This window comes from Felis catus, chromosome A1, assembly GCF_018350175.1.
Source record: "Felis catus isolate Fca126 chromosome A1, F.catus_Fca126_mat1.0, whole genome shotgun sequence".
Taxonomy (NCBI): domain Eukaryota; kingdom Metazoa; phylum Chordata; class Mammalia; order Carnivora; family Felidae; genus Felis; species Felis catus.
In genome coordinates this window covers 68,745,108-69,033,465 of record NC_058368.1, presented here as the reverse complement: position 1 = coordinate 69,033,465, position 288,358 = coordinate 68,745,108, and the positions used below count along the sequence as shown (strand labels likewise).

Sequence of the window (288,358 nt, the reverse complement as noted above, 5' to 3'; positions counted from 1 at the left end):
TAAGATCTTGCTCCTGACTCTTTTACTTCAATTCCTGCTACTTCCCTCCTTGGGATTTGAACTGAAATTTCCCAGACACACAAAGCTGTTCCCTATCTCTGGGTTTCTCCTATGCTATTCTCTTTGCCTGGGATCCAGTTCTCCTTTTTTTTTTTTTTTTTTTTTTTTGGTCTTATAATGCTACTCTTTTTTTAAAACATGCATGTGTGCCATTTGTTCATTTATTCACTTATTCATTCATTCTATATGTATTTACTGAGTAACTACTATATGCCAAGCACTGTGCTCAGATACCTTCTTTTAAAAAGTCCCCACTGAGATGGGTGGCCCTCCTCTCTGCTCTCTGATGTACCAGGTATAAATTCCATCATTGATGTATAATGCTATGTTGACATTGACCATAGGGGCCAAGGAGCCTGCCATAGTTCTCTTTGTTTGCCCTGCATCTGGCATAGGTCCTGGTTGTCAGTGGATGCTTAGGCAGTGTTTTGTTGGCTTGAACTGTTGCATATCGAGGAACTAGTGATTGGGCCAGGACCACAGCAGGTGATCTCTGAAGCTATTCATGACCCAAAGTGAGAGAGCTCTTGGCCCAGACGCTCTCGCCAGCCATCTGCCAGGGGGGTGCTTCTCTCTAATTCACTCGAATGCCCTGTTTTGGCCAGTGGCAATAGTGACGTAATCCCATGCTCATGTACACACCGAACAGATCTGGGAGCTGAGAGTGTCATGGGCAGGAAGGACCCAGCACAAAGACTTGAGAAGAGGATCATTATGGGTGGCACAGACTAGGTCTGCGGTCTCTTTCCCAGGCCTCTCCCAGCCATAATCACGTTGCCCATGGTCTGAGCATGACTTCTTATAAATTACTGACAGAGTCAGGTTTCATACCGGTTCCCTACCCCGTGGATAGGCAAGTCTGTGGGCAGCTCCAACAGTGGCAACCAGTTAAGGGATGCCATCTTTGTTGGAGGAGAGAAGTAGTCGCCAGAGGGTAATAACAGCAAGGCCTTTACGCAATGGGCAAGAACAGTGGAAGGCCATTACATAAGTGATAAATAATATATGAAACAAAGAGAATAGATAGTAAATGAGGAGTGGAAGAACCCACTTAAAACATGGACTATGACACCAGTCGACCTGGGACCAGAGCCCCAGCTCTGCCTATTGGGACTATAGGATCTTGGCCAAATTGTCAAATGCTCTATGTTGCAGTCTCCCCATCTGCAAAGTGGGACTAATAACAGTACCTACCTTATAAAGATGAAACAACTTAGTACTCACCTCGCGATCATGCCTCACACACCGTAAGCATTATATTGCTTCACAAATAGAAAATATTGAATTGCTTGAAAATAAGATTCAATGCTCATTCTCTTTCCATCGCCGTGAGCCTTTCTACTAGTAAATTCATTTGTCCACTTCACAGTATTTCCTTGGATTTACAATGCGAGTGTGTACGTCTTTAAGCCTGAGCAAGGCTTTAAAAAAATGAACAAAAGGGAAACAGCTGCTTTGTTTTTGAAGAGATTTGCCAAGCTCACATAGTTAAATTTAATGGCTGGGTGTTTTAAACCCTGGAGAACAATGTAATTTGTGTCATCACTGCTACAAAGGACGACTCTGGCGAGCGTTTCATTTTGGTCGCCTGAAAACATAAGTTGAACAAAAGAAGTGAAAACAAACACAAATACAGTAATGGAAAAACTCTAATTAGGCTTTGGGAAAAAATTGTCCGGTCCTGTCATGTCTTCACAGAGCAGAACAAAAATAACACAGGCACCTGCAAAGTTATTTGTCTCACTAAATATTTCAATTTTTTAAGTAATATTTGGTGATGGAGTATGTCTGATTCCAGGAGGTGGGAGGGGTTGGGAAGGGGACTGAAGAGAACTCTCTGAGCATCCATAATCGCTTCACCTGCAGTATCTCTCAATCCTCCCAAAGTTCTGTGAAGGAGATATTTCCCCCATTTCACAAAAGAACACTGAGGCTCTAAGAGGTTAAGTAACTTAACTAAGTTCATATACCAATGAGTTACAGAACACGACTCTGTCTGCCTAACCGTAATACCTACGCCCACTTCAAAATTGGTTTGTTCGATTTTAATGGGAACAAAGTACTTATATTTGAGGCTCATTCATGTAGTCACCAGGAACCAAACATGAAATGCTTGTGAAGTTCAGGTAGATACATCACTTAATTTGTCTTCACGCAAGATGGAGATCTTGTTGCACCACAGTCTGTACTTTGATAGTAATCATGGCGGAGGATTTGATGACAATGACGATGACCCCCGTGGAAGACAGCAATCAACCGATGACCTCATCTTGGTTTGGAAGCCTTAATTTCTACACGTTGGTATAAGATACCCCAGTGACTTGACAAAAAATAGTATCTTGTGGTAAAATTCAAAGAGATAGTGATGGTTAAGGGATCTCCTCCTCACAAAGGGATTTGCCTGCTTGTAGCACTTCTAATTGATAGAAAAAAAATTGAGAGAAGATCCTTGAATACAGGAAGGACTAAGGAATCCTACTTCTTTCCTCCTCAAGGGCACTATTCTATGGACTACCTCACTTCTCACCCAGTAGCCCAAGGGCATGTGAGGGAGCAGGGTGAGACAGAGAGAGGGAGAGAGTGTTACTCTTTGTAACTTGTGCATTGTCTTACTATTGCTCCTTATGTCAAGAAATTGCTTAGTCCAGGGAAAGCAGGAAACAATTTCATGTCTCTTCTTGACATTGAGTCAAGCATTTAAGTCTGCAAGTCAACTGCAGAGCACTTCCCCTTCAGTTGTTGTTACTGTTGATGAACGTAACAAAGTGTGGTGTGTGTGTGTGTGTGTGTGTGTGTGTGTGTGTGTGTGTGTGTGATTAGAATGGGTCCAAGGGCATCAATGACAGAAAACCCTAGACCCTCACTATAGAATAATCCTTGGGTCAGATGTACATTCTTCTCATAGATGCCCCCAGCACCACTCTGGTGGGTCTGAAAGTCTCCTAATATATGGAAATGAGAAGCACTCAGAGTTCAGAAAACCTGGGACCGGTCTCAACATAATCCCACCTGCTCTATGATTTGGGGCAAACTATTGGGAGGAAGAGATGGATTAATAGATTAAAAAAATACCTTTTTAACTGAGAAAGCACTATACAATATTTAAGGCTTATCAATGGATTGCCAATATGTATAAAAGCAAATTTTGATTGGACTTTCCTCTGCCATTTCTGTTTTTTTTTTTTTTATTTTTTTCCACGTTTTTATTTATTTTTGGGACAGAGAGAGACAGAGAATGAACAGGGGAGGGGCAGAGAGAGAGGGAGACACAGAATCGGAAACAGGCTCCAGGCTCCGAGCCATCAGCCCAGAGCCTGACACGGGGCTCAACTCACGGACCGCGAGATCGTGACCTGGCTGAAGTCGGACGCTTAACCGACTGCGCCACCCAGGCGCCCCCATTTCTGTTTTTTTTTATCCACGACTTTTCTCTCAACATCTAGGAACATGGAGAATGGTCTCTTGGCTAACTCTGATCTCCCTACAGTAAATCCTTGGAGGGCTGCATTTCGGTAGATGGAATGAAATTAGTGGAGTTTTCTTCACAAGTCTCTGGAGATAAAAAATAAGAAAGATGTCTGTTGACTCGGCTGGAGGAAAATCACACACTTCTCCATCCCTAATCAAGCCTCCCAGATACTAGAATCTTTTCCTTTTTTTTTTATTTTTTAAGTTTATTTATTTATTTTGAGAGAGAGATTAAGAGTTCAAGCAGGGAAGGGGCAGAGAGAGAGAGAGGGAGAGAGAGAATCCCAGGAAGGCTCTGGACTGTCAGCAAGGAGCCCAGCATGGGGCTTGATCCCATGAACCTGAGCTGAAATCAAGAGTCAGATGCTTAACGTACTGAGCCACACAGGCACCCCTATAATCTTCTCCTTCTTCCTTACAAGGCTCTGTATGCTTTTCAAGAAACCTCAGGTCTCATGGACCTACCTCTTCAGGATGGGGACCCCGATGCTCAGCCCTCCAGCTGTTTTGACTACTGTCCCTCTGACACCACATTCCCTCTCCTTCTTCTGTGCCTTTCCCCGGACCAAACTCCCACCTACAACACTTTTCCCTAAGTTCTGTTGCTGCCTCCTCCTCATCCATCAGGTCTCTTTTTCCACATTCTCCCAGGAGCCAATTAGAAGCCTCTCCTATGTCCACCAAACTTGCCCTTAATAAACTATTTACTGTATCAAACAAAATAACTGCATTAGTGTACTACCAGCAGTTACAAACCAAGTGTTCCCTGGTTCTCCTTCTTACCCCCCCAACTGCCGTTCTCCTCTCTACCCTTTTGTGTCAATACCGCCCTCTATTTCAAATATTCTTTTATACATGTCTGTCCACTAGATCATGAGCTGTTGGAATGATGCCGAAATCTGAAGCCATCAATACATCCTTGTCAAATCGCACTGACCTGAAATAATGGCTCCAAAACAGTACATTATTTACATGGCTATTTTTTACTATCATTTACTTAGCCATTCTCTTACTTTTAGACATTTGGGGTTTTATTGTTGTCTACTGTTTGCATTACTGAATAATGCTGTGATGACAATCATTGTTACTAAAGCTTACTTCTGTTGTTTCAGACTATTCACACAGGTTTGAGTTCTAAGAGTAGAGTTATTCAGCCCCAAGGTATGATAATTTTAAAGACATCAACATGCATCTTCAAGTTGTTTTCCAAAATTGCTGATTAGAATTCCCATTTTTGTGACTATTTTACAGATTGTATTTTAAACCTTTCTGTAGCATGAATACACATCTAAAAACATCACCGCATTGGAAAATTGCTAGTTCTGGCTGCACCAATATTTACCTTCTCTAAGAACATGGCCTAAGTGTGGAGGTCTTGAGGAGCTGGGATCTTGCAGGCCTTAAAAAGAAAATAAAAGAAAGGACATGTTCAAAAGGCCCCGTACAGATAGTGCAATCTACCAGGTAGGCAGTTTAAAAGGGCCAGGTACAAGGGCTAGGGATTTTTAAATTTTAGTCTCTCATCATTTCCTTCTCAGCTAGCTCAACATGTAATAGTGATTGCTAATAATGGATGTTAAAGGCTATGATGCAATGTATAGACAAAGCAGAAAGACTTCTTTTGTCACTAGAGTGACAGTGTTCTCAGACCAATTATAAAAAGCCAATATCTCTTTGTTGAGTCATTTGTTATGAGTTACAATAGCCCTTGTCACTTGTAGTGTTAGAATGTTGAGAGACATAAAGGCATAATATTGATGTGGAGAGAAATACACGGGTCCCCCAAGTTTGTGACTATTGATTTGGTTCTCCTTTTTCAATTGGGATGTCTCTTCTGAGTAACGATTCAGCTGATCCAACAGCTAGTTATTTTCCCTGCATGCCCTGACTCAGCTAGGCCCCACAGGCCCTTCTGCAGACTAAATGTCTCATTGGCTTGTTTCTGGGTTCCAGCCTCATAGTCTGCAGGAAGAGAGGAGGATGGAGATGGTCAAATAGACAGGATGGAGGCTGGTGGGGAGGGGACAGTAGGTAGAAGGGGTTATTTAAACAGAAATAATAACTAGAGAGTAGAAAATGGAGATGGTCAAGATGAGTGTCATTCTCCTCTGGCTCTGAACTCTGTCAGTGATAACAAGGTTAGAAAGAGAAGGTCTGTCATGGAACCATCTAAACATGGTTTACGTCTGCACCAGGCCAATTGTTTTGAAATAAAATCAATTCAGTTCAATAAATATTTTTTCTTTTAAAATTTTTTTTTTAACATTTATTTATTATTGAGAGACAGAGAGAGACAGAGCATGAGTGTGGGAGGGGCAGAGAGAAGAGGAGACACAGAATTTGAAGCAGGCTCCAGGCTCTGAACTGTTAGCACAGAGCCCGAAGCGGGGCTCGAACTCACAAACCATGAGATCATGACCCGAGTCAAGGTTAGATGCTCAACTGAGTAAGCCACCCAAGTGCCCCTCAATAAACGTTTTTTCTGAGTGTCAAGACTGTGCTAAGAGTATGATGGGAATGCAACCCTGCTTTCAGAGAGCTCACAGTTTCCTAAGGGAGATAGGTTATAAGCCAATCTAAATAGAAAGCATTAACAACATAAGCAATGCATTAATGACATAGGTAACCCGAAGCGGGGAATGTTCACCTGTCACTGAGGGTCAGAGAAGCCAAGTTTTCTCAATAGTTATTTTCTAGGTCATCAAATAAAGAAGTGGGGAAAAGGAGCTTTTGCAAAGGAATAGTGGAATGATACACCAAGAGGTATTAGGGAACTACAGTAGTATGACATTACTGAGGAGGAAAATGCACTGTGGATTATTAAGATATGTGTAGGGTAGGAGGCTGGGGAAGTTTCCCCAGATGGGATGATAAAGGGCCTTGTAAGCCTTACAGAAAGACACTTTTACCTGCAGGAAATAAGGAACTGGAGAAGGGCCGTAAGCAATGGAAATGCAGCTGGCGGTGGCTGGGAGTGCAGGCCCTGATCAAACAGATGGCACTGATATCCTGGGACTGTCAGGTATCCTCTTGGAGTTTTGGGCAAATTCCTTAGCCTGTCAAATGCTGTATTCTCAGTTTTATAGAACAATGTAATAAGTGTATCTGCTTCATCAATTTATTATGAGAATTAAATGAGAAAATGCCTAAAAAATACTGCGTATCATCATCACCATCATCTTCATCATCACCATCACCATCATCACCATCACTGTCATCACCATCACCATCATCATCACCATCGCCACCATTATCATCATCATTACCATCATCACCATCACCATCATCACCATCACCATCATCACCATCACCATCATCACCATCATCACCATCATCACCATCACCATCATCACCATCACCACCATCACCATCATCACCATCATCACCATCACCATCACCATCATCACCATTATCATCATCATCACCATCATCACCATCACCATCATCACCATCACCATCATCATCATCACCATCACCATCATCACCATCATCACCATCATCACCATCACCACCATCACCATCATCACCATCATCACCATCATCACCATCACCATCACCATCATCACCATTATCATCATCATCACCATCATCACCATCACCATCATCACCATCACCATCATCACCATCACCATCACCATCATCACCATCACCATCATCATCATTATCATTATCATCATCACCATCATCACCATCACCATCACCATCATCACCATCACCACCATCATCACCATCATCACCATCACCATCATCACCATCATCACCATCATCACCATCACCATCACCATCACCATCATTACCATTATCATCATCATCACCATCATCACCATCACCATCATCACCATCACCGTCATCACCATCACCATCACCAGCATCACCATCACCATCATCACCATTATCATCATCATCAGCAGCAGCAGCAGCAGCACCATCATCCTTACTATCATCATCATCATCATAATTTTTCTATTACCACTTTGGTTTCAAGACAGAGAATGATTTTTAAAGGGAGAAGGGAAAATAAGAAAGATAACCAGTTGTGAATCTATTGCAATGTTCCAGATGCGAAGTGATAAAACCCTGAACAGAGAGCATGGTAGGAGCAGGCTGATCTGAGAAATGTGTAGGAAGTCAAATCAACTGTTGTTAATGAATATAAAGAGAGGAGTAGAGGGTGGCCTATACATTTCTGGTTTAGAAGACCAGGGAAGAGCAACATCACCATGGTTAAGTAAAGCAGAATGAAGAAAAATTAAATGTGTTTTTAAATCCCTTGTCTAAATTGATCATAACAATAACAATAGCTAACATTTTACATAGAATTTACCATGTGCCATATACTGTGCTAAGTACTTCACATATAAGTCATTTATTGTACTTCACAACCAATCAGAATAGGTAATAACATTATTATTATTCCAATTTCCCAGATGGGGAAACTGAGGCCCAGAGAGGTTAAATAATTTGCCTAATGTTCCACAGCCAGGCACCCAGCAGAGTGACATTTTGAACACAGGCCTAATCCCTGCTCTTTATCTCTTCACTACACAGCCTCCTGGGGGGCGCTCCAGGAGGAGATTTCCAGCTCTTGGCTATGTGGGTTGCAGCAGAAAAGCGTGGCCTCATTATATATCTATCTCCATATGCTGTCAGTCAGCACACTGATTGGAGCAAAACTATGGAAGTAGATGGAGGTACTGACTAGGAAGACCAAGGAACTAAGAAGGATCAGCACAGAGGGGATGGGCAAAAGGAGTAGATTCAAGGACAAGATTGCTGCAGGAGAGGTGGAAGTGAGACAGGAAATGTGGGACAGAATGAATGTGTTAAGGATACCAGCCTAGGGGACAATTTCAAGATGAAGCATCTTGTCAGCATGTCCCTACACCACAGATGCCAGAGTGGATTATTTCAGAGAGAGGGAGGGAGACAGGAAGAGAGGGAGAGGAGGAGGGAGAGGAGGGAAGGATGGGGAGAGAGAGAGAAAGAGGGAGAGAGAGAGAGGCTCAGAAACACTTCTTGTTGAAAGTTTAATGGTGCGATGACTTTGGCCAGAAAACTCTTCGGTCTGGTGGTGGTGCGAGCCAGACTCTAGAGGGCTAGAGGTCCCTAGTGGGGCAGGAATAAGTGCTGATGTTTTTGAACAGACATTTGTGAGAAATTACTGATGAGCCGAATAGAGTATGGGGAGTTAGCTCATTATTATTGTCTCTGATACTGTCTCTAACAAGCAGGTTTCGGGAATTATGCTTGTATTTTTTTTTAATTTTTTTAAAAATTTTTTTAATGTTTTATTTATTTTTGACAGAGAGCGCGCGCGCGCGCATGAGTGGGGGAGGGGCAGAGAGAGAGGGAGACACAGAATCTGAAGCAGGCTCCAGGCTCTGAGCTGTCAGCACAGAGCCTGACGCGGGGCTCAAACTCACAGACGGCGAGATCATGACCTGAGCTGAAGTCAGACGCTCAACCGACTGAGCCACCCAGGCGCCCGGAATTATGCTTGTATTAAATAGTTTTATTATTTATCATTTAAGTTTGCTAAATCCATTTATTAGTCCCCTATCAGAGACATATTGAAGATATAAACTATTAAGATAGCATAGTCTCCTTGTTTTATTTCTGCTTCACTTAGGGGTCATGAAAGGCAATGAGGAAATATTGTGGGTTTTTATGGGTCTTGATATATAATAGTTTATATAATAAGATATATAATATTTAATATAACAAAATACATAATAATATAATAAGATATATATATATGTTTATATAATAAGAAAATCCTAGAGGTATGATTGACATGAAGTAGCATGTCTAGCATCTAGTGCCTTCCACATTTGTTTGTTGAATGAAAGCAGGAACCTAGTCCAACCATCTGTTTTCCAACAGGAAGGCACAAAGAACACGGGAATAAAATTCTGAATCCAGGCCTGTGGATTTGAAAGCCTATTTTAATGCTTAATCTCCTGAACCAATAGGAAGTTCCTCTATAAATTTCACTCTCTTATTGGGTTTACAAACTATTTTCTCTAGACCGGCCTTCAGGAGAGGGCCAGACGTGAGTCTTGTGCCTGGAGAATAGGTGCCAAGCCATCCCTGATTGCTGTTTCTGGATTCCCAGATTTCAACCCACCCCGGCACCTGCCCAGTCTCTCCTCCAGGCCTCACTTGTGCAGAGTGAATGGGTTCTCCTCCCTGCAGTAGCCACTTTTATGAGGATAGCCTCCTCTCCTTTGCTAAATCAGTCTCCAAGTCTTCATTTTTCATCTGCATTTCCAAAAACCATTTTACCCCCTTGATGTTACCTGTCCTATTCTTTGCTTTTGCTGGCTAGATTTCTGCAGTTTTCCCCTTTAATTGTAGTAGGTTCTTGGGAGGGAAAGATGAACACCTTCAACCTGCCATTTTGTCTCTCAACTCCTTATAAACAAAATTTGCTTCCGGTCTTTGGGGGTCACGGAAAGGTTATAAATGATCCTAAGTTCTACAGAGTCTTCATAGCTTTGGATATACTTAGCCTTGGGGATCTTCCTGTACCAGTTGGCTGGGCAGAGGGTATCTTTCCAAAGGGGACCACACCAGCAGATCTGGTGGAGGTGGACGGGGGAAGAAAGACCAGAGTGAAGCCTACCCTTCCCTCTGTGCCTGGGGGGTGTCTTCAGACTAGGAGGGTTTTACCTCTCAGCCCTCAGGTCCCAGCCCTGTGCACTTACTCACTAGTGACCTACTCAAGGTGTAAAAAGCATGCACACCTTCCACTGCCTGTCAGTTTTCCACCACCCCAGATACCCAGCAGCTGGCTTTGCATCTTTTTTGCTGAAGAAACCCACACTCACTGACTTGAGTAGGAAAAGAAAAGGACAAATCATCTCCACGGACATAACAGCTTGAACAACTCGATGACGCAGATCCTATTGAGGCAGAATTAATGGAAAAACAGACCAGAGAGTTAACAAAAATGTTATGAGAAGTCGTAAGGAGAGAAGAGAATGTAAAAGATTTCTGGAAACTTTTTATTTAATTAATTAATTAATTAAATTTAATTTTTAAAATATTTTTTATTTATTTTTGAGACAGAGAGAGACAGAGCATGAGTAGGGGAGGGGCAGAGAGAGAGGGAGACACAGAATCTGAAGCAGGCTCCATGCTGAGCTGTCAGCACAGAGCCTGATGCAGGGCTCGAGCTCACAGACTTGAGATCATGACCTGAGCTAAAGTCAGACACTTAACCAACTGAGCCACCCAGGTGCCCCTGGAAACTTTTTAAAAAGCTCCCCACCAATGTCCACATTGAAAGTTAGGAGGTGAATATCATCACAATCAAATTGATCACCTCACCTAAAATATGGAGTACAGGAACAGTCAGCAATACAGATCAAAAATACAAAGAAATGGAAAGCATAGGTGACAAGGGTGAAAAGACAAAAGACACAGAAGATGCAGATAATCTGAGTTATAGGGAAAGGGAAGAGGAATATATAAAAGATAAATACAGATTAAATAACAATAGATAAACCTCCCTGTGCTAAACAAAATCTTGCTTTTTCAGATTGAAAGGGGTTCGATTAACACCAGGAAGTATTTCTAATAATGAAATATTATATCTATCCAACTGAATCTTCTGAAATCCAAAAAGAAAAAGAAGGCTGCTGTTGCATCAAGAGAATTAGACTATCATCCAGACTTGTTATTCATAGCATAGGAATTAGAAAACAGTAAAGATCACTTACAGGAGTTTGAAGGAAATGGAGACACAGTATCATATTTGTTTTGATCCTACATGTGAAAATTCCAAATATTTAAATTGGATTCTGCTTACTGTATATGTTACTAAATTTTCCTAGACTTACTCTTCTACTGAAAACAGTCTTCTCTGTTTTCATATATGTGTGTGTGTGTGTGTGTGTGTGTGTGTATTATATACATATGTACATATATATGACAGTAACAAAAGAAGTCCTATCCCTGTTATGGACTAAATATATTCTCCCTGAAATTCCTATGTTGAAGCTCTAAGCCCCCTTGTGAGGGTGTTTAGAGAAGAGGACTTAAGGAGGCAACTAAAGCTACATTAGAACGTAAGAGTGGGACCGTCATGATGGAATGAGTGGCCTTACAAGAAGAGGAAGAGAGAGATGTCTCTCTCCTCATGCAGCCAAGCTGAGGAAAGGCCATGTGATGACAAAGTGAGAAACAGGCTATCTGCAACTTAGGAGGAGAGCTCTTACTAGGAACTACATTGGTTGGCACCTTGGTCTTGGACTTTCCAGCCTCCAGAGCTGTGAGAAAATAGATTTCTGTTGTTGAAACCACTCAGTCTATGGTTTTTGTATGGTGGCCTGGACCAACAATGATGGTACCTGATACACGATGATAGTAATAAGGGGTGAATGCCCAATGTAGGTTGGCTAATTACGACCTTCATAATATCCTCCTAAGTGGGGTGGAAAAACTAGAACAATAAATACTAGGGTCATAGAAGTTAAATGATTTGCCTGAAATCAATAGGAAAAGGCAATTTAGAATGCCTTTATTTCTAGTGAATTTCTCACAGTGTACCTTATTTGCTTATTTGATATATGAAGAAATAATATATTTCTTTTTTATTTAAAAGCATCTATTAAAATATCTCAAACACCTAGACAGAAGGTTGAATGGTTTGCCCAAGTTCTCTCACTGGATTCGGGAACCAGGGGATTGCCAGCGCCCAAATCTAATTATTAATCATCGAATTGAAAGGGTCAGTAGAATTGGTCTCCTAGAAGTCCCACATGACAGGTCTTAATTTGGAGGGAAATTTCAGTGGTAAGGAGAATTGAGATTACTCAATTAATCAGGAAGCATTTAATTAATCAGATTAGAAGAGCTTGCAAAGGGCTTGCTGTGCTCTGTTATGTTTAGTTTGCACAACAGTGGATATGGTAATGATGATCTCCATATCACAGAAGAGGAAACTGAGGTTCAAAGAAGTTAAGTGATTTTTTCAAGCTCACCTAGCTGCTCTATGACAGAATCCAAACATCATTCCAAAGCCTTTCATGATAAAACTCATGATCTTTCTGCAGAGCTTAGGAGCAACAGGAAGAGATGGGCTCCCTCATAGGTACAGTTGTCTGTCATGGCTGATCTCATTATTTCCTGACCCTTGACTCAATGCCAGACCACTGATAGTGACTGAGAACCAAGACTCTCTGATTCATGAACACCATGCTGATACAGTCACTGAGTGCCTAATAAGCCTGAGTTGATAATGACGGCCACAGCAATAAGACAGCTACATGCATAACACACAGTTGGAAAAGGCTTAGAATGGGGCCACCAATCTCAGGACATATAGGATATAAAAATCAGAGAGAAGAACCTGTTATCTGATCAAACGATTGACTACCACTGACCTTTGAGGAACTGGAGTAAAACGAAAAGAGTAAGAAACTCAAATAGACTAATCCAAGCTGCAACAGAAAAATGAGGTGAGCTTAATGACAAATGCAATGTCAAGCTCAGCTGACTTAAAGGAACCAGGGTTGCAGGAGAATAGCTTGTACCAAAAAAATGAAAGCTGTAATTGAAGCCATAGTTGTCATTTAAAATACCATGAAGCCATTAGAAGTGAATCAAAAATTAATTGATTTCACCTGAAAATTTGTTGAACCCTAATGAGAGGGTTGGTCCATGAGTGAATGCCATGAATCCACACAATAAAGATTTGATTAAAGGGTAAATCCGTAGAACATAAGCCAAAGTTGTAGAAATCAAGGCAAGGCAGGGGTGGTGCTGTTAAAATAACTCAGGTAAGGAAATAGAATAAAAAGATGATACTTTGGGGGCACCTGGATGGCTTAGTCAGTTGAGTGTCTGTCTCTTGATTTCGGCTCAGGTCATGATCCCAGAGTTGAGGTTGAGCCCTGTGTTGGACTTCAGCACTGAGTGTGGATCCTGCTTGGGATTCCCTCTCTCTTCCTCTCTCTCTTTCTCTCCCTCTACTCCTGTTTCCCTTAGGCTCTCAAGCAGCCTCCAAGCTCTCAGCTCTGAATCCAACTCGTGGCTTAAACTCAGGAACTATGAGATTGTGACCTGAGCCAAGATCAAGAGTCAGATGCTTAATCGACTGAGCCACCCAGGGGGGTGCCCCATATTTTGTCCTCATTCTTGAGAGCTGTTGTTGTTTTTGACCTCTACATTGGCATTTATTTTCCCCCAATACATTGTATGTATCTGTTGTTTTCAAGTTCCTGTGGTTGTCATCAAGCCGTGAGCTAAGCACTACTTCTTGGAAGCCTGTGTCTTCTTGGTATAGAGGTTTTTAGCATCTTCTCATGGTTATTCAGTCTTCATTTTGCTCTCCAGAGTGGATTCCTTTATGTTCATCCTGCTTCCTATTTATAGTTGGATGGATGTGCTCGGCTCTCTCTCTCTTCAAATATCGTTTCTACCTGATTGTTTCTCTCTCTCCTTCTGGCACCTCAGACCTGTGTTAGTCTTTCTCGTTCTGTCTACCATGACCTTCTCTTTCATGTTTCCCACTTCTTTACTTCTCTACGTTTCATTCGGTGCACTGTGTTGGCTCTACCTTCCAATTCGCAATTGTCCCTTAGGCCATATTTTACCTTCTGTTTCTGGGAATGAAGGTAGTTCTTTCAGACCAGAACTCTATTTGGTTCTACCAGGGAAGTGGCACTGCTGCCATTCTGGAATCACTTTAAACTACATTTTTGACTTGATATATTTTGGACAACATCAGGTTGTGTGAATTAGGGTTGCAAACTAGCATGTGCTCACAAACTTTTAGGGGAGATTTTTCCCTTCTACTGAGTGACAAGGCTCCAGACAGTGCACATCCTCACTGTCTGGGGAGAGGGGTGGAGTGAGTTTATGTCCAGAGAAAACCTTTAGAGATGGCCTTTGGGGTCCCGAGTTGACGAAGGGGTTTCCTGCTAAATCACATCTTGAAAAGACCCTGGTCCTTACCTTCTCTTTTCTAAACCTTTCAAGACCTTGAACCCCAAGGCTTAAGTTCATGGGAAATATGCTCAACACAAAAGTTGACTGCTTTTGTTTCTGGCTGCTTGTCATTGTTAATTTTTTAAATCTGAGGATTCCTTAATTTTTTGCCAGTTTGTAGATGTAGTTAAGATAATTTTCCGCTTGTTTTTATTTTATCCATCATTTCTAGTTTTAAATGGAAACTAGTTACGCTGGATATCTAAATCTATTGTTATTTCTTCAAATCCATAGGACATGGGGCTGCTGCTGTGGGGAATTCTAGAAATCCACAAGAGTAGGCAATGGATGGGACTAAGGCAGAGCCAACCTGTCTCTCAGGATGACAGCTGTTGCTAGGGAACCACAATTACCAAACAAAGGCCCTGGGGGGAATCCATCAACAGGTTATGAAAAAATGAGCACTTCCTTTATGATTGACAGGTGTTTATAATATCTGCTTCTAAGTGACTAGTTCATTATTTTGTTCAGCAATCATTTAGCAAGTGCCCATAGCATTTCCAGCTTTGGACACTTAGTGAATATTCAATGAATTTTCTGAATTAGCAGAACTATGGGAAAAAACAGCCAATACACAGCCTTGGTTAATCACCCATGTCATGGATTCCAAGTTTTTTAAAATGCAATAAAATTTGACACAATTTAAATCACTTCTCGATATGTAAGAGAGACTAAATTTGTTACAAGACTTCATGTATTCTTTTGATTTCTTTTTCCAAAATATGGGATATTTTCACCGTCCCTACAACTGAGAGATAATACTGATCCCATTTCCTCTCTGCTTTAGACATAAGCAATGTTACAAACTCTCCCCACCCATGGATGTCACTCTATTATTTTTAGCAATGTTAATTGAATATTTTTGCCCAGATTCAATGTGTTCTTGTGTCCAGATGATCACAGAAGTGAAACTCCTAGTTTTGATGGTGAGCTCAGGAAATACTGCGAATCATCTGTATGCTGTTGAGAGTTTCTCAACTGAATGTTGGATCCTAAATTCAGTTATAGAGTGACCCAGACTTTGGTGATTTCTAGGTGAAACTTGGCTGGCCTGTGGGCACTGGCATCTTTCTGTTCTGATATCTCCATATGTGACATTTCCTCATGCTGTCTATCTTGGGATTTTCTTTTCAAAAGCAATCACAGTGGTTGAACTCTTAAGGCCCTCCCAAATGCTTCCTCCAAATGCCAGCAGCTTTTGAATTTATATCAGGGTTTGTGTGTGTGTATGTGTTCCTTCTTTTGCTTCTCTCTCTCCCACTCTTTCCTGCTCTCCTTTCCACCCTTTCTTCTCCCTTTCTTCTTGCTCCCCTTTCCTTCTTCTTTCTTGTCCTTTGTTTCTTGTTAGTATTTAAAAGCTAATGACTTGGGGACACCTAGGTGGCTCAGTCAGTTGAGCATTTGACTTCGGCTCAGGTCATGATTTCATGGTTCGTGAGTTCGAGCCCCATGTCAGGCTCTGTGCTGACAACTCAGAGCCTGGAGCCTGCTTTGGACTCTGTGTCTCCCTCTCTCTGCCTCTCCACCACTTGTGCGCTCTCTCTCTCTCTCTCTCTCTCTCTCAAAACTAAATAAAATATTAAAAAAATAAAAAAAATAAAGCTAATGACTTCTTTGGGTTATTCTTAGAGACTTCTATCTTCTTCTTTTCCTCTGCTGAATTTTTATCTTATGCCCTCACCTCTTTAAATCCTTTATTTTTTGTACATGAGAAGGATTCTTTCTATCTAAGTTTCTCTTTTAATCCAGTAAGCCTGCAGCCATTGAGTTTCCAAGATCAACTGTTTGGGCTCATTTGATTAGTGATTATAGACAGTCAATTTTTTAAAAATTATTATTCACTTAGCTCAGTTGGCTAGTTCCTTTATACTGGGTACACATGATCATAGAGAGAGTAGAAAGATAATTATCATCAACTTTGTTGCTTAGTCTACCCAAACCATTGTTTTCTGTTAATTTTTACTAGATTTGATTTGAATACATTTTTGCTTTGTTTCATTTTGAGTCCTTCCCCCTTCTAGTCTCTCTTTACCATGCTATTTAGACTCTAGATCTGTGCTAATTTAAATTGAATTTAAATTGGGGCATCTGGGTGGCTCCATCAGTTAAGCATCTGACTTCAGCCCAGGTCATGATCTCCCAGTTTGTGAGTTGGAGCCCCGTGTCAGGCTCTCTGCTGACAGCTCAAAGCCTGGAACCTGCTTTGGATTCCTTGTCTCCCTCTCTCTCTGCCCCTCCTCTGCTCGTACTCTTTCTCCTTTAAAAATAAACATTAAAAAAATAAAATCATAATAATAAATTGAGTTTAAATTAATTACATTTGAAATTCAGGTTATGGGTCACACCAGCCACATTTCATGTGCTCAGTAGCTACTTGTGGCTCATGGCTCTCATACTGGATGGAGCAGATTATTGATGCAGAAAATCCTAGTGAAAAGCCCAGTTCTGTATTCTTCTAGGTTCTTCCTTGAACCACTCGTGAGGAGTAAACCTTTCCTGTGTGTCCACCCTATATTTTCTTTTCAGATCCCAGGTGTAATGTTCCATCCTGTTTCAGTCTGTCTCAGCTTCATGGCAGCCTGTTGAACTTGTGACACACATAGTACCCCACACACTGTATTTCCGTGCAAAAAAAGCAAGAAGTCACAACATGACTTAGAAGGTCTAAGAAAGAATTTCCATTTGCAAATCAGATCACTGGTGAGCAGAGAACTGATTAAGTAGTCACAATATGAAGCCTCACTGTGAGGAGTGTTGTAAAAGGTGCTGTATTCCTTGCCGCCCACAGGCTCAACACCTTCCATATGATCTGTGCTTTTTGCCTACAGACCCTGGTGGAATTTCAAGTATGGGGACTGTTCCACAAAGGTGTTTTTCCTGAAGCCTCTCCTGTCGTCAGATTTATCATTCTGGAGCTTATCCCTATGAATTATGAGTTCATTTTCCCATAAAAGCAATCTATTGGAAGTGTGTTCCCATAGATAAAGAATCTCTTGGTTAGTCAAAACAGCATTCAAGTCCTTTAATATTAATAGATTAGAAATAGAAGGGGAAATGTAAAGAGAAAAGAAATCAACCATGTGTACTTCTTTTTGCAATGTCATGGGTAATGGCCATCGAAAAAAAAAAAAAAAGCTCTCAACTGTTGGGCTAGTTTTCTTTAAAGGGAGTTGACACTCATAGACCAGAATAGACTTGTTTACCATAGGTACTCCACATCTCTTCCCACATTCCACTCTGGGTTAAGAGGATCCTGTAGAAGGTGATAAGCAGCCTGATTGGACTTCTCCTGAATGAAACAGAAACACCACAGCTGTTGTCTTATTCAAAGTCACAGTTAACCTTTAAAAGCTGAGCTGATCAGAACTTGACCCCAGTGAAGGAGAATTTATAATTTTAATATTCCCCTTCAGTAAGATTTGCTTTGAATTGATCTCTGGCTTGACAGGAGCACCTTCGACTAACATGTCAGCCTTGGGTAAACCCTAGTTTAGATGGTCAGGGCAGGTCTGAGCTATGGTAAAAGCATGAGAATCTTGGTCTCCATGGAACCCAGGAGATTAAAGGGAATTGCCCTCTGAGGCCTGTGTTATGGTGGGAGTCATGGAGGTAAAACAGAACCTCTCAGGGAGGGATCATCCACAGGACACAGAGTCAGGCTGCACATCCTGTCCTCTCTCCCCACTCAGAGATTTTATCACCAGAGTCAAAATTGGCTTTCCCAAAGGCATGCTTGACATCCTGATGGATAAGCCTTTGAGAGAAAGTTTTTAGTGGGCAAGTGGGATTGAAAGTCACAAACTTTGTGGTATGAGAAGTGAAAGAATGAGAAGTCAATTTGTTTGGGAAGGAAGAAAAATAGTTACTGAAAACCTGGGTTTCAGGTTAAATGAATCACCTTCATGCTCTGGCTCTATCTGTGATGGGGCATTTTGTGTTAAATGGTGAAATGATAGCGTCTACTTAGTTAAAAAGCATTCAGGCAATTGGGTTATGAGCTTGTGTCAAAATTTTATGAAAACCTTGCAACAAGTGGGGGGGGGGGGAATCCTCTTACAGGCCAAGGAGGATTCACTTTTGGTAAAGATATTTTACAGGAAAAGACAATAAGTAGATTATCCTTGTTTGGCTGATTATTGAAAGAAAAAGAAGCTATTAGAAATGGCCACCAGACTCTGTCTGATTAGTCAGCTGTGTGGTGGGTGAGGATTTCCCCGAGCAAGGCTTAATCCCATTAAAGTGAATCAGAAAACTGTTCAAACATTTGATCAATATAATCCCAATATCTTTTTGGAAGGAGGCTATGAATTACATCACACAGACCAGGTTGGGGACAGTTTTTTGCTATTATAACCTCATAGAGTTGTTGTGGAGACCAAACGAGATATTACAGGAAAGATGCCTTAGTCCAGTGCCCAATCCACAGGAAGCTCTTGATTCACATTCATTGTCAGGTTGTTGTTTCCAGAACAACACTCCTCTCCACTCCCAACTTTGAATGGGCCCTGATGGGTCTGGTCAGGAGCACTGCCTAAGAATCTGATGCTCATTCACTTGATTATTTGTTGGTTGCTACAGAAAGAAATCCTAGAAACAAGGTCCTTTGTGAAGCAGGGTCTCCTCAATACAATTGTTGACATTTTTTGGATGTTTAAAGGTAAGTCTAAAGCCTAATTTGAGGGGTTAGAAAATTTAACATAACAAAGGAATTGGAATTGGGTGATTGAAGATTGGTAGTTGGAAAATGGAAGAGGAGGTGATGAAAGAACAAGAGAGGCAGGCAGATGACAGTGGGCTCAGACCTAAGGGTTTATGTGGCCAGTTTCCTATTTGGGGAAATGGCTACTTAATTCTTAGTACAACGATGTCAAATATTGCATTTAAGACTTTTGCTGGTCCTATGATTTTCTTGGGCAACAATCCCTTTTGGTAACTACAAAACTTACTTAACCAGCTTCCTCATTTACCCCAAAGGATGACTACATTGGGCTGTGGAGTGTAGCTTCCTGAACTCGTTAATTTGGTTGTGTTTGGCTTCATAGAGGCCACCCTGTGGAATGAAGAGTACTCACTAATGGAAGCACTAAGAAACATGCTTGCAGGCACGTCTAATTTGGGAAGTGGGTGTTGTGGGCTCCTGGAACATACTCCCTTTAGAGCTGAGCTTGAATGAACACAATTTTCCAAGATCCAGTATGGGAGAATTATGGATCCTTTTTGTTTTTGAAATAAAGAATTCTTTTTAGAATAAAGTCAAGCAGAGAAGAAATAACTACATGTTATTCTGAAAATCCCTAATCTTCTCATTATCCCCAATTCTATTTCCTAGGGGAAATTGATGGGCATCCCTTCAAATATTTTTTAAGCCTCTACAAACATATTCCTATTATACATAATTCATGTATACTTTTATATACAAATGAAAGGATTTTCATACTCTTGTAGTGAGTTTTTTGGCATTATCTCATTGACACAAATGCAGCATATTATCAGCATACAATCTGGACATTTATTTTCCTTTGCTTTACTGGTTAATACAAGAACATGCATTTTTGTGCTTACCTTTCTTGGTTAACTCTAAGAGTGAAAAACAAACTTACATTGGTAGGCAACCAAACTCAATACAATGGAAATAAAAGCATGAACTGAGCATTTAAAACTTCCTAGAGAGTGGGCCCAGGGTCAGGGCTCAAGGATGAGTTAGCATTCCTCAAGCAGCATAAAACTGGAAGGGAGAGACTTCTAGAAAAGAAAGCAGTGGGAACAAAGCCTTGGAGGCACATGGATATGGATCCGAACTTGGAAATGAAATCATGGAGGTTCTACAACCTGCATCATTCTGAATAGAATTCACAGCATTCATTCTCGGGAGATCTTGAATATTTCCTAGGTGATCTAATAACATCCTCATGCAATGGAAGGCTTATTTAAGGTTTTGCTGAACAGAGTTACATTTTCTTGTTAAGTTTTCTCTATTCCTCAACTCTGTCTTCAGTATGTATTATGGCGAAGGGACCACGCTTAGAAAAAATGGACTCAGGGAAAATGTCAGGGAAGATATTTTTAATTTTTGTCAAGAACTCTAGGACAAATTTTCTGATAAGGAAAACCCCAAAGGGATACGTATAGGAGGTTGTAAATTGAATTAAGTTGCAATGCCCTCCTTTACTTCCAAAACAGGTGTTGGGCTTCCACTGACCCAACCACTTTTCTCTGGAATCTTGCCTTAGGCTGAAAAGTCACAGGAGATTCTCCACCAGGCAATCTCCTGTAAGAACTGTATCTGCTCTTTAAAACATGCCCTCACCTGTCCCACTGCTAAACAAATCACTTCCCACTTGTTTGTATTCATGGTTAATTTTTCTTTCTTTCAGTGTTACTTTATTTGGGGCTATACTTCTTCTACAGTGAGATACTTAAGGGTACCTATTGTGAAATATGTTGGAATTTCATGTGACTACTGATAATCAACCATTTTTTTTACCTACAAAAATGGTAGTTTCACATTATGTAATCCAAATCTTTAACTATATTATTTCTTGTTATTAAGACTGGGATTCCTCAGTACTTTCTTTCTTACTGATTTTCTCACTTTTAACTCTAGGGTTAGTCAAAATGAATTTTTATAAACTTCCAAATATCTTCATTGCCGTTCTTTCATTTGACTGTTACTGTATAAGTTAGAACCCCCATCCATTACCTTGACTATTTGAAGTGTCTTCCTACCAGGCTTCCAGTCTCCTGAAAAATTTGCCAGTTTTTGCCAGTTTCTTGTTGTCAGCGTTACCTTCCATAAGCACGGTTCTTGATGGCCTATCAGGTTAAGACCAGAAACGAGAGGTTCACAAGACAAGCCAGCTACCTCTTCTCCCTTCTCTCCCTTTTCCTTTGACCACGGCTTGTATCTTGAGTTACCTCTGAGTTCATTTTTTGGTTACTTACTTCCATTTTGATACTGAGCTCACTTTCCTGGGTATCAGAGTTGCTTCTGTAGCAATCTTTTCCTGCCCCGGACCACAAGCTCTTTGAAGGCAGCCAGACCCCTTCTCGGACTTTGAAACACCTGCAGCGTCTGCCATGATGGTCACGTGTATGGCCATGCAAGCTTTGGACAGCACGGTGCGGGGGTGGCTGTTCTGAGAGACCGTGGTGAATGGCTCCCCAGGAGTCACGTAAAGAGACGGCCATGTGTAGCACAGTCACACACAGAGCCCATTCTCCGTCGGTAACTCACAGAGTTCAATTGAGTCTAAATTGAGATTCAGCCGTGAAAAGGGCTGCAGAAGCATTAAAGTCTCCCACCTTCTAGCCTGGAGTTACACTCTGATCTTAAACTGAAGCAGACAACCCTGGGGATCAGATGCTGAGGACAACATCTCCACATAGTTCAGCAAGCCCTGGAGCTGCAGCAGGGTCTGTTGACAGTCTCTCCAAGATTTGAAAACATTCCCAGCCTTTGGCCCCTCCTAGCAAAGGGCTTCCCTGCTGCTGTAGGGTGTACTGGCTCTCTGTTCTGCAGATATTCGGCACCATTTTCTGACTCGCAGGACGGCTTATGATGACGAAGTGAAGCTAAGAATTTCAGCAGAGAGTTTTCACGGGCTTATTCTGATGGCAGACAGGCAAGATATGAACTAGTTGGTTATACTTTCTGACTGGTGCACTCTCCCTTCAAAATGAAGAGTCACCTCTGTGAAATGACCCCCTGGAATGTTCTAACTGGAACCTTGTTCTGTCGGCATCAACCACTTCTGGTTTATCTTCATTGAGTCCCCACTTCCTGTTGCTGTGGTGCCTCATGTGTAACTAGAAGACAAAATCTGGTGCACAGTTACTGGCTTGGAGAGTTGGTGGGGCTTGTGTTACATGGCCAGCCCCATGAGGAGCCCTTAACACTGCAGTGAAGAGAAAATGATGAGTTTGAACCTAGGAAAGATGAAAAAATAATGGGTTCCAATTGGCTTTAGGAGATGCGTCCTATGTATGAAGAGGAGTCCTGAACAAGGCAATAGCGAAGATTTACCAAGCAAATAAGAAAACTGGTCTTACACTGGTCTCACACTGCTATGAGGTGTCAGATTAGGAGAAATGTCCCTAATGAGCAGCCCAGGGATTTCCTAAAGAGGGAAACGCGGGGGGCAAATGATCAATTTAGGAATGCACACTAACTGTAAAGTTTCCTGTGGGAAAAATAAGCAAATATTTAAAACATCAGAAAGAAAATGCCCTGGGGAATTCCAGCCTCTCTTAAATGCAGTATGTCTTGGCGTAGATACAAGAAGAGGGTTGGGGTTACTACTCTCCGGAACAGGGCAAATGCAGCCCAAATGGTCAACTCAGGCAGAGGGTGGCATCCAAACTCTTTCATGAGGAGAATTAAAGAGGTGATTTTGTTGCTTTATATCTTTAAAAAAATCTTAAGGACAATTTTAGTTAGCTGGAATTCAAATGTGGAGTGAGGATAAGGAGATGTGGTGAAGGCACAAGGCTGGAGATAAAAAGATTCTTTTTCTGCCTCCAGCGTGGGAAAGGGCAACAATCCATAGGAAAACAATTGGGCCCACAATGCGTATTTGGAGGGCTCTGAAGGGTGCTCTGTGGGACCAGCTGAGCTGAAGGAACCCCGAATGCAGAGGCTGCAGGAAATCCTGAACTTTATTCGTGTTAACTCTGGACTGTGTCCCAGGCCTGGGAAACCCTAGTTCCCACCCCATGCTGCAGAGACTTGCTGGCTCCCAGGCAAATGGGGGAGGGGTAGAAGAGGCCTATCCACTTAAGGCTCTAGGAACCAAATCTTCAACCAGTCCGCTACAGAGCTGTGGTAGCCAGTTATCCTCAGTCCTGCTGAGAAGTTGCCCCTCTGGACCATCATGGGAGCTTTGTAGACCTTCTCTAATCTTACCTCCACCCTGCGGTTCACAGACCCCTGGGGTTCTTGGATTGGAGGGTGGGTCACACAGCTTCTTTGCACACTCTGAGATGTGTGAAGGCTTTGTTTCAGCCAGCACTGAAGGCCCTCTCATTGATCAGGGCAAGAGAGATAGTGGCTAGATGTTCATGCTAAGCTCTCATATCGGTACAATGCTCCTGGAGTGGTTTTGTGAATGATTCAAGCTGGTTGGCCAAACCAGTGAAGTTTTCCAGGAGGTCATTTGCCATGGTTTTCAGTGTGTTCAGGGCATGCTTCAGATCAAGCCCTGCCCCCAGGGCCTGCTTTCTTACAGAGCATAGCACTGCTGGGTAGGCCTTGGCAAGTGCAAAGGAGGGTTTTCATAGGTGATCACTGAGCCCTCTAATCAGAATTTCTGAAGCACTGCGTCCTTCTCTCCGTTTGGAAAATGCCCAGGAAGTGAAGGGAGTATGAGAGAATAGTTCCCTGGCTCACCCACATGTCCAGGCCCTATGAGTAAATGTCTACATCAGTTTGGAAAGCCTGTCGCTAAGTTGCCTGCATCACTCAACCTTTGTGTTCTGTTTCTGGACTTTCTGGGTGGACCAAGGTACCACCTCACTTGGCCCCATGGGTTACAGCAAAGGTGCAGACAAGAAGCTCAAGGCAGGGGATGAATTGCCACTGTTCCAGTGCTAAGAGTTTCAAGCCCCAGCACAGGTGAATTTTCCATAAACGACTTCTTTTCCTTTCATCCCTGAGGTGAGGATCAGATAGCCAACGACCTTTCTAGTACAATGATGGTGGTGTTTCTTCTGATAATGCTGAATGTTAAGGAAAGAGCTCATTAACTTACCACCATGACAGTGAATAGGGAGACTGTATTCCAGATTATCAATAGATATTTCAAATACATCAAGGGATATGCTACTTGAAGTTTCCCCCCTTCTCAGCCTAGCGCTCTCTCTCATCCTTTCTTGCTTTATTTTTCTCTGTAGAACTTATTACTATCTGGCATACTCTATGTTTACTCAATGTAACCAAAACTTTTTAAAAGATATTTATTTATTTTTGAGAGAGAGAAGAGTGGGAGCAAGTGAGTGGCAGGAAGAGAGGGAGAAAGAGAGAATCCTAAGCAGGCTCCTCACTGTCAGCACAGAGCCCAACATGGGGCTCAAACTCATGAACTGTGAGATCATGACCTGAGCCAAAATCAAGAGTTGCATGCTTAACTGACGGAGCCACTCAGGCACCCGGAAATAAATTTGCCTCTCTCCCTCTCTTACACACACACACACACACACACACACACGCACACACACACACACACACACACATACATGTACACACACATAACCAGAATGTTTATGAGGGCAAGAATTTTATTTTATTTTTGCCTGTTTTGTTTGCTGCCACATCTCCTGTACCTAGATGAATGCTCAGCATCGAATAGCCACTTAATAAACAATTGTTGAATGAATGAATGCCTTGGAAGATACCATTTTCTCTGAAGTGAATATTTTTACTTTCGTTCTCAGCCCACACACTTGGAAGTCAGGTCACTTGACTTGCATGAGGTCTCACCCTTCACACAGCAAAGTCTGAGAAAAACCTGGCAATAGGTCAGGGACACAGTGAAGCTTGAGGGTTAGAAGCACTGAGAGACCTTTGGGAAAGTCTGGGGTCAGTCTTCATCTACCAAATCAATATTCCAGACACGATTCAGGAAACAGATGCAGAGAAGACTGATGTGAAATTCCATGTACTCCAGGTACAATTGCCAAGTGCTTCTTTCCTTCTTTTCCTCGACCAGCTCAAATCAGGATTTTTCAAATAGCATGAAGAAGAAAGATAACAAAATCCCAAACAAAGCCAGTTATGGACAAATGCTACACAATTCCATAGCAAGTAAATGCTTTGTGTCTCTTTAAGGGGAGATTTCTTTGGAGGATGAGGGCTTTGCGTCTAAGTCCTTCCCTAAGCGCATATATGCTCAGCAGACATTCACTGGCACCCATTCTGTCCTAAGCCCTGTGTTGTGAAGCGGATGCAGCTGTGAACGAGAGAACGCGACAGATGTATTTGCTGCCTTTTCCAAGTTTGAGTCAGGTAGTAGATACCAATTGACAATCACAGTCATGAGGTTACCATATATCACATTCCACTGTAAAAACCAAATCTAATTAAGGTGCCAGCCAACTTTATTGTAAAGGGACAGATAGTGAGTAGACATTTTGGCTTTGTCAGCAATATGGTACCTGTCACAACTACTCAACTCTGCTGTTGTAGCATGAAAGCAGACAGTCCGTTAATGAATGACCATGGCAGCATCCCAATAAATCTTTATTTACAAATAAAGATGCAGGCTGGATGCGACCCTTCAGCTGTTGTTGGCTGGGTTCTGCTCATTGTCTTGTTGCATTATAGTCAGATTCTAGAGATGTGATTCTGATAAAACTACTGTTTTGGTTTCAAATTCCCGTCTAATTTATATCCAAAGATTTAGGAAAGTACTAAATGGATGGATAGGATAGGATAAGATGGATAAGTTTTGGGGATCTACTGTACCGCATGGTGATTATAGTTAATAACACTGTAGTATGTACTTGGAAGTTGCTAGGAGAATAGGTCTAAAAAGTGTCCTCACCACAAAAGATAAATGGTAGCTATGTGAGTTGTCAGAGGTGTTAGCTAAGGCTATGGTGGTAATCGTTTTGCAATATGTAAATATATCAAATCAACTTGTTGCACACCTTAAACTCACACGATGTTATATGTCAATTATATTGCAATGAAGCTGAAATAAAATAATTTGTTTTCAGGATTCATGGTTGTTGTCTGTGAGAAGGTTAGTCTAAATAAAAGTTACTAAAATATTTTTTTAAAAAAAGAAAAGTATAGGTTTACAAAAGTACTTACTATTCATTTACAGCTTTTCAGCAAGCATTTCTGTCAGGCTGAAGGATACAGGTTATACCACAACTTTGCCTCTGTGATTGTAATTGTCAAATCTGTGTGGTTTTCCCTGGGTCCCAGTGTAGGTGGCTTTGTTCTGTCCCCAGATATTTCCTACACATCATTTAGTGCAATAACTAGGGAACAAAATGACCCAGTGACCCCAGCCAAAGGTTTTATTGATACCTTGAGATTGCATGGCTATTGTACCACTCTCAGCTTGCTGTGATTATGGCTGTGATTATGGAACAAGGCTAACTTGTCCTGGCTCTTTGTTCATGGGTTGTTGTGCTGATGTCCCCATCTCCCATGCCGAATCTCTTTCCCACTGGTGTGAGCTCTACCTCAGCTTTGGTCTAATAGTAGTCTAGTTGACCCCTGTGTTGGGTATTTGTCTCCAAATACCCCTCTCCAAATCCACTCTCCCTCTTCTCCCACTGTTCTCTGCCCTGGAAGCCTGACTTTGATGGACTACATCAAAGGAATCTTAACATTTCTTGCTCCCTTTTGGCAGCCAAAAAGGATTCCTAACAAGAGATCTAGGAGAATAAAAAGAGTGAGGATGGAGCATTATTCCCCAATTCTCTTCCTGGAAGGTCACCTTGGGAAGGTCCCACTTCCTGATTGAAGACGGGTGCTCCTCTCAAAGCAATCCAGAGCCTTGAGTCTTCTTGATGCTGTAGTCATTCCTTCTTCCCTCCATCCCAGGCCTAGGGGTCTGCTAGGGCTACTGCTGCTAGCTCAGGTGTCTGAGCTTCCCCTACACCTTACCCACACCTTTGTACCTTTGTCACTTTATAAATAAATTTTCCTGGGTCATCCTCATTTGGTGGTACCATCGGTTCCTGTGTAGACACTGATTGTTGAAACCGATGTAGACTGTTGGCTGTGCCGTTACTGTGCCCTCTCACAGAGAGCCCAATGGCCATGGAGAGACTTCAAAAAGCTCCCTACAAAGGCTCCCTCCAATACAGCATTTCTAATTGTTAAGTCATCCAAACCTTGAGTCCTCCTGAATACAGTGTTCTCCCGCCAAGGGTAGGCAAGCACAAGCCTCAAACTACATGTCATGTTGATCTGCAGGGTGTGACACTCAGTAGCCAGTCTACAGATCCATGAGTATGACCATAAACCAAAAGTTCCAGGAGCTCCTACTCATGAGACAGAGCTCAGGTGCCTTAGCAACTCAGCACCACTGACTCTCGAGCCAAGCACAGTTCTCAAGCCTCTTTGTAGACCCCAAAGGAGAAGGTAGACCCTAGAACACTTTCTAGAAACAACTTGCAGAGTTTAGCTGAAAGGTGTTACCATCAGGGCCCCTTAAAGAGGTTGGTTGTGTGGTGATTCAGGACAGATTCTGGAGCCAGCTGTGTGCCATCCCAGCATTGTGTGATGTGACCTTCAGAACGCACCAGTGATATGACCTTAAGCAAAATGGCTTAACCATTGTCAATCTGTTTCTCACTTCTAAAATAATATTGGTAAAATATTTAGAACAGTACCTGATACATAGGAAGTACTGTAGGCATTAACTATTACTATTATTGAAGGAGAAACTTTTCTTACCATCTTTTGTGTTGAAATCTGCTTGTTTATGCTTGGAAGACCTCTCATTCCCAGATGCACCCCTTTTTAAAAAAATCTTTAATGATTATTTATTTTGAGAGAGCACAAATGGGGGAGCACAGAGAGAGAGAGACAGAAGCCCAAGCAGACTCCAGGCTCTGAGCTGTCAGCACAGAGCCCAACATGGGGCTCGAACTCAGGAACCACAAGATCATGGCCTGAGCTGATGTCAGACACTCAACTGACTGAGCCACTCAAGTGCCCCTGCACCCCCCTTTTTTTAAATTAAAGGACCCATTATAAGGCACAATGACATGGTCTGCTCTTCAGAAGTTTTTATATTGGGCCACAATTTCCTGGTTTAGTTCAACTCTCAGTCCGCGAGGGAAGAATGTGCCCGTCCTATGTGTCTCATCACACTAGAGAAGGCAGCTGTGAATAAGAAAAGCCCAGTGCCAACCTTTAAGAAAGTGGAAAAACACAACTCAGGCTGGGAGTCAAATGTCTTCACAACTACATTTAATTTAAAATCAAGCCACTTGAGAAAATTCAGCTGGTAAGCTTGGCCTTCTGTCATCTCCCTAACACAGGGCAGCTAGCTGCAATCAAGCTGCGACTTACTCAGACTTTTCCCATCAAGACCCTTATGTTCTTTCTGTAGATTCCCTTGATATGAGAGTAAATAGATCACAGGTCCTTAGCACCTCTACTTGGGAGTCTTGTAGCAGCATGAATGGATTTTCAGTTTTAAGTACTTAGAATCAGGAGAAAAAGGCTTTTGATTACTTTTTCTATAGTGAACATGTACTGTTTTCCTTTTGAGAACTAAAGATTTTTCAACTAAAAAAAGATTGCGTTGCAATATCCTTCTTAAAGTCTCATGAAGCACATTATAAGTAAGACACACCACAAGTTGACACTAATCGCACTCAAATGATGTGTCTAAAACCAAGTGGGAAAATTCTTAAGTGTGCATGCTTTCTTTCTCAACTTTGAGAACTGAGAGCCCCAGGATGAAGGGTAGACGGTTGAAGGTCATTCAGGCAGGTACACGTAAGAAGTAAGAACATCTACAAGGAAGATGACGACGTCAACAAAAATACTTTTGTCCATAAATCAAACCATAAGATCTGCAGAAAATGCAGTTAAAACTGTACAACAGTTTTTCATTGGCTTGGTTTGGGAACAGCTTGTAGAATGTTGAAGTCAACACTTAAAATCTAAATATCTTGATCCATTCCACTTCCACCCTCATTCTCTAACAGAAGAAAAAGTTCCTTCTTCTAGCAAAAGGATCACTGGACAGTAATGCCTGATTTACCTGGATCTCCTGGATCAGCCTTTTTTCTCTTGTCCAAGGTTTGGAAAGCAGAGTCTGTATTCTACTTAATCTTTATGTCCAGAGAGCCAATCCTAGTGTCTTTACATAGTCAATGCCGAGTAAACTGATGGACAAATGGGTGGGTGGATGGATGGATGGATGGATGGATGAATGAAGATGATAAAGGCTGGGATGAAGAAGACACAAACTTCCAGTTACAAAACAAAGAAGTCACAGAGGTGAAAAGTACAGCATAGAGAATATAGTCACTAATATTATAATAACGTTGTGAGGTGACTACACTTACCACGGTGAGCACTGAGTAATGTAGAGAATTGTCAAATCACCGTATTGAGCATCTGAAACTAATATAACATTGTATGTCAACTATACTTCAATAATTAAAAAAAAAATCTGGAAGCCAAGAATGTATGTGAAGTGTTACATGAATTCAGAGAGAAATCTCAAAATGTCTTTCAATCTTCTCTTAAAAAGTTTGGGATTAAGGAAAGGAGTTAAGATAACTAAGAGAATGCTTCTACTATTATTTGCAATAAAAGGTGTAAGAAAAGGAACACATTTTCTGTACTAAAGTGAGTTCTATTTGGGACATGAAACATTTGTGGTTCTGTGGCATGTCTATGAGTCTAAAGCAATTATACAATTCTGGGCTCATGCATAAACCGAGGGTTTGGACAAAGTGATCTCCAGGTTACTTTCCAGTTCTATGATACTAAGTATAATGATTAAAGATGAAGCAGACTAGAATTTACCAAGGTCTAACAATGGTTTAAAATGTGAGAATGCTCAGTCATCGGCGAGAAGGCAACTGGGCGTTGGCATATTAAAATATTTGGTTTTCTGATGCCTTCTTCCACTCTACAAAACAATGTGTACCATTTGTGCTTAAAGTGAATTCAAATTAATTTATCTTTAGCAGACAGTTCCTGAGATACTTGTCCAACATGTTGCAAAACTTAGCTGGACATTATTCTTTTAATATCTGTAGCCGGATTCTAAGAGAGGTTGGGAATGGTTTCCAAGACATTTTTCAACTAGGGCAGGCCTGGTGGGTTGATTACCCCGTTTACCTCTAACAGATAAACAAGATCTCTCAAATCTCTTTCAGCTCTTGGATTCTTTGGTTTTAGTCTCCACCTTCTACCTTTGAGCCAATGTTTCCATTGTCCAGGCCCAACACTTTGCAAACTCTACAGCTCTCTCTGCCAAAACCATACGCTATCTTTTTCCTCCCCCTGGACGATTAACTCGCACAATCTTGGACCAAAATATACATCTACATGCCAGCAGTCAATGTTTTAGCTCCTCTTCTATCAATATTGTCCCTCTGCCCAGGGCTAAGAAAAGTCAGAAAGATCAGTGCCAAATAATACTGTGTTTTTCATATTGATCCCCCTTCTCAATATTAATTTCTTTACAGACTTCTGAATATTTTATTTGTATTAAGTCTTTTTCTTCTTCTTCTTCTTGAGTTCCCTAGCTACTTTCTACTTTTCCAGCACGTTGTAAAGACAACGGGTGTGGATTTAAGATTTGGTCTGCTCTTGTCCTACTTATTCGCCCAAGCCTTGGAGATTTCTGACTTTTCTAAAGGTCAGTGTGTAGATTTACAACACAAATAACCAAAATAAAAATGCCACAGTATTTGATTTTTATTCACTTTTTAAGGTAACTGTCTAAAACAGAGTCATTTAAAATATCTGAGTCCTCTATGTATATCTACATGGTCACTAAGCTCAGCAAAATCTGCTTCAGTTTATTTCTGATCCAGTACAGGAGATTCCCAAAGTATTGTAATGTATTGCTATTTTTTCAATAGCTGTAATTATAACATTTGTTGTCACCAACTCTTATTCACAGAGGACACAGAAAGCCATAAAATGAAAACAACCGGGCTTTCATTTACCGTTTAATGTCAGTGATGTTTAATGGACAACCTGAGGCACCGTGAGTGTAAGATCTTGAGCTAACATTTGAGTCTATAGAGATTCAGATACAATCTGTGATTCACAATCTAAGATTATGTTCAGAGCATTTTCAGATGAGGTATATTTTATTAAAAGATGTTAGTTATTTGGGGATGTATAAGCTGTCTTTGGTATTTGTGGTCATGTTGGTGAATCAGAATATTCAATTTACCAGAAAATTTGATTTCTGACTCTCCCTGGTAGGAAGGAGGAATGTGGTGTGGTAGGGTGGGGCAGGAAAACCCCAAGGAAGCCAAACTAGTAAGTCTAGCTTCAAACACACCCTCTGGTCTGATATTCCAATTTTCGCTGTCATAAATGCAGTTTGTTTTTTTTCCTGTGCTGCTGTAAGAGTGTATTTTATCTTCCAAATACAACACATCTTTAAATTGCACATTGTTTTCTATCTTTCTATGTCAAATTTTGTCTCCTAAATTTAGTTCTTTGGGGGTGCAAAACCTGGATTTTCTAGTCCTAGCCACAGGTATGTCAGGAATTACTCAAAACAAGTCTTACAATTGTCCTCATTGTTTAGTTGAGAAAACTGAGGTTGGTAGAAGGGAAATGATGTGAGTAAAGTCAAGATATACAGTGAGCAAGTGAGTAAACTGGAATTTTCGCCCCGATTTGGCATATCTCAAGGGCCAGGCTGGGTTCCTCAATGGTATAGGAAATTATTGTATGCAGGTACTGTCTAATTTTCATTTTATAGAATTTTCATTAACAAGAGCCCAGATAACTGTGACTCACAACATTTTTTTAATTGAATTTCTTTTCTAAGAGAAAAAGAAAACTTTCAGGAATGGTAACTTTATTAGTAGCAATTAAAACAAACATGTATATATATACAATTTCAGGGAATAGTCTGTCATTAACCTAAAACATATTAAGTCTAACATCCTATTCTTTAATATTATAAATATAATAGAATGATTAATATTTTCAGAGATAACCTCAAGGCTTTTAAATAACTCAAATCAATTGAGTTAATCAATGAACTCAACATTAATTACACTGGTTAAACAATACTAACATAGAGAAGTAGTCTTATATATTTTATTTCATTTAAAAATGTTTAGATCTTATACTTTTCTTTAAGTTCTTGATTTACAGTAGCCTAATTGTTTTCAGATATGTTACTTAAAGTAACATGTATTTTCAGGGTGCCCAAGTGGCTCAGTCGGTTAGGCGTCCAGCTCTTGATTTCAGTTCAGGTCATGATCTCATCATCCGTGAGTTTGAGGCCCGCACATCAGGCTCTGTGCTTATGACGCAGAGCCTGCTTGGGATTCTCTCTCTGCTCCTTCCCTGATCACATGTGCACTCTCTCTCAAAATAAATAAATAAACTTAAAAAAAATAAATAGCATAACTTCTATTGTAAACAATAATCACTTATTGTAGAATATTAAGAAAACAGCAAAAGAGAAATTCAACAAGCCAGAGATACTATATTATCTGGCTTATTATATTATTTCTTCCTGTCATAAACAGATACAGGTATCTACATGATTTTAATTTATAAAATTGAGATTATGCCCTATGTACATTCTTTATTTTACTGTGATCATTGTACTGTGTCATTTATCATTCTTATTTGCCTAAATATAGATAGCCTAAAAATTCTCATATGGGTCTATTTTACTTAACAGTTTCTTTTTTGAACATTTGAGTTTTGTAAATTACACAGCAATGAATATATTTACTCCTATCTATTTTTTTTCTGGGTTAGATTCCTACTAACAGAGTTATTGAATCAAAGGTAAAATTTTTTTTTGTTTTTAATTTTAGAGAGAGAAAGAGAGCAAGGGGGAAGAGAGGCAGAAGGAGGAAGAGAGAGAGAGAGAGAGAGAGAGAGAGAGAATCCCAGCAGACCCCATGTTCAGTGAGGAGCCCCACGTGGGGCTCAATCCCACAACCCTGGGATCATGACCCGAGCCAAAATCAAGAGTCAGATGCTCTGAGCCACCCAGTTACCCCTAAAAGTAGAAATATTTTTGAGGATCCTTATAGATATTTTTAAATTAGTCTCCAGTAATTTTGCACTATTTTTCCCTCTAGGATCTACCTCACCACCCCATTACCCACCATGGGTATTATTGTAACCTGTAAAGATTCACAGTGTGGCTTCAATGTCAATTATTACCAGGTTTGAAAAGTGATTCTCTTTTGGTTTATGAAATGGGTTTCCCTAAAGGTTCTGTTGTCTAATGTAATCACAGTGAAAATGTGGCAGTGATTGTACTAAGAGAGAAAATAATCTCTTAATTCTAACCAGCCATTACACACACACACACACACACACACACACACACACACACACACGTATATATTCCAAAATGGAAACAAAATTGTCTCAGAAAAGCTTAGTCACTTGCCCAAAGATAACCCAGCTAGGAGCTGGTATAATTTCAACCAGGTCTGACTTCAAAATATATAAAATGTGATTTATTTATCATCAAACACTTTAAGATCAGGCACCCAAGATTTGTTCCCCCTCGACATTTCTCTACATTATTAAAAGGTTTTGATCTCTTCCTTTCCCTTTATTTTCCAGATGAACTATGGAATCATTTTATCATTCCCCCAATTGGCATTTTGACCGATGTTGCATTATGGGTGTACATTAAATGTAAGAAAAATGAAATCTTAACAGTGTTGGATTTTGCAGCAACATCATGTCAAGACGTCTCTCAGGAACCTCATTTCATTTTATGGTTCCCTTCTTGCGTGGCTTTGTGTCTCCTGTTTAGGTGTTTTAGTTTGCTTGCTTTTTTCCCCTGCAATGATGAGTGGGATCTTTTCTTTATTATATTTTGATTGACTATAGTTAACACTGAATTGTGTGTATTTATTTGTGTTCCTTTTTATTAGCTACAATTGCTTTCTAATTGATTTTCTAAGGGTTTCCAAATAGACGATGGTGTACCTCTGATATTGTTGTCTCCTAATTTCTTCTATTTCTTATCTATCTTTTTCTTGTTTCATTGAATTGGGCAAAACTTGTAGGACAGTGTTAAATATTGACGATATGGTAATTATAAGAAATTGCTCTCTTCTTTTTTTCCTTTACTGTACTGGGATTACTTCTGGTATTTTGCCTTTAAGTTAATGAGGGTGTGTGTGTGTGTGTGTGTGTGTGTGTGTGTGTGTGTGTTAAACTGTGGTAAAATATAGAAATATAGGGATAATGCAGTTAGTAGAAATCCCACCTTGATTTTGGCACTTCTGTTTTGTTTTTGTTTGTTTGTTTTTTTAATTTTATTTATTTATTTATTTTGACATTGGCGCTTTATCAGTTTTTAGTTTTCAGTATTTTCATGGGCAATTTAATGAGGAATTAGAAAAAGCGATATGGACCCAAAACCTTGCTACTATTATAACTCTGAAATTGAACACATAAATTTTAGAAAGATTTTCAACAAATGGTGCAATATATTATTGCCTAATTAACTTTAAAATTCATTTCACTTCCCTAAGCATCTCAGTCTTCTGAGGTAAAATTATAATTGGCTTTTCCTAATTAAATTTATACCACACTCCATTATTTTTCATTATACATGCTATTTCCACCTCCCACTAGGATGTATAGTTTTGCAGACTGGGAGTGAGAAAGTCAAACTTGGAGTTAGTCAGGAAAAAGCTCTTGAACTGAAAGTCCACCATTCACCTCATTCTAGTGCCCTAGAACCCATGGATTTCTGCTGTAGAAATGGAGGACTTGGCTCTGGCTGTTCTCAAATCCTGAGCTCTTGATGACATCACGGTCAAGTCTGGCCACAGGAATATAAGGAACTGTGATTTTCTGAAGTTAAAAATATATAGATAGCCTTGTCCATCAATGGGATGAATGGATAAAGAAAATGTGATGTATATAGGGGCAGCTAGGTGGCTCAGTCAGTCGAGCGTCCAACTCTTGATTTTGGCTCAGGTCATGATCTCATGGTTGTGAGATCAAGCCTTGTGATGGGCTCTGCGCTGAGTGTGGAGACTGCGTGGGATTCTCTCGGTCTCCCTCTCTTTCTCTGCCCCTCCCCCGCTCATTCTCTCTTTCTTTCTCTCTCAAAATAAATAAGTAAACATTAAAAAAATGTGATATATGTATATGTGTGTGTGTATATATAATAAAATTTTATTCAGCCATAAAAAGAATGAAATCTTGCCTTTTGTGACAACATGGATGGACCTTGAAAGTTGCTAAGAGAGGAGATTTTAAATTCATAAGAAAGATTCATAAGAAAGATTCATAAGAAGATTCATAAGAAAAAATTTTGTAGCTATGTTTGGTGATGAATGTTAATTAGTTATTGTGATGGTCATTTTGCAATATATGCAAATATTAGATTATTATATTACACATCTGAAACTAACATAATGTTATATGTCAATTATACTTCAATTTAAAACAAATATAGTCTTATAGTGTTGGATACACGGCATTATACATTTGTCAAAACCCACGGAATGTACAAGATTAAGGGTGAACCCTATTATAAACTATGGACCCTAGGTGATAACGACGTGTGAACACGGGTTCACTGATTGTAACAAATATACCGCTCTGCTGTGGGATGCTAATAGTGGGGGGTGTGCATGTGAGGCAGTGGGGAGTATATGGGGCATCTCTATAGCTCTAGTCACTTTTTCTGTGAACCTAAAACTGCTTTAAAAAATTAAGTCTCTTAAAAAATGTATGAAACATATAATGTTATACGTCAGTTACACCTAATTAATAAAAAGAGAAAAGAGAACACACACACATAGTCCATATGCGCTTACTACCCCCCAAACATTACCCCGATGCCGTGCCCAGAGAGCCCACAGGCTCCAGCACTGCTTCCGTTGAATGTCTAGCATCTTCTCACAGGACATCCTCTGGGTCATGGTGGAGGACTCTGAATCCGACAGCTCTCTGCTCCATTTCTGTCTTGCTGCCTCTCTCTCTCCCTCTGTTTCTTCTATTCCTGCACTTTCCGTGCACACCATTCTCATAATGAAGGATCTGAGGAGGGTCTTTCTGTCAAATAATCTGACCCCTAAATTCTGAGCTACCTCATGAAGATCCTTTCCTCATTCCCTTCAAAAAGTTCACTTACCATCGATTAGTTATCGCGTGGTGCCTGAAAGTAACAAAAGTCCTCATCTTCCTGGAATACTCTAAATAGGACATTTCAAAACTCACCCCTTTGCTGAAAATCCAGAAAATCATTGTATAAACATTAAGCATTGAAAAGAATAGATGAGTGGTGGGAATCACTAGACTAACAACAGAACAGGCCCCACTATGTAGTTGATGGTATCATTTGCTACATCATACAGCGTGCCCTTTATGGGGGATCCACAGAAATATCTAAAACAAATCTCCAGCGTTGGTTATTTTTAACCCAAGGACATTTCAAATCCCATAGTTTTGTTTTCCTCTTGACTTTGGCTGCCAGGGAACTCAGAATCAAGTATGAAGGGCTCAGCTTTCAGAAATATAGGACCACCCAGCATGCATTGTGGATAACTGTACCCCTGGGGTTTTTTCCCCAAGTTTTTTTCTTTATATTCCCTTTGCTCTTATTTCCTAGTCAATTTATATGGTATGAGTTCTTGCAAGTCCCCCCAAGATATTGAAAGGAAAGAATAATACTTTGTAAAATGACAGCTCAATGTCTCTGCCTTTGCAAATTTCTGTTTGGCCAGTTATGTACTGTCTTCCCTCTGTTGTTTGGTACATACCTGCATCATATATGCTCACAGAATGCAACACCATTGCAATGTTAGTTTAACTCAAATGTAATTAGGAGTCAAAGTTTTCAGAAAAGCATGTCACACAATGAATTCCAGAAGCAATGAAAATGACTTTGGTATTTACTGTGTTGTTACCTAACACTATTATTACATTACCCGTGCTGTGTTTTCTTTTTCTGAGTGGTACATACTTTCTGGAAGAGAACTTCATAACACAGTACATGAATCAGTCATATTGTTGCTACATTCATCCTGTTTTTATTGTTTTTGTTTGAATGTGACCATGGAAACATGGAGAGCAGCTAATAAATCCTTGATGATACTCGGGCTGTGTTTGATTTTACTGTCCTCCCATATCTGCTGTTAATGTTGGGTTAATTGCAGCACATAATTTACCAGATGGCAACAGTAGGTCCGTGTCATATCATTTTTTATTCCTATCTGCAGCAGTGTCTCGTATATACTAGATACTTCAGATTTGTTGAATGAATGATTTGGAGAATAAAGGAATGAATAACTGATGAGTAGAAGTAACGAGGCTGAAGCTTAAACACAAGCATTGGCAAGGCTGTTGAAGGGAAGGGGATTCCACTGTGGGCAACTCAGAATCCATGTTGGAAAACACCTATTCAAAAGAGAATCCAACTTTCTCTTAATGTTGGAGGTGTTGGGACACAGTTTGGGCTTCAAGCATTCCTGTGAACAGATGTACTCAAAACTGAATCCCTGATGAGGGTCTCTGAGGAGACAGCCTAAAGGTTTGCAGGCACCTGAATTTTACTTTGTGTGCCAACCGCTCTCCCTCACTCTCTAAGGACTATAGGAGAGGAGGCTGGAAATGAGCCATTCGCAAGGGAATGGAAATAACTCAATATCCAAGCTCCATCTCCTATATGCAGGACTGACTACATATTTGAGAAGCCTAATGCATAAGTGGGGAGTCCCTTGTTCAAAAGTATTAAGAATTGCAAGATTGTGGCAACAGAGCATTAAACCCAGCCCGAGGTCCTGAGGTCCTACTTAAGTGCAAGTCCCTTTATGACTACTCAGATTGCAAGCTCACGAAACTAGTCTCGCATATGTGTTCGTGGTCTCTTACTGTTTCCAAGCAAAGAAAACTGAATAGGGTTGATACAAATGATCGTTACTGTAATGTAGGGTCGTTGGATAGAACTTCCTGCTATGATGGAAGTGGTCTGTATCTATACTGTCTAGAACACAGCCATTAACTACCTATGACTATTGAGCACTTAAAATGTGTCCAGTGTGGCTTGAAATTCAAGTAGTTCTACCAAAGATTTGTACTGTATTTAATTTTAATTAACATAGATTTAAATAGCTACATGAGGATGTGGTTAATGGCTGCCATATTGGACATAGAAGTTGAAGGAATCAACCCACCTATTCACCATAAAGAAACTAGTTCCATATAGGAAGAATTTGTAACCATGAAATTTGTAACAATTTGTAACAATGAAAAGCAAACAATGCTTTTTATAATTAACTGTTTTGTGCAACTAACAACAGCTAAGTTTGCATGTTATCCCAGTGGAAATTTGCAGCATAGCTTTGAAACTTCTAAATAGAACAAAAAATTTCTTTAAGATACACAACTGTGAAACTTGGAGCAGATCCCTGCCTCCAAAATTTCCCAAGGAGAGAGTTTCCATGGCAACGGAAGATCTATCCAAATGTAATTAAAAGTGAGTGACTAGGGTATCTATATTGTTCAGTTCTAGTACATTTTACCTTTAATTATATTTTTCTAAGCCACTGATGTGCTAAAATGTCAGATGGTATTTGTTCAGGACTGAGGCTTGATAAGTCATTGTAGGAAGAAAGAAAAGAGGACACAGTCATTTTGAAGGCACATTAAGAATTCTGCAGGGACAATTAAACAAAAAGAAAAGATGTATTCTTTTCCTACTCTTTGGAACTCCTTCAAGTAGTGATGAGAAGGCTGGCCATTACTTTAGGGTTTTCCGTTTCTTAGTATCACATTTCTCTGTCGAGAACTCCTGCCAGGCCTTAGCCTCCAAAGACCATCCCTTGAGTCCCTAGAAGGACCTGCTTGTGCTTGGCAAGTTCCAGCATCCCAGCCAAACCTGCCTGTGGGCCGTGGGTTTCTTTCTGCCCTTCCACCCCCCCCACCCCCCCCACCCCCCCCCACCCCCGCCGCAGACCATGGCAGCTTTGCAAGACTCTGACAGAGTCCCCACAGACACTAGGACAAACATTAACCATCACCGTCATCCGGTTTAAAGTTAATGCCGAGAAATCCTTTTGGTTGTCTATGATATTTGCGACAACAACCAAAAAAACTTTGTCATTTAAAAAAATTATACAAGGAAATACTTGTTGTACGAGTGAATGAAAAGAGTGTAGAAAAATTTTAGTGTGTTTTGCTATAGTTGTAAATCACATGTCCCTGAGTGGTGAATGAAAATGCCAGGAGTTGCTAAAGTGAACTAATTTATTACTAGAGAAAACAACCAGAGTGGCTACTAGACCAAAATCCTTCTCAAAAGGAAATACTGTTAATGACTTAAATAGCAATTGTCTGGATTTAGGATGTGGAGCTAATCCAGCTCTGCGGGTCCATAGACAATACTGGTGGTAAATGAGATGGAAAGAAGGAAGGAAGGAATAAAGGAAGGAAGGAATGAAGGAAAAAAGGGAGGGAGGGAGAAAGGAAGGAAGGAAGGAAGGAAGGAAGGAAGGAAGGAAGGAAGGAAGGAAGGGAGGAAGGGAGGGAGGCAGGAAGGGAGAAAGGGAGGAAGGAAAGAGGAAAGGAAGGGAGAGAGCGGGAAGAAAGGAAGGAAGGAAAGGAGGGAGGGAGGAAAGAAGGGAGGGAGGAAGGAAGGGAGAAAGGGAAGAAGGAAGGGAAAGAGGGAGAGAGGGAGAAAGGGAGGAAAGAAAGAAGGGAGGAAGGAAGGGAGGAAGAAAGGGAGGGAGGAAAAAAGGAAGGAAGGAAGGAAGGAAGGAAGGAAGGAAGGAAGGAAGGAAGGAAGGAAGGAAGGAAGGGAGGGAGGGAGGGAGGGAGGGAGGAAGGGAGGAAGGAAGGAAGGGAGGAAGGAAGGAAGGGAGGAAGGGAGGGGATAATGAAACTTTGAGTTGGTTTAAGGGAATAATTGATATCTATCTTAAGTCTTTCATTAGGGTTCACAGGGTAGATTCCAAAATTACTTAGTTGCTTTCTTACTTACCACAGGGCAGCAGTACCCTGGGCCATCTTTAGTTTGTATTATTCAGCCATAAGGGTGGCAAAAGTTGGACCATTTGGATAGTGAGTTGGGGCACCTGGGTGGGTAAGTTGGTTAAGTGCCAACTTCAGCTCAGGTCATGATCTCACGGTTCGTGGGTTTGAGCCCCACGTAGGGCTCTGTGCTGACAGCTCAGCCTGGAGCCTGCTTCGGATTCTGTGTCTCCCTCTCTTTCTGTCCATCCCCTGCTCATGCTCTGTCTCTCTCTGTCCCTCAAAAATAAATAAATGTTAAAAAAAAATTTTTTTTAAATGGGTAGCGAGTGTTATGGGCATCATGTATGTTAAAGGAAAAGTCCTGACTTAATTTGGTGATTCTCAGCAAGAAAGGGGTGGAATACAAAGTTCAGGGGAAGGAGGTTTCTGGATTTCCAGATCAGGAGAAATACTGGCTTTTTCTATGCATATCCACATGCAGATTTTGATGCATTCCCTTGGGGGTGGAGACCCATATTCCTTTTCTTTGAGACTTTGTATGTGCAGTAAATTTTTGCTAATGGAACCACATTGTACCTGCAAAGGACAGGAGGCAGGGGAAATGTTGAGGCATTGTTTCCATTCTTTTCTTCTTAAACATCTACCTTAAATATAGAGCAGCATCCCATCCCACTCCACTATTTTTGTCTTTTGAGACAAATGTTTTTGAAGCATCCAAACCTATTCTTGTGGAATGCCTCACAATGAGGATTTGTCTGATTGCTTTCCTATGCTTAGGGTCAGAACGTTTCTGGCAAGAACACCACATAAGTGACATGGGCCGCTTCCCATTGCATCACAGCAGGGACTATAATAGGTTTCATCCCATTGTGGGTGGTGCTAAGTTGGATCCTCTGGTTTAGTTAGTGTCAACCAGGTCTTTCCACCGAAAAGCTAACTGTTTCCCTTCACAATGAAGAAGTATTTTGTGTAATGATATATTGAGACCATGTGAAGGTCCCATTTCCTCATAACAATTTGACCCAATGTTCTTAGCATTCATTGTTGATCCTTGCCTGATTCTACTTTTATGTGAAAAATTACAAAATGATGATTTCCTGGTTCTATCAGTCTTTCTATATTTATTAACTAGTATCCTCCTATTTAAAAAAAAAAATGGCTGGGGCACCTTGGCGGCTCAGTTCATTGAGTGTCTGACTCTTGATTTTGGCTCAGGTCACAATCCTAGGATTGTGGGATCGAGCCCTGTGTCAGGCTCCATGCTGACAGTGCAGAGCCTGCCTGGGATTCTCTTTCTCCATCTACCCCTCTCCTCCCCTGCTTGTGCACACACACACTCTCTCTCAAAAAAAAAAAAAAAAAAAAAAAAAGACTAACCCTTTCTTATTCTTAGTGAAATTTTAATATATCACTATGGTTTCTTGGATTTAGTTTTTTTTTTTTACCTCTTTTTTTGTCAGATATCATACCCCTTGCCTTATATTTACTAAACTCGTGACCTGTGAAACATTAGTCCTATGAAATGTTCTGAGAAAAAAAAAAGTTTCTATGGTCAAATAATTTAGAGACAGGATGCATCTATCACATCTCTTGAAGTTGCATAATGTAGATTAAAATGTTGAAGATTCCAAGGAGTTCTACAGTAGAAAACATGCTTAATTTTGTTTAACCAGGTGTTTTTCAAATGTATTTGATCATGAAATTCTTTTTCCTATTTAACACAGACTTGGTACTTGGTAAAATGCATTTGGGGATCCACTGACCAAGAGCCAAACTTCCCAGTTAAATGTTTCAATAAATCATCAATAATATGAAACAAAGACTAATTAATGATGGCAGCTTCATGTTTATTTGTGCAACAAACTCTATGATTAAAGGAATTATTCTACAGTTATTCTATGCATAAGGCCAACTCAGCAACCTATTGAGGAAAAAGAGGTCAAGAACATCCCTGAAGTAAGAAAGATTTCTTTAAAAGAATAAAAATAACTATAAAAGAAAAGATCGGCACATTGACTACTTTCCTTGTGTCAAGAGACTCGAACAAGCGTGAAAAGGCAAGTGTCAGACTAGGATGGTATATCTACAAATACATATCCAGAAAATATAAAGAACTTCAAATATAAAGGAAAAGACAAACAACACATTTAAACAATGGGCAAAAGACCTGAACAGGTACTTCACAAAAAAGGATCACCAGTGGCCAATAAGCATGTGACTATTATCGGCCTTAGAGAAAAGCAAAGTAGAACGCACCATGACATACAACTACACACCCACCACAAGGACTTAGATGAAAAACACTGACGGCGTTAGGTATGTGTGTGGGTGTGTGGAGCTGATAGACACCGTGAGGCACTGCCTGGATCTCGTTTCAATACAGTGATTGTTGCCCCAGCTGCTGGCAGTGCTGACAACTTCCTTCTCCAATCCTTTAGAGACTGTCTGGGCTGCATCTCATCCAAGGTCACAGTGACTGATGGCTGGAGGGCGTAAAGGATTAGCCAACTTGACCCAACTGGGGATAATTCTGAGGGGCCATTCTAATTCCCCACCCCTCTCCCAGATTGCTGTCAGCCCCACACTGTAGCTCACCTTCTCCCTCTGTCCAATCTTACTTTATCCCCCAGAAGTTGGTCCCAGTGGCACTTTATTACAAAAATCCTGCACACTAAGCTCTGTCGCAGAACCTGCGTCCCAGGGAGCCCGGCCTATGACATGTGCAATCGAAGTTGTCGCACATTGCTTGTTATTGTATAAACTGGTTCAACCACTTGAGAAAATGGTCTACTGAGGGCAAACAGCAAGCACACCTGTGATTCAGAGGCTCCACTCCTGGATATCTATCTAGGAGAAATGAGCACGGTGCCCGTCCACGGAAGTTATGTATGAGAATGTTCACAGCAGCTTTATTCACAACGGACCCCAACTGGGAAAAACACAAACGTCCTTTAACCGTAGATTGTATAAACAAAGTATGTTCGTAAGCAAGAACACTATATACAATGATAGGAAAGAACACCCTACAGCCATAGGAGCAGCAAGAGTGGATCTCACAGACATAGTGCTGAGCAGAAGATTCTAGACACACAAGAGTACACACTATACGATTTAATTTATGTAGAGTTCAAGAAGGCAAAAATAATGTGTGGTGAAAGAAGTCAGAACAGTAGTTACCGCTGGGGTGCAGGTAATGACTGAGAAGGAGCCCTCTGGAGTGACAGGGATGTTCTGTATCTTGATGTGGCTGGTGGTTACATCCGTAAAAGTCCATTGAGGTATGCAGACAAATTTGGGGCATTTTACTGTAGGTATGTTTATGGGTCTGTAAAAAAAAACCAAACAGACCTCAAACTACAGTAAATTCTTTATTAGCTCGTTGCAGAAACTGTTTTATAGACTATTTGTTTTGGTTAAGGTACTACAGTGACCTATGATATTGTCATCGCCTGGGAATAGTGGGGTTGGGAGTAGGGTTGGTAATTAGTACTGATTACTGCAGTGACTAGCTTCTCTGTAGCAGAGAAAAAAAAAAACAGAACAAACTTTGGGGCCCGTGGTCTAGTGGGGAAAGAGAGGGACCCTCCATGTTTCATGCTCCTAATTTAATCAGAACAGCTCCTCCCACTCAGAGATCTACCCACCAGATCTCATCAGCTCCTCCTTAATTACCAAGGGCCTCTCAGAGACAATCTCTGTGGGGAGGAAGATCCTCTCATTTCATGGGCCTGCTAGAATAGTCCATAAACCAAGCCAGTTAATTCGCAACCAGGTAAATGCAGCAAACTGATAGTAAATCAACTGTCACCAGAGGCTCAACCTGCTTTGTTACTGACAATTATGAAAAAACTTCACAAAGAAAAAAGAAACCAAATCAGATATTCACTATTTTTTAAATTAATTTATTAATTTGTTGTAATCAGCCTTGACTAAGAGAAGTTAAAGAGGTAGCAAGACTCAACCGTCCCATCCCCTGACTGCAGATGGCAGAATAGCTTCTAGAATCTACCCGTGGAAGAATACTCTGTCAGATTGCTGGTTTTTCATTTAATGAAGGCCAATCAATTTCCTCTGAAAACTGTACTGGTATGGCACATTTGGGAAATGTATTTGGGAATTGATTTGGGAATACAGTTTGGGAAATATTCCGTCTGGGTATTTGGGAAATTATTTTGCTTTAATCAGAAAAACTAAATTTAACTTATGCCTATGTAATATTCAATACTGAAACATAATTAGTTCCTGCCCTTCCAGTTAGTATCATAGTAGGTAAGGACTTCTGGCCTGTCTGTGGTGCCCTGGACATTTTTTCTAGATATAGTGGTACGCATGATGGTAGGGGAGGAATTAAAATCAAGATAAATGGGAAAAAATGGCATACACTGAAATCCTTAGATTGGGATCATAATTCTCTAAGTAGGGAGATAGTATGGGATAAAATTTATAATAACATGTGGTAGGCAGCTTTCTAAGGTGGCACCCGATGATCTTTGCCTCCTGGCATTCTCACCTATATTAGCTGAATCTTTCCAAAGAAATAGACCAACAGGATGTATGTGTGTATGTTTGTATGCATGTATCGTCTATTTATATAGAGAGAGATTTGTTATGTGGAATTGGCTCATGAGATTACGGAGGCTGGCAAGTCCCAAGACTTGCGGGTGAGTCAGCAAGCTGAAGACCCAGAAAAGTCAATAATGCAGTGCCAGTCTGAGCCGGAGGGCTGAGAACCAGGAGAGCCAATGGTATGATCCCAGTCTGAAGGCTGGCAGACTAAAGGCCTAGGAAGAGCCAATGTTTCAGTTTGAGTTTGAGTGCAGGGAAAAGCCAATATTCTAGTTCAAAGTGCTGTTAGGCAGGAAGAATTCACTGTTATTTGGAGAAAGGTCAGCCTATTTGTATTATTTAAGTCTTCGATGGATTGGAAGGAGACCACCCCCAACAGGGAGGGCAATCTTGCTTTACTCAGTCTGCCAATTTAATCTCCTCCAAAGATGCCCTCACAGAAACACCCAGAATGATGTTTGACCAAATATCTAGGCACCCCATGGCCCTGTCACATTGACGCATAAAATGAACCATCAGGAGACTCTGGTGTGATCTCTGGAGTGTGGGCTGAACCCAGTGTCTTGTTTTTAACGAAACAAACAGGGAAAAATGGTGAGGTTTCACTTCTGAGATAAAAACAGAAGACTGTGACTCAATTTTGCTGGTACTCCTCTCTTGCTCTCACTTGCCAGCTAGGATGAAGCCAGCTGCCACATTGCGAGCTGCCCTGTGGTGAAGCCCATATGGTCAGGCCTCCGGCTGACAGCCAACAAGGGAGTAAGGGCCTCACTGCAACAGCCCTAGAGAAACCGAATCCTGCCAACAACCACTGAAGGAGCTTAGCGGTAGATGGACCTCGAGTGAAGCCTTCAGATGACTGAAAGCCCAGCCCACAGCTTGACTGCAGACTTGGGAGTGACCAGAGCCATGGCTAGACTCTTGCCCCACAGAAACTGTGAGGTAATAAATGTTTGTTGTTTTAAGCTTCTAAGCTTTGGGGTCATTTGTTACACAGCAATAGATAATGAATACAGACTGTGTAAATGAACCAAAACATAGTGAATAATGAAGCAAACAAAATAAATCAAGGGAAAACATTCAAACTTTGCTTCCAAGAAAGGTGTTTTTGGCTCTGGTGGAGAAAAAGCCGCCCTCTAACCTGTACTGGTTTTCACTTTCGTCTCTGTTTCGCTCCCAAAAGGAGGAGGGCTGCTGTTCAGCAGTCGGATTAAAGGCCCCTTCAGCCATGTGCAGGCTGCCCAGATGGCCCTTCCAGGATGAAGGCCAGGGCCCCTCGATCCTTCCCTCTCCTCCCTTGTGAAGTGAGAGGAGAAGTCTGGAGGCAGCTCCCCCAGGAGCGTCCTCCTCCTGCGAGCCTCCTCCTCCTCCCCGCAGTCAGGCCCTGGGAGGACGGCCCAGGGGAACGCTGTGATGGGCACTAGATCAAACTCACTTCTCCTCTTTCGGTTCTTCTCGCTAGCGGAGGCAACCTTCAGGATTCGGATTCAGGATTCAGGCTTCAGGCTAGATGTAGACAGAGGACTTTGGTTCGCTTCTCCTTCTAGCTCCTCGAGCAGACCTGAATCAGTTGGGGTTCAGGCAGTGCACCAGAGCTCTGTACCGCCACTTGAAAATGAAAGCTCCTGGGGGGCCTGGGTGGCTCAGTCAGCTAAGCATCTGACTTCAGCTCAGGTCATGATCTCAAGGTTCAAGTTCAAGCATTGCCTCGGGCTCTGGGCTGACAGCTCAGAGCCCGGAGCCTGCTTTGGATTTTGTCTCCCTTTCTCTACCCTCCCTCACTCACACTCTGTCTCTCTCTCTCTCTCTCTCTCTCTCTCTCTCTCTCTCTCTCAAAAGTAAATAAATGTTAAAAAAATTAAAAATTAAAAAAAAATAAATTGGAACTCCAGGGGTGCTTGGGTGGCTCAGTCGGTTGAGGGTCTGAGCTGTCAGCACAGAGCCCAATGCAGGGCTTGAAGTCACAAACTGTGAGATCATGACCGGAGCCGATGTCAGACGCTTGACCGCTGAGCCAGCCAGGTGCCTCGAGTGTCTGACTCTTGATTTCGGCTCAGGCCATGATCCCAGGGTTGTGGGATTAAGCCCTGAGTTCGGCTCCAGGCTGAGCCTGCTTAAGATGCTCTCTCTCTCTCTCTCTCTCTCTCTGCCCTGCCCCACTCATGCTCTAAAATAAAAATAAATTAAAAAACAAAAATAAAATCTCCAGCAAGTAATTGCCATTCCCTTACCCCGGTGTTTTAGGGTGTGTGTGTGTGTGTGTGTGCATATGTGTGTGCATTTGTGCACGTCATTGTGTGAGGCTGCTTTCACACGAGCTGACACCTCCCTCGAGGATAGGATCCAGGGATTCCTGGATATTTTGGACAATGTTCTCTCAGTGCCACTGCTAACTCACCATTTCCTGATATGGGCCGAGGTCAAGGATACTGGGGAGTCAGAGTTTATTGTTCAAGGGAGTATCTGCAATACAGCTCCCTGCCCCTCTCAGCTTTGCTGGTGTCCCCAAACTAGCACAGTGCCTCCAATGCCTACCCCCCAGGCCAGCCCCTGGCAGATCCTATTGTTAGCCTGAGTGTTTCCTGAGGAAGTAGACACACCCTGTAAATAGCACAGCCCTGGAGCCCTGCTGTACTGTCATCCACTCCCATCCATCACAGACTCCTCAAAGTCCCCAGCATGGACTCATTCGGGCTGGTCACACCTGCCTTGGGAAGAAAGAACGGAGTCAGCGACAGCCCTATGGGCTGTGCCCAGGACTTTGGCTTGGCCCAGGTTACTGGGATTCTGGTAAGTACAAGTAGGGAAAAAATTATGTTATTACCAGGGGGCTAATTTGTATTTGCCTTGACTTAAAGGAAAAGGCGAGATGAAAGACTGGTACTATAGACTGAATGTGTGCATCCCTTCAAAATTCAGATGTTGAAACTAACCCCCAGGAGGCCCCTAGGAGGGGATGAGGTCATGGGTTAGCGCCCTCACGGAAGACACCTGAGCGCCGCCTTCTCCCTTCTGCCATGGGAGGGCACAGTGGGCAGTCAGCGCAGCTGGAAGCGGACCCTTGCCAGGCACCAAATCTGCCGGTCTTGATCCTGATCTCCGAGCCACCAGAACCGTAAGGAGTACACATTTGTTCGTTAGCTACCCGGTTTATGCTTGTGTTAGAGCAGCCTGAATGGGGTAAGACAGCAAAGAGGTCTTTGGGATCGGGGATTATGTGTGGATGCCTGTTTGTTGCCACACCAGGCCTGATGTGACCGTAACCCTCCATGAGCGATAGCTGACCAGAGGTCACCATTCAGTGGTGGACACCATTCAGGAAGAGTTAACAGGGTGCCCGGGTGGCGCAGTCAAACGTCCCACTTCGGCTCAGGTCATGATCTCACAGTTCAGGAGTTCGAGCCCTGTGTCTGGCTCTGTGCTGACAGCTCGGAGCCTGGAACCTGCTTTGGATTCTGTGTTTCCTCCTCTCTCTGCCCCTCTCATGCTCTGTCTCTCAATAATAAATAAACGTTTAAAATAAATTAAAAAAAATTTTTTTTTAATTTTTGAGAAAGTGCAGGGACAGAATGCAAGTGGAGGAGGGGCAGAGAGAGGAGGAGACACAGAATCCAAAGCAGGCTCCAGGCTCTGAGCCGTCAGTGCAGAGCCAACGTGGGGCTCGAACTCACGAACCGTGAGATCATGACCTGAGCCGAAGTGGGACGCTTGACCGACTGAGCCACCCAGGTGCCCTGATACCTGATATTTTAAAAGATAAAAATGTAAATCACACCCCAAATACTGTCAATGTAAAATTGTAATCATATGATAAAACAATGAAATCTTTGATACTTCTGAGTCTTTGAAATGGGAAGATTTTGTAAAAAATTCCCATAAACTAAACCAAGTATCATTCCTACAGTTTCTTTTTTCCTAGTTCGTGTGTACTAAATAGGTCTTTGTATTTAATCTTCCAAGTTGATAGTCAGTCTTCTTTTTCTTCACTAATAGATCTTAGAGAAATCCTAGAAGGTAACATGAAGACTACTGTTCTAAGAAAGTACCAAAAGATATACTACATCATCTTACCTGGAAAAGCAGCAGATCTTTTAAAAAATCTAATACCTCGGGGCGCCTGGGTGGCTCAGTCGGTTAAGCATCTGACTTTGGCTCAGGTCATGATCTCGCAGTTTGTGAGCTCGTGTCTCACATCGGGTGAACCCTGCTTCTCTCCCTCTCCCTCTCTCTCTCCCCCTCGTTCACTGTGCCCTCTCTCTCTCTGAACCCCCCCACCCCCCCTGAAAAACCCCCAATACCTCAAAGAGAAAACAAAACCAGAGAAGTTAATATTAAAAAATGTGAAACCAGTTTATCCATTTGACAAATGAGTGCTACTATGGTTTATTAGTACTTACATGTAACATATATTTTGAAAATTAAGAAACAAATAGGTGAGCAGCTTTTTTAGGGAACTTGTGACCATTTTGTCTGCTTCACAGGTTCCAGGGGTCAGATGGGTTCCAAACTGGGCGGCACTTTACTCCTCCAGCTCCCTAGATTTCCATTCATGGCCCTCCAGCAATCAGTAAATAGTACAACTTGGGAGAATTTCAAAATACTGCTCTTTGGCCATAAAGAAATTCTCCCAATTGAAATTATAATTTGATAGGTTTAATTACTTTATAAAAGCTTCAAGTGAGATCATGAGGCTAACTCATATCAGATACTGATTTATTATACTAAAATATAGGCACGTTTTCCTTTAAATATTTGAGATCCTATCTACAGTGCCTCCGTTATATTCATTCAGATTATTCTTATATTCTAAAACAATGAAGCCTCTAAACTGGTGGAATGTTGCCAGAGGATTTCAACAGAGTCTGAAGGCAACATAACCAAAAGGCATAGTTTAAATTGGCTTAGGGAATGAATGGGCTCCTTATCAGGGCAGCTGAAGGCTGTACATAATTAACAGCCTCTGTCAACATTCACAGGGCCCCGTATAGAACAGGCAGGCCCTACAGCCCTGCCGAGCAGCAACCTCCAGCTTCTGGCACCTGAAAATCCACAAGACCTCAACAAAAAGACAGCCCCAACCCCTCACTAGAAGGATACATTTTAGTTACACTAGCAGGACCACAGAGCAACTGCTAATTAATGTTAATTACCTGGAATGATTGTGTTCACATTAGCGTTGAGACTTCCAATTAGCTAGCTGTCCTCAAAAATATAAAACACTATTTATGGAGACAAGTTTGTATTTGTAATTACTGATTTTATTTTATTTTTTAAAATTTTATTTATTTTGAGAGAGAGAGAGAGAGAGAGAGAGTGCACGGGAGGGGCAGAGAGAGAGAGAATCCCAAGCAGGCTCTGCGCTGTCAGCACAGGGCCCGACTCGGGGCTCGAACACACAAACCATGAGATCATGACCCGAGCCGAAATCAAGAGTCAGTCATTTAACCGACTGTGCCACCCAGTAAAATCAGTAATTACCCCTGTAATTACTAATTTTAAAGTCTTTCTTGTGTTATTATTTATGAAGGGTATGAAAATGATCTATTAACCTTCCTTTTTTTTATGACGCATCGTCCATTTAATTCAGCTTGGATATTTCTGTATCAAGAGTATTAAATTCATTCTACGGCAATTCTTAGTTGTTTTCGTATATATTGAACCCATTTCCCTCACGAACATGTACAAAAACCGAACCAAACCAATTCAGAGGAAGTTTCATTAAATAAATTTATTTGTTAAAATAATTTAACTCCAAATACAACTGTTGAATTTGCATTGAGTTATAACTACAATCCATGTTTTAATCGAAATGTCAAGGTTTAACAACTGACATTGTTACAAAACAATAAACTGTTGTTCAATTTTAAATGGTCAGTTGTATTAGAGCTCAACAATGAACTGTGAACTATATCTCTGGGAAACCCCAAATCAATAATGATAAGTCTGTTTCCAAAACCCACTGCGGTCATTCTTGAAACCCTGATCAAGATTTAATAGATGCACAATGACACGTTAATTAAAAAAAAAAAAAAAAAAAAAAAGACCCCCATAGTCTCAAACGTTTGATTGGCCAAGGAGACAGGTAAAGCTTACCAGCGTGAACACAAGGCTAGTGAGAAGAACAACTAAAAACCAAAACAAACCAGCGGAAAACCAACAGCAACAAACAAAATAAGCACTTTCACATTCAGACATACACGGACAACATTCCCATCGGAAAACTCCTGAAAACACACAGCAGACATCCTTAGGCAACATTTCTTCACAAAGAAAAGCATAAAATATCAGTAGTTTTTCCACAGAAGAGTGACGGCAATTCTAGCACTTAGTCAAAAATTCAGTTCTAGTTCTACGAACCAAAGGAAAAGATCACGGAGCACCTTTCGATAGTTTAAGGAAGATTTTACGTAACGCTTTTGATCCGATGCTGGCGTGTATGTTGTAAATTGAACAAAATGAAAGGCATCCGTTACCATCACTATCACAGCTTGAAAAAGAACCCCCCCCCCCCACAAAAAGCTACAACATAAAAGGGGGAAAAAAAAGAACTTAAAAAACGCTGCCTGTGTTGAAAGTAAAACAACACAAAAGGAAAACAAAGGAAAAAGCTTATCACAAATAGCTAAAGAAAAAGTGGGTCTTTGGATCAAACCATAACATTTTTAAGGCATGTTAGAAAAACTTTCACTTATCTAGGTGCTAGTCTGATCAGGGCATAAAATAAATAGCGACACAAGGTCACCAACTTTTCTCTGTAGCCACGATGATTTGTGTGCCAACAAATTTAATCCTCCCGTTCTTAAGCTTGTTATTAACATCTCAACAAACACATTCATTCAAACCGAGTTATATTCATACCAGATGAAATACCAACAGTTAAGAGCACAAGAGGGTTCCCATGTTTCTGGATATCTTTGATGCTTTGTCACTAAATATGAAGGGCTGTGTGCAGACGCTGATCAGGCAGCCAAATCAGTTCTTATCAACATCTTTACAGTGAAAACCCACCTTACTGTCTGACGCAAACACGGGGGACGAAAATCCGGATTTTTAGTTAATCTTTCCACCTTACATTTTGCCATACTTTTCATATTTGACTTCTTTTTCTTGTCTGCATGGCAATCCATAGTGTAAAACTGTAGAGTCTTTACAGATGTTTTTAATATGTGCTCTTAGTTGTCTGTTAAATATGGAATTCTAAAAAAAACAATCATTCTGAGAAGTTAGATGCTTCAAGTCTCAACCGATTCACTAACAAATATTTCTATTTTTCAGTAGATAAATCGTACTTCTTGAATCTCTGGTTTCTCTAAAGGTTTGAGTCAAATCAACTGTTACATACTGAAATCTGTTTCAGTAAAATGGGTTAGAACTTTCCATCCTGTAAACAAGGTGCTTCACAATTGGGGGTTATAAAAGAAACAAAAACAAAAACAAAAACCGATATTGAAGAATGCAAATATTCACAATTCAAAGATTTTTAACAATCACAGCCTGGTTGGATCCACATATCTCTGTTTTCTCACCTATGAAAAGTACTATCCACCTTTCTGCTATCCGCTAAGCTTAATGCCAGCTCACTAAACACTTGGGGGTTACCAAGGATTTCAGAAAGTGTCAAAAACACGCAAATAATTTAAAAAATGTTTTTGATACACTATATTCTGCAGTCGGGATGCTCAGTGTAGGCAATGATCTCTGACTTGTGCCAAATTCTCAGGAACAATAAACACACGTGCACACGCAAACACACACTCCTCTCTCAGGTACCCACAGAAGACCAGCGGTTACTTGCCCAAGTGTGTGAAAGCAACAAAGTGTGGGGCAGGATGCAGATCGCAGGCTCAGCGCTATTGCAGTTCTGAAGGCCAAATCTATCTCCAGAGGATTCGCTCAGGATACTCTCCTCAGCATTTACAGCTCTGAAGTTTGCTCAAAACCCTTCTGCACTTGATTGTAAAACCTACGAATAGGTTTTTCCTGTGCCACTAGTCATGCAAATGATAAATACTTCACGGCTATGAAAACCCAAAATGTCAGAGCTTGAGCACCTTTTCAAAAGAAAATATTCTCTCTAGCTTTATTTGCCACTTCAGTAATCAGGGCGAAATTGTTATAAGAAAATCTTTATATAATTCCCCAGGAAAATTAAAGATAAAAGGGTTGGTGTTTTTTTGTTTTTGTTTTTGGTTTTTTTTTTTGTCCCTTACCTTCCACTCTATAATTTATGTTCTACTTTTAAGCCCAAATTATTTCACATGGTTATTCAATTTTTAGATGCCTGCAATAAAGCTCTGCTATAGCAAACGTGATTTCGAAAGCAGGTTAGCCAAGAATCACACCACAACCAGAGCCCTTAAAGGCAAGAAGGTCTGCTGCTTTAACGAACGTAAAAAATGCAAGATGTGTGTACTGTCCTGTGAGGTTTCTGCAAACGGGAACACGTGGATGCAACATGGCTTCATTTTCCTTACACGATGGTACTAGTTAATCTACCAGAACACTTCTTGTGAGTAAGGCGAGGCAATCTTCCCATCACATCGCTTTCTTCTTGTCAATTAAGACCATGCCCGCTTTGTTAACAGAGGGTGGGCTTGGGGGTTGAATTCGGATCAAACCCTTGTGAGAGCCTCCATTTTGGGTGGCAAAGCAGGTGATTTAACACATTCGAAAGCCAGATCGTATTCGTACACAACCTGTTCTGATTTTTTTTGCTCTAGCAAGGATCGATGCACGAGTTAGTTCTGCGTCACACGTTAGGATAACATCTACAGTTAAGCATCAATTTTGAGGAACAGAAATGCGTCAGCTGAGGAAAGAATCTCTCCCTGTAATGCCGTTGGCAGGTCAGCTGTTACTGACTTGACGGAATACATTGGTTAGAAGCACTATCTCAAGTCCTGAAATTTCAGTACTCTCCGTAGGAAAATATTTCTCCTTTACTTATTTTTTTTTTTTTTTCAAAGAAGACAAAATATCTTAACCTCAAGTGGTCATAGGGATTCTTCTGGTTTCTCTCTCATGATTATTTTGAATTTACACAATAGTTGCTTCTGTCAACTCGGTGACAATGCCACCACAGCTTCCGAAGGAGATCACCCTGTAGACTGGCTATGCCTTCAAGTTGCAGGTGCGTCCAGGAGGCCGAGGACAACGGTGAAGACTGTAGCTATTGACCCCAAGTGGTACTCAGAGACCTCAACTGACAATCACTGCTCGACGCCGAACGAGGGCGGCCGTTGCACTGCAGAGTCACCCCCCACACCCTGCGGACTCCGCAGTCGCGCGGACGAGGTGCGCCCTCGCCTGCGGTCGCGGGCAAGGCCCGACCGGGGCGGCCGCATCGGACGCTATTGGATGTTACAGGCGGAACAGCACGGGTCGTCTTTGTCAGGCTGCGCGGCGTAGTTCATCTGCCTCACGATTTCGGCAAAGAGTTCGTCCACCATCGTTTTGCTCTTCGCAGAAGTCTCCATAAAGGGGCAGCCCCACTCTTCGGCGAGGGCCCTGCCTTCGTTGGATGACACCTCCCTCTCACTTTCCAGGTCCACTTTGTTCCCAACCAAGATGACTGGCACTTTCTCATACCTACAAGAGAGCAAACGAGACACAGACACTGTAAAAGTTGGCACTAAGAGGCTAAAACGTATCTTCTCTCTTTTCATTCTATTCTACCACATTCTCTTTAGTTGCCCGAAACGTCATTTGCCTCACTTGGCTTGACATCTCCCTGAGGGCATTCAGGTGCTGCCCTCACAGTGGATAGTAAATGGGGTTTTGGAAACGAGGCTTTACATGAATCAATTATACAGCTTCGAAAATCAATTTACCTTTCCAGATATATTTGGAAAATTATTCTCAGAATCTCAGAATAAATCCTGTTAGGTGGCTTAATTTAAACTTTTTCCATTCTAAGAGATGCTTACTCAAAATTTCGGTTGATGAAGTAATAGCTCTACTGAGCAAGCAAATGATTTATAATTGTCAGCATTTTACTCCGCTCCATAAATATACAAAACTGGTCATGTTGGAATAGTTCCTAAGACAAAAGACAGTAGAAATCATTAGGATGGAAACTATCAAATATGACTACATTCTATCCCTTTGATAAAACTGTTCCAGATTAGCCAGTTGAAAGACATCATGGTTCTTTTCAACCCGCAAGGAGTAAACATTTCAGTCATTAGCTTTATTTGATGCCGTCCCTTCCTTCCTAACCAGCACAAGTGTGCCATAGGCCGAATGTTTGTGCCCCCTTCTTCCCAGTGTTGAAGCCTAAGCCCCACTGTGACTGTATTTAAGAGTTTGGGGCTTGGGGGCAGTGATTTCATCATGGATGGGATTGGTGCCCTTTTATATGGAAAAGAGATAGGGGAGTGCTCCCTTGCCCCGACCCTATGTGAGGACTCAGCAAAAAGATGAGTCTAAGAACGAGTGAAGCGGGCCCTCAGCACACACAGAAGCTGGCAGAGGCTTGATCTTGGACTTCCTGCCTCCAAACTGTTGTTTAAGCCCCACATTCTGAGGTTTTTTGTTATAGCAGCCAGACAAAGATAAGGCGTCTGTGAGTTATGACATCTGGAAAAAAGCTAGACTAATAAGGATAACAAAACGGTATGAAAAGAACAAAGTAAAAAGGCCCTAAATCATTTTGATACCTAAAGCTGATCGATTCTCTTTACGATGGTTACTCAGTGTAAAAATACATGGTGCTACTCTGCATAGTTATTTACTAATATTGTTTATGTTTGTTCTAAGAAATGTTGCTAATATATTTTCCTAAGGCTATCAATTTTACTTTAAACATCATTTATTTATTTTCTAATTTTTTTAAGTTTATGTATTTTTTAGAGAGAGAGCAAGAGAGCATGAGCAGGGAAGAGGCAGAGAGCCGGGAAGAGAGAGAATCCCAAGCAGGCTCCACGCTGTTAGTGCACAGCCGGACAGGGGCTTGATCTCATGAACCATGAGATCACAACCTGAGCCGAAATCAAGAGTCAGATGCTTAATCACCTGAGCTACCCAAGTGCCCCAAACATCATTTTAAAAGCTTCTCGTGATTTTAGTATAAATCAGTGTGTCTGTGTGTGTGTGTGTATGTGTGTGTGTGTGTATGTGTGTGTACCTTCCTCTAAGCAGAATGCATCTCTAATCTATAAAGGAAGTAAACCACACCATTGCACATAAGGATAACAAATATGACAGGACGCGGCCATTCCATCAGAAGAGAAAACTACCACATAGGACTTCACTGAGGTGGGGTTCGTACAGAGTTTTTATCATTCAGGAAACTGAGTGCTGGGCCGGTGGTTAATATGAGTGAGAATCCTTCCACGGTCTCCTCACTCGGTGAAATTGGTTCTCTCCCCTCACTCACGCTTGTAAAACAAACTATATTCCCACCAGAGTCTCACTTCTGTCTCTGGCACTCGGTCAAACTGAGAACTGTTTCAACAAGAGGGCTCCCAGCCGTGCGCCACTTAGCAATCTGGAACATAAAAACAACTTAAAAATGTGTGGGGACAACCGTATCAAAGGTAAATCTAGAACTTGGGTATTCTTCTGCAGGAAATGGATTTGGACAAACTCCAATGTGTATCAGTGGCTTTATCTGAATTTACTGTGGCCCAGCTGGGCCTTGTGCTTTGTGGCCTCAGATCCTACTGCGAGCTCTGGCCGTACGACACTCGGGTTTTTCACACCTTCTAGGACTCTTCCCTACAAACAATTACGTGTGCCCGGTGGCCTCTGCAAGGACAAGTGGCAGCAAGGTGAAGCTGCATTACAAACACTGCGGACCAGCTGCTTTGCATATGAGCCCTCTCAGCCTTCCGAACTTATTTTACTCGCAAGCTTTTAACTGCATTTCGGTTTTCCTTATGAGAGTATATACACCGCAGCGTTACTTTAAATCACCTTGTTTGGCAGGGAAAGAACATAAACATGAATACAATCCCGAAAAATGTATTGGTTGAATTTAATCGGGTTAAAAATTAATTTCAATCTCTGTGGACCATCCTTGACAGGGAAAGTGATGACATCACTTTCTCTTATTAGTCAAGCAGTAAGTGTTTTAGAGACTATGTTTTTAGTTTAAATAAAGTATGAAATCATGTTTTATAGGTAAAGAAATAGTTCTTACACTTCTAACTAAACGCTACAGCTGTGTGGATTTTCAAAACTTGCAAACATATCAAATCATTAGCAGTTGTATCACGCACCGTTTGAATCAAGAATCTGAATAAATGTTGCCAACGGATTCTCAAAAGGGCAACGAGAACACTGCAAACATAAGTCCGTATGTTACAGCATTTAGTTAACTGTCCAGTGAAGGTGACAGTTTAGTAGCAGAGAGCCTGGCCATTATATCACTATCTGAATGGTCAGTGGTCTTCTCTAAGACCGAGATGCTAAATCGGCTGGAGCAATTCAGACTGATGTCCTCAGAAGACTTTCTTTCAAAGGTCTTCGGGAAAAAGAAGTATTCTCTACATCTCGGAATAGCAGACGGTGAGAAATTGTGTCTCTTGCTGTTAACATTAATACATGACACCGCAGAAAAGATTCGAAACTGGGATTTGGAGGCTCGGCTTCCAGCCCGGCCACTGAGGCTGCAAGACTGAGCAAACCTTGCACCGTATTCACCTGTAGTCACTTCCTCGTCGGTAAAAAGGGAGTCAGGGGATCTGTTCCCACTGAACGCACAGGTTGCTGTAAAGCTCACAGGATGCCCTAGAAAGCCCCGAGTGCTGGGGAAACGCGGGGCGGTGCTTCTTTCCTGTCCCGCCTGCCCGCTGCTGCGAGGACACAGCTTCTCGAAGTGTCAGAAGGGAGGTGAGGAGTTCCTGAGGACAGACAGGCAGGAGAGACTGACCCCGAGTCAAGGAACGAAGCAGCCACCTGCCGCCAGCCTTCGCCTTCTCCAGTCCCCTGGGCTGAGCAGGAGGGGAAGAGGAGCAAGCAGAGCAGGAAAGCCTTCTTTCCCCAGATACAGCTACCTGTGCGGAAGGGGAGGCGAGGCTTTGGGTTGGGCTGACGGGACGGGTCCTGTGTGGAGGGGGTAAGATTTGGAGAAACCAGGATCCTCCTCAAGGCGGGCGGGTGAGAAGGCAAAGGGAAAAAAGCAAAAAAGCCCTGTGTTGACGCAACAGAGGGGGAGCGTGGGGAAGCCCTGCTCCCTGCTCCAGCAAGGGTGTGCTGAAAAACCAACAAAGCCAGACCAGGACTCCGGTCCCTGAACTGCCTCTAGCTAGTGCTGTGAATTTAGCAAATTAACTTCATCTCTTGGTTCCCAGTTTCTTGAACTATAAAGTGAGCTGGACTAGGTTTCCAAGGCGCGCTTCAGCTTCGAAGCTAAAAATCAGGACCTAGTGGGCCATTCCCACAATCAGTACGTATCATTGACCAAGTGATGGCTGACAGCTTAGCACTCTTCTTGGCACAACACCCAACAGGATGATCTTTTTTTTTTTTTTAGTGTTTATTTTTGAGAGAGAGAGAGAGAGAGAGAGGAGACAGAGAATGGGGGAGGTGCAGAGAGAGGGAGACACAGCATCTGAAGCAGGCTCCAGGCTCTGAGCTGTTAGCACAGAGCCCAATGTGGGACTCGAACCCATGAACCGTGAGATCATGACCTGAGCTGAAATCAAGAGTCAGACACTTAACCGACTCAGCCACCCAGGCGCCCCTCCTTGGTATTTCTTTTAAGAACGTGAGCAGGGTTATGGTCATGCAGCTCAAATAATCTTATATTTGTTTATAGTCTGCAAACAGTTGTTTTATCGACATGATTTTTACAGTGTTTATTGTATTCATGAGCATGATTACACGACATATTGATGAATAAAACCAGCTCTGCCTAATGCACTGAATGGATCATCAGACACTCAGGCTTGAGTATCACTCGGCTGTAGAATGCCGACAGGCTTCTCAGTGAGGTAGCTTCACAGAGTTCACAACATTTGATGCTTGCCAATGGATTCCAGTGGTTTTTTAATGGCTTTCCAATAGTCTCATGTTGTTTTCTCTTTTTTGGTAACTGTCCTGATATGTGTGTATGCATATGTATGTGTGTATGTATGTTTTACTTCTGGTTGTTCCTAAACTTGGCCAATTGCCAAAGTAACTGGGGAATTAAAAAAAGTACTGATCCCCAGGCCCTACTCCAGACCTACTGGATCTGAACTTATGGGACCAGAGACCCACAAAGAGGCTATTAAAAAAATATATATCTACACGTGTAAGCTCTGAAGACTACTCGTGCGGGTCAGCAGGGTTTTGAAGACACTGGCCTAATCTGTTGCTTCGTGACCTCAAACCATACTGTGTTGACATAGTTCATAGTTTTCCACTGCGGCAAATCCAGAATCAATCAATTCCTTCTTCCCTTCATTTATTCACCAGTGATAAGGTGTAGACAGAAACCACTACGGTCAGCGCCTTTAACTTCCTTTGGAGGGAAGCGTATGAAAAGAAGGCCGTGCTGAGGCGCCTGGGTGGCTCAGTCGGTTAAGCGGTTAGGCTCTTACCACTCTTGAATTCAGCTCAGGTCACGATCTCACGGTTTGTGTCATGCTGCATTCTTCTAAGTCACTTTTGCACAAGCAGGTTGAAGTACAATTGTCTCTGAATTCAGGAATGAAAATCAGGAAGATTTTTTTTTTTAATTTTTTTTAACGTTTATTCATTTTTGAGACAGAGAGAGACAGAGCATGAATGGGGGAAGGTCAGAGAGAGAGGGAGACACAGAATCTGAAACAGGCTCCAGGCTCTGAGCTGTCAGCACAGAGCCCGACGCGGGGCTTGAACTCACGGACCGCGAGATCATGACCTGAGCCAAAGTCGGACGCCCAACCAACTGAGCCACCCAGGCGCCCCAAAATCAGGAAGATTTTTATAGGTCCCCTTAGTCAACCTTCCCCTCATGTTAAAAATCACATCTACCAAGAGAGTCTCAAGGCAAAATGTCAAACCACTCGAGGCTCCAACCACTTCCATGACAACCTCACCAAATGGCTATATTTGAACATCATTAGTGATGCGGAACTCATATCTCAAACAACCCATTCTGTCCTTTCTGTCAGTTCTGTTAAACATTAGTGTTAAAAAGGCAGTGTTAAAAGGTTTATCCCTGTCTCGTGAGCTGTCATTTGTAACATCTTGGCCCTTCCCATAGGTCCTAGTTCTTGTACCCTTTAGAATATAGAAATCTGTTTCTCCAGAATGCAAATAGGTTTTCTTTCTCCTCTCCCTGCTCAAATTAAATAAGTACAGTCGACCCTGAACAATGTGGGAATTGGGGCGCTGACAGCACACAGACTCCCCCAAAACTTAACTGCTAGTAGCCTACTGTTGACTGGAAGCCTTACTGATAACAAAAGCAGTCATTTAACACATACTTTGTTATATGTATTATATACTTTATTCTTATAATAAAGTAAGCTAAAAAAAGAAAATCCTAAGAAAGAGGGGCACCTGGGTGGCTCAGTCGGTTAAGCGTCAGATTTCGGCTCAGGTCACGATCTTGCGGTCCGTGGGTTCAAGCCCCGCGTCGGGCTCTGTGCAGACAGCTCAGAGCCTGGAGCCTGTTTCAGATTCTGTGCCTCCCTCTCTCTCTCCCCCACTCCTGCTCATGCTCTGTCTCTCTCTCTCTGTTTCAGAAATAAATAAACGTTAAAAAAATTTAAAAAAAAATCCTAAGAAAGAGGAAACACGTTTACAGTACTGTACTCTATTTATTGAAAAAAATCTGCATATAAGTGGATCTGCACTGTTCAAACCCATGCTGTTCAAGGGTCAGCCATAATAATGATAAAAATCCCAGCGATATTTAAATAGGTAAGGAGGAAAATGAAAGACATTTTTAATCCCATTTCCATGAGAATAATCTAACTTTCTGGTATATATCCTTCCAGACTATTTTCCTATATGAATCTGCATAAACATAGATATTAGTTTTTGTAAAAGGAGACTGTACCAATTATATTTAAAATTTCCATTTCAATAAATGATGTAAGTTTTATTAATGGCTAAGTAGTATTACATTTTATAGACTCTATACTCTGTACCATAATTTAATTACTTCTTCCCCATTAATGCATTTTTTTTACTGATTCATTTTTTTTTTACTAACATAAACAGCAGTCTGATGAGCTACACTTAGACGTGTGATTTCTGTCTCAAAGGTATATGTAATATGTGTGTAGGTGGGCCAGAAAAATCACATTTCTAAGTTCATCAGATTGTTGTGCACACACACAGAGTCTTAACTGGCATCCCAAAAGTTGTATTCCAACCAGTAGTGTGTAAGTTAAGAGTGCCTGTTTCTGCAACCGTGGGACTGATATTTTTAATCTTTCAGTAAAGTATTGTGGCAGTCCTGAAGAAAAAGGATTGTTTTTGGCTAGGAGGTGACAGCTTCTACCATAGCTTGCTAGCACGAAATATCAATACTTCTTGTAAGGATGGAAACCATGAGCTAAGTAAGGCTGCTCTCTTCCTCTAGACTGACTTGTTTTGAAGTGACAAATATTTCATCTTAAAAGGGCACTTCTGGTAATTTAGCTTGAATAATGAAACCACAGTCCTCTGCTCTGACTTTCTGCTGGTTTCAGAATGCATCCTGAAGAAGAGAGAGAAATCTGTAAATGTAATACAAAAATTAAGCGTGGAGAATAATGACACTAAAAAGACATTCAAAGCTATCAGGGATACTCCATACCAAGGTTAATAAACATAATCTGCCTTCCTAGAAATTAACAGCTGGCACTGTATCAGAAGAATTGATTCCTCGTAGTTTGTGAGGGACCAATTGATCATGACAATGCAACTGAGACATTTTAAATGTCGTATTAAAAACCAACTGAGGGAGAAAATATTTTTACATCTGATAAAGGATTTATTATCCAAAACACACAAAGGAGTCTTGAAACTCAACAATAAGAAAACCATCAACCCAATAAAAAATCAGTCGAAGACCTTAACAGACACCTCATCAAAGAAGATATACAGGTGGCAAACAAACATATGAAAAGATGCTCTACCATCGTATGTCATCAGGGAAATGCAAATTAAAGCAATGAGATACTGCTACACTCCTACTAGAGTGGCCAAAATCCAGAACACTGACACCACCAAATGCTGAAGGATGTGAAGCTATAGGAACTCTCATTCACTTCTGGTGGGAATGCAAAATGTTTAGCCACTTGGGTGGTTTCCTACAAAACTACACATACTCTTACCACGCAGTCTAGCAATCCCAAGTATTTACCCAAAGGAGCTGAAAACTTGTGTCCACATAAAAACCTGCACATGGATGTTTATAGCAACCTCACACATAATTGCCAAGATTTGGAAGCAACCACAATATCCTTCAGTAGGTGAATGGATAAATAAACTGTGGTCCATCCAGACAATGGGATTTCATTCAGCAGTAAAAAGGAGTCAGCTATCAAGCCATGAAAAGACAGGGAGGAACCCTAAATGTACATTACTAAGTGAAAGAAACCAATCTGGAAAGACTACATACTGTACGATTTCAGCTATATGATATTCTGCAAAACACAAAACTATGGAGACAAGTTAACAGATCAAAGGTTGCCAGGAGTTGGGGTGGGAGACGGGAAGGGATGAACAGGTGCAACACAGTATTTTTAGGGCAGTGAAAATACTCCGTAGGATACCATAATGATGGATGCATGTTATTAAACATTCGTCCAAATCCACAGAATGTACAACACCAATAGTAAACTCTAAGGTAAACTGTGGACTTTGGGTGATTACGATGTGTCAATGCAGGTTCATCAATTGTCACAAATGTACTACTGTGGTGGGAGATGTTGATAATGGGGGAGGCTATGTATGTGTAGGCAGGGATTATACGGGAAATCTCTGTATGTTCCTCTCTTTTTCTTTTCTCCTTTCTATCTTCTGCCCACTTTGCTGGGAAGATGACCACAACTGTAGAAACTGTGTAGCAGTGCAAAAGGCTATTAAACAATTTATCTAACATTTATAAAACACTCCATGCAACAAAAGCAGAATATATTCTTCCCAAGTGCTCCTGGAACATTTACTAGGATAGACCATATTTGGGCTATAAAAACTGTAACAAATGTCAAACAATTGAAATGATACAAAATATGTTCTCAGACCATAATGGAATTAAATGAAAAATTAGTAACAGGAAGATATGAGAAAATTTACAAATGTTTGGAAACTGAACCATATACTTCTAAATAACCCATGGCTTAAAGAAGACATCACAAGGAAAACTAGGAAAGATTTAATGGAAAGAAAATAAAAAAATACCCAAATTTGTGGGACACAGTTAAGCAGGTCACAGAGAACTATCATAGCATTAAATGTCTATATTTGAAAAGAAGAAATGTCTCAAGCCAGTGATCTATGCTTCTACATTAAGAAACTAGAAAAAGCACAAAATAAATCCAAATTAAGCAGAAAGTAAAAATAATAGGAAAAATCAAATAAATCAAAGACAGAAAAACAATATAGTAAATCTAAATAGAAATAGACCTAAATAGAAAACTAAAAAAACTAGTTCCACATCAGTAGAATTGACAAACCTCTAGCCACACTAAGAAAACAAGGACACAAATTAATGATATCAGAATGAAATAGGAAAAATCACTACAGACCCTACAATGTAGCATTGGAAGAATATGCTCCTGAAAGAGAAACTTAGGTGAAATGCACCAATTCCTTGCAATGATTAACTTACATGATGTCATCCATGCTCCCCTACTCAGGGGCTGACAACAGCTTTCCACTGTTAACCACGTCATATATAAACTTTTCCGTTTAGTTCTTCAGCTATCCAAACTCTTGCCCTTCATATCTAATTCAACCTTATTTCCTACAACTTTCCAAAGAGAATCTTCTGCTCTTAATTCTGTCTCCTTGTTCATGGTGGTCGTCTAACTATAGTGGTCCTCACCAATCAAGTTATTTTCAAGGTTTTATTTAAATTCCAATTAGTTAACATACAGTGTAATATGAGTTTCAGGTGTAGAATTTAGTGATTCATTACTTCCTACCAGTCAAATTCTAACTGCCATTCAAAGCTCAGGTCAAATTTCATCTCTTTTAAAATCTTCCCTTACTTTTGTAACAAATTAGTTCGGTTGTCTGAACTCTCATTTTCATTTTATATTGAGCATAGGAGTGCTGGGTGGTCTCTCTTTGTTGAGCATCTGACTTTAGCTCAGGTCATGCTTTCACAGTTGGTGAGTTTGAGCCCCGCAATGGGCTCACTGCTGTCAGCATAGAGTCTGCTTTGGATCCTCTGTCCCCTTCTCTCTGCCCCTCCCATGCTTAAGCTCTCTCTCTCAAAAATGAATAAAACATTAAAAAAAAGAACTTGGGGTGCATAGGTTTTCATGAATACATCTCTTGAGTACCCACTAGGCATTGTGTGAGGCACTGGAGATATACGACAAATGAAGTCCCTGAAGTTTACATTCAAAAATTGGAGGAAACGCTGTACACAAACAGACAATATAACGAAAGACTGTGATGGCTGTTACAAAGAAAATCGATATTACTATGTAATAACCTGCGTAGGCCAATATTAATTACACTGGGTGATCAAAGAAGGCATTTCCAGGAGATGAAATCTAAGCACAAGCTTGAGGATTGAGAGTTGAATGAGCCATGGGAAAAACCAGGAATGAAACCTTTTAGGCAGAAGAAGATTTGAAAGATAGGCAGTAGGAAAGTAGTAGGCTTATTCAAGGAACAAAAAGGAGACTAGCATGGTTACATCATAAAGAGCAAGGGGAGAGAAGAGCATGAGGGATGAAGAGGACCGATGGCTACTATTCTAAGGACAAGAGAAAGAGGAGAAAGCTACTGAAGGACTTTCGGCAGGGAAGTTACATGGCGTATGTGTTAAGAGATCAGTGTGGCTAACATACAGAAAATGGATTTTAGGGTCACAAAAGTAGCAGGAAGATAAAAGACACCTGAAGTGGTCTAGGCAGGAGACAGCAAGGACTTGAACTGGGATGATGGCAATGGCAGTAGAAAAAAAAAAAAAAAGACATAAAATATATTTGGAAATTGCACCAACAAGACATACTAAGGGCTGGTTGAAAGACACAGAGCAGGTAGTGGTTTTGACAAAAAAAGAGAAATCAGAAATGATTCATAGGTAAACTATTGTTTTTATAAGTATAGTTTTATCGTATGACTAAGAATATAAGACCACAAAGGGAACTACCATATGCCTTCTATTACCCTGTTTCTAATACACTTTCACTGTGATCGTGTTTAAAATGATCCTGGCTATCCAAATCACTACTTCTTACAAAGAAGATTCTGGTATATCATGGAGTTCTTAATGAGCATTAAAGACCACCTCCTCTTAGCGTAGAGTTCACAAAATGATGATTTTCCCATAGAACTGGCTACTTCCTTTTCCTACAAAATTTTTATTTTTAAAATATCCTACTCAGGTTATTCACTTCATGTTTCTATTAATATTACTCTAGATTTCCACCCATCCTTCACTGATTATACCTGGGAGTCTCTTTAAAGGCCTGTATGTTTTTTCCATATGTGACATGTTATCTTACTGGGTAAGGTAACAATCATTTGCCACTCAAATTTTACCTTATTAAAGGTCTTCCCATATACTCTCAACTTACTATTAATAAAAAGAGAATGATATTTTAGCCTTCAACTCTTACCAGTTGGACATTTTGTTTACTTCTGAAAATCTGTGAATGATAATCATGCAACACTGTAAGTGTACTATTTTTAAAGCTCCTTCTAAATTATTGCTTTAATGAAGTCTTAAAAGTCTTAAAAATACATTAAATAGGATACGAAAAAAGAACTAACCAAAAAAGGAAAGGTTAATAAACTGGGCTTCATTAAAATTAAGAATTTTTTTTTAAATTATTTTTTTTTAACGTTTATTTATTTTTGAGACAGAGAGAGACAGAGCATGAACGGGGGAGGGGCAGATAGAGAGGGAGACACAGAATCGGAAGCAGGCTCCAGGCTCTGAGCCATCAACCCAGAGCCCGACGCGGGGCTCGAACCCACGGACTGCGAGATCGTGACCTGAGCTGAAGTCAGACGCTTAACCGACTGAGCCACCCAGGCGCCCCTAAAGTTAAGAATTTATGCTCATGTAAAGAAACTATTAAGCAAGTGAAAAGGTAAGCCAAAAATTGGGAAAAGGTATTTGCAATACATGTATCTAACACAGGACTTCTATCCAGAATGTATAAAGGACTTCTACAAAAGAGAAGAAAACAATACAATTTTTAAATGGACAAAGCACTGGAGTAGGTATTTCTTAGAAGACACCCAAATCATCATGAAGCAAGTGAAAAGGCGCTCAACACCATTACACACCAGGGAAACAAAAACTAAACTCACAACGAGGCACCATGGGAATCTTCCCAGGTTAGCTAAGATTAAGACGACTGACAATGTGAGCGCAAGATTAAGTTGGTACAAATACTTTGGAAAATCATTTGGCAGTATTTACTCATGCTGCAAATATGCATTCGTACCCAGTAATCCCATTCCGAGGTATACCCCCAAGAGAAAGTGTACATGCGTGCAACCCCAGATACGTACTAGAATGTTCACAGTAGCGTTAATGGTAATGGTAACAGCCCCAACCCACCCCCAGAAGAGATGACGGAATCGTGGTACGTCCATACGAGGGGAACTACTGCGGCTTAGGAAAGAATTAGCTCCTGCTACCAGCAGCATAGATGAATCTCACGAAGGGTACCTGGAACAACAGAAGCCAGGAGCCCAGGAACAGACGTGACTGATTGTGCTGGTCTTTGGACCTGCAGTGACAGGGTGGGACACAAGGGAAACCGCTGTGCTGCTCGAAATTTGTGTCCTGGATGTTCATCCAGGATTTGACTATACGGGAGAGGCATCTAGCTGGACATCTAAGATGTATGCACTTTACTGCACAGAAGTGATACTTCAATAAAAAAAAAATAATAAATTGAAACAGAAAAAAAATCAATAAAGAAGATAATTATCTAAATGATTTCCTCATTAAAATTGGAACAGAAAATAACCTTCAGGACAAATTGAGCGAGCATGCATGTTGGCTACGGGGTTTTTCAGTCACAGAAAGTGCAGGATTCAGTCGATCAGTTAGTTTATTACTCAGCTGAACACTGCTAATCAATTTTACATTTCTGTCCAAGTTCTGTGCTGTTTAATTTATATTCAAAATTGCCTGAGGACTGAAAGCGTAAGGAATGCTAATACTAAAGAGCACGTCACTGGAAATAAAAATGATAATTTTGAACATTTTCTTCACTCTCAGATTTATAAATTGGATCCATCTAACCTTAGTTCTTTTTGGGCATATCAAGATACCACAGTACTTCAAATACCTATGTTAGAAAGAAAAAAAAATCTTGATGACTACATTTAATCTGGCTTTTTATTTATTAGAAGTGGGCATCTTCTACCCCAGGAATGTGTGTAAGTGTTCACAACTAGAAGCCTAAAACCTTGTCACTTACATATGCAAAAAATTATCTGAATAAACCAGTTGATTCTCTTATTTAAAAAAAAATTTATGTTTATTTATATTTGAGAGAGACAGAGACAGACAGACAGATCACAAGCAGGGGAGGGGCAAAAAGAGAGGGAGACACACAATCTGAGGCAGGCTCCAGGCTCCGAGCTGCCAGCACAGAGCCCAATGCGGGGCTCGAACCCATTAACCGTGAGATCATGACCTAAGTCAAAGTCAGTCACTTAACTGACTGAGCCACCAAGGCGCCTTATTTTTTTTTTTTAAAGCGTAATATCCAAGATACCCAAAATAAGGTATTAGAAAGCAGTTGTTGCTCTGTATTTGATACTTTAATGTGTAGCTAAATTTTAGTGTGTGTTTTAATGTATATTCAGTCTACCAAATCAAAATCTATCGTTTTAAAAATCTGTCAACAAAGTATGGGTCTTCCTACATAATTTAAATAGCAGGGAAAGTTCACGTTGAGACACATAAATGAAGAACACACAGCTTTCATCTATCAAAGGAACAAATGTGTCCAGACATAAAACGTGCATTTTACCTTTAGTGAGAGTTGAAATCCGAAACCTGTGCATCACAAAACAGGTCCCGCTCTTATTCTTGAGAAGACTACACTGAGTCGGCTGCTCAGGCACATGCAGGTTGTCTGAACGGTTACCTAACTCTCCGTTTATTAAGTTATGGAATACGTCTTCTCGACACTTCTTCATTTTAGAATTTCTGGTGAAAATGTTTATGAATGAGAATTCCTCTGTAGCTGGTACACAGTTAAAGTTCAATTACAAATACTTTTCAGAAGCCATCTCTCCGAATGGAGACGATTTAAAGATGCAGCAAAGCTATGAAGAGCTAAAACTTTTTAGGAACTTTTAAATTATGAATAAAAGAATATTTGCCTTGGGAGACTGTTCCACTATTGTAGTAAGATACTAAAATATTTCTTACTTTCCAAATTACAATACAAACAGCACCAGAAACACCTGGGTGGCTCAGTCAGTTAAGCATCCAACTCTTGATTTCTTTCAGGTCACGATCCCATGGTTCGTGGGATCGGGCCCTGCACTGTGCTCTGGGCTGACAACCAGGAGCCTGAGGCCTGCTTCGCACTGTACCTCTCCCTCTCCGTCTCTCTCTGCCCTTCCCCTGCTCGCGCTCTGTCTCCTTCTCAAAAATAAATAAACATTAAAAAATTGCACAATGAAGGAGCTGGAAACTATCACCATTGGTGGAGATTATGGTGCCCGACAGCAACCATTGGAAATGAAGAGCTACAGATACTGTGACAGAATTCAAACCAACCCTGAAGTAAAAGAAGTTATAAACCATTCTAAGAAGTCTCTGTGGGAGCCAGCAAGGGAGAATGGCTGGTAAGCAAAAAACATCTTCAACAGTCTTTAATAGTCATCAGGTTTGGGATGAGGGGCTGTAGTAGGTCTAGTCTGGTGATTACAGAGGATGAGGAGAGCAAGGATTATTGGACGTGAGACAATCTGTCCCTTCATTTACATTCCTGCTATAGAAACCCTTCCATTTCCAAAATAACTCATTCCTGAGCTAAGTAACCGCTTCCTAACTGGTCCCACCTCCAATTCTTCACCTCTGTACTCTATCCTATATGCCACTCCCACAACTATTATCTTAAAACACTGCACAGTTTTCTCCCCATCCCCCCAAGCCACTTGACTAGACAAAGCTTATCCCTAGGCTAAGAGTCAAGGTCAACTGCAATTTGGTCAATGGCTAAAACCCTCATGGAGTGCATTAGAAGGGAGAGAGAACTGGATTTGGGTTTCAGGTAACTAGAAAAAGCCGAGCTCTGCTCCCTTGGATGTCATGTGACCTTTCTGAGCTGCAGGTTCCTTATTTGTGACAGAAATTTTAACGATACTTAGGAATTATGTTGAGGAACACGATGGTGGTGACTTTACTAATAATAGCTAGCATCTGTAGACGGCTTAGTAGGGGCCAGGCACTGCACTAAGCACTTTACATGAATTAGCCATTAAAGTATTATGGATACTGTAAAATACTACAGAAATGTTAATTACTCTTTTCTAAGTTCTCTCAAACCATCTGCCAGTAAGTCAGTTCTAGAATCTTAATTGTGGTGATATATCTGTAAAAATGTACAAAAAATGTCAGACATAGTATCTTACCTCCTCTGTGTCTGGCTCCCATTCGCCTGGCAAGGACGGCCAAATCTAACCGTCTACTGAAGACCATTTGGTTTTCGAAAAAAACAGGATAAATACTACTCCTTCTAATATCAAAGGCTGACAATCTCCAAACCGAAGTTTCTTTTCTTACTCCGGTCACCTTCTCACCCCAAACACCGCTAAGTCGTTAGTATGAACCATGGCTCTGAAGCTCTAGTAAGTTAATGAAAGAAAATCGAAAACAAAACAAAACTCTAGGCCGAGTGAGGAGATAAAGTCTTGTTTCTGCTTTACACCAGCTGTGCTACCTTTGCAGTTACATCAGGGGCCTCAGAAGGACGAGGGCTATGAACGTCCTACATATAGCTCTACCTCCAGTGCTGGAATCAATCCTCTTATAGACACACAAAATAAAGTGAGTTAGGGGCACCCGAGTGGCTCAGCTGGTTGAACATCTGGCTTTGGCTCAGGGCATGATCTCATGGTTCATGGGTTCAAGCCCCGTGTCGGGCTCTGTGCTGACAGCTCAGAGCCTGGAGCCTGCTTCAGATTCTGTGTCTCCCTCTCTCTCTGCCCCTCCCCTGCTCGTGCTCTCTCTCAAAATATAAAAAGCGAAAAAAAATAAAAATAAAAAATAAATGGAATGAGTTAATGAAATGATGATCTTCCAAGATGACAGCTTTTTCATGTAGACTACGGTGGAAATGTCACAGAAACAATGCAAGCATATCCAGGATCACCAGGCTGAAAAAAGCATTTTTGGATGTATACTACTGAGAGTAGTTTCTTTTATGTTCTTTATCATGCCTTGCATTAGATACTGAAATGCTTAACATGATTCATGGTGGTATGCGGGGGGGGGGGGGTCTCCAGATATTTGGGAGCAAGAAGGCCAAAATCCAGAAATGTAATGACCTGAAGGGACCTTCACTAATTCGGCAAACTTCCTAAGTGTCAGCTGCTGGATATCAAAATGGAAGCAGTTTAGCACCAAATAAATACATGAAAGAAACTTGTCTTGTTAACATTTATGTCAAAGGGTATAAACCTATGCTTAGATTTTTCTGCGGAAACTAAACTTTAATACATTATATTCTTAATACAATCAAATCTGCTCTTCAAAGTTAATTGTATGTAGGTGGGAACAGTAAAATGACACGGGGCAGGTACTCTGTGAGGACATGTACGCTGTGAGGGCAGGTGGTAGGTGCTCGCGTCAACTTGCCATCTTTTAAGAGTTAAGATACAACATCAATTCATTCACTTATTGTTTATCTTTAATAATATTTTAAGACCTTCACAGAGAAAGATAGTGCTTTTCTATCAAAGTAACTTCTAAAATAACATGTTTCCCTAAACATGTTTTGTTGTTTCAGATAATTATTGTGGCATTTAAAAACCAAACAAAAAACCTGCTCCAAAACTTAATGGCTTGACATAACCATTTTCCTATTATTTCAGGAATTTAGGCAGAGCTCAGCTGGGCAGTTCTGTTGGGGCTCACTCAGTGGTGCTCGGTTAGGATTGGGCTGAGCGGAAGGTCAAAGATGGCCTCACCGCCGGCCTGGAATGTTGGTGGGCATGGCTAGTCTCCACTGTAGTCTCAGCCCTCTTCATGCATTCTCCAGCACGGCAGCTCAGGGCTTCCAATGACCATGGTGGAAGGTGCTTAGTCTTGTTAGTGACTAGGCCCAAGACTTGCTTAGCATCACTTTGGCCACACTCTGTTGGTCAAAGTAGTCGCAGGCCAGCCCCGATTCATGGGGAACGGAAACGGATCCTCCTCTCAATGGGAGTTGTGTCAAAGAATGTGCAGCCATCTTTAATCCAGCATGCTTAGAGAAAATGATGTCATCTTTAAAAACCGAATAAAACGTCATCAGTATTTGTTGATCCAAATTAACAAATGCAGTACAAAAGGATGTTGGCCAGGTCAAAGGAAGAGACTCTATACATAGACTAGACATCATGAACATCTATTCAAACTGTGATGATACTAAAAACAGGGAATTTGAGGTAAGAGTGTAGAATGGGCATATAATTTATTGCCCAGAGACACTTCTGAGATAGAAATGGGTACTGTAAATAATGTGCCATGGACACAGGCAGACACCTGAACTGTCCAGGTAGTCCCCTTTGGAGAAAGGGGACCAGATCAAAGCAGTGATACTTAATCAAAGGAAAAGATATAAGGGATTGTGAGAAGCCAATCAGTATGGTCTACAAAGAAAAGCTTCCAGACTCATTATTTAAACAGGATGTGCTGATGAGAGCCATGGACCCAATCTCCTTTCCCCAAACAGTCCCTTCTTCCATAAACGTCTAAGCGTTTCTTTCAACGAAACCAGATGACGTGCTCAGGGTGGTCTTAGGAGTAAGCGTTTTCTGTCATCAAGGGTAGCCTTTCAAAGATACGTACCTCAGGGACTGGGGTGCTGACTTGTTAGGCCTGGGTGTAAACGTGCCATGAGGGCTGCTTTCCTCTGGGCAACTGCTGCTGGTGGCCACGGCATGGTCCCTGCCGAGCCCGAACGCAGCCAGAGGATCCTTCCCATCCAGCGCCCCACGCAGCAGCTCAGGTCCTTCCTCACTGAAGGCCGCAGCACGCCGAACCCGGTTAATGGCCATTTGAGAGCAAGGACAGAGTTTATGCAAACGTTACTGTTCCTCGGCGTGAGACCACCGAAAAAGAAGTTGTGTGTCCTTAGAATTGTGCACAAACTGAATTAACCATGAAGAAATTCTTTCCTCATCTCTTGCTCTTCAAAAGTATGCTAACAAAAGTTGTCTCAATTTCCAGTTAGCTCTGAAGCATGTGCGCATACATGTATTTAACTATCTGTCTGAGCCATGGCATCCAGCCCTCCACGGTACCAACAGTACTGATGGCCAGTGTTTGTTTGGAGTGTTGGTTCAAAAGCAGATAAAGAACAGTCTTGAGTGTATGTGGGTCATTTGAGTGGAGGTGGGGGTGACATTCTGGATAGTATAATTTTACATACACCGTATTTGGATATTTCAGTTTTGCTAAATGCAAAGACAAAAAAGATACAAAGGTAAAGCTTATTCATTTCTTTTTTTTTAATGGCTATTTATTTTTAAGAGAGAGCGAGTATTAGCGGGGGAGGGGCAGAGAGAGAGGGGACAGAGGATCCCAAGCAGGCTCTGCACTGACAGCAGTGAGCCCGATGTGGGGCTTGAAACCACGATCCCTGAGATTACGACCCAAGCAGAAGCTGAATGCTCAACCCACTGAGTCACTCAGGTGCCCCTACTCTTCATTTCTTAATCTATGTTCGACTATCCTTGATAATCAACTAGTATCTTTAACTAGTCCCCAGCTATCTTCCCGGAAGACTAGCTAATCCACTGTTCTTAATTTTCCACAAATTAGTTTACTTTTCTAATGCTTTCTAAAATAACAATTCTGCTCAAACCATTTTACAACCAAATATAAACAGAAAATAAGATTTCATTTCCAAGGAGGATCAAAATATACTAAACATCATGAAGTAAATATATAATCGTTGGCATTACTCTTACAGGCAAAGTTTTCATTTCTACAATGAGTTACAACGCATGAAAAAAGTCCGTAGAAAAGGAGGCCCTGGTAAAAGCAATGTTTTTTGGTGGAAAAATATTTTGGAACTTAGAAATCAAATTGTTTTAAAAAGCATTTTGTCCCTCTCTCTATATATGTAATTAGCTCAACACTGTCAAATATATATTCATTTATAGTACATGCTGGCATACCAGAAGGCCAGATACTATCTTGTACTGATTTTGCTTAATGCGCAGGGCAATGTTATGCAAATGAAGTGGGTTAAAGCATAGTATTTAATGTTGACAGTGATGACTTTTTAAAAAAATTTTTTTTAATGTTTATTTATTTTTGAGAGAGAGAGGAAGGGCCAGAGAGAGAGGGAGACACAGAATCCGAAGCAGGCTCCAGGCTCTGAGCTGTCAGCACAGAGCCCAATGCGGGGCTCGAACTCACGAACCGCGAGATCATGAGCTGAGCCGAAGTCGGACGCTTAACCGACTGAGCCACCCAGGCGCCCCGACAGTGATGACTTTTATGCAAAGACAAATAAAACTTCTGGAATCAATTTATTAAAAAGCTCGGTCAACATTTCTCGGTCTCTAAACTACCTATCCCTACCTACCTACCTATCTAAACTGGCCACTGAAGAGTGTTAAAATGATCTTTAACCCCATAAATAGTTTCTGGTATTCATAAAAAGGTCTATTACCATTACCAACATTTTCAAGAAGAAGTGTTATTTAACAAATACTTACTATATGCCTCATCACTTTTTGTAATGTGTTCCTTGTACTTAAAATATATGTACTGAAAATCATCACAATTCTTTGTGAGTCACAAAAACATACTGTCACCAATTATAGCCAACACAGTCTCTACTGGAAGGCAAAGACAAAACCCCCAGAGTCTATGCTATAATTTCTATAACATACTGTACTAGGACTTCACACCCAGACGAGAAAGCAGTGGGAAAAAAATGGAAATGCAATACTAAATTAGCTATATAGCTATCTAGATACGGTAAGGCAAGTCTAACTCTGAAGAAAACGTGGGGCAGTATACTGTTTTATAAAGTCAGATGAATACTTAGACTTCATTCCTATTTGTGTGATTTTCGGCAAAACTTTACTACTGGTATTTTAGGGTTACCATGTAAAGAAACACTACATTCATTACCTCATCAGTATTGTACCCATATTACAGACAAGGCCGTTGAGATGCAGATAATGTTAACTAGCCTCTAATTACATGACTAAGTACTGCAACTCAGCTTTAACCAGATTAACACTTACCATATTTATAAATAAGATCAGTTTGCATAAGAAAATAAAATGCCAAATTAGAGCAATTATCATATATACGGTAGTTGTTATATTCCCTGGAAATCTAAGGATGGATGTATTTAGAGTTTAGAACAAAACAACAAAATTCTCCATCCCGGGGCAGAGAAAAAACACCTGAGATTTCATTTACAGAAAGCTGTAAAGATCCCTAATAGAGAAGAAAATACGAAAATGTAATGAATTATTAACATGATGAGGTATTTCCACATTTGAATTATTAATTTGTAAGGGTTGCTCCTTAGAAAAGCATGAGAGATAACACTCCTAAATGTTTTAAGTAAGGGTTTATGATGTTTCTCTTGGGCATTTCTCCTAAGTGATATCAAGATATATATATATAATTATGGTCATCTTCATCTATTTTTACTGTCACAGGGAGAGCTGAATCAATATCATCCTGGACAGAGGCAGCAAACCTCTTATAAAGATCACTTTCCAAAGCTTCTTCAGCAGCCTGTGGCAAAGCTGGACCATCCTGGACACGTTCCAGTTTGAATGTCACTACAGCATCTCTTTCTGTCTTAAGTCTTCATGAGGCAGGAGCTATCCTGCCTTACCAGAATGAATAAAATTACACAAGAAATGAGAAAAATGTCATGTTTTTAACACGCACAAACACATGGTTCTTCAAAAGGCAGACTTTATGTATCTTTTTGTTTAGTGTCTGAACTTTATCTTTCTCTGTAACAGAGGTTAGCATGTTACTAACTCAGGTTAGGAAGTGTTTCATTTTTGTAGCATTTATGTAGGGCTGCTGGAAACTGGGAAAGCAGGAAGAAAAGATAAATGTTGCTTCAAACTATTACTGAGATCGTTGTATTTATTTTTTCTTGGAGGACAGACATTCTAGGATAGCCCTTTTCAAACTGTGTGATGAGATCAATTGAGTGGATCAAGAAGAACATTTAAAAACAATGAAATAAAAAAGAATAAAGTAGAAAAAATATTACAAGCAACATAGGAAATTTAACTATTATTTCATGAAACTCTGGTTTTAGTTAGACATATTTATGTTGTGCACGCGCATGTGTGCTGTGTCACAATGTAAAATGTATCTCTTAGGGCCACGATTAAGAAAATGTGACAGCCACTGCTGAGTGAATGCATGGAAGCAGATACAGAGATGTGTTATTTTTTCAATACTTTGGTTTTTTTGATAGATTATAACAATTAAAAAACATAAGCTACTGACGAAAGAAACTGAAGACACAAATAAACGGGGAAAACACTCCATGCTTGTGAATTGAAACAATACTGTTAAGATATCCGTACTGCTCACAGCAATCTACAGATTCGGTGCAATCCCTATCAAATCCAATGCCATTTTTCACAGAAATAGAACAAATCTAAAATTTGTGTGGAAGCACAGGAGACCCTGAACAGCCAAAGCAATCTTGAGAAAGAGCCAAACTGGAGGTATCACACTTCCTGATTTCAAACTACATTCCAAAGCTACAGTAACCAAAACTGTATGGCACTGACATAAAAAAATAGACACAGAGATCAATGGAACAGACTAGAAAACCCAGAAATAAACATATGCATACATGGTCAACTAATTCACAACAAAAAAAGCCACAACTATACAATGGGGAAAGGATAGCCTCTTCAGTAAATAGTGTTGGAAAAACTGGACAGCCACATGCAGAAGAATGACACTGGATCAGTATCTCTACCATACACAAAAATCAACTCAAATAGATTAAAGACTTGAACAGAAGACCTGAAACCATAAAATTCTTTGAAGGAAATATAGAGAGTAAACTCCCTGAGACTGGTTCTGGCAAGGATTTTTGGGATTTCACACCAAAGCAAAGGTTAACAAAAGAAAAATAAATAAATGGGACCACATCAAACTAAAAAGCTTCTGCGTAGCATAGAAAACCATCAACAAGATGAAAAGGCAATCTATGAAATGGGAGAAAGTATTTTCAAACATAAATCTGGTAAGAGGTTAATATCTAAAATATACAAAGAACTCATACAACTTGATAGAAACAAAACAACTCAATTAAAAAAAAAATGGGTAAAGGATCTGAATGGACATTTTCCCAAAGAGGATGTACAGATGGCCAACAAACATATGAAATGGTGCTTTAATCATCAAGGAAATACAGATCAAAACCACCATGAGATATCACCTTGCACCTGTTAGAATGGCAATTATCAAAACGGCAAGAGATAACAAATGTTGGCAAGGATGTGGAGAAAAAGAATCCTTGTGCGCTATTGGTGGGAATGCAAACTGATACAGCCACCATGCAAAACAGTATGGAGGTTCCTCAAAAAGTTAGAACTACATGTGATCTAGCAATTCTACTTCTGGGTATTTATACAAAGAAAACGAAATCACCGTCTTGAAGAGGTATCTGCACTTCCACGGTCACTGAGGCATAATAGCCAAGACGTGGAGAAACCCAAGTGTCCACCGATGAATGAATGGACAGGGAAAACGTGGTATGTATGTATGTATGTATGTATGTATGTATGTATACACACACACACACACACACACACACACACACACACACACACAGAATATTATTCAGCCACAAAAAAAGAAGGAAATCCTGACATCTGAAACAACATGGACAGACCTTGAGGACATTATGCTAAGTGAAGTATGTCAGAGTAAGACAAATACTGTATGATTTCACTTATATGTGGAATCTTAAAACAAAAACCTGAACTCATAGATACAGAGAACAGATTGATGGTTGGCAGAATGTGTGTGTGTGTGTGTGTGTGTGTGTGTGTGTGTGTATGTGTGTGCGTATGTGTATGAGAAAAAGAGAGAGAGAGAGGTAGTCAAAACGTACAGATTTCCAGTTATAACAGCATGGTGACTACAGTTAGAATAACTATATTTGAAAGCTGGTAAGAGAAAATTGTAAAAACTGTCATCACACACACAAAAATTACAGCTATATGTGGTGATGGATGTTAATTAAACTTACTGTAGTGATTGTTTTGCAATATATACACATATCAAATCATCATGTTTAAGGAGTAACAAACACTTCTAAATGTTTTAAATAACAGTTTACAATGTTTTTCTTGTGTAATTTCACTAAGTGAAAAAAATTGTCAGTTATAACTCATTTTTTATTTTATTTATATATATTATATAAATATATTATAAAATTATATATTATAGTCATATTACATTATATATTATATTATATATATTATAAAAAATTTTTAAGAAACAGAAAAATTATAAATCACTGTATTTTCCCTTAAGAAATCAATTTTAGTATGTTTTCAAGCCTTAAACATATTAAGATATTAGAGAAACTAAAAAACAGAACAAAGCAAAAACAACAAACTATCCAATTCTGACAGTGAATATCTTTCAGCATTTTGAGTAAAAAGAATGTATAATTTCAAAGTATACTTAATTTACACACTGTAATCTATTTAAAATAGCTTATTCAGATACAGTTTTTAGCAATGTGTAATATTTTCAACATCAGGTCAAAATGCATCAGATTCCAAAGACCTCCAATGTTGCTTTGTTATTGGACTTACCAAACCAAGACTTCAATACAATGTGCTGTTGATATTTGATTCAGAAACTCAATAATCTTCTTTTGATTCACAGGCCTAAATAAATTTTATTTCACAGCTGTGACCATTAATTTAAACTGAAATATATTAAAAATCAGGCTAATGTAGGTGTTTTGTTTTTGTTTTTTTTAGGGTTTTCCTACAAGAATAAAAGGTGAAATAGTTGGAATATTAGGTCCCATATTTCCAAAGAGATTTCAATCTTTTTTTTTAATTTTAACGTTTTTATTCATTTTTGAGACAGAGACCGAGTGCAAGCAGGGGAGGGGCAGAGAGAGAGGGAGACACAGAATCTGAAGCAGGCTCCAGGCTCTGAGCTGTCAGCACAGAGCCCAATGCGGGGCTTGAACCCATGAACCGCAAGATCATGACCTGAGCTGAAGTTAGACGCTTAACTGACTGAGCTACCCCAGGCGCCCCGAGATTTCAATCTTTTGGAGGTTTACAGTTAAATCTATTCAAAGAGTATTTAGTACATACCATGTTAAAATCTTTGCGACTAGAGATATGTTATTTTTAGGTATTTTGATAATCTTAAAACTTTACCCATATGTTTATATCTAACTTATATACTTTATTGAAATGCAGTCATCTAAAGTCATAGCATTACCATTATTGGTATTATTCCCCCAAAAGGCACAATTTGATCTGGTAAAGCATAAAGGTATGTTTTAACTTCTCTGTCAGGCTGACAATAATTTTTTTAAGTGTATTTATTTTTGGGGGGAGAGAGCAAGCATGTGTGAGCATGCCCGAACAGGGGAGGGACAGAGAGGGAGGGAGCGAGAGAATCCCAAGCAGGCTCTGTACTGAAAGCTCAGAGCCGTATGCAGGGTCTCTATCCCAGGACCATGAGATCATGACCAGAGCTGAAATCAAGAGTCGGTTCTCAACCAACTGGGCCACCCAGGTGCCCCTGAGAATAATTTTTAATATAATAAGCACAGCTGTCAAAGTAACAAAAAGGCAAATATATATGGTGTATTTCTGCATGCTATTAAAATTTCATGATGCATTTCTTACAGAAATATCTCTACATTTATACTTTTGTAACTATTCTGTCTCTATCATTTGTATCTCGTTAGAATCTACTCATATCCAAACTGAAATATTTTTCCAAAAAAAAATTAGCATACTTAGAATTCTTTTTATTCTGTAGGCCAGAAAAATATAAGTATATATGAAAATAGTAGGTAAGAACAGATGGAGAGAAACAGATAACAAGGAAAAGTCAAAACAGAAGCAAAAAAACCCCCTTAAGAGTGGAATCACACATCCTTCCCCAGGGGCTTAGGTTTGAAGACAATGGCCAAGAAAAAAAACTGTGTAACATAAGAATTATCCTTGAAAAAAAATCTCTTGAGTTAAGTATGATATACATGCCTTTATGTCAACTTCATTGCTTAGAAATATGTGTAAATGTATAATCTATGCATTGTAGTGTGCCACATATAATTTCCTGGAAGAGGACACAGAGAAAACACTCAAGTGTATTACTAACTGAAAAACTTTAACAAATAAAAAGATTCCAGCCTCGTTGGCTCTGCCTATTGGTTGAGTCATCTAGAACTATCTTATCAGTTCCTCCACCTCCTCCTTAGTGACCCTATTCATTACCTGATCTTTTCCTAAAGGAACACTAGAAAGTCAACATCATCCACTTGCCTGGTGACCAGAGTATTTCTCATTCAGTGGTCGGTGGTCAAATCATCCGTTTGTTCTTGTCAGAGGACTTACCAATATGCAGGGACAGTGGTATCTTTTGTCTGTGTGCAGTAGAATGGTTGGCTGGCTACTTAAATTACTTTTGACCCCTCTCCCTTAAAAAAAAATTATAATAATGATCTCTCTGATTACAGATTTCATTGACACAACTGTCACCAAATCTTAACCAGACAAGACTTGCAGGTCATGGGCTGCTGATTCTTTAAGGTTCATATTAAACTGTGCCTCTTCCCTCACCACGTCCACTAGAGAGAAGAACCAACAGAATGTTAGAGCCAAAGGGAGATCATCTGCTCCATCTGCAAAGTGAACTTAAAAAATTCCAGTCCTGGGATGGCAAGGAGAAAACTACAATATTGTAATGTTCTAATTTTACAATGCAGCAAAAACAAGTTTCGCTTCCAGGAAAACAACGCTTGGGGCTATAAAAAGTGATGCATGGCTTCTAGGCTCTGTACCTTGGAGGCCAAACTTTCAATTATAATTTTGGTTACTGGAGGTATCAAACTGGGGAAGGATGTGTTTGTACAGTAAAGAATGGTAGCCGACTCTAGAAATGTCACTTACTTGGGACGAACAAGTCCCAAGTCCCTGGTTTCGGCTCTACAACACCAACCTGTCATGGGTCAAGATTTATGTGTAGAAACTGACAACCAGCTTCTGCTTTAGAGAAGGTTTTTATAGCTACTTATTGTGAAGAGGAAGAGTGCAAACTATCAGCTGGGTCACTTAAAAACGATCACTTAAATGATATAAAAATATTAGTAAATATTAGAAATAATAGTAAAATAATAAAAAGTAGTAAAATAGTAAAAATATAGAAAAAAATTTTTACTTTGGGTAGTACAAATCAACCACCTTTCCCCGTTCTTCTTCCCAATCATAAAACGCCCCACACCTTCTAGCCTCTAGTAATGTGCAGTCTCCTCTGTATATCTTACAAGTTTCAAGTTCTATCCTTGGCCATATTCACTTACAATTTCTATTCCTGGCCATATCCATTCATTTCTCTCTCTTTACGTATACTCTACCCAGGAGGTTTCATCTACTCTCCACATCTGAACCACAGGGATGACCCTGAGTCTTTATATTCATAGATAACGGGAACAGATCTTTCAGGCTTTATCCAAATATTCTAATTACTTATTAGGTGCATCTATATGGATGACTGCCATGTCCAATGTTGAAATCATCTCCCCCAGCTATCCCTCCATGAAAGAAAGACAGAATCTTTCTACTTGGCACAGAAACTAGATTATCACAATATTGCACGACTATTCCTTCTGACTCTGGTCTATCGCCACTAAGCGGTCAATCACATCACCTCCATGTTACCATTTTTTATACCAATTTTGATCATGGTCCTTCACTACAAGATCAAGTCCAAAGTCTTCAATCTTCTGTAACTTAGCTTTACATTTTTTTAGCCTTACCTCCTTTCACACTTCTATATGAATTCCTAGTTTAGCCAATTTAGTCTATTTAACAGCCAGTAAACATATTCTATGCATTTCACATGCCACTTCCGGAAGACTTTGTCCTCCTGATTCTTCAAGGTTCTTATTAAACTTCACCCTTTCCGTGTCACCCTAACTAGATACAAGTGCCGTTACAGAATATTAGAGCTGAAGGGAGATCATCTACTTCATCTGCAAAGTGGACTTCGAAGAATCGTCTCCTCCATCTATAAAAGTAAAATGTTTGGGGAGGGGCGCCTGGGTGGCTCAATTGGTTAAGCGTCCGACTCTTGATTTCAGCTCAGGTCATGATCTCACAGTTTGTGAGTTTGAGCCCCGTGTTAGGCTCTCTGCTCACAGTGTGGGAGCCCTCTCTCTCCCTTGGGATTTTCTCCCTCTCTCTGCCCCTCCCCTGTATGCCCTCTTTCTCTCTCTCAAAATAAAAATAAATAAAACTAAACAAAACAAAACAAAAAAAACTGTCTAGAGAAACTGAGGCCAAAGGACAATAAAAACACTTTTATTTCTAAATACTGTTTTTTTCCAATACATTTTTCCTGAGTGTTTCCTCTGTGCCAGGAGCTGCACTGGCCACACAGAATGAGAGTTTAATGAGAAAGACTGATTGCATGTCTATTATCACACAAATAGCTAGGCTTCGGTGAGTGCTATGAGAAGGGGGAGTACAGCATGCCACTTATGTCTGAAGTATGACGGTTCAGGGAAGGAGTGAGGCATGAGGTTAACCTTGTGTGTGAAGGAGTTAACTCAGTTTGGGAAGACGAAGAAGGCTTCCCTGAGGAGGAAGAAATCTTTTAAGTAAGGGTGAAAGTGAGTAGGAATTAACTGCACAAGGTAAATGATTGCTACATGTAGAAGGGAAGCCCAGGCAAGCACTTCCAAGGAACTAAAAGAAGGTGGGGGTGCTGAGAGCTAAGGGACAAGGAAGACTGCACAAGGTGAGGCCAGAAAGGCAGGGATGGGCAGGAGCACACTGCACCTGGGAAGATCATGTGAGGATTCCTGGGCTTTATTCTAAGAACAATAGGCCTGGGACAGCATGTTCCAAGATACTTCAAGTCAGGACGATGGCTTACCCTAGGAGGCATGGGAAAAGCAACTTGAAATCAGAAAAAATTCTACTAGTTTTATTTCAATTGAAACATCTTCTGTATCCCTATCACACTTCCTGGAGTGTGTGTTCTCATCTGAAGTCATGTCAAAAAAGGGAACTCAGGTCAAAAAAGGAAAGCACGTGAATTTATAAATACGGCCATTTTTTAGTTGGTCCCCTTGGCTCGGACAGGAGGTAGTGTATGGATATGAATGTCTCTGCACCTGTCAACACTTAAGGCAGTACAGGCTTGTTTGACATTTTCTAAAAGCCCAATACTCCATACAAGGACAGTCCAATAAAAAGCTCTATTTCACTATCTGGCCATGAATTGGTGCTACACTTGAAGTTAAATCTTCATTCTCTTCCCCTTTCCCATAAAGCCATTAATAAGGGAAAATATTTTGAGAATATACCAACAAAATTTTTTCAAGGTGTTGTTTTAATCCCCATTGCTTTTTGTTCTCATCTTGTCTACACCAGGTAATGAATTTCAAAATGCACTCACAATTTATTTCCTCTAAAATTACATTTATATCAAGGATAAAATTTAAAGAAGGTTGGGTGACAACGTTATTAATAAAAGAACAGGTGGAATTTTGGAGTGATTTCTCTGTTCAAGGTATTGTGCTAGACACCTGAAAATGGGTTATCTCATTTAATCCTAATAAAGACTTTGAAACGCACATCTATCTCACAGATAAGAAAACCGAGGCTTATTGTTTCCCTACAATATATACACCTTACACCTGTGTTGTCAGTATGGTAGTCTGCAGCCACATGTGGCTACTAAGCACCTGAAATACGGCTAGTCTGAATTAAGATGTGCTGTGAGTGTAAATTACACACCAGATTTCGAAAATTTAGCATAAAAAGTAAGATTTCTCAATTTTTGAATACTGATTACATGTTAAAATGGCAATATTTTACATAGTGTGTTAAATAAAACGCATTATTAAGATTAATTTTATCTGCTGTACTTTAAAAAAAATAAGCTACTAGAAATTTTTAAATTACATGTGTGGCTCACATTATACTTGTATTGAACGGTGCCAGCCTGGACCAAAAGCTGGATACTGAATTTGTCAGTAAACAACAAGTTCAAAGGCAGCCCGGTATAGAAGAAAAGAGTATATGGATTCTAACAGAACTCGGTTTAAATCCCTCCATCAATGACTAGTCTTGGGTAAAAGACCCAACATCTCTGCACTTCACCTTTGTCACTGGCATTATGGTGGTATTAAATATCCCCAAACAACTGTTGTATGTAATTATGTAAAGCAGCTAGTGGGCAGAAGGGAGGGAACACTTACTGAATACTTCCTATAACAACTAGTTAATTTAAAAATGGATTTCCCAAAAGAGTAGAAAGTTCACTTATTTGAAAATCATATTTTATTCTCTTTAAGTGGGAAGAGTTAAATAACTAGCACATTTAATGCCTGCTTTAGCATAATATATGCATTATACACTGTACTGAAATATATATAATATACACAGATTCTTTCTTTCTATGTAAGTTATTTAGAATATGTTCTAGGCTGGGGGGCCAGATGATAAAGTTAGGATGAGGTATAAAATGTGAGGACACAGAAGGGTCCACGGGGCCCTCACAGATACAATGGACGAATTCCAGTGAAAAGAGTTTATGAACTCTACTTCAGCTGATCCCTGGTCTTTTTACATCAAGAACTGAGACTAGTGAGTAAAAAGACATCTGGGCAAGTAGAATTTTCCTCTTTTCATAGGCAAACAAATAAATTGTTCAGTATACCAAATTTAGACTAGCCTGCTATTAGTAATCTCCACTAAATCATAAGAAACTACAAAATTATGTGGACAAAACTAAGGATATGTTACCATATTCTGTCTCCTAGGCTTTTGTCAAGAAGTTTGTCCTTTGTATGTGACTTTATCAATGTCTGAGTTATATGTATACGTTTAAATGTATACATTAGTATACATTTAAATATGGAGCAGTTGGGGCATTTACTTTACTATTTGACATATGTTTATGGCTTAAGACCGCCATGTGACAATGTATCAGACTGCCCTGTTCTGTATTGTTGTTGTTGTTTTTAGTAGTATGGGGGAAGTATTAATTCAGGATTTGAGTCACTTCAACATAGCCCCTTAAGAGTCAGACACCTATTAAATTTAGCACCAAAACTGTTCATTTGTTTCCTATAGCAGTTAACTCTAAGAAAATGAGACTGGAGAAGTAAAAAGCTATCAGATTTGAAGATCTTAGAATAGCAAGAGGAGCCATGAAAATATTCACTTTATTCAAAAGTTTGAAATTTAACAGAAGAAACTAATATACAACATTTTAGTTTAGCTATTAAAGTGCATGTGCAATGAGTTAACAGGGGGATGGGGACATATGTTGCATTAAAAATCCCCTGTGATTTCATATGTTGCATTAAAAATCCACGTCTTGTAATGAATTTTTGAGTACCCACTGAACACACGTGACTTGGGCTTTGCTCTTTCAGACTGACTTGAAATGTGATTATATCTACAGTATACTTACAACTACCTTTCAGTAAGTGTCTTCAAATGTGGAGCTACAGCTAGAATTAGGTAGGGAAAAAAATCACACTAAATCAAAATTATTAGCAATTATTAATAAGAATCAGACAAAATAATAATGTGTAACTAGTAATTAGAAAAATTTGCTAAAACCTTGAACTAAGATATTATTATCTTTCTGATGCTGGAAATTCTAGGAAAATATATAGTCAGTTAACATAAGAGAAAACAAATACTCGAAACCATTTAAGCTACCAACCGTATTTTCAAAATGCATGCTTAAAAAAAGAGTTCATATCAGGAAAAAGCTTACTTGCATTAACTTTAAATTAGCTAATACTTGAGTTACACCTTTGAAGAAACTTCTGTTTTGTTTCTAGGAATGCTTTTTTCACTTCCTTTTCTTTCTTTCTTCCTTTCTTTTCCTTTCTTAGGGGGGGTAAGGCAGTTGGATTAAAAAAAAAAAGTTAAGCCACATTCTTTAATGTGAATGGCATATTTGTGCTCCTATATGCTAATAACTCTCAATCTCACTGAGCTGTTACGATGTCTTCAAATAATTTAATAACGTCTTCAAAGTTTCATCTTAATTGCAGAGTTCATTTTTGTAAAACGCCTTGGCACCACTCGATCTTTTAAGAGACGAGAAAGGTCTCTGTCCTCTGGACTTGACATTTTTTGCCGTATATGCGTGAGCAATTTTTGCTGTCAAATATTGCAAAGGTAGATTTTTTGTTGTTGCTCAATCTGAAAATGTCTCCACATTTTGTCTGCACAGCTCCCCTCTTCCCAGTACAGACCTGCCCAACCCTTTTCTCCCCCTGCAAGTTTTAAACTTTGTTTCCTTTGGGTTTCTGTACAAGTGCTACTAACAATATCCAAGAGACAAAGAGCTGGGCTGTGGGTTCACGGGATGCCAAATTTGAGTTGTGAAACAAAGCACTCAAATTTAAGATTCAAGATGATGGTGGTGGTGATGCTGGCAAACCCCCCACATATTATTATAGAGCATGAGACCCCAGAGCCATCTCCCTAGACAGCTCCCCCTGCCCACAGCCACCCAGAGCACTGGGGAGTACTGGCCCCGGGACGTCGGCTGCCGGCCGCATCGCGAAGCCCCCTGCCCGCCCCCGGCCCTCTCACCGCTTCACTCGGATGATCTGGTCCCGCATGGGCTTGATATCCTGGAAGCTCTGCTGGTTGACGAGGCTGTAGACGAGGATGAAGCCCTGGCCGTTCTTGATGTACAGGTCCCGCATGGACGCGAACTGCTCGGTGCCCGCCGTGTCCAGGATCTCCAGCACCGACGGCGACGAGTCCACCTCGATCTCCTTGCGGTAGAAGTCCTCGATGGTGGGGTCGTATTTCTCGATGAAGGTGCCGGTCACGAACTGCACGGTCAGGGCGGATTTGCCGACCCCGCCCGAGCCCAGCACCACCACTTTGTACTCGCGCATCGTCCCTCCGCGGCCGCCGCCGCCGCCGCCGCCCGCGACATAGACCTACGCCCGCCGCGCTGCGCCCCCGGACCCTGCGCCGGCGGCCGGCCCCGCCGCCTCCCGCGGCCGCCCCCACCTCACGGCCGCCGCGGCCCCCCGGGCGCCGGCGGAGGGAGCAGTAGCCCTGGGCATGGGCCGAGCAGGGCGGCAATCCGGCCCGCGGGCGCCGGCAGGCACTAAGCACGAGCTGCGAGCGGGAGCCGCCGGAGCCACCGGAGCCGCCCGAGCCGCGGGCCCGCAGTGCCACCCGCCCGCCCCGCCCCTCGCGCCTCCACGCCCAGCTCCCCGCCCGCCGCCGCCGCCGCTTCCTCGGGCGCCGGAGCGCGCGCCCGAGCGGGAGCCGCAGCGCTGCCGGGGGCGGGGCCCGGCGGCAGGAGGCGGGGCTCCGCGGCGCAGCCCCGCCCCTGCTCCCCGTCGCCTAGGCGACCGGCCGCGCGCGCTCCCGGGAGACTGCGCGGTGCGGAAGCCTCGGCTCGCGCTTAGATAAACAACCTCCTCTGCCACCCAACAGCACCTTACCCCGCACGCCCCGTCGAACCCCAGGGCCTGCGTACTGAGCATGCGTAGTTCGTCGGCCTGAGCCGGGAACCTGGTCAACTTGAGAATCCCACGCTTGGCATTGGGGCGGAGGCAAGATGTTAGCGGGGCCAGAGCAGTCTGCAGGCTTTAACCTGAGGCTGAGAGTGAAAAGAAGAAACGGGCAAGGACCAAAAGGAGGTATTAGGGATTTTGCTTGACACCACCCAGTCTCTCTGTACCCCTGAGGGCTTCGGTGTTTTCCTGTATAAACATAAAGAGAAGCTTTTTTAAGAGGGCGCAGATAAATACAACGGAGTGAGCCTTTTTTTAAGCATCAGAACACTGAAGGAGAGGACATAAGGCCCCCAAAGCCACTGCCCGAGGCGGCAAAGGCGACTCCGCGGAAGTCAGGCCCACGCCCGGTTACGTCGCCGGAGTCCCGCCCACCGCCCCTAGCCCCGCCCTTCTCCAGCGCCGGACTGGTGTCGAGCTCTTCCCACGCCCTCTCAGCTACGGGCGCCTGGAAAACCGGGAGAACAGAGCTCCAAGCCGCAAAAGAAGGCCCAGGGCCACCTCATAGCAACAGCTAGCTGGGGCACCTAGTAGGAAGCTGGGATTCATTCCAACCAACCAGATCACGTTTCTGTACCCCATGGTACCATTCTCGGCCAATAGAGAGCCGCTTCATACCACGTGATGCCCACCCGTCAGCCAATGAGGAAAACTCTACTCGCAGGATCAACCAACTCACCTCCCCTCGCCTGGCCAAGCTGGGCGTTTGTTCCTGAGCACTCTCTGCCAACCAATCGTAGGTGAGCTGACGAATGACGGAGGCTCGATCTGAGCCAACCAGGATTCGCGATTCCCTTGCCACCTAGAGCCGGTGGTATGGAGACGGGGCCACTGGTGGGATCCGGGAGGGGGTCGGAGGATGAGGGACCGGTCGCTGTGCCCTGTGCTGGCAAGGAGCAAGGTGTGTTGCAGGCGAGAGTGATGAATTCAGACGTTTAACGTCGTCTGCTTGGCATTCTGCCTAAGTGATGGGCTTGGAAATGGTGCTGAGCGATGTGGGCTGAATCGTGGGATGAATAGAGAAAACAGGGACTTTTGTCTTTAGGGTGAGAAATTTTCTGGTACTTAAGGAGACGTACTGCAGCAGTTGGCACGGATCTTCCATGCGTGCCTCCTGAAACTTTTTTTTTTTTTAACTACTTAGTTTTAAAACTTACCGTTAGGTCTTTGTAGCCTTGTATGTTACAGTGTCTCACGCCCATAATGTTAAATTTAGGAGAAGTTATATTCCCAAGTACTCCTGGATTGTATTTTGTAATAATGGGTTATTGGATTTACTTGATTTAAACTATGTCCTTCTCAGACTAGTCTACGTCCATAAGTTGCTAAATCACATTTCTCGGGAATAATAAATTTCTGCAGTTCTTACGTTTAGTCGTGGCATACCTCTTCGCCCTTTCCCTTCCCTACAAGGTCATCATGTAGAAAGGATTTTGGTCTGAGTTTCTCGAAAAACCAGGTGTTTCTTTACCGTCTTTTCTGCCAATTATCAAACTACTACAAAAGTGTACTCAGATTTAACAGTGTTCTATTGCCCTGTCCGTCCATTATATTAGAATGAAGAACTTAAGTTTGCATTATCTTGCTATAGTATAACATATACCAAGTTTTGGCTTAAAATAATTGAGGGCAAGTGTCCTGTCAAAAAGTGTAGTAAATATAACTCAGCCTTTATTTCTTGATTAAATATCGTCAAAGTATGAGAGGTAATATCCGAGCCTATGGAATCTGCAGATAAAGCAAACTGCAAAAGAACTAAGAATCAGAGGAACGTTTTAAGAGCATCGAAACTAAAGAGAATTCTAAACTAGTAGTGTGGAAAAGTGAATTAAAATGAAAGGAGCTCACATGGATGCATTATATCTGAGCTTTTTGGCAGGGATATTTCAAGAAGATGTTTATAAATGCGGTGTGCACCTAGCTTTTTACAAGTCTCATGTTTTGTGTGAAACTTGTATGCTTATTTGAGATTACTTTAGCTTAGTAACAGCCACACTTCTTTTAAGAGCAAAGACAGACTGTCTCTTTAAGATCCAAATTGTGCATCATGGTGATAAGTTCCTAGGCTTTTTGAGGGTTAAATGGAGCCAAGAAGCATCAAACTTTCTTTGTATAGAGCATTACAACCCGTGTAGTACCTTAATTACAGTGGAATTGAAAAATCATTTACTTTGCAAGCAAAAAAAGATCCAGTGGCAGTTCGTTCTTTCTTTCTTTCTTTCTTTCTTTCTTTCTTTCTTTCTTTCTCTCTCTCTCTCTCTCTCTCTCTCTCTCTCTCTCTCTCTCTTTCTCTCTCTCTCTCTCTCTCTCTCTCTCTTTCCTTCCTTCCTTCCTTCCTTCCTTCCTTCCTTCCTTCCTTCCTTCCTTCCTTTGTATTATTTTTTTAGAAATTTCCATTGGGATTGTGGATCAAGAATGTAATCTTAAGCAGTTTTTTCACTTCCCAGGTCGCGAGAAGTTGAGAAGCTCTAGACTGTTGTGCATCTGATAGAAGTTGTCACACACAAAAAATAGTGAGTGGGCTCTCTAGCCACTCCACTTAGCATAATAAAGAATAGGAGAGCTTTTTGACATTTTTCAGGCTGTTTTCCCTGACCTTTCATTACTGCTGACTTTTCTTGATAAGGAGAGGTATACAGAATGGAGCCTCATTTATATTTCTCATGTTGATGTTCGATATTCATTCTTGATGAATTCATATTCATTTGATATTCATTCTCGATATCTATTCTCAATGTTGCCTTAAAGGCGGGTTTTTGACCACTAAGAGGCAAAAGAAACATGATAAGTAGGGCATATTTCCTTTTCTATTCTGCCTTATATGTGGTGGCACTTACCTAATTTGAGGCCGTATGTGAAATACTGGCTGAAGGATTAGCTGCCATAGGAAAGGATGTCAGAACGTGTAGAGAATTTTGAAGATCTGGTTTGGAGATGGGTATCTGTCTCCTGATTCCTTAATCGTGTTCATTTTTATGCCAGCATGAACTATCTATTCTGACAGTGATTTTGGAAATAAAAACTTATGTCTCCATTCATTTGTTTGTGGGAAAGACAAAATAGAAATGAGATACAATGAAATTGAATTTTCTCCAAGAGCTATAAATCTGTATGTTAGTGAAAACACTGTATACTGACACTTTAGGGTCTCTTTAGCTTCAGAAGGACATTGCTGGGAGAGAAAAAAAAAAAAAGGAAAACTTCATTTCTCCCCACTAAATCTGAGAGTTATCTCACCTATGCCCAGATAGCCTCAACTGTCACACTTGTGTTACCATGGAAACCTAGCTCCTTCCTTGGCTTCTGTGAAAGATGTTGGAAAAGGTGGGATGAGGTGGGAAATACACCGTGTTCTGGGACTTTCTAACTAGAGCAAGAAGCAAGTATGCAAAGAATTTAATGTAAACAAGTTGGAAGAGGACGTTTGCAATAATAGTGCTTCTTGTCTGTGAAACCCCAATGCTTATTGCTTCCTATTAAAGCCTGCATATATGTGATTAACCATAAAGGGGAAGGACAAGTGAAGTCTATTTTGCACCTATGAAATGCAGGCTGGCAGTTATAAAGAGAGCAGAAGACATTTTCATGGCCTCTGAGGCTCCTAATACAGTTGAGAAACAGAAATATATATATATAAACAGTGGAAAGGAAGGAGCAAAAAAAAAATGTTTCTTTTTTAAAAATGTGATGTGTTTTAGTGGTTTTGAAAAGAAAGAACTGAAGGCAGAAATTAAATGAGGATGTAAACAAGTCAATGAAAAAACCTTTTGGTCGAGATAGTGTTGCTGAAGGAAATGGCTTAATGATTAAGATATAGGAAATAAAAAGAAAAAGCTCGGAGAATCCTAAAAGCTTGAATGTTTGGAGGAAAATAGAGCTTCAGTGTGGTTTACTTAACACGGCCAAAGAGGAAACCTGGTGTTGCTTGCATCCCCAGCAGTTTCCCTTTCTTTTGGCTGAAAAACATGGGATGAAACAGGATTGATCGTTAATGGCAGTCCTTTCCTCTCTGCCCCATAGTTAGTCCACAAGTAGGCACATGACTTGGTTCTCATTATAGCGGGAAGAAGTCATTAGAACGGGAAGAGCTGGGGGATTCCTGGGATTCTGACAAGAATGAGTAGACATCCCCATTGTTTTGATGTCACTCCCCCTTCCTGCCTTGTACATTGAAATAAGAGACTGTGGCTGCCGTCTTTGGGCAATGATGCCTTATGGCTGAGGTTGAAACCCAGCAAGCTTTGGATGGTGAGGAAGGTGGGGAAGAATCCAGGCCCTGGAAGACAACACTGAACTGTCATACCAATGCTGGAAATGCCCACCTTTGAACTTGTTAACTAAGTACACAGCCAGCATCCTTTGGTTTAAGTCTGTGTTAAAGTCTGTTATGTTTTCTCCATCTTGGAGTCAAATATGTCCCAACTCTTATAGAAAGTGTGAGAGTTTCGAGACAAAATGTATTTAAAAAAATCAGCAAGCACTTGTGAGCACTTTCATTCTATGTATATCCTGAATGGTATTTCAAAGACATTAGGGCATTAATTGAGCACTTAGTATGTATATTTTGTAGGTTCTGGGGATACAAAAATAGACAATTATCCAAACGAGCTCGTAGTTATAGACATCATAAACAGAAGAGACTGATGTTGAACAACTGATCGCACACTTACATTACATAATAAGAGCTTACAATTCATGCTAATAAGAAAAAATTAGAGATTGCAAGGATGCAATAATATAAATAATAAAATATCAGAAAATATATAACCACATAACTGAATAAAATTATAAAAACATACACTTTCAAGGACATGATATTATGTGTAGTTTATATATATGAATTCTTAGAGGCCAAGAGAAAGAGGAATAAACTGAAGTGGGTTTTAATTATGGAAATCTGTCTGAAGGAAATGAATTTGGAGCCAGGCTTTGACGGAACTAGCCACAGAAAAGACAAGATTGGGCAGAAGGGAGCACTCTAGGTGCAAGGAGCCGTGAGCAAAGGAAGAAAGCAGAATGATGTAGGAGCAAAATAAGGTAAATACAGAATCACCGGATTCTTTAATTCTCTATAGCAATGCCATTCTAGGGACAACTAACTATCAGGGGGGAAGAATCAGAAGCTAGAAGTCTCAAGGCAAGATTACAAAAGGTATAAAAATAATGCAGGAAAAAATAATACAGAAGAAAAAGAAAGTACAGGGGTAGGTTTCAAGAAGTTAAGGCGTTATTCAAAATGATGAATAATTTATACTGTGGGCATCATGAAATAAATGTCATAAGAGTAATTACGGACTTGAGGGCATCAAGAAGGTGGAATTCAAACTTTCACAAATAGAAGTAGAAGGAAAAATGAGGAGTAGCAAAAAATGAAGACAGCAACACAGTTTTTGCTTATGGGTATTTTTTCATGTAGCTGTTACTGGCGTGCTTTATGTAAAAATGAATGGAGTTTGATTGAAAAGAAAAATTTCAATGGACCAGTAATATATAAAGATAGTCTTTTAGGTAAATAATGTAATTTAAAATGTTTTCCTAGAGTGCCTTTTTGTACCTTACCATAGAAAAGTCTTTTCACTAAAGAAGCTGTAAGGAATAGGGGCGCCTGGGTGGCTCAGTCAGTTAACTGAGCCAACTTCAGCTCAGGTCATGATCTTGCCGTCCGTGAGTTCGAGCCCCGTGTCGGGCTCTGTGCTGACAGCTCGGAGCCTGGAGCCTCCTCCAGATTCCGTGTCTTGCTCTCTCTGCCCTTCCCCTTCTCGTTCTCTCTCTCTGTCTCTCTCTCTGTCTCTCTCTCTCTCTCTCAAAAATAAACATCAAAAAAAGAAAGAAGCTGTAAGGAATAATAAGTTACAGATTAGTGACGCATTTTGGAAATTAAAAAAAAAAACACATTGATGTGCCAAATATAATAGTATAGCAACAATAATAAATACTTGTAACAAAAATCAGAAGCTTGCCAGATTTTCTGTGGTGTCTGGTCAATATGGTTGTCGCAATTTTTCTAATGCTATTTTCTGTACAAATATAAGAATATTTCTTAAAAATTAGGCTACAATAGGCGTATGAACATTTCTCGATATTGTTTATAATAATGCAGTGAATAATTATTGTGCTTTGCCATTGCCAGAGCATGTCCTACATGTCCAAGAAGCTTTTCATTTTTTAATAAAGAGTGTAAAAATGATTAGGAGCCATCATACAAATTATGTGACTCCAAGATGCTGAACTAACATTATAACATTATTACTGCTCCTTCCTGCAAAGTCATGGAAGCTCTTCCTCAAGTGAAGAAAACGAAGAGGTGATGAGAGGATTTGAGGGAGCTGTTTGGTCAAGGGACTGGGAGAAGAGGGTGGTGGTTCAGGCGCCAGTAATGAGCAGCCAGCCACCCCACAGGAGAATCAAATAGGAAAAGAACACTTGTGCTTGTGCTTCTCACTCACTGGGAAAATCAGTGCCTGCCCCAACACGTGTGGTGACCCAGAGCTCTGGCCCAAACGGACTCAAGGGGAAAATCAGGGCCACACAGAAGCCCTCTGCTTGTCAGGAGCCAAGAAACTCTTAGGTCCTAACCAACTTGGAGCATTTGCCGGCCCACACGTTGTGCTCTTCCTTCCCGGGACTTGTGAACTGCACCCTCAGGACTGTTCCCTCTCTCCTCTCAGGGGAAGCAGAAGATGATCTCTAGACCTAAAGAGCGATCAGCTGTGATTTGCTTGGACTTGGGGTTCTCTGCTCTAGAGTTTATTTATTAAGTGACTCAGAATGGGTTCTGGAAAGGTGATCAACCATTTGGTTTACCTGGGATGGTCCTAGTTTTAGTCCAGCAGCCTGCAAAGCCTCCCTGAACCCTAGTGGGTCACCCTATGTCCTCATATGCTTTTGCAGAGGGAAGTGAATGCCCATGACAAGGTATTTTGAGAAGTACAACTATTTCAAAGGAGAAAAAGATTATAGATGCCATCAGAAGCACAAACATTAAAATGGACCGAGCATTTAAAATTAATCCAATAAACATGCTAAAAAAGATAAGGGATAATGGGAGACTTATGAAAACAAAGACACATAAAAGGAACCAAGTGGACATACTGCAAATGGAATATATAATCGTTGAAATAAAGAGCAAGAGAGAGAGGATAAGATGGCAGAAGGGACACCATTAAGGAACACAGGAATGAACTGGAAAACCAGATTGAGGTCATCTCACAGAAGGAGAAACAGAAGTTCAAAGAAATAGAAAAAAGAATAATCGAGAGATGGAAAACAGAAGTGGCAGCATACAGATAATAGGAATTCTCCCAAAAAATGACTTCTTAGAGAAATGATAATGGGAAATTTCCCATGAATGAATGGGTGGATAAACAGATAAAACACCTCAGGTTGAAGTTTCAACCTGGAGTTTCAAAGGAAAGTGATCTGGAAAACCTACACCTACACATATTATAGTGAAATTTGGGATATCCAAGACAGAAAATGTTTAGAATTTTAACAGTATGAAAGATTAACATCAGATTAAACATCAGACTTTTGAATAGCAGCATTAGAAGCAAGAAGAACAGTGGAGTAAGGTTTTTAAAATATTGAACAGAGAAGAGATTTAGAAACCAAAGTGTAATATTCAGCCAAAGTGACATTCAGGTGTGAGAATAAGGTACAAATATAATAGGCATAGAAGGCCTCAGAATCTCAGAATATTGCCACACAGAGGCCCATGTTGAAAACAGTGGATAAACCCCTCTTACAGTGCATCTTTCTCTCTCAATTACTGATAACTCAAGCAGACAAAAACTACAGGGATACCAAAGGTTTGAATTAATAAAATTGAACTAGCAGACATATACAGAAAAATGTAACCTATGATTAGAGCATACATATTTGTTTCTGAGCACCTACAGAACATTTGCAAAAATTGATCATATGCTGGATCATAAGAAAATCTTAATACATTTATAAGAATAGATATCATTCAGGGGCGCCTGAGTGGCACAGTCGGTTAAGCATCCGACTTTGGTGCAGGTCATGATCTCTCAGTTCGTGAGTTTGAGCCCCGTGTCAGGCTCTGTGCTGACAGCTCAGAGCCTGAAGCCTGCTTCAAATTCTCTCTGTCCCTCCCCCTGCTCTCTCTCTCTCTCTCTCTCTCTCTCTCTCTCTCTCTCTCTCTCAAAAATAAAAACATTAAAAAGATATATTTAAAAAAAGGTATCATTCAGTCTCTGAATTCATAATTACATTAGAACTTTAAAAATAAGACAGACGAAGAACCATATATTCAGAAATTTAAAAACTCATAATCCTAAGTAACTCATGGGTTAAAAAGAAATTTAAAAACACTTGGAACCTAGTGATAATGAAAATACCATCTATCAGAACTTGTGAGATACAACAAAGTGGTTCTTTGATGGAAATTTAGAGCTTTAATGTGTATACTAGAAAAGATATAGGAAATTCCTGAACTTAACCTTCTCTCATGGACATGCTGAGTCTATAGCGACATGCAGAAAAATCCTCTCTTAAAAAAACCTAAAGGCTGGCTGAGTGATGACTACAAATTGGGCAAATGAGAAGAAAACCACACTGAAATGAGCAGGAGAGGCTGGAACACAATCTCTCGAATAAGCCCCGTACCTGGCACAGTGTCCCACAAGTAGGAGGGAACTCAAAACCCAGAGCTTTTTCCTAAGTAGTGAAGGGTTCAAGCCCCACAGCAGAAAATTAAAACAGTAACTCAAAAAGATATCTGAATTCCCATGTTCATTGTAGCATTATTTATAGTAGCCAAGACATGGATACAAGTGTCTATCAATGGATGAATGGATTAAAAAAAATGTAGCATATATCTGCAGTGGGAATATTATCCACCCATTAAAAAGGATAAAATCTGGCCTTTGTGACAACATGGATGTTGAGGGTATTATGCTAAGTGAAATAAGTCCGAGACAAATACCATAGGATCTCTCCTATATATGGAATTAAAACAAAACTTAAACAAGCTCACAGATGCAAAGAACAGATTGGTGGGTGCCAGAAGTGGTGAGTTGGGAGGTAGGAGAACTGGGTGAACTGTTTTTGTTTTAGTTTAAATAAATTGAATTTTTTATTTCATTTTTACTTATTTTGGGGGGGGAGAGAGAGAGAGAGAGAGAGAGAGAGAGAGAGAGAGCAAGTGAGCACATGCAAGTGGGAAGGAGAAGAAAGAGAGCATCCCAAGCAGGTTCCACACCACCAGCACAAGCCAGACGCAGGGCTCAAGCTAACAAATCATGACCTGATCTGAAATCAAGAGTTGAATGCCCAACTCACTGAGCCACCCAGATGCCCTGAAATAAACGGAATTTTTTTAAAAAGAGAGGCATGCTACAATTTAACTGACCAGTGCTTCTTAAAAATAAGAAAAGCCTGAAAAACTCTCACAGCCAAGATGAACCTAAAGAGACATGAAAACTATATGTAACGTAACATCCTGGATTGGGATTCTGGAACAAAACAAGGACTTTAGGTAAAAACTAAGGTAATCTAAATAAATTATGGACTTTAATTATTGACATTGTATGACAAAAAAGAAAACGCTTGGGTTTTTAAAAATTAAATTCCAAAATAAAATACAACGGATAGCAAAAAAGTCAAACATAAAATTAATATTTAAAGTGTATTTTGCTTAATCCGATATATTATTATTTCAATGTATAATCAGGACAAAATTATTAAGATACTTTACCTTTTTTTCATACAAAACCTTTAAAATCTGGTGTGTGTTTTAGGTCTACAGCATCCTTACTGGACACATTTCAGATGATCAATAGTCCTATGTTGCTACTACATTGGTGATAGATGGTGAATTGTTCAGGGCAGCAATGGAGATAAGATTTGAGAATCTGTTTTCTAGATATTGACAGGACTAGACGATGGTTTGGATGAAGAGGTAATGGGAAAGAAGAGAACTCAAGGAAAACTTTCAGATCTTTGGCCTGAACATACTAGTCTGTGTGTGGTCTCTGTGGTTGGGTCAGATTTTTAGAGTGGCTTTGCTTGGGATTCTCTAGACTTTTATTTCACTGGTTCCTTCCTATTTCCCAGGTTTCTCTTCAGATATCATCTCTATGGAAAGACCTTTCTGAACCACACAATCTGGAGTAATCCCTATTTCAGGACACTGTGTTATATTACTGCTTTTTATACATCCATCATCACTCTCTGAAATTACCATTTAGGTTATTTCTTCATTGTCTGTATACCCCACTAGAATATAAGGTGTTGGTCTCTCTTGTTCCTTTTAATCCTCAGTACCTAGGTCAGTGCCTTGTACAAAGCAGATGCTTAATACATATCTCTTGAATGACTGAAAGGAATTTAGGTAAACAAATTACAATTCTTGCCAAAAACTTAGAAGATCAAATATTTGAATATCAATACTTCAAAAGTCAAAAGAGAATTAAAAAGATACCTGTGTTGGGGCACCTGGGTGGCTCAGTCAGTTAAGCATTGAACTCTTGATTTCAGCTCAGGTCATGATCTCATGGTCATGATCTCACAGTCGTGATATTGCACCCTGAGTCTGGCTCCATGCTGGGTGTGAAACCTGCTTAATATTCCCTTTACCCCTCCCCTTGTGCATCCGCGTTCTCTCTCTCTCTCTCTCTCTCTCTCTCTCTCTCTTTCTTTCTCTCTCTCAAAAAAAAAAAGATACTTGTTACAAAAATGTAAATTCTTACAACTCACATTATGCTATTTAGTTTCTAACATTAGCATTCAAGGGATAATTCTAGACGACTAACTATGTGTAAGGTACTATGCTAGGAATAAAAGGTGATTTTCTCCTATCAGATAGATAGATGGATGGATGGATGGATGGATGGATGGATGGATGGATGGATAGATAGGTAGGTAGATAGATAAATAACCAAGCATAATGTTAAAGACTAGATTTCACTTTGAAAAAGTGGCTTACAGAAGTGTAGGTGCAGCATTATTTAGGATACATCTCCATGTATGTATGGCCTATTCTCTAATTTTTTTTTTCTGGTTTATGTTTAGGTTGTAAGTTTCACAATCCTTAGCATACTTTTGTGGTTAACCTAACAACTTTGATTGAGAACATAATTTTCCAAAATTACTTTTCCCATTTGAAGTAAGGGCAAGTGCTAGTTTCTTGCGGGGTTTATACTCTTCTTTTTTACACAGTGGGAGTAATGTCTTCTTTTTAGCTCGTATAGTTGTGTACACTGGAGATAGAATTTACTGCTTATTTCTTGTGACCCCTGCTGTAACCCTGAGCCGACTTCTGTCTTAACATCAGTGGCACATTGCCATGCTGTCTTCTCTACTCACTGAAGATAGGAACAGTGTTCTGTTCATTTGGGTTTTAGCAGCACCTGGCACATTGTGTAAAACATTGTGGGAACTCATAAAATGTCTGTAAATAAATGAACGATTGAATGGACTTATAACTTTGCTTCTAAAGATCCTGTAACATGGAGGAGATGAAAACAAGGGAAGAGAATGGAGAGTTTCTCAATATCAAGGAGAAAGAGATATAAATATTTCTCTAAAACTGGCTTTATATCCCCCAAAGAAACTTCTAGCTCAGAAACAGGTCTGCAGTAGGCAAGGTAGGTGGCCGTCTTTGGGCTTTAGAAGTGCCAGGAATGATTTGGAAACTCAGCTTTTCTATTAACTGACTGCCGCCTGAAATTTTATACCTATGGTTTTAGTTTTTCGATGTGAAAGCTTTTTTTTTTTTTCCAGTTAAAATGTAAGTGGGAGCTAGGCAGTTAAATTGTACTATCTTTCTATAAACTCTGGGGGCATCCAGCTGTGCTTAACAGTCAGGAAGAGAAAACAAGGAAAATAAAATAGAAGAAAAGTAGTTAAATGGCACAAGTGTGTGTCGAAAGTGACCATGAGCAGGTCGTGGGGACCCGTTATATTTTGCGCCATATAGTAATTTTTTTTTAATAAGATTAATCTCCTCGCACGGTGTAACATGACTAGTAACAACCTTCTCAGTTACTGGATTCTTAGATGTGATTCAAATAGTATCTTTTTTCTAGTGATTACAAGAATTTTCCAGGCCTTGGAACTGTATCCCTCGTCTGTTTCCATCCATTTCTTCTGCTTCTCACACTATTACATTCGACAGTGATTTGGGGAGCCCTGGGGAAGACAGAGCAGTCACAGCTGAAGGCCTATCTGATTGTTCTTCTCAGCAGCCAGCCAGCTATTTTGTCAAGGAGAGTTATCCATCCTTCTTTCCAGGGTGATCTCCTCAAAACTCAGCTTCTGGCTCTTAACAGAACAGTACCTCCTCTTTTATTATTGTCTAGTTAATGCTTCTCACCCAGCTTCACAAAATATTAGCACTTAATGAGTAATTAACCACATGGAAATGGCTGCACTAGCGGAGAAGGAGAAATCTTGTTTACTTAATCAAAGCACTACCTCTGTGCAAATGGCACTGATGGCAAAATTGATTCCAGTTTACATCTGAATGAGAGAAGCTGAGGGAGACATTTCAGGGATACTTAGCCTTTTTATTTTCCTTGGCATGCCAGGTGGTTGAACAGGGTTAAACTATCCCATCATTCAAGTTGCCTTGACTTCATTCTGTGGGGGACTGGTCTCTGGGATTTTTTTTTTTTTAAATGAAGACTTTGGTTATTTCCCATGCAAACTACTGTTGTTTCCAATGAAAAGATGCCACAACATATGTAAATTATCTAAAAAAATATTAATCTGTCAACATAATTAAGTTATATGAACAGCAGTCAGCTCCAAGACTAAAACCGAACATGTCCGTTTTGCACCAGATACTGACAAAGTCAAAGGAGCGAAAATAGGCAGCTTGCGGTGTGCTAAGGTTATGATCATGGCACTCAAAAGAAAGCAATCCAAGTAGAATTATTGAGAAAGGAGATCAATCAACAGCATATGTTACTGAGGTTTTACACGGAAAATGCAAAGCTCGAGGGGCTCAATGCTGCCTGTATTAGGGCTGTACATTGTCTGAAGCTGGAGCTGTTCTACCTGGATCTGTGACTAACGGAGTCAGGGAAGGGCTGAGACTCAGTAAGATGTTTAACTATGGCTGGGTGAATTACCTGTGCATAGGATTGGGCCTGTTTTCAGTATTCCTCAAATCCTGGCTCTCCAAAAGCAGAAATAAGGAGCACTAATTCATTCAGGTCACTAGCTATCCATCCAGATATCTATCATCAACTTATTTTTATTTATTTATGTATTTTTGCTCTACAAGTTTCCAGAAAGGACTAAAGTACATTTCATAAATACATCTAAGATAACCTTGAATAAAAATTAACTATAATGATACATTTTATAATTTTAAGAGTTAAATCAGATCTTTCCAAGAAACTTGAACAGTTATCTGTCCAAAAAAAAGTATTTATAGAAACTATTTCACATTGAAGTTGATGTTAAAGCTTTCACCATGGCATTCACACTTTGTCTCACTTTGTGTGTGTGTGTGTGTGTGTGTGTGTGTGTGTGTGAGTCCCACTAGTTAAGAATATGGGGGACACAGGAGTGGGCTTATGTTTTTTGAGAATTGCATATTTGACAAAATATGCTAGATGATTCTGACACACCTCTGTGTTGAATATCAATGTACCATACTAATTTTGTATTTTCTGAGGTAAAAATCATGCTTAGAGTAAGTGATGATCTTGAAAATTACTACTGAGGATATTGAATAACCAGATTACATACCTCAAGTCCAGAACCTAGTTAAAATTCCCTTTCCTCGTGTGTCCCTCCAGTTAGAATTAATCTTTCTCTCTCTCTTCGCATTCCCCAAATACTTCATACTTCTCATATTTACTGCATTTTCTCTTGTATTTTGTTTATTTTACCTCCATCTGTTATGTGGACTCATGGATTTTTGGGCCAGTGGGGGAGAAGGATGGAGAAGGTACATCCCCCCCCCCCATCTCTTAATCTCTGTAATGCTTTGGCTAGTCAATAGTATGTATTCAATATGTGGTGACTGGATTAAACATGAAATGACATTAAAATTATGATCAAGTCCCAAATTACTGAATTATTGTATTGCCCTCTCTATTAAAAGGTGTTATTTCTACTTTCATAGTACTTAAAATCAGTGATGTTTTAAAAATGAGTGAAGCCAACTAAAATTATAACAGAATATGTCTTCAAAAAGAGTAACTTTGGCTTAATTCACAAGAACGACAACTAAGTCACATCCTTTAGGTAATTATTTGTTAATTTTCAAGCCAAATCTTACATTAAAACACAAACAAACTCTGGATTTGACAAAATAGTGGAAAATACAGAAAAGCGCCCATTTGCTATCTCCCTGTATATACATTCATTCTTAAAAGGAATCAATCACATCATGCTCTACTTCAGTAAAAATCACCAATAAGACAATTATAATCAGGTAAAAACACAATTATAAAACAAGTCACAAAGGCAAATGAGCTTTAAATGATATGAGTCTTCAAGTTTAAAAAATTAGGTAAATTTATAAAAACTCAAGCCTTTGGTATACTTTTGTCTGTGTCCCCTTAAAATTTCAGGAGCTTTTCATGTTGGTTGGAAATCGAGGATTTCTGAATGGCAAGACTAGAAAAGCTGCCTAACAATATATCTATTATGTCTTAAACCCTTTGTCAAAAAGACCCTATCTTCCCTTCCAGCCTAAGGTCTGAGGTAAACAGGATAGGAAAACTTGGAGATGGTGGGAGGCCCAGGAGTTTCATGGGGGCTCAGGCAAGAATAGCCAGATGACGACAGAGTAAGGAGTAATGAACACCACTGGCTTCCTCACTGTGAGTCCACAATGGGTGCCTTGGATGGCGCTCCTTGTATTGACTCTCACGAATTACATGATCTGATCTTCTGTACGGACGTTTCAGAGCGTAGTTGAGTGTGCTAAAATGGCATTACTTTCTACTCAGAACCTGATGTTTTTCTGTGCCTGTTTATGGCCAACTTATTTCCAAATGCATTTTGGAAAAATAAAAAATAGGCTTCCTTGGGACTAGAGAAGTACAGTTAAAATGCACACAACCATTTTATACCCATTTGTAGGTTCCTTTGGGAATGTTTGCTCAAATCAGGCTCCTGAGGACCCATATTTGTATTTATCTATATAAGTTCTCTTTGGTCGTAGCTCACTGGTACATCATGCCCAGCTCATGGGCCAGTTAGATTTGCTTCCTCCTGGGAATTTAGAATTGTAATCTAAAGGCTGGGTGTTTGAACAAGGAAATGACAGAAAGCTACAATGAGGATGCCTTTTGGGGGGCTCCGTATACAAAGAAATCAGAGAATGCTAATATACAGAGGAAAGCCATAGAATGAAGCAGATTTATGTAGAAAGGTAGAGAAAAGCAGTGGTGACCCACTTTATTCCAGAGGTCATAGCTCACTTAGTTACTGAGAGCTTTCTGCCTCATGAGGAGATCTGATCACATTTTCCACCATTGATGTGTCTGATGCCTCTCCCACTCCAACCTTATACTAAATTTTTCTTTAAGCTAACATCAGTGGATTTTTATTACAACCGGAATATTCCTGACAAAGACAAGCTTATTCCATTAGGATGTGTTCCGCTAAACCTCTGGTAGGCTTACGCTGGAAATGAACAGCATTCTGCTGTCAGTGTGTCAGCATGAATTATATGTAATAGCCCAAGCGTTGTTCAGAACCTAACTATGTTCATGACAGTGACTTTAGGAGCTGCCGCCTGATGGTTAGTTAGAGGGTCCTGCTATATTCTCTGGAGGATATCCTGCGTCCTTTCTGTAATGATGGAAATATTGTCCCTCATGTGTGTTACTATTTGCATTAATAACAGAATGCACCACAGAAGCTCCAGGCAAAAGCCAAGTCATGCATTGTGAGGCCTGGGATGCGGCTTATCTCACAGACCCAGGCAGATGGGCCTCCCAAGAGTGGACAGTCCAGGAGGGTTTGAATGTTTCCTGCAGCTATTCACGTAGAAGGAGGTGTTTTGCTTCAACTTAGCATGTCTGTTGTTATGTAAGTAGTGTCGTTGTGTTCTGGAAAGACTAAAAGTTCATCTGAAATCTTCTAGTTCCTCTGTAAGACAGCACATGGCTTACCCGGAACACAATTGGAGTTTTCTCCTGTGAACACAGGGAGCGCCTGCTGTCCTATCTGCAAGGCATGGAGGCTTCTAGATTGTAGCCTATATCGCATGTGTAAATTTGCCATCATCTCTAAAATAGCTTTATATTTAAATTTTTAATCAATTTGAAAATGAACTGCTTAGACCATACGTTCATCCATCCAAATTGGGACACTTTCGAGAGTAAAATGGATGGTATTGATAATAAAGCTACGTCACCAAGCACAAATTGGGGCCGCCCCAGGCAAACTGGATAGTATTGTCACCCTACCCTAGGCTTTTTTATTCACTTTCTGAGTACTCATGTATTGCGAAGCCCATGAAACATTTCAATTATATGTTCATTCGAAACCAGACAGGAACTTATACAGTAGGTGAATACATGTGATTGTGACTAGATAAATCATGTAGCGAGTGAAGAATGCTGTTGTTGTGCAGTGAACACAAAGACCACGTGTGTATGGATATAAGGTTGACCAATGTGGTGGGGCCATTAGATTCAGTCCCCTAATTTTAATATAGTCATGTTGTTAACAATGATAATAATAACCTAGCTAACATTATGCTACACATAGTGCTATTTGTTTTGTTTATTTTATCTTCACAATTGGTATGGCTTTTCACCCAATCACATTTTAGCTGTCATTTGGAAAACTGCTCACGATCTCACCACTAGTCAGTGGCCATATAAATTGGAACTTCTCTGGGGTATCAGTTTCCTCATCATTAAGATTAAGTGGGTTGTGGGGCACCTGGGTGGCTCAGTTGGTTAAGCGTCCCACTTGGGCTCGGGTCATCATCTCACAGTTCGTGAGTTCCAGCCCCATTTTGGGCTCTGTGCTGACAGCTCAGAGCCTGGAACCTGCTTTGGGTTCTGTGCCTCCCTCTCTCTCTGCCCCTATTCTGCTTGTGCTCTGTTTCTCTCTCTCAAAAATAAACATTAAAAAAAATTTTTAAAAAGATTAAGTGGGTTGTACTCCATAAGCCCTAACATCCCTTTCAGCTTTTAACTGTCTATATTCAGACAGATAAAATTCAAGATTTTATTTTTTTGCAGGGGGTGGGGGGGAGTTTTGATTATTTTGATTCTTGTCCTTAATACAAAATAGAGAATATACATGTTGATGAAAGAATATATTATAAATATGTTTTGTACACAAATACTTAGTATGAAAGCAACCTTAATGATGCATTTATAAAGTCACACTGGCAGTATGGTGTAGCATCAAGCACCTGGACTAGAATTCAACTACTTACTTTCTCTGTGAATTTGCTAAAGTTACCCAGCCATCCTAAGCCTGAATGACTTCAACTGTAAAATGAGAATAAGAATAGAATCTTCTCAGTGATATTATGTGGATTAAGCAGTATGTAGTATGTGAAGTGTCTGCTATATACCAGATAAATAGATGTATCCAATCAAGAAATACTTTTTTCCTATCGGAATGATAGCATCATTACAGAATATTTATGTCATAAATGTATACCACATCTTCTTATAATTAAACTAAATATTGCCAATGGGCATCTCTATTGTCAATATTGACTTTTACTGTTAGAGGCAGTAATTACACTGGATAAAAGCACATCCATGATAATATACATTATCAGGGTCCAACATACCTGGACCCAAATGCTTTTCTCACCTTCCCAAAATGACCTTGGGAAGGTTGCATAGTCTGTTTCCTCATTTGAAAGCAATGAATGAGTACTGTATATAAATTACATGTCGCAAGTCCTTGTTTACAGTCAATAATATGCACTATCATTACAGGTAAGATAAAATTGGGGGTGCCTGGGCAGCGCAGTTGGTTAAGCATCTGATTCTTGATTTCAGCTCGGGTCATGATCTCATGGTTTGTGAGTTTGAGCCCTGTGTCGGTCTCTGCACTGACAGAGGGGAGCCTGCTTGGGATCCACTCTCTTCCTCTCTCTGCCTCTTCCCTGCTCTCTCTCTCTCTCTCAAAATAAGTAAATAAACATTAAAAAAAATAACGGAGAACAAAAGTCAAGCTAAACAGAGATGTTTCCCTAAGAAGAGCTTTATATGGTGCATGTACACTACCAAAGTGTCTGTAAGTGAAGAATGGTGTTTGAGAGAAGGAACCCACGGGCACTCCATCAGCCCTGTGTTGTTCCCACAGAGCAGAATCTCATTCCCGGTCGTTGTTGAACCATCTGTCATGGACGGGCCGTGATGCTGCGACTCCAAAGAATCCCAACCGCTTGAGATTTACAGTAGGGTTGAAGTTACGTTTCTCCACACAGGGCACCTGACAGTGAAATCAAAGGCCTGATCAATGAACTCTGTAAACAGTGCTAAGCTGCCCTTAATCATTTTATTGATGAAGCAGAACAGTTTGATTAATAATAAGCCAATCTTGCCTGAGCCCTACTTGCTTCTCTTGTGAATGTACTTTTGGGGGAATTCATTTCTATGGCTTGTTAATAAGAAATCTCTGTGCAGTTTTGATGATCATGTTTAGAGAATTATAACTGAGATATTAATTAGGACAGATAATGTGGATGATGATGGTGATTCATTTCATGTGCATAAGAAACAGAATTAACAAGGGTGCCTGGGTGGCTCAGTCAGTTAAGCATCTGACTCTTGATCTCAGCTCAGGTCATGATCTCACGGTTTGTGAGTTCGAGCCCCACGTCAGGCTCTGTGCTGACAGCTCAGAGCCTGGAGCCTGCTTTGGATTCTTTGTCTCCGTTTCTCTCTGCCCCTTTTCCGTGCATCGTCTCTCATTCTCTCCCTCAAAAATAAATAAGCATTTAAAAAAAAAAACAGAATTAACAACTTGCGTTTACCTGCACTGTCTCAGTTAGTACTTATTTTTAAAAAAATGACTTCAACAAGGGTCAAATGTATCACTGTTTCATAAGGATTTTGAATTTTCTGGCCTTTTCCCCAGGACTTTTCAACCGAGTCTTAAGTTTGCTGTCCAATTCTTCTTGAGGAGGAGGATCTAGACTTAGTATATTTTTGGTCAACTTCTGGTACCTACCTCATGAATTTGGCAGATGCCTTTGGGTTCTTTGCTGAGGTGGAAACTATGGGAACCAGATGGATGCTAAAAGCCCAACCTGGGGGCGCCTGGGTGGCTCAATCGGTTAATTGTCCAACTCTTGATTTTGGCTCACACAGTTCAAGGATCGAGCCTTGTGTCAGGCTGTGCACCCTGACAGCAGGGAACCTGCATGGGATTCTCTGTGTCCTTTTCTCTCTGTCCCTCCCCCCCTCACACACTTGGTCTCTCCCTCTCAAAATAAGTAAATAAACTTTAAAACCCCAACCTGCTGGGGCACCTGGGTGGCTCAGTCGGTTAAGCATCCGACTTCAGCTCAGGTCATGATTACACAGCTCATGGATTCAAGCCCCACACCGGGCTCTGTGCTGAGAGCTCGGAGCCTGAAACCTGCTTCAGATTCTGTGTCTCCTTCTCTGCCCCTCCCTTGCTCATGCTCTGTCTCTCTCTCTTTCAAAAATAAATAAACATTAAAAAAATTTCAAACAAACAAACAAAAGCGCAACCTGCCCTCCATTCTCCAGGAGAACTTGTGTCAGGCTGCCTGGTGGACAGGCTAAGCCTCAATTCCTCCTTTCCATGCTAGGTTTGAATTTCTTCTCTGTTTCTGTATCCAGTGGTTTCCTATTCCATTTTCTAGTTTGGGCATCGACATAATTATATTTTATGTATTTTATACAACGTATATATGTTTGTAATGGGACCAGAGGCCCATCAGTTCCGTATTCAGTTTCAGCATAAATGAGGATTTGACTTCTCCTCATCTTCACATCTCCTGGAATACTGTGTCTACCTTGTTGCCATGAACAGAATTGGCACAAAGAAACCAGAGCCAATACCTAAAATCACAGAGTCCATCACCACATGATAGGTTGTTTGGGAAGACAAAAGAAAGCAAAATAGTCTTCTTTCTACCCTAGAATCTTTAATATCTGAAATAAAAGTCATAAACTTTAAACTTTGATGGCAGTGAGACTGCAAATTTTAACCTTTGGCGGGGAGTAACTGGGATTATTTGCTCTACTAGAGATAAGCACAAAAGGTCAGATAGTATTTGTGGAGTGTTCACTTTTGAGTAGGAGTCTCGCGGTCACCCCAGGAAGATACGCCAAAATCAATGCAGCGCTCTTGGGATGCAGAGTGCATTTGGGATAGAGATGTATGCCTACCCTTGTAGCGTCAGGGTTCGTCAGGGTTCCTACCCACCGTCACACTGTTCTCCATTTCTCAAGTTCTGCAATCTTTACCCCTTTTTTGTTTGGTACCCTTAATTATACTACTTAGTACCTTAACTGCCTTCTAGAGAAATGTAAATCTCTGCAGAAGCCTCTTGTTTTCCTTAAACACTAGTGTTCACGTGTACACAGGGTTTTCCTTGTGTGTGTTTTCCCTGCAGGTTGAGCTGGCCGGCTTTTCTAGGCTCGGTGACAGTACTGGGCAGTCTGAGCAGGGCTGAGCTCTGACAGGGACAGATGAGACCTGGAGCAACAGAGATGTGCACAGACTAACAATATTCCGTTCTTTTTTTCCTTTCTGGTGTTTAAAAAGCGTCAGATTGCGTCGTGAGTAAATCCATAGTGGAAGGTTGTTAAAGTGAGTGGGCACCGCTTTGCCAACTACGTAAATTCACAGGCTTCCCAGAGGAAAGCTGGCTGAAGGTCGTTTCGGGATGCCGGCACCTGCCTTCCCAGAGTCGGGTCTGTCTGTGTTCTGGTGCCTGCGATAGAACTGAGAGAAGGACTAAGTGAGGTTTTCCTGCACTTCCACTGCCCCCTCTCCTCTCCAGCCTCAGCACTCCCTTGTGAAAAAGGCAAGTTAGGAAACAACGGAAGTGTCCTTCAACAGACAGCAGATGTGGCCTAGCCATACACTGGAATATTCCACAGCCATGAAAAGGAAGGAAATCCTGACATATGCTACAACATGGACAAGCCTTGAGAAGATCATGCTCAGTAAAGTAAACCAGACACAAAAGAAATGTTGTGATGCCACTTACACGAAATATCTAGAATTGGAAAATTCATAGACGCAGAAAGTAGACCAGAGGTTCCACGGGCAGGGACCGAGGGAAGGAGGGGCTGGGGAGTCATTGAGGTTCTGTTTGAGGCATGAAAACAGTTTGGAGATGGATACTGGCGGTGATCATACAACATTGTGAGTATCATCAGTGCCCCTGAGGTGTCACGTAGAAGTGATTAAGCTGGCAAGTGTGATATACATTTTACATTTTAACACACACACACACACACACATACACACACACACACACACCACACACACACACACACACACACACACACACACACGGGCAAGTTAAGGGGACTATAACCTCTGGAAAGATGGAGTAGAATGCTTTTTCTATTTCTCCCACCAAGTACAGTAAAAACTCTAGGTAGGACATATCAAACTAAGAAGACTGAAAGGTAGAGAGAAGGCCAACCTGCCAGGGGCCTTGAGACCCAAGGAATGACCCAGTTGTGAGTTCTTGGGTTTTCTTTCTGCTTCCGTATGCCCCACAATGGATTCTGGAGAAGTCAGCAGCCTGTGAACACCAACAGTTGTGGGCAAAAATATTCTTTTTAAGCCCTAAGAAAAGTCAGGTTGGCTTTGAAGGTGCCAAATTTGATGGGGGCAGGGCAGGGCTGGAGTTGACAACAGAGTGACTGTCTGTAGGCCTAGAGAGCAGCCCCCTGGGTTGTTGTGGCTACAAAACCTGCCGAAAGAGTCTTCAGAGACACCTATTCACTCCCCCAACACCCCCTTTGACTCAGACAGTGCAAACCCTGTGCTTTTTTTTTTTAATTTTTTTTCCTTAATGTTTTTATTTATTTTGAGATAGAGAGAGACAGAGCATGAACAGGGGAGGGGCAGAGAGAGAGAGGGAGACACAGAATCCGAAGCAGGCTCCAGGCTCTGAGCCATCAGCACAGAGCCTGATGCAGGGCTTGAACCCACAGACCGTGAGATCATGACCTGAGCCGACGTTGGAAGCTCAACCGAATGAGCCACCCAGGCGCCCCTGTGCTTTCATGTAAATTCTCACTTTTCTAGTTGTCCCAGAAAATTTTCAAAGACCAGTTTAGTGCTATATGCAGTGAGGGACTTCTTGGTTATTATAGCTGAATACAATGCCTGTAGAGACCGAGCAATCTGCTATGTCCGAAGTATATAGAGTAAATGTGGTTACTGGGGAGAATTTATACCCAGAGACATCAGTATTGTGGCACTTTTAAACAAGAACCCAGGAATTCCTAAAATTCAAGCCATCATCTCTGGTAAAGATTAGTTAACTTTTAATCCTATGAGAAGAACAAAGTTTAACAACTTAAAGGACCCCCAGATGTAGTCTCTGCTTCTCCATAAAGAAATAGAATAGAGACTGAGGTAAAGGCTAGAGGTTGAATTTCATTGTCCCTCACCGTCTTTGCTGCATTGGACAAATCACTAAACTCTCCTCTCTGTGCTTTTGTTTTCTAATCTATAAAATGGGAATGATAGTCACAGTAAAGATTCTTCTAAAGGTGAAGAAAAGATAGGGTTAGTTGCTTACAAGTCCATTATAAACAATTCTTCTAAATGCTTGGAAAGTAGAGACTCTCTTCATTTTTAGAATATTCCAGAAAAACCTAATCTTCTGCCTTGTAGACACTCAGGGCGGACTTCACCAACCCAGAGTCCAATGTTGTGCATTGAGTACCACCACTCAAGCACTCTCTGAACTGCTGAGGACCTCCCAGGACTCATCTGTTCATCCCTGGGGCACAGAGATCCACACTGCCTGGTCACAGATCCTGCTCTTGTTGTTTTAGCAGCCTAACCACTCTTTAATTTCAGGCTGGAATATTCCCGTGGCAGGGCCAATGGGCACAGTTCTTCACTAAAGGCCCTAGAAAACAATCACATCATCCTTTATTTATATATCTCCCTGGGAGGATCTCAGGATTATCCTGACTTCCTCAAGTCCAAATAAACCATGAAACCACCCTGTGGAATGGACTTCTTATCCCTATCTTGCAAATAATGAAAGCTGAGGGGTTAAGTGATTATGCTGATGAATTTTAAGCATGGGAGGATATAAACCAAGTTCATCACTTTACTCCCTATTTTATTCACTGGGTCCTACTCTCCTGGTTCCGAAGGAGAAGAATTCTTTTTTTTTTTTAATTTTTTTTTTACATTTATTTATTTTTGAGAAACAGAGTGAGACAAAGCGTGAGCGTGGGAGGGGCAGAAAGAGAAGGAGACACAGAATCCGAAGCAGGCTCCAGTCTCTGAGCTGTCAGCACAGAGCCTGACACAGAGCTCAAACCCACGAATCATGAGATCATGACTGAGCTGAAGTCAGACACTCAACCAACTGAGCTACCCAGGCGCCCCAAGAATTGTTAACACATATCCTTTTTGCTTGTTCTTTTTTTTCCTTCTCTAGTTATGTGAGGGACTTTTATTTTATTTTATTTATTTTTTATTTTTTTAACATTTATTTATTTTTGAGACAGAGAGAGACAGAGCATGAATGGGGGAGGGTCAGAGAGAGGGAGACACAGAATCTGAAACAGGCTCCAGGCTCTGAGCTGTCAGCACAGAGCCTGACGCGGGGCTTGAACCCACGGACCGTGTGATCATGACCTGAGCCGAAGTCGGCCGCTTAACCAACTGAGCCACCCAGGCACCCCTGTGAGGGACTTTTAATTCCTGAAATCACAAGGTAGTAGTTCGACTCCAGTGTAAAAACAACCGTAATCACAGTGATTCCTTTCTGAGGGGTCTAGATACCAAGAAAACCTCTAGATAAGGACAGATAACAGAATTTCCTTGATCTCTACACCAGTTTCTATTAGACAGTGGTTCGTTAAAATGTATTTATAGGACATCCTGAGTCAAGAGTTAATGAAATTTGTCATTTATTTCATCTGCTGTTGAAGGATAACCACACAACTTTATTCTTGGGTATCTTCTCTTGGTTATTTGCATGAATTATTTATCTTACGTCTGGAAATTTAATACATGTCATAGAGCTGCAAATTACGCAATCCATCTTAGGTTTTGTCGTTTGTTGTCTAAATGGGTCATCCATCTCCGCTATTAGTTTTATTTATTAAACCCAGCTCAAGAAGTAGAGGTCTGACCCCATTTTGCATTATGCTAAAAACATAGATACGGTTAGTCCGAGATGTTGGCTGCAGTGAAGGTAAGAAAGCAAACCAATTTAAGTGAGAGGTGAATTAGTGCTGTGCCAATCCTGCACAGCAGGACTCAATATTTGTTGCAGGGCTGTGGGAAGAGATTAATGTTATTGCAGGTGCCAGGGCACGAATCAAAACACGCTGGCCAGTAGGTACAAACATTGGACGAAATAACAGTTTCAAAAGTCATTCTGCATCAGTGAAACAAACTGGAAACGTCAAGAAATGTGCAGAATGGACCCGCTACTTTTTATCTGATTTTTTTTTTTTATCTGCTCTTTTCCATCACGGGATCTCCAGCAGAATGTACCAGAATACTACATTAGCCTCGCTGGTAGGTCCAGTGACAGACTGCCCAGAGAAACGAGTCATGAAATCCTTTCTGAGTTGGCTTGTGCATGGCTGCCTTTCATTTGAAAGAAAAAGTACAGAATAAAGGAAAGGAAGATTTTGACCCTGTGACTGTGCATCTGAGCTCAGGGAGGAAGTGGAGGAAGTGGGGAGGAGTTTCAGAAACAGAAACAGAATTTAAAAAATTCAGGACACACTCAGGTGTTGACATCTCTTTTTTTTCCTCCCTCCCTCCCTCCCTCCCTCATATTAGGACTTAGGTTTATCACCCAACTTCTCCAAACAGTCTGCAGTTTTAAGCTCTCCAAACTGCTAAGTAATTGACTTTTATTAAATAAAATAGTATGAAGGATCCCAGGAACTTGGCCGCTGAAGATCTTGCAGACAGAGAAAGGAGAGGGTTCTGTGGTCACAATCATTGGCTTTTAAAGCTGTTTTTTCCTCAGTGTTCATAAATAGCTTTTCTCAAGGAGCGGAGCCTTTGTGTACGCTACTTTCTCGAACATCCCTCTCCTCACCCTCCCTGCAGTCTGCCGGTTTAACTTGGAATCAACCTTCAAATGTCAGAGGGTGTGTCTTTTCTCGGAAGGATTTCTAGTTCTCCAGACTAACTCAAATTCCTTTGTTGCAGAGTCTCCTATACTTTCTTTCCATAAGACCTTCTTTCATAACCGTTATATTTATGTGTGTCCAGGATTTTTTTTTTTTTTTTTTTTTTTTTTTTTGGTATCTGCCTCTCCCAATGTCAAGTAAACTCTATGCAGTCAGGGGCCACGCCTGCTTTTTTTCATCATTTTGTCTCCAGCTCTTAGCACCGTGCTTATAGGGTAACAAGAACTCAATATTTGTTAAATAAATGGCTGAAAAGCAAGAGCAATTTTGCTTTTGAATTTGGTGGGAAGAGGAATGTAAAACACAAACTTTTGTGCCTTTCATTACAGAAGCAGTGTTCTCGTGACCAACACAAGAGTTCTCCGTAGTGTTTCAGCTCTGGGATGACCATGTAAATGAGCAGCACCTTCATGATAAGAATATCTGGCTAGTTTGGAAATAACTACGAAAGGTGTTTACATGGTTGTTTCATTATTGTGCAACAAATACATAACTGGCTTTAAAACTCATGGCAATTTTCTATCATTTGGTGGAAAGAAGAGGCAGGAGAAAATTGAAATGGACCCATTGGGCACCTTGGTTACTTATAATTGTATCATTCCTGCTTTTTCCACCATCATAACATCTGCTGACCTCCCATGACATATTTTATTGCCCTACTGAACAGAAGAGGTCAGCAACTGGACCGTCTTGTGGAGATTACAGTATGAGACTTCCTTTGTTCCATGACCTCCCCCTCCATCCCCCTGTGACCCCTAATTCCTCTTTCCTTTGTCAGGGAAGGTGTCGTCTATGCGTTTCTTCTTCCAAACTGCAAAGGAACTTCATAATTTTGTTCCTTTCCAGCTTGCTGCTTGGCTCAGTGGCAAAACCCAGCTATTATTTTAAAGATAAATATAAAGTCAAGTGGTAAAAGTTGAGAGGAGTAAGAGGCTCTTTCTGGTTCCTTTTCATCTTCAATTAAGTCAATACATGTTTGTTGCATGTCTCTGATACAGAAGGCACTATGGTATGTGTTGGCTAATAAAAAAGACTCAGATGCTAATGGAGACATATAGGTGTATCAATATAAGGCAGATGGTGATAAGTATTAAAATAGACAAAATATTATAGGAGCACAGGGGAAGGGAAGATTAATTCCAATTTAAGGATTTTGAAAGACTTTGTGAGGGGTTTGGACCTTGAATGTGGGTTTTTAATAATGGGGAAGATTTCAGTGAGCTTAAAAAGGAAGAGAGCCTTCTTGGCAGAAGGAACGAGAAACTTGGACAAGAAGGTAGGAGAACACAGGAAATACTTTAGAGATACATAATAATACAGTGTAACCAGAGTTCCCAATGTTTGGAGATAAAATGAGAGATGAGAGGGGCGCCTGGATGGCTCAGTCGGTAAAGATCTAACTCCTGATTTGAGCTCAGGTCATGATCCCATGGTTTGTGACATCAAGCACCGCATTGGGCTCTGTGCTGACAGTGTGGAGCCTACTTGGGATTCTGTCTCTCCCTCTCTCTCTGCCCCTCTCCCACCCTCTAAATAAATAAATATTAAAAAATTAAAAAATTGAAAAAACTTCTAAGATAAAGCAGAAACAATAAAAAAGCTATAAGAGGCAAGACACAGTAAGTATAAAAGAACAAATCAAATCAGCAGTTGACTTCTCATGTGTGATCTCTGAGTTCATAGATAACAGAAGACAGTGAAATATCTTTAAAATGCTTTAGGACAATTATGCTGTGTATCCACACATAGGTCATTCAAGAAAAAGCAAATATTCTCATACATTTCTAAGGAAGATTACCACTCACTGACTCTTCTAGTGGCTGCTAAGGGATTCACCTCAACTGAAAGGAAGCTGAAACTGAACCCAGAAGGATGGGTTAGGAAGCCAATATGTGTAGAAAATTGTTGATGTCTGAGCGGACCCTGCAGACCAGTGGGTAAAAGATACATGGCTCACGAAATAGTGTGGAGCAGTCCATTATTCTCAAGGGAAAAACAAAATGAAATTGGGTACCTGCTTTACTCTAAATACAAAAATCAGTTCTCAGTGGAATAATTTGAAAGGCAAAATTATTACCGATGAAAATGTAGGAAGATATCTTTATGACCTTAGAGTAAGGAAGAATTTATTAAACTGTAAAGAAAAGGCTTGATAAATCTGACGATGTTAAAAACTCCCCCCTCAAAAAAAAAAAGATTAGCATGTAGAATAATTTTCAGAAAACTCAAATGGCCAGGAACTTATAGGAAAGAGGCTTAATGGTACTAGTAATTGGAGAAATGCAAATTAAATCACAATGGGATAGCAGACTGGCAAAACATATACATTGGCAATATCAAAAGTTGGAGAGGATTTAGTTCAAAAACTGGAAACAACTAATGCCCATTCATAGTAGTAAATGAATATTTACAGTATTTACTAATCAGGACATAAGTTATATTCACACAGTGGAATGCTATACAGCAGTGAAAACTAATGAACATCAACTATATGAGCATGGGTAATTCTCATACATAATGCTGAGTGAGTAAAGCAAAAGGGGGGAGAATACATATTGTATGACATTTACATGAAGTTAAAAATTCAAAACAGTGTTGCACGTGGTTTGAGGATACGTACATGATAAAATTATGATGAGGTGCATGGGGTTGGTGTAGTTCAAATTTGGGAGGAAGAGGTATGCAATCTACCAGCGTTCACAGGAGTTTCCCCTGCCTGTACATATGTACATATGTTCCCCTGCCTGTACATATGTTATTTATTAGGCTGAGAGGTAGGTACATGGACATTTGTTTCTTTATTCTGTATACCTTTTTAAGTCTTCAATATTGCATAATGCTTTTCTAAAACAAAAAGTAAATCAGACATGAGGGAATGGAGGTGGCAAGTGAGGACTGTTTGTTCCACCATTTTTTATACTGAGAAGGGAAGAAGAGAAGAGAATGTGTTTCTGTTTTTTGACATGAAATGATTTGGAAGGATTTGAAACTTCGTGCAGTTGTGTAGATAAATGGACACATGACGCTGCAAAATTATGAGCTCATACCCGATCTATTCAACTTTGTGAAGTACTTTTTGTTATTTGGATAGTGCTAGGTACAAGGTCTGAATTGTGAGACACACAACTTGGAATTGTGTTGTTAGGAAACAGAGTTGTACATGATTTATTCCTTTTTATTCCTTCTTAATCTCTAAGTAACCTAGCTTTTTGAGAAGAACCAATAGGACACATATAGAAAGAGGACCAAAATTCAACATACTGAAAAAAAAATTCAACATATTGAATCATTGAAGATGTTTATAAAATATATTCTTCCAAAGAAGCTGAAATTTGATGATAGGAAGGTCTTAAAATCTGTCATCCAAATGTAGATTGTTTGTGGTTGAATTATTTTGTTTATTGTTTTCAATTCCATACACTGAACTGGGTATCTTTATACATTTTGTTTCATTTACTGGCCACAAAACTTTCAAAAATGAAAGAACTCACCAACAGCATCCATATCTCTTTGGTAGGTTTGGGGTAGATATTTTTAAATGTGTGTTGAAAATTATATGCTTTAATTGCCTCCCCTTTAAAACTAAATCATTTTCTGAGTAGGGTACAGTGTGTTCTGTACCAAAGGAAAACCCCTGCTTGGAACAAAGGTGTTGCTGAATAGCTCTGCCAGAGACCTCTATTTCAAAGGCAGAATTTTATTTCACAGGAAATGTGAATCTGAAAGTATTTTACTAGTAATTAGCTTTTAAAATAGCAGAGACTTCATATTCTTCATTTATGCTTGGAAGCTGCACATGGAAAATGTGGGGATTTTTCCTGACTTGCATAAAATTGTTAGGAACATGCTCTATTCTAGCTTGGAAACCAAAATATACCACACTTGGCCTTCACTTGAGACAACAAATTGAGGGTGGTCTTGGGGAGGCAGCAAACCCAGAAGATGAGTAAGCTCTGGGTGTCCTCAGCAGGTGCTGTCCCAATCCGGGCCACCCCAAACCCCTTACACTTTCATCCTCATCTCCAGTGAAATTTTAAAAGAATTAGTAATCATAATAGCATTTATTAAATGTTCAGTCTTACTGTCCCCTTTTAGAGATGGTAAAACTCAGGCACAGAGAAGCTAAGGGTCTTGCAAAGGCCCACAGCTAGTAAGTGGCCAGAGTCAGGTTTAAACTCAGGCAATATGATTTCAAAACCACTCACTTAACCACCAGGCTATGCCTCTTGCCATATTTGAAGACATTAAACCACAGCACTGGTGTGAGTTACTGGTATAAGTAAGTTCTATCACAGTTTCATTATCACTCCTGGCTGCTGTTATCACAGGTAAACTGGGGCTTTGATCTTCACTCCCAGCCCTTGACCCAAGCGATATGCTACTAGGTAGTAATGCTAAATAGTTTTGTAGAACAATGATACCAGTTTAAAGTCTGAACAACACTGTACGAGAGTATGCCTTGTTCCACATTTAAAGTTTTTACTGATCTGATGGGTGTGAAATGTTATCTCATTGTGGTTTTAAATTGCATTTCCTTGATTACTGATGCAGTGGAAAATTTTTCACATGTTTTTGGCCCATGCATACTTCCTCTTCTGTGAAATATCTGATCATGTCTTTTGCCCATTTTTACACTGAGTTGTTTTGTCTTTTTTCATATTGATGTGTAGGAGATTTTTACATATGCCAGATGCTAATCTTTTATCTTTACATATGTATCAAATATCTTTTCTTATTTGGGTCTTCTTGTCTTCCTTTAGATCGTCTTGATAAATAGAAGTTCTTAATTTTAAAGCCTTTAAATGTATCAGTCTTTTTCCTTTATGATTTAGAGCTTGAAAAAAAAATTTAATGTATCTTACCCTCCCCCAAGATGGTGAAGATATTCTTACGTATTATCTTTTCAAAAATTTATGGTTCTGACCTCCCTCATTTAAGCCTTGAATCTAATTGGCACTGATGATTCTCATGTATGGTGAGGGGTAGGGATCCAATCAAAAAAAATTTTTTTTATCCCTCATGGAGCCAAATATCCCAGTACCATTTATTACATCGTTTCCCTGTTTCCACTGATTTTCAGGGTCTCTCTGTCACTCCGTCATGAGTGAATCTTTCTGATAAGGACAGATTATTTTTGGCCTTTTGTTCCATAGGTCTGCCTGTCTAACACCTTATCAGTTCCACATTGTCTTACTTACTATAGTTTTATAATTAGTTCAGCTGTGGGCTAGGGAAGTCCTTTACCATATTCTCCTGTGGGGGTTTTGGCATTCTTAGTGTTTTGCTTTTCCATATACATCTTGGAATTAGTTTGTCAGGTACCATAAACAACTTTGTTAGTATTTTTATTTGATTGCACGAAAGTTATCAGTTAATACGGGAAGAGGTGATATCTCAATGACACTGTTTTATGTCTCATTTATGCACATGGGATATCCCTCTGTTTATTAAGGTTTTTTCCAAAAAGTTGAAAACCTTTCTCAAAAAGGTCTTGTACATCTTTTGTTAGAGAAATTCCTAGGTACTTTATACTTTTGTTGCTATTATCACTGATAATCTTGTTGAAAAATTAATTTTTAAACTGCCTTTGGGTACAGTTCTACAATTTTTATTTATTATGTGGCAGAAACAACCTTGCTTTTCACCCGAAGTGTTTCCCTTTCTTCAAGGACACACATTTTTTTCTCCATGGCCATCCTTTCAATCAGGTTTGGTGTGGCCATATGACCTTGGCTGACCAATGGAATGTGGGCAGCTGTGATGTATACTTAGTTGAGGTCTGAGCCATGAAAACCTCCTCTACAGGGGCTCCTGAGTGGCTCAGTTGGTTGAGCATCTGACTTGGGCTCAGGTCATGATCTTGCGGTTCTTGAGTTCGAACTTCGCATTGGGTTTGCTGCTGTCAGCGAGAGCCTGCTTCTGATCTTCTGTCCCCACCTCGCTCTCTGCCCCTCCCCCGTTCTCTCTCTCTCTCTCTCTCTCTCTCTCTCTCTCTGTATCTCTCTCAAAATTGAATAAACATTAAAAAAAATCTCTATAGCTCCCACTCCTTTTTGTATGTTGTTGGATGTTAATGCCAGGAAGGCTTCGGAAGCCACATATTGAATAGGGTGGCATCTCTATCAGCTGGGTCCCTAAGAGACTGGGTGGAGCAGAACACTATTTCTCATTTGCTCCCACCGAATTAGCTTTACATGATGAGAAATGCATTGTTATTTTGTGAAGCTGCTGAGGTATATCTATTACAACAGCAAGATTATCTTAATTAATGCATATTAATTTTAATCCCAACAATTCTATAAGCACACCTATTAATCTACATATCTGTTGATTCTTTGGTGTTTTCTGCAAAAAAAAAAACCACGCCATCTGTAAATAAGGAGTTTTGTTTGTTTTCTTTCTTAGTTTTTCAGGCTTTATTTTTTTTCTTGTGCTACAGTACTAGCTAAGACCTCCTGTACAATGTTGGACAAAAGCAACAATGGTTTGCAAGTTACCTTGTTCCTGGTAGTAAAGGGCAACTTTGAACATTTTATCATTAATTGTTATTTCAGGTGTAATTCTATGTCCTTTATCAAGGTATTGAAATTCCCCCTTTTATTTTTAAGTTTATTTATTTTGAGGGAGAAGAAGAGAGAGAGAGAGAGAGAGAGAGAGAGAGAGAGAGCGAGCCCGCATGTGTACATATGAATAACTGGGGGAGGGGCAGAGAGAGAGGGAGAGAGAGAAACCCAAGCAGGCTCTTTACTGTGAGTGCAGAGCCCCTTGTGGGGATTGAACTCACGAACAGTAAGATCATGACCTAAGCTGAAATCAAGAGTCAGATACTTAACTCATTGAGCCACCCAGGTGCACCTGGAATCCCCTTTTTATTACTAATTTGTCAAGTGATTTTTCATCACAAATGGATGTTATCTTATTTAATGATACATTTGCATCTTTCGGAAAATCATGGTTTTTTTTTCTCCATGAAACTGATAATGTGCTGATAGATCTGTTTTCAGGGGTGACATTCCCCATAATTTGAGCTGTCTTTTACTGTCCTTTCCTGATTTTGTCATTGTTTTGGTATTAACATGAATTGGGGCATGCTTCTATTTTTCTCTCATTACAAAAAAATTTGTTTAACATTGGATCTTTGGTTTCCTGAATATTTGGTAAAAATTACATATAAAGTTGGCTGTGCCTAATGATGTGTGTGCATGGGTGTGTATGAGTAATTGGCTTTTTTTTTTTTAACACTGATTCAATTATTTTGATTGACCAGTAGATTATAGAATCTGCTTTTATTTTCCATTTCTTTTTGGAGGAATTTTGGTAATATGTGCTTTCCAGGGATTGTATTGGCATAAACTGTGTGTGTGATGTTTACTATCCTGTTAGTCTGCACTGTGATTTCATTTATGCCATTTCACCTTCATTATATTCTTTATTTATGTCTTCTCTCTCTGTTTGCTTGACTAATAATTTCAAAGGTTTGTCTGTTGAATTATTCTTTTCTGGTGGCTGCATATTTGATTTCCTGATTCTCTTTATTATAGCTTTTTTTTTCTATTTTAGGGAAAATTTGTCTTATATTTATTATTCTCTTCTTTATGTGTTTTAGGGATTTTCATTGCTTTTTTTTTCTAACTTCTTAATTTGGATGTTGATTTACAAACTTGGGGCCTTTCTTTCATAACATAACTATTTAAGGGTATACATTTTCCTTTATCATTTTATTTGTACCTTTAAAGTGTGTGTTTATTTCATTATTGTTCTGCTCAGTGTTTTCTAATTTCCATTTATGCTTTCGCTCAGAGGACTATTTTTATATTTCTAAGCAAATAGAATTTCTCATTATTTTATCATTAATTTCTAAAAGCTGCATTTTTTTTATCAGAAAAAATGTGATTGGATGCGCAACACTTGTGATTTATTACTGAGACCTGCATTAATAGCCTGGCACAGAATGAGTTTCTGTAAATATTTCCTATGTGCAAGAAGATAATTCATATTACTTCATTTTTGAGTTCTGTGTTTATTAGAACAAGCATATTGATAGTGTTATTTAGATATTTCAGATATTTCCTCATGTACTTGATCTTGCTTGATCAGTTAATTACTAAGCAGATATATTAAATTTCCTACCATGATGAGATCTTTCATAGTTCTGTCAATTTTTGCTTATATAGTTTGCATTCATGTTTTTATGTACATACTGGTATAGAACCAATTTTTCTGGTGAATTGACCCTTTGATCATTAGAAAGTGACCTTTTAAAATCTCTAGTATTGCTTTGGCTTTAAATTTTATTTTATCTGATATCGGTGTAGTTATACCAGTGTTCTTTTGGTTCCTTTTTCCTAACACCCGCTCTTTCATTTTTTGATTTTCCAACTTTCTGTGTGTTTATGTTTTTGATATGCTTATTGTAAACATCATACCTAGATTTAAAAATAATCCAGTCTGGCAATAATAATATATACTAATAACATATTAATAAGTTATATCTATTGTCATTAATGACATATTTATTTCTATTATCATATTTTGTGACTTCTGTGTATTTTCTTTTTATAGTTTCTCTTTTTATTTCTCCTTTCTCACCTTCTTATGGATTGCTTAATTTTATTTTTCTCAACTTTTTTTTCCATTTGAAAGTTATACTTGCCATGGTTACTCTTAGTAGTTACCCTAGAATACTGTCTTTCAAACTGTGGGTGGTAAAATCAATTCCCACGGGTATTGATCAGGACTTTCAAAAAATTCTATAGAAGAAAATAGTAAACAGAGAACAGTAACTAGAATAGTAAATGTATAATAGGGAAAATCTTGTTTTCATGACAATGTTCCTTCTCTCTGTATCTTAGAACAGAACTTACTGCCTCCTAAGTCCATTGATTTTATTTTCGATCATTCAAACAATCACTCAAACATGGCCAGATTGCAGTTCCCTGTAGAGCCCTCTTGGAGCCTGAAGCAAAAGGAAGAATGTGTGCAATTTTCAAGATATGCTCTCATATTCTATATATATGCAATATATTTAATATATATATATGTATATTAAAATAGCCTCTCACATTGTGGACCAAGGGAAAAAAGTTAATGAAAGTTCAACAATCGAAAAACATGACTACATATAGAGCCCCATGTGGCCTAATCTGATGTCAGGCCAGCGACTACCTTCACAAACCCACTTTGGGGTTGGGGGGTAGGGGGACCGGCGCCCAGATTAGAAAGGGCAGTTTCCCCTGCACAGTGACACTGGGCGGCAAGTCAAACAAATAGCAACAGTCTTTGTTCACGGTTTTGCTATTTTGTTCATCGTGGGCTTTTTCCATCGTTTGGATTTTTAAAGATATTACATTAACAATTTTATTTAAAAATTTTTTTAATGTTTTATTTATTTTTGAGAGAGAGAGAGAGAGAGAGAGAGAGAGAGGGAACACACACTGGCGGGGGAGGGGCAGAGAGAGGAAAGGAGACACAGAATTGGAAGCAGGTTCCAGGTTCTGAGCTGTCAGCACAGAGCCCAACGCGGGGCTCAAACCCATGAACTGAGAGATCATGACCTGAGCCGAAGTCAGATACTTAGCATACTGAGCCACTCGGCGCCCCTACATTAACAATATTCTTTATCTTGCTTACTGGTTTCTCTGGTGCCCAAGGCAGGCGAGAGAACATTACTCCAGCCCCAAAGGTAGGCCCTGGGGCTCTGGCTTCTGCCCACTCTCTGGCAGGACAGGTCCAGCCTTGCTTTTGGTCTCCTGGGCCACGTGGAGATGCTAGTTCACTGGAGTTTGGGCACGTGCCACCAGGCAAAGGGTAGATTTGGTGCTAGCTCACAGGAAAGTCGTCCCTTTTTTTTTTTTTCCTTTCAGCATTTCTTACTTTCTTGATAGCTCCATAGTGCAAAGAGATGTTTTTAATATTTTATTCCTCTGTCTTTGTTATTTTCCACCAGGGACTCATTCATTGTATTTATTCTGTTGTGCCCCCAGAAATGCAAGTCTCTGGAAGCTTCATTACTGTGGGATATAAAATAAGAGGAGCTGTCCACTGAGCTCAGCCAGTGTCCAATGACCGGCCACGCTGGTTTACCTCATTCCGCTGGGAGGCAACCACGCTCTCCCAGTCAGTTTGCCAGGAGCACCAGGGAGAGGCTGTCTTGCCGGAGAAATGCTACACATAGAGAGAGGCTCCTTTCAATTGGCTGACTTTTTCAAGTTTGATTTGGTTTTCAAAGCTAACTAGTGCTTTTAGGTTCCAGGCGCACCTCTAGGAGTTTTGTGTATATTAACTCACCTGCTTCTCATTGTCCCCTTATGTGCTCGATACTTCTGTTATCAGCTCCTTTTCACGGAATGAGGAGTTCACGCCCTCACTGAGGGTCACACAGACGGAAAGTGGAGAGCCAGGATTTAACACAGCCTGCTGGGCTACCAATGCCACGCTCTTAACCACAGTGCTATGCTGCCTTTTAATGTCACAGGATGAAGTGTGGTTAGTGTTAGTCCCGACCAATGCTCAGCAAAGGGCTACCACACTGACCCAGTTTCCTATCTCCCGCCATGGCTCCTGTGAGTAGAATATATGAAAGTTATAGTCCCCATGTTTTTAGCTAGTCAGGCACTAAATATATCAACTGATCTCTGTAGATATTTGCCAGAGCAAACCCACCAAATATGTGGTTTTTATTTGAAACGTGTTGATGACTCTTGGAGGAGTTGGGATAATCTCAATATTGATTATGTGTATATGCTTTCTTAATTACTCCTTGCTGTCTCAATGGAGATTTTCATCATCAATAGTGCATATCAACTATTAATTCCCAAGTGTGACCCACTTCAACTTGCAAATGCTATGAATGATATAGAAGAATCACTTCCATTAGCTTTGAAATGGCTTTGATGGGTTGAGCAGGCCACATTCTGGAGTTTTATGTTCTTTACGTTCTATAGCTGAATCTGGCTCTAGGATTGTAGTTGTCAAATGCAAACTTAGTGCGCTTTGTTTTAACCTTATATGAAGATGCTTGGCTTTCATAAGAACCAATTGGATCATTTTCCTGGTTTCTTTTCAAACAAGAATTGACATATAAAAGGAATATAAAAGATTAAGAGTAAAAATTTGGACCAAGTTAAACCTGACTTTCACTGGTGTCTTTTTAATATAAAAGCTGTATTTCCCCTTACAGTATGTGAAATTTTATCGTGTTTTGGAATACATACTAGAAAATACTTCAGTTTTGACTTCTTTCTTATCATTCTCCTTTTTCTTCTATGATTAATTTGGTACTCTCTCAGGCAAGACACTTTTATAAGCAAATAATTTGTCAAAAATAATCAAATCATGACTTTAGATATATTTCTGACCTCAGTTTAAAAGGAAATCAAATGCTTGCATAATGGAACTAATCAATGGTAGATTTGTTTCGGTATCAAAGTTTCGGTTCCCTGAGAAGCAGACTCTGAGGTGGAGAGTCCAACCCCATGTGGAGGGGAAGGGAGCAGGATTGAGCAGAGGAAGAAGCCAGGCTGTGAGACAGTCTCAACAAAGGCCTCAGCCCGCCCCATGGGCAGCAGGGGGTGAACCTTCACTGCTGACTCAGTTGGGCAAAGTTGGGCCTGTGAACTCCATCAATCAACTGGACAAAGGCCATGCTGGGGAAGGGGGCAGATATTGGCCAAGGCAGCTCTCGTTAGTTCGTGAAATTCCAGTTGGTCAATGATTCTGCCATGTCCAGAGGGAGAAGACAAACATTTCCGGCAAAGGAGCAGGAATTCAGGAGGCAGAAAGCTTCCAGAACTGGGAGAGAACACATTTCTGTTGTACGCGGCTCTCTGTGGTGTTTGTTTTGTTAGCCCTGGGAAACTAATCCAGTGTGCTGCATCCTTCCTCTGCTGCTCACAGGTTTATTTTTCCTCTTCTGCCACACGGGAAGCTTCTTGAGGGTAGGGATGGGACTTTGCTTATGTTCACATCCCTTGAACAGCTTAACGGTGCTTAGTCAGGGCTCAGTGAGCATTTGTTGAATGGAAGTAATTGTAGGCTTCCACAGAAATAATGCGGTTCATTATTTGTTATTATACATTCTCTATAATTTGCCTGTCAGCTCTTGACATTAATTGTCATCGACGAAATAGCAGAGGTGCCTCTTAGTTGCCAAGAGTTGTTTGGATAGGGCGAGGAAATAAATATTTACAGGGAAACACAAGAGCCTATTTTAATATTATTTTAAGAACAGTCACTAACATTCACTGAAGAGTCCGCTACGTGACAGGCTCTGTTCTGCGGTCAGTGTGTATTCTTTTATTTAATCCTTACAATGTCCTGGTGAGGTAGACCCTATTGTCAGCCCCAGTGTACTGATGAAAAACACTGAAGCTTAGAAGATGTAAGGAAGCAGAGTTAAGAGTCCACCTTGGGCAACATGACTGGAAACTTTGCTCTTAACCTAAGAGTCTTAACTTCGACTCTTAGGAAGCACAGAGCCTGATCTTCCCTTTGTGCAGAACTGAAACATCCTCTTTGTGTTTATGGATAACAAGTGTTTAGTTTGTTCTCCATATAAATATGTGTGTGTGTGTGTGTGTGTGTGTGTGTGAGAGAGAGAGAGAGAGAGAGAGAGAGAGAGAGAGAGTTGAATGTATATCTAATCTGTAGTGTGTTTGTTCTTCTGTATATATCCTATCAGCTTGCTCAGACATCTTTAGAGCCTGGGAGGCAAGTCTCCTAAGCTGTCATGCTGATGTACTTCTCTCCCTGTCTAAAACGACAGGTTTTCTAGTTAAGTGAGTGGGTCTCCAGCTCTGCACTGCCAGGTTGACCAGAAGCCGCAGCTCAGCAGGGGAGAGCCCCTCGCAATTAGAGCACGTTGCTCCTGTCTTGCCCGAGAACTTCTGTGGGGGAACGTTTTGTTTGAAGGAAGGCTTCTCTAGCAAAGAAAGAGTTAGACTTCCCTAATTTAGATCATCTTAGTTTACACATGAGGCCTGGTAAATAAACTTCTTCCTCTGTTTATATAAACCAAAGTCCTGGGAAAACCCTAGTAAAGTTACCAGAGAGAGGAACACCACCAAAACCTAACTCCTCAGACTGTCTGGACTCAGGTTGGATTTTAGGACTATGTGACCTCTGTGTGACCTTTGTCCAGAAATTTGTTCTTTCCAGGGGCTGCCCCATCATGATTTAATGACGTGTCTTTATTGAGAAAATAAGCAATGGCTTTCATTATTTTTGATTTCAAGAGAATGGTATGGAAGCTTGATGAGAAAAGGGGGGGGGAGAGTGGGGAATAACACTGGAGAGGTGGTACAATGTAACATTCCTCCCAGGAGCCTCTGTTCCTAACATTGCCTTTTTTATGTTTATTTATTTTTGAGAGAGAGAGAGAGAGAGACAGAGCATGAGCGGGGGAGGGGCAGAGAGAAAGGGAGACACAGAAGCCCAAGCAGGCCCAGGCTCCAGGCTCCGAGCTGTCAGCACAGAGCCCAACATGGGGCTGGAACTCACGAACCATGAGATCATGACCTGAGCCGAAGTTGGACGCTTAATCGACTGAGCCACCCAGGCACCTCTGTTCTTTTCTTTATTTATGTCTCTTAAAACAAAAAGGGGAAGAACGAAAAAAAAAGAAAACCCCATAACCTTCTATGCTTTTGCTGTTGTTTTTTAAAAATTTTTTTAAACATTTATTTATTATTGAGAGAGAGAGAGACAGAGTGTGAGCAGGGGAGGGGCAGAGAGAGAGGGAGACACAGAATCCGAAGCAGGCTCCAGACTCTGAGCTGTCAGCACAGAGCCCAATGTGGGGCTCAAACCCACGGACCACGAGATCATGACCTGAGCCAAAGTCGGATGCTCAACCGACTGAGCCACCCAGGCGCCCCACCTCTGGTCCTAATCAAGAACGAGGCTCCATCCCAAATCTACAATAGTACTGTGCAGCCATCGCTTCAAACTATTTCATAAATCATATTCTTGTGACAGGAAAGAAAACTAGTTTATATAACCTAGTAAAGGGTTCTTATTATAGTTTCACCTTAAGCCTGGACAGAGGCTTTAGTCTGATTCTTTTATGAAATTTTGACCGGAAGGGTGCTCCAAATAAACCTCATGTCAACCTGACCGTGGAGTATATAACAGCTCCTTCCTAATGCTAAGGAGTGTGTAAAGCATATGTGAACAAGGCAGAGTTACTGCCTGGTTATACCTTATTTCATGAAAACGGTTAGATGGGTTTTCACCAAATGTGGAGGAGATACCTGAATGGTTTGATTAAAATACAGGCCCAGTAGCACATGTGACATTTACACTGGGGGAGGGGGTGGATAGCGGGGCGCCTCAAAAGGGGGGGGCAGTTACTTTTCAAAATAGCTGAATGAGAGGGAGACACCGAGGCCACACGCCATTGAAATGACCCAAGCCGAAGTTTTCGGCCGAGCTGTAGATCTAGTCAAACTGCGGACAGACGCCAAAAAGCAGTGTTGATCCAGAGTGAAGCTACTCTCACAGCAGAATCTTCTGTACACCTTGAGTAGGAATCTTTGTAAGTAGTCGGAATTTACATATCAGTTATTAGTAGTTCCGTTCAATGACACGGGGTGGGCTTGTTAGAAACCTATATAGACCGCTTAGCTTAGGACTTAGCACATAAATAGGTCCCTAGTGAACGTTCTCAATTCCACCCATTCTCCATTCCTGCCACCCACCTCCTCTACCAGGAGCATGTAGGGAAGCTTTAATCATGTTCCGTTTTGTATAAATCGTACTTAGTCATAGTGACTCAGTCATTTCTGTGGAGACAGCCTGGTCCAACAACAATAATAGCCTAATATGGCAGACACACTAGGATGTTTTGGGGGAAGAAGAAATCATTGTTTTAGCAAGCTAGTATCTTTATTCCCACAAATATTAGAATATTGAACTACATTTTGGTTTGCCCGGCTGCCCCTAAAGTGTTGAAAGTGCTGTGAAAGAACTTGAATTAATAACAAAAGAGCCGGGGCACCTGGGTGTCTCAGTTGGTTGAGCGTCCGACTTTGGCTCAGGTCATGAGCTCTTGGCTTGTTCGAGCCCAGCATCGGGCTCTGTGCTGACAGCTCAGAGCCTGGAGCCCACTTCGGATTCTGTCTTCTTATCTCTCTGCCCCTCTCCCGCTCACACTCTGTCTCTCCCTCAAGAATAAATAAACATTAAAAAAAAAAGACTTAAAAAAATAAGAGAGTATATTTTTGTGTTTGAAGCATTATTTTTAATTTGCCCCCACCCCAAACTGAAATGACGCTTTTTCTATTGGCAGATAAGTATAGAATAACGGATATTTTATATTGAAATATTTTCTATGCAGAGGAGATGAACTAGCCTTGCTCTCTCCCATTTAAGTTTCACTTTTGATTTTGATGCGGTACCATAAAAAGTCAGTCTACTGATGGAAATGACACTTTATAAACCCAGGTGTGAAAATTTTAAGTACAATTTGTCTTAGATCTTTCCTTTAAAATAACAACTTGTTCTCTAAAGTCGATACCTCGAACTTAACTATTAACCGAGAATGTTTTCTTGTAATGCGTGACTGATATGATAGCAGCTTTTTTCTGCATTATGGTAAAAACATTGCTCGTCCAGACAGGTAGCCAGTTTTTCCAACATCCACAAAGGTGTGAAAGTATTTTCTACCCATGGAAATCCCGATGGCACAGTTTAAAAATACAGGTGACTTTATTTTGCATCTGCCTGATGTGCTGCTGATTGTTTCCTACTCTTCCCCGTGAGGGCTTTCGTAACCACTCAGAGGGCTGAAGCTTCAAACCTGCTGTGGAGCAAACATTCTTGTCTTCCCCCCGTTCCTGCCCTGGCACATAGAGGAGGTGATTTCTGCCAAACTCAGCGTGACAAGGACCGTTTCAACCCAACAGCTAATACCTCCCTCCCTGAGAAATACTGTGGGCCCCAAAGGGCTGAGGAAGGAGAAATGGGAGAAGGTACCCACCACCTCTTGGGGGAACTCTCTTTGTTGAACAGCTGCCCTCAGGTGTCATGCTAAGTTTCTGTCCTCTCCTTAGCCCACCTGGCCAGGATGTCCATATGGAACAGGACTCACCATTGTGCCTCTGCAGCCACGGGGCTGAGCCTGTTGCCCAGTCAGGCTCTCACCAGAAGACTGTCTTGTGGATTAATGGGCACTTCCTTTTCTTAATGAAACTGATATTTTGTTCCCATTTGGTGGCTGCGGTTCTCTTCATTATCAGGCAGAATCCTGAAGAAGAGGGCTGAGTGGTGGGATTTATTGTTTATTTTATTATTTTTTAATTAAAAAAAATTTTTTTAACGTTTATTTATTTTTGAGACAGAGACAGAGCATGAACGGGGGAGGGTCAGAGAGAGGGAGACACAGAATCTGAAACAGGCTCCAATCTCTGAGCTGTCAGCACAGAGCCCGACGCAGGGCTTGAACTCACGGACTGCGAGATCATGACCTGAGCCGAAGTCGGCGGCTTAACCGACTGAGCCACCCAGGCGCCCCGATTTTTTAATTTTTTTAAATATGAAACTTATTGTCAAATTTGTTTCCAAACAACACCCAGTGCTCCTCCCAACAGGTGCCCTCCTCAATACCCATCACCCACCCTCCCTACTCTCCCACCCCCCATCAGCCCTCAGTTTGTTTTCAGTTTTTAAGAGTCTCTTATGGTTTGGCTCCCTCCCTCTCTCACTTTTTTCCCCCTTCCCCTCCCCCATGGTCTTCTGTTAAGTTTCTCAGGATCCACATAAGAGTGAACACATATGGTATCTGTCTTTCTCTGTATGACTTATTTCACTTAGCATAACACTCTCCAGTTCCATCCACGTTGCTACAAAAGGCCAGATTTCATTCTTTCTCATTGGCAAGTATTATTCCATTGTGTATATAAACCACAACTTCTTTATCCATTCGTCAGTTCATGGACAGTTAGGCTCTTTCCATAATTTGGCTATTGTTGAAAGTGCTGCTCTAAACATTGGGGTACAGGTGCCTGTACGCATCAGCACTCCTGTATCCCTTGGGTAAAATAAACAATAAACAGCACTGCTGGGAATTTACTGTTTATTTTAGTTTCAAGGAATACTAAAAGAACTTCCAAAGTGATCCCTTTAAATTGCTTTCCTTACGGTTAAAAAACCAAAGTTAAAAGCAAAACCCGTCAGTCTCCCATCTGAAGACCAGAGCTTGCTCTTCTTTGAAGTCCCCAAATGTTTTCTGTGCGATTGTGGAGACTGTTTTGTTTGGCTAATTACCAGTCTGTCTCCACACAAAAAGGAGCAAGACTAGAAATGCTTTTAAATGCTTCTTTTATTTCATTGGTTGTACATTGGGTGAGTGAACTGAATATTACAACCAAAACATAGAGTTGATACAAATGAGACTCCTGTTTACACTGTAAGGTAATGAATGAGGGAATTCTTTAAGTGGTACAGAAAGATTTAGTAGAAATGTTACCAGTGGTATGGCTGAAAGAATATTTCGGTGAAGTGCTGTTATATCCTGAAAACCAAGAGTGAAATGTAGTTCCCATACAAGTGGTGAGTTCGTCTCTTAACTACAGTATTTGTTGAGTTGCTATCTTCGTGTCTTGGACATTGGTGATTTTATTTTTGTAATTAAACAAAGCATTTAAGATTTATTCATCATAGTCAGACTTCTGAATATAAACAAACTTTTGGCAAATAATATTTATACAGAAAAATAGTTTTAGATCCTCTCAAATCCCGGAATTATTCTATAAAATTACATTATAAATAAATAAAAAGCAAAATCTGTTGTACATATATTTGTACATCTATGCATTTGCCTTGCCTCCTCCTTATTGTAAATGGCATATTTATGACTCTTTGCATATTATAATCACAATTCTGGAAAATGGATATCATAGTAAAAATACAGTCTTCTATATTCATTTGGGGATACAGGTGATGTTTTTGATGCTGCATTATTAAAGGGCTGAAAATAGCTGTGTGCTAATAATTTTAAAAATCAAAATCATGAAACAAAAGAAAGACAATGTTACAACAATTAGTCTACAAAAATATTTCAGTGATTCCTGTAATTGACCTTTTAGTAACGCATACTATGTTTTCAATGAGTTTAAGTGAAATAACAAAGAAAAAAAAAAAGAAATGAAAAATGAAACAAGTTTGAATGTTTCAGGCAAGTTGTAGCATAACTACATTGTTATAGTTGAGAAAATTACAAATATCGATAATACATAAAGATGAAACTACCAAAGAAATACAAGTTAGATACGATACTTTCCCACAAATTAAAACAAATGCAACGATACAAGCACTATGTAAGATTACACTTAGAATGTGATTTTCTTTTGATGGGGTTATCAAATCTACAATAGAAAGAGAGTCATTAGACTTTGACCGACGTTAAGTAAAATGGCGGATTTCTTTTTGCTCAAACGAAAATGATATGGTTGGTGCATCCAGTTCTCAGAACAGGCAGTGATGCCAAAATTTAAAATATTTTACATTCAATCTCAAAAGTCAAAATACTTCAATCACTAATATGTTCACAAAGAAAATGGATGTTTTAAACAATTACACATAATATTCATTTATAACAGCTGTTTTGTTTTTTAAACAATAATTTAAAAACTATGTAGGTACTGTATAGGCTATGTGCAACATATAAAATGTGAAATATGAAATATTTGGTACGATAGTGCTTAAAATAAACTTTAAAACAAACTTTCTGAACAAAATTTAATTGTATCGCTATTACCTTGAAGATCAACCAAGTATTTAAAAAAGTAAACAACATTAAAATATGTTTCATCCATATATAGTATATATATGTATGTGTATATATAATATGTATGTACTTGTATTAAAGTTTTTTATACTTTTGAGACATAAAATATGCTTTAAGGTGAAAGAATTAAAAGAACTATTTTTTTCCATGCTGTAGTCAGTTACAACCCTTTAATCCAACTTTTGAAATGCAAAACAGTAATGGATTTTTTAAAAAGTGAAGCTATCTACTTTTTGTTTACATAGTAATTTAGATTAAAGTCACAGTCAAATTTTCAGTGACTAAACTCAAACTTACTTAAATTAGAATATTATACAGATCTCCTCACCTACAGCTTCGTTGTTTGACTAGGTGTTTAGTTTAGAAGTTATTCTGTAACAGGCAACTGGATGGTGAGTTTGAAAAACTAATCCCTCCGATTAGACTGTTGGCATGGGCCTCTCATTCTGGTCAAGCTGGATGAAGTCTGGCAAAATCTAGGCACTTCTACAAAGTCTCTCTTATAAAACAACTTTAAAAATATACTTGTAAAATAATACCTTCAAGACTTTGTTTGGTGGGGTATGAAGCTCATACCGTGCAAAGTTTCTTTTTTCAATCTAGTTAATGTTATTCTAGAATCACATGATTCAATGCGGCATCTCCAGGCAAACCAAACAACCACACTTTGATGTGTCCCCCGTACTTGTGCTTGAACTTCCATTCAAATTTTAGACCTGCGGGACAGGCGTCCGTTTTACTTCACTTCCCACCTTTGCTGCAGCATTCATGTTGTGAAGAAGCGAAACATACTCTTTGATCCAGCGGGTAAATGAAATGACAGTAATTGGCGTTAGAACCTGCCCTCGGAATAGATTTTTTTTTTTTTTTTAACTAATGCTAATCGCTTATTGCTAACTTGGAAGTATTCTCAATCAAAATGAGTACATTGGTTGGACTTTCTGCATCAGCTATAGTTATGGAGATAAGACAATATTCCTAGGACAGAAACTATGTTTAGAAACCCTTGAAAAGTAAACTTTATTCTTTATGTCTTTAAACGTCACAGCTGGTCTCAGGTAGTTAACTATCTTAGGTTGGAATATACTAAGCATACCATATTTAATACTCATATATGATATAGCAGCACTAGCTTCTTACAGTTGTGGTCTGTCCAGAAGAACTAAATCTTTATTTAGCATGCAGTTTGTGGCAATTCTATTGAGGAGGAAACAGGATAGTATGTACAGTAACAATGTTTAGTTATTCTCAATGCGGATTCTTGGCATTCCATTCCGTTTCTGCTGATTATTTCAGAATTATCTGTTAAAGAAAAAGACAAGCATGCTTTAGACATCCTGCTGGGAGGGAACATAACGAGTTTCAGTTTTTTACTCTTTGAAAATAGGAATTTTCTTCAATTTCTCATTTTGATATATTGTGATCTTTTGATGCAATCGTCATCTTCAACGCTCCCCACCCTCCATGCTGAAAATTTTTATACTCAGGGCGCTGCTGCTATGTGGCCGCTGTAAACAGCAGTGAGACAAATGCACAGAATTTTATTTTCTGTAAAACTCTGATAGCGGATATGTGGGCATGCAGTGTGTTTAGACCCCGATCTCCTTTTTAGTCTTTGCCTCATATCTCTTTCTTGTATGTTCACATATTCATTCAATTAGTATTCGCTAAGGTGATCAGGGAGTCTAATCAGAGAATTCATTTGTACATGAAAAATTGTGGGAAAAGTTTAAATATAAACATTTTTAAATGTATAACAAATTAAGTATTATCTATTATTTATGCACATGTAAAATTCAGAGGTGTTTTCCCATCCAAAGTAATTTTGTTCCCAAGATATAATAACCAGTAGAGAATGTACGAATGTCCCAAATGAAAGAGAAAAAGGGACAATGTTCTAATAAAGCAGTTAAAGCATTCTTAATAAATCCAAAAGCACAGATAAAGCTAAACTATCAGATGCAAATCGTGGTCCCAGGAGTCTGATTTCCAAGCTCATTTCCAACTTCATACCTTTGCAAAAGACAGGGAGTTTGCCTTGGGTGACCCAGTCCTCTAAAGGTCAAGCATTTAAAAAGCCAAGCTTTTAACGCGTTCTAACAAAAGTATTTATTCTTTGTGCAATACTTCAACCAAACTTTGTGCAATGAATGAAATATTTATTTATCAAAGTGCTAAGAGTGTTTAGGAAAAAGCCAGTAAAAATTCTCTATGGCCAAGCTAATATTCCTGCACACTGGGATGCAACTCCCAATTAAAGCCTTATTTCTACAAGCATAATTTCTTATCCTATTATGTTAGAATTCACACGTGGATATTTTTTCCTTTTAAGTGGGTGCTCCTGCAGTTTACATAAAACAGTTTTAGTATATACGCAAATAGTACAAACTCAAATTAATTCCTCCCATGAAATAAACCATATCCTTTAATTTATTGGAACATACAGGTGTGTGTGGAATTGATAAAAATAGAGGAAGAACTCATTTATATTAAATATTTATACTAAATATAAACTCAAAACTTCTCAGATATGTTCATTCTTTGTTTTTTTTTTTTTAAGTTCCTAGGAATTTAAAATTAACTGGGAAAAATAGCATTCCTTGTCTTGTATACTTATATACTGATGTCCTGGCACACTGATACACAAATAAAAATGAGATATAATGATTTTATATGTAAATAGTATCACAGTATCCTTGAAGAGCCCGTTGCAAGTTGCTAATACCAAATTCAGCTGGTCGTATTGTAACTTCACTTTTGGATTTAGAGACTTGACTATTAAATAGAAATTATTCTATTTAATCCCTCAGCTTCAGTGCTGTCTATAAGGCTTCCAAATAAGAATGTGCCCCAGGACATCAAATCATGTCCTTTTTCTCTTTATTCTTTTACTTCAGCAAGTCTCCCTAAAATATTTATGGGACAAAATTTTGCAATTTCTTAAACTGATACATAAATAATACATATTTTAGAATATATTTACATTCTTGCTTACTAAGTGACACTATATTGCCACATAGAGTGATATTCTGAACTGCCTGGAAAGGAAGGTATCCTACAGAAAGCCTAGCAAAGGGGAAATTTGTATGACAGAAATTAGTCGCAGCAACGCTTTGGACTTACATTTGACAAAGAGACACGTACAACCACTCGGGTTTAAAGGAATTGTAAATTAACCTTGAAGTTAACTGAGAGAGTTAACTGGACTCACCCAGCTTGCCTGGACCCTCCGCCTCAGTTTACACAGGATTCGTTATATGGATAAAGACATAAACAAGAATGGCCGATGCTACTATCTGTCAGCTGTTACTGCCACCTGGCCTCTACACCGGGAAACTCTGGCCATGTCTTTGGCTAACTTGTGGACTACGGTATGTGGTATAAAAAAATGAATAACTCTCCTGGCAGCCATGAGCTTCAAGAAGTCCAAGAGATTTGATTTTAGAAGAAAGCTTTGAGTGTTTCATTTTTTTGGATGGTAGCATTTTTCTTGAAAATGTAATTTGTTTATTACTTTTTCTCCCCCCTGAGAAATACAGCTTGCTGGTACAATCTGAATTAAGTGTACTCTGGGGTGAAATACAGTCTGGAGATGCAGACAGGAGTCCAGATGAGGAACAGTTACCAACTGAGTGCCTCTGATACAGCTACCGCCCATTTGACTGCTGCTTTTGATGGTATAGGATGTGGGACACGACAGGCCATGGGGCCCACGGAGGGGACAGAACAAGTTCCAGCTGGAGGGAGACCCCTGGAGGGAAGAGAAGAGCCAAGTGTGTGTGTGTGGGGGGGGAAGGGAGTATAGAGGGTAGGGTGTAGGGAAGCCATTTGGAAGTAAAGAGGGCTCTTCTGTCTAGTTTGAAATCTCGTTTTTCTTTAGTCAGATTATATTTTTAATTCACAGCAAAGAAACATAATTTTAAAATAAAGACAAATAGGTACATTTTGTATGCTTCCCTGCTGCCTCTTCTCAGAGATTTTCTTTCTAACTAATTCTATATGGACATATAAAATTTGTTCTACACATAAAGACTTCTTCAATCTCCATTGTAATTTTAATGGCCAGCAGGATCAAAACCTTCCGTGGGTGTCTGAATATTTCAATTTAGGTACAAAATGTGCATTCTTAAAAGAACAGATTTATACGTGGCCCTGAAACATGGGCTATGTATGAATCGGATTTTGACAAGTCCTAATCCTCAGCCTGTCCATTTTAAAGAGCAGTTAATTAAATCACAGTCCACCAAAGTGACCTCGATAGACTGGCTGTCAGTGGCACCCTTCTTGTCCTGCACTTGCCCAAACTGAGACTGATCTCCAAAGTTCCTTCCTCAACCTCCTGTGTTTTCTTGGAAGGGGCAATCGAAAATTCCCCTGGCCCCTGAGTCTGCCAGAATATACATATATATATGTCAGAGAGCTGGCTACCACACTGGATTCCCCAGAAATCTCCTCTCTGAAACATCATTGTTGTTTTGGTGTAATTTGAATAGATGCCTCCTTGATTTTCTGGGAGGCTCTGAGCGATTTTTACCAGAGCCCTAAGAGCTAGGTCAGTATTGCCAGTCGTATTTTGCAGACACACAGGAAAAGCAGCACAAACGGTTTTAACCGGCTTGCACGACGTACAAAGTGCTTGTGCAAACCAGCATGAGTTAGAGTTGTTGGCTCATTCTGTCTGCTGGCACGGGAGTCCCCTCCAGGGTATAGTGACAGTCTGCGATGACCGGGGAGAACAGTGATTCCAAAGGACATGTCTATACCTCTCATGGGGCCGGTGGAGATCAGTGCTCAGAAGAAGCCCTGTGGGAGCCTGGGAACCAGGGAAAGGCGGGGCCGTGGGCTAGAGTCTAGAGCAAACAGCATGGAGCCCTGTGTTGGAGGCAGAAGTGACTGTCCGCAGGAGCCATGTGGGGAGAAATTGCTGAGGAACCCTAGGGCTGCTTGGTCCTTGCCCGGGGGTGGGGGGTGGGGCAACCACATCCTACCCAGGGCTCCTCCCGGTGGCTGCTGCACATGTGTCTGCTCACAGCAGTGGAAGCCCCTCCTCCCAGTCACAGGTCCACTGCTTCAGCCTCAGGGGACCCCAGTATGGTATGTGATGGGAAAGAAATCAAATACACTGAACAGGATGTACTTCTGTTCATCTCTCTGATAGACCAGTCTCTCAAATTTAAGTCTTTTCTCATAGAAGGAGAACCATGATGAAGAAAGGTCTAAAATAAGATTTTAGCCAATCTTGTATGGTAAATCAGTATTTTGAACTTTTAAAAGTATTATTTTTAATTCCTTTTTCCACTAAAGGAGAACCCACAAAAATGAGACTAGCTGATGTCCACAATATTGGGCAATTTAAAACATTTTAAAACTATTTTTAAAATAAAGACCCACTCGATCTCAAATTATGAGGTCAGGGATAACTCTTTGGTGGACCCTCTAGTTGTAACAAGAGTATCGGTGATGCAAAAAATATTACTTGGCTGCAGTGGACTCTACTTTTTAATTAGCATTTCCTTCAGGTGGTCAGATTTGAGAATCTGATGATTCTGCTTCATCCATATCCTTAAATTATTCCCATATGAACCCAGTATACAATTAGTCTAATACATATTTGCTGAAGACAAAGCATGAATGGCCCCAAAGAATATCAAATGGGTTGTTTTCCCCTCAAATGTGTTATGAGCAGCCATTTAATAATCTCTGCATCCTCTGGGAAGTGCGTATACCATTTGCTTCATAGTGCAACAGCAGTCAAATTTATTAAAAAGAAGACAGGGTCCCTGCATATTAAGCTGACTGACTGCGGGGCCCAGGCAGGAAATCCACATGAGTGAGTGGGTCAGGTAGGGAATGTGGCAGATGGGAGGGCCCGTGCCTGGAAGGAATGGCGGAGCAGCTAGTCAGCTCCAGCCAATGGCTACCTGCAGAAACCTGGGCTCCACATTGCTTGGCCTTTCTGTTTTCCAAAAGAGGATGGGAATTCAGCAACTACTTGACATTATAGAAAACAACTCTGTGGGTCAAATATATCTTTGGGCTGAATGCTGGTTTGTGCCTTACTGGGAGGAGAGATCCATTAAGCCTGGATTGCTAGCTTCCTGAGCCAGGTAACAGTCAATGCTGTAGGCAACATTGGGGAGTTAATCCTGCAACTTGCAGACATTTGACTTTCACCCAAAGGAATAGGGTACTTGACCAACAGGCACCCTCTAAGAAAAAAATACTGTCCCTCCCTTTACTGATTCACCAGATAGGAAATATCCACATTGCCTTCTCTCTTCCAAGATGATGTTAGATTTTGGCTGAGCCAACCATATGCTCTTACCTTGGTGGACACTTGAAAAACAGCTGGCCAGAGTAAGAAATGCACTTGTTTGAAAGCAAAATAGTCCATGCAGAGGCTGAAGCACTGAACTTGAGTGCATTGGCATCATCCACTCAACCGCTGAACTAACTAGCCCTGGTTAGCTAGTTAGCCAAAGAAGACAGATCAGCATAGGATTTCTCCAGGCTTCAGAGGCACCAACTACTAACACTTTCTGAGTTTCCTGCCTCGTGGTGGATAGCCAGGAACTGAACATATGAATACCCTGGGTTATGGTGAGCTTCCAGATGACTTCCAGAAATATTCATACTTGTTATATAAATGTGTTCATGACAAAGATTCACGGGATGCCAGATGAATTATCTTTCAAAATGTTAGCTCACTATTAAAGTCAGTAAGGACTCTTACTGCTTGGCTTAATTGATACGAAAAACATTTCAATGAAAAGACCAACTGTTCCTACGGATCCAAACCACAAAATAATTAGAAGAGAAGAACAATGTTTTACTTAAATCTTCCTGTGAATAGCCATCCAACAGTGTCTTTGGAGTGTTGAGTTTGATGATGTAGATAAAATATGCCTCATACTATGTTTGTATGGTTTTGCTGAAATCTGAAGGAATCTCAGTGGATCTGAATACTACTAGCATGGGATCTCTAATGCACATTTCTGAGCAAGGCTGCTGCATTAACTGGGTCCACAGCAAAGTTTTTAAGAATGAGGCCATGTTTCATTCATCTTTATATCTCTAGTGTCTAGGGAGGCACGTATTAACTGTTGGGTGCACGGAGCGCTTAAAAAGTATTTACTGAGGACACGATCCCACAAAGCTGCCATCAGTAGCATACCAACAGACCACTCACAAGTGCAATATAGTAATGGGGGCAGGAAAAGAACCCTTTGTGCAATATATATCTCTGCAGTCTTTCAGGGAAATTCAGGATTAGGGAATATTCGAGAAAAATAAACCATTCCCCCTACTCCCTGTTATATATCGATAAGGGAAAAATATTCCAGGCTGGGGAAGAATCACTCACAAAGACGGAAACAAGGCGGATAAAAAAAAGAGCCACTTGAAGAAAACTTCTAGACTTGGTTGATTCCTTAGACAATCTGTTTCATGGTTACAAGGCCCTGTTTCCTTGGAAGGTAATTTTTAAAAGGATGTTTCGCTATCTTTTTAAACAGAACTTATTATTAATTAAAAAATTGAAAACCGAATGGCATTTCCTGCAACTATGGCCAAGCTAGGGAAGCTTGCTTGTTGCTCACCAGGCTAATATTTTTTTTCTTTATTTACAGGTTTTTTTTTTCTTTCTATTCTGTCACGCATGTTTCTCTTCACTACTATCTACTGGCATCCCTCCCTCCTTCAGTCTGTCTACTGTTTAATATTCTCTCCGTCTTTTCTCTAGTACTACTTATGTCAGTCACGACTGTCTGAAATTCCCTAATTTTGTCTGAGAGGCCAAACTTGTGAAGTATTTTGGTTGAGGTGAAATGTACAAAGGCAGAGGCCCATGGGTCCATTTTTGGCTGCAAACTCATTCTGTACTTAATCACAGAATGGATTACTAAAGTCAAAAGCAAATGTCTTTGGTCTCAGTGACCATAACCTTATCAGAGCAGTTCTAATGATACGGGTTAATAAATGAACATTTGTAAGCACTCTGGCCTATTTCAAGACTATTTGTAAACTTGAACCACACAGACAATTCAAAGATAATTAGTGGTATATGAAAACACACTTTGGAAAATAGTCCCAGTCATCATTTGGGGGAATAGTATTCTGAGAGAAGGCAACATCTTGTGCCACATTTGACTTGATTTCAAAATGGGCTTGCGTGTATGTAGGAAGGCTAGGCACACGTGCGGGTTGTGGAAGAAAGTTCTCAAATATGGCAATGAGTTTCACACTCAAAAAGAGCAACCCAAGGCAGCCAGAATGCCCACAGTATTTAGCAGACCGTAAAGAGTAGTTTAGTCAGATGATTGTTTTGTCCTCTGTTCTTCACAGAAAGTTTACATTCAAAGTTCTAATTCCTTTGTTTTCAATGACATATCATTTTGCTGAGGACTCATTTCTAAAATTTTCTATCCTATAATATTTGAACAGAAAGATTCTTCAGATATACTTTCAAAAATTTTTTTTTCCAACGTTTATTTATTTATTTTTGGGACAGAGAGAGACAGAGCATGAACGGGGGAGGGGCAGAGAGAGAGGGAGACACAGAATCGGAAACAGGCTCCAGGCTCTGAGCCATCAGCCCAGAGCCCGACGCGGGGCTCGAACTCACGGACCGCGAGATCGTGACCTGGGTGAAGTCGGACGCTCAACCGACTGCGCCACCCAGGCGCCCCAGATATACTTTCTAATACATAAAAATTGATCGTTTAAAAATATTAATAATTGAGGTTTTGCATGAAAGTCAATAACCCTGGTCTCACTGAAGATTACTGACCAGGGTCCACACTGACAATTTGTATTATCTGGATTTATCTGGATAAAATACATACATGGAAGTTCTTGATTTGAGTAAGACTGCACTTCTCACATGATTCCATGTCACATGTGGAAAAATCTAGATTCTTGTAAGTATGGGGTGAGGCTCTGCTCATGATCCCCTTATCTATCCCACACCTAGCCTCAACCAATCCAAGTCCCTTGAGGGGATTCTGAGGATCATTTCTGTTGGTTTTACAGTGAGACAGGAATCTAGCCCTCGTGTCGCCTAAAAATCCATAGATCATCCAAGGATGACTCTTTCTTCTGTAGGATGTAAATGAGAAAGAAGGAAAAGGCCTATGAGAGACTTTCGTTCCTCATGCTTCCCTGCAATGCTACAGAAGTGTTCAGGGGTGTCGGGTGCTCGTTCTGGAAGAGAGGAGCCGTAACACCATGTTTGCTCTGCAAATGCCAGAGGAAGTCAAGACAAAACAAAAACGAAACCAGACCCTAGACTGGAGGGGCCACACGACAGCCAGGAAAAAAAAAAGAAGTGGGTGGATCAGGCCGTGGCAACCAAGGAAAATGGGAAGGAGGGTGGATGCATGCATCTGGTGGTCGGGTAGGGACAAGTCCCAGGTTTTCTCTTCCTGTTCATGCCTGACACTTCTGTCTTCCACACCGTGCATTGCATCCCTACCCTACCGACCTTCCCCAGCAAACATCCTAGTCAAGGAATTCACCGTGGGTGATGGTTCCTCTACTCCCAGCGGATAGAGAAAGTGAAGGACTCTTCTATCACACAGCTGTCTGGGGCTTTGAGTTAGGCATATGCTTTTGGCATCTCTCTTGAGTCTCAAAGATACAGAAACGTCCATGCACATGGTATTTGGCCTGTCCCATGCTGTTAGTACAGTATTATCCTTGAGCAATGTCATGAGCTAAGTAAACTATGATAGGCCAACCTGGAGACCTTACCATCAAGTTCCTCACTGTCTCTATGGGAAAATTATTTGAGTTTCAAACCAAGTGACAAAGGGAATTTTGAACAAACACTTATAAAATTAAGGACTTTTTATATATGAAAGAAGGCTAAATTCCTCTACTATATCAGACACAGTATACAAGATTTGTACCACACTATTTGAGAAAATATTCTGGGGTGCCTGGGTGGCTCAGTTGGTTAAGCTTCCAACTCTTGATTTCGGCTCAGCTTATGATCTCACAGTTCGTGGGTTTGAGCCCCACATCAGGCTCTGCCCTGACAGTGCAGAGCCTGCTTGGTATTCTCTCTCTCTCTCCCTCTCTCTCTCTCTGCCCCTCCCCCACTTGCACATGTGCGTGCTCTCTCTCTCTCTCAAAATAAATGAACTTAAAAAAATATCCTAAAACATTATAGGAAAAAATTAGAAAATATTTTTCTAAATATGACATTTCATATTTAGAATATTTTCAGTGAGATGTATAGCAAGTGAGGCTACCAGGGATGAAATAGGCTGCCAACCTCGGAGGCTACTTCACGGAAGGTGACCCCTGGACATGAAGGTGGAATCCAAGAAAACTTTTTTTATGCCTTTAAAAATCAGTTTATGCAGCAATGGAAAAGAGATTTCCAGAGCAGTCATTTATACCTGCTCTTTTCAATATGGGGTTTTGCTTCCAGTAATAAATTGAAGATTTGGGCCAAGAAAAAAATCACAGAAACAAGATCCTGTTGGATTCAACATAAAGTCCTCAATCCTGCTCAATACCCTGCTTTTATATCCACCTCCATTATGTTGGACTTAGAATCCTGAGCACATTTTGGCTGTGGTGTTCATTTTAACAGTGGAGCAGAATGTATAATCCAGCCTGCTAAGAACTGGCTTTTAGGACACTTAAAGGCGGAAAAGTAACCAAATGCTAAGATTCGGTAAAAGGAATGGTAAGATTAATGTTGCATGCAAGCCATGAAATGTGTCTCGTACTCATCTTGCACATTTCTGGAATTGGTGGGATGACCCTGCCATCTAACAAAATTTCCAGCAAAATTAGTATTTTTTTTCCTATTTTAGTTCTTTGCCTGTGTGTCTGCATATGTGAGTCAGAGAGAGAGAGAGAGAGAGAGAGAGAGAGAGAGAGAGAGAGAGAAGGTGGTGAACAAAACTACTTAATTGTGTGTAAAATCATGGCGCAAAGGAAAAATCAGAGTCCTGGACTGGAATTTCAGGAGGCTTATCTGTGCCATCAGCAAGCTCCGTGACCTTCTGAGCCTGGCTTTCTCACTCTGCTTGCACAACGTTGGTACCTCTGCAGGCTGGTGGGTAGCTAAACCAGGTTACCATCTGTCTTCCCTAATAACTCCCAGGGGGAGTCAAAATACCAAAAATGGAGACCGAAAAAAGAAAATATATAAAGAAAGCTCCTCTATATTCTCTTTTATTTCTTTATGGCTGTCCTCTGTCAAAACTCAGTGGCTAGGACCATTCTTTGAGCATTTCTACTTTTTGAGATGATCCTTATTATATGAGAAGTGCTTGGACTGTCACTGTTTGCATGTGGGTTTACTGCCTGACACCCTCATTAGGTAAGATTCATGAGAACAGGGACTGTTTTGTTCAATACTGTATTCCCAGGAGTGCCTGGATGGCTCTGTCGGCTGACGCTTGATTTTGGCTCGGGGCCTGGTCTCATGGTTTGTGAGTCTGAGCCCCACATTGGGCTCTGCACTGACAGTGTGGAGCCTGCTTGGATTCTCTCTCTGCTCCTCCCTGCCTCTCTCTCTTTCAAAATAAATAAATGAACTTTGAAAATTTTTTGTAAATGCTGTATTCCCAGAAATGTCAATTTTACATGAAACATACTAGGTTCTTAGTAAATGTCTGTTGAGAAAAGGTATGAAGGTGCATTGCCACCGAGTGAACACTGGGCTGTTGTTACGGCCTCACATCTCAGCATAGACCCCGCTTCCAGCGAGGATGGCTCACTGAAGACAAATCTGCTTGTGTACGCAGCTGCCTGCTTTACGAAAACAGAACTCTTAAAAGACAACACAGCCACAAAAAATAATTTGTCAGGTAAAAATAACTTTATGCGATGGACCTAATAAAAGTACAATCACATGTCTTCTTTCCAATCCTAATCCCTGCTTGGTTGGAGAAATGTCTATTCAGATCCTTTTTCCAATTCAGAAAATTGTGGCAAATAGGCATAGCTTAAAATTTGCCATGTTGACCATTTTTAAATGTACAGTTCAATGGTGTAAGGACACTCACTGCTGAGCAACCATCAGCACCATCCATCTTCAGGCCTCTTCATCATTCCAAAATGGAGCTCTATGCCCATTAAAGAATAACTCCTTACACCCCCTTTCCCCCCAATACTTATTTCCTTCTTCCTTTTTCCTTCTCTTCTCCCCATTTTTGGCTTTAAAATGGGACCCCTGGCTCTCTGTTTCATACCTGAATTGTCATCAGCTTCCTAGACTCACTTTCTAATTCAGCTCCCCGGCTTGCTTACAACCAGACATCCTCCTAGTGGCTCCTTTGAGTTGCCTCCTCCAAGCCACCCCAAACGTTTATTCCCAAGTAGTGATGTTCAATTCACCTGAGACAGGTGTGAAGGTAAGGTTCTATGGAGACTGGGAAGAAAAACAGTGTCTCTCCTTTTAAATTGTCGTTGTTTAGGAGTGCCCCGGGGGTTAAGCGTCCAACTCTTGATTTGGGCTCAGGTCATGATCTCACGGTTTGTGGGTTTCAGCTCCACGTTGGGCTCTGTGCTGATGGTGCCGAGCCTGCTTGGGATTCTCAACCCTGTCCCTCTCTCTCTCTCTGCCCCTCCCCTGCTTGTGCTCTTTCTCTTGCTCTCAAAATAAATAAACTTAAAAAAATCTTAAAGTTATCATTGTTTGAAAAATTAAAAAAATGAAAAGCCCTGGATGAGAGGACTCCTCTTGGTAGACTCTTTCCAGCCAGAAGTTATTTGCCAGTTTACCATCCTGGTAAGGGTGAAATGGTGACCTTGTCCATCTGCTTTCTAGCTGTTGTTTTCTGACTAAAATTTGAATTTCCTTATGGTTTCATCAACCAACAGTATTTTCAGACTATTTCTGATACTGAGCTTGGATTTCAAGAGGTTTGTTTCTATTAGAACTTCCTTCTTAAATGGTTACAACTTTAAAAACTAATAGTTAAACTCAATAGTTAGACGTTTTAAAGGGAACCATATAAAGAGATTCATCCCAATCCTACATTGACCATAAACTCCAATCTCATTCTATGGTGGAGACCCAAGAGAACAGGATTTGGAGGCCAGTAAACCTGAATTCTAAAACTGTCCAGCCACTTCCTACCTGCTTGAATCTTAAACAATTTATTCTTTAATGTTTGCTCTCCTCTGGAAAATGGATAAGACACTTCACAGAGTTCTGTTGAATAGTAAATAAAACAATGTATAGTAAGTATCTGGTTTTGTTAAGTGTTGGTTCCCTTTTCTTAAAAGGGAAGGGAATAAATAAAATTTCGTTTCAGCTTCCATTTAAAATGGACATTCAAATAATAATATTGTGCATTTAAGTATTATATGATCTGTATTGCACTCCATCTATGTTGTTACTAAACCTGATTTTGATGATTTTAAGATACTAAAAATGTCAAATATAGTTACTCTCCTTTCTATATTTGTGTATCCTGACCTGTCACTGACAACTAAATAAATATAAGCTGAATTTCTCTGTTTATTCATGATGAAAGTCTTGACTGTCACTCATATTGATCATTTTTCAAACTAAAATCTTTGATTATAAAAGCATCAAGAGTCATCAGTGTATGATGATCAGCGTCCACTGTAGTAGAAAGTTAACATCCAATGACAGGCAGGATTCTTTTGAGTTAGATCCCGTCCGAGCCCGCTCTAGGCCCGTTCGATGTGTTATACAGGCCAGTGATTCAACACTTATCATTCTTAGTGTTCCTCATTTCTACAGTGTGGATCAAACATTGTCCCTAACTCATGAGTTGTGTGGATCAGGTCATGTATTTAATGAGTGCCTAGTGGTAGGAAGCACGTGCGACCACTGTTATTTGGTAATATTTCACCTAAGTTAGCTTCCTAGGCCAGGCCACAAAACATGGATACTTTGACAAGGTATAGACAGCATTTACTAATAATTTGTGTATCGCTCTGCTTAGAGCAAACCACGATTTATGGACACTTCTGCACACCAGTCTCGTCTAACACACATCCGTGCTTCTGTCTTCAAACCTTCACCTGTCCTGTCCTGGGGTCCCCTATATACCTGTCCTGTCCTGAGCCCCACATACACCTGTCTTTTCCTGGGCCTCACATACACCGCAGACAGGGGACTTATGACCTTATGTTAAAAAAAAAAAAAAAAGCAACACTTAAACACCTTTTTTTTTTCCAAGGCAAAGGAGTACAATGGGGTTTTCTTCTCGTTCTTGACATATTCCTTAGCTTTCCCTTTTTAAACTTCTCTCCTTGTTCAAGGCCATCCTTCACATTGCAAGGACCAGAGAAGAGCAAAGAAAAGGTGAACAATAGGAATAGATTCAAGCAATTCCTTTTCTCCCGAATTCTCATAACTAAGGTGGTTCTCTGGCCCTTTCAAACATTTCAGTGTAACAATGACAAATATTGAAAGAATGACTCATGCAAGAGCTATGAAATTATTATTGGAAAATATATTTGGAGAAAAAGAAGGAATCAAGTTTAACATCCCTGGGTATCTTTTTGATTCCTCAAAAACTTTTCTAAGTTCTAAGAAGGAAGCAAAGCTATTGATTGTTCAAAAACAAATGTGTAGCTCACATATTCTTGCTGCGTTGTGGTTTGACAGTGGGGTTAGTGTGGTGTTAGGAGGCACGTTTCAAACCCTCATGTAACCTTGAGCAAGTCACTTAACCATTCTAGGTCTTTCTCACTGTGCAATGGAAAGTTAGGGGCTTGGAAAAGTTCTGAATCTGGTTTTGCCACTTGACCGATGATCTCGGACAAGCCTCTCGGCTTCTTGAAACTAGTTTCCTCATTTGCATACTGGGGATAAGACTAGTCCCTTACAGGGCCATTTTGGGTTTTAATAATTCATATAAAAGGCTTATTAGCACAACGTCTGGCTCTTGGAAAGTCCTCCATAAAGGAGAGCGGTTGAGTTGTCTGTGTGTTTTCTCTGCGCTCTCTACTTTGTGGCCACAGGAATGATGAGTTAAAGCACGTTCTCAGGAAGGCAGTGTGGTGAGAGAGAAAAAGCAGTACTCTCAGAAGGACACAGATAATTGGGTGCCAGCCCTGGCTCTGTCAATATCTGTGTGACTTGGATAAGTTGTCCTGCTCACCTGGGCTGCTGTTCCAATTTGTAACTTGCATTTTAGTTTCCTTTTTTATATTACTGTGGGAGTACGGCAGGACTGCAGTAAATTTCTCTTACGGTGTACTGTCTTTCATGACTGTGAAGAGTTGATGTAGGTCTGCAGTCAGACCTGCAATGCCTGATGTAACCATGACTATGGAAAAATGGGTGACATTTACAACGACCAGCTTAATGACGCTGCTTCCAGACTGTGGTGAACAGTGAAGAGTGTCTGTATTTGATGACAGGAAGTTCATCGACATAAACTCTGAGGATCTTTGAAAACGCCAGAGCGAAGGCAATGATAGAAAGAATAATATGATTTGATCACTGAAAGTGAAACAGACCAAAAGCTCCAGCAGATTAGATTCTAAATGCTACACTTTTTCATGAACCAATGTCAGAGAATAGTGGTCAACAAACTGGTCCTTCATAGTACAAATACAAGTGAAGATGTGTCAACAAGAACTGTTCTTATGTGAGTCATTGGAGAGATGTCTTAGAGAAGGCTGGTGTGGCAGGGAGGAGGAAGTTGGTGAAATCCAGACACTATAGAAGCGGGAGAAGACCCTTGGGAGGCCAAAGGATCAAAATGCACCTTTGAACTTTCCTGATTCTTAATTATCCCTCCCCATATTTCCTCTTTTCTCTCCATCCCAAGTTCATCTTTTCATTGATGAGGTAGCTTCCTCCCCAGTGAACCTGCCCTCAGCCTGTCCCAGCTAGTTCCCACCCACTCACTGGTGGTAGATTAGCGTTTCCTAGTCTCTGATTTAACACATCACTGCCCTGCTCCCATCCTGCCCTCCTAAGCCCTCAGTAACTAATCCCTTCTCACCTCCACAACTGAACTTTCCGGCCCTGCCCAAACGCACCCTCTCCTCTTTCTCCCACTCACTATGGCCTAGAGCTCTTCGTTTTGCCCATGTGAGCCAGGGTCCACCCGCCTCCTTTAGATCTGATAAAGTAATAGCTGTTCCATCTGCCTCTGTTGTAGGATAAAGTCCAGGACTGATTCTAAAACTCATGTGAACCACATAGGCTACTGAGGAAGAATGCGGGGCAAGGGGGAGGCATAGACTTCAGGGTCAGATGGACTTGGGGTCAAATGCAGGCTCTACTACTGATGGCACATGTGGCCAATCTAAGCCTTGATTTCACCACATGTAAAAGAAGAATAGGACCCATCTGACAGGGTTAAATATGAGGACACACGTAAAGCAGAATGGTGGTACGTTCATATGGGTTGTCCCCTTTCCCCCTCACCCCATGCCCATCTCTGCCCCTTATGCTTCACAGTGGTCGTTATCTGTCAAATTCCTACACACCCCTCAAGACCTACTCCCCAGCCCCTTTAGGGATGCCACGGAGCTTACCTCCCATATAGTAACGTTTGAGTATCCGACTATTTCGTTTGCTGGCATTCTCCCATTGCTCCGTGTTTCTCTGACTGGGCAGTAAACTCCTGGTATCTAGCCCCTGTCCACAGTGGCAGCCTCCAGAATGATCAGCAGACTCAGCCAGGTCTGACCTTGGAGTCGTCACCCCCAGCGATGTGGCCCAGAGGGAATGCTAGCAGGGGCTGAGAGGCCAGACCAACTGGCAACTGTCTGTGACACGTGGTGGCGTCAGATCCAGTAAGTGAAGGAACAGTCGGGTCAGCTGGCTGTCCCTCCCCCCTCATCAGGAAGCGGTGGGGATGTCTCCTCTCCATCTGCCCACACAGAAAGGCTGCCAACACCCCAAACATGCTGGTAAGAAGTGCAGGAAGGCGGGCGGCAGCGGTAGAACTTGGGGAGCTAAATGCCTATAAATCAAAATTGTACTCTGTTCCTAACAACTTTTATTAAGAATGAGACCCCATTCATCTTTCAGCCCTTGAAAATGGATTTGAGTTCCTGCGTGGTAGCTAGTCTCTTTCCGTGCAGGTCTACAGCTGAAATAAACACACATACAGGATGAACAGCATATTCACTCTGCTCAAAAGCGGAAACCTCAAATTAGGAAAGTTGAGCATGATTTTATTACCATCAACAGAAGCCAAAATACTACTGGGAAAAGAACTTCTCAATCTAAAAAGATTCCCCCCAAATTCCATCAAAATGCAAAAGAGGATGGGATTTGAGTCATAATAAGTAGGACAATCCACCAGGCAGTAAAGTCCCACATAAGGACCCTTGACATTTTCTCTTCAGCTGCACAAAATTGGAGCTGATATGTCTTTAGGTGCTCCATAGAAAAGAATTCTACCCAAGTTTCTCACCATGAGGTGTAAATTATTCATGAAAAATGAAAACGCACTAGATTACGACACTTACATAACTTAGCCTTTCCTTTGAGAATCTGCAGACACATTTATGAACTGAACCTCAGGGTCGTTTGGCCTGCAAAGCAGCTGCCTCTGAGGCAGAAAGCTAAAAGATCTATTGTCTTCTTATTTTCTGATTTCTTGAAGAGCAAAAACAATCTGCTTCTGTACGGTTCTCCTAGATCCAAGACCCACCCCTCTTCCAAAAGTGTTCTGACCCGGATCGTTCCCTCTGTATCCTGATGCCTGAGCTGCACTGCGCCATGGAATTTGCACTTAAATTGCCAAGCAGCTTTAGCCAATAGCGTTAACTGAATGCAAGTCCTGCAGTTTCAAACATTTAGCTTTTTTTTTTTTTTTACTTAGAGCTATAGCAGGCTCCAATCTCCCCCCCCCCCACCCCCCATGCTTACTCACTGCTGCCTCTTTCCACAAAATATTTAATATGGCAGTTCTGCCTCATTTGAAGCAACCTGATCCATTACTGAAACGGAACCCCCTTCTATTGTTAGGACATGAGCAAAACGTGCAAGGTGGCTAAGGAGCTTTAGCGGTGGGAAGTCAAATGCTGAGATGGATGTTCTCCACCTGAGTACTATTCACAAGGGCTTGATTTTGACACTTGCCCTCTGGGCCTCTCTAGAGCACAACATAGTTGGGTCCCAGCTGCTTTCTACAGTCTGTTCCCAGGAATGAGCAAATGGTGAGAAAGGAATTCGAGCATCCATACTTGGAGGCCAGTTACCACCGTGTGTTTTGGCAGAGGGTCTCCCAGGAACCCACTTCCCCCACACCAATGCTTTACAGAACCAAGATTTTTCTTGTGGGGGGGAAAAAAAAACAGGCTCCAAATGGGTCAAATGGTGAATAGTGGGGAGTGTTTAATGCCTCCTACGTTTATCTGAATATAGTCCTGGCAGATGGCTTTGCATAATAGATGTTTTATAAAACTCTTTGAGATGAGAGTTTAAGTAAAACATGACCTTACCTTTCTAGATTTCTTCATTAGTACAGGCTAACTTACATATCCAAAAATCTTTATACAAATAGCTTTGAGGTTGTGTTCACATTTATTTGTGAGAAGTAAAATCTGATGCTTTTAATCTTTATTCTTCCCTCTCAAGTAATTTGTGGCAGGCCAGATAAAGCATACTATTATGAATCTGGTTGCATGTAATTTTTTTTTGGTACGATATTATTGAAGTTGATTATCAGATACAGTAAATTTATAACTGGCATGTATAGAAAATGGGATTTTTCTGACTTAGATATGTTCTCATAGAGAATTATATGTGTATATTACTAATTTTCAATAAACTCTTCCTAAGGTCAACTTTTTGTTAAATGGATTTAATCTTTGGAGGAGTGTTTAGAAGATGTGACAAGACTTTGAGGTCATAATTTTAAACCTGAATCATCACTTTTTGTAGATATGATTGAGAGATTTTTAACATATTGCCAGAAATATAATTTGTTTTCCCTAGCTTTAAAGGTACTGGTTGGGGGGTGGGCACCTGGGTGGCTCAGTCATGATCTCACTCTTGATTTTGGCTCAGGTCATGACCTCACAGTTCAGTGGGTTTGAGCCCTGCATCGGGCTCTGTGCTGAAAGTGCAGACCCTGCTTGGGATTCTCTCTCTCCATCTCTCTGCCCTTTCCCCCTCTCTGAAAATAAGTAAATAAACTTAAAAAAAAAAAAGTTAACTGGTGGGGTGCTCTATAAAAAGCTTCCTAATATCCAAGTTCAAGAACTTTTTCTTCCTAGCACAGGCTCATTTCCCAGAATGAATTAGACGGATAATCGCCCTCACTGCCCATGTAGCTCTCACTGTGGAAATATGGGCGGTGTGTATTCACTCCAAATCTGGAGGGGCTCTTTCTTTCGAGCAAAGGCTTGGGAGGTCTTTGAGCTTCTGTGGCTCTGAAGTCTCATTTAGGAAGAAGTGGAAAGGCACATGTTAGGAGTAAGCACGCTGGAGACATGGGACCAGGGAGTCCACTCAACTGCTGTCCCTGAAGCGACTGAATTCAGGTCCTACGGGAGCGACTTCCTGTGGCTAATCTTTCACCTCAGCCCGAATTTCTTTTTGTGCCATAGGATGTTAATATTTGGATGCGTTTGCCATGGGATGAGTTTTTATGTTTCTCTTGGTTAAAAGTAACTCTCCCCATGTATGTGGCAAAGGCAAGACAAAGTATGCCACTTGCCAGTGGCCACCGTCTCAGTTAAAACCTTTCAATGGTCTCCATAGACTCTCCAGCCTCAAATCTATCTGTTCACTCTCCCCAGACTTCTGTTCTGTCAACTATCCTGTTTAAAGACCTCTATTGGCCAAATCAGGCAAAACCCTTTGCCTTCGTCCTGTACGGTCAGAATCAAACCCAGCTGCAGTCACCACCACCCCTCCCACCGGAAACTAAGGCTCTGACCAATCAGATTGCCTCCTCCCCGGAAACTGAGGCTCTGGCCAATCAGATTGTTAGCCCTTGGCCTCACCTTTTACACGCCCCTGCCTGCCTGTGCGCGTGTGCGCTTGCCTTCCTTCTCTCCAGCGATGCTCCGAGGAGCGTGCAGGTAGAGTCCTTTCAGAACTCAGAGGCTAGAAAAAGCACTTCTAGCTGCCAGGATGAAGGGAAAGACTGTCAGTATAAACTGTATTTTAACTGGGTCTTCAAGGATGTTATTAGGTAAACTGAATGAACTCTGTATATAAATGAAGAACTAAAACTTGAAGTTTATTTGTTCGGAAACTGTTTTCTCCCCTCTTGAAACAGAATGTAGGTTTGAAATAAAACATGGCAAAGCAATGACAGCATAGAGTCCTATAATAATTCAAGTTATAAGAATTTCAATCTGTACTCTTGTTAAATGAAATTTCTTGCAATATGAAAAAAACTAGGCAATCCATATACTAAGCTGTATACCTCTACGTCTTTTAATGTGTACTCTGAGATCAAATATTTCCCAATATAGGCATCTATAGATTGATACATTCTATCTGTTGGGCTGAAACAGACCGCTTTATATGGTATTTTCATTTTCATGTCTGACCTTCCTTGTTACCAGGCCATTTGTTAGTTGATGGGCAGAAGTAAGAGTCAAGTCTGGGCAAGGGTTTCACCCAAAAGAAGCCTGCTTCACTAGGACTAAGGACGAATTCTTTTTGACTTTTTATCTTCTTACTTCTTATCTTACGTGTATAAATTCTGTTTGTAATTTTCACTCGACTCACTGTTATAATATTATGCAGAATATTCATATGTGGTTATATATTGCAATAGTGGATATCAGCTATATGGTTTCCAAACACGACCTGGCAATTACATAACTAGCTCAAAGCTCAAGTTCAGGCCATCTCCCACCCCCCACTCCCACCCCCCTTAGGATTCACCATAATTTGAGCTGCACAAGCAAGGCTTCTTCATTTCCTCCTATAGCAACAGAGTGTGTTGCTATTGGGTCTCACTTGAAAGATAGTTTTATTTGGGGAGGGAACTGACTTTTGTGTATTTATGAGAAAGGTGGTGTAGCACGGTGGTTAAGAGCAAGGCTTCTAGAGTCAGATTGCCCGGGATTCAGTTCCAGCAAGACCCTTCATTCGCTGTTGAACTTTGGCTAAGGTAGTTAGTTAACCTCTGTTTCAGTCTTACCATCTGTGAAACAGAGATGCCCAAAGCTGTGCTCATAAGACTGTGATTAAGGCTTACATGAGTATATCTATACATACGTTCCCTCTCTCATATAATGTAAAATATATGGCATGATATATAATGTAACATATATGAGAGAGAAACCATTTAGAATAGTATCTTGTGCAAAATAAGTAGTTGGTAAATAATAATCTTATTAGGTAATGATTATGTAATGTAATTTCTATAGTAAGGCCCAAAGACCTTAGCTGAAAGAGGAAATAGCTGCTAATAAATTTGTTCATTGCATCTTTGTTTATAAAGCTATGCCCAGAGTCAAACAACTAAAAGGATTATTTTATATTTCCCCCCAAATATTTGGATTTTGTCTTCACTGCATTTCAAACTACAAGTCTAAGTTCATTGAAAACTTTCATTGCTGGCCCCTTGATTCAGCCCTGAGAACCTAATTTCGAGGTTTGTACCTGTTCGTCTTGGCTCACCACGGGCTCACGTGTAAAGGAAGCCTGGACCAGAGGGTCTGTCGTGGGATGTTTTGGTCTATCTTTCTTCTATGAATGACTTGTCTCTAATTACAAATGCCTGTGAGGTTTGAACTGTTTGAACTGCCGGTATAAATTGATCAAATGCACTGAAAGACTGTCAAAACCCTAGCGCATTTTTTGTTAAAGACAGATCACTCCATGAAGGAAAAAGAAGGCAAGATGCTTATTGTGCCCTGAACTCTGAAATCGTTAACACTACTTGCCATTCCGCTAGTGTCTAGCTTCATACATCCGATACTTTGGGTCCAGCATAGCAGCGAAGCGACCACAGGTTTTCTGGATCTTAGGGCTGGAAGGGACTTTGGGGTGATCTAATGCTGGGCTCCCTCTCCCAAATGAGGAAACTGAGACTTACTTTGTTTAAAGGACACATCATTCACATGGATATGATTCTATTTGAGTTTAAAGGGTGAGATTAACAAGACAATGACTTGTCATTTAACGGCCAACAGCATCCTCTAAATTCTGAATAGTGGGGCACTGGAAGACATTCCAAGTTCTTGTTTGGCTGCTTCGCTCTTTGAAACTTGTTGAAAATACGTAAAAAATATTCTATCTGAAAAATTTATATTTACGACTATTTCTTTTTCTGTAGTTTTCTTGAGCAAGCTGACCTTCCTGAAGAGCTGCTAAAGGATTTCTCTTCTTCATCACTGAAGTGGAGCCCAGCAGCTAGTATATCTGATAAACTGCAAGACACAGATTTAGGATTCTCGAAGCTACTGTCAGGTACTCCTTTAATAATATCTCTTTAAATGTAGCTGGAGTTAAACTTGTCAGTTCCCTTGCCAATCACAGTCTGCTGTAAAATGATATATCTTAGCCTTTGCATATCCCATGCTTCCTACCCCTGCCACCCTCCCACGTACAGAAACCCACACACGTGTGTGCAATCTCTCAAAGTTTTTCCCAGGAAAGGGAGCCAAAAAAAAAAAAAATCACCAGGCTGGAAAAAATATTTATGATATGTGATTAAGTATTTACCATATGAATGGAATTTATGCCCAAACTCCACAGTGTTTCTTTATCTTGACTTCCTTTCCATTCTTAGGAAAGATCTCTCAGCATTAGAAGCACTTAGCTTGGGGTGCCCGAGTGGCTCAGTCGGTTGGTTAAGCGTCCGACTTCAGGTCATGATCTCACTGTTGGTGGGTTCAAGCCCTGCGTCTGGCTCTATGCCGACAGCTCCGACGGAGCCTGGATCCTGCTTCAGATTCTGTGTCTCCCTCTGTCTCTGCCCCTCCCCAACTTGCTCTACGTCTCTCAAAAATAAGTAAAATGTTAAAAAAAATAAAAACCCAAGTGCTTAACTTGCCATAAAGTATAGTAAAATTCCATCATAATGAATGCCAGTATATGATACTTCAAACTTGTTTTTTTAGGAGAGGACTTTCTCACAAAAATTCTGTCAACAACCACAAAAACATGGTTCAAGAAGGCAGGACTCAGACCTAAATATCCAAACATCCAGCTTCCTTATTACGAACGAGCAAATGAAAGGGAACCTAGTTATAGCTGTGAACCTAGTTATAGCAGGGATGAAAATTGTCTCTCCCTCTTCCAGCCCATCCTTTCTTCTGAATCTTCTTCCCAGCTAAGAAACTTACTTGCTATTCTTTATCATATCTGTCTGGAAGCTGAGTTGGCTTTCCTTAGAGGTAATGTGGCACTTTTGAGGTGGTGAGGGAGAGCTGAAGCGTTATCACTAGTTTATATCTGCCTCTGAGAGCACGTGTGGACCCCCCCCCCATCCCTGTCCCGCTTCATCACATTTCAGAGGACACAGTCGGACCTATCACGGGATTTTACTTTTATTCCTTCATTCAAGTACACTCACACTTGTCGCTTCCATGATGGGATGCATAGCACTGGGATCACTTACGCACTTGAACATAGAAAGAAAGTGTGAATCGGCCCTTCTCACCTGCAAAATGCAGTCTGGAATCTGCATTTATGACCTGACGTGATTTCTCCCAGTTTCTCCCATTAGCTCAGACCTTCCCTCCAGCCTACTCCTATATCTATTTTTATCTCTTATCAGTACAGTCGATTTTACTTAAAAAAAAAATTAAGCTAAAAAGCAGAACCAAAACCATTGCTCTTCTATGAAGGGAGGGCATGCGCAGTAACGTGTTTTTCTAGGCGAGGTTAAGAGTTTACGCTCACCAGTCCTCATGTGCCTCTCCTGTGCGGGAGCACATGTTTGCAAGTTGGTTGGCTGGGGTTAGGGTGACGGTCAGCCTGTGATTACAGAGTGGGAAACAGCCAACTGGTTCTCACTGAGAAATAGGACATCCACGGTCTTTCCGGCACATGCGTTAAACCAACAGAGTTAAACACCCCTAATTAGTTATATCCAGCCTTTGTGAACTCAGTGCCTAGTATTTCTCTTCCAGTACACTCTGGTTCTTAGGCCAATATCTCTACACAAATTGTGAAGTGGGGACCAGTGAGTTTGGGAGCACATATGACCAAGGCGAGATGTGGACAAGAATCATTCAGACCTCAAATTTGACATGAAGGAAAAAGGGGAGCCTTTTCTCAGAGGAGAAATTTTTTCCTCCCCAGCGGGTGATAGGGTCTGAATGAACCGAATCGAAATACAGCCAGTTTTCCGGCTCAGCTTTTACAGTTTCTCTGTGGCAATTCACAAACCACTGGATACGTAATGCTGTACTAAAAGGAATTTAAGCCTGTCAGGTTAATTACACAATATTAGGTACGAAAACAAACAGTGCAACACAAAACATAGCTACATCATTATTTGCAGTAAATGTTAACTCTAAATAAGTGCAACCTGTCCATAAATGCTGGCTAGAAACTAATTAAAAAAATAAAATTTGATGGATAAACATGAAAAAAAAATTCTCACCGAGAATTTTTTTTTTAAATATCAGCACTCATTTAGAGTTTGGGATTTGTGAAAGAAAGCTTTAAAAGGAGCAAACCTGATTGGCTGTGGCTGTTGCTGCGAAGGGGACACTTGTTGCAGGAGTTGTTGCTGCAGAGACAGTGGCTGACGTAGCGCTGTGCATCATGGGTACTTTCAGGAGGGGTACCATGGGAGCAATGAACAGGAGGGTGTAGCATTATGGTAATAGAAGTGGTATTTTGGCATGGTGAATATCAGAGCAGCAAGCCATCATGGGTTAAACCAGCAGATGGCATGCAATCACAATGCAAAGCAAGGAAGCATGGGAGAGAAATAAAAAAGGGAAAATAGCTTATTACAAGTACAATTAAAGGAAGTTTTAAAACATAATCAGTGATTCCCAGAAAGGCCAAAGCGGATCACTTTGGTTGATGTATTCATAAACATTTTACTTCTAACAATAGATCATTCCCAATCCAGCGTCTGTGGTTGTTACGTACTAATGGTCTCCTCTAAAAAAGCGACATGTAATGTCCAATGAAGTAAGGGTATACGATATTCATTTTTGTCATTCTAAAACATCCAAGGCTCAACGTGTAGGCCCAGTTTGGGGTAGGACATCCTTTGGAGTTCATTGTGGTGGGACGGAAATTTTTTGTCAATTTGGGGCTGCTTTTTTGCACTGAAATTGCTGGAGGTTGTGGGGTTTTGGGGGGTTAATAAATGGTAGAGCAAAAACTCGAGGCCTTGGTGTTAATTCTAACACAGTTGCTGTGAAACAGCCCGGGAAATTTGGCCAATGTTTATTTCTCTTTATTCTAAATGGGACGAATCCGCGTGTCCTAAAGACGGACTTTTGTACCAAGGCACTGGATGTGTAGGGATAACGATGGATTATTAAAATTTAACATCTAAGGGAGTGCTAAGGTACAAATCATCATCACAAATAAGTCAACACTTAAAATTAAAAAAGCGATAATAAAGCAAAGCAGTTCAGACATTGGTTTTCAAAATACATCCATTCATAATTGTTAAAAATAAATACTTCTGGGAAACTCTGATAACTCTAACACACAGCAAAGAGGAGATAAAGGCACACCACTATGAAACTTTAAAACACTGATGAAATTAGCCTGCCTTTCTGATAAAGTAAGCTTTTCTTTTTCTTATGCTAAACCATATAAACTATAAAGAGAAACAGAATACAGATCATTAAAAAAGCAATACTTGTGGTTTTATGTTTTGTAGTGGTTGCTCTGCTGTTCTGGTCACATTGAAATGGTCATTTTCTTCAAGTTACAAGTACATTTAAAAAAAAAAAACCTATACATTAACTCTAAAGCCAAATAAGCCTTCAGATCTACCATTTCCTCAAGCATTTCTACCATCTTGGAAATAAATTTCAAGCAAGTGAAGGTACTGTACACAATATAAAAGACACATAAAAAAAGGTTGAAACCTACCAATACTGGTAGCGGGTGTCATGCACAAAACTGACCCTGCATGTCATGCAATGGCAGGTGGAAAAAGTGAATAAAGGGAAAGAAACAGGTTAGCGGTTTAGAGTTAACATTCAAAGTGAGATTGAAGCACAACCAGAAATCAGTAGGGTTAGTTAACACAGTCTCTTAGAGTTACTCACATTTTTAGTACAGACACAAATATATCTGACTTAGTGGAAGCCAATATTACTCAAAGCTCACTCTTTACTTTTCACACTTCTTATTCACATCCATCGAAATGATTCTTATAAGAATGACATGTGACAATGCTACAGTGTCCTTCCTCTAAGACCTCAAGGTATTTTACAGACAATATCAAGGTCATCCTCTAAGGTAGGAAGTAGGTATTTTACAGATGAAAAATCTGAGGCATAGTAACTACTCCAAGGTCATGCATAGTGTGAGTCAAGGGTAAGGCTCAAAATAGAATTCTATTCCTAAATCCAGGTCAGGTTTTGTATTTACTAGATTACGCTGACCTTACTGCATTAAAACTGTGCTTGTTTCGTGTCAAAAACAATGTGAAAATAAAAGCAGTAATTAAGATTCCATATCCTCCAAATCAAATGCTCACAGGTCATGTGAATTTGGGATTATTGCTCCTAAGCCCTACAGTTTAGGAAGACTGACATTCTGGTGACAGAATGACCTCGATGTGTATGTGATCTGTTTTCTGCTACGAGATTCATCGTTATAAAGAAGTGGTGCTGGCAACAAAGCTTGAATATCGTAGAGGCAAAATAGTGCAGAACTGGGGCTGAGTTAGGACCAGGGCTAGCGATTTTGTCATGGCTACTAGTCGGTGATCTCTGAGGGAGACCTTTGGCAAAACTAGGAAATCAGGTTGGCCTCCAGGTGGAGAGAGGGAGGGAAGATTTCATTCCTTCCAGGGGAATAGCTGCCTTCTCTGGGGGTGGTCTTATTAATGTGCTTGAATCAGAAAACTCTGACCATGAAGAGAAATGTGTGTTGTAGAGTACCGAAAAAAATGAATGACCTACTTCCGGTTGAGTTCCTTAGACTAAAAATCAAGGTAATATAATATAAGATACCTGAAGGTTGGGGTCATGTAGGTGACAGAACATTCGTTTGTAATGAATAAAGGAAAATTCTTTTTAACGAATGGATGTACACACTTAGGGTTTTAGAACTGTCTTCTGAGATACTAGGCGAAGAATCTGAGATGTGAAGGCCTTTATTCTCTCTGCCAAACTGTTCACACCTGACGGGTACTTTCTGCCTGATGTACATTTTGGTCAGGCTAACATTAACTAGTCAGGAAAAGAAGCTATTTAACTGGGCTTTTAATGGATTCTTCAGCAAACACGTGCTAATATGTCTGATTTAGCACACACACATACACACACACACGCACATCTCAAAATTCTGTTGACGACAGGATTCTTTCTCCTTCTCTTTCTCTCACCCTATCTTTCTAATCTTCATAACCGAACTTCTGAAAAGTTACCTGCACAATAATTTTCACTTCCTCGACCCCACATATTCTTCAATCTTTTCCACTTTGGCTTTCATTTTCATGTCTTCCCTCCAACTGCTAATGTCACCAAGAACTCTGTATTTGTGCAATCAGTAGGAACTCTTCCACTTTCATCTGACTTCCTGAGTCTTGGTAACATTTGGCACTCAGCCCCTCCCTCCATAATAAACTAGTCTTTTCCCTTGGATTTTCTGATAACCCAGACACACATGTGCACGCACACACACACACACACACATACTCTATATCTCTATGTGCTGGAGTTTTTCAGGACTCACTTCTGGCTCCTTTTCACCTACTCTATGCTTTTTCCAGGCATCATTCAATTCATGATAACCATTCAACCCGGGATTTAAATACTGTCTATGAGCTCAAGGCTTCCACATTTATGCATCTGCCTTCCCTCTTGAAATTCCCTGCTCCGGCTCACCCAAAAGCCAAAGCAATCCTGCTTCTAAAATGCATCTTGCATTTGTCCGTCTGTGCATCCTTACTGCCACTTCTCCGGTCCTGATCGCCATTGTCTCCAGGCTTGGCCCTGTAATGATGTCCTCACTGGTCTTCCTGCTTGCCTTCCTGTCTCCTGCCTAATCCAGTCTGCACTCTGCTGTCAGAGTAAACCTTTCTAAATACAGGTCTGTTCGCTTCTCCGCTGGAAACAATTCACTGCCTTCTCATTGCTTTTAGGATAAAGGTCCCCTAGGGTCCAGTGTCTATCTCCCTGGCTTGTTCTATACCCCTCTCTGGAGGCTGGCACTGTGACCCGGGCAGATTAGTCTATCATTTCTTTGAACCGAACACATCGCACTTTTGTCCTACTTTTGGGCTTCCCACAAGCTGTCCCCTCTGCCTGGAATTATCTTCGCCCTACTCTTTTCATCTTCCAGGTCTCAAGGCACATGTCACTTCTTTAGAAAACTGTTCAATTGCTCTTTTACCTACCTCCACATGCCATTTAAATCAGTTTTCTATTTTCAAGCGTATTGAACTCTACTTTTTCATTCATAGGATTTATAAAACATTTAAGTTACATATTTATATGGGCATTTCTTGAAGATCCATCTCTCCTCCTCTGCTGTTAACTCTGGGAGGGCAGCGTTCATTGTCTGTCTAGGTCTTTGGGGCACACGGTAGGTGGACGGTCGGTTGAATGGGTGTTCTCTGCCATTAGTGAGTGCAGTGGGATCGACCTTTTCCTAAAATGTATGTACCCACTTTGTAAATGATTTCATTTCAGAGTGAACCATGGCTGGATTCAAAGTTAGGCCCATAAAAATTCTGTTGCATTCCCATGTGGAGGGGTTTTCTTGGAGGGCTTTCTTGTGTCACGGATGCGAATGTCACTGGGTTGAAAACCATCTACAGCAGCTCCAGCAGCCACACTGAGCCGGGATCGAATGTGTCACTTCAGCTTCAGTTCAGGATGTGGTTGAAATGCTCAACCAAATTAATTTCATGAGCCTCTCTTTCTCTCTGTGTGCTCTACAAACGATATGAATATTGGGAACAAATAGCTTTTGCTCTGCGTGGCTGTCTTACTCAGTGCCAGATTCTGGTTCTCCTCTTCTTTTCCGCCCTTGCACCCTCCTCCTGCCCCTTAAATACTTTATGCTGCAGCTAAAACGGATAACTTGCTCTTCCTCGAATATGCTCTCCCCAACCTAGGCTGTCTCCCCTGCCTGGGATGCTCTTCCTCCGCTGGGAAAACGTTCCTTTCAAAGTCCTGAGCAAATTTCTTCTCCTTTGGAGAGTTCTTTCCTTCTCAGGATCCTTTGTCACCACCACCCACTGCATATGCTGATGGCCCTAATGCATTGCCTCTTGCTGCCCTCTCAAATAGCTTTGCTCATGCCCCAAGGGGCCCTTAACGCTCTGCATTGTATTGATTTTTGCCTCTTCGTTGTATTCTCGTTACTGGATCTGGAACCCAGAACTTACTATGTGTTCAAGAACTGAATTAAGTGGGACAAATAGATTCTGCTGTGGTGGTACAGATACAGTTTCCACTGAATGCTGACAAATCTTTCACCAAGGTGTGTGATAACCTTACATAACATTATGGTTTCTGATCATTAGGCAATATTTGTGCTAACACTTTTCCTTGTTCTGGTTATTCTGTACATCCAGTACAATGAAATACATCAAGGAAAGAGTCGGTGGGTCGTTTTGTTCTGACCGGCTGAGGCATTTCACGAAGGCACTAACTCTCTCAACAAAGACTTCTCAACTATTCTCTGCTTTGGTTGCAGAAATATTCCAACTCTAGAATCTGTGAGTTAGGGTTCTCTGGATATTTCCATTAATTATATTTTCCACTTTGCAGCATAGACACAGCCTCGGTTTTTCCATCTGCAAAATGCCAATAATTACGCCTGCTGCTGCCAGAATGATCTTGAAGAATAATGAGAAAATGCCTATAAGAACACTTAGAGTAACTCAGAATAAACCTGTCAGAGAAATGCCAAGAATTATTACCCTGCTATTTTTGTAAGTGTGTGTGGTTTTTGCTGCTTTCCTAACATAGCAAAGAAAAAGTATAGCTCCTAGATTAAAATAATCCCTATCAAAAAAAAAAAAAAAGGGAGAAAAGGAAAAGTCCTACCCACCACAAACGTGCTAGGGCACCAACCAAGGTGATAATTATGTTAGCATGGTTTGGGAGAGGAATCCCATATTTTGCATGATATTTTACATTACTATCTCCACAGTCTGGAGGAAGAATTCCTAAAATCCAAATTCATACTGTGTCATTGGGAGAGTTCTAGTAACATATCAAAAACCTCACTATGGGTGACAGATGGTAGGTAGACATACTGTGGTGATCATTTCACAGTGTATACAAATATCAGATCATTATGTTGTACACCTGAAACTGATATAGTGTTCCATGTCAATGATACCTCAGTGGGGGAAAAAAAAAAGAAATAAAAGTTAGGGATCTTAAAAAAAAACAACCCCCAAAATTCCACTATGAATGACTTTTCGGTAAAGGGTGGCCTCCAGGAGAACACGAAATGCTTTTTGTTTCATATTGGATAGATATTAATATAAAGTATTTATAGAAAAATCAAAATCTGTCATGTTAAAAATAATGGGCCCACCCATCTGCCAAGTTACAAAACTTATTTTTGAACATCATCACTTAATTTGCAGACGTTTAAGACAACAGTGATTAACAATGATCATTATCATTACCATTTTAAAATTAAGTTGAAAATGTGGTTTATGAGAAAGAAAGCCTGAAATAAAAGCTAGAGCCAAGATAAACACTAAAATTTCTGTTCTGGGTTTAAGTGGGGAAAGATTACACTAACTGCCTTTTGAGAAAATTATTTTCTCTTTCATCATTTAAGAAAAACATGTGAAAACTTCTTAGAAGTTGATATACCATTTCAGAGCACGAGAGCCACATGGTTGTTCACTATGATATTGATATCATGTTACAGATGGAAACACTTGTAATTCACAGAATTAAGTGGGCTAGGACCCACTTTTCGGCTCCCAAAGTGCACACAATTGAGGGTTGCCGGACACACGGACAGTTTTTAAACAATCCAGCAGGGGGCAGAAGTACTCAAGCACAGCAACCAGTACAGCCTATCGCTCCTCGATATAATCATTTCATCAGCAATAATCAGGTCACTGCATAAAGGATGTTATCCATTCTTGCTTTGGAAGTCTTTAAATGGTTTCCAGGTGAAACATTTTTAAGTGAGGGTTCTTTCAGTGATTTAATAGAGCAGTCATTATTGGATTGAAGTGTTAAATATGAGTTAAGAGGCCTTCACATTTTTACACGACTAAGTTCCAGGGTTTCAAAGGCATTCTCAGGAAATTGTTCTGAAATTATTACCCAGTCTCCAGAAACAGACTTGTCCTTTTATGTTTTACCCCTCTGTACATTCTTCCCTGATTTTTTTCTCTTCAAATATCTAGTGACGAGGTCTATAAAATAAGACGCTTCTAGAAATCCTACGAGACCTCGAGGTAAGTTTACCTACTAGTTATTATTTTACAAACATGTTATATCTAGTGGATTACAATGACAAGTCCTGCTGTGCTATCCCTGCACTGAAATGTCACTAGTTAAGGTTGTGATAGAACCTTAAGTACAATAAGTCCCAATAAGTACTGATATAGAAACTCACTCCACAGGTCTATGAATCTACTTAAGAGAAAAGCGGAAGTAAAATAGGAAAACTAAACACTAAGAACCATTTTCCTCACATAACTTACATCTTTACTGTAATAAATATTGTTAAAAAGTTGACAATTCATTTCAAAGTGTAACTTTTACACAAAGAATACCACAGAAATAGCGATTCTACTCCCTCCCACGTTAATTCCTGATATGCTACAGGATTTAAAGAAATGGAAAATAAACCCAAAAAGTCCAACCATGTGGATTAGGACCAACAAGCTCTTTTGGATAAAAACTGTTGTTCATCTATATTTACCTTCAAGTCACTATCATGGGATGAAAATTTTGACTTCCGAACTAAGAACTCAATGGACCGTCTTCTCACAAAAGCCTAAGTTACTCTCTGATTCTTCTTCTTCGTTTTTTTTTTTTTTTTTAAACAGTAGGAGGAGACTTTATTTATTTTGAGGACATTATCCCTGCTTCTAACACAGACTAAAAAGTCAATACCATGGTCAATATATGATGACTTTGTGTTCGTATATGGTGTGTGTAGGTCTGGGGTCAGGGAGGTGGGTACAAAAAGGAGGAGGGTTGACATGCTTCGCACTTCTGCTTCTTCACTTTTATCTGATGTTTTATGTCTGCCGAGCTGTAAGGGAGAACTCTGTGACTCCACATACGGAAGCCGGGTGGTGTCATGTCCCGGTACGTCGGACCGGTCACGGGGAAGCTAGGTGCTGGGTCCTTGTCTCATTAGCTGTGCCACCTTGGGAAGTCACCTCACATTTAGGGGGCCTCAGTTTTCTCATCTGTAAAACGATCGACTGGATGAGGAGATCACTAAGAATCCTTTAAACTTCGAGATTCTGTGATTAATAGAATTCATCTTTTAGTGGAATGATACAGTTAATGGACCTGAGCAGCTAAGACTATCAGGCATTGGCTCAGAAACTGCGAGTAAGAGCCCTATCTATTTGTGCACTTGGTGAAGCTGAGAACGATGGAGAAAGAGAGAGAATGGATGTAAAATATGAGAAGAAGATCGCTTTAATTTGAACAGCCTTGGTTTTTTGTTTAGTGCTCTGAATAGGAATAGGGAGAAAAAAAAGGTTAGTATTTACTGGAATTGCTATTTTTAGGTCATTCAGGGTTAATGACAAATCTGAACTGTCACACATAAAAAGGCCCTACTGACATAAACAATTTTACACAGCATGTGCAGATACAAGAAACCAAGAGGCCTAACTGACCGCTCTTTGCGTCTCATGGGTTCAGTCTGTCACTCAACTCTCTAAAATATTTGGCTTTAGAAACCTGACAGTCTTTCGCTATCATCCAAGCAAAGTAAACGTATCTAGCTAGCTAGGACAATGATGAGCTTCAGGCTGTACTGACTGTACCTTTACAAGCAAACTAGATGCCACCGAACAGCTTTGAGGGATGAGGAGAAAGCACATGACCGGAAGGGCACACGGACACGGGACTTGGAGCTGTCAGGGCACGTACCTGTTGGAATAAACGCCGTGTGTTGCTGCAGCTGGGCGCTGGTGAGAGCCTGCTGGTAGTGCAGCACGCTGGGATTGAACACCGTGCTGGCACCGTTGTTTTTTTCAAGTGCTTGTCTCTTTGGTAAAGGATGAAGAGCACCGGGGGGAAAGGCCTATGAGGAAAGAATCGGATAGGACATGTATAACTCAAAGTAACCACACCTTCCGTGTCCACAGAGATCATCAAGTCCAACATTCTCTTTCAAAATGACAGCTAAGGAGATGCCTCTGCCATGCACCTTAATTTAAACAGCGGCAATGTCGAATGAGTGAGAATTTGTTATTGAGAGCGGAAGCATGATTTCTGTAACCCAAAACGGTAGCATCTCAACTAAGGAAAAGAAAAACTATCAAGCAACACCAAAATAAATAAATAAATAAATAAATAAATAAATAAATAAATAAATAAATAAATAAATAAGTAAATAATAATAATAAAAAAATAAAAAATGACTTCAGCTTTTAAAACGAGTTAAACTATTCTAAGGGGGGAAAGAAGCATTTGTGTTATTATTAATACCTATTCTCTTCGTTAACTAAACGGCAATTTCTTGGATTTAAAGGTTAATAAGAATTATAATGCGCATTTTTCCGAGGCAAGTAATTTAAATTTGCTTCACTCTTTTGGAAAAGGTATTAAAATTTGTTAGGATTAATTTATTTCACATATTACGTATGAAAATGAGATGGCTAAACACCTTATTTTTTTTCCATTAATTAATAATAATGATCATTTGCAACCAATTTTTACAAGTAATACAAATCTCAGATGGTTCTCTGAAAAGCTACATGCAAAGCGAAAGGTGAAAGGTCAAAGTACCAGGTCTACAGATGCTTCGAGAGGTCGCTTCATTGCTTTGGCAGTCGACTGAGTCTTTTAATAACAGGCAGCGAGCACATGATGGCAGTGGGCCAATGGGATTCAAGCGAATTAACATACAGGTAAACAGCAAGCAGAGGTGCATCATGGGAACGGCATTGCATTGTGGATAGGTGAGAAGGAAAAAAATATTCTGAATGCAATATACAACGTACAAAACACTAGGCATGCACAACAACAAAAATGTTCTCTAAAGAAATGAATATTACACCTTAAATTAGTATTGAAGCAAAAATGCATCTACTATACCTTAGTTAAAAGCATATAAGAGAGTAAAATATAGATGTTTGAAATTCAGGAAAGTTAATTAAAACAGCAGCTTGCATACACACCATAAGCATTTTTTATATTGCTTCAGAAAAAAAATGCAAAACTTTCAAGGGCCATAGGATTGATGAACTTCTGATAAGTTAGTTTTCAAACGTAAAATAACGAATGTACTAAGTGGAAGATCCAAGTGAAAAAAAGATATTATCTTTAACGTTCAGAAAAATAATTGTCAATGAAGATCTAGCCTAACAAAATGAAGTGGCAAACTGAGACAAAAAATTCAGGCAAAAAAATATTCAAACACAAGATTATTTGGGCAAAACTGTTTGGGTTTGGATCTTAATTTTTTGTCTGAATCATGTGGATAATTGTCTCAATTCTTCTCTTCACTCTGCTAGCATGGATCTGGCAACACGGAATAAGGTTCCAAACTTAACAAGTTTTGAATTTGAGTAGTAAGTTTGTCAAATTTCCCACTCTCATCCCATTGTACTGTTTCTAATGACTAACTTATCATCCATTCTGTGTTTTCCACTACATTTGAAATTATAATTCAATTTATCTCAAACAACTTACCGGATTATGCTAAGAAAATACCCTTTAAAAAGGTATTTAGTGCTCTCAGGTATCAGAATAATCTCTATTTAATAATTCTATTTGTAATTTCAGCTATAATCAGTGACCAACCCAGTTAATGAGAAGTGGAACTCGTGGCTAGAACAAGTTACAACAGCTAAAAAGAGCAAACAGCTAAAAAAAAAATAGCCAAGGACTGCTTGAAATATTAGATGTAAAATAATATTTTTAACTTATAACCATATTTGGGGGCAGACTGTCTCATTTAAGCAGCTGAAATAATAACAAATATTGATCGATTTAGACCACGGTGAAAAAATGTTCCTATTCCTGGATCATTGCTGTAAAAAATGGAAAATTCTATGATGGAATTCTGTGAAAATAAAAATAAAATAAAAGGAGTAGCTCCAATGCAAATAAAAAATGAAATACCCCTTTTTCAATGGGTAGCACAATAGGTAAATCCCTAAGGTTTGTGTAATCAATACAAAACGTTGATATTCTAAAGTTCTGAGCTGGAACCATGGCATTTGCAATAATATGAGGTACTACTAAGCTCTCAAAATGGGAAACAGTTAATGATATTTTCCTCTGCAGATAGAGGTCTTTTCATCATCATTTGATGATTCGAGATCAAAAGTATAGAGGTGCCAGGAGGTAAAGACGGGCAAGGTAGGCAGAAAGAAAGTGGGTGAGGAAAGGATTGAAGGCAGAGAAGAGATTTAGAATGTCCAACAGAGAAATGTTTGGGAAGGCAGTCTTAATAGAGGCCATCAAATAATATAAAATGAGTGTTCTGGAAGTAGAATTACAACATTTTTAAAACCCAGAAAGCCTCACAATAAGAAAGCTTCTTTGTACTGGATATTCTTTCTTCAGACGGAAGTTCCCCATTATGTAACTTCCATGACACCACATTATTTAAGATCTTCAGTTGCTGCAGAGTCTTGACACTGCTTGATAATGCATTTCTTTAAGCTTAAATTCGTCTGTGCTAACTGTATAACGCTGCACAGCCCGTTCTCACAACGTGCACCGAGAACACAAACTCAGAATCAGTTTGGTCTCAACGTTCTGGACTCAGTTCTTCTCTTCCCTTTTCCAGTCCTTGGGAGTTCCAAAGCAAGTCTACTGTTGGGTTGATTTTGTCTGCTATGCTAACTGGAAGAGTGATCATGTCTCCAAAGGATGGCATTTATGAATGAAATTTTGATTGAACAAAGCATCATTCAATGACGTCTCCGAGTAGAAGAAGAAATAATAAACATGTCTCCCTAGGATCCTCACCTGGAAGGTTAATGCTCTTTTTTTTCTGATCTTAGACTGATGAAAGTTCATGTCCACAGAAATCAGAAGAACCTAGGAATGTGAGGACACTGAGAGCTCTAAACTGAGCCGGCCAGCATCTCCTTTTTTCCCACTGCATACTGTGAGTTATCTTTCCTAGACACAAATATTGTGCCTTTTCCTTTTTTTTTAAGTTTATATTTATTTATAAATAAATAAAACATCTCCCAGACAGGCTCTGCACTGTCAGCGCAGAGCCCGATGTGAGGTTCCAACTCACGAACCGTGAGACCGTGACCTGAGCCAAAGTCAAAAGTCGGACGCTTAACCGACTGAGCCACCCAGGCGCCCCATATCATGTCTTGTCAAGGAAACAGTAAGTTTTCAAAGGTTGGGCATACATATTAGTATCTTGCACACCTCATGCTTTGAAGCACATGCGTAGAATAAAGCTTAAAAAAATCTGTATGGATTAATAACCACGTTAAAGTATGGCTTTGTAACACAGAGATACTCTGAGGCAGAAGAATGACTTGACTGCTGTCATATGTTTACCTACATTGAAAGGTCTTCAGGCTTAGACTAGACTTTAGAGATCACCAAGCATGGCTGGTCTTAGAAGCTTCCTTAGGTACCTAAGCAGAGAAAGAAGTTCTTTATTTGGGCCTCTACTATGTGCCGGACACTTGGCATCCATTCCTGCTGGCCTCAACAACGTTTTGGACCCTCTGCCCTTTCTGGACCACCTGCAGGTTTGTGTACATCCAGCCAGATATTTCCTTCTCTGGATCAAAGAACAACTCAACCGCGAGTCAAGGCACTCAAACCAAGGGCCCGTGCCAGGCATTGTGGGCGAAGACCAACTCTGAGGAGTCAGAAAACCCCGGTGACAATAATCAGAGCTGCTGCCTTCTTGTGGAAGAAAGGGATGTAGACAAATAGGATGGAATTCAAAGTTCCTGTACATGTTTTCTTGAACGGTTGAAGCTTATCTAGCTGACGGCAGCTGGCCCCGTTTCCTTTCACAAAACAGGACTCTCCCATGTAGCCCCATGTTGTAGGATTGTGAAGAAAGACGGCTTGCTTAAAGATCACATACCCTTTGTGTGAAAATTACCAGAGAGACGCTCTGTCTGCCTTGTTTTCACATTTAAAAAAATTCTGGTGAGGATGAGGCCCACGTTTTAAGACGTATTATGAAAGAATAAGGCTCTAAAGGAAATAAATGTCTCCTTTTCTGGAATCAAAGCTTTAAATGTGTTTCAGGGTCCAATTAATCAAAAGAAGGGGAAATCCCTGGACAATAATACAAATTGCATTACAGAAATTCTTTGTGTTCAGATATGGAGCCCAGGTGAATGGAATATTAAGATCTTCTGACTGCAATCATCACTCTCATTTGTTCTTTTAAGTAAGGAAATAAAATAAGAGGGTTTTTTTTTTCCCGTGTGTTGGGCAATCTTGTTCCTAGAGTAAGAATACTTTGACTTTACCCAACTGCATCTCAGTGGGTTCACATGAGCCTCTCACTTCAACTAAAAAGACACGACAGACTCAATAATTTTCATGTCATTGTCAGAAAGAAGCTGGCTTTTCTTCTGAAACTACATTCCTTTGGCTTGTCTTTGACGATGTTGCAAGATCCCCTGAAATATCAGAACTCCAAATTTGGGTACAGTATAACTATCTGGGAAAATACGGTAACTACATATACTGACATCCACTGCAATACCTCTATGCATCTTGGTAAGTGTGATGTGAAAATGCGCAGAAGGGCACGCGGAAGTGCACACAGAGAAGGAGTCTTGACTTTAAAATACCAAGCTGAGGAAGGATGTGTTTGTGTAAATGCCTATTTCTTCTCTTATCCCCACCAGCCCAAGTCACCTACCATTGACATAGAGTGGCTGCATTGTTCCTTCAGTGACTGAAGTATAGATAGATAGATAGATAGATAGTGGACATTACAATTGCTGCTTCTAATAAACAGCCAGATACAGTCAAGGCTCAGATAAATTCAGGGCTTAGCCCTAAGGTCACTATTACTACCAGTGGCTTGTTGTATCAACAGGTATTTGAGATAGAGGGACTAATTTTTTCATACTCCCAGAACCTCGTCGCCTACCCCAGTGGCCAGAGATGGCTGTTGTGACCCAGGCTGAGCCAATCATAGCACGCTCGTACTCTAACCATGAAGACAGCCCCCAAAATGACCTTTCATTGCTTTTTTAGTTTTTCTAATTAGAACTGCTGTAGTAGATACTGTTTTCTCTCTTGTGGAAAGACATAAGAATGTATCCCTATAGGTGTCTGGCCGTGGTCAATGTTGCATTGGAGAACTTGGTCTTAGAAAACAGAGTTGATACACCAAGAGAGGCAGAAAAGAGAAAAAAAGAGAGACCTACTGTTTTTCTAGTTTCTGGATGCAGGCATCCTGATCTCTGTTTTACTTCTACTCCCTTTGGGGGGCACCGCACAAAGTCCAAAGTTTTTATTTCAGCTACTTCGGTTGGGTTTTTGTCTCCTGCAACCACAGTCCTCAGAGGAAAAACTGTGTTCTTTGGGCCTAACTGTCAATACACCGATTAGGATAAATTGGGGCTGGCCTAAAACAATGATTGCAACGAAAACAGTTTTACTTCTTTTTTTTTTTTTTTAAGTTTTTTATTTATTTTTGAGAGACAGGAGGGGGCAGAAAGAGAGAGATTGGGAGAGAGAGAATCCCAGGCAGGCTCCGCACTGCCATCCCAAGCCCGAAGTGGGGCTCAATCCCAGAAACCATGAGGTCATGACCTGAGCTGAAATCAAGAGTCAGATGCTTAACCATCTGAGCCACCCAGGCTTTCACTTCTTATAGGATGAGATCTTCACTAAGAGGATGGGAAGACAGATTCCACATAGGAGGAAGGTAGGAAAGACCTCACTTGCTCACTAGAAGAGTTCCTTTTCCATCAGCATTAAGTAACCAATTTACTCTCCTCCCCACGCCCACCCCCATTCGGTTCCCAATTACAATCAGTTTTGCAAACTGCTCTTTTACTAGAACAAAAGAGAGGGAGAATTTCTCTATATTGTACGACAGACTCTCTCTCTTGTGGTTGCATACAGCTGTGCATATATATAGAAACTCACACATTCAGAAAAATCACTGTTCTGTCCGGGGACATAAGACTAAGAAGATGTGAGGCAAAAGCACCAAAGCCTCAGAGACTCTGAGGAGAAACCGTGGGAGAGGGAGGACCAGTGCTCAAGCCTCTTGGGAACAGGATCCGATCGGAAGGGTCTCTGTGACCACACACCGCGCCCTACGCGGTCATCACGTGAGGGCAGGCTCTGTGCTCTTCTCTCTGTATCCCTGGCACTCACAGGGCCAGGCCTTTAAAAACATTTGTGGGAAGAATGTTGAATAATAGGAGCTTTTTACGTGTAACAGCTACGCTTGCATTTTGATCAGTTATCCAAGTGTGAGGTGGCAGTCGCTAGTCAGAATACTGTTTTATTAAAGTATACCTTTCATCTCTGAAGCCCCGTCTGTCTTTTCCGAGGGAGCACTGGCCACCCGAGTCTTTCGTTCCCCGCTGGGACCCATTATGCATTTCCATCATCACGGAAAGGAATGCTGCTCTCACTAAACTCCAAGCTCCTTGAGGGTAAGGAAGCCCACTTAATGTGTGTATGCTCCCAGCAAGTGTCTGCTGCATGGCAGGTCTCATTAAATGTTTTGGGGGCGCCTGGGTGGCTCAGTTGGTTAAGCGTCGGACTTCGGCTCAGGTCACGATCTCGCGGTTCCTGGACCTCGGGCTCTGTCTGTGCTGACAGCTCAGAGCCTGGAGCCTGCTTCTGTGTCTCCCTCTCTCTTTCTCTGTCCCTCCTCTGCCTGTGCTCTGTCTCTCTCTCTCAAAAATAAATAAACGTTAAAAAAAACTTAAATGTTTTCAATGAATGAGTGAATGCGCAGTGTCTATCATATATTAAAGTGAGCTTCTGATAAGCCGGAGACCTCATGTTAAAACAAATTAACTAGAAATTTCTACAGCCTAGTGTGATGGTTCTCATGCTGCACAGGAGAATCCCATGAGAGTTTCCAAAAAAAAAAAAAAAAAAAAAAAACGGCCACCGCCCAGGCCACACCCAGACAAATTAAATAAGAAACTTTGGGGGAAAGGACCAGTGTTGAAATCTTTTAAGACCCCTCAGGTAATTCCAAACATAGCCACGTTTGAGAACCAGTGTTCCAGGCAGGTGCTTGCCAACTGTTAATGTGGATACAACCCCTCCTGAGCATATTTTAGAATTAGAATTCTGATCCCAAAGGTCTGGGGTGGGGCCTGAGAGTCTGGAGCTGTAACAGCTCCCCAGCCATGATGATGATGATGATGATGATGATGATGATGGTGAGGAGGAAGAGTGGAGAGGAGGAGCAGGAGGAGGTGGCAGAGACAGCTGGTCTCTAAGGGACAGTACAGTGACTCAGGGACTCCAGGCTGTGTTACCCGCCCCCACCCCCCACCCCCACCCCCTTTTAAAGCACCAGTCAGTGCAGCTCCATTTTCATCTGTTTCGTGACTGGCTGCTCTGCAGACAATTGCATTTACGGGGGAGGGGGGGGGGAATAGTTTGAAGGACGGGGTGGGGCGGGGGGAACAGGAGTAGGAAGAGCCCGTCACCGGTCACCTGTTGCTAGCCTCCCCGCCCCCAGGGCCGCGCAGCGCTCAGCCGCATTTCCCACCGCTAAGCTCTGGAGCCCACCTTCCCGCCGGCGCCGGCCACGGAGCCCGCTCCCAGGAGGAGTCCAGGCCAGCGCAGGCCGGACTCACAGCAGGACGGGCCCCGGGGCGGGGCGCTGACGCCTCGCCGGGGTTCCCTGCGCCCGAGGGATTTACTTATTGTGCTGAAGGAGGGAAGGAGGGGGAAACAAAACAAAACAAAACAAAACGGGGGGGGGAAACAACAACAGAACTTAGGCAGCGGAGCAGCAGGAATAGCAGCCTTCCCTAGGTCCCGATCGTTTGGGAGAGCGTCTGAATCCCGCGGGGAAAGCGCCGCCCGGCGCCCAGGGCTCCCGGGCGGAGGAAGGTGCGCGGCGGGCGCGCCTCACTTACCATGACTGTGGCCGCGGCCGCGGCTGCCTGGGCGGCCACCGCCGCTTGGTTGGCTTGGTGCTGCGCAGCTTTGATTTTGGCCTGCAAGTGTGCAGGAGGGTGAAAATATTTGCATTTCTCCCTCATGCAACGCCCCTTTATGTAATCCATACAAACGGTTACGGTGTTGTCGTTTGTGTCGATCATGGTGCTGTCTGCGGGGTGTGCAAAGCGGCAGTCGGTCTCTCCCCGGGCACAGTTTCCTCGCTGGAACTCCCTGCATACCTAGGACACGGGGGAGAAGCAGACGATGCAGAAGAGAGGCTGATGGCCGCCGGGAACTACCTCTGCGAGCGCAGCCATTTAGGTTGAAAAAAACAAAAAAGGAATAAATGCTTTTCCTTTCTTTTAATGGGGGCTTTCGTGCCATTTCACTAGAAATTTGTTGTGCAGAGCTCAAGTAACCAGAGTCCCTGACAAACTAATTTGAGTTTTGCTTCGCCCTCTTTGCTGGGGTGGGACTCTGTTGAGAAAATAAGTCAAAATGCGCAGTTTTCGCTAAAATAACAAAAATCAACAAAGCCTCCATTTGTCCCTGGGCTAGTGTATATACATCTCTAATAATTAGGACATAATATATGTATTTAACGACATATAGTATATTAATTTGGACATCTGTAAGCACATCCAAATCTTTTCCTACTCTGACAACCCTGGGATGCCATAGTTTTTTGGTTGTTTTTTTGTTTTTTTGTTTTTGCACGGAGGGATAGTTTCCTCACAGGTCAAGCCACCAGGTCACAGCTGTACAACTCCAGAAGGGATTGGGGGAAACAAGCTTGTTCCTTCTCGGAGGATGGCAAGTGGGTGGGGTGAATCTGAATACTCCTGTTTTCCCCTAGGACACCCGGGCTCTAAAAAGATAACTTAGGCTTATAATCATAAGTCAGAACAATCGAGGCTGAGACGTTGAAACTTGCATTTAAAATCACTCTATTATTATTTTTGATGGCACCGGAAGAAGATAAAAAACAAAGAAAAGACAAAAAGGAGAGAAATATGGGAAGAAGGGGGAAGAAATAAGTGGAGGGAAGGAGGAAGAGAGTTCCAAGTACTCATGTGTTGTTGCTATTGCTTTTTTGGTCCTTAATCCTTAGTTACCCTAAATGCTCCATCACCTAAGAATTCCGATGCATCAAGAGTTTATTGTATAAAGAAAATTTTCTTTAGAATTTAAAGCGCATTCTTGATTCTGCCCTGAATATCGATAATATAAGATGACATGACTGACCTATAGACATAACACTTAGGTTTATAAATATCATTAGCAGGACAGAACTACGAGTAAAACTGTAAGTTATTTTCTTTTTAGGCTCTAATTCCAAAGCCAGTAAGCGGTGGTTGGCATCTCGGCCATCAGTGACGTTTGTTATATGAAGGGTCACTGATGTGACAGTCAAGCTTTGTGACAGTCAAACTTACTTGGGAAATACAGTTTCACCGACCAGTGGCCAAGAGGGTTTGAAGGGTAAACAGAGAAGTCGCAAGATTGCTCATCATTTCCTCCTGCTTTGGATATAAGCCAATATTCCGATCTTTAGTTCATAAAATGTACAAATAAAAACTACTAAGATGTTCCCATCAATTCCGAGTAAGCCTTCCTCTCTAAATGGAATCCTCCAGTCTGAGACCACATCAGAGGTACAGACCAGCCGTCAAACATTTACCAAGGGTCGCCGTGTGCAGGACAAGCCGGCTTCATTCCTGGCTTGAAATGAACTGCATGAAGACCTGCTAAAGTCGTTGTAAATTATTTTTCTATGTCTTTGTCTACCAGTCCTGTTGGGGAGGACAATTTGTTCCCAATTCAGCTGATTTAATTTGTTTTCTAAACCACACAGTCACGAACTGAACACTCCATGGGTCCAGCAGGTGGAGCCCCAAACACTTGTCTAGACCATGAAAGGTCTGCTCTATATTCACAGGGGCAGGCTAGATCAAAACAGCAGTGTTAGGGTCTTTAGTCTTTTCGTTTTGGGATTCATATGCTCCAGAGTGAAGCTGATACCAGGCAGCAACATTGTATTGCCCTCAAGATTTATTGGGTAAATATTTAAGCAAATGCACATTGAAAGAACATCTTCCAGTGATCCAACGTAAAGCACCGTGTACATCCTAACCATACATATATCACCTAACAACTTAAATAGGTAATGGAATTAAAGGAGCTCTTTAAAAAATCTATCAGAATCTTTACACTAGTGCATAAAGTGCTCTATTAAATATCACAGGATATAGTAGCTAAGATAAATCCTCTTACTCTGATTAAAGAGAAATTTTACCCAGTAAGGGTTGGCTTGACTCACGACTTAAGAATCATCTTCTATAATTATATGAACGTGTTTTCTTGACTTTTACCGAACACTTGAACTTAAGTTAATGAAAATATCTCAATCAATACTTAATACACCCAGCTTCCAGTTCCCCTGTTTACCAACAGTACAACCAGGGCTGATATTCTGGAACGTTCCAATATAACCATATTAGCTCTTAAAATATTGAAATGTGATCATACCAAATGGTCAATAGTCATAGTTCCACTTACCCCTACCCCTGTCCCCAGGTGTTTCAAATTCTTCTGATTTGGCCATTCTCAGACCTTTCCAGGAGCCATGAAAGGTTAATGCCAGCACAGCTGGAGGCCTTCAGGAGCCATCTCTATGGCCTACACAGTGATTGATTCAGTGTTCCACTGGTTGTTAAATATTTTGCCCCTGAACACACATTCCAAACAGCTGAATTTTGTTTGTGCTAAACTAATTTTTATCCTACAGACTAATTTCCTTTATAACTCTGCCTTAAATTGAAACCACAGAATTACGAATGCATGGCTTTTAGATGAATGTGTGTGTGTGTGTGTGCGTGCGCATGGCTGTTTTGCAAGACTGAATTAATATCTTATAAGCATTCACTTACACAGAAGTACACTTCTACCCCAGATGCATCTCAAACCACAAATATAATGAAGTACCTCCAGTTTGTCAGTCCTGAGAAGTTTCTGAGTTGCAGTTGAGCCCGGGACAGTGACGGGTGGACTTCCGGGAACAATAACGGGTGTGGTGGGTAGAATTTCCGTTGGGACTAACCCAACTCCAGGGGTTACAGGTGCTAAGTAAGGAGCAAAGCTAATCGCCGTATTTGTCCCTATTGCGGGACCTACAGGAAAAGTGGGCTGTTAAAGGAAGACAACACAGGACAAAGATTTCTTTAGAATAAAACTTTAAAAAATCACCAGTAAGTGTCATTTGAGCAAAACTTACTCACCATACACAAGACCCTTTGTGTTACTTGCGTAAATCGATGCTGGCCTGTGAAAGTTCATTAGATTGCCTGTTTTGTTTTGCTTAAAAAAAATAATATCCATGTATATCCTCTCTTCCTAAAACCGTACAAAAACATGCGAGCACATTATAGAAACCTAATTACAGGGAACGGATTAAATTTTTATTCCTATGAAAGTTTTCTCAAGAAAAAACAATAATTCTCACTGTCATTGCTCATCATTCCAAACAGTGAATGTTATAACAAGAAGGGGGTAAACCTATGGAAAACTGACTCCTAATCTTTGATTTCTCCTCCTTGCATCTGAAAAAAGGACAGGAGGAAAGAAAAACCTTGATTAGAGCCTGATTTTCAAGTTGATCGAGTACATACATTCTCAAAAATTGGGGATTATCTGGGACTGTATTTGCTCTGATTCAGCATCATGTTCCCACATTCTGTCACTAGCCTGTATGTAGTGTTCATATGGACCTGCTGTTTCTCGGTCCAGTTCAACTGTGTCTAGATCTAACCTTCCCTGCCTAAAAGGTTGGATGAGAGAACATGAACTTTTTAATTGGCCAATTTTTCAACTGGTCACTAAAAGTTGGTTTGGTTTCCTAGGTTAAAATCAATGCAGCAGTGATAAAGGCATACCATACTTCATTTAAACTTCTCGATCGCTACACTCCTTGTCCAGAGATAAGAAAGAACTGCGGTAGGGGGTTGATGGGATGCTAATTTTTAAAAGCCCCACCTAAAAATATGCTTTCCAGAAAGGAAATAATGTAAGAGAACAATAAAGTTTGCTTCACTTTTCTAGAACCAATGTTAAAAGTGTAAGACGCTAAAGATTTTTGTTAGGATGAATTTTACACTAAATTGTCCCTGAACGGTTTTATTGGTTGGTTGGCTTTTTAGCTAGTTGGTGACTTTTACCCTCTTTATTTTTAGGAGCAGTTTGCAGATATTTGCAATCACGTGTTAATGTAGTTTTCTAATAACCAAACTGTGCTCTCGGCCATGTCACGCTACCCCTCTATTTATATATTGTGAGTAACATTCTTGTTTTCTATTTACGGCTCTGAATGAGTTGTTGAACATATGGGAAAAATAACAATCTATGTTTATTATTAAACAAATTTTTTGTTGACAGCAATAACGGAAAAATACCTCTTATGGATGCTCATGTTAGAAAACAGTGAATTACTGATAGTTTGTTCAAGGAGTTCTCAGAGGTTCTGGAGGTCTTTAGCGAAGTGGCTGGGGGCTGTGAGAGGTGATTCTAATGGCCTGCGAGCGCTGTTATAGCCCTCCCACGAGGAGCTCTTAGATCTTTATGGCTCAGACATCAAATTCACTTTGGGACAGGGTTGCAACATGAGGTCTCAACATGGGAAATAGATGGCAGTTACGATTTTTTTTTCTCCCAAATTTTATATGTGTATGTTTTCCATTTTCAACCCATTGAGCCATAATTACAGAAAGTTGCGGTTTTCAGTAACTATAGTTTTTATGAGTTAGAGCCATTGAAAAAAAGCCAAGTGATTTAAATGGTATGACTATCTAATGTTAGAATTAAAAAAAAATCAACTCTGAAAGGTCATATATCACAACAGATCAGGGATTCAAAGAACCAGCTAAATCAGAAATGCCTGAGGGGAATTTCATAAATAGAAATATCGCCAGACTCGATAGGTCTAGGCAGGGACCCTGAAATTTGCATTAAAAAAAACTTACTATGTGATCTGATGTGTGGCCCAGTTTGGGGACCACTGTCATAGATGGAGAGTGAAAATAGGTATTAAAACACTTGTACTGAATGTGTAATTTAACACAGAGACCATTATCAAAGTAAACATTTAAAGAAAACAGCCCTCCCCCACAGGCCCGTTTTTGATTTTCTGCAGCAGCAAATTCCCAACCCTCCCTCTTGTGGATCATTTGAAGCCAGGGTCAGTGTGGTGACATAAATACAGGTTGTACCTTGACTGTCGGTGGGATGTCAGAACCTCAAAACTCATTTCCTGAAACCTTTTTGGATATCAATAAATCTATTAAAATCAGAAAAATTTTGCTTTCCAAAATGTAAATTACTTGTTCATCTAATTTAATGATCTAAAATGAATGTTGCAGGGGCGCCTGGGTGGCAGTCGGTTAAGCGTCCGACTTCGGCTCAGGTCGTGATCTCACAGTTTGTGGGTTCAGGCCCTGCGTCGGGCTCTGTGCTAACAGCTCAGGCCTGGAGCCTGCTTCAGATTCTGTGTCTCCCTCTCTCTCTGCCCCTCCCCTGCTCATGCTCTCTCTCTCTCTCTCTCTGTCTGTCTCAAAAGTAAACATTAAAAAAAAAAAACTTAAAATGAATGTTGCAGTTTACTGATGATAGCTGTCACATAGCTCAGAGAGAGTATTATTTCAAAACAAAAACACAAATTTTAGACCGAGAGTGATCTGGATTCAAATCCCGAGCTCTGCCAGTGAACTGTTATCCTAGGCAGTGAATTAACCTCTCTGAGCTTTAGTTCTCTCAAGGAAGTAAAACCAGTTGACTTGAAAAGTTGGGCTGAACAAAGTGCTACCTCTTCCCCACTTCCCATGGTCAGAACTCAGCAAATAGCAGGTGTCACGGGTAGAGTAAAAATTGGTATTAATAAAGTTTTCCCCCCAAAATCATCCACTGATTCTATAACACGCACATAATCAGCATGGCGATATAATAATAGAGGTATAAACTCTTATTTAATGTTAGCAAATGTTTTCTCCTTTTTGAAATATGGGCTGGGGAAAATACCTGTTTTCTTTCATGTGAAGCTGACAGTTAAAAGTTGATAGGACAGATTCAATGAGATATTTTCTCTTTTTTTAATACAGTGTTTTTGATTGAAGGTGATTAGTAAAAAAAAAAATAGTTATAGTCATTCTCAGAGACGGGCACTCCATTATTATTGTTGACAGTGCTGCCTTACGCATACATAGGAGCCGCTGTTTCCAAAGCACTGTCACACACACTGTCTTCTTTAACCTTCTCGTTATCCGTGAGGAGCAAGTGTGGCATCACAGTAGGTGGAAGCAGGTCGGACTATAGACTCAATAGATCACCCAAGGTCAATGCTGCTGAGGCAAAGCACTCAGGACTCCTGACTCCCAGTCTGGGGCTATTTCCATTCTTCTGCACTCCCTAGATTTTTTTTTTTTTTTTTTTTTTGGTAATTTCTTAAAACAGAAAAGGGGAGAAAAAAAACCCCGGCCGCCCAGATGTGTTTGAGTGTAAAGCCAGAGCCTTGGCGGGGAGCCCTGTCCCACAGTCAGCCGGTGCCTTCTCCAGACGGGAGGGTGAGGCTGCTCTGAACAGCAGTGCCGCTGCCCTGGAAGAGTGGATCTCAGATCCCGGATTCAAATGAAAACTCCCCAGGTAGAGTCCGGGCTGACACCGCGTCCTCGCGTCTGAATTCAGTGCTTTGCTGCAGCTGAGAAAAGAGAGAGGTGGCATCTCCAGATGATTCCGTTCTGCACACCACCAGCTAGAGCCCCGGGGGAGTCGGCCCCGTGCTCTGTGCAGAACGGCTGCTGCCAGGCTGTCTGAGATGGGATCCATTTGGTCCCCGGCATCGCTCAGAACGAGTGGCCGCCAGAGAGGCCAGAAGACCAGAGCTACAGAGTCTCGTGGGAGAAAATGGCTTCTGAAATGCTGGCTTTGCTGTTTCTAACCTCTGTTCTTTACTTCACGCTCCCGTGTTTCTCTCTCCTTAGTGTTTCACACGCTGGTCTTCTTGTTCAGTGCACTATACCAGTAGATCCAGGTTCCAAGATCCTCTCTCTCTCTCTCTCTCTCTCTCTCTCTCTCTCTCTCTCACACACACACACACACACACACACACACACACACTCAGCACGCGTTCTTTGATATTTTGTAGTGGCAAGGAAGGATCAGTGCTGAGCAGTAATGACTAAGTGGCCTGGGGTGTTTTATGGTTCTAAAATTTAGTCAATTGACTTTTTAAAACAGGAGCGTGAGAGTTCATACATTTAGAAAGCTTTCACTTCAAAGGGTAGGTATTTGGCACTCAAACTGAAAGGCTTAAAACATGGCATCCCTTAAGCCTCCTCTCTTTACTTCCAGAAGCATCTCTGGAGGGCAGAATACTCAATGCAAGACCTTGTCCCCAAGGACTGGGTTGTATAGGCTTTTAAATCTCTATCTTCCCCCACCCCCATTTCTTTTTCTTTTCTTTTTTTTTTTAAATTGAGGTAATACCGACATACAACATTCTATTAGTTTAGGGTATACAACACAATGATTTGATATTTGTATATATTGTGAAATGATCGCCACAGTAAGTCATTAACATCCATCGCCATATGTAGCTGCAGAATTTTTTTCTTGTGATGAGAACGTTTAAGATTTGTTCTCTTAGCAACTTTCAACTATGTAATACAGTATTCTTAGCTGTAGTCCCCGTGCTGAATAGTACGTCCTCACGAATTTCTTTCTTTTCTAATAACTGGAAGTTTGTACTTTTGACCCCCTTTACCCATTTTGCCAGTTCCTCTCCTCTGCCTCTGGCAACCAGCAATCTATCTGTATCTATGAGCTTGTTTTTTGTTTTGTTTTGTTTTTTAGATTCTATGTACAAGTGAAGTCATATAGTGTTTCTTTTCTCTGTCTGACTTATTTTGCTTAACATAATATAATGCCCTCGTGGTCCACTCATGTTGTTGCAAATGGCAAGATTTCATTCTTTTTTATGCCTGAATAATATTTCATTGTTTATATATATCACATTTTCATTATCCATTCATCTGTTGATGGACACTTGAGTTGCTTCCATATCTTGGCTGCAATGAACATAGGCGTGCAGATATCTTTCCAAGTTAGTGTTTTCATTTTCTCTGGATAAATACCCAGAAGTGGAAATGATGGACCATGTGGTAATTCTATTTTTTAAATTTATGAGGAACCTCCATACTGTTTTCCATAGTGACTGTGCCATTTCACATTCCCAATGCAATGGATTTCCTTTTCTCCACATCCTGGCCAAACTTGGTACCTCTTATCTTTTTGATAATACCAGTTTAATAGATGTGAGGTAATATAGTGTTTTTATTTGTAAGTCTCTGATGATTAGTGATATTGAGCACCTTTTCATGTACCTGTTGGCCACCTGCATATCTTCTTTGGAAAAATGTCTATTCAGATCTTCTGCCCATTTCTTAAATGGGCATAGGATTTTGTGTGCTTGTTTGATATTGTGTTGTATGAGTTCTTTATATAGTTTGGATATTAACCCTTTATTGGATCTATGATTTGCAAATTGTTTTTCCAATTCCATTGATGCCTTTTCATTCTGTGGCTGGTTTCTTTTACAGTGCAGAAGCTTTTTAGTTTGAAGTAGTCCCACTTGTTTATTTTTGCTTTTGTTGTCTTTGCTTTTGTTATCAAGTCCAGAAAATCATCACCAAGACTGATGTCACCACTTATATTTTCTTTTAGGAAAGGAGCTTAATGGTTTCAGACTTTACACTCAGGTCTTTAATCCATTTTCAGTTAATTTTTGTGTGTGGTGTAAGAAAGCGGTCCAGTTTCATTCTTTTCCATGTGGCTGTCCAGTTTTCCCAACACCATTTATTGAAGAGACTTTTCCCATTGTATATTCTTGGCTCCTTTATTGCAAATTAGTTGACCCTATGTGAGTGAGTTTGTTTCTGGGCTCTCTATTCTGTTATATTGATCTATGTATCTGTTTTTATGCCAATACTACACAGTTTTGATTACTATAGCTTTGTGACATAGTTTGAAGTCAGAGAGCATGATACCTCCAGCTTTGTTCTTCTTTCCCAAGATGTCTTTGGCTATTCAGTCTCTTTGACTCTATATAAATTTTAGGAATATTTGTTCTAGTTCTGTGAAAAATGCCATTGGAATTTTGATAGGGATTATTTGAATTGGTAGATCCCTTTGGGTAGAATGGACATTTTAACAATATCAATTCTTCCAATCCATGAGCATGGGCTATCTTCCTACTTATTTGTGCCTTCTTCCATTTCTTTCATCAATCCTGCGTTGGTGGTATAACAGTTAGCATAGCTGCCTTCCAATTTCTTTCGTCAATCTCATATAGTTTTCAGTGTACAGGTCTCTTATCTTCTGGGTTAAATTTATTCCTAGGTATCTTATTCTTTTTGATGCAGTTGGAAAAGAGACATTTTTCTTATTTTTTCTTTCTGAGAGTTCATTATTAGTGTATAGAAAGATGACAGATTTCTGTGTATTGATTTTGTATCCTACAATATTAGTGAACTCATTTTTTAGTTCCAACCACCAACTTCTTTATCTTGAGTGTACATATGAAGGTTGTGTGTTGGGGGAGGTGCAGCGTGTGAGGAAGGAAAGGAAAAGAATTACTCCCATTAGGAACTGGGGAGAGGAAAAACTGCCAGGAGGAAAAATTTAAGGGGACTTTCAAAATACAGTCAATTGGAGACATAAAAGGAAAGAATGGTTTGTGTTTTCATTCGGTAAGTATTCAATGGTTTAAACATTGTACAAGGACACTGTGTGCACATTTACTGAACTTAAACCCTAATGGGAAAGAACAAACAAATAAAATTACAGTTTATTTTTATGGATAAGCAGAAATGAGAAGGCCTTACTCATAGTGATGGAGATTGGTGGTAGGTCACAGGGGATAGATTTGGAGTCCTTATGCATAAGATGAAGTTAACATGTGAAGAGCAGTAGGATAGATACTTCCAGCAAGATCAAAGGCCATGAGGCAAGCAAGAGCTTTGTCTATGTGTGGAACTGAAAGTTCGGTTTTAGTGAACACAGAAAGAGTGGCCCATGATGAGTTGGTGAGCTGATGGGACCAGACCACAGATGACATTATAGATCATAGTCATGGTTACATACTTGGCTTCGTCTCTAATGAAATGGGAAGGCACTGCAGGGTTTTAAGTAAGGGAGTGGTATGATGCATTTATGTGTTAAAAATATCCCTCTGGTTGCCGTATGCAGAATACACTGGAATAAAGCAAGAATGGAAATTGAGAGATTAGAAAGGAAATGCTTCCAAGGTATTTTGAATGAAAGATTGATGGTGGCTCAGATGGGAGTTTGGGGAGTTCGAGAAGGGAATAGACTTGAAAGCAGATATGACAGGACTTGCTGATGAACTGGATGTGAGAGAATCTGCTTAATTTTGGTTTTGAAGCTGCCGGTTGCATTTACTGAAATGGGAACTTAGTCAGATAAAGAATTTGGAATTAACCATGTCAAGTTCCAGGGAGAAATTTAAAGGTGAGTCCAGTAGGAAGTAAGATATGCGAGCCTGGGGCTCAGAGGAGAGGTCTGGAAACATATTTGGGAGTTCTCAGCCTGCAGATGATTTACAGCCATAGGAATGGATGCAACCATGAAGGAGAGGGTCAATAAAAGAAATGTCCAGTGCTGGGAACCTCAATGTAGAGCAGCTTCAACATACAGCAAAGGAACATAATGGGCAACATCTCCAGCCTTTTCCAGAAGAGGAATACAGATTAAAGAAGAAGGAGCATTCCACAAAGGAGAGGCTGATTACATACATTGCATATGGCTAAGCGGTCAAATGAACACAATGAAGGTAAAAGTGACCACTGGTTTAGTAATATGGCGGGCGGTGGTGAGATTGTCAATGGATTGGGTCTAGGGTGGATGGAAGTCAGAGGGAGTGGAAAAAATATCCACCGTTTTTTTTTTTTTTTTTTTTAGAGAAATTTAGCTTAGAAGGAAACCTAAAAATGGCGTGGTTCTTCTGCTCCCATGTTTATCAGTTTATTTGTCTTAAGCAATTCCTGCATGTATTAGTTTCTTGTAGCTAGTCTGAGAAATTTCCACAAACTTGGCAACTTAAAACAACACAAAATTATCCTTTGATTGTTCTGAGGGCCAGAAGTCTGAAGTCAGTTTCACTGGGCCCAAATCAAGGTATTGGCATTTCGTGCTCCCTCTGGAGACTCCAGGGAAGAATCTATTCCTTGTCTCTTCTATCTTCAGGTGGCAGCTGGCATTCTTTGGTTTGTGGCCTCGTCACTTGTCTCTGCCTCTATGGGCACATTGCTGTTCTCCTCTTCTGTATGTGTCAACTCTCCTTCTGCCTCTTTCTCATAAGGATACTTGTGATTGCATTTATTTCAAGAGGATTGCCCCATCTCAAGATGCCTAACTTAATCATATCTGCAAAGATGACTTGGTTTCCTTAGAGGTGACATGTACAGGTTCCACGTACCTTTCAGGGCCATTATTTGGCTTACTATGCTGTACGACGTCACTAACGCATTCCTGAGATTCTGAAGTTATTTGTAGAGTTGATGATTTTTAAGTTTATCACACTTTTTATTCTGAGATTTCTTGTGATTTAGAAGCCTCTACTAAAATATTTAAATGTAATATGAAATGTAATATAAATATTAAATGTAATATTAAATGTCTTTTTCATAGACAAATCATGATTATTAACTTCTAATTAATATTTGAGACAATATATAAACATAACTTTCAAAAATGATTTCAACTAACAGCTAACAACGGGAATGGGCTTTTCTTATTAACATTGCCACTTTTGGGGGGGGTCAATCTTTATGAATTCTAAATAAATAAGAAGTGAATGATTAAAGTGAGTGAGACAGACACACAATACTGTGTGACTGTGTTGATCTCGGTGGTTCCAAATTTATTCCTACAGACATTATTCAAGACGAAAAGCTAAATTATTTTAGCCTTAGGTAATTTAATAAAATAATTTATGTGCGAATATCAATAGAGAACCATGAATTATACATGTGTGTGTGGTTTTAAACAGATCCACTTAAATGCCTATATTTGGTGTTAAATGTATGCAGAACTCTGTCTATGTTGTCCTTACATTTAGGCTCCCAACTACTCATCCTTTGGGATACAGTTATTTGGGATTTTCTCCAAGTAGCATTTCTTGCCTCATTCAAAATCATAATTCCCTGTGCCTGAATCTTACCTCGCCCTTCTCATGACTCTGTCTACCCCCCAAAGACTGTATCTTATTATTGCTGGATCCCCATGCACCTGGATTTTTTCCCCCCCTCTGGGCAGAGCTGGGTCCTGGCTACTTTGTCCTGTCCACCATTCTTGAGCAGAAGCACCAGCAGAGCTAAGGATCTGCCCAGATTCTCCCTTCACCAGGGCCTTCCCACCCTCCCCACCTCATCCCGCAGACACTCAAGAAAGTACATCTCAGCTGCAGCGTCCTTTTTAATTTAGCAGCCTTCAATCACAAGGACTTTTCACACAATAAAGACTAATTTTTAAACAATAGTCTTTTGTGTATGTACTGCTTTAAAAAAGCAAGTATCTCTCACTTTACTGGCTTTGTTGTGTGTGTGTTTTTTTAAAATTAGCTTGTTTTTGACAAATAATTCACAGATGTAAATGAATTCCACTGAAGCCCAATGCGCTCCTTTCCCCCAGGGCCTCATTCCTAAAACAATTTCCAGACCTTTAAGGAAATACTTTCAAACACTGAAATCAGGGAGAAAATATGACACAATACATATTCAAAGCCTGAACTCCCTTGAGCATTTACTCTTGGGGCCCTGGCCACAGCGCCACACCCTTCCCAGGCCTCTGAGAGGCAGCGGAGTGTGGGTGGCTAAGGCAGCCTCCTCTCTGGCTGCTGTGGGGCTTCAGGCCCAGCACACTGCAGACAGCGCCCTGCTCCCAATGTCTGAGCCCCAGTGCCCGAAACACAGCATATTAGCTGCAAGACATCGGGTAAATGGTTCAGCCTCTCGGGTTTCTCCCTTCGCTCATCCTTAAAACGACACCATTGAACGGAAGAGTCCACCTGCTAGATTGCTAACAACGTGCTAGGCATCGAAACCTGCTCTTCACATAGATCATCACTTCGTACTCTAAATGAAAATGTCGAACTCTTTCTGTTCTAAGATGGTTCAAAGGTGGAGTTTACCGGTGAGCCCGAGTTGGGAGGGACACAGATTTCCCAGACACTGCTTAGAAACTGTCTTTGCCTACTGTTTCCACACACACTTTTTCCATTTAAATAATTTCAAAAACCCTATTTTCAGAAACCATTTAGCTTCAAAGCTATTTGCTTTAATTGTAGCCAGAGACAAAGTAGAGCGAGGCCATTTTAGGTCAATGTGGCGCTGCCCGTACCAACACTTTAATCATCAAGCCCATCATTAGATGCGATGTACTCACCACTGGATGGAGTGGGGTTCCTGGAAACATAAATTGCATCTGCTGGGCAAGCATCGCTGCAGCAGTTTTTTGCTGGATCAAATTGTTCCTCCCATTAATTTCTAGTTGAGTTTTTAAATGTGTTGGAGGATGAAGATACTTGCAGTTTTCTCGTGAACAACGGCCCTGTAAAACGAATGTTTTGGTTTTAGGACTGTTAGGAGTAGTTTTCATCTACTGTCAACCATTTCACAATCGCTCCATGTAGACAAAGGCAAGGAACCCGTGTGTGAGTGTGGGCGTGTGCGCGTGTGCACGTGCACGCACCCTCCCGTTGGAACATAGAACAGACTTGGAACATACAAGGAGTGAATCAGGCATTAGGTGATTATCAATCTTGCTGAAACCTGTTCAGCAGAGAAGCTTCTTGAGATTTTTTTTTCTGTTGTTCTTTCTAGCGGATTCCCACTCTGACAACAGACTCTAAAGGAATGTGAGGGCTAGGAGGAAAGGCAGACCCTTAGCCTAGGCAGTGTGGAAGGCAAGCAGAGGAACGTATTTATCGGGACTTATCAAAAGGAGTCTTTGAACTTGCTCTGCATTGGTTTGTGCATGACCAAATATGAATAATCATGTACTGAGTGTGTGCAGTGGGGACAGTAATACTAATTCCTTGAAATGTGTGTTCCACATTGGCTGAAGATATCCCTAATTCAAATCATTAAAGGAGACGCAATGGAAGTATAGGAGTGGACATTTCTTAGTAATCGATGCATTAATGAAATCTCCAGGCATAAACTCAGATCATTACCTGCGGCTAATTTGTTTGGTACACAAAAGTGGTTACCCCATGGCCCTGCCCTGTTCCCATGACAACTGTATCAAATGTTGTGTCCGAAGAGTGCTTATGGCTAAAGTAACATTTGGATGTTAAAGTTGGCCCAACAACAACAACAAAAAATAATAATTGGGTGGCAGGTGTGCATAAAACCCGTCTTGGAGAGTAATCGCTGATGCAGGGTTCATACTGAGTTCCCAAGTTTCCAGAAGTACCGATCGAGACAATCATGTTAACGTGTGACTCATGCAATTTCTGGAGAAAGAAGGGCAAATACTCTTTTCTTCTTTACAAGAGCCAACTGGTATGAGTATTATCATTCCCTAAAGAATTAGTCTATTTGCAACCAAGAGAATATGGCTTTGTTTACCAGATATAAAAATAATTTTAAACAGCAAGCTTGGTGGATCTGGAGAAACAAATTTGTTTATAGTCATCCTAATTCTAAACATCTGGAGTTCTCACTCTGTCTCCCACTAATTCCGGCTGCACTTTTGGTTGTATTGGCTCCCTCTCCAGTCTGAACCTTTCCCCACCGCAGTGGAGAGGGGGCAGATGTCGGTCGTGGGCTCAGTCCTAGTGGTCTGTGGTCATCAACCAATGCTGTCCTCAGGCTCTACTATTAGCAGCATTAAAGGTTGTGTCACCCACTGAGTGTAGGACATAGTCAGGTACTGGGGACATCAGAGGGAATTGGTCACATTTCTGCTAATAAAATTCTGTAACAATGGTTATATGTCAGTGTGTCCCCTTGGTCTCAGGCTCATATTGTGAAGGTGTCATGCAGCTTCCTATGTGTGAAATTGCCATCCCCGGTCAACTATTGGAAGGTCTATTGTGAAGACAGATAGACTGAAACCACAATGAAAGAGAATGTAAATCAAAGTGGTCTAGGAATCCCTTTCTTTCTCTCTCCATCTCCTTTTGTTTGCAATTTTGGGGGATAGTTTTTATCCTCACTTCACTTCGCTCTTTGTTTTGTGATGTCCCAGGGTCCCTCCAGCCCTACCAACTTGCTTTAGGTTTCTCTTTGTTTATTTCCCTTTCTGTCCTCCTTGACAATTGCCTGCAAGTTTCTGTTTGCTAAAATCCAGTCCCGAAGAGGCATTCTTATCGGGCCAGCTCCTACAACACAGACGTGTGGCCAGTCTCTGGATTGGCTGCCTCTCTGCCAAGTGCCCACATACACTCCTATCATCTGTGATGGGAGGTGGTTCATGGGATACAGGACGTAGCTGCTGCCCATCGGCAGGGGTGGAGGCGGATTAAACAGAACGATATTTCTCGTACAGAAGAGAATGCACCTCAGGCTCCTCTGTGACAACCTCAATCCACACTCTTTCAGCACAATCATTTGACCTGGAGGCTGAGGTATACAGAGTACCTTTACAGGCCTGTGTGCACAGACATACGGCTGGGCCCAATGCGGGGGATTCGGGAAAGTAGAGTTCCATGGAATGGTGGAAGAATTTGTGACATGTCTACACTTCTACCAATTTGGCTCTTCGGTGTTGCTCATTCATCTAATTGTCCATTTGACCCACTGGTCTTCTAATGTAATCCTTTGTAGCTACATGTAAAAATTTCGATTAGGCTAGAAAAATATGGTTTTCTTGTAAATGCTATTATCTTTTGATAACAGCCAGGACACTTAAGGAATGGTATAAACCATTTTCAGCCAAGAGAACATGATTTACAACATCAAATTAGTAATTTATTGATGGGACCTTCTTTTTCATGAGAATTAATGTAATTTCCTAGTGTTCTCATTTACACATTCGGAATAAGGCGTATTATTGATCATCCACGTGCCAGGCAATTTATACACGGTTATCTCATTTTCCCCTTACAACAGCTATCATGATCCCCATCTTACAAAATAACAAAGGGGTTCACAAATAATTAAGGAACTTTCCCAAGGTCAGCTAATGGGTAAGTGGTAGAGCTGGATTCTAAATTCAGGTCTTCCTGACTCAATTACATCACTATACCAAGCTAGTTCTTGGCAATAGTTAAAATCTAGGAAAGATTAAAATCTAGTGTTATCCTTGATAAAATAACATGGGCACATATATATAATATAATAGTTAGAATGCATAACACAATTTAACATATAGTAAAATATATATGAGAATTTGGGAATAGAAAAGATTATTTGCCTTGGTCTATTCCTTGGTAGTGGTCTGTCCTTCGGTGGGGGGATAAAGAAATGGTTAAGCTCACAGGCTCTGGAGGCAGACTCCTAGGCACATAACTTGGTTCTGTCCCTCCTCACTGCATAACTTTGAGCAAATTACTTGAATTTTTTGTGCATCAGTTTTTTTAAATCTGTACAATAAAAACAATTGTGTTTTCCTCTAAGGGCTGTTGTGGGATTAAATAAATTAATATATGCACAAGGTTTAGAGGTACATCTTCCTGGTACATGGTAAGTGTTGAGTAAATGTTGTTAATATTACCAAAAAAGAGAAAATATTTACATATGGCATTTTATTTACAATAAGTATGGATCACATTTAATTGCACTGGCTTTTTGGTTCTTCTGTGGAGTAGAGTTTTACTTAAAAACTTGATGAAAGCTACTTAATTATGCTTATTCAAGTATTTTATATTTAAAATTATTTTCAGTTCTACAGGGTATTTCTGCAAGTACCCATACTTAAAGACACACCCCTGCACCGTAGTTCAATCTAGCGTAAATATTTTGAAGCGTGTTGCATCATGGATGTTTGGGGCATACTAACTCAAGAACTGAGAAAATCCAGGCAGAATCTTAGTAAAGGATCCTACAGGACTCTAAAATCCTAAAGGAAAAGCTACTGTCAAACCATAACGAGCTATTTGACACAGTAAACAATTTGTAAGGAAGTTTTTGTTAAGGCATACGATTCGTGGGATACGCATCATCGCACAAAAACTGTTGATTATCATAGCAAGTTGTCATAACCGAATGGGAGAGGGCAGCATGCAGAAATGTAAAGTGTCTTTGTTTGTCATTGTGAAACACAACAGAAGTGTCAAAAGTAGTATCTCCTGATTTTAGTCCAAGAAATAAAGATAAAAATGTCTTGGAAAAGTCTTCCTGTGGCCGCTAGGATGTTTTTTTGTTTTGTTTTGTTTTATTTCAACTCTTCCTCCTTTTTAGTTCTTGGTTAAACACTGTTTCTGGGGAAATGAGAGAGGTAGGGTGCAGCCTCTAGAGAAGGGGACCGTTCGGCTTCTGTGGGATGGAGATCCGAGGATGCCATTGCAGAATCTGTGTGAAGAGTCTTAGGGAAATCAACCTCAGGAGCCCAGGCAAGGGCAGGCAGATGGGCCCATAGGAGGGGCCGATGTGGGGATCAAAGCTCCTGAGACCTTAGCTTCAGGTCGTATGGAAACCATAAGTGGTCTGGATCACATTCACCATTGTTCTTCGTGTACTTTCAAGCTTGGGTCTCATTCATTCATTCAACAAATATTTATTGAGATCCTACTATGTGTGTGTCAGACATTGTGTTAGCACAACACCCTGCCTACCTTCCTAACGCCTGCAGTCTAGGGGTGAACAGGGGTACTAACCAAATAATGACACCCATAAATGTATAATTACAGATTGTGATACGTGTTCTGAGGAGAACGCTGAGACAGGAGAGTGGGAGATGGTCAAAATTGAGACAGGTGGGTCAGGGAAGGACGCTGAAGAAGTGACATTTACACTGAGACCCAAAGGATTTGAGAAGGAATGAGGCAGAGGAGTGAGTGGTGCCTGGTGTGTGTGTGTGTGTGTGTGTGTGTGTGTGTGTGTGTGTGTGTGTTGAGGGGAGAGAATACAAAAGGAGAACCAGAGGAAGAGAATGTGCAAGATGAATGCACATGGGGTGGGTGGGGGGCAAGGGGCTTGCATGGTTTCCCGAGGCTGGAGTACAGGAGCGGGTGTGGGTTGGAGCAGGAGTGAGAACCTTTACAAAACAGGCAGCAAATGGAGCCACATTAAGGGGTTTGAACTTCATTGCCCCAGAGTTTTTAAGCAGGAGAGTAGCGCCGTTTTATACTAGCTACATGCAGAATCTCACCGTGATTATTGCATTTTATACTTTTTGTTTACTACTTTAATTTTATTATAGTTTGCATTGTCTGGAGACAGCTTATTTTAAAAGAATAGCGGATTCCGACAGAGTCTACGTAGGGTTTGTGCAGTTTATTTTACCTTCACAATAATCTCTATTCCAGGAATATTTAGATTAAGGAGTAGCGAGTAAAAATTTCAAGCCGAATTAAGTTTATTAAAGTAAGTGACCGTGGAAGATTCTAATACAGAGTATCTGTGTTGATTCTCAACAGAATGGGGAAAGATGCTAAATAACTATAATCTGTAATTTGGCAGAACAACAGATTGGAGCCATCAGAATTACACGGCCATTACATTACATGGCGTGGGATCGAATAAACGCAGCCTTGGCTAAGAAAAGATTTCAGAATCAGGTCGGTGTGGGGGAGGGGGGAAAGTGTAACTGGAAAATGAGATTTTCTAAATGCTTATTTTAAAACAAGTAATTTTTAGAATCTTTTTCTAATATGCTCCTAATTGAAAAAGTCAATTAAAATATGGAAGCCAAAAAGAAAACAGATTAATTAGGAGATTGTTAAAGGGATTAACAATAGGAGTTTTTGCCCACAGGAATAGCTCACAGAACACGTCCCATTAGTTTTCCATGGGAGAGCTATGGATTTTATATATAACAATTCAAACAGTTACGAGGTTCCCTACGGTACATATCACTTGGCAATAATTGGAATCGTGTCTTGGTGTGGGCTGAGCCACGGATCCGCAGACTCTAAAAAGATCCTTTTCGGGGGGAATCATTCCAGGGGAGGTTCGGGAAACACAGTCTGACCTACTGAATTCTGCCTCTCCCAGTTGGGTCCTGGCCACACCCTGCTTTCAGCACATGGTGGTATTTTCCAGCGAGCGGCCAGCTGTAGAATGGCAAGGGCTGACTAACCATCGAGGGGAGACGGCATGTGCTCTGAGACTGGCCTGCGGGGACACTCTGAGTCCAGGGGTCTGCCTTGGACCCCAAGGCTGGCCGTGAGAGAGGCTCTCGGATTCCCTTGCATTCCACCCGCGTGAGGGTAGCTTAACGGAACCCTGATGTGACGACAGATTCTCGTCCTGGAGTGACACTCCTGAGACCTGTTCTGTCTCGGAAACCCTTTTGGAGGAGCCGTTTGAACTAGTGGTAAAGGGAACAGACTCTTTCCTGAACTACTTTGGCCCCGAATCCAGCGTTGCTCTTCTTGCCACGGGGCTTGGTGGCCTCCAGTCGCCACATCCGCAAAACAGACATAACAATAGTTCTACCTCTAGACTTTCAGTAAAGATTATGAGTTGATGCCTGTAAAGTGTGCGAACAGTTTCTGGCACCTAGTAAGCCCTCCGTAAGTTTTTGATATGATTACTCTTATTATTTTCAGCCTCATCCTCACCCTTATCATTACTATTACTGTTAACACCGTCATTGCACAGTAGATAAAGATAAATGGAATTAAAAACAACTTCGCTAATCCTACTTTCGTCTCTCCATCCCTTGCTTCTCTCTGGCCTGTCTCCCAAGCTCTTTAACCCTTGGTTATTCTTGTTGTCACAGAACAATGGCCAACACAGGCCATTTCTGTCTTCAGAAGAGCCTCAGATCTGTTTTTCTTTGGTATTTTTCCTGCTGAAACTTGCCAGGGCTGATTGACATGGCATGACTAATCTAGAATCAAAAGCAAATATGCATTATAGTGGGAAAATCCTGACATTCTGGTTGTGGCTTCATCCCCAAATGGCTATACTAACTTTTACAAATCATCATAATGGTCTGTGTCTCCATTTTTTCATCTGTTCAAATGGGGGCCATCGTATTCCCATATCTCAACCCCTTCTGATGGTTGTGACAGCTGGAGAGCTAGCAGAAGTTGCTCTGGAAACATCGTAATTTTCTATGCATTGTCTATTCCACATCTATTTCCTCTCGAATGTCCCTAATCTAGTGAAAGGGGACAACTACGTACAGCAACAGTTACAGTAAAGAGTGACACCAGGGACTTCTGTTGGCAACAGCTCCAACGTGTTCGAGAACAGTTGAGAAGTCTATGTGACAGACAAGGCATGAGATGCGCCAACAGAAGTGGCAAATTAAGTCAAGCTGATTAAGTCTAGGAGGATTTATTAAGTACCTACAGTGGTACACAGCTTGAAAGTGAGAAATTCAGTCAGACCACCGTTTGGTTCTTGTGCATAGAAGATGTCCAGCAGACGTTTCCAAGTGACTGAACTGGCCTGACGACCCACCCGCCGCCTCCGTTTCCCTACAATTTCAGACCCTCTCAAGGTTTTTTCAAAGTGGGGAAAAATAAAGGTCTTCATTGATATTTATATTGGGCCATCATTTTTATGGGTCACTGTCAGGTGGCAAGAGGCTGAGTTTAACATTTGGCCTAAACCCTTTTCTTCCTTCTGCAGCACATTTCCGGAAGGATATGGGCAAGTAAAAGTGTAGGGGAATAAAACGGTTATTCACATCAGGGCCTAATTTATAACGTTAACTATGCGGCTGAAATAGCTGTACTCTAAGGCAAGTGACAGATTAGGCTTTTAAGCTTCTTTTGAATTTAAATAAACTAATTGAACCACATGAGCTCCTTGTATTATTAGTTCCAACTACATAATAGAGCAAATAAAATACAACCACATAAGGACTTTGGAATTAGAGGAAACTGAATTCAGGGAATCGCTACAAGCAAATGATAACCAGAACTTTCATCAAAATGAGCAGTTGCCCAGATCATCAATATTATGAATGAATTTAAAATAAGTACTTTCTGTTTATTAGTGATTTAGTTCAATTTGTATTACAATCTACCTTTTGTGGTCCATATATGCACTTCTCTTTTGGTAAAGAGCATAAAACATTGCCCTTATTAAAGACAGATTAAAAAGGGAATATTTATGATCTGATCTTCTCTTTTCTAGGGAGTGTTCCTTTATCTCTCGCTCCCACAGTATGGAGGAAACGTGTGGGAAGATAGAAGGAAGGCTGGAGAAAGTAGCCAGATGGGGAAACGAGGGAAAATCACAAATGCTGATAGGCAGCTACCAACACCTCCAATTTTACCCGCCTTTGCACAGCTACGAGCTGGGAGGAGCTGGGAGGAGGAGGGGGAATGAGGAGGCCTGAATCTCACTGGGTAGATGGCTGGCCCAAGTAAAGGTGGTAATGGTAGCATTTTCTTTCCAGAAACTGGCATTGCCTGTCATTCCACTGCTGTACCGGTGGGGTGATATTCAGAGCTCTCCCCCAGTGCTAATGCTTTTTACCTTCCTTAGAGAGTGCTTCAAATGCTTCTGAGTCTTCCCCTCTTTAGATATGCATTGAGGACCTTTTATTATGAATAGAGGGCTGGGAAGACCTTAGGGCCATCCCCAGTGTCTCGTCAATAGACTTGTGACTCAGGCTCCATTATGCCAGTGCAACTGCCCTGTTCTTTGTTTGTATTTTTAATTTTTCAATGGAAGTATAATTAACATACAGTGTTATATTAGTTTCAGGTGGACAGTGTAGTGATTCAACAATTTGATACCTACTTAGTGCTCTTAATCCCCCTTATCTATTTCACCCATCACCCCACTCACCTCCCCTCTGGCAATCACCAGTCTGTTCTCTGTATTCAAGAATCTGTTTCTTGTTTGTCGCTTTTTTTCTTTCTGCCTTTGTTTTGTTTCTTGACTTCCACATATCGGTGAAATCATACCCTATTTGTTTTCCTCTGACTTACTTTACATGGCATTTTCCCCTCTCAGTACATCCATGTTGTTGCAAATGGCGAGATGTCATTCTTTTTTTACGGCTCAGTAATAGTCCATTACACATAGACACATCTTCTTCACCCATTCATCTATGGATGGACACTTGGGCTGCTTCCATATCTTGGCTACTATAAATAATGCTGCAACGAACACAGGGGTGCATTTATCTTTTTGAATTCATGTATTTGCTTTCTTTGGGCAAAAACCCAGTAGTAGAATTATTGGATCATATGGTAATTCTGTTTTTAATTTTGGGGGGAACCTCCATACAGTTTTCCACAGTGGCTGTTCCAGTTTGCATTCTCACCAACAGTACAAGAGGGTTCCTTTTCTCCACGTCCTAACCAACACCTGTTGTTTCTTGTGCTTTTGATTTTAGCTATTCTGACAGGTGTGAGGTGACAGTTCATTGTTGTTTTGATTTGCACTTCCCTGAGGATGACTGGTGTTGAGCATCTTTTCGTGTGTCTGTTGGCCATCTGGATGTCTTCTATGGAAAAAATACCTATTCAGGTCCTCTGCTCATTTCTTAAATTGGATGATGATGATAATGATTATTATTAGTTTGGTGTTGAGTTCTGTAAGTTCCTTATATATTTTGGATATTAACTCCGTATTGGATGCATCGTTATTTACAAATATCTTGTCCCATTCAGTAGGTTGCTTTTTTTGTTTTGTTGATGGTTTCCTTCATTGTGACAACTGCCTTATTCCTTCAAGCACTATTGTTAAGTGCCATTAAGACCTAATTTTGTGGGGCACCTGGGTGGCTCAGTCAGTTAAGCATCCGACTTCAGCTCAGGTCATGATCTCATGGCCTATGAGTTCCAGCCCTGCTTTGGGCTCTGTGCTGACAGCTCAGAGCCTGGAGCCTACTTCGGATTCTATGTCTCCGTCTTTCTCTGCCCTTCCCCTGCTTGCTCTCTCTCTCTCTCTCTCTCTCTCTCTCTCTCTCTCTCTCTCTCAGATAAACAAACATTAAAGAAAAAGTCAGAAAAAGACCGAATTTTGTAACCATTTTAAGTAGGCAAAACATAAAAAGTGATGAACGAGGAAGAGAGACAAAGAGGGTTATTTGTTTGTAGCTTGCCATTTCAAAGCACGTTGAAATTTTTATTTTCTTAAATGGATTTTGGTTGCCTGTGCAGTTTTAGTTTTCTGGTACCATTTTTGTCATGTATTTGGAAAGAGCTGTTTGTCAGTTTTAATTAAGGAGCCACACCCTGTTTTTACTGGTCTTTTCAGTTCATATGCTAACTGAAAATGTGCCAATTAAGAGACATCAATGAGACTAAAAACTGCCCCTGTGTTCTCGAGAGATTTAAGGAAACTAATATCTGGGCATCAGATGCCTTATTTGAAAATTATTTTGTTTAATTGGAAGATAACTGTCTTTTGTCACAGAGGTACATTGGTTAGTGTGAACTGTGATAAAATATCAACATAACACAAAACCAGTCTAGTGGTTGTTTAATTCCATGGTGTTTAGATAGGCTAACGTGTATTACCATGGCCATGGGTGAAACAGAAGCTGTATGAAATATTAATATCACAGCAGTAGCATTTTTCCTGTGGGGAAGGGCACACCTTTCTAGTCTATTTATTATACCTCTCCTGCAAATACCTGCAGTACAGGGACTCTTAGAGAGAGTGCACATTATCCAATGATTGCCCTTTTTTCTTTTTGATAAATCTTCTCGAGCCCCTTCTATGTGCCAAGCCCTGTGATATGAAATGGGCGACTAACACGAGTGACCCATGCCCTGACAGGAGGAATTCAGGGGTGCTGTGTGGACATACTGTAGGGAGCCCCAACTAGTTTAGGGCCCAGGGATCGCTCTAAAGGAAGGGACATTTCACATCTAAACTAAGATCTTTATCAGATTCTCTAGTTGGATGTATGTGGAAGGGGCAAATTAAAACAAGCCAGACTAATTCACAACCACTCTGTGGGAGTTACATTCCTGAGGCCTTAGAAAGGCCTTCGAGCAGCACCTGGAGCAAAGTAAATGCTCAGTAAACACTGGCTGCCATTTTTATCAGCAATTCCAGAGGCTGGCCAGTTTTTAAAAATAAGTGACATCTATCCAAAGGCATAAAACGTTATTATACATCTTCATTTTCCTACAGACTTTTCCAGTCTGATTTGTAAAGTGAGTAGTGAATCACCTACCCCCCCTCGGAGGCCTTCCTGGAATTCAGACACAAAGAGACCATCAGCCCTAATGGCTGATGTTTAGGGGGTATGCTCCTGTATAGCTGTGCTATTTATCAAAATACTGGAAGTCCTTCTGTCCCAGTTTAAAAAGCAGCTGCTGTCCCGCCGCTGTTCACTACTCTGGTCACTCCAGCCACCCCCCCAATCCTAGCACCTCCCCCCACCACCGTGCCTGCCCCCCCCCCCCCATCCCAGCAATGGAAGTGTTAAATCCTGCACAGCAGGGGGCCTCCCTGAGCCAGCTCTGGTGCCACTGACTGGTGGCTACCCACCTGGGAGGTATTTATTTTAAAATATCTCGCATATCACACCTGATTATAAATATACTTGTGACAAAGCTGGAGTGCCCTGGTTGCTGGTATTCGGGCTGGGAGGGCTGCCAGGAGGAGGTGGGGGCGGGGTGGGTGAGGAATGGTCTGAGCCTAGGGAAGCGGTGGGCAGCAAGGGAAGATGAGAAAAGACAGCAGGGGAAAGAGGAAGATTGGGGGAAGAAGCCGTGGAAGAAGATGGGAAAGCTAGGGGGCCCTTTCAAGAGTGCGTTCGTTTTTAGCAACACAAGCAGAGAACACTTCTCTCGGGCTGGTCTGCGTTACTTGGTGGCGGGGGACCGGCCTGCGAGCCAAACTGCAGCAGAAGGAAGCGGCACTTTGTTCAGAAAAAAAAAAAAAAACAAAACCGCCTGGGCAGGTGTAGGCATAGCGGCTTGTCCACAGGTGTGGGGCTTCTCCAGGCTGTGCCCTGCGGGCAGAGCCACATGCCTCCGTTCCTTTATTCACTCGACAAACATTTTGTAGAGCATCTGCTCTATGCCAGAAGCTGGGCTGGAATTACACACAGGGTACTAAGACGTGGTCCCACCCTCCATAAAAATAGCTGAGGCTTATATAACAGCGTGCGCGCGTATCATGCACCAGGCAGCTTTTCGTAGATTACATTCTAATCTTCAATACAAGATCTGAACAGAGGTGCTGTTCATGTTCTCATCTTCTGGGATGAAACGGAGGCCCAGAGGGGTAAATAACTTCCCAAGGTCACACAGGGAGTAATGGCAGAGCTGGGCGACCAAGGCCGCTCTCTGCAGAGCCACTATTAGGAAACTTGAAGTCCAATAGAAACATTTGTATCACACCTTCAAAAGCATTCTTGAGACCCAGTAGCTTCTTACAGCTTCATAACATTCTTGTGATCTGGCCCCCTAATTTAAAGGTAAGGAAAATAAAGGAGGTTTGAAGGTACTATCCAACGCCGGGTCAGAGTCAGCCAGGACTAAATTCTGGTCCCAAGTTACTAAAAAGTGTGCCCTCTCCACTGTCCCTGGAGGTCAGTGGAAGAACTACGGTTAACAGTTTTTTGGCCCAACATACGAGAGCTGTGTTTAGGACAGAATTAGCAGCCTCGTGTGGCAATGGACATTAGGGAGGTGACACTGGATGGTCAATGTTACAGGGTACATTGTGTCATCCCAGAAGGGTACATTGATGTCTTAAGCCCCTGTACCTAGAATGTGACTTTATTTGGAGATAGGGTCTTTACAGAGGTAATTAGGTTACGATGAGGTCATCAGGGTGGGCCGTACCCCACTTAGACTAGCATCCTTATGAGAAGGAGAAATTCAGACACAGAGAGACACATGCACAGGGGGAAGATGATGCAGACACAGGGAGAAGTCGGCCATCTCTAAGCCAAGGAGCATCTGAAATGACCAGAAGCTGGGAGAGAGACCTGGAAGAGATCCTTCCCTAGTTCTTCAGAGGAAGCATGGCCCTGCCACGCATCAAGGACATGCTCCTCGATTTCAGACTTGTAGCCTCCAAAACTGTGACAGAATACATCTCTGTTATTCTAAGCCACCTATTTGGGGTACTTGGTTGAGCGGTCTGAGCAAACTAATACGGTCACCCCTAAGAAATGCTAGATTATGTAGTGTGTCATGAGACCTGAGCCTTTACCAGCAAAACACCCTGCTATCTCCTAACACAAAGATTCGGGTCTGTAAATGTGTCTTCTAACTTTTTTTCATGAACTCGGCTAACAAGATCTTCTTGCCTGATCAAAAATGAACTGTAACAACTCCTAAATCCTTCCCAAGCACAATGATTTTCTACAAGTCAACCTAGCCAGCTTAAATGCTATCAGATTTTTCACATGGAAGATTTAATAGGAGAGATTTATTTTAGTAAAAGACAAAATGTTTCACTAAAGAACTCATTAGTAATGCATAAAGGCCTACTGAGTCTCTGAAGATCCATTTTCAAAGAGAAATGTTGGGATAATTTTTATATCCTGATTACAGAGAAAGACTTGATAAAAATTGTCCTTGATATTAAAATTGCATGGAGTGGGGGTGGTGGGGGGAGAGTCATTCAGTGAAGCAGGAGGGAAGTCAAAGAAAATGTGTAAATTTGGCCGGCATTTTGAAGTTGCTTTTACAAAGGTCGATATGCATTTCTGTGGTCTCAGGAGGTGAGGCCACCTTCGCAGGCAGTTTGATGCACGGAGGATAGATGGTTGAGAAGAGGGTACAGAGGAGAGGCCTGCTGTGTTCAGCTCAGGTTTCCTGTTATTCCCGCCCTTCTGAGCTCCTGACCTGTTCATTCTTTCCCAGGTTCCTAAGACAAATCCTGAACTGAGACTAGGTCTTTGCCCTGGCTGGTCACGACTCAGCCTCCCCAGTTTTGATGGCTGCATGGCTGTTGTGGCCCAAGCTCCAACTTTCTGCCTTCCTCTCGACCTTGTTCACTCACTGGGCGACCTCGCTCTCTCATGCTAGATAGGATAACACAGGCTTTCTCCCTTCACCTCCCGGTTCCAGGCCTGAGAACCTGCCTCCATTCAGGCTCCTTCCCTGATCGGAGCTTTGCTTGGCCTCTGCATCTGGAAAACTCTGCTCCCAGTTTGGGGCCTGTGGTCCACTAGGGACAGTGGCTCCCCATCCACAGACCCACCAAAGATCATTTTCCTGATTTACCCTCACTGTAACCCAGCCTCAGTAGACAGACACCCTGCTAATTTTTCTCAAGCTCCCTGCTGCTCAATGTTTCTCCAAAATGTACGGAGGAGGGTAGAATCTTTGAGACAGAACTCTTGGGTTCATGGGAAGCATCTCTTCGATCCAATGGGCAGAACTGTCTTCAGAGCCTGGGGTCCCTTCCTGTCAGATCTAGCCAAACATTGAGATATGACATTACTCCCTTTCCCTCCTGGGTCCTCCCCCATACCCAGTTTATGGAAGACGTATTTTCTCTCAGCAAACCCCAAATGTTCCCCATCTTTTGCTACTGGTTGGATACTTAAGCTTCTGATAGTCCAGAAACTGCTGGTCAGATTTATGTATAAACTGAATCAATTTATTATTTGAGAGCCTAATGTTTTTTTTTAAAAAAAGATAAATACTTTCATGATAATAATACTTGGAAACATTTAGTGAATGTAGATGTATACTATTATTATCATTATTATTACTATAATAGTTATCATAATATAAATGTACATAATAAAGTTATTATATCCATGCTAGGCACTGTGCTAAGTGCTCACACGCATTGTCTCAGACAGATCTATGAGACACGGAAGTACTGGTAATACCTCCTTGTGACAGATGGGAGAACTGAGTCCTGGGGAGATTAATGACCTTGTCATAGGCCATCTAAGTAGCATGAGATAGAACCAGGAGTTCAACCCAGGCAGTGTGACCCTTGAGTCACTGCTCTCAATCACTGCGCTAATCTCACATGTTCGTATAATCATGAAAATTATGTCTAGTGGATGCTTATGACATGCCAAGAATGGTGTTAAGCGCTCTGTATGAATGATCTTGTTCATGCTCATAGTAAGCCTCTGCAGTAGGTCTCATTTTTATCCCCATTTTGCAAGTGCGGAAACTAAGGCTCAGAAAGGTTAAGTTACTTGCCCCAGGTCACACAGCTGGGGAAGATCCAAGATTTGAATCTACTTAGCCTGATGCCAAAGCTGCCACGCCCTAGGAATATAAATTATTGATTTCTACCATATGCCTGGTATGATGATGCTAGGCCCAAGTGAATACAAAGATGAAAAATGAATTGTTCCTATCTTAGAGAAACTCTAGACACAGAGATTTGCGATGCATATACATATGAAGCGAAGAAAGGAAAGAAATCACAGTAATAAGTAATAGTTAAGCCCAGTATTAGCCGGAAGGATCTATGTAATGTTTCATAAATCATACATTCTCACAAATCCAATTAAAGTGACTGAGTACATTTTATAAATATGGTTGAATTTTAATACATCAAACTAATAATTGAAGGGAATAACCAAAGTAGGCCACTCTCAGCACCTCTCCATGTATTAGAACAGCATGATGACCACTCCCAGCCCCAGGAGCTATCCTGTTAGGAGGAGATTGCAAGCTTTCAAAATCAGTAGGTGAGGCCCTTGGATTTCAGGGAGATAAATGGATTATACATGTATCAAGCTATAGTTTAAGAATTATGGAAGAGGGCACCTGGGTGGCTCAGTTGGTTGGGCATCCGACTCTTTATTTCGGCTCAGTTCATGATCTCCTGGTTCATGACTTCGAGTCCTGCATGGACTCCTGCCTACAGCTCAGTTCCTGCTTGGGATTCTCTCTCTCTGCCCATGCCCTGCTGGTGGTCTCTCTCAAAATAAATAAATAAACTTAAAAAAAAGAATTATGTACGTATGTTTTAGGCACATATCTCTGCTTTGCTTATAGCAAAGGCGGAAAGCCCCAGGGGAGGGCAGTTTCCCCAGGAAGTTTCTACCTCCCTTGGATGACCCCAGTATGATACTTCTGCCAGTACAGGGCACAGAGCTGTTTTTATAGGGCCAGTATTTTCTTCATTTTCATCTACTCAGTTTCACCTAGTTGCTTCCGTGATCAATAAATAAGGACAGTTTCTGGCTCTAGAACACAGTGAATTTTACAGGACCGTGTGGCATGGATCCTGTGACTGGTGCTTCATCTACTACAAAGCCCCACGTCTCCCTCATGGGGTTATCTGGCCCTGGATACATGGCCACTAGGTCTCCTGCATCATGGCTCACTTTTCATTCCCACTGTCACCTTCAGACTGGTGCAACCCATTGAATGTGGCCCGATGCTGACAACAGACCCTCATCCACCTCCCCTCCAGCAGCGCTCTTTCACCCAAAACTCACAAATACCCCCGTCTTCATGGAACTTGGCTTCTATTTGGGACAGACAGGCAATAAGCAGTGAGTATTAGAAGTAAGTACATTATAGAGTAGACTATGCCAAGTTCTGAGGTTGGGGGGGTGGGGAAGTGAGGTCAGCGGTGGGCATGCTGTAGTGGGGTGGGAAGCCTTTTTTAAATTCAGTAGTCTTTTTAAATGAGGAAGTAATTTGGCAGCAAATACCCAAAGGGAGTGGACAGCTGGGCATGGCCTGTGTCTGGGAGAGGCACGTTCTGGGCAGAGAACAACCAATACCAATGCCCCAAGGAGGAAGCATGTTTGGCATGTCTATGGCCAGGGAACCTGGAACTGTACCAGTACCTGGAGTACGCTGAACCAGGGCACAGCCAAAAAAGACGTCAGAGAAGTAACAGAGGTTTGGTCACGGAGGGCCTTGTAGGCCACTGGAAAGACTTTGCTGACTTTGAAGGGATGGAGATTTTGAGCAGAGGAGTGACATGATCTAAGTGACATTTTTGGGAATAGACAGGGGAGCCAGAGTAGTCACGGGGACCAGCTATGCTGTGGCAGTCATCCTGGAGAGGGTCCATGATGGTCTAGACCAGGCTGGTGGCAGTGGTGTGAGAAGTGGTGGGTTTTGGTGATGTCTCGAAGGAAGACCCAACAGGATTTCCCAACACGCTAGATACGGAGCGTGAAAGAGATCAGTGAGAGGACAGTGAGGGTTTGGTCCTGAGCCACTTGGAAGGGTAGAACTGACATCGACTGAGATGCAGAAGGCATTGTTCAAGCAGGTTTGGAGAAACTGCAGGAGTCGTGTTTTGGAGATGTTGAGGTTGGGATGCCTGTAGCTTACTGAAGTTGGGGGTTTCAAGCAAGCAGGAATCTCAAGTTCAAGAGAGAGGTGTGGTCTGGAGATGCACATTTGGAAGGCCAGGGCATGTGAAAGGTACTGACCGCCATGAATGAACCTCCTGACTTATGACCCTGGGCGCATTTTCCTCCCCCTCAGAACCTCACAGAAACTCCATTCCTTCCTGAATCATGTCCAGATGTCCTTATCTGTGGTCAAGGCCTCCACACTGTCAGACAGCAAGCTTCCTTTCCAGGCTCACATCTGCTAGATCCACACATCCTAGACCCAACCCCAGTTGAAGCTGGGAAACCCAAGGCCTGATGACCTCCTGCCACCTCTATGGCCATGTTCAAGCTGTTTCCATTCCTAAGTCTCCTTCCCCATGTCAGACTGTCCATTCTACTTCCCTTCCAAGGCCCAGTCTAACCGGCCTTCCTCCATGTGAACCATTTTCCAACCTCTCCCCAGCCACCCTTGAGAATGTATTTTTGCCTTCCCTGCACTTCTGGAACAATCTGCACTTCTTGGGCAGCACCTAACACCCAATGCCTGCTCTTATCATTAGGACTCAGTCTCAGGGCTTTATTGCTAGTTGTTCCTGAGGGGAAGCTCTCCCACTTGCCTCAGAAAAGTCAGTCACGGAGAGCACAGTGCCTGGTGGAGAACGTGTATGCCATCAATGTTTGTTTAACAAATGAATCTTTGGAACACACGGATTTTGCAAGGCCAGACCCTCGTAAACCTTGTGAGATGACATTTGGAGGTGGGGGAACTGATATAACTGGAAGATGATCTTCACTGCTTAAGGGACCATTTCTTCCTATTTAAGGATCCTTAAGTAGTACCAATCCACACTGGAATGAAATACAAGTGTATATAGGAGACTTTTTTTTTTCCCATAAGGACAAAAATACTATTGCAAGGAGTTTTAAAATAGACTCAATGTATTCCCTAAAATGAAAACGCCAACAAGCATGTGAATTTCTACTTTTACCAATAATGCAAACAGCTACAAATTAATACAAATGATGAACATGTATGAGAATAGCTTTCACTTTCATGAAGGCTTGCTATACACCTGCTGTTTTATGGACATTGGCCCTGATTCTCACAACAACCCTGGACTTTTGTATCATCATCTTTCTTTCACATACTGATTAAATTGAGAGAAACCAGTCACCTATGTCAAACAGCTTGTCAGTGGTCACAGAGCTAGTGGGAGGTAGAGTTAGGATTCTAACAAGTCTCTTGAGAGCCAAGGGCAAAGCTTCTTGCACCTTGTCCCCTGGCCTCCCCCCCTCCACTTGGAAGCCTCCAGACCTAGTGTTGTTGACCTCGGTGCCTAAGCTGCTGATTTTCTCAGTAGAGGAGAGCTGTCATAGCAAGATGCTTCCAATCGTTATGTCCCCGGACTACCATCTCCAGTCATTCATTCACTCAGTGCATATTTCAAACTTTCTTTGTAGCAGGCAAGCCTCTCAGCATTTGAGAAAGAGTGATGAGCAAAAGAAGCAAAAGTCCTTAAACTCAGGGAGCTTCCATTTTAATGGGGCAGGACAGACCTTGAACAAAGTCAGCAAGTGAATTACAGAGTGGGTATGATGCTGATAAGTGCTAGGGAAAAATATATATCTAAGGGGGAGAGGAAGTGGGTGGGTGGGTAACTTTGCAGTTTTTGTTAGGCTGTCTGAAGGAGGTCTCGAGGAGGACTTTTTAGGTAAGGGAATAAGCCTGGTAAGAGGAGACAGGAAGTACAATGATCCTGAGGCGGGACTTTGCCTAGAGTATTCTAGAATGGCAACCAGGACAGTGTGGCTGGAGCAGAGCAAGGGCAAGAGTGGTAACCAAGACTGGAGAGGTGAGGGGAGGGAGGTGCAGACAGGGCGGGGGGTGGGGGATTGGGGGGAGAACCTCACGGGTCATCAGAAGTACTTTGGCTTTTACTCTGATTGAGATGCAAAATCAATGGAGGGTTAATGCACTGGACGATATTATCCCGAGGTTTCCATGTTCTTCACAGATTTTTCAAATGTATTGCAACTTTAATAAATTATGAGAAAGTGCATTATGTCAGCCTCCCAATCACTAAATATTGCTGATCTCATACAGATCTCCATTTAGCACTGCTCTTGTGATCAGGCAGCAGGCTGGAGGCCAGGAGAGCACGAAGAGCTTAAATACCAGAAACGGGGGCCACCATACGCCCGGCCAGCCCCCAGACCCTTCCCGCTCTCCTCCTTGAAAGGACGTGGGTGGCTCTTCTGCAGCCTCCACCTGGGCCTTAAGACCCAAACAGCCGATCAGGCCATCGGCACCATCCATCAAGGGCTGCTTAAGCAACAGGCTGCAGGCACTCCTCTAACAACAGCCAAGAGGAGAAAAGATCTTTTCAACAGAGCACGGAAAAGTCCCGGTCAAACTCTGCCAACCCCATTTACACCTTACAATGTAAAAGAATCTTCAAACCTCATTGCCCCCAGTTTTTCCTTCTGTTCAAGAAGATCCTTCTCTTTTGGAATTTGATGAGTATCCCACAAAGAGAACATTGACTATTTAGAACATGGGTTTCTCCGTTTGTGCAGGGGCCTGACACGGTGTGGTGAGAGGGCAGGCATGGAGCTGGATGTGTGGAAAAGAAGGAAAAAGCAGAGAAAAGCACCGAAAATTTGCCTCAGAATAATCAACTTGACAGCTCAGTTTCCATTTTCAGGATTTAAAGTGAACACGTTGGACCTACCTTTACCCTGGCAAATGTTAGGATGCTGAGAGACATTAGACCTTTAGAACTTAAGGTGTACCACTGAGAGCCTCCATTTTCAAGTTCATAGTCCTGAGGTAGTGGGTCATTGACTTCCTTTCAATATAGGTACATGCAATTCCTTCTAAGAATTTTTTGGAACTCACTTGACTTTGAAATGATCAGTGGAGGGGAGTTTTTGTCAGGGGAACATGGATGCATGTATCACCAAACACTGCTGGAGAGTGAATAAAGAGTGTCCTGCGAATACTATGTATTAACAGCCTCGGAGGTTATAAAATGCTATTGTTGGGAATAAAATGAAGATTCAAACACACAATAGTTCGTTGAATTCACAGCAACCTTCGTAAGGTGTGTTCTCAACATACAGATAATAAAAACATAATTGGGAGTATAGGGGCTCTGGGAAAAATGTTCAGTGTTAGAAAAGGAATTTGAATTCTTCAAAAATGTGTACATCATAAGTGATAAATAATAAATGAATGTAAGTTGGGGCTACCGACATTTCAATTCTAAACTCAGTGGCTGTTGCTGGAGTAAACGAGGAGTTAGTAAGACAATGGAAAGAAGCAACATTCTGCTTTCCTGGGTCTGGGCCTCACCATGATAGACTCATTTCTGGGGATATCTCCCACTCTTTTTGGTCCAGGCCTTTTAATGAAAATGACACTGAAACTATTAAAACTTCAGTGTGAAGTAATTTCATAATCACTTTGCTCAGGTAAAGGAGAATAATAGACATTGTGGAAAAAAAAACATGAAATTGGGAAAAGAATCTAGAAAAGAGAGGTGAGGAGGGAAAAATACTACTCACAGAAGAGGAGCTTACCTCTTTTTATCACGAGAGGTGCTGGATTTTTTCAAGTGCTTTTTCTGCATCAATTGAAATAATGTAGATCCCCCCTCCTTCATTCTATTCATGTGGTTTATTACATCGATTGCTTTTTGTGCGTTTGAAGGCGCTTTGCCAGAGGCCTGGCGGGTCTGTGATACATGCACCTATACTCTTCTTCTAACCAACATTCCCAAGTTATCGCCTAGGCTGGCTCATTTCTAGACTGTTCTCACACGCCACGGGGATTTGAAAATTAAAACATTTTCAATGTTTCAACTCAACGTGAAGAAATAGTCCTTGGTCATAATTAGTTGGTTTCAGTCAGACGAATACCAGGGGTAGAAGCTCTTTCCCTTTCTTCAAAGAAATAACAAGAGGGAGAGGAGGGGTACAGAGGATTGGTATCTGTCATGAGCAATGGAGCAGGCTAAGCAGAAGGAGGAATAATGGCGGCTGGGTCACTAGAAGTGATTTAACCAAGGGGTGGAGGCCTGGAGGGTGCCGCGCACAGATGACCAATAGACCTAACCCATCACCAGCCCCTGACTAGGGGACATGAGCTTCGTTCAGCCGGCTGCAGTCACCTGGAAGCAAACAAGGAAGGCTTCTGCATGACTGTCAGGGCCCACTCACGTTTTAAAAAAAATCGTTTCTGAAAACCAAAAGCTAGTTCAAGAAATTAACAACTTTTTCCAAATAATACAATTTCAGTTTGTTGTGTTCGCGTTTTTGAAATCTTTTCCTTTCCTTTTAGCTGAGCAACAACAACAAATGTAATCCCATAAAGCACAACATATGTGAGTGGCTCGTTCTTTTCAATTGTAAACATTATTAAAAATTTGGGATATATGAAGGGGTGATCACTCTTCAGAGTTAGTATTATTGCTGTGTTTGAGGACTCCCTTTGATGTTTTCCATATCTTTATGTAGTTATAATCTTGGTGAAGAAATCATTTTATCTCTTGATTATTCTCATGGAGGCTATCATCAGCCAGTTCCACTCAACAGCTGGGGAGTCTTGTTTACGATGCCTATATTATACCGCCTGCTTGGATGCATCACAATTAAGTTAAACTATTTCTCCCGTTTTGGTGTTTTACAGTTTTACACATTCACAAATAATTTTGTGACAAGCGTTTTCTCCCACATGGCCCCTCCCTCCTTTTATTTCCTCAGTGTAAGTGGAATTATTGGATTAAGAAGTATAGATTTTTTTTTTTCCGTGATGCTTAATGTATCTTGAATCGGTGTATTTTTAAATGTAATCTTATCTGAGCACTCAGCATATCTAGATGTTTTTCTCAAGAACTAATCAAATTACATGGATTTTTATCAGACAATGAGCACATGCTTTTTCTTTGCCTTCACTGCCAGGAAACTCAGAGTTAAAGTTCAAATACAATACTGTAGTGAGTTCACCTTAGATGACCGTAATAAGTTTCTCATTTCCTTCGGATTGATTTTCTACTTTGTTGTCCGTTTTAAAAAACAGTGATGCTGAATTCTGAAAGTTCCCTCAAATTGCTCCTAGAAACAGGTTGGAGCTCACTCTCTCTCACACACACTCACACTCATACACACACACACACACACACACACGCACGCGTATTTATCGTATCTAACATAAAACTCATGTAATTAGCATTGTAAAATCAAGACGTTCTTGGATGTGGAGTTTAAGATGATCTGGTGCAATCCCCTCCCTCTACGATGGGCACACTGGGCCAGAGAGAGGGTGGGGCCAGCTTGGGATCAGAGCCTGGACCAACTAGGACCCTGGCCTTTTCATGCCTAGTCTGAATGGTGAACAAAGAATCAGGAGCCCATTATTTGCTGTACCTGACACCTTGACATTTCTGCCAGCAGCCTGATCAGGAAGCGCCTCTCTCTGCGGCACTGTCATGGCTCTTTCGCCTCTGATTTCCCATCACCACCATCCTCTGAGGCCACATCTTTCATGCCTGGAGCACACATTCTCTAGCCCACGTCACAGACAGTCGCTGCATGAGTCTGCTGGGGCTGCCTAACACAGTACCCCAGCCTGGGTGGCTTTAACAACAGAATGTGTTATCCCACAGTTTGGGAGGCTTGAAGTTCAAGACCAAGGTGTTGGCAGGACCACCCTCCCTCTGAAGGCTCTGGGGAAGTGTCTGTTCCAGGCCTGTCTCTGGCTTGTAGACGGCCGTCTTCTTCTTGTGTCTCTTTGCATTGTCTTCTCTCTGTCCGTATCTCTGTGTCCACATTTCCCTTTTTAGGGAGAACACCAGTCCCACTGGATCAGGGCCCACCCTAATGACTTTGCTTTAACGTGATCACCTCTGTGAGGGCCTATCTCCAAATAAGGCCATTTTCTGAGATATCCAGGGTTTGGACTTCAACATAAGAATCTGGTGAGGTGATGGAATTCAACCTCTAACAGTCACGAAGGTCATTTCTCTAAGTTTTCATCTCCCTGTTCAAAATCTTTCATTGTCCTATCTTACCAGCTTAAGTCCAAATTCCTCACTTTGGTGTTCAGGCTCTCCCACAACCCTGTTTCAACATATCATTATTATTTTATCTCCCTACATGCCCTATATTCTTCTATGCTGCAGTCCACCTGGACTGCTCTCAAATTCCAAACATCCCACACTTTCCTGTCTCCACCCCCACGCTCATGAGGCCCTTTCTGCCTAAAATGCCCTCTTCCTCCTCATCTCCTGGCCCATCTCAGGCACCCTCTCCTCCACTACACCTTCCTTGTCCCACTCAGGCATGTCTTCCCCTCCCACAGGGCATTTTCTTGTGTACCTGGCTGACAGGGAAGCAATTGATCAGTGTATTACAACCAGTTTGTGTCCCCTCCAGCTGGCCTCTATCCTCCGTAAGAGTCAGAACTTACCCACCATCTCATCCCTCCCAGTACCTTTTCTTTTCTAACTTAGTTAGAAAACATACAACATAGTTGCTGCTGCCTTTCATGAACACACGGGAAGTAAAAGAGATATTCTGCTATAGAGATCAAGAATATCACATAAAGGGTCATCAGAGGCAACTCTCGTCATAGTAGTATGCCGATTAAGCATCATGTATGTTAATAGTGGAGTAAATAAGGATTGGATGTATCATTTAAGATTGTTGGTTTGTGGGCATGGCCAGTGTTGAATGGGTGACAGATATTTTTACTAAGAGATTCCCTTTGTCCTCACCATTTTCCCCTCTTGACAGAAAATTCCATGAAGTTCATTTCTAAAGAAAAGTAAATATCCAGATGGCCAGAGGAATGACCTTTCTCTAATGGAGGGGATGAATTTGTTATCCAGCCAAATGTTTGAAATTCTTCTACCAGCATGCATAATTGAGAGAGATGTGTTAATTACCCTTAAGTGACAGCTGGTAGGACTTCCTAGACAACTCGGAAAGGTATTGATCTGGAATCATTGTAAGTGACTGTCCTGTGGTGATATACAGGTAAGGCCCTCGCAACAATTTTTGCATGGGCAGGTCAATGCACAGTTCTCTATGAACCGGGGCCTGCAGGCACCATGGCAGCTGGCCAATGCTGGTCCGGCAACAAAAGCACCAGTGTAGCTCTTTGTATGACATTTTGATGAGTGACATACGGAAAACCCCAAAGATGTAATACCTATTGTTATAATAGCTCTTCTATGGGTCAAAATGGGCTGTTACCAAAGAGAAAGGCAATTCCAGAAAGTGAGGCTGAAATCTTCTTTCTGCCCCCCTATAGCCGTGACTCTGTAGCAATGATCCACATCATTGATTATTACTTAAAGGAACTGAGTGCACATCTCTTGACTCAGCACTGTGGACATTTTGAAGAGGAAGCAAAAAATACAATCCTTGCCCTAAAGGAGTCACCATCTTGGCATTGGGTGGAAAATAATTTAGCTCTCTAAGGTCTTTTCCAGATCCAACATTCATGACTCTATGATCATGGCAGGGGAACTGTTTTGTCTTTAAACAGCAAAAATGTCATGATTATTCTTTTGTCTTAAAAGTAATATACTCCTTGACTAATGTAATTTGCCATATTGCTTCTACATTAAATTGTTCAGTTTTTATATCACAGATCTGAACAAGAGAGCTTGTGGATTTACTTTTCCTTTTCCTGTTGCTAAATATCTTTTCTTTCACCTGGAGTCATATGAAATATGAAAGTACCTGACCTCTCTGAAATCCAATATAATGGCATGTCAGCTGCTAAAGTAACCACTTTGTTGTTTATTCATACATTTCTGGAGAAACTATCTGGTTTTGGTTTAGTCTAGGGAAAACACATTCAAGTTTTTCCCCCTTAAAATGTGTAGAAGAAAAATATACATCTCTTTTAAACAACTGGAATCAATTTAAGGCTTTGGCACGCACAATGGAAAAATCAATGGAAGTTAAAAGTTGAAAGGTAAAGCTTGCTTCTACAAGTGTCACTAAATTTGGGCCCACTAAGAAGAATAAAAGGAAGGTCTTTGACAACAAAGTAGAAAGGTAGATCAGATAATCAATCAATTAATATGGTTTTATTGACGATATGCTGAATGCTGGGAGGTAGGACTCAGAAGATTTAGGCATCCTTTCTGTCCCTCAAAAGAGTTTTCAATTTAACTAGGGAGAGAACAGGAACACGCACAAAACAATACTGAATAAGACGCTATGTCGACAACAAGAATCAAGATTCTGAAGGGCTAGGCATGCTAGAGGACTCATGAACACTGAGTGATCTAAATCAAGGTTGAGCCTCCCTTATAAATTTCAGAAATCTCGTTTGAGAACCCATCCAAATATGCTTCCCAGCTAGAAGGGAACTTAAAGTCCTTGAGCCTTGTTCTTGTTGCTTGGCAACCAACATCAGTCTATACTGAGTCCCAGGAGACCAATGTCCAAAGGCTCTCTACTTCCCATGGATGTTTTTTCCATATGGAAAATGAACTAATAAGTAGGACACCTATTTTTCTCCCTCCTTTTCTGGTATTGGGAATCCCTTCAGGTTTTTCTAAAAGCATTTGCTGCTTTGTCCCTTGCTCAGAGGGGGCAAGGTAAATGAGGATCACCACAGGGTGAGCTTTCCATTTATGTCCCAGGCATTTACACTGGTGGCCCAAGGCCAGCTTCCCAATAGTGCCAACAAATCATTGCAGTACCGTGTAATATGTGTCATATAAGTTACAGTGATGGCAAGAAGAAGCCATCACCAGTTTGGTCTCAGATGCTAATTAAAGGCTCCACAAATAGAATTCTTGAAGGAAAGGAAAACAAAGAGAGGGTAAGGCGTGGACAAACTGGTACCGGGTAAGAAAGTGAAAGTGCCCAACACTGTCAAATACTGCTGAGAGGTCAAGTAAAATTAAAAGTTGCAAAAGTGATCACCGGATATGGCGTTTAAAAAGTTGTTGGTGATCTCATCCAGGTTAATTCTGGTGGAACGCTGGGAACAAAAATCAGGTTGCGGTGCAGTAAAGAAGGGTTGGGGAGTGGTTATAGAAATGTTCTCGGTTATTCTCCCTTCCTCTGTGTAAGGAGACAAATGGAATATGTGCACACCAGCAGCGGGAGCTGCTCAGCCGGCTGCCCCCACGCTTGAGGCAGAGAGAGCCCCACTGGAATTCTTCTCTGTTGTGTTTTCCCTTAAGCAGTGTATGTGTGCATGCGTGTGTGGGTGCACGCATGCCTGAGAGCATGTGCGCGTGTGTGCGTGTGTGTGTATGTGTGTGAGAGAGAAAGCGGGAATGAATGCATTCATTCTGTTCTTTTCCTGTGCCTTCTTCACCTCCTCCTCTGCTTAGTCCCTCTTAGGAATGTTAATGACTGATGGAGGAACTTTGTGTCAAATGTCTTGAACTCTTCATGAGAAACCTACTATAAGAATCTGAGAAAAAATAGAGATAGCTTGCAGATACATGATTTGAAATTTTGAAGTAACAATTTAGGCTTTTAAGCAGTTAATCTAAGATCATATCAACCCAATATTAGCTGAGCACTGGGGACTGATCAGTTTCATGATTTGCTCATTTTGTCTGATACATGTGTAAGTCTAAGATTTCACTCTTATTTCCAAGTAATAGATTGTAATTAGCTACAAAGGAATTCTCTTATTATAATAATTTCTTAATTATGCATAGGGATCGAAAGAAAATTAGAGAATAATAGTAATTCATCTAAAAACACACTTTAACCATTAGTTTTAAATTCACCCCAGGAATTTAACTAGAATTCCTGATAAGAAGTCAAGGAAGGAAACTAACTGGAATTTTACCTTTTTAGAATTTCTATAAAGGTGATAATGAGCAGTTACTTGTTTAAGGTTGGGCTGGCAATTAAAGAAAGAAGAATGTGGGCAGCAAGCCAAATAGAACACAGAAGAGTGATTTTCAACCTCTTTTCTCTCCTCTTCTTTTCTTTTCTTCTTTTCTTTCCTTTCCTTTTCTTTCACTTTTTTTTTAGCAGCAACTTTCCAATGAAGCCTTAAGCAGAAAACCAACATATAAATCATATAGAAAGTAGAAAAGTCAAACAGAGCTTTGTCTACATTAAGCAGAGTTAGAATCCCTCTCACTTCTCCCCTTGGGGACTGTTCTAGAGGAAACAACATAGAGCTTCTTATTTTAATTCTATATGTAATGCATTTATTTGTAAGCACTTAATAGTTCTCAAAGCACTATCATTTTCAACACATCATTTGATGCTTCTGAAATTTCTATGAGCTAACAAGCAGACTAGATATTAGCATTGTTATCATTTGTTTGCAAATAACCTGCTTAACGTCAGCTATCTTATTAATGATAGATATGGGATCCAAACAAAGCCAGGTCTTCAAAGATCTTATATTTTAATACTGTAAAATCCTTCATTTGTCTTATCATTACACTCCTGGTCCAGGATATATGAGAGAATTTGGACAACATACCAAAGGACAATAGCAAATATCATTACATTAAAAATTAAAAGTAAATAAATCTGTGTTTATATGTTTGCCCAATGTAAAAAGGTACACAAAAATTTTAATATAAAATTTTAACTTATCATTGGTATAAGCAATGATCAAATAAACACCTCTCTACTTAGCCCAACTAGGTCAATCCCTACAAAGTTGAGGTAGATAAAATATGTGACAAAGCTTTCCTCTCTGAAAAACATAGAACAGTGTTTTCTAAATTTGACTTTCCAAGAGAATTAATTGGAGAACTTTTTAAAAATGCAAATCCTTGCCCCCACAGTTGAAAATATAAATCAATAGGTCTAAATTGGAGCCATTTTTCAGATGGAGGGATTAGGATGGCAAAACACATATAAAATCATAGCATAGACTCAATTTCCCCAGTTACTGGCAGAGAGTGAGCTAGAAGTTTTGGGAGAGAGCTTTTCAGGCCACAACAGTATCATTTATTCAATTATAGCATTAAATTTATCCCAGTGACCCGAAAGAATCGGTGCATATCCAATTATGCCTAATTTATACCCTGGGATGTGCTGGTCTGGCTCAATGTAAAATCCTGGTAGAATCGCAATTTAACAAGCTTGACAGGACATCAAATTGCTATGTTGTTTCCAAACCTCATTCAATGGGAGCCTACACTTTCCTATAATGTTCAGAGGGAATATACACTATTATTATTTTTCTATTTGTTTATGTAAGGCAAATGTTCAGCAAATACTTTATCGGAAAACCAGTTAGAGGCATATTTTCTGAAAACGGCATTTACCACCCAAAGTAGTGGGTGCCCAATAAAGTAAATACTTCATTGTCCTTTGTGATTACAGCGTGTAACGGAATGTAATATATTCTTTATGAATTTGACATGATTCAAAACATCACAGTACCAGCCTGGGCTGGCTGGAGTGAACTGACAGCTGGCTGGCTGAGACACGCTTGGATTCAGAACTTTTTGGACATAGCCTCTGTGTTGGGAGTCTCTGATCATGGCACCCTCGTATTTTCCCCTCGGTGCTATCTCCATCTCTTTTGCTGGTGCCTATGGGTTTTCCTGGCCTCTACTTGTGGGCAACCTTGCTGCCCACCCCCAAGTGCCCTCCTCTTCTGACTCTACTTGTTTTTCCCTGAGGGGCTGGTGTCGACCTCATGACTTCTGCTGTCAAATTGCAACTCCAGTCCCCAGATACCGAAGACATTTCTACCCAAACAGACTCCTGCCACCTCACCCTCAAAAACGTTATCGTGCCCATGCCTACTCACATGTTTTTCTCCCTGAGGATTTCCCCACTTCTGGGAATAGTATTGTGATTCCCAGTCCCCCCCACCCCCCCATCCCCAGGGCTTGAGCTGGAAGCCATATTGGAAGCAGCGCAGTAAGGCGCCACAGACACCAGATTGGGAGGCACACAGGGCACAATTCAAGTCTCTGCTCTGCTACTCGGGAGACGTAGAGTTATCTCAGATCTCTAAACCCATCTCCTCAACCACAAAACGGGCAAATAAGATCTTTTCCACAAAGTTATTGTGGAGATTGAGGACGTGACCACGACCTGTGTCTGGGTGCTCACTAAGTGTCCTCTCCCTCTGTTCCTTGTCTTCCTTTTTGCTCTCAGTCTGCCAGTCTTTCCTGTGAATTCCCCCTCCCTTTCTTTCTGTTCTGTTCCTGGAGCCAACAGAATCTGGAGTCTCATACGTATGGACTTCACACCAGTCTCCTGGGAGTTTCTGTGTCTTCACTCTCGGACATATTTGTGCCTGTTGCATTTGTATTGAAATCCTTGAAATCCTTGTGTGGGTCTGCCATAGGAAAATTGAAGTTCTCTAAGCTTCAGTTGCTATAGGCACAAAATGGGCACAAACTTCATAAGGTTGGTGGTGAGGATTCGGTGAAATAATGTTTCTCAAGAGCCTGGCATAGTGCTGGGCATATATTAATACTCAGTAATCGTGGTGAGACACAGTCTCTTTTTCACTTGAAATTAATCCTACATGCTGTTACCAGCCTGCACATTGTAAACTTCAATTTTATCCCTTTGTCGTCCTTCTCAGGGACCCCTAAGGTTTCCCCAAGACCCCGGAAACACCCCAAACTAAAATAGCTTTAGGAAAAAGTGTGAACTACGCTATTTGGCATTCTGGTCTTCCGTAATACAGGATACTCCTGCCATGTCTTTCTAATTTTTTAAATAATTTTTTAAAAGTTGATTTAATTTTGAGAGAGACAGAGACAGTGTGAGTGGGGGCGGGACAGAGAGGAGGAGAAAGGGAATCCCAAGCAAGCTCTGCGCTGTCAGCACAGAGCCCGATGCAGGGCTTGAACTTACAAACCCGTGAGATCATGAGTTGAGCCAAAACCAGGAGTTGGATGCCACCCTGGCACCCCCATATCTTTCTAATTGATTGAGATTCTTTTCTCCCATTTGACCAATCAGAATAGTGAGACTAGTTCTAGAGAAAAGCTCTTCAAACAGCCTTTGGGACTTGTTTATGTACGGTGTGGGTCAGAGAATGAAAGAAAGGGACATAGCGAAGGAAGAGAACTTTTGCTTAGGCTTTCCGGATGAGAGGGGCTTCATGACGAAGAGGCAAGTGAAGATGTCTGCAGTACCAGGGAGAGACAGACGAGCAATCTCCAAGGCCGAGGATGTGCTAAAGAATGACTACAGAAATCCGGAGGTGTTTCAGAGGGGATATTCTCTGGGAAGACACTGCAATATGTCACAGTATGAAGAACTGAGAAAGAGTCCAACTAGAAGAAATGGGACAGGAGTGGGTGGAGCTTGCTCTCGATCCCACATAGGTCTGGGACACGAAGACACTGCCTGCTCTCGTTTCTGGTGACCACAAGTAACCTGGTGCAATGCAGGGCTCTCATCACCGTTTGCTATTGGTGAGCTAATACAGGGGGTGTTTTCTGTAAACTAAACCCCTTTTCTAAACTGATTAAACTGTTCAATTGGGCCAGTGGAGCCGGACTGACTTGTAGAGCTTCTTCTTCCCAGGGCTGGGGGAGAACTCAATGGCAAGCAAAGGATGAGACAGCATTTCCTTCAAGTAACTCAATCTTCTTGTCCCTGAGCATTCAGACAGCAGGGTGACCTCAGCCCCAAAGCATATGTAATGACATTCAGCTGCTCAGCGAGGTCTCTTCCCTGTGCCTCAACAGACCAGGCTCAGCTCCTTCCCATCACATTGCCCCAGCTTTTCCTCATGCCTGAAAGGCTCTGAGACACAAAGAAGTCATCAGAAAAAAGACAAGTCTAGATCTATCCAGAAAATATTACTGTATCATGTATGGTATAGCATGTTATATAATATATAATATTTACATGTGATTTATTTTACATAATCATATATAATATTGATAAATAATATATTATTTAAATATATAACATATTTATATGTTATATATATGTTATACATATGTATTACATATATAATATATGATATATATTACATGATATATATAACATATATTATGTATATTACATATAATATATATTACATATATAATATATATTACATATATAATAGGTACATTATATATGTACCTATAGAAATCTATCTTTTGGAATGTAAAGTTTTTAAATGTTTTATTTTTGAGAGAACTCAAGTGGGAAAGGGGCAGAGAGAGGGGGACAGGGGATCTAAAGCGGGCACTGACAGCAGTGAGCTGGACGCAGGGCTCAAACTCGCAAACCTCAGTATCACGACCTGAGCCGAAGTGAGACGCTCAACTGACTGAGCCACCCAGGTGCCCCTGGAATGTATTTTAAATGCAAACAGCTAATAGTGTACAGAATACTGCAACTAGCTCTTTTTTCCTACTAAATAATATGCTTTGGAGATTTTGCCAAGTCAGATGTGGATGTGTTTGATATAGATGTTAGAGTAATTCCCCTCAGTTTTTAAGTGTCACGTGTATTTCAGAGTATCAGTTATCCAAAGCTTATTTAACCCGTCCTGGATGACCTCAGTGATTAGTTTTGTGATTGTTTTTCACTCTTATTAATACTGCTGACATGAACACGTACATGCCTTTTTATATGCATATGTAAGTATTTCTTTAGCATAAATATCTAGAAATGGAATTGCTGACTTGAATGCTATCAACATTTAAGAATATAATTTATATTTCCACGTTGTCCTCCAACAAGTCTAAGCCGTTTTAGACTTCCATAGCATATGAGAGTGCATAATTCTCTATAACACTGTCAGTATTAGGGACCTTTAATTTTGTCCAACTAATGGGGAAAAATAGAAAAGAATATTAGAGAAAGAACCAGAAAAATCTAGATCTAGAGAGATGAAGGTAGCTGCAATCTAGTTTGATAAACTCCCCAAAGCCTCAGTGATCACACTTTGTAAAACTGAGTCACTTAGACTCTTCTGATGATCACAGCAGACTGCTGCCTTTCTCCCAAAGCAGCCAGGCTCATGACAAGTTAGGCACCTCGTTCCGCTCTTGTGCTCGAAGATTAGTCTGCCCACATGTGCCAGGTCACCATAATGATCTTAATGATGAGGATGAGTCGTGACACACCAGTGAGTCTGTCTTTACATTTTAATAATGCAAATAAGTCCTGATGAGGAGACTAAGCTGCATTGTCCCAATAGTCCAAGGCTCGCTGTGGCTGTAGGGGACAGGCAGCCCATTCTGTGTATTCCCCCGTTCTTCTGGCACAAGCAGGAGGAATAAAACTCCCCCATTTCTGGGGCGCTTGGGTGGCTCAGTCGGTTAGGTGTCCAACTTCAGGTCAGGTCATGATCTTGTGGTCCATGAGTTCAAGGCTCCCTGTCGGGTTCTGTGCTGACAGCTCGGAGCCTGGAGCCTATTTGGATCCTGTGTCTCCCTCTCTCTCTACCCCCTCCCCCACTCATACTCTGTCTCTCTCTCTCAAATGTAAATAAACATTAAAAAATAAAAAAAAAATTAAAAAAAAACCCTTTCCCATTCCTGTTCCCCTCACCCCCCATATTATTTTTTGGGAAAGTTGATAATTGCCATTACTAATAGGTATGTGCTAAATATTCACCAGTATATGCTATTGTGCTAAGTCTTTTCAACAAAACTATCCTAGTGAATTATAGACAGCCGAGTATCTCTGAAACTTGAGCAGGCCTGAGATAATGAGAGAATGTACAGAAGGAAAGTCTTGACTGGTGTGATGTAGAGGGAGGAAGAACACAGGTTGACCTGGGATCAAGTCCTACATGGTCTCGGTTTATGTGTGATTTTGCATAAAATACTGAATTGTGCTGAGTCTCTGTTTCCTTGTCTTTTAGAGGCGGCACAGCATTGAGTGCCTGCCATGTGCCAGCCTCATTCTACATGCTTGGCATATGGAAGAAAGCAAAATGAAGTGCTTGCCCTCAAGAATTTTATTTTCTAGGGGGTGAAGGAGGTGAGAGACAGCCACCAAGCACACAGAAGCATTTATATCTTCATTCATTCAGGAAATAGTTACTGAGCTCATAGTTTGTGCCCAAGACCGTTCGAGGACTTGTTTTAAGAATCCTGTGGGGCGCCTGGGTGGCTCAGTCGGTTGGGCGTCCGACTTCGGCTCAGGTCACGATCTCGCGGTCCGTGGGTTCGAGCCCTGTGTCGGGCTCTGGGCTGATGGCTCAGAGCCTGGAGCCTGCTTCTGATTCTGTGTCTCCCTCTCTCTCTGCCCCTCCCCCATTCATGCTCTGTCTCTCTCTGTCCTCAAAATAAAATAAACGTTAAAAAAATAAATAAATAAATAAAAAAGAATCCTGCCTTCCAGGATTGTTTTCAGAATTACATGCAATATCCGAACAATGGCTGGTACAGTTGACAATGTGTAGATATGCTTACTAAATGGCGGCCATGATAGTGATAATTATTTTCTTTCATTTCTCTCTTCTCCTTTCAAGAAACATTTTGTTTATCCATTTTAAAAACTTCTTGAATGTGTGCATGTATTTATTGCTGCTCTCTCTATAGGTTAGCCTTTGTCTTTAATTCTTGCTTTAGGCAGTTATTTCTTCTTTGGAGAGGCGAGCGGAGCCACAGTTAGGATTTCACGTGTACTTGTGTACAGACCTCTTGGAATCACTGTGGGAGAAGGAAGAGTCAGACTCCTTTCTCAACCTGCAGCCTCCTTCCACCTGCAGCAAAGCCTTTACACAGAGCTTATTAGTCATTGTCCTGTAATAGTTTGACGGATGGCCCTCACAGGGGCTGCTCTAAAGCAAATAATGGTCCAGTAGGGAGACACGGAAGATGGGAGTCGTGTGAAACCAGGCAAAAGGACAGAGATGGGGTGACTAAGAACACAGGTGGCCTCATGGAGTCAGAGAAGGAAGACAGAGACGGCGTATTCTACCCTCTTACCCACTAACGCCACCTCCATTTTCCTACTTAAGTCCGATGAGAAGTTTCCCTCACCTCCTTAAGCCCCAGTCTGAATTGGCTAGCCCCTAGTATGCTTCCAGAGTATATACCCCGGAACTTCCCATGCTCTAGGGCACACAGATACCCTTCCTAGTACTTATTATACCGCATTCTGGATGCCCGATACTCATTTTTGACCCCACCTCACCCCAACCCCCAACCCCCAACCATTAAACTATCACCGATTTGAAGTCACGATGATGTCTTCACTGCTGTATTCTCTGTACCAAAGACAGAACCTGGGATATATCAGGCTTCGGTAAATTTTCTGATGAATGAATTAGGCAAAGACAGAGAGAGAAAGTAGAAAAGTTAACAGGTTGGGGCACCTGGGTGGCTCGGTCAGTTAAGAATCCGACTTCAGCTCTGGTCATGGTCTCGCGGTTTGTGAGTTCGAGCCCCGCATCGGGCTCTGTGCTGACAGCTCAGAGCCTGGAGCCTGTTTTGGATTCTGTCTCCCTCGCTCTTTTCCCCTCCCCCGCTCATGCTCTGTCTCTCTCTCTCAAAAATAAACATGAAAAAAAAACAATTAAAAACAAGAAAAGTTCACAGGTCAAAGGCTTAGAGGGAAGGCCCAGGTACGAAATGAATCCTCACAATGAGTAAAAAGTAACACAGGCCTTCAAATAGTGACTCTTATCCCACAGTTCTGGATAGACAGAAAAACCGAGACAAACTCAGAAAAAGGGCTACAGAGAAGACCTCCAGGGTGGGAAGACTTCCCATCAGAGAAGGTGAAATTGGACTCTTGCCTTCTGAAATCCACTTATTTGTGTTTGCATCCAGTCTGTGTTCAGCCACTTAAATGGCCCTGCTGTTTAAATGGCAGTGACGAAGGTTCACACCATGCTTTATGTTTAAAGCCTTTTTGAGTTACATGGAGTCAGACTGGATACTTGGGACCAAAGATCTAGAGATCTTCTGCGGGTCGTGCCTTCTTCATTTTCTTGTATGTATAGTGAAATAAATAGACCTTCTCACCTAATAATAGCCTTTTTTCCCTCTTTTCAGTACTGTTTGCAACTACCTGCAAATTTAAAGAAAAATGGACGGCATCCTCTTTGCTATCTTATTAAACCATACTTCTATGTTCACTAAGGTGACAAGAATAGATACATGAAAACTTCTATAGCATATTAATGTGTGAAGCATCATACCATACTTAGTTCCTGATATAATTTTGAGTTTCCTCTGGGGGAAAAAACAGTTCCTCTGGATTCTTTTTATAAAAAAAAAAAAAAAACACCTTGAAAAAGCTTTCAGATACTCAAAGACATGAATCTTGCTCTAGTCCCTTGTGTATATCTGATTTAAAGGTTAATAAGTAATTAGGAAGAACAGTCATCCAAAAATTACCAATTAATATACCATCATTTTCATTAAAAATGCTATTAATTATATTGTTGTACAAATGTCCTAGACTGGCTAATAAAAAGTTACCTAAAGCAATTCTAAGTCTTTTGTGGGGGGGGGGGGGGGAAGAGAAATGAATCAAAATCAATCACTTTTTAAAATTATGATTTGGGTTTAAGAGGTCAAACAAAAGAGGGTGTTAAAATAAAAAAATTAGAGGCCAGCCTTGAAAATTTCCTGAGCATACACAACCAGTTTAGCCATACAAACAAAGCTTAATTTATCTTATTTTGCAAGGTTAACTTGACCTGGATCACTTCTGGCTTATGACTCTGAACATCGTAAGCAAAACTGGGAACTATTTCCCGAGGTTGATATGAGGTCACCACTGACCAGTTCCCTATCATTTGAGAAAATTCTAGTATTGTGTCCAGTCACTGTGAAGAATAAACTTTCTCACTATATAAGCTGCTTTACAACAATGCGCCCTGGAGCCTCATTCCCTGTTTTGGACTGAGTGCTCCCAGTTTGCAAACTTGTCTTCTTGGTTGTGCGCACAGTAAACTTATACTGATTACTCCTTCAGCGATTGGCCGGTTTTACTTCTGTTATTTATGATCTTTTGACAAGGGGAAGCGAATGTCTCCGGTATTTAGTACGGATAGAATCTGATGGGGTTCCATGATTTATTTTATGTACCCAGTCATTATCACTAAGAAAACCTGCCTACGAAGATATCCTGGCAGATGTTTAATGTGGAAGCTTGACAAACAGCTGTTCTTTGGTTCTTATAATGTAAAGCAGTCCTTTATAAATGAGACCAAACTTTTAACCCATCCACATATGTTTTTGTCAGTTTTCTAGGAGACTGTGATTAGAAAGTTATGATTGCAGTATCTTACACATTTTGTTCTACACCTTAAACTTTCCTCTATACCATAAATGCTATTAGTCATTTATTAGAAATGCACACAAGTCCGAGGTTGGAGAGTTCATGATTAAACCTGTACCGTGACACTTAGGGTTCCACCAGATTTCATTTGAACCGTTGTACATATCTCCAAAAGTATTGTGCTCTCACCGTCTTATCCTGTCGCCTCCTGTATGGACCAAACATCTATTACTATTGTGTGCCTTTGGGCTCGGCGAGGCAGCTGGCTAGTGTTCGGCAAAGATCGAAACTGTGTAAAGCTGCAGCTCAGCACCATTTTGATATGTAACAGACTATAACAGGAATACTTATCATCAATGAAATGAACCAAGTGTGGTATTAGGAACTATACAATCAACCCAGACGCAAACTAAGGATTTTCCATTGCATCATAGATATTTACGGGTTGCTAGGCAACTAAATATTCCACCACTGACACTAGGGAAAATTTCTCTTGCTAAGCTAGGATTGGCCGTTTTAGTAATTAGTTCTGCATGAGACTGCCTCTTAATATCCCCGGCGTAGAACATTTTAAAGGACACAATACAAATCCCAAGCTTGCATTATTTGAGCAGTTCCCTAGATGGAAACTCTTATCCCTCCGGGCATGTTCAGATATTTTTTTACTCATATTGAACAAATACCTGTCTTCATCCTTTCCACAGAGCAACTTTACCTCTTCTTCACCATTCCAACTCTGAGTATTTGGCAATAGCTGCCATGTTTTCTCTGAATCTCTCTTTCTTCAGAGTAAACATACCCAGATCATTTGCTGATTCATTCCCATTGCTTCCCATCCTGGTTGCTCTCCCCTCCCGGTGGCACCAATGGCAATGACTGGGATTGGCGGCTGTTGTTTTACGGTGCACGGTTACGGGTAATGACTTGTAGTCTGTTGTGTTGTTGGATATTTCAACTAAAGTGGGCACAGGAATAAGAAGTCAAAGGCTATGGAACAGGGGGCTGACCTTTTTTATCCTGACTTGGAAAATGCTACCTGTGAGACACCATACTTTTGTGCCGTCTTGGAACCTGGGGAGACAAGTGGAAACTTTAAGTAAGACTTTCAGGGATGCTTACTAGGTTTATGCGGTGTTAAGAACAAGCAGTTTCAGTGCGTGATGAGATTATCTGGAGCAATACTTTCGAAAATGGGCATATGAATCACTGGACAGCTTCTAAAAATACAGATTCCTGGGATCCATGTACTCAGTCTTACTGAATAGGTGCCTCCAGAAGTCCCCAAGGGAAAAACGGGTAGAAGCCACAGTTATAGGCTATCCAACGTGAAGGTCAGCCATTTCTTTCAGCTGACGTCTACACAGCCTGTGAGGCTCTTTTCCATGACATGCTCTGGCTCCCTTTTGCAGTCCATCCTTCTCTTTTCTCAAAAGGTCTTTTTCCAATAATTAGTACCAAACAGTTTAGTATTTAGTTGTTAATTTTGCATGGCTCTTTGTCTCCTCGGCTATTTGAGAAACCCCGTCAGAGCACGAACTCCGTCTGACACGTCCATGTCTCTCAAGGAATATGGCACAATATTGAACAGCCATTGATGGATGGCGAGGGGTTTTGGAGGCTGTGGAAAAAGAAGTTAAAAGACAAAAGGGAGCAAGATGCAGGAGGCCAGCTAGAAAAGTTTAAGATTACAGAGATTAAAGAAGTCTTTCTTGTGAAAGAAGTTTCTTTTTTTTTTAATTTTGTTTTAATGTTTATTTATTTTTGAGAAAGAGAGAGAAAGATAGCATGAGAGGGAAAGGGGCAGAGAGAGAGGGAGACACAGAATCTGAAACAGACTCCAGGTTCCAACCTGTTAGCACAGAGCCCGACTTGGGGCTCAAACTCATGAAATGTGAGATCGTGACCTGAGCCAAAGTGGGACCCTCAGCCAAGAAGTTTCTTCTGAATTGCACTTGTGGCCTGCTATTAAGTGATAGGGTTCATGCAGGGTATTGGTCTCTCCCCATCAAACCTGATCTTTGGAGACATCAGGCAGTAATTCACAAGACTATGTTATATAAATATGGCCAGGAGATCTAGAATTTCCTTGCCCATCTGAAACACCGGAGGTAAATGAATTATCTCTCTTCTGGTGCAATTCCATCATCTGACAAAGCCTACAGCAAGGATACCGTGGGCCACTGATAAAAGTTCCAAAGTAAGCATAAAGGGGTCCCTTAGACAGTTACGTAGGCTTTTTAAAAAATATCAAAGACACATAAGATTTCAAAATTGCTTCAGTCTGGATGATGGCAAGACTCTCCAATGATGTCATGGCCTGGCCTCCTTCTGCAATTCCTTCTCCAGGCAGAGTGGCCTTCTCCTGAGGCAAACGGAAACGTGTCAACCTCTTGTGGAAATCTTAGTATTGAGCATAAAACTCAGACTCTTACATGGTTTCTCTCTTATTCATGGTCTCAGGCTTCTGTCCCCCTGACCAATGGATTGTGCTGTAGTTGCCCTGCCTCGTTTCTAGAAAGAGGGAAGTACTTTTATCCCAAGGCTTTGGAGCTCCCTTTCCCCCACGCCTGGGGAAGGTCTTCTCTCCATCTGGCTGCCTCCTCTGTGTCCTTCAGATCTCTGCTCAGAAAGTAACTCCTTGAAGACAGCATCCCAGGTCACGTTTTCTATTTAAATTCTTCCTCGATCACATTGGCTTCTATCCAAGTTTATTTCCCATTTAGCATTTCTCACAACTTGAAAATAACTAATTTTTTTAGGATGGGGGGGCACTGTTTCTAGCCATTTGATTTGTGTCTACTCTCGTTAGAACAAAAGCCCCATGAGGTCGAGAAACCGGGCTGCTTTTAGAACAGGCTGTATTGCCCGTGCCTAGCCCAGTGCCTAGCCCGGTGCCTGTCATTCTGTGGGCGCTCGGTATTTCCTGAATGAAGAGCGGTCTTGATAAGTTGTGATTATTTGATTAGTTTGTTTACTTTTCTCTTGTTTCCTTCACTCGACTGCGAGTTCCATGGGAACAAGGTGTCTGTCTTTTTAGGCATCAAACATAGTGCTCAGCACTTGGTGGTGGCCCAATGACTGTAGAAGAAGTAAATGAGCAAAGACATTGAAATTCTCTAGGAAACGAAACTTCTTCCTCTGCGGCTTTATATACCACTCAGAACATCTGGAGCTACTAGAATTCTTCATTAAGAATTCTGCTATCCCAATATTTTCCCGCGATCACAGTTCCTGTTAACAACCAAGTGCCCGACGGGAGCAGAAGGGAAGCGATATGAATTAAATTTCGCAAATGAGGTTGCTGATGATTAATTTTACATCCTGAGCATCTGGGTCAGGGCTTCGTTTCATGGCAGGTGTGGAAATAATATCTTTGGTGTCATTATTCATGATTTTACTAAGGGCTGGGAGCACTTGAAATGTTCTTCTGAATGAGATTTGAGATGTGGACCAGATGTGTAATTTTAAGGTTTTTTTTTTAATGTTTTTTATTTATTTTGAGAGAGAGAGAGAGGAGAGGGAGAGAGAATCCCAAGCAGGCTCTGCGTGGTCAGGACAGAGCCTGACAAGGGGCTCGATCTCACAAACCGTGAAATCGTGACATGAGCCTGAAATCAAGAGTAGGATGCTTAACTCACTGAGCCACCCAGGCACCCCAACCAGACGCTTATTTTTATTTTTTTTTTTAAATTTTTTTTCAACGTTTTTTATTTATTTTTGGGACAGAGAGAGACAGAGCATGAACGGGGGAGGGGCAGAGAGAGAGGGAGACACAGAATCAGAAACAGGCTCCAGGCTCCGAGCCATCAGCCCAGAGCCTGATGCGGGGCTCGAACTCACAGACCGCGAGATCGTGACCTGGCTGAAGTCGGATGCTTAACCGACTGCGCCACCCAGGTGCCCCAATTAAAATATGTACTGTATGTACTGTATTCTCCTTTTCGGGAAACAAATTTTCATATTAAGATGGCTCATTAATGTACTTTGGTGTCCATGGCACTTATTCAGTTGAAAACTACAAGTGATTAATTTTTTAAAAATACAAAGTGTCACTTGGATGACAGCAGACTGAGTGAAATGTAAACATGCCTAAAATCGAAGCCAATCATTTCGTTTTGCTTGAACTGGGTAAAAACCTCCGAGTCATTTTCCCTTCCTCCTTCTCCTGGCATCATCTCATTTTCCAAGGGGCCTGCCATTCGTTGTGGACACACGAACTCAGTCCTAAGAAAATGGTCTCATCAGACATATCCCCCTAATGCTGGTTGGTCAGGCAGGACAGCCAGGTACGGCTGATCACAAATAAATATGTCAACATCCACTCACTTCCTGAATCCCAAAAGTGGTGCTCTGGGGGCGGATTCGTCCTCTTATCAGTTTTATTCTTCTCGGTCTTGACAGTGCTGAGAAAGGGTAATAGAAACTAGGCTATAATCTTTGAGCCAGAGGAAATTGAACCAAACCAAGTGGAAAGAATATGCTACTTAGCATTAGCAGGTCAATTCAGGAGGAAATTGTGAAACAGGTGCAGCCTGTCACTGGTAAAGCTCTGCCAGAAGAGGCCTGGTCTCCGTAGCCCCAGAGGTGAGCCCCCTGCTGTAGTTTAGACCTTAGTATTGGATGCCTGCTACCCTGGGCTTCTGGGGGGCCCGCTCTCATACACTGAAACGGGTATGTTCTAGGTCTGTTCTATGTCTCTGTCTCCGCTCGGGCTCATTTCCCACCCCCAACCCCCGCCAGTGAAAATCCACTCATTTGATGGATCAAGCTGTCCTTGTTTGCTAAGAGAAAAAGGCTTGCAGAACTTCTAGGCTTCTTTCAGGGAACGTGTGGACTTATCAGTGACTTTGTGATGACAAAGCCTTCTCTGTGGGCAGGGTCCAAACGAGTGAAATGGGGATTTCAGGCCAGATAGTATGAGCCTGCATGTCCCTACCTTTCAAGTTTATGGAGTTAATATTTCCAAGAAGAATGGGAAACGACATAGAATTGCTCGCTTTTTCTTTTGCTGAGTAAGGCCATTAAGGGAAAAAGAACAAAACTCATCTGCTAAGAAAACCTCTTTTGGAGACAAAAGGAACATTATGATAATCAATTAAAACAAAAAAAGAAGGTACAGAGACGCCTGTGCAGTCAGTTAAGTGTCCGACTGCAGCTCAGTTCATGATCTCGCCGCTCGTGGGTTCTAGCCCCGTGTTAGACCCTGTGCTGACAGCTCAGAGCTTGGAGCTTGCTTTGGATTCTGTGTCTCCCTGTCTCCCTGCCCCTTCCCTGCTTGTGCTCTCTCTCTCTCTCTTTCAAAAACAAATAAACATTTAAAAAAAAATTAAAAAGAAGGTATAATCTCTGAATAAAAAAGAAACTTTGAATTGAAAGAATTCAGCTTTATTTAAAAAAAAAAACATTTTGTACAGTTTCAGTTGTTTAAGACGGATACATCCTAGAGTATTACAATAGACCACTATGCCTGTAGATAACAATACGGTGTCGTGCCTTTAAAAATTTGTTACACGGGTGAGGTCATAGCTCGTGTTATGTGTCCTTACCACCATAAAAATGAAACAAAACTAAGAAAGAAAGTATTTCAGTGTCCTTATTTTATAGACTGGTGAACATGTCGTCCAATGCCAGCGTAAGTCTATAGCCAGGCTTTCGGGATCTGCTGAGTTGCCCACGGTGGTCCAACAAGCCACTCCATGAATTTTAACAGCTCTTCGCTGACACTTGTGGGCAAATCTCCATGTGATCTGTCATTCCAGAAACATGAGCATGACCCAGAAACACCTTTTGGGTTGTAAAGCAAAGAGCTTATTTGTACAGAACCTTTAACTTTGAGGTTTTATCTGTCTGTGGGTTGACAGAAAAAAATTAAGCAGTGGGTAGCCAGGAAAGTGATTTGAATTTTGTTGGAACAGTGGCATTTAAAAGTGTAAGAATTAAGGATACATTTATGCATTTGCAAATCTGATGGAGCACCCTGCACGTGCTGGCTGCAGGGACAGAGCAACGAGATCCCTGCCTTACAGCCTCACCGTCTCGTGGTAGAGACAGACGCAGAGGAGACACAGAGATAGATCACATCCCTTAAGGATAATTTCTGAGGTTGCTTTTGTGGGTAGATGTGGGCCATGTAAGTAAAGTCCGGATGAAAGTGGAGAACTGAGGCTTGCAGCTACATGGGGGAAGAGCATTCCACGTAGAGGGAACAGCTGGTGCAGAGGCCCTGAGGAACAAAGAGGCCACTGTGATAGGAACACAGTCGTGAGGGGGAGCGTGGTCGACTTCTGGGGCCAGAAGTGCAGCAGGGAGCCAGGGCACAGGGGGCCTTAAGGGCTGTGATTGCATAAGTGACACGGACAGCTACTGGAAGGTTCTGAGCTAGAGGATGACGTGACCTGACTTCCAGGTCACGCTGTTCAAGGAGGGAGTCGCAAAAGTGTGAGCTACCGTAGGCTGTTAACAATAGTCCATAGGAGACACATGGTGGCTTGGGCCAGGGTGGTCATAACAGAAGTGCCAGAAAGTGCTTGGATTTAGGATGTCTTCAGAAGGTGGAGAAAGCCGGGCTTCCTGATGGACTGGATATGGTGGTGATGGTAAGAGAAGACTGAAGCTGGGTTTTAAGATGTTTTACTTGATCAAGCAAATAAACAGCACCATCTACTGAGAACAGGGACAATGGGAACAGGAGGTTGTAGGGGAAACCAAAAACTTAGCAGTCCTATTAAATGTGAGACGTCACTTAAATATCCAGGTAAAAATGTCAGGTGGGCAACTGAATACATGAGTCTAGAGCTTAGGGGAGAAATCGGGGCCAGAGACAGAAATTACGAAACGTTCAGCATACGAAAAGATGTCTACAGCCACTGGGTTGGATGAGGTCATCTAGGGAGTCCAGCTCTCTGGAATATGGACCAGAAAGTACAAAGGTTCTGAGGCAAGATCATGCTTGGTGAGTTATAAGGGTAAGGGGGGTCACTGTAGGTGTGAGGAAACGTGGAGACGTTCAAAGTCTGGAATGATGCCAGTGTTCAGAAGGAGGAGGATTCAGGAAGGCAGACAGAGCAGGAGTGGCCAGTGAGGTAAGGGGAAACCAGAGAGTGAATCACCCACACTACACACGTAGGGTCTTTCAAGCTTAGGTCCTTCAGAGCAGTTTATAATTTTGCTCTGCCCTCTGTGATCTCCGCTGATGGAAGAAGGGGTGTCTGCTGTTCCACTCCCAGTGTTCACCAGCACCTGTCCCATGATCAATTATTGTTCGTTTTGAGCAGAGGTTGAATGTGGCAGTCTACAGATGGAATCCAGCCTGTAGATGTGTTTTGCTTGACCTTCGGGGTCTAAAAAATATTTTCGTTGGTTGCCAAGGTTTAGGGATTGGGAAACTTCACACCAAAATATGTACCTCTGGTTCTTTTTTAAAAAAATCCCCAAGAGTCTCAGAAGGCAGACAACAGCTGTTTGCGGCTGAGTGGTGGCCGCCACGGTCGGGGGGTCACATGCTTTTCAGTTACTTTCCTGCAGTCTGTAGTCCTCCTTGCATTTCCCCCACAGCCAGTGCGGAGTGCCTCACTCCCATTTCTTGCTGAGTCCTGCGGATTTTGGTTTGGACCTCTTGTTCAGTGAAAGAGGGAATGAATGAATGAACGAATGAGCGGACTAAATGAATGAGTGGACTAAATGAATGAGTATTTACCAATGAGGCACCTGGAGCCCTATCAGAGAGGTGAAATGAAATAAGATTATGTGCAGGAAAGCCAGGGCGCAGATATAGACTCCCAGGCCAGGGCTTTTTAAATCTTTGCTTCCTAGTTTGCATTGTATTAAAAACATTCTGGGGCGCCTGGATGGCTCAGTCAGTCAAGCATCAGACTCTTGATTTCGGCTCAGGTCATGATCTCGCGGTTCGTGAGTTCGAGCCCTGTGTTGGGCTCTGCGCTGACAGCGGGGAGACTGCTTCAGGTTCTCTCTCTCCCTCTTCCTCTGCCCCTTCCTTGTGCTCCCTCTCTAAATACATACATACATACATAAAACAAAACCACATTCTAAAATAAAAGCAAAAGTTTGAACGAAGGAAGGAGGGTGCTGACAAGATGCTATTTCCATTTTCAGAAAAAAACTAGAATCTTAAACAAATCATGATAAATGTTTCTTTCTCCTTAAGCTTTGGTGAGAAATGGTTTCATAAGAAACTGCTACACAGACTAGCAAAAGTTAGCATCCCTGCCCAAGGCTAAGTGAATAATAAACAAATGTAATTATTCAAGAACGTAATTAAGGTTAAAAGTGATATTTTGCTCCGTTTGATTTTTGGAGAAAATAAGTTTTGCCAGTTTGCTCTGTGAATTATTTTAATCTATTTTTACATGTTTCAAACACAGATTATTGTAATCACAGAATGTCAGCGTATCATCTTTCTTTCGTCTACTCAGTACCCAACACTGGAGTTTTTCTAGCCTCATCTCTCTTGCCAACTCCAATGATGGCTAGCAGTTGTTCTGAGCAGTGTGCACAGGTAGACTTTGAAAGTAGGCTGGGCTCAGGAGTTAGACTACAGCGTTTGGTTTCTGACATTTTCTAGGTTTGGATACGATTCTTATGGTTGAACGGTGTCCCCCTCCCCCCAAAAGATGAATTAAAGAATTAACCTCTGTCCTCCAGACTGTGACTTGATTTGGAAGTAGGATCATTGCAGATATCACTAGTTAAGATGAGGTCATACCAGAAAAGGTGGGCCCCTAACCTAATGTAACTGGTGTCCTTGTGAGATGGGGAAATTTAGACGCAGACTCAAAGGGAAGACCATGCGAAGAAACACACGCAGGAAGACAGACTTCAGAAGCTGGATCCAGAGAAGACACTGAGTCACCAGAAAAGAGAAGAGGCAGGGAAGCATTCTCCCACGGAAGCTTCAGAGGGAGCATGGTCGTACCAACGCTTGTCTGGACTTGCGGCCGCCCTGAACTGGGGGACAATACATTTCTGTTGTTTTAAGCTGCCCAGTCTTTGGTAGTTTGTTATGACCACCACAGGAAACTAACATAGAGATTATTTTGTCTACCTCTTAATTTTAGACTGGGTTAGAATGCAGGTGTCTTGAGGGTAGAAGCCATGTCCCTAGGAAGGTGGCATCACCCATAAACGCCATAGATGTGCTATCCCTGATAGGACGTTTAGGGAGATGCTATCCCTGATAGGACATTTAGGGAGACATTTAGGAGACCTTGAGAATCCTCATTCCTTTGCTCGCTAAAGGCACTGAAACTGATTCCACCTGCACTGTCCTCCTCTTGGCCCTCCTCTTGTCCTGGAAGCTACAAGTATATTCTTTCTTCGCATAGAAATATCTTGAGTATCAGGAAGAATCTGGTGCTAATTTTGACCTTAGGCAAATCTGAGAAACAGCCAAAAAGTATCTTTAATGACCCTCTGGTCTTCTTGTGCCCACTTTAATGTGTCAGACTTCTCTGTAGATAGATGAGACTTTCTTAACTTGCAGTCCATAGATAGTTTTTAGAGGCCAACGTGAAACCCTTGAGATCTTAAGATTTGTTGTAATAGTCTGTATCTGGGTAAACATTTCACAGTTTAATAATTTATGGATTCTTAAAGTTTATATATTTCCCTACAACCAGAACAAGAAAGAAAAAGAAAGACTAAGGATCCTCGGCATGATGGTCAGTATCAAGCTAAGGTTTTGTGCCTGGGGAACAAGGCACATGGAGTGGGATGATGACTGGGGGTGGATGAAGAGTTTGGATCTAGGAATGTTCAACTACAGGTGAGTATGGAGCCTGCCTACAGGGTGTTTGGTGGGCATTTTGGCCACGGACTTGGCCAGGAAAGGGCACGCACCCAGAACCTGGATTGATCGACACAGACGTGGGAATTGAATGCTGAGCGCAGACACCGTTTCAGAACTCGTCACCGACCTGATCTAGGAAAGACCAATGCTGAGTCTTGGCAAGTATCCACAGTGAGGAGCAAGGAGAGGAGAGGTGGCATTAGAGGCGAGATAGGAAGGAAGGTTGCAGTGGTAGAAGAAGTAGGAGTGGGGGGAAAGAGGAGGAAAGAAGTCCAAGGAGGGGCTGGCCAGGCTTGCAGAACAAAACGGAGAAATTAAAGAAAATGGTGAACAGCCATGCAGAGCAGTTTGGTGTCTGAGGTTCACTGGCAATCATCAATAAGTTCGTTTTGAAAAGTCGTGGGGATTCCTTCGTTAATTTATGCACTCTTGGAATGGTTATTGTTGCACCTCCTCCACGCATCAGTGCCACGCTAGGTGCTTGGGCACAGAGATGACTAAGACACCATCCTGTCCTTGGGAAGCTTACGGGCTTGTACGAGGACACATACTTAGAGGAGTGAACTGTTACATGGAGGTCTTCATAGTATCACGAAGGGGCAAGTGGTTGATTTGCCCCGGAGGGCAGCAGTCAGATGATGAATACACGGATCTCTTACACAAGGAGTAGAATTGGTGGTCCGGGCACCGTTAAAGTAGAACATGTCCTTCACTTTATCGTGATATCTGAAATCCTATGTGTCAGAATCACATGGGCACACACACACACACCAACACCTTGGACCAAAACTACTTTTGCTACTGAGACCTAGTAAGTGATGTATAATATCTCTAGACAAATACAGACAAAAAGAAATACATGTGCCTCACTGTCTCTCCTTTTCAAATATGTAACTTTTTAGTACCTACATCAGTTTATTCCTGGGGGCTTCTATTTTAGAATGTTTTTGACACTTCCATATGCTACATTTGTGAAACATGGATATTGTTAAGATATTAGGAGCTTTAGAATTCATTAGACCGATGAGTTATTCTATAAGAGGAATTAGGAGGAGGGAAGGGATGGGGCAGCTTTGGAGTGACACTTACCTTGGATCATGTCTCTTCCCCACCATTTGTAAGTTATTTGTTGTTTCCAACCTGTATCCCACAACTGTAATGGTTGACTGAATATTTACCTTACAGAGTCGTTGGAAGGAACTGATAATTCATGAAAAATACCTGGCAGAAAGTAGCCTCTATGTGACTACAGAGATTTCTATAGATAACAAAATAATTGTCTCAGATTATATCTTCAAATCAGGCCAGAATTGAGCACATAACTTAAAAAATCCTCAAGCAATTTCTGCAAAGAATTAGCTTCTATTTGAAAGCAATTCAAGAACATGAAGGTAAGGCCAAGGCCAATGACATACATTTTTTAGTATGTTTGAAGAACTGTCCCAAACGATCACGTATCTACTACCATATTCGATTTTAAAATTTTTACCCATACACATGAAGACTAAAATTTTATTTGTCATCAGCCAACTTATAGCCAGCATCCCACAAATAAGTGAGTAGGATCTATTTTTATACATTTTCAAACTTAGAAAGAATGGGAGAGTAATAGTAAGTAGTTTCTGCAACACTTCAGAGAAACTGAAGTAATTTACTTGTCAATTACTTGTCAGTTTTCTTGTCAATTTTCTCATGTTGTATTACACTTCCATGCTGTATTATACTGGGGCCTCTAATTCCTGCACAGAGCCCCCTGATTTTGAAATCTATTGGACTATTGAGAACAGGGCCATAGCACATTGCCGTACAGGTTGTGCACTGCACAACTCCAGGGGGTGCCGGTCACGCAGACCATATTGAGAAATGCACCCACACAAGCCGTATGCAGCAGCTCTACCTGAGAGGCTTGAATCCTTTCCTAAGGAACATGCTCTACCGTGCAACAAATACTTATTGAGCATCTAATACGTAGGAGACACTGTTCTAGGCTCTGAGGACACGACAGTGATCAGAAAAGATACCATCCCCATCTACATGGACCTTCCATTCTAGCAGAAGGGAGGGGGACAGATAATGAACCCAAACCAAGTATGTGTTCAGTTTACCAGAAGGCGGTGTTAGGGAGAAGGAGAAAGCAAGATGGTGAGCAAATGGAATCACAGCCACGGGGAAATTACTATTTGAAATAAGGTTGGCAGAAAGGCTTCACTGTTGGCAGTTTGGATCAGAATCCAGAAGGGAATGAGGGATAAGCTGTTCATACAATTGAGGCAGGAATATTCCAGGCAGAGCAAAGAGCAAGTGTAAACACTCTAAGGAGGAAGCCTACTTGGCACAGCCAGGGGCCAGGATAGAGGCGGGGTGGCTACAGGGGACTGGATGGGGGGACAGTGGTAGGACAGAAGTCAGGGGGTTGGGATGAGAGTCAGATCTCCAGGGCTCAAACAGTTTTGTAAGGATCGGTCTTTACCCACGTACCCAGGCGAGCTGGGAAGCCACTGGGAGGCTTCCAATGGAAGAGTGACATCATCTCACTCAGGTGCTCAAAGAATCACAGGGTCTTTGAACTAATTTTTATTATGTAAAGCCAAAACAATTTCCCCAAAGACTCTAGGAGTGCTTTTTGTTTTTCTTTGGCCAAAATTAGCAACGTGATTTTTTTTAAAATTATTTCCTATTTTAATTTCAGTTTGAATGAAAACGTTTAAGCAAAGACATTAAATACTTGATGAAAGTGGTAAATGCCAAAACCTTTAGTCCCAATAAGCATGAAAGCTAATTCATTTATTCCCTTCCGGATGTTTCCGTCTGCAAAACAATCCAGACTAGTTCCTATTGGGTACAGGGAAAAGAACCTGAAAAGAAAAATCTCAAACATCTCAACTGTGAGGGAGACTATTTTATGGATTATAAAGGAACAGAGATGGGGCCAACATGGTCAAGGATACGGGGAGGTTAGCTGCTCACGAAGCAATTTGCATTTTGTCAAGTTAACCTATCTTGTGGAACACCATGTTCCAGGCCTTCCAGAAAAATTTAAGCAACTGCACTGTTAAAAAAAAATATCACAAATGCCTTTTCTGCCCAGTGGTTTCATTTAAAATGCAACAAGGTAACAGTTGTGAATAAAGTACAGTTGTCATTGTAAGAACTGTGCTCTATTTTCTGAAACATTTCTACAAAAGTATTTATAGATGTACAACTCTCTTTCCAAAGACCTCAGCAAATCTCCTTTTTAACCACCCACTAATTTGTTTAGTATGTTTTTATGGATGTTTCCTCATGGATGCAAATAGTCCATAACAAAAACTGAAAAACAAAAAGGAATATGTCAGGCTTATAGTCGACTGGTCTCTATATTGGTATGCCAACACAGATCCCTCTTCCCTATTTTTCTGAACAAAAATAGTCCACAGTCCTTGAGAAAATACCTTGTAAGAAATACTAACCACAAACATAATGTCGGCATCAAACTTGACTTGCTTTAATGTCATGACTAGTTTGTATCACTGAGCTGTTATCACTCACACAGTAGATTCTTAAGAGTTTGGACACATTAAGAGTTGAACGCTTTATGAGTTGGACACATCCTGTCTGTAAAGCCAGTCATCAGAATCAGTGTCTATGCTGTAATACTTTCTTATGAAGGGAAAAGAGCTGGCTCTACTATGTCCCGCCCTCTGCTAGGCATCTGGCATATCTTAGGCCAGGTAGTCTTTGCAGTAACCTTATGAAGTTGGAATTATAATATGAATATTGAATAAGAGGAAACTGAAGTCAAGGAGGTAAAATAATTTGTCTCAAATGCTACAGCTCACTTCTAACCAGCCAGAACTCATTCAAGCCCTGGCCTGACAGCCAAGCCCTTGCATTTCCGTCTGTCGTAGGCTGGTTCCGCAGAGCAACACTGTCTTATTTATTATATTAAATGAAATTAAAATTAAATAGCTTAATTATTGTTGTCATCATAATTTTTCTCTTTAGCTACCACTGTTGAGTGCCTTTTTTTTGAGAGAGAGAGAAAGAGACAGAGACAATGTGAGTGGAGGAGGGGCACAAAGAGAAGGAGACAGAGTCCCAAGCAGTCTCCACACTGTCAGCACTGAGCCTGATGTGGGGTTCGAACTCACAAAACCATGAGATCATGACCTGAGCCGAAACCAAGAGAGCGTGACGCTTAACCAACTGAGCCACCCAGGTGCCCCTGAGTGCCTTTTTAATTTACTCATCCTTATTGTAAGAACTCGTCATTCTTACATCCACCTTGCAAGGTGAATATGTCCGCGTGGTGCCGGGCAGTGTGCATACGTTAGCCAATGTCACTGGCAAATGTTCTCATTTCACTGATGAGACAACAAAGCTAAGAAGTGACAAGGGACCCACCCAAGTCAGGGAAGTGGTTGAGCAGGTATTTATAGACTCAGGTATGTCTTACTCCTATGCTATGGGCTCTTTTCACATTCTTCACAGTTTGACAACTTTAAAAATAAGTGACACCACGCTCAAATTAAATAATCTGAAAATGTACAATTCTAAAAGGGAACTGATAACTTAAGACAATCTGTAACCATGCTTCAACACTGCAAATGATTCCACTAGACATTTCTGAAAATGGTCCTTAAAACTCAAATCTTCATGCTTGGTTCATGCTTTTATGTTAAACTTAACTGTTCTTCACCCTTTCTCCATGGGTTGGAATTCCTCCAACAACTGTGGTCCCGGAGAATCCACATTGAGGTAATAAATTGTAAGGACCTGGAAGTTGCTGTCCTCTTGATATTCAAGAAGTACTTAGCCTTAATGTGTTGTATATATCTCCCTCATATTTCCTTAACTAGCTGAAAGAATTAAGTTTTAAGACACTTCCTAAGACGTTGGGTTCCTAGTCAATATCCAACCAGTGAAGGCTTGGATCAATAAAACAAAGGAAGTAGGATGACCTGGGAAATGAATTTCTTACCTCTGACCTGTTTCCATATCTTGAAGCTCTTAAAATCTAGTTTTTAATCTAAACTGCTTTTTATAGTGAATGTTTCCATGGGTGATGACTGTAGAAGCAAATACGTACTTAGGTTACTTGTTTGACTAAAAGCAAAATAAATACTATTATAAAAATATGCTTATAATGTTATACTTTATATAACTGTGATTTATCCATCTGTTTATTTCTGTGTAGACAAAACAATTCCTATTTTTAAAGTCTAATCTAATAAACTTTTCATGATAAAGAGCAATAAGATAGGGAAAGTTATGGGGATAAATGGCATATCTAATTTTTCAAACTTTAACCCTTAAAAGACTTCTCTTGGGCTACAAATGTATCCTTCTGCTTTTTAGTGTGTAGACAAATTTTCCCTTTAAGATATACTTAAATATACAAAGTCTTATATTTCGACTTCGACTAATAAATATCATAAGACATAACTTTTCACTTTAAGATGAAATTCTCCCTCAAAACATACCCAATCCTTCAATATCCAAGAATAGGCTAAGGTCACTATTTTGTAAACTCACAGCACTAAGATTTCCCAAGAGCATGGACCACCTTTTTTTTTTTTTTTAAACTCTTTGGTAAGCTTATTTATACAAAGTTTTGCAGAGATGTAAACATTAAGCTCTTATCTCCATTGAAAACTATATCATGATGATGTTAGGACTGTCCTAGACAGCCTGGGATTCATAGAATCCATATTTTAGGGCAAAATAAGCCTCAAAGCATTATGGGCTAAGTCACACCTACTTCCTTCAATTAGATATTTCATCATAATTCCCCCAATTTCTGCAAGTCCAAACCCCACCTGACTTAGTATACACCTCAGGTTGCAACAACCTTCTAGAACATGTCTTGAAACAGTCAGCTGGAAGCCAGCTCTCCCTTCTATGGACCCACATAGAAGCCTGTTTCTCTCTTAAGGCATATGTCCCTTTCTGTCTTGCATTATAGTTACTTGCTGACATGCTGTATTTTCCCTCCTAGACAGTGAGCTCAAGGATACCATCTTGAATCACATTCAATTCTTCCGTGATGCTGTTAACTAACACATAGTGGGTTCTCAAGGAGCACTAAGTATGTACTCAATGATTTCTGTTAGCCATGGCAAATCGTCAGAAAGAATGAAAAACCTATTAAGAAGTATTTTAGGAAGCCCTTGGTCAAGAAAGAAAAGCATAAGGGTAGAAAATTCTTCGAGAGGCGAATCAGAATAACTGGCACATAAAAGTGACACATTCAATTTCTTCACCTTTATATAACCTCCAGAAGATCAAACGTTAATAAAATATTTATCTTCAGTTGTCACAAGCCAGACTTTGATTTAAAACTCTTGGGTACATGAATGTCATGCCAGACCCAAAATATACCGTCATGTATTTTTAATTTAAACATGGCTCTGTAAAAAATTTATGTATGCCTGATATGAAAAAACGTGGGTGAAGATCTCCCAACAGTCACCGCAAACAAGAAAACAGAACCTAAAAATGACTGTTGAACTTCTGTGAAGCTACATGGGAAAGCATTTCATCCGAGAGTCCACTGTGCCATCAACACGACACAGGAAACGCATCCCCTTACCTTCAGGGAGTCAAAGCAGGCGATCACTCTCCCGTTCTCCACCTGGCAGCTCTTGGGGGGGTGAGCAAATTTGCACTCCTCGTCGGAGCGCGAGCACGTGCCCCTCTGGAACTGCCTGCAGACCTCCAACGTCAGCCATTTTGTGTCTCTGACGGGGGCCACGTTCAAAGCCATGATGCTCGAGCTACTGGGATTCTGTTTGTTTGTGTCAAATGATGAAATCGATCCAGGTCCCAGTGATTCCGAGACTACTGTTGTGAAAAACCCCACATGTGAGTCTGAAGGTAAGTGATCAATTGCTTAGGGAGGCCCAATCCAGGAAGCAATGAGGAGAGAATTTATCGGCGAGCAGTCACTCATCAATCAATATGCCCCACTTGAAGACAGTGGGCCGCAACAGAAGCACACTCAGTGTCATCTCTGGCGGTAAACGTCCGAGTCTCTCGACCGATCTGCAGACACAACTGTTTTTAATAAAGTGACTTCAATATCATGGCACTCCTTGGGAGGATATTCAGTTCTGACACGCGCAGCTATTGACGGTGCTGGAGAATAAGCCACCTAGACGTTCAGATCTTGGCAAGATTTCTCTTTCTTTCCACCCTTCTAAATCCTGAAATCGAGCAGTTGGCAAAGTCAGACAGTTGAGGTATCTTCATCCACCGTAAGGTCAGGGCTACGTGCATTTGACGGAAGAACAATTTGAACACAACAAGAGCTCAGGCTGCAGTTTCCAGCGAAAGTGACTTCACACAGGCACTTTGAAATCATGAACCTGCAGAACACAAAGAAAACATCAACTTACACCCAAACTCAATGGAATCAACACTTTGACAAACTGTTTTAGGTCTTATATAGAATTTGCAAAAGTGCAGTTCAGAACTTTGAGGTTTAAGGCTAGTGAGGAAAGTTATGCATTAAAGAGGGAGAGAGAGAGAGAGAGAGAGAGAACAAAACTGCAGCCGTATTGCAGAAATCTAGGCAGCAGTCCAGAAGTTAGGAATGACTCAAACACATGAGTGTGGCAGACACAATAATTAAGCATTCTGAAACAATCCCATCTAATGTGCTTCATCGCCAAAACAGTGTATTAGAACCGTAGCTTCAGATTAATTTCACATTTAGGCCATTGATCTTATTGTTGGAAATGCTATAAACAATTATTCGGGATGTGTCTTCCTATGTAATAAGGGTACTGTCATTTTGGGTGCAGTGTGGGCTCCTTATTCTTTATATTTTTTCTAGTTTACAGAGATCTGAACTTAGAAATGGATAGGGAGAAGCTTCCCAATATTTTTTAGGTCTCTGATACTTTCTCTCTACTGTTATTACTTGCTTAATGTTAGTATTTCCCTCTCTGCAGTAAGCACTCAGATGGTAAGGACAATTTATATTTGTCATTTCTGTGTCCCTAGTGCCTTAGTTCATGGCTATTAGTTCCTGAAAAAATATTTACTGACCGATTTAACTGGTGACTGGCTCACTGACCAGAGGAATGAATGCAAGTTCGTTTTAGTTTTAGTTCAGTTTAGTTTTTAATGGACTCACAATCTCCATTCTGTAGAATGCTGGAGTTAAATCATACACCTACAACAAAAATATAACTAGAAAATTCATATTTCTAAAATTATATTTCATTTCTTTTAATGTTTTCAAGGATTATGAAGTAGTTAAAATGTTAAAAATTTAACATCGTTGGGTCCAGGAGGAATAAAGGACTATATACTAGAAGCTGATCGTTTTCAGATATTGTATATGCTGCCAGCTACCTTAGACACATGGCCTTGATGTCCTTTTAAAAATTTCTTTAAGTAAGAACTTAATGGAAACTGGACGTAGAGTATTTAACATCAGCATGTATGAGTAAGTTCAGACAGCAGTAACTTTTGAGTGATTCACAAATGTCCCCTGAGGAAAGTAGGTCCCATGATAATTAAGTTTAGTTAACTCCAGGTAAACCAGGCTGAACACGCTTCTTTGCAATAGGGCTTTTTTCGGTCTTGAACGAGTCTCCAATAGAGTAAGAGAAACAATGGTGTCTCTCAAGCTTATCCGATCGTGGAAGGTTTATTTAGCAGGACGTCTCTTGGGATGGTAGGCAATGCTGCTTCATCCCAGGACTTCATTTACTTGCTAGCAGAAGTGTGTAAATCGGTAATAACTGTATGTGCATGTAAGGAAATTGGCCACCTTGACGGCCATGACACATGCCTGACTCCAGCTGTAAAATACTTGAGGGGACAGGCAGGCTACTGCTTGTCTGTTTGGCAGCATTGTGTTCCCAGCAGCTAACACCAACTTGCTTAACTAGGCAGTTTAAGAAGATGAGTTTAATAACCAAATTTACTCTGGGTCAGGTTTCACAGACCAGCCTGAACCTGCACCTCCACTGCCTCAACCCCCATCTCTAACCCCCATGGAGAACAAAGGATGAGGGCAGCAGGGGACAAGAAAACATTCCTGCCTGTGTATTCAGTGGAGCCGAGGCACTAATAATGAGGTTTAAAATGATAGGTTGGACACATCTAGTTTATATTTGTACGATATTTTATAGAGTCCCTGAGTCCTACGGACCAGGGTCTGATGGGATTACAGGATGACAAAGATCCAGGAGAAGCTCATCCCTAAAGACAGCATGGCTTTGGTCACGGCTTTTCACGTGTAGGAAAAGAAATGGACAAACCTGTATTTAGGCACAGATGGCAAAAGAATAATTACTCAAGTATTCCTAAAAAACCACATAGAAACAATGCCCTCAACCCAGTCCAGTGAATGGGGTAGACTTTCGTGTGTATTTTCAGGTAAGAAATAATTGTTTTCCTGGGAGAAACAGATTGCCATTTGTGGTTACTATGAAAATCCAACCAGAATTTAGACAGACTCGAAGGAGATGAACTTGCTTTATTTTTATTTTTATTTTTATTTTTTTTATGTTTATTTATTTTTGAAGGAGAGAGAGACAGAGCACGAGCCGGGGAGGGGCAGATAGAGAGGGAGCGACAGAATCCAAAGCAGCCTCCAGGCTCTGAGCTGTCAGCACAGAGCCCAACGTGGGGCTCCAACTCATGAGCCATGAGATCACGACCTGAGCCGAAGTTGGATGTTCAACCGACTGAGCCACCCCAGGTGCCCCTGAACTTGCTTTTAAAAGCAGAGGAGCCACACTTTCTGCTGGCCAGAGTCCTGTGTGAAGTCAATGATGTTCCAGAAGGAAAAGAAGGCACATCATACTATACATAAGTATATTGCTATCCTCTCACAAATCCCCTCTTCCTTCCTGCTTGTTCTTGGTTTCTATCCTAAAAGTTACAGAGCTAATGTTATCAAAGACACTGCCTCCCTTGGCCCATCACAACCTCCATCTTCTGAGATGGATATAAGCAGGCAGTTGTGGGAACGAGGAAGAGAGCACAGACTTGAATTAGGTTAAGGAAGGCCACCAAAGAAGATGGCTGATGAGGGGTAAGGATGGAGAAAACCAACTTTTGACACGGTTATCAAGGGACAAGACTAACCTCTGCTAACACACAGACCAAAGCACATATTGGATCTGCCAGACTAGATTTCTTGGGAGGGAGGGTTGTGTTAGGGCTTCATTCTCCTGTATAGGAGCCGCTAGCTACATGTGCCTACTGACCACTTGAAATGTAGCTAGTGCCACTGAGGAACTAAATTTGAAATTTGTATTTATTCTTAATTAATGTAAATTTAACTAAAACGTTGATCCTCACTTTAGTTCCTGGAAACCTTTCAAGTGGGCTTGGACTGACCTGAGTACATAAATCTACTTTTCAGTTGTAAATTCTATGAAATCTAAATACAGATCAAGAATGTCCAGTGAGTTCAGCTCCTAATTGAGTTGTGCTTTGAGTATAAAATACATACCGATTTCAAATGCTTCGTAGAAAAAAGAATGTGAAAGTATCTCATGAATATTGTTTCACATGTACTACATGGTGAGTTGATAATATTTTAAGTAACTGGTTTAAATATTATTATTTAGCTTATATTAAAATTAAGCTCACTTGCTTCTTTTTAGCCCCTCCAAAGTTCAGAGCTACATGTACCTCTCATTATATTTCTACTGATGGCAATGTCTTACTGGCTTTTGCATTTTGTTTTCTTTCAGCCAACACAGAACGTTCTGGACTGGTGGAAAGTACCTTGTCCTAAGAGCCAGCGTCAAGCCTTTGTTTTGCCAAGGTTCCTTCATGTGACCTTGAGTAAGTCAATTTCTCTAAAATGTTGATAATAGTTCCTACCTACATTACATGATTGATGCCATGAAGGACAGATTATAGAGAGAACAAGGAATACTTTGTAAGCAGTAAAGTGCTGTCCCAATGCAAGGCAATGAAAGGAGGAGCTACTCTATAAATATTTATTGAATAAATCCACTTTCAGGCTTCCTCTCTCCCTTCAGTCATTCTACATCAATGGCCAGGCTTGTGCCTTGTGCGGATCTGCTCCAGCTACAGAAGCTGAGAGCAGGGCGGTGCCTTAGAGATCAAAGGGACCGACAGAACTGTGTACTCAGGCCACTTATCCGGAGCATTCCTCGGTTCTCAAACTGATTTATTTCGCAGCCGGAAGGAACCCACAGAGAAGTTGCCCCAAGTACAAATCCCACAGTGTTCTTCTTACAAAGGCCTGACGCTTGCTTTCTTCCCTCAGTTGCTACTAAACTCAGAAGTGAATCAAACACTTTTAGGGCCCAGGCATTGACCCTGGGTGTGATGCCTAGTCCAAATATGCGGGGAGCACTGCTGGGGTGCCTACTACGTTTGAGGGCTTGCTGGAAATGCAGCGACAGATGCCATCCTCCAGTGCTCTGGGTGAGCGGGGAGGAACCTGTGGCATTTTCTAGGTCATCTACCCAGAGGGGCCCCTGGGAAAATGTGTCTGAGTGGAGAGGGCACCCTTTTCTCATTCTCAGAAAGGTCCCACATATGCTGCCATTGGCCCTGCTTATATGCAAGACGTTTCTGGGTTGCCCTAAGAAGCTGGGGCTCCTGCCTACAATATTTTCCGGTTTCTCCCAATGCTTCGCTTATGCTTCTCTTTTTCCTTTTTTTTTTTTTTTTTCGACTTGTGCTTCAGTTTTATTTCCAACATCGCAATCAATGCCATCCCAGTTAGCTCCTTCCGGTGCAGAACCCAGGCAGAATTCAAAAGTAATTGTTCCCAGTTCTTTCTCTGGCCTTGTTCCTTCTTTGGCGTTCCTTTCCTTGTCCTCCTCAGGCATTCAGCGGCCTCGTGTTCTCTCCCCCTTCTGGCTTTCTAAGCCCCTCACGGAGGAGGAGACGCCCTTGCCCTTGAAGGCTCAGCTAAGCACTGATCTGGCAGGCCCTCACTGCCCTGTACCCTGAAGTGCTGTTCCTGCTGACCTGCTTCACCCCCTCTGGTGACCTCTGGGTAGCCCACTTTCTGATAGTGCCTGGTGATGATTGTTAAGTATTACCTCCTAGTTCTCCAGAACTTACACATTGACTTCTCCACCCGCCTGCCCCCAGCTCAAGGTTTCGCCCTGTGTATGTAATAGACTCTGCCTATTATTTTCAAATCCTCAGTGCTCAGTTACGTGCCTGGTGTCAAGAATACACTCAACAAATGTTTGTCAAACGAACTCCTGATCCTCCTCCAAGGAACTTTTGCGTTTTAATGTGGACCGAAGGCTAACCTAAAGGAATAAGGCTCTGAATAGGGAATTTCAGCATTATCCTGGAGGAAAATTCCAGCAGGTGCCAGTGGCTTACCTCGTTGCTGCCAAGAGGGCCCTGGTGACAGGGAGGATCTGCCCCCAGGACAAATTATTTGATCTTGGAACCCCAGCATCCTTAGCCCAGCGATTTGCAGATTTGCAAAGGGTAATACCTGGGCCAGCATGGCAGCAGCCTCTGGGAGCTTGTTAGGATGCAGATTCTCAGGCCCCGCCCAGAGGTACTGAATCAGAAAGTCCGGGGGTGGGGCCCAGCAAGCTGTGTTTGAATAAGCTCTCGGGGTAACTCTGGGGCACGCTCAAGTTTGGGAACTGCTGTAGTATGCATTTCTTGTTGCCCCCCCCCCACCCCATGTGCTGGGGGAACAAAGATGTCTGCCCTGAGTTGATCACAGGGTCTCGGGGTCACGGATTCCCCCAGAAATAATTGCAGGAGGGCTCGATGGGGGCTTCTTCCAGTGGCTGTTTCTGATCGATGAAAACAAAACACAACTACACAGAAAACATCTGAGAGATCTGTTCTCGACAAGACTTCATTCTATGAGAATTACAAGAATAAATGAACTCGTAGCCTGTAGGTTTGGTTCAGGATGAAGCAGGCCTTTGGTCCAGGTGAGTGGGGCTTTGTTGCTAGGACCCTTGCCTGAGGGAGGACTGCCTCAGAGGGCTGGTGGCCCTCGGTGACCAGCAGCTCAGTCCTTTGCCCCTTCCTGCTAGAGCTCTTTACAGAAGGGCTGATGTGTAGCACCCGGGTATAACGAGGGTGGAGGTTCACCACTGGACGCATCTTCAAAGGAAAAGCAAGATTGAAGTTCAAGGGTAAAGAAACGCTGTAGTATTTCCTGAAACACCAAAGGACTCGCTGTGCAACTCTACAAAACAATCTCAGTCTATTTTTAGGGGTTTCACTTACATGACACTTCATTTTTCAAAATATATTTAAAACCCTCCTAGGTGTTGGATTTTCAGAAAGCTGTGACTTCTGACTATAGAACACTGAGCCGCGCAAGTTCCCTTGCAGCTGTTCAACGATGCGGCAGGCCAGTCTGGAAAGCGCGGCCTCCAAGCCAGGCCACTTCCCTTCGTTCCACACCTCTCAGCAGCCAGACAAGCCCGGGCCGGGGACCCCAGGTGTCCTCGCCCTGCTGACGCTTTGTAGCCAGTTTGTACATTTCTGAAGGGAAAAACATCAGTCATGTCGGATCGTGAGGCTGAGACTGATCAAAATGTAAGACCGCCTCAAGGAAAATAGTTGTGCCGTACGCGGCTCCCTCGCTCACTTTTTGGTCGGCTGTGGCATTTAGGCGTCTGCCAGACACCGGCCTCCTAGCGAGCTGATCAAAGGGCCCTCGCAAAACAAACCGATTTCTGAGTCAGACAGTCAAGGACTCATTATCCATTAAGTAATTTATGGGATGCCTTTAATTTTATTTTCCATGAATCTAATCACAATAAAGAAAAGATGCCTCCTTGAGTTTCCTAATTTCTCATTTTGAGATTCTCTGGGTTTCCTCTTTTCAATTTTTAAATTCTCCAAATATATTTTTAAAGAATGATTTCTCCTCCTTGCGAGTCGCTTGATGTCTGAGCATCCCTACTTCTATTTCTGGAGCCTGATTTAAAATAGCTCTCAGTGTGCTCTCGCCCCTGATCAATGGCTGGCCTCAGCCCGCACCTATCAGATGCAGATGCCTGGGCAGGAGAGGAATCTCGAGATGCTGCTGGCTGGCGTGCTGGGCTGAGAGCCACTTGACCTCCGGGAGAGGGTGTAATCCTGCCCTGTAATCACAGCCACTGAGAAGAGGTCCCTCACTGGGGCCTTCCCACAGGAAGCCCTATGCACCAATAAAAATACAGAAACTAGAGAGGCCCCACTACAAAACGAATAAAGGACCTAGCTGACTTTTTGAAGAAAAGGTTTGTAAAGGGAGCAGCAGAAGTGACAGTCCTTAAGAACATGTTTCTTTATAGAACCTTGAAACTGGTTTCTTTATAATTTACTGGACACGTAAGTTAAATGGCATTTTGAGACTTCTGCGTGGTTTTGGATGGAGAATCAGTTTTTCTACACGGGGTTCTAGTTGCTCCTCTCTCCTGAATAGCTGCGTAACGTCTTGAGTTACGCTCTCTGAGTGTCAGTTTCCTGTTTGAAATCAAGGGGTTGAAAATACCAAAGCCATAAATATATGTCCTGCAACCAATGTAGACGTAGTAGTATAAGTCCTCTCTATACAGTATTATCAACATTAGATACAACATCTATATGCTTTACATCTATGTGCATGTACACACACACACACACACACACACACACACACACACACGACAGGTGGAGATAAACTTCCACTCACTAAAAGTTATAAATTTCTGTAAAGTAAATGAAGTTTGAGTCACAGAAACTAGAAAAGTCCTTTCTATGAAGTTGGTACACACTATGAAATCCTTCCCAGAAATTAGTGAGACAAACTTTTGATGGATGCTCTTCTAAGACGAATTCCAAACACACATTCATTCTAAGCAGAGAAAGAACCGAGGCTAACAATGATGCCTCCATTTTATATGGTACTTTGTTCTTTTGAACACACTTTTAAATACACTTCAATGAGAAAAACAAAACACTGGCCACCCAAGGTCACAAGGGTGGGTCTGCTGAGCCAGTGTTCATGACAACAGTAATAAAAGAAATTCCCAGCTACAATTTTTCTCTTGTATCTTAAAATACAAGCGAAAGATTCATAAAATCCAGGTCTCATTTTAACACATGAAAATTTCCAGTCCATTTTCACTGCAGTTTCCAGGAATGGGCAGAGAAAGAAATCTCATCTTTAATTAGAAGAGGAGAAATTTCTAAATATAATCCTGAAACTACAGTCAGATATAATATATTCAACACACATTTGTATTCAAATTATGTTTTTTTCACTGTGTCTGTGTTTTCTATCTAAACATTTATAATTCAGTTAGGAGACGCTCTTATTAGAATAAACGCAATTGTATTAGATACCATTTAAGGCTGACCGCACTTACCGGTTTCCTGGACCCAGTGGCTGCTGTCAGAAAAAAATGATTACTGAGCGGCAGGCTGCAATCTAGCCCCTGAATTCCCAGAGAAGTCTTTGCCAGAACCTTCCATTTCCTTCCCTGGCCACCGCCCCTGGTGGACAGGACTGCTTTTCAGCTGACCTTTTTCCTTTTCTGTCTCTCTCTCCCTCCATTATCACCAGCCAACTGGCTATTTCATCTGCCCGCACGCTTACAAATGCCTAGACCCCCTTTTGCGACAGAAGTTTTGTAGCATAACTTTCATTATCACTGAACAAAAATAATCAATAGTGCGGCCAACAAGCATATATTACCATACTGGAGTAGAAGCTTTCAAAGGAAGTAATTGTTAATAAAATGAATAATGTGTGTTTTGAAATTTCAGTGCTTAGGTACATACATACATGCTACCAAACAGAATGAGGCAGTCAGAGGCTCACACCTGTATGCATGTAGCATTATTTTCAGTGTGACAGGCACAAATGCAGACTGACAGAGGTATGACAAGTGATGTGTCTTTTCAAAATGTCAAAAAATTCCCGTTACAGCTCCTAACAAGTTAAAGAACAATGGTGCCTCAATTTACACAGGTGTTAATGTTCTTAACAAATTCAGCTGTATTAAGATGGTCTAAAAGTAAAAAATAAATCAATTAAAAACACACTTTGTACAAAAAAATACACTTAAGATCTTGACCAAGATCACTATGAACAGGATTTTTATCTATGTGAATGTCCAGCAGGACACTCAAAGGTCATGAGCTACAGGCCGGTTCTTCGCTCTGAGGGAGTCACAGATAGACATCACAAGATGGCAAAATCCTTCGCTCCTGCCCACTACATTTTTAAAAATATTTTTTTAATATTTATTTATTGTGGGGAGAGTGCAAGCAGGGGAGGGGCAGAAGAGGGAGACAGAGGACCCGAAGCCAGCTCTATGCTGACAGCAGCGAGCCCGATGTGGGGCTCAAACCCACAAACTGCGAGATCATGACCTGAGCCAAAATCGGACGCTCAACCGACTGGGCCACCCAGGCGCCCCAGATTTTAGAGATGCTCCCTAGTCCTTTGGGCAATGGGAAAAAATGTTCCCTTAAATCTCCAAAGAAATGTTTCCTTTCTTTACAGCGTGGTCCTATCCGCACTGAGAATGGTGTTGTAGGGTCTTAAGCTGTATAAATCTAAGGTGACTCAGGTATAAAATATGAGGGTCACTAGTATGGTAGATTTGGGGGGGGCACTGGAGGAACCCAGCTAAGACCCCAGCTAGAGGAAGCTCTCTCTGATAGCATCACCCAGGATGCATTAGAATGAGAAGGTCTCACAGGTGGTAACACTGGATATTGATTATAGCAATGGTCCAGAGAAAAGGGATAATTGAGGCCCCGAATTACATTGCAGTAGTGAGAAGGAAGAGGAGGAGGGTGTGGCTGGGGTGAATCCACTAGAAGTGGATCAGCTTTGGGAATATAGACAGCAAGGGAGAGATCAAAGAGGACTTCAAAAGTTGGATCCTGTGTGGACACTGACGCTCTGCCCAGGAGGAAAGATGTCGGGAAGTGGAAGCCAATTGGAAATAGGGGCATTGAAATTGAAGAGAGGGGACAGAGAGAGAGCGAGCGAGAGAGAGAGAGAGAGAGAGATTTATATCTGTATCTACATCTGTGTCTATATCCAGGGGAGAAATGAGAAAGCCTTGAACAGAGTCAAGGACAGTCTGTTCGGTTACTTAGAGGTGATGGAAAGAAGAGGAACAAGCGAAACCATAGACCAAGAATGACGAGAGACATGAGATCCTCTGAATAGTGCAGGGTCAAGGGTGTGTGGGGAGAGTTTCAGAGCTCCAAGATGGAGGGAGTAGCCAGAAGAGTCCACTGCCTCCAGGAGACCATGGGCATGTGGATGGTTTGGGGTGGCCAGACATCCTAACGAGGCGGCCACTGCTGACTTTCCAGATGGCAGTTTCCCTGGCTCACAGCTGTGGGGGGAGGGGTCAGGACAGCTGGAAAATGAAGCCCTCGGTGCCTGGAGCTCTTCGGAGTATTTGGTGCTGCAAGAACACCATGTAGCAACAGGGGAGGCTCTGAACTGTCTTTGCTTTGCAGTCAGATGGGCGCTGATTACCTGCGTGCTCCCAGGGCGGGTGACCCTTGGTGAGCCTGGAATGTGTTCGCAGAAGCGGAAGGAGGGACCAAGTGAAGCACCCAGGAGAGCGGGAGAGAGCCTGCTTCTCCTGTCTCACTTCCAGCCTCTCGTTTCTTTCCTGAGTGGAAGGAGGGAAACACAACAGCAGCTTGGGAAAAGATGGCAAACTGAGGTGCGGGCTCGAGAGCCGGAACTGTGGCCCAAAGGAGGGGGAGGGATGAGGCCACCAGCTCCAGTGGAGGCCCAGCCTTGGCGAGAGAGAAGATGCTCCTTTCTCAGACGAAGGGCTGAAAGAAGGTGGGGAGTGAAAGAGACAGCCGGGTTTTCGGTTGGAGAGCAGGAAAGTGACATGGGGCAGCTTCTGTGTTGTGGCCCCTGCCCTCTGGGTCAGTAAGAGATGTTCGACTTGCTGGGACAGGCAGGTGTGGGGCTGGGCCCCCACCAAGAGCTCCTGAAGCTTCCGATGGCCCTTGCGGGCAGCTGCAGCAGGGACAAGAGATAAAGCCAGAGAATGTCAAGTGGCCCAGAAGGCACAACCTCCACGCCATAGCATGAGCTTGCTCTGAGATGAAAGTTTGGTTTCGTCGCTTTCTCCATCTGCCCTTGGCATTTGAGAGCAGGGGCGGTGAAGGGATGCTGTCAATTTCAAAAGTCAAGGCCTCAGAGACGGGGCAGTTTAAAGCAACAAAAAGACCTGGGTTATAACAAGAGCACACACGAACGTGATGGGAGTTGAGGACGTGGGGGACCAGGCTGTTCTCTCCCTGTGGAAACTGGATACGCCATCAGGAGAGCGTAGCATAAAGTATCTCGGTGTGTGTGTGTGTGCGGGGTGGGTGTGAGTGATGTCAGAAGCCGGCGTGGCCGGTACCCCCACCAAGAGGGGCTGGATCAGACCACATGTGCTCTGGAAATGAAGAGCCAGTGGCTTCCCTTAGATCAGCACAGAAGGGGCCATGAGCAGCACGTGTCTCAAAGAGAAGAAAAAGGCAGGGGCTGGAGCCAGTCTGCGTGCAGGGCAGACAGATAAATTCCTGGGACATCTTTAGTGGCGAGATAAGACCCAGGTACTGGCTTAAAACAAACATTTGTTGAGAACCTTTTGCCAGCATGTTTTTGAGGTGAAAGGTTAATAAAGAGGAGGGAGATCAAAGCGTTTATGCCTGGTGGCCAGTGTTAGCTGGAGGAGGAGGGGGGAGGAGGAGGAGGGGAGGAGGGGAGGAGGGGAGAGGCTAGCATACCTGTGGCTGGTGAATGTGGAGGGGGTGGGGAACAGACTAGAACTGCAATGCAGGCAAAATCCACCAGGCCTCTGTTTGGCCGTTCTCTCCACCGGGTGACGGGTGACGGCTGGAAGCCCACCAGACAGGGACGACTCCCCAGAGTTGTGCCCTTTCTCTGTCTCTGCCACCGCTTCCTCCCCCCTCCTCCCTCTCTCTGAAGGCAGCCCACATCTGACCCATTAGGAAGTTCCCCTGGTTCCGCCTTTCCAACAGATCCCGAATCCAGCCCCTTCTCACCACCCACGTGGCTGCCATCATCTGGATTAATGTCACAGGTCCAACCAGTGTCCTCTGCGGCTCCCCATGCCCCGCTGCAGCCCCTCCAACACATAATTCTGGGAAAGCCTTTGAAAATGGAACCAGATCATGTCATTTCTCTGCTCAGGAACTTCCAGTGGCTCCCCACCTCGAGTGTCAAAGCCAAGAGACTTATAATAGCCCGTCATGACCAGCCCCACACCTTCCCTGACCTTCCCTTCACTCCCCCTCAGCCACCCTTGCCTTTGGCCGGTCCTTGAGCTGTCAACTTGTCCGCCTGCCTCGAGACTCTGGCCTCGCTGTTCCTTCTGCTGAGAATGCGCCTCTCCCAGAGAGTCATACGGCCCAGGTGTCAGCCTATGGGGAGGGGAGGTCTTTCCTGATGTAATATTGTATCAGTCCTCCTTCCTCACTCGGGGTCACCCTGCTTTATTTCCCTCCAAAGTCCTCATCATGATTGGAAACTCACACACATAGTTACTGATGTTTTCGTTTTTCTCCGCCACCCAGAATATAACATCTGTAAGGGCAGGGTCTGTCTTATCCCTGACAGCTAATGCGACACGGAAACTTTTAAGACATAGTAAGCACTCAGTGGATGTTTGCTGAATGAGTGTGCGGATGAATGGACACATAAATCAATGAATACACTACAAAGCTCATAGCTTGTGCCTTAAGGCTTGTTTGGTTCCATCCTCATGATGTGATTTGAAATATTTCTCGTCCATTGTTGTTCTTGCCACTATGTCGGTTCTCTGGGGCTCCAACTTCTTTCTTAGCGTCAAACTGGAGAGGGTGCAACAATATTTTAAGGCCACTTCTGCCCTGAAAGTTCTGTGATTGTACTGTGATTGGCAAGGCTGAGTTAAGGAGAAATGTATTTTTAGGAACTCTTCTGGAAATCTTATCAGCTCGGCTGGGTTTGGCCTAGATTTGTTAGCAGGCTGTTTGAGCTGTGAGATCTAACAGGAGCAACTGTACCGGGGAGGGGGGAGCATTTGGGGAGTCCATTGTGTTCCTGCTCCAGAGTCCAGATCCGAGGGGGCACCCAGGGAGGGTGCAGAGGTGACATGGTTTTGCATTCAGCACGAGGACAGAGCAGGTGTTGAATACTTAGGCTCCAGTCTGCAAAAAGGACACAGATCTAGGGGCGCCTGGGTGCTTCAGTGGGTTGAGCGTCCGACTTCAGCTCAGGTCATGATTTCGCAGTTTGTGAGTTGGAGCCCCAGGTCAGCCTCGCTGCTGTCAGTGCAGAGCCCACGTCAGATCCTCTGTCTTCCTCTCTCTCTGCCCCTTCCCTGCTCTCTCTCTCTCTCTCAAAAACAAATAAACACTAAAAGAAAAAAAGAACACATATCTAGGGGCTGTTCCCTCTGCAGAGAATGTGCCTCTCCCAGAGAGTCATAAGGCCCAGGTGTCAGCCTATGGGGAGGGGAGGTCTTTCCTGATGTAATATTGTATCAGTCCTCCCGGGGGGGTGGGGGGGTGGTGTTAATACTTCTTCACATTTTCTCTTCTACAGAACAGCACATAAAATGCTACTGTGCACCAAGAGCTCACCGACACCCCCAGCCCAGTCGTCACGGTATGGTGGTCTTGGACTTTCCGGATGGGAGCAAAACTGACTCCTGAAGGCTGTCAGCAGAAAAGTTTGCTGAAACTGGCTGTGAGTAAGTTCTTTGATAAGACTGGGCCCCAAGTGGCCCCATCCCTGGCCCTGGTATTCTTAGCAAGTGAATGCCCAAGTTTTGAGCCACATGGGCCCTCAACACAGTGGACTGGGGGGTTGACATATCTCTGGAGGCAGACCAGAGAAACCAAGTCTTCCTCTGCCCTTGTCCCCTGAGGCCATATAGCCAGGTCCCCTTCTTCTGGAGGTTTGTAATCCAGCTGTTAAATACACCCCAGAGAGGTTCTGATAGGAAGAACCTTCTAGTTCTGCAACCTCTGTTCACGTCCAACCCCACTCCACTGACTTCGTAGAATACGATCATTCTGGCACAGAACCAGATATGGGGGATGTGGATTGAACAGCCCAAAGGTTCAGAAGACCCCAGAAGGATGCAGAATGCTACTGGTTTGTTTGAACACTGAACAAGATACCCCGAGGGTCAGATATCCAGGTGATGGTATTTCATTAATATTTAACAAAATAAAAATTTCTCTACAGAGCACCATTTGACTTAAGCAGAAAAGTACAGAACCCAGAAATGCAGCATCAGGAAGAAGTCAAAATATGAAAGGAGGATTTTTATTTTGATGTCATTTCACTCACCCTAGAAGTTAGAAAAAAAAATCAATTTCCTGCCATAGTTTTTAGAATGGCTGTGGACAAGGAGTGACTCAAGCCCCAAGTATAAAGCAGGCTACACAAATGAGTCTGAGTCAAAGATTCCTCTTATCTTTCAGGAAATTGAACTAACTGCTAGAATTGAAATCAACAACAAATATTTACTGCACTTGAAACCCGGAGCTCTAATAAAAAAAAAAAAAAAAAAAAAAAAAGGACAAACCTGGCAACAAAGTGCATATTCTATCAAAACTTAGCGCGCTCTGATGTAACCCAGGCGGGCATTATTAGGTCACACGATGCTAATCGCTGGAGGCTGGCAGCACCACAGGACCTGTCAGACCCAGGTCCCCTCCTCCACAACCCCCTCCCCAAGCAGCGTCTTTTGTGGCCTCTCCGCCCAGATGGGGCACTCCTCCCAGGCTAATCACCGCTGGCTCAGCCTCCCCGCTGCCACCGGTTGTGGTTATTTCTAAGCGACGTCACCCGGTGCTGTGTCACCATGGCAACAGCGGGCCACCGCTCTGAGAAGTGCAACAGGGAAACTGGGGGAAAGGAAAAATAAGTCACAGGGCTGCACTGCCCCTGGTCACGGGCAACTTCTGAAGTGGCGAACGTGCTTCCCATTTTATGGAAGGGGAAACTGAGGCGCCAGTGCTCTCCCCAATTTCCTGTGAAAAGAGGAGCAAAATGTAAAGCCTGATGATCACCGCCTACCCATGGGGCTCTGCTCCCTTGTGACTTGGAGTTCACTGGGTCATTTCAACAAGCATCAAATGTGAAGGAAACAAACAAACGAACGGGGGTGGGGGTGCTTTGGGATTACGTAGATGAATCATGAAATCTTCAGGCATCTATTTTAATGTACTAAACACGGCTCTCTCAACTACATATTCTGCGTATTTTTCCAAATACACAATTCTTATTTAAATGTACGTAGTTTTGCTTTCCCGGGTAACTGACCCGTGGACTTCAGTCAGTTCCTTAATCTCCTCCAACAACTGCGTTTCTTTCACAAACGTATCCCTTTTCCTTTAAGTGTTTTTTAAGAGGCATACTGCTGAGCTGGAAAATTAATAACCTGGCATAACCTGTGATACCACCCTCACGACCAGCTCTCAAGTTACCTGTTCATTATTTTCCAAAATGATTTTATCACCTGCGTTCCCATGTGCATACTTCGATTGCTCGTCTAATGCTGCTTTTTTCTCAAACTGGTCTGACCTCCTTCTCTAAGAGAACCAATAGCTTTGAGTCAAACCAAATCTGACAAGATAAAATGAGAGAGAGAGAGAGAGAGGCAAAAAGAGAGAGTCTGAACAATACCTTTTCTGGCATGCGGATCATCACATGGCTACCTCCTTATACTCTGTATACACCCCCACCCCCGCCAAAGTTTTGTCATTACGGTATGCTATGATCAGGCAACTCCCCTATACAGCACTGCTTCTACATTTAAAGCATTATTTTGCTCATGAAGCCTCTTTTAAACTTGGGGTAAAATGCGAAATAATTTTTATGATTACAATAAAGCCTTGTGTGCAGATGTAAATGATGTTTTCCTCATTGAAATAGAATCAAAATGACTTCTTAGGGTTTAACAAAAGTGTGTGTACGGATGAGAAATGTATGACTCACTTACATCCGCAACTGCTAAGAGTCAAGAGATACGGTTTGTACAACCACATGCCATTGAGCTGACCACTGAACTTGAAACTTCATCGCCCCAGCTACACTGTTGTTGCTGAGCCTCAAGCGGTGGACTGTCTGTGCAGGAGTCTGGACGACTGGAAGCAGAGCACCACTACAAGGCATCTCATCCCTGGGTTCTTCATGGAGCCGGGGTAGGGAGGTTGCAACATCGCTGGTGGAAATTTTGGTTAAGGCCACACAGATAACCCCTGCAGCACTTGGCAGAGATGATCCTGTCTGCACTACTTTTTCCAGTAAGAATGACTCAGCAGCAGAAAATATTTATTATGCCTGGTTACGCCTTCTGCACGGTGCAAGGCGCTTTCTCTAACTCCCTGTCAGCTCTGCGAACAGGCCTCCCGAGGTTCATCCAGCTTCTCAAATGGTACCTGCAATATTTTCAGAGAGCCGCTAAGGATGGAGATCCTGTCCCTAAGCCAGCAGTTTTAAAGGTTCCCACTTCTCTGCCTTAGGCCAATGCTTTAGGCTTTCCCAAGGTTTCCTTAGAAGGAGAAGCACTTTGGTTTTCAAGAGTCAGGAAGACGATGGAGAGCTTGAAAACACACAGGTAACTGGCTCCCTCACCACACCTCCTACTAAAAAACGCACTTAGCTCACTAGATCCCAGGAAGTTTCTAGAAAGAAAGGGCCATCTGCACTTCTTTTCCCAAAGTGGGAAAGTGTGAAAAGGAAAGGCCCTCCGTCTGAAATACACTTTCCTACCCTTGGGGAGTAGCCCAATTGCCTAACTATCAGCAAACGGGCAGGGCTGGCAGTTAGGAGAGCTGAGTTAGTTTTCACACGGTCACAAGGTAGGCAGGAGACTTGGGGTGAGTCACAGCCCCTCTCCAGGCCTTGGCTTACCCAGCCATGAAAAGGAGACGCTGGACCAAGCCGTGGTTGTGAGACCCGGGGGTGAGTAGCTACACAGCCACAGGTAAACATAATACTGTAGCGTACGGAAGGATCAGTTTTACTAAAATTAAAAAAAAAAAAAAAAGTTGGGACAGAAAGGAAAGTCAAATAACTTCAGGGGTAAGTAATTTTAAATTTTTTGTATTAGAGCAGACATACATAATGGAGTAGAAGATACCATTTAGAGACTTCAGATAAATAAGAAGCCTTCTTCTGTCAGTCCTCCTGAACCTCAGGAGACCATCTCGTCTCTCCTCTGTTTTGAGGAGGTCTCAGTGGAAACACTTGAGGGTCTCCAGGGCCCCTTTGGCCTTGGACACGCTAGGAGTCCTGTTTCTTGCCTAGTAGTGACAGGGATCTTTAGGGAGACACCTGTGGTCCGGTGGGGTTTGCCTGGTTCCCCTGCAGCAGAAACACAAAGTTCATTTAAGCTAAAGATTTCATCTGAATCACTAACCCTCCTCGGGGAAGAAAAGAGTGCTTCTCCAGATCATTCACATGCCTGAAATGATCATGGGGGTACATGGATTTAGTATCACCTTTGGGGCTGGGAAATCTAATGTTCTCACTTCTTCACGACAACATCAGAGACAGCCAAGGGCACCTGGGATGTTCATACCACTGAAAAGTACATCCATTTGGTTTCAATTGTGTTTGCTCTCACTTATTAAGATCAATCTTGATTTAGGAAATCCATCAAATTAACTAGTTTTCCTAGGAGTTTGCACTATGACTGAGGATAATATGTATTTGGAATTGTAGATCATTTTATGTTCCTACAAGTATGAGAATTAAATATTAAAGGGGGGACTAGATTTAGGGTCAAAAGAAGTTAAAATGCAAGTTCAATTCAAATAGATTGAAAATTAATTTTTTTAATGTTTATTTATTTTGAGAGAGAAGGTGTGCATGCATGCACATGAGCTGAGGAGGGGCAGAGAGAGAGAGAGAGAGAGAGAGAGAGAGAATCCCAAGCAGGCTTCATGCTGTCAGCACAGAATCCAACAATGGGGCTCAAACTCACAAACCACGGGATCATGACCTAAGCTGAAATCAAGAGTCGGATGCTTAACTGACCGAGCCATTCAGGTGCCCCAAATATATTTTCAAAATAGAGACAAACGCTTTGCAGAAAGCATTTTAGAGATGAATTAGAGTAAATGCATTAGGGTAAGTTAATGACATTGGTTTTTGCTTTAAACTTTTACAACCAAAATTGTCATGAGCCCTTCCTAGAACATTGCTTACTGCCTTCCTCTTTATCACAGTGTAACAAAATCTTCCATCATGCTTCAGAAATCAGTATATGTTATATTTTACTTTATTTTTAGGTGTGGATCACAGTTTGTTTTTCAAAAAGAAATCATATATATTAACAAACTTGAAGATTCAGTGTTATAATATGTTCATATAAGTATCTAAATGCTTCTTACTCAACATTTGTCCATCAAAATTTTATTTGCTTGAAAAATTTTATTGGAAAACATTTCGAGAATGTAAGCTTCCAAAAAAAACTATATGATAATTTCTATAGTATTAAAATCATTATGGTGGTGGGGCACTGGGTGGCTCAGTTAAGCATCTGACTTCGGCTCAGGTCATGATCTCGCGGTCTGTGAGTTCGAGCCCCGCGTCGGGCTCTGGGCTGACAACTCAGAGCCTGGAGCCTGCTTCAGATTCTGTGTCTCCCTCTCTCTCTGCCCTTCCCCTGCTCACGCTCTGTCTCTGTCTCTGTCTCTGTCTCTCTCAAAAGTAAATAAACACTTAACAAATTTTTTTTCAACTTTTTTTTTAATTTATTTTTGGGACAGAGAGAGACAGAGCATGAACGGGGGAGGGGCAGAGAGAGAGGGAGACACAGAATCGGAAACAGGCTCCAGGCTCCGAGCCATCAGCCCAGAGCCCGACGCGGGGCTCGAACTCACAGACCGCGAGATCGTGACCTGGCTGAAGTTGGACGCCCAACCGACTGCGCCACCCAGGCGCCCCCTTAACAAATTTTTAAAAATAAAATGAAATCAGTATGGTGTTATTATAAAAAGAAAATTTTGTGCATCACTATTTTACAAAGGGAGGATTATTAATGATTTTTTATTGTGTTTTTTTTGTTTTGTTTTGTTTTGTTTTTTAATGACATAGAATCTGAAGCAGGTTCCAGGCTCTGAGCTGTCAGCACAGAGCCCAACACGGGGCTCGAACCCACGAACTGTGTGATCGTGACCTGAGCTGAAGTCAGACACTTAACAAACTGAGCCACTCAGGTGCCCCTCAAAGATTTTTTTTTCTTTGATGCATGTGCAAACCAGTAAACTTGAAACGCGTTTACTTTTCCCACATTCCCCTGTATAGCTGCAGACTTTCCTCAAGTGAGAAAATAAAAGAACGGGACAGACAGGCAAAAAGAGAAGCCTTCTGATAATGAATGAACAGGATCCACAAGTGATATTTGGTTTTACTCACATGTCACAAGTGTTTGTTTTCAGGAGAATCAAGTTTTAACTCCGAAGCATATAATTAGTGTAATAAGAACTTAAGTATATAAGTATTCACTCAATATCATTTAATCAAGCCATGAACATTTTGGGGTGCAGTTATGTGAGCAGAACTATGCATCCCTAGTTAAGTGTCAGCTGAGAGTCTGTAGGGTTGGGACTAGACTTTTCCATTCTTTTGCTTTGAGCACAAGGTTCAATAAATATTTGTTGAGTAGATAAATGGATGGATGGATGGATGGATGAGACAAAGCAAAAGAAAATAGCTGGCTCTCTTTATTTTAAATTTATATACCAGAGTGATATTTTCTATGAGGCAGGAAACTTATGTGCAATCAGTCTAAATGGACTACCCTGCATTTTTTAATATCGTAAAACTAATATTTATGAGATACTTAAGTGTCTTAGATTTCAGTTAGCAAGATGAAATATCTAGTGCTGGTTGCTATAATTAGTTTAAAATTCCCTAGGGAACTTGCATTCATAGCAGGATATAAAATATAGAGAAACCTCTGTCACTAACCATTTATTTTTGAAAATTTTCAGAAAATCAGCTCTTCAAAAAAAATTTTTTAAGTCAAGACATAGTGCAGGTCAATACGTTAATATGTAACAGAAATATATGGTTAAGAAAGAGGAGAAAATGTTGTCATTATCTTGATTTGATGTGATTATATACCCAGAAAATTCAAGAGAATTAAATGTGAGTCTCACAAGGAAAAAGCGAACTCCGTAAGCTGCCAGAAATGAGGAAAATAAATAAAATTAAATGGAACCAAGTTTTCTTGCTTTCTAGCAATAATCAGGTAGAATACATAGTAGGAAATGTATCATTCATAATAGCTACATAAAACATAAAACAATTGGGAACAATGCTAACTGAAAATGTTTTGGACAGACAAAAAATTAACAAATTTTACTTGGAGACACAAAGTATTATTTTTTTAATTGAGAGATATTTCTGGATTAGCATTCTTACCATTTAAAGATGTTAGTTCTTACCAAATTAATTTATAGATTCAAGACAGTTTTTTTAATGTTTATTTATTATTGAGGGAAAGAGAGAGAGAGCACAAGTGGGGGGAAGGGCAGAGAAAGAGGGAGACACAGAATCCGAAGCAGGCTCCAGGCTCTGAGTTGTCAGCACAGAGCCCGATATGGGGCTCGAATCCACGGGCCATGAGATCATGACCTGAACCTAAGTCGGACGCTCAACTGACTAAGCCGACCAGGGGCCCCACGTTCAAGACAGTTCTACTAAAGTCTCAAAAAGAATTTTTTTTTGTTCTTGTTGGAGAAGGTTTTTATAAATATGGAAAGAACTTAATGATTTTGAGATTCTTCTAGAAAAAGAAATAGATGAAGACAGAATCATAATATATGGGATCGGCCTTAGTAGATGGATGCATGTAGTGTCAATAAAAAACAATTAAAACAGTTTGTTACTGCTGAAGAATAGATAGCGGAATCAATGCAATTGACTAAACGCATCTTGAAAGGGATGTTAGTGTACCCAAGAATTCAGGATCCAAGATAATAAGTACCACAGGTGGAGAAAGCATGTCTCATTCAGGAGGTACTATTTAGGAAAATTGGGGAAAAAAGAGAGGATAGATTGAGTTTATTAACTCAACTTGTACTATTCACCAAAATAAATTGCATGTTGATTTGATTAAAAAGATAATCCACAAAAGGGCAAAAGAATATATAGGTCAATCTTTGATAACAGGCATCTAAGTCTTTCTGAGAATAAAAAACAATGCAAACAACAAAAGGTCAATCTATTTTTAATGGCTTTGATACATTTTAACTAAAAACTTCTGACTTCTTGGTACACTGTCAACTTGAGCACATGTAGCTATTTAATTACCCCCCTGCCAAATCCCCAGTGCAATAACTAAAGGTTGATCGACATACAGAAAAAGGAAACTTGAAGAGTGTTAGAAATAGGGAAATGGTATCAGTTACATGGTTTGAAGTCTCTACTGCTCCTAGTTTGCAGAAAAATCCAACATTTTGCTGAGTAGCCACACTAACTTGAAATCCAGCAGCTCAGTGGGTTTGTCTCCCTTGTACCATGGGAATAACAACAGTAAGGAGGCTTGGCTGAGTCGGAAACTTGGCATGAAGGCCAAGCAGAGGAAGAGTGGGTAGAGAGTAGTAATCCCTAGGGCAAGAAACCGAAGCCAAGATGACACATCCCTGCTGGGTACCCCACGGCCCGAACTCCCTCCTCGCTACACCCCTGTATACCATACCGCTGAACTCAATCTACACCCAAGAACCCTCTGCCTGCCATCTGAGAAGACGGTTCTACTGACAGGTGGCAAGTGGGGAGCTATAAAAAGGTTTCTGTTCCCTGTCTTGAATAAAAAGAACCAGGCCTGGACAGACCTCTTTCCATTCAAGATGGATGAATGAGTAAAAAGACCAACAAAAACTTAAATATGCAACAAAGATCCAATATGACACCAGTCATACTACAGAAAGAGTTTGCAAATCAAAAAAAAAAAAAAAAGTGTCAAGATGAAGAGCTTAAGGTCTATCATAAAAGAAAAAGAAGAAAATGTTAAGATAGCATCTTGCTTTGTGTTTTCAATAAAACCCAGGGAAGCCCATCCTTTCTTCATAAACTGAAACTGGGAAGGAAAAAATGGTAACTGAACTGAAACGGGACTGAAACAGCCACAGATAAAAATGGCGGTTGGATGGCACAAGAAAGGAATGTGAGGAAACCAACATTTCAGTAGCAAGATTAAAACCGTAATGTTATACAATAAAGAGCACTGTCAGTGTACAAAAATGGAATCAGTGAGGTGAAGAATACACTTGAGACATATTTCTAAAACGAAGAGAAAAAGGAAAAAGATAGAAATGATCAGAGAGCTGCTTACAGATCTGGAGGCCAGAAAACAAAAATCTAAACTAAGAATGATTCATGTCACTGGAGAGATAAAAATAAAGGAACAAATGAAACAGCATAATTAAAAAATATGGACTAGAAAATTTTTGGAGTTCAAAGGGAGCCAAGAAAGAAGAGATTTCCGTGTCCTAGGCAAAGCCAATGAAAAGCTCTGTGAACTTAGAATATTCTAGTAATCACCAAGACAAGGGGAAGTTTCTAAAATGATTTAGCCCCTCTGTCCCCAAAGGAGTTAACTACAAATAAATCGATCAGCTTCTCTTCTGCAGTACAAAACATAAAAAGCCAATAGAAAAATGTCTATAGAATTTTGAGGGAAATTATTACTCTAAATAATATACTCTCTCATATATTTCCTACATGAAAGTGAAAAGTATTCTCCAACATTCAAAGGGTGAAAACATATATAGTTCATAGAGATCCCATTTTGAGGGATTTATCCTAAAGGAATCAGTCATGGGATTAAATATTTACATACCAGGATGTTAACCGCAGTATAATTTATAAAAATAAAAAATTAGAACCAATGTAAAGTGACAGGAAATGCTAAAACAAATTATTGTACATTCTTATTATTAGATATTAAGCAGCTCTTCTAACAATGTAGAATGTCAGAACCAAATGCTTACCATGTGATATGGAATATTGTATATCTTCTCTTCAGGAAGCAACTATCATCAGAAAATAAAACAAAAAAAATTGCAAAAAATTCTAAAAATGCCTTGTGGGCTTTTATGCTTGCAAACATGTCATTGTCTCGTTTAAAACTGAACCATAGGTCAAATGCTATGAAGATCAAGAGACATTTATAAAGTGGATATAATTTCCAGACTGAACATCCTAGAAGGCAAGCGAGTAACCAACTAGGGAAATCACATTATTTTGCTGAGTCTGGACACACTTTCATTGACAGGACCCTTGCCCACTTAGTTGATACAATAAGCAGATTGCGTATCATAGTCTGTTGTCCAAACTGCTCAGCAGAAATTATAATAATGTTGCTGAAAAGTAAGTCACAAGTAAAATGCAGTTTAATATTTAAACAACTTGATGTTAATTTGAATAATTCAAGCTCACAGTGAGTAGGCTGTGGTAGGGGGCTGGCCAACTTTTAAGGCAAGAGATTAAATAAAAGAATGAACAGAGTGACAATGGCTTGCAAATTGTAGCTTCCTAATATAGTAAAATTTGCATAACACTTTTCATAGAACTTGGCATAAAAATGTTAAATTATAACTCCTTATTATTACATCTAATAATAAAACATAACTAGTGTAAAATTAACCACTAAGGCACCAAATGAGACCGTTTTAACATTACATTTCGGATACAACTCCACCTTCTCTTCCCCTCCTTTGATTTTGTAGGGTTTCAGAATAAAAGGGGAGATTCTCAGGAAAAAAAAATCCACTATCTGGATTTTATTTTCTTAACAGCAACAGTGAACATGGAATTTCTTTTTGTACGTTACGTGGTTGAAGATATCATGGTATGGTTTGACCCCCTTGGGGACTCAGAGCACATATTTCTAGAAGGGTTGGCTAAGGTCTGGAATGGAGCATAAGTCCATGGTATCAGCAACCCATAATCATGGTCTCTTGCTTTAATCAACTAAGCTATTCAACCATGTAGAAGAGCTTCAAACATGTCTGTGAAATACTATGAAAAGTAAATTGTTATGCAATATGAAAATAATTACATGTTAAATCCAGGACTACTAATAAATGGCGGGGAGGATATTTGCCAAAAAACACTGTTTCCAGTGCAACATCAAACACTGAACTAGAATGAGATTGTCTGATGACAAATCATTTTAGGCTTAAAAAGTATAATGAAGGCGGGGTGCCTGAAGGTAGGTCAGTTGGTTAAGCGTCTGACTCCTGATTTTGGCCCTGGTCACGATCTCATGGCTGTGAGATCGAGCCCCGTCCGTCTCTGCACTGAGTGTGGAGCCTGCTTAAGACTCTCTCTCTCTCCCTCTGCCCCTCCCAAACTAGTGCGTGCGTGAGCTCTCTCTCTCTCTCTCAAATAAATAAATAAATATTAAAATTTAAATTCAAAAAGTAAAAATTAAAAAAAAAACTTTTAAAAAGTATATTGAAGGATTTGCCTTATCTGCTTTGATGCAGACTAAATGTTTTCAAAATTTGGGCGCACGTATGTTTTGGGGTAAAAATCACAGATAGAGCAATTGGTCTGCAGATTCAAATATTAACTGCTTATGAAGTGTCTAAAATAAAAACAATACCACCGAACCAAAATGTGATTAAAATACAGTAAGTGACATTATTAATCTTCCAACCACTCTGCTTTTTTTTTTTAGCTGACTAATGAATGAACTAAAAGCATCTAGAGTTCTAAACAGTTTTCACGTAACCAAGAATACCACTGCCTCAATAACATCGACGCTTTACATCTGAATCCACACAGTAGTGTCCCAGATCATATCATTAACTTCAGCCAAGAGTCAAGAGAGACAGGAGAGAAATGATGCTTTCCCAAAGAGCTCTGAGAAGAACTACAGTAACATTCTTCTAGAATTAAAAGCTCTGCTAGACCTTAGGAAATACCTCTTTCGCCTGTCCCTCTTTCAAAGGGAATCAAAAGACAATTCAGAATTTTAAAACTCAGGGTACCATACCATTTTAAAGACAAAAAAGTCTCAGCCTGTTCTCTGATGGCTTTTAGTGATTCACATACAGCCAGGATTCCGGTGCTGTTCCTCCAAATATTCTGGACCATAAAGAAACAAATAAAGCACACTGCAGTTTTTAATGAATTCTCTTTTTCAAGAAATATGGTGGGCAATCTCAGAGCTCTCTTCATGTCTTAATTAAAATTTTAATACAGTTATTATCATTAATATTATCAGCTGGCATTTATGGAGCATCTTACATAGTGAATAAAGTGCTTCCCGCACGCAGTGTCTCAGTGAATTTCAGAAGAAGACAACAGGCACTCAAAGGATTAGTTTGGAGACTAACAGCCCGCACAATTAGAAAGAATTCCAATTACTAGTTTCATTACTGAGTCTACTTAACACTTCTCCCCAAGATTACCAGTATCTGTCTCATTTGGACCCCATAAGTGATTCAGATTCATGATTGCCCCGGTGCTATTTACAGAACAGCAATAAGTATATTAAGAAAATCTACTGGCTTTGCGATAAAGCTGACTGTAACCAGCTCATAAAGCTGCTATCTGTGTCCTTCAGCAGGAAGGAAAACTCCCTTCTGGGGGAGGCTGTCCTGTTGTGTGGTTTGGTACAATAGCTCTCTTTTTCTTTACAGGGTCAAAAATTCAGGAAAAGAAATTAATAAAAAGCCTTCTCAGAGAAAAAGGAAAAAAAATAAAAGAAGTTTCTCTCTAGCGCCAACCCCATACTGCCCCCTCCCACCAAAAGAGAGATGGAGAATTTTAGAAACAGGGGTTTATTCACAGCGTTTAACTAAAAGCAGACTTCCTCTGGATTAGAACTACAATTTACAAACTGTATGAAATGTCGGATGATATTCTAGTTTCTTACACACACTGCTGATTTTATTGCATACTTTGTAGTCTTTATCCTCCTATAAAAAGTTACCCTTTCTAGGTTTAGATAATTCTCTAACATAAAAAGTAGCCATTCACTTTTTCTTGAAATAAAAAGGCAAAGTGGTTTGCAATAAACATTTGAAGTTCCACAGACATTCACTATACACACACACACACACACACACCTATGTATGTATATGCGCACACAGGAGAAGAGGGGGAGAGAGAGAGGGAGAGAAATAGTAGTAGCCAATATTTACTGAGGACTCTCAAAATGCTAAAGTTCTAGAATTACTTGTCAATATTTAAAGTGTCACCGCAAAAGTCCTGTTTAAAAGTTGGCACAAGTGGCTTCTGTTTAAATTCGGAACTTCACACAGACGTTTCAGCCTGCTTTAGAAGCGGGTTCCAATTTAAGCTCCATATTGACCTAACAGCTAACCTGCCTAAACCTCATTTTTCTGATCTCGAAAATGGGACAATATTCTGTATCTCTCAGGGAAGTTGGGAGCATTAAATATATATATTTTTTAACATTTTGAAAACGGTTGTCAAGGTGCCTAGAACACAGTAGGTGCTTTAAGAGAGCTGGTTCCCTTCCTGTGTCCTGTGTGTTATTTGTTATTAAACTTAGAAATGAAAGAAAATCAGCCTGTCCTGTGGACCTGGCCCTGAGTTTCAGATTTGTTTTAATGAAGGGAAATAAGCACCTGTTCACCTTCTTTCCAAAAAATGCAACGACTATGCTTGAAATATCAAAATGCCATTTCAAAGGGCTCATCCCCGTGGAACAGCCCCCCTACTCCCTTCCCCAAATATCACACCCAGAAAGAAGCGTTGTAAATAATTCTGTTCTTCAAATTTAGGAAGAGTAAAAATGCATTTCTATAGCTATACTCGTAAATTCAACTTACTTTTCTTACTCAGGGTTCAGGCGGATTAAGATACTTCAACAGCTACCATTCTTGTAGAAAGAACCTTCGACTGTGGATTTTGAAGGTACCTACCAACTGCATTGGTGGTAACTGAAGTTACTACTGGTTTGCAGTGCGTTCTGGAGGTGGCTTTGTGACAATGCCAACTGGGCAGCACTTTTGAAGGCTCCAGCCAAGGGTAGCAAATGGATAGCCCTCAGTTCCCCTCTTCCCACCTTGCCCGTCCACAGCAGGCATGACTAATCAATCCTAGCACTTTCTCCCTATGAATCTAGACTTGGCACTGGAAGATTTCTCAAAACAAGTTTCCAGGCAGGCAGCCACCACCGACTGATCAGAGTTCCCTTGTGAGTTGAAACCACCCCCAGACTAGGCTAAAGGTTACCTTTGAATTACTTACGAAAAAAGGGGGGCAGAAGGGGTGTGCGCTTGCTGAAAAAATTAATAGTCTTAGCGTCATTCTAATGGGATTATTTACCCTACTTATGAGACCAAACTTCTCAGGCATTTCATTACCATTCATTTAGATATAAATACCTGTAAAACTACTTATAAATCATTCTTATCTCTTCATTAATAAGAACTTCTTAAGAGCCATTATGAGAAATACTCTTGGCCGGTACAAATTGCTGTATGTTGGTATAATTAATAAAAGTGTACATCTTTATGCATAGCCTATAATTCGGGCTCTTTAGTAATTACATTGAAATGAAGTTTTATTATATTTCAATTTCATTTTCTGTAGTAGTGGATACATGGACGCCCACCCCAGTGCAGACCTGGGGTATCTTTCACGCAGATGAGCCTCTGTTTTTATAGGCAGTGTAAAGATGTACCCAGAACTGATTTCTTCAAAACAAGCACCCGTGAAACAAACGTCTGATTCTTTGGCCAGTGTGCATCAGCAGCAAAACAAACAGGCCATTATATTTGTGGCAAAGAATGAGATCGCAAAGTCAATGAGGAACAAGGCACATTATCAGCTGGTCTACATTGTAAAACAATGGCACAAAAGGGCTGTTAATACACGAAAAAGCCAAAGTTTCATGGTTCTCAGCGAACTTCAAGGGTTCGTGGGACCATCCTGAATATAAGTTGACTTGTCTCTATTAGTTTCCAGATTTTTCTTAGCTTTCCTGATCATGTTCAGTTTGGCAGTACTATTGGGCACTGGTGCCCTTTTCCCTGTGTATCCCTCAATTTGTTGCTTTCGAAATTACAGCCGTGTTTACTCAGGAGAGCTGAAAAAAAAAAGTCACGCAGGCAAACTTCAATTCATTACAAAGATCTTCACAAGTGGGGTTTTCCTTGGGGCGTGTGGTAGTATTTGAAACAAACTGAACAGAACTAAATAATCACATTGGAATTTTACAGGCATTTCTATGACCTAATCCTGTAAATCAGCCTTTAAACTATGAGGAATTTTGAAACCGCCATGATCCGATGTCATGTGAGATGAATTGTATTTTTATTTCGTCATTTTAGCCAGCGGGGAGGGCAAAATACTATCCACGCTGTGGCCAAGAGAAGGGTGTGGTTCTCTTTCCTGCCTTTTTGATGCTGTGGGAGACAGAGATGTAAAGAGAACAGGCAGGGATCTTCAGAGAAGTTTGCACTCTACCCCCCCTTTTTTTTTCTTGCTGCTTCTGATGAATGATAACAAAACAAGATCTATGCTGGAGGATAAAAAATCTCCCTAAATATCCAGCCGTAGCCATGCCGAATAACACAGTTTTGCTTCCGTGCGTACGTATTATGCTGTTTGCTGGCAAATTAAATCTTAATTCATGTGTTTTTCCCTTGAAGGGTAGGGAGGAAAAAAGCAAAAAAACACAAAAAAACAAAAAAAACACAAAAAAACACAAAAAAACCAAGAAAACAAAAAAAGCCCTAACTGCCTATTAGTTTTAGTTTACAGATGAGACTTGATAAGCCTCAGAAGCCGCTAATTAGAAGGCACATGCTAATTAGAAGGAGATTGTGACACCCTTCGCCCCTTTCTTTGCTTGCTGTTGTCTGGAGCATCTCCACTGCCTTGAGAGCCGCTCACCCTCCTGGCCCATGGTGCCCCCCTCTACTCTAGTCCTTATGTCCTTGGAGTTGATCTTGTTGCTGTTGTGCCTCACCAGAACATGATTTAAGGACCCCAATTTTTCATCCTCCAGAGTTAACTCAAAATCCATCTACCTAAACCGCAGCGGAACCTGAGATGTTCAAGAAGCACAGTGCACAGGGCTTTCTTTCCTACATTCACCGCGCACGCCCGCCACTGGCCACTGCCACAGACGGTCACCTGGGGGAGGACGGAGGGAGGACGCCTGAAGCATACCATAGCTCTGGGGGTTGAGGCAGAGGCGGGGGAGAGAGCCCGATGGACGCTCCTTCACGGGAGCACATCCCTGGGCCCCATGTCCAGCGTGGAGCCTTACTTGGGCCTGCACTTTGCCTTCTGTGGGCACTGCTTTCAGAGATCACATCAATAGAAAGGACTCCATGATACATGCCACTTACAGTAGCATCCCCACAAATCCAAGCTCAACTGTACTCAAACTGTCAATCAGGCAACACAAAGGAGGAAAAAAAAAACAAACCCACAAGTCCCGATCATTCCAAGCTTTTAAACAATGCATAGGTGCCCCCCCCCCTCACCCCAGGGGCTCAGTGGTGCCAGGGAAATTTCCATTTCTTATGATGTTTATTGAAATGAATGCTCTTCTTCTAGATCCTAAAGTCTTTGGGGGCTGGGAACGTCATGCCTGTTTCTGTGTTCTCCATGAGGCACCAGGCCGCACCAGGCTGTACCCTAGAGAATCGAAAGCTCATGGTCAGGACTGTATTTTGGATAGAAGCTGGCAGGTAGCAAGACTGTTGATGCCACCATTGTCTAGCTGAGACGCCTGCATGTAAAACCCGTCTGAGCCCAGCAAGAAGCCTTGTCCCAGTTGGCCTGGCCCACCCCAGGAAGCCAAAAAGGGCCCAGAGAGGAGTGGGTCTGCCAGGCTGAGCCTCAGCTGCCTGATGGAGCCTGAAGAATGAATGAGCTTTACCCAAAAAAGTACCTGAACATTTGAGCCAAGTGCCTGCTCCCCACCTTCTCCTAGATCCATATACCTTAAAGCACAAACAAGAGCATAAGGAATCGCCTTTTGGGTCCCCAAGGACACATCTTGTGATAGAAGTTTCTACAAGTCTAAGAATGTGGATAGTTTTGCTAAAATCCTACCGGTTTCACTGCAGCCAACCCTGGCTTGAGAAAGACACTCTCCAGGTTGTGGGAACACAGGCCCGGCCTTGCCTTGTAGCTTCAGGAGGCATCGGACGTGTCCCGAATCAGGCAATTTCCTTTCTGTGGAACCCCATGTGTGCACACAATACGAGCTCATTTCCTCCTATTGGCTTTTGTTTGAACAGTTTCCTCTGATACGGGATGTCTTCCGCTCTCCTTGGCTGTTACCTAAATCCAGGCATCCTTCTCAATTCAAGACCCACTCCAATGGGAATTCGGCCCGACCGGCCACATTCTGATGGCCTCTCCCTCCCTCCTGCCTTAGATTAATCGTTAAGTGTCTGGGGCCCCCAACCCAAACAGGGCTAGTCTCAGGGGTCCCCCACTGGCTTTCGCAGTGAGTGCCTGTGTGCGTGCACACGTGTGTCCTAACTCCTCACGGCGATCGCTGGCTACCCATCAACTTTGTTTTGCTTGCTTTACGGAGCATCAGTGCACCAGCAGACGGCTGGATTTTAATCAATGCTTTCTGAGCGGAGGGAATGAGCATTTTGAAAATGATTCACAATGGATTTGAAGATTTGCAGATATCCCTTGATTTGGAAGCATTTAGAAATCTTCCCCAACTGCAAGCTGAAACGGAGACTTTCCATCTCAGAGTACATTTCTCTTTGTACTCCCTCCTCTATTTTTGAATTTCTTTTTCACTCTTCTGTCCTTAGGTTTTCCCGTGGGCCGATCAAATCAACGGACTCCACACCACCCTTCTTTCCTCTGTGTTTGTGTGTGACCCAAATCTCATGACCCGGGGCACCAGCAAGCACCTAACTTGTGAAAGCGTCTCTGCTGTCGAAGGGTTCTCGTGGGGGGAAAACAGGACATGCCACATCGAGTCTTCCAGCACAGGCAACTGGGTCACTAGGGCCAGGAAGGAAGGAACGCATGGTTGCAGGAAACACCTTGCAGCAAATCCTTGCTTATTTGTTCTCTAAGTAACAAAGGGCCAACCTTTCTCCGGGGACCAGAAGGCCAGGGCGGACTGGCAGATGTCAGGAGTGTTTCTTGGCCCCCGAGGAAATCCATTCATTTATTCATTCACTTCCAAAAGTTTAAGTTCAGGAGTTTGGTCCCAATGTGAGCCAGTTACCATCTGCTCGAATGACCTAAAAACGGCCCGAGTGGGGACAGAATCAATTTTATCTGCCGAAACAGCTCAAGGCATGGGCTGTCACAGGGCCGGGTCAAGCACTCCATTTTCACACATGCACTGTATGAAGCTTTCTGAATGTGGCCTGGTCCTCCTGTTGTCAAAAGCAACCGCACTCCTCTGGTTTAGGGAAATATGCCTCACTGTCTTACCATCCCTACCAAACGTAAGTGTGCCCAGAAGTCCGGCCTAAAATTATTTTGAGGAACAGCCTTCTTGCACTTTGTGGCAAAACCGGTAATGTCTTTGTGAGCGATACAAGACTGTAAGAAATTGCAGAAACAGTCACGATGGAGTCGCTGCTCCTTCTGGAATTGTCTAGAAGGTCCGCAGCGTTCGTTGGGGACCATTCCCCAGTAGCTTCATGTTGGGTCAAAGAAATACAGCCAAAATTATGTGTTGTTTATTCTGTGCAGGATAGAAAGTTCTTGGCATGGGTGATCCCCTTTAAGCCTAATCATCACCCAGAGAAGTATTATTAAGTGCATTTTTTCAAAAAGTTGAGATTCAGGGGGCACCTGGGTGGCTCAGTCTGTTGGGCGTCCAACTTCAGCTCAGGTCATGATCTCACAGCTCGTGAGTTCGAGCTCCGCGTCGGGCTCTGTGCTGACAACTCGGAGCCTGGAACCTGCTTCAGATTCTGTGTCTCCCTCTCTCTCTGCCCCTCCCCTGCTCATGCTCTGTGTCTCTCTGTCTCAGAAATAAATAAAAACATCAAAAAAAAATTAAAAAAAAAAAGTTGAGACTCAGGTACAAGTTAAACTTTGCCTGAAACGGAGCCTGTAGTCTGTGAAACAGCCGGGATCTGAGTGCAGGGTTTAAATGGTCTCTTTAACCCCTGGGCCCAGAGGTCTATTAGTCATTTGTGTTCACATCACTCTGTTTCTGTAATAAATGTAGATTCCTGGGCCCTGTCCCACACATCTCAAGTGAGCATCTCAGGGGCCACGGCCTAGGAATCTGTCACCTGCTTTTTAAACAAGCTTCCGGAGAATTTGTGCAGCCAATGAAACGGGCGTTTGGAGTAACTCGTAAGGGCTTTGAAATGGGTTGGGAAGGAAACCACACTTGTTTCTTCTCTAGGAGCTGGAGGTGGGTGGGGCAGCGAACGCAGAAGAGAAATAGGACCTTGTCCTATGGCTGTAGGAGCTCATTCTGGGCTCGACTGGGGGCATGCCTGTCCTTCACTTAGTTTTCAGGTGGCCCTCAAGGGTAAATAAATAGGCCAATCCATCCTGTGAGATGTGCTGGATACACTGTGCAACTGAACGTCAGCAGAAGTATGCGTCCTACAGCAATTAAGCAACTAAAACGTCCTGTGAAAGTTAAGGGGCTCCAAATCCCTCCTCCATTTGTGTGTTTTGTTCTAAGTCTCTGACCGCCCATTGCCTTCATCAACTAACTACTCTGAGGCTTAAATGCAAAAAAACAACCCTTGGCCGAAGGGGCTGGGGCTTAGCTGGCCTCTCTTTCAGTACTAAAGTACAGCTACACAGACACGTGTGCAGTCTCCTGGGGGCAGAACACATACCCTCTTCATCCAGAATAGAAACTTCTGGGTGCGTTTGGGTGGAGGATGGACTGTGAGTTTCTGTAAGTGTGACTCACAGCTAATAATCATCTATACAAATGCCTGTCTCACTAATAAAACACTTCAATCATTCCACTGCATTCCATGCACATTTAGTGAACATCTACTACCTACCAGGTTCAAGTTGAAAATGCATGGGGGAGTGGGATGATAAGGAAGCTTTACAAGTGGCATCTATATTGGCAGGTTGTTATTTAGGGGAAGAGTGCCAGGCCCGTGATTATCCTTTTGCTGACCCGAAGCAAAATGAGGGGAAAAGCTAAGGAAAATGATAAAAAGACAGAAGAACAACAAAAAGCTTCGACGTAACACTTTGGAAAGAAGCCACAGTCGAGCAGGTGCCATGTCACAGAGAAGCCTGCAATGAGGTAAAGCCTATCTCTCACTAATAACTGGGGATCGATGCCGTATGTCGGTAACCCCACTACAGTTACTTTGAATAGAGCAGGATACATTTCAAGGCAAAGGCTTCTGGGACTTTCCCTGGAGAAGCATTTGGTCCTCAACTTACTCCTTCCAATTTATTGGATGCTTTTCACCTTTCCTGTTAGAGCAGAATCAGACCTGTTCCCACAAATTTTCAAAAACCGGGTGGTTTCATCCTATCCATCACTCTGCCAGCCTAGGCAACCTCCCTTCAGTCCCACACGGTCTCACCTTAGCCCTGATTCCTCTCCGGCTTCCCTCCGTCATCCCTTCGACTGCTTTAAATATCTCACTCCCTCTGAATGATTTCACCTCCACTGTCCTGGCACCTTGCCTTTCAGCCTCCCAGTCGCCACCCTCCAGCTGTCTCCCAAAGGTCAGGGTGCCGTCTTAACTTCCGCACGTCAAGGTACCAGACTGAGTCCTCATTGTCACTGAACTTTCTTTCTTTCCCATTAGCACTTGGTTTTAGGAGAACCGAATACTCATCCATATTACATCACCCGCCCACGTTATTTCTAGGACATAGTGAACAGCATGATTGCTTCTCACAGATCCAAGGGCATTGAGAGACGCCCTGAGGCCCACACACCTGTCCCAAGAACACCTGCTGTCTCTGCAAGGCTCTTTGCTTTCAGATTCCCTGCCACCGGGAGTGTGCCTAGGAGATCCCCTCAAATGTAAGTGCTCCCCAAGGCTGTGCCATCAACCATTTTCTAGTTCTCCGAGGGAACCCCTTAGCTATCTCAAACTCCTTTATGATTTCAAATTCCACTCCTCTGTGGATGAGTCCCCAATGGACTCCCAGCTCTGCACTCTACGGAAGCCCAGACCTATACTTCCATGACAACATTCCAACTTCAAACTTCCAGTGACCAGAACCAATCTCATATCTTTCCCCATCCTCCTGCATGTGTCTGTCTCCGGTGTCATGAATGTTTCTGTCACTGAAGTTCATGGTCTCTGGGTCATCCCGGACTTCCCTCCCTTTCCCTTGGCTTCCAAGGGTCCTGCCCCAGCACCTGGGAAGCCACTCCTGTATGAGTGCATGACCCCTGCCGGGTCTTTGTCACCTGCTCACTCCTCCATGACTTCCTGGGTGCCCACAGCTCTCAGCTCTAAGCTGTACTCACAGAATTATCTCCCCAAGCAGTGTCTGACGTCTCCCCCCGCTCCCCCACTCAACTGCTCACAAACATTTGGTGGCTCTCCACCGTACTTGGAATAAAGTTCAAAATACAAAGTTTGGCATTCAGGGTCCTCCACAATTGAGGCATAATCATGCCAAACATTTTAGCTGTGCTCGCATGAATACTCTCTGGATTCTGCCCTACTCTCCAGAGAAACCTGCATGGGTGCTTTCCTTCACAGGCCGCGTCAGAGGCTGCCTCCTCCAAGAAGACTTCCCTGCTTCACCTGCACAGCAGGAGTCTACTGACAAGGAACCTTATACCTCCCTTGTGGCACGAATTACCTTCACCGTTGCGGTTTATTTATACATCTTATCTGTCGCACCAGAGAACAAATTCCATGACAGGAAAGGAAATGAGGAAAATTTAAGACATATTTCCTCAACCTTTCACACGGTACTTTTTTTTTTTTTCTGCAAATTTTTCTTTTGCCAAGAAAACTTCACTAAATAGAATGTGCTTGCCCCGGCAGAAGAAGTAAAGATTAAGTGAATGATGAACAGCCTGTTGACACAGGGCTTTCGCTGTGTGCAGGGCACTTCTGGTATCTTGTGGCCCCAAATCTAAACAAAAATCCTGAAACACGGAATGATCACCTTGATCGACTGGGCCAATCAGGGGATCAAAGTTCCAAGTGACTCGTGACTTTTGTTCACCCTAAGTAGGGGAAGCCAGGATTCAAACCCCTGTGGATGGCCCCCAAGCTTTACATTCTTGCCATCCTTAGTCACTCTTATTTATTTTTTGAGACCTGCACTCCCTTGACTTATACGCACTCCCACAAATCTAGGGTTACACGGGAAGAAAGGGCAAACGGTGCGGCCATCTGCGGTCCTCACACAGTTCCTTCCCTCCACTGGTCTTGCTTGCCAAATAGGATTAAAAAAAAGAACCCCAAAACACTTTAAGCACGACTTGCACGTGTTTGTAAGACATAAAACATAAGCACGGGAGGAGAAAAGGACATGCTTTGGAAACCATACCAAAGCGGCACTATTATTATGGTTATTATTTGATGTGGATGATGATGGTCTCCTTTTCAAGTCTGAATGTGAAGCATGAACCTCCCCCTGGCCCGGGGGTCGGATGCGATGGTGCTTCAGGGACCTCACTAGTCGTGGGAACAGAGCTAGAGCCCAGAAAGAGGGGAGAACAGATAAGGAGGGGGCGGGGCCGCAGGGAGAAAAGGATATGGGGTGCCGTCCCACCCACTTCCCTTTATCTTACGATAGACAGTGCCGGGTAGCCAGCTACACTTTTAAACATTTTATTAAAAACAGAAAGATCAACACATCCTAAGTGTCCAGTCACTGGATTTTCACAAAGTGAGCACATCTGTGTGACCCACCCCTAGACCGAGGAATAACGTATTAGCAGGACCCTGAGAACCCCTGTCGCCAAAGGGTGACCCCTCTCTTGAACTAGCTACTACATCTCACTAGCTGGCTACATCTTAAAGTAACCCTTTGACTGTTGTGGAGAGGACGGCAGTGGGTTCTTGGAGAAGCTCTGTCTGGCAGCAATTGCCATTTCAAAGCAGGGGGTAAAAAAAGTGTGTGTGTGTATGTGTGTGTGTGTGTGTGTGTGTGAGAGAGAGAGAGAGAGAGAGAGAGAGAAATTTTGCATGTAGGAGAAAAGTGTTTCTAATTTTCAATCCTGAAAATGTGAGGGGAAGAAGGAAGATGGGAAGAAGGGAAATAAGTCAGTAAATGCAGTCTCTTTCTGTGTCCCCCACTAGAAGCTGAAAGGCTCCAGCGACGTGCCATTTTGAGAAAGGAAGCAAACAGAATGGCCCTTCTCTACCTGCCTCAGCCTCCGGCCGGAACAGATCAGCTCCCGTGCCTGTAGCCTTCAAATATGGGGCTAGGTCGGCGGTGATTATTTGATAGCACAGTGTTCACTAGAAGCCTGATATTCTGTGGAACATATGGTTTTGATTTTGGTGGGTTTTTTTTTTTTTTTCTGTTTTTAGCCAGTGAGCAAGATGGAGAGTGTCACAAACCTAACTCCAGAAGGTGCTGGGATTTGCCAAACTGTAAAGGGAAACTAACGCCCGAGCCCATGTCCCTCCCGCTTTCGCAGCTCGGTGGGGGGGGGGGGGGGGGGGGGGAGGGCCCTCGGGGAGACACAGAGGGCCAGGATGGAACTGCACTGACCGGATCTACGACAGAGACTCCCTACCGTTGACAAAGCACAGAGCCCAAGTCGTGGGGCTTCCCACGACTCTCTGCACTAATTGTCAGCCTGGAAGGAAGAGATCAGAACATCAAATAAAAATCCACAGGCACACAACCATTAACTCAAGACCCAACATGTATCTGGCTAAGAAGACTAATGCTGACTCCGGTTTCCACCATGTTTTAAGCAGCAACATTCTCCAACTTCCCATCTTGGGTTATCGGCTGCCAACATTTCCCAAAATAAGCACTCCTCTCAGTTACGTTTTCTGATCAATTATTTAGCACAGTCTGGGCGATACGACATCAATCTTACCCCGAGGGGGAAGAAATTTATGCTCCCTCGTGGTCAGCTAGAAAACTTGTAGTTTTAATTAAAAAGGCACATTTTCAGCATGGACGAGAGTGTTGGCTGGGTTTATGGACATTAGTAAGACTAGTAGTAAAGAGAGAGAAAAAAAAAAGGCAGAGTCCAGGCCTGGGGATCTTTAGGTTAAATATCAACCTGGGAATTTTCCTAAGAGAATCTGGAAGGCTTTTCTCAACTCATGTTTGAGAGCCCTTGAACAGGCTTTTCTCTAGATGAAAACCTGGCCAGCTAGTCGGGAAACAGTTGACCAGCCCTTCCTTTGTTTGCACAGGGTGTCCCTGAGTAGGCCCCGGGCGGAACTGAAGGAGAAAATCCTTCCTGGTTTCTCCCTCTCTGAGGAAGGAGGACAGGTTAGTGCAGCTCGCTGTCGACTGGAGCTGGGATTAATTAGTTCCTTCGGTGACCTTGGCATCTGCTGATGGCGGAATATGTCTCCAAGCTGTGGAGGGGCTGTGCTCAGCCACGGAGGGACTCAGGAGGACCAAGAGCCACGGCGACAACGATCACCATTTTGTTGAGTCCCAAACCAGAAACAACACAACTAAAGAACACCCCGAACAAGTGCTTTAGGTCTAAAAGCCACTTTAGTGTGGTATTCAAATTGTGTGGATTATCTGTCTGTGTCTGTATACACACTAATCTAGATCTGTTGTTGTGTGTGTACATATCAATGTATATATCTGTGTGCATATATCTATCTGTGTATGTATATTAATCTAAATACATAATATATATTAACCTAAATCTCTACCTAACTTTATCTGTATATACAAATATTTATCTGTAACTATCTACATATATTAATCTAAATCTGGGTCTATGGCTCTATATCTGTTTATGTATATTAATGTCTTTCTCTACCTGTCTCCATACATATATATCCATCTAAATCAATCTGTCTATCCATCATCCTATGGGTGGTTTTGCAAGTCAATGCCCAGCATCTTGCCAGGTATTTCCAAAGGCGTCTATAGCCTCTTGTTGGGATGGACAAAAATTTTTAAGCATCCCACGCCATTGGGGAAGATGTCTGACCTTCCTCACTTCACCTGCACAGAGCTGAGGGAACACGGCGTGCCCCACCCCTTTCTCTAACACAGCTGGTTCAAGGTTCAAGTAGGATAGCGATGTGGGTCAACGTGAGAAACTCAGAGCAACCCAAGAGAAACTCAGAGCGGGCTAAGTTGCATAAATAAATGTATTACATCCTAAATAAGGGAGCTGCCAGCTGCTCCTATGAGAGGCAGCCTGATTGCCATCTTTCAATATATGAAGAGACTCACCCACTGAAGAAGCATCTGGGTCACTCCAAAGGCCCAAACGAGGGCCGGAGAGTGAAGGTCACTGGAGTCACATTTTGTCTCAGCACAAGGCTGAATTTTACAACAGAATGTTGTAGTTCGTAAGCACTCTGGGGCAGTGACTGTCCAGTCAACAGAGGGGAAAGAAGCCATGAGAACCTGGGTAGCAGGGCTGTGGGGGGGGGGGGGTAGACGTGAGCTGTGCTAGATAATCCCTCCAATTCTTCCCAATTTGGGATTGCCTCCGATCTTCACCTTATGTTTGTGGGTTTTGTAAATCGGGAGGAGGGGCTGTTAGGGTCTCGCGTGTGTGAGGAGCCCCTCCTGAGGCCCCGAGGCGTCTCCCCAAGCTCCCGCAGCCCCAACACCTGAGCACCAGCGGAACAGAGAGGTGCAGGTGAGCAGATCACAGGGAGTAAGGAGTTAAGGAGACCAAAGTTCTTGGTGGGTCCCTGCAGCCCCAGAGGCAGCTAGTTCCCTTTGATCCTGACTCTTAATTGCAGCCTACTAGCAAACGGGGAACTTGAAAGAAAAGAAACAGGGGAACTCTGGAGATAGGGTTTGTTTTGTTTCCTGAGGGGATGGTCTTTGTGGTGGCTGCCAGGAAGCTGATACTGTAGGGTTGGAAGGATGGGCTTCCTAAGGGGGCAAATAAATAGACCTTTCTATCAGCTAAGAGCCAGGTGTGAGCGGAACCCCGGGAGCAGTGGGCAACTACGTGTGCCCGTTAGCAGGGGTGCCCGGGCGAGATGCCTCGGCAGAGAGAAGAGCAAGAGAAAAGAGACGATGGGCTGGCTCAGGAGCAGGCCAAGCAAGAAACAGGATGGTGGGTACACGCACTAGAAACAAGCAGCACGGGCCTCGGCAGAGGATGGGAGACACGCGTGTGAGAGAAGAGGGAAGGCGGGGGACAAGAAAAGCGGTTTCGAAGAACTTTCACAGAGCACAGCAAAGCCACAACACAACACATCTCCCTCTTGTACATGCCCCACAGCCGATAATGGGCTTTTACATATGTTATCTATTTAAGGTATCAATAAGTTGACATCTTTAGGTCTTTAAGCTTCTTACACACACACACACACACACACACACACACACACATGAGATTCAAGAGTAAAGAAAAGGCCAACTAATGACAACAAATAATGGAGAGAAGGCTCTGGCCATCCCTGGCGATTCATCCGGTCCCTTTGGGAAGGGGAGCTCCTGGCTGAAACTGAACTCATGCCCGAACAGTATGCCAGTAATGGCTTGTTTGTGGTCTGTCTTACACACAAGTGTAAGTGGAGTGAATTCAGCTAGCAGTATGTGCAAATGTAAGACAAGTTTTTCTAAAGCAAACCCCCCAGGAAGCACCTTTGGAAAAGGTCGGGGCCTTTGGAGACCACCGACTGGGGTTTCACCGCTTGCTCTGTCACTTGTTAGTGTGTGACCCTCGCAAGTAACTCAGCTCCCGGGACTTTATTTTCTTCATAAAAATTCTTCATGGGTCAATGGCCACAAAGCTCCCAGCAGAGGGCTTGGCATATAGTAGGCACTCAATATACTCAACCGACAACTCGTCTCCCTTCATTCTTGAAAGGCTACTGGTTAAATGAAAAATGCAAGAAAACACCAGCCATCTGTGTGTGAACTGAACCAGCATCCGGGCAGGGAAGACTTCCTCCAAATCAGTTTAGCTAGACTCGGCCCAGGAAAGAGGGGCCACGTGCAGATGGACAGGAAAATGAAGCATTCAAGGGAGGAAAGACAGATGGACACAAAAGAAGGTGTAAGACTTGTGACAAGATACAAAGCTGTCCACAATCAGGCCTGGGCATTTCCCTTAAGCCACCACCTTAGACAGCTATCATTTCTACAACTGTCTTCACTTCTACTGCAAAACATTAAAAGTAGCATTTTTAAACAGATGCGATCTTCATCACCTTTAACACGTCCTCTCTATTCTTCATATTCTTTGGAGAGAATAAGGGAAGAATGACATTCCCTGCACCATGAAGGGAGATGATGAGTTGGTCAGAGTTCCACTACGAGCATGGGGAGACATCCACAGACCAGCTGTCTAAAGCATAGAACTCCTGGAAACAGCCCAAGGCCCTGCCTTTCACCCTTGACTACAGAGGCTTTGGGGCAAGGCCCACGGCATACGTCAGTTCACCCTCGCCCCACTCTGAGCCCGAGCAGTTTGGAAAGGCTTACTGTGTCAGGGAGGTAGGTCCTGGCTCCCAGCCCCAGAGAGCACTCCTTGAAAACCACGCCAGACGCAGTGGTCTGCCGCCATCTACGTTTATGTTAGCAAAACTGCCATTGTGCTCTAGAGCTTTGCTGATGAGCAGCGTGTTCATCGTCCGGGAGCTTGTTAGAAATGCAGACTCTCAGGCCCCACTCCAAATCTGTTGAATCAGAATCTCATTTTTAATAAGATTCCCGGCTGATTCCCTATGCACGTGGAAGTCTGAGAAGTGGTGCTATGGTTTATGTACTGCGGGGGTCTGCTATGAGGACAGCAACCGTTTACCCACTTTGAGTGCTTTTCTCATCTTCTCGAGCTCCTAATGGCTGGGTTTGGCAGAGACCTGCTGGATTCAAGAATAAACAGACCTCTGGGTCTGTGAGAATAGGATGACCGGTGTCCAGAGAAATCTCCAATCGCCCTGGAATTAACATTCTAACCAATGACACCACCCCAAAAGGTGTATTTCAAGATACAGACGGTGAAGTCTTGATAGTTGCTGGTTTTAAGTGTTTTCTTCTGGTTATTACTGAAAATCTATTTTTTTAAAAAAGGCTACCGTATATATGAAAAATGCAGCAGGAAGATCTCCCTATCCATCCAGTATCCTGCGACTCTCACCATTACAGTGAACCAATATTTGCCTTCAAGAGGGCCATGGCTTGAGCACTCATGCCAAAGCGGGTCAACCATGCGCAGCGGGATAATGCAGTGTGGGAAGCCGCACTGTCATCCCGTGGAACCACAGAGACTGCGGTACGGTGCTTAAGTGTCTTGGAACTCACTTTTTGGTTGACAATTTTGCTCCTTTGTGGCTGTTTATTTTCCCGATTCTTTGCTAGCATTTCTGCCCTTCTAGGCCTCTGGCAGTCCTCTCCCAAGGCCCATCCTTGGTCATCTGCCTGTCTCCATTTATGGTCCCTTTGCCTTGGAGGTTGTCAGCATCCTTGGCTTGGATTATGACTGCAACACAGGTATGTCTCCATTGACATTTGAAGCCCTGCATCTAAGCTGTTCTCCGTTCCCACATTGTCAGATGTCTATGGAATATCCCACTTGGATGACCCACCGTTAGCTAACACCACGACCAGAACGTGCCATTCATCATCTTCTTCCGTACCACCACCCCGCTCCTACTGATTGGTTCCTTTTCCCATCCGCCCCTGTTTTCTGTTAGGGTTCCATTGACATTTTTCCTGATAACTCCAGTGCCATTTTGACTCTTATAAGCTGTTAATAGTTTCCATTATTTTCTCTTCAAGGACCTTTTGGATTTGCTCTTTCTCTTCTATCCTCACAATGCTATTCTAAGCCCACTTTTTCCCACATCATACCTAGAATATGGCAAAAGATTTTTTCCCCCAGTGGCATCGTATGTTACAAATTTTCAGATCTCCAGCCCTCTCTTACAAGTTGTAATTGAACACTTTTAAAACACTAGATATGATGTTATAAGTAACAAAATTAAGCTCGACATAGCTCTTCAGGTCTTCCATATTCTGACTTCCCCCATGTTCTATTTCCCCACTACCCCTATTTCCTACTGCTCCCCAGAGACAAGTTTAAGCTTCCGCACTGCCCCCTATATCACATCATGCTGTTTCCTCCTCTGGAAATGACTTTCTTTTCTCTAATTCTGACTCCTGTCCTCTCCGAACTTTGTTGAACAAATACCCCTACCAGAAAAATATCTTTGAGCAGGCACAACTGTCACGAGGTTGTTACTTATTTATAAATGTTACACTTGCATAACAATGCTAATATGTTACATACATTATCCAACATATGTGAAAATCGACATTTTAAAAGGATGAGCTAAATAATGTATAAGACACAAGTTCAGCTATTCCTTACCTAGTGAATCATCTTGCCCTAGGTCGGGTGTAGACTTCCCACTTTAGGACCACTGATCTGGACAAAATATATCCATTCAGAGCTACAGGATAGAGCTTCCCTCTATAAAGTTATCTACTACTCCAGCCCGAACAAAGTTCTGCTTGCTTGAACAACCAGGGCATTTAAAATTACAAGTAGTAAATCACTAATATAATGTATGCTTCACCAATACTTTTTAGTTGATTAATTGAAGTTTGCATCTAGGATGCCAGAAATTTATAGATTTTTCAAATAATTCAATATCTTAATTAAAAACATTACTGTCTTTCCAAAATTGCTTGGGTTGGGCTCTATCCACTGTGCAACATCCATTACAAGAAAACTCCAAGTCAGACTGCAGTGTGACTTCATTTAAAGACTTTTATCTCGGGGCGCCTGGGTAGCTCAGTCGGTTGAGCGGCCGACTTCGGCTCAGGTCATGATCTCACGGTCCATGAGTTCGAGCCCCGCGTCGGGCTCTGTGCTGACAGCTCAGAGCCTGGAGCCTGTTTCAGATTCTGTGTCTCCCTCTCTCTGACCCTCCCCCATTCATGCTCTGTCTCTCTCTGTCTCAAAAATAAATAAACGTTAAAAAATTTAAAAAAAAAATAAAGACTTTTATCTCATTGAATATCATGTGCACAGATTCCCATAGCTTTGAGGACTAGATTTTCTGCTTTTTTTGGCTACTGAGAAAAAAAAAAATCTTTGAACACATTGGTTAACCTCACTCAAGTTCAGTTTTTGTTTAAATTATACAACAGGAACAAGAAGGAAATGTTGTGACCATTAAAGAGATGACAAAAACTGAAGGGATACGTACCTGTAAGACATCACTGTTATCATCTCACCTAGCACTTTGGTGTCATAATATGAACTGTATCAGGCATATCTAGGATCTCTAAAAACAACTGCCCTCCTACTTCCACCTATTTCTTTCTGAAAATGAATGATTTTTATTTTCTCCTTTTCATTTGCTCAGCTGAAAACACGGTGCTGCCTACCCTGTCAGGGTCTGAGCTTACATACTGGCTCTAGCAAGTATTAGCGATGGGCTCACGGGTGTGTTATTGAACCTTTGGGAACTTTTCTCGTTCTGTGGACCATCATTAACTTTGCGGGGAGAGCATTAACGTTGTGATATTCTTCAAAGGCTCAAATTAAATGAGATATGTTGTAAAATATTAATTTCTCCCCCACCCCATTAGCAGGCCTAAGAGGACTCAATGAGAAGCTCTCGTGGGCAAAAGGAGTACTTTGAATTTTGGTTTTTCCCACGTGTGCGGGCAATTTACAACCATTAATGAACTTTATGTTCTAGAAGCACCTCCCTGCCATCCATAGCCAAACTTACCTGGCTACTATGTGGCTAGGCTGGTGCACGAACCCAGGATAGGTTTTGTCCCCTGGCGCCTTCTGAACAGTCAGAGCTGAGAAAGCAAAGCCAATCAGCCTCTCTTCTTGTTCTGCCTTGGGAACTAGGCTGTCTGCAGTACTGGTTACACGGAATTGTCCAAGAAAGCTTGCGGGGACAGGAGATAGTGACATGTGTACATGCACCAGGGACACTTAGAAGTTTTTCCTGCTTTTCAAAATTCAAGTCACTAACCACGGGCAAAAATAAATGAATAAAAGTTGTTTTTTTTTTTTTTTAATCCAGTTTATAACTCATCTGTTCCAGGAGCTTTACCCAGTGCTCTAATTTTAGGCTTCTGGATTTTTTTTTTTTAAACCCTCTTTTTTGAACTGTTAATTGAGATAAGGTCTGTGAAAGCCCTTTGTAAAGTGTAAGAAACTATACATATGTTAATTATTCTTCTGAAGACATTTGTGTGCTGACCTATTCTTATCTTGTTTGTAAGTATCTTGTTCCCCAGCGATCGTGGATTGCAAATGCTTAAGACCCAGGACCTGCAGTGCTGGGTGTTCCTTGCCTCCTCCCTCTGTCCTCTGAGGGGGGCTCACCCGCGCCCCCCCCCCCCAAGCTCGTACAGCAGCCAGCTGCCTGGATGCTCCTAAACCTTAGAACAGCCCATCTGCCTGCCAAGACTCGTAACTAAAAAGACTTCTTTAGGCTCGTTTACGTCCCTCAGTCTCCCACTCAGTTCTCCACAAAGTGAGTCCTTAACCTTGCAGTTTGTCTGTACCCAGAAAATACACAGAGATGTTAGAGTAAAGAAAAAAAAAGTTAGAGTAAAAAGAAAGAAAGAAAGAAAGAAAGAAAGAAAGAAAGAAAGAAAACAACAAATAAGCAAAGGAAAGCAAAAACTTTGTGTTTAAAAGGGGAAACCTTTTTTTTTTTTTTAAGTAACTGTTTTTAAGGGGAAAAGTGGGGGTAGTTTAATCCTCCAGGGTGGGGAATCAGGTTTCCTTACTAGGACGGGGATGGCAAGATAATTACATCAGGGGCTCCTAGGTACCCCGAGGCTCTGGAGTATGGGAGAGGATCTAGGATTTCCTTTTGGTGACTGGTGTTAAGGCTTTTTAGATGATGCGTCCATATTCCCCAGTCACTTTGGGGCTGAATCTCAGCTTGCTGAGACTGGGTGATTGCTCTCAGTGGCCTCTTATTTGGGACTTTACAGCACATTCTCATAGGTCTATTGCTCATCTTACATCTTTATATGTTATTTAAACAGCATTTATGCTGAGGAAAGTAACAGAGGTGAGGAAAGTGCATATAGACATTTAAAACTCAAAATCCCTTCCCTTATTCTCCCCCCACCAAACACCAAGAACGATCTGAAACCTACAATTAATGCCTGATAGTCAAGGTGAAATTAACATTAACCAATACATTTATTAAAGTCTTTAAAACTTACAATTTTGCATCATTTCTTTCTGCCGCTGATTTTGCACATACACTAAGTCAGGTATTAGGTAATTGACTCGTTTTAACCGAATAGCAAAAGCCAGAGAACCCAAGAGGTGTTTAATAAACACTTGTTGACTGATTGATGGAATATACTGACCTAGCATCTTCTAGACAATGCGTTCTTTGTCAGAGCGCTAAGGTAAGTCGTTGGGTCCACTTTTATTACCAAGCGTTTCTCCCGCGTCAAGGGGAGCGGGCCAGCTGAAAGTTTGTCCACTGGCCTGTGGCTCAGGTTCACAAAAGAAACCCTGGGGCTTTACCTTTCACACCTGTTTTCACTCTCACAACAGAAGTGGGACTAGCCTCGGCTGCCGAGCCTTCGGAGGCACCGACCTGATGCAGCCTTGACGCCACCCTGGACTGCTTACTATGAATGTTATCACAGCTGCAACCCCCAGTTTGCACACAAAACCTAAGAAACAACTGAGCTGAGTAAAAAAAAAAAACAGGAGAAAAACACTGTATTGTAACTAATTTAAAAGCCCAGCTACGTCTTCCTGCCTCGTTCTTCCGAGAGAAACCAACGCGTGAAATATCAAGTCCCTGGCTCCACGCGGCCAAGCGCAACTCCGCCCATCTGGTTCGGTGGACCATTCCAGAAAGGACGCCTGGGCGCATGACCCCTTTGCTTCTCTCTGCAGCCCCTTCCTCTCTTTCCTTGCCAGGCCTTCGGGCAGACTTTGTGAAAGGAGCGAAGTCCTTTACCCTGTTCCTCTCTGTCCCTGGGGTTCCGTGCTCACCTGGCCTGACTCTGGACCTACAGCTTTGCCTTGACTTTGCTACTGGCTGATGGTTTACACCCCCACCTTTCTCTAATGCCCCTCGCCTCCACTGCCCCCGCTCTCTCGAGCTGCCAGATTTCTCTGCCTGATATGACACAGTAACTGTTTCTGACCCTGTCAGCTCTCAGGTGCAGCTGTACCCAGAGATATCCAAGGCCCCCAAACTATGTTTTCAACAAACATGCCCCACAGTTTTATCACCTTTCATCAGTCAGAATCCTTTACCCCTTGCAACGTTACCAACCCGCTTCTATGCTGACGATACGTTTTGTCGTTTTGGAAAATGTAAACAAATCAATATGCCTTCTTCCCCCATCTTCTCTCATTATCAGTAAGAAAGTGCAGGAGGAAAGGGAGAGGAAGGGCACGAGAGACTGAGCCTGGTCAGTCTATCGTCAGGAATTCTCTCAAACTCAAATCTAAATGCTTTTCTCCCAATTCTCGCTCGGAATCTTGAGTGCCTGATCTTGAATTTCGATGGCGCTCCCCGAGCGCGGGACTGGCTGGTGGCCATGTGATATTGATTTGTTTTCGCCATAGCAACAGCAAATTAAAACAACTAGCAGAGAGGAGGCAGGCCGGTAACCAGTAAAGCTACATAACCAGTATATTTTGCAAGCGTATTTTCCTCTTTTCCTCATATTCTCTCTCTTATTCAATCTACTCTTGCAAATTTAATGCAAAGTCAAAGCAAAAATAGCACTAAATGCTTTGGGCACTACAAGGCCTACGTCTGAAATAGTCTGGTTGGCACAGCTTCTGGTATATTGCATGAGATCAATGGAGAAAATGCAAACAGCAATGCTCTGAATTCCTTGGAAATTTTGTTTGTTGGTTTAAGGATAAATATCCCTAGAAAATTGACCTGAGCACACAGCAGAGTGAAGGGTTCTGGAAATATGACTATTTATCTTAATACCCTAAGGCATTTGCCAACTGTTTCATTAATACGGAGGTTTTATCCCTTTGTACTTTAAATAGCTCATTGTGGCAAGAGACAGATGACTTCTTTTTATTTTGTTTTGTTTTGTTTTGTTTTGTTTTGTTTTATCTATTTTTTTGGTACAAGGTCAAGGCCTCTCAAAATGAATGCTGGAATCATGAGAGAAAAGTGTAGCAAGTATTACTCAGTTCTATTAAGAGAGAGAAAAACGAAGGTGGGTGCCTGCTTAGGGCTACACGAGCAGCTGGAAAGGGAATGTAAACTAGAACCGGGAACTGCCCAGAGCTCCGGTCTGTTCGTCTGGAAATTCTCCCTTCAGAGGCCCCATATTAAACGCTACCTTCCCCTGATCTCTCCGACCCAGGTTACCACCTGTGACACAGATTAACAGCCTGCAGTACCGGACTTCCCTTCCTTGAGCCCATCTGCACCAGGCACGGTGCTCTCTATGGAAAAGCAGCTGTTCCCACCATCACGGCCAGCCACGAACTTGGTGGCATAACCTTGGTCCTACACAGCGGCTCCGGGGGAACTGGGAATGAGGCCACAGGCACTATCCACCCAGGTGGCAGTACTGGGCTGTGCCAGGCGAAGTTGGGCCAGAAGCAAAGCCCGTGCTCCGCTCCCCACTGCTCTTCGCCAGCACGGCCAGAACCCTGCAGAGAACCTGCTCGGACCCGCCCGACGTGAGGCAGGTAGGAGATGCCCTATTTACGCTGGAGATGGGTTGAGGGTTTAGAAAGGACGGGCTACACTATGAAGACGTAACTCAAGACCTGCCAAGTGAGAGTCAGAATGTTCCTGGCCAGGACGTAAAGCAATATTCCTCTCCACGAGCCTGAATAAAAGAACACCCAGCAGAAATAGTTGGGGGATGACGTCAGAAGTTCTGGGCTAGTGTCCTGCACTTCTCCTTGAAAGTAAAAACAGTGGGTCTGGAAGAATCTACGTGGCATTGCCCTTATTTAAATGAATATTTGAACTGCTCCTCAGAAAACAGGCAGGATAGCTGAAGAAATTTCATCTTATTTAAAGATTATAAGCATGCCCTCCTTTTTTCCCCCACTTTATTAGCTCCCCAATGCACATATTACCAAATTAACAAATTGTCTTTCCACTTAACCTTTGTCTTTTAAAAGGACAGTAATGTTTCTCGAAGAGCATTCGCGGTAGTAGTGGTTAGGCAAGTCAGATTTTTTTCTTCGCTTCAGTGCTTGCTAACTATTCTAAAAATGTTACACATTTATTGTAAACACATGCTTCCGAGGCCTAACAAAAAAGCACAGTTTCCTCATGCCTGGCAGAAATTTAAAACGGAAAAGGGCAGAAAGAATTCTTTAACAAATATATCATTTCCTTCTCTTGGGCCAAGTGTGTTAAAAATAAATCTCCATCATTTCTCCCTGCTGCTTCTCGGCAAGAAAGTTGATATGGTTCGGCATAGTGAAGACACAGCTTTAAAAGCCAGCCTGCCCTCATTAAATTATTCTGCTGGCTGTGTGTTCTCATTAAAAATGCATAAAGATCAGATAATTGCAGTAAGCATTATTAACCCAGCTTTACTTTTGAATATAATGGTTCCACTTTTAAGCTGGAAACAAAGGCTCAGAAAAAGAAATGTAAACATTGAACTACAGTATCGAAAACTTGTCAGAAAGCTACCTCTTGCTGGCTTGTTAAAAAATGTGCTTTTGAAACTCAAAGCCGTGGCATTATAGGGCTAGGTGGGTCCCTAATTTCTAACACATAGACGTATTTTTGGCTAAACATTCAACCGATGGTTATTTACTATGAAGTTTTCCTTTTCTTCTTCATTACGAGTCCGTTTTCAAATAGCAGGATCAATGTAAACTTTATTTATTCGGGAGCGAACTGGGGCAGTCATGAAAATTTTCTAGAACAAGAAAATAAGAACGCTCCCAGGAATTCACAGTTTTTGTTGAGTAATAAAATGGATCTCTTCTTTGAAATAAACACTCGTTTTATGCCTCACCCCAGTCAGGCGGCACAGATTCAAGCTTTTGCCGTTTCTTTCTTTCTTTCTCTTTTTTTTTTTTTTTTCCTCAAATCAAAATGTTACGTAAAACTCCAGGGTCCCCGGCAAGTGTTACATTTGAATTAGTGGAATCCGGTTTCCCTGGCTTCCCTAAGCAACACACATGGAATGCACCATATACTGCAGCAAACTCTTTAAACATTCAAAAAAAAAAAAAGGGGGGGGGGTGATTCTCTTACCTTGTTTAGCTCTGCCTCTTTTTCCCTTTTACAGTAACCCCGGGAACATCTGGCAGAATCCAGCGGCCGAGGCTTCTCCGCTGCATCATGAGGCAGAAATTTCCATGTAAATAGTCCTCATTCCCTGTGTATTGTACTCTGGGAGCCGTCTGCCGTATCTGGAAAATTTTGCCTTCAGATGATGAAGCAAAGACAGTCTAAACTCTGTTGCTGTAAAGCTGCAGCCCTTCCTCCCCACAAATCCCTCCCAGCCGGGGGCAGCCAATCCCCGGGCAGCTCGTCAGCCCTCCTCGTCTGAAACTGGCTCTTATAGGATGAGTGACACAGCAGCACAGCACTTGCGGTGTGTGAAAACAGTGCGTCCATACTGATGAAAGAGGAATTTCCCTCTCCGAAGAAAGCAATCATAGCACCAAGACAAAGTGGCACATAATTGGCAGAGCCGGGAGAGGGGTAGCTGGAGAAAACACCCTCCAAGACAGCCAGCCCAGAGCCTGGGACTGC

The 288,358-nt window shown here is 41.6% G+C and overlaps 2 protein-coding genes across 7 annotated transcripts; both read right to left on the bottom strand.

Moving 5' to 3' along the window:
* Window positions 1–50,445: 50,445 nt before the first annotated feature.
* Window positions 50,446–86,324, bottom strand: RAP2A (RAP2A, member of RAS oncogene family). Its single transcript, XM_011280649.3, has 2 exons — window positions 85,877–86,324; window positions 50,446–54,331 (listed from the first exon to the last, which is right to left on the bottom strand). Exons 1-2 carry the CDS (start codon window positions 86,188–86,190, stop codon window positions 54,094–54,096), a joined length of 552 nt encoding a protein of 183 aa, XP_011278951.1. The 5' UTR covers window positions 86,191–86,324; the 3' UTR covers window positions 50,446–54,093.
* A 43,111-nt stretch (window positions 86,325–129,435) lies between these two features.
* On the bottom strand, window positions 129,436–288,042 carry MBNL2 (muscleblind like splicing regulator 2). 6 transcript variants are annotated; one of them, XM_011280623.4, is made up of 10 exons: window positions 287,855–288,042; window positions 238,194–238,968; window positions 185,752–185,916; window positions 175,231–175,431; window positions 172,221–172,484; window positions 164,926–164,979; window positions 164,065–164,218; window positions 156,878–156,913; window positions 155,491–155,585; window positions 129,436–132,222 (listed from the first exon to the last, which is right to left on the bottom strand). In XM_011280623.4, the coding sequence occupies exons 2-10, from the start codon at window positions 238,365–238,367 to the stop codon at window positions 132,208–132,210; spliced, it is 1,158 nt and encodes a 385-aa protein (XP_011278925.1). In that variant the 5' UTR covers window positions 238,368–238,968; window positions 287,855–288,042; the 3' UTR covers window positions 129,436–132,207. The 6 variants fall into 6 exon arrangements, with proteins under 6 accessions (XP_011278925.1, XP_011278935.1, XP_011278937.1 ...); XM_011280633.4 differs by lacking the exon at window positions 156,878–156,913 and having other exon boundaries at window positions 287,855–288,041; XM_011280635.4 differs by lacking the exon at window positions 164,926–164,979 and having other exon boundaries at window positions 287,855–288,040.
* Window positions 288,043–288,358: the final 316 nt, after the last annotated feature.

Coding starts and splice junctions, on each gene's coding strand:
- MBNL2 (XM_011280623.4), bottom strand. CDS start 238,367: ATGGCTTTGAACGTGGCCCCCGTCAGAGACACAAAATGGCTGACGTTG. Junction 172,485..175,230: donor TCAGGACTGACAAACTGGAG/GTACTTCATTAT, acceptor CCCGTGTCCTAG/GTATGCAGGGAGTTCCAGCG. Junction 164,219..164,925: donor TCGAAGCATCTGTAGACCTG/GTACTTTGACCT, acceptor CTTTCCTCATAG/GCCTTTCCCCCCGGTGCTCT.
- RAP2A (XM_011280649.3), bottom strand. CDS start 86,190: ATGCGCGAGTACAAAGTGGTGGTGCTGGGCTCGGGCGGGGTCGGCAAA. Junction 54,332..85,876: donor CAGATCATCCGAGTGAAGCG/GTGAGAGGGCCG, acceptor GCTCTCTTGTAG/GTATGAGAAAGTGCCAGTCA.